General features: G+C 39.9%; 4 long non-coding RNA genes across 5 annotated transcripts; 2 read left to right on the plus strand and 2 right to left on the minus strand.

Moving 5' to 3' along the window:
- Nucleotides 1-43,849: 43,849 nt before the first annotated feature.
- Nucleotides 43,850-46,003, minus strand: LOC137855949 (uncharacterized). The gene is made up of 2 exons (XR_011096077.1): nt 45,627-46,003; nt 43,850-44,625 (listed from the first exon to the last, which is right to left on the minus strand). It is a non-coding gene; the product is annotated as an uncharacterized lncRNA (long non-coding RNA).
- A 17,922-nt stretch (nt 46,004-63,925) lies between these two features.
- On the minus strand, nt 63,926-221,273 carry LOC137855950 (uncharacterized). 2 transcript variants are annotated; one of them, XR_011096078.1, is made up of 4 exons: nt 221,057-221,272; nt 181,023-181,107; nt 177,739-177,889; nt 63,926-64,165 (listed from the first exon to the last, which is right to left on the minus strand). It is a non-coding gene; the product is annotated as an uncharacterized lncRNA (long non-coding RNA). The 2 variants fall into 2 exon arrangements; XR_011096079.1 differs by lacking the exon at nt 63,926-64,165 and adding an exon at nt 174,885-177,484 and having other exon boundaries at nt 221,057-221,273.
- Nucleotides 79,343-92,331, plus strand: LOC137855951 (uncharacterized). Its single transcript, XR_011096080.1, has 2 exons — nt 79,343-80,191; nt 92,097-92,331. It is a non-coding gene; the product is annotated as an uncharacterized lncRNA (long non-coding RNA).
- Nucleotides 134,710-141,934, plus strand: LOC137855948 (uncharacterized). The gene is made up of 3 exons (XR_011096076.1): nt 134,710-135,034; nt 135,997-136,056; nt 138,551-141,934. It is a non-coding gene; the product is annotated as an uncharacterized lncRNA (long non-coding RNA).
- Nucleotides 221,274-238,872: the final 17,599 nt, after the last annotated feature.

Consider the following 238,872-nt stretch of genomic DNA (forward strand, 5'->3'; position numbering starts at 1 on the left):
TTATAATAAACTGGATTTTACAGTGCTTTAGCATTTTACTTCACATCCTGTTAATGAAGAGGTGAAAAAAAAAGAAAAAAAGAAGGCAAAGCATGAAAAAGCATGAAAAAGAACAAAGTCCCCTTACTTTAAGACAAACCATGGCAGTTTTGAACCTGAATGAGCTCCTGGCACAAATCATTGATGAATATGGACCCAGAATGACATGCTGTTGCTGCTGATTTTGCAATGCGAACTGAAAAGGAAACAGAAGTATTCCTAGTTAATTTTCTTGATGTGCACCTAGTGCCAGTTGGTGTCAGGAACACCAGAAGATCTTTAACTCACAGAAAGGGTTTAATACCTTAATGAACCTGCTGTACAAAACCAGTCAAAAAACAGCAAGTAAAGGTTTTAGAAAATCATTCTGTCTATTGGCAAGAACTGCTTATTTATTGGGCCTCAGTTATTTTCTGGGCTATGACAGATCATTGCTTTCAGATGCTATATGAGGATAATTACCAGGATTTCAGTAGAGTGGCCATTTCTTGATTTTTGAGAACAGTTTGTGTATATAGAGAAAAATATTGATTTATGTGATTTCCCTCAAGAGTACGCCAATGCCTAAGGGTGTTTTACCAAAGTGTTCTTCCTCTTGAAATTTATTTTCATGAACATATAGATCTACTGTTTGCTATACCATCTAGGAGAAGATTAATAATGAAAATTGTGAGAAAAATATGTTCTTTGCACTGAGACTGTAGGGAGACAGTCTATTTATTGTCTGAAACAGAAGCCTAGGGAGTTTAGATTATATTACTCTGCCACTACTCACCATGTTAAGGAAGTACAAAATATTATTTTTGCTTTTCATGTGCCATCTATATTAAGAAGATTAGATTGAAAGAGAAGTGAGTGTACTGGAAGCTCTCATGAAAACCTGGTGGGCATTTGAAGGCAAAATCAGGATGCTTAGAGCATGGTCATGGAAAATGCTGGCTTAGGTACTTGGGCTGTGGTGCTATCCTGCCACGTGAGCAATACATTTACAAGACAGTAACGTGTGACATTTGATAGACATATGGGAAGTTATGCACATTCATATAGTTTATACGGTGAAGATTGCACATAAAACTCTTCACAAAATAAGGCAAAAGCATATTAATATATCATAAAGGTCAGACTCAAGTAATATCCAACAACTTTTCAGCATAAGGAACATTGCATATAAAAATGGGTCTGAAATTATGCACGTACAGTCACATCCTCCCCTTGCTTAAGGCAGAATAGACTCTGTGTGTCCAGTTGAGCTGGGACTATCTATAGCATCTGGCAGCTCAGCTATCAACATTTTAAGTATATATATAAATCCAGAGAGGAAATTTATTTAAGAAATATGCAAATTTTCAGAGCAATGGAAACAACAGTTATGTATTACAAAAAACTTAGGCATGTCCCAGTTTCAGTTTCAGAGCATGCTTTAGAAACCTGGCCTATGTCCCCGAAGTGGTTTGCAATCACAGGCCAACTTTCAAGGGGAACACCCTGCTCCCCATGGGGAAGGATTTATGATTTTATTCGGGATATATGAGATGCGATGATTTTGGCTGGATTTCAGGAAACAAAGGAGCAGGGCAATATCAACATTCATTTGCACCCCTTTCAGTCTGTTTGCTGTCGGTGAAGTTTTACTGACAATGAAACAAGACAGAGAATGGGCTAGAGAGAGGGAACCACTTTCTTTATAATCATGGACAAAAAATAATAATTTTCTGATCCCTCTGTGAGCAGAAGCTGCTGGTGCTGGCAGAGCTCTGAAAAACAAGGCTGCAGCGAAAAACAACAGCAGATTCAGACAGCCCCTGTCCGGGCCCTTTCTTCTAGATTTTTAAATTCTTATTCTCTCTGACCTACTGAAATGATCTGTTTTAACACAGTGTGAACTAAATTTTTGTAAATAGATGAAATCAGTCGTGTTGCCAGAATTCAGCTATGTGCAGACAAGTAACTGTGTTCCTGGAGTAAGCAGGAATGTTCCGTCCCTTAAGCTGCAGTAATAGACGTTTATGCATTTTGAAGAAAACTGCTTGAAACTGAATTTCGGAACTTCGGGAGAGTGCATGGTATCCAGTCAGTTGAAGGAAATGCTTCCAAGTGTTCCTTGTCACTTTTAGTTGGATGCTAGCTAACACCTGGTAATTTTTTACTTAACGGAAGCGGAGCGCGGGGGGGGGGACCAGTATCTAAAATAAGCAGTTTCCAAGCCAGACCCCTGGCTTGCATCCATTGCCTTTGCACCAATGGTGCAGGAGGGAATTCCTCGGCACTGCTGAGCTGCAGGAGCCTGGCCCCCAGCTCCCCCTGGCTCTGCTTTTCATGGGGGGAGCACGCCTGGGATATCGTCGAGGCAAGGCGGGAGGGATTCTTAAACCATTTGTGAACTCTGGCAAGCCCCAGCTGCTGCAACAGCCCTTGGGAGGGTGTTGCAGCTGAAGGCAATGTTGAGCGGTCTGAAACAGCCCTGTGCTGCTGAGTGGGGTCCCAGCAGGCCTCCATGTGGGATGGAAAGTCCAGGGGCTCGTGCAGATTTGTATTGTGACTGGGATCTTGCTGCAGGAGGTGATACCTGAGTATCTGTGCCCAAATATGCTATCAGTGGCTTCAAAAGAGATATACAGGCTTCTCTGGGTGGGAGTAAAGACCCCTGCCTGTTGTCTAAACATATCTGCGTTTTGTAAGCAGAGCAGTAAGTTAATAACACTCTGGAAATAACAGGTATTGCCTAGGAGGCTGAAAGTGAGAACTGAACTGGTGAGCTGTGTTCCACCTGGGATCCGTGAGAGCCTTGAGGTCATTGACAAAGATGTCTTGACTTGAAACTGTAAACTTTCCTTGGGATGTGCTCTGTGCTTGAATAGTCAAGTATGGAATGATTTATTGACGTTTTATGCAGATAGAAGACTGGGTCTAAAGGGAGACAAATACCCCGTTGAAATAGGTTTCTTTTTGATGGAAATAAAAATAAAATGTTTGGCTTGCTTCCTATCATGATGTAGCTTGCAACCTTCTACATGTCCTCAGAGAGAGAGGGTTCATGCACACTGCAGATGTATAATGTTGGCTAGCGTTACATTTTTCACATAGTATCCCACACATGTTCACTGTGGTTCTTGTTATTGCTCAATGAAAAGCTTTCATAGCCTAAAATTAATTAAAAAACATGGCAGCAATGCAGCAGCATGCCCTCATGGTATGAGAAAATCACCACTAGAAATGTTAGCCACAACAAACTGAGAACCTGACAGTCTCACCAAACCAAGCTGCTCATGTCTTTCTTCCTTCTCATGTACTAATATTCCTAAATACACGGTAAAATATTACAGTGTAATTACACGTTGGATATTTGACTGGAAAACTTTCCCTCACCTGTAATATATGTCTAGCTGCTTGGTTAATATTGCCATTCAGGTACAATTTAAAATCAACAGGGAAAGTTATTCCAGAACCTACACAAGAAGGTCACAAACTCCCTTTGAAAGCCCTGCTACTTCCTTTTGTTCGCTCTTATGTATCTGATTACAAATTACTAAATCCTACTGCTATTTGAGAACTTTTAGATTCTAATCAGTACTTTGATGAATGTACAGCACAATAATGCAGATGAGTGATGTCACCCTTTATGCATACAGCAGCATGCATGGACAAAATCGCAGAGAAGCCATTCAAAAGCACTGGGGCCTTTGTGATCTAGGAGCTTCCTTTGTAATCAATCCTGACTGTAAATTATTGCCTAACAATTAGGCATTGTTAAAACATCTAATTAAGCATTTAAAAAAAATCACATAAATAACTAAGTGTTCTGCTTCAAATGTGACGAGTTGACTTTACGATGATAAAACAGAATGAGAATGTGGAATAAGGAAATACTATAGAAGTTTGCTTGAATAAACAAGAAGGAAACATGAGTAAATCCCAGTAATACCTGCAAATTAAATCTCTCTTCTTTGGCATTTAGGCATTAGGTAACGTCCCTACACTTTGAGCTACCAGAAGGAAGACTTTTATTAAATGAAGCTGAGATGAATATCATAACCCTTTCTCATGTAAGGAAAGAAAATCAGTGTAGATACCTGCTAATAAATTAGCAAAATAAATCTTTAAAAGTTTTTAAAAAATCTTAGAAGGATGGGTGTTTTCATAAAAGATAATGAAACTGTGCCATTGAAGCAAAATTGTAGAGTAAATGTCATGCTTTTTTTTTCTTTCTTTTTTTTTTTTTTCCCTGATGATATCTTCCTGAGATCTTTTTTAGTCTGTTTAGCACACTTATATTTAGTCTTTTCATTGGCTGTAAAAACACTGTAGGATTATTCTTTAAACTAAAAGCTGTGCTGAAGTGATATAAGGATGCTCTGAGTATAAAAAGGGGAAGGAAAGCTGGGAACTGCCTTTCTGCTATCTTTTCAACACCAGATGAGGTCCCAAAAGGGATAAGGCCTGTCTTTTCTTATGTCGTCTCCATATTTCTTTCCTGTGTGGTTTTGCATTATAAAGTCAATATTATTTTTATGTGAATTATGAAGGAGGGACTATTATTATTATTATTATTATTATTATTATTATTATTATCATCCTCTAAGTATAAGCCTTTAAACTAAGATGATTAGGAAATTTTCTGTAAAAAGGCTCTTACTGCCACTTTGCACTGTACATGTGTAAAAGTGTGTGTTGTTCTTCTGAGGCTTCCCATGCCCATGGAAATGATAACAAGGGGAAATGTAACCCAAGCAAATGTACCAAAATGCTGTGTGGTGCAAAGCAGAGGGTTCTCTGCAGAGGTGCTGGGAATGGAAAACTGCTGCCTTTTGGTAACCTTTCTCCTTTTCTCTGCCAGAGATTGGTGACAAGTTTGTCTCCAGAGCTGAACAGATCTTCTATGACCAGCTGTGGTCATAGTTATGTGGTTAGTGTAGTTTATTGGCAGTTCAAGAACTAGAAAACAGCTTCTGCACTGATTTAAAATTAACCTATATCCTGTGATTTTTCAATCCCATTCTTTTTGTGTACATATATGTATTTATATAACTCCAGTTGTCTCTGCTGGTTTATCTGGGAAGTCCATTATTCAAACCTAATGCTTTTGCCAGCTGCAAATAGGTTCTCCTTGCAGTGTGTCACTTTCCATTATCATGGGCTGCTGTCTTTTCAACACTTAAGAATGTCATGTCACCACATGATTAACATTTAAAGCAGTTGTACGCTGCTTTTAGCAGTGAAAGTCAGCATTATTTAGGTAGTCATTTTCCTTGTTGATTGTAATATGGGAAGTCACTATCCTCTAACTGGACAAATTTCTTCCAAGTAAGGTTGAAGAAAATACGGGTGGTAACACAGTATCAGTTCTTTTCATTCCCCCTCCTTCATCGTCTTCCTTCACTTCTAATATAGCTGATGCACTTCAAAAGATCATGACCATAAGATAAGCTGTAAATAGTCTCCAGTTATTTCTAAAGATATAAAGAGAGTCTGAAACATTGAAAGAGGTCACCTTCAATCTGTATAAGTATGAAAAAGTTAGTCATTCTAGCCCAGTTGGCCTTTCTTTATTCATTTTATGCCATAAAGAGGGACATTATGATTGCTTGGAAGGAAGGTTTTTTTTTTTTTATGATCAACAGCAGAAGAAAAGGATTTAGAATTGTTAATATACTGCTTGAGTGCTTAGCCATTTATATTTACAGTAATTGCTTCTGGAAAAAAATAAAAAGTCCTTTTCCTGCCAACATGTAGGAAAAATAAAGGCTGATTGAATTAAGTCTGGGAACCAGTTTGATTAGAAATTGAAACAAATCTCCTGGGACTCTAGGAACCTGGTTCATTCATGGCATTCCTTCCATACTCCAATGTGCTTTAATGCTTGATACTGAACAATATGAAATGCTAGTTTCTGAAACCAGCTGTTGTGGGTTTGGTAGTTTGGAACCACATTTCAAGAGCTGAATGTAAACCATAAATACAGGCAATGGCAGGCGTTTCAGCTTATTCCTCCAGGTACAAAATAAACCAATGGTCATTATTTCAAAAAAGTTATTAAAGGCATTAGAATTATGCCTTTCACTTTCTGAAAGACAAGCAAGAAGTGAATGGATAATGCCATTATTCCAGTGAATGAAACTATATAAAATGTCAGTAATATATAACGACATATATAAAACATAGGACTTTTAATAGACTCTTGGAGGCACTACTTATCAGCATTTTGGTATTTTCTGTTTCCTGAACTGAAGTCCAGTGGCATTTTGCTGGAATGGTGCAAGTATTGATTCAGAATCTGATTTAACAAACAAACAGTAAAATAGAACAACACCATTTCTGTTTTACATTCTTGTTAACAAAAGTCGGACCTTAAATACGTGAAAAATCAAGACCCCAATTTATCACTTTTCTGTCATTCTTCAAAACTTGTCAGAGGTGTTTGGATATCATCAAGCAGGGCTTGGGGCTCTTTGCCTCTAGCATCTCTCCCAGTGCAAACAGGAAAATGACTTTCTTGTGTCATTTTGTGTGCCACAGCTTGTGAGCTGAAAGCAACAACATCCTTTGATTACTAGACATAGCAGCTTGCTTCACTTCCCTACTTCCTCGCTCCTGTTTTGCTCATCACAGTTGAATTAGGTTAACTCCTTGGGCTGTCCCTGACACAGTCTGCAGTTTGAAGACTTGTCTATCACAGCCTCACAACTGAAGCTTGCAAGCATGGTGGTAAACACTTCCTAACCCACATCAGTGTTGTCGTTCCTAGGTTTTGTGATAGCATATGCAGAGGCAGAAAAACTTTTCAGCGACAACAAGTCTAAATAGCTAGTGAAGGTTGTGGATTTCTGGTAGTTTTGCTCATTTTGTGAGTCACATGGACAAAACCAGAAATGTCACATGTGAAATCGTTCCACGAAATAGTAATGGAAGTATACAAGCACTGAAACAAAGAGGGATGTTTATGGTGTATTTATGAAGCATGGGTTAGGAAAGGAGTTTCTCCTCTGTCAGGCTTAGAAATGGACACTTTACTTTTGCATTTTTTTTTTTTCCAGAATAATAGTTTCCACATATTCTTCTTAAACAGAAGTTGTGTAATACCAAATATATTGCACAGGTAGCTCTGTTTTCCAAATACTCTTTGAAAATGACAAATTAACAATGATTATAGTTTTATATACTGTATAATTATCTATTATTTACAGAATAAAGAGTGAACAGTGAAAGTAGAGGTCATGCTGTAACATGCAGTACATGAACAGTCGGAGAAGAATACTTTTTTATGTGGCCACTTCTTTCATCATTCGGAAATTGTGGGAAAATATTTCTAAAATACAGCCTTGAAAGGCATTATATTTCAAACTGAATTTCTTGAAGCAGACAGCACAACAACCGATTAAGATTGACTTCACTTAAAAAAAAAAAATCTTAACTCCTGATTTTTGTATCAGCTAATTGTTGTGGAGTCTTGTTGAACATAATTTTTTTATAGGATTTTTAATGACTTTTGACATATAAAATATGTTAGAACCAAGCAATGTAAATGCAGCCCACATTTTGGGAAAAAAAAAAAAGGTTTTCACCAACTTCATTGTGTGATGGAATAATACTTGATAATTTGCAAAATGTTGTTAGTCGCATAAAAATACGTAAAGAATTGTATGCAGAAGCAGTGCAATAACAACTTGCATACAAGCATTCTGTTTAAGGACAAATAAGAAAAAAAAAACATGTAGTGCAACCCAGAATCATAATGCATGGCACTGTACGTGTACTTCTGAAAAACGTTTTTATAACCTGGCTTCCTTAGGGCAAATTCATCTTATTGTACCAGGATGATTTACTGAAGGCAGTTCTATATATCTTCTGCCTTAGCAACACAAAACTTCTTGAAAAAAAAAAAAAAAGGGGGAGGGGGGAAAGCTAATCTGAAACATTTGAATTAATGTTTACAACTCATTGAATTTAAAAATATGAAATTTTGCAGTTAAATTAAAGAAATAAATGCAATAAAAAGCTGATGAGCTAACTGGTTCAAAATAAAGTTTACCAAACGTTTTTATGACCCAGATCTGTAGACTGGATGAAGCAGATAAGGGGGAGAGGGTGATGCACAGTTGATGTTTCAATCTATTCTTGTACATTTTCTGTTGTTTCTGTTTGATTTGGTTGCATTTTTTATTAGATCTGCATGCTCACTTGGACTCTGCATTTTTGCAGGCACTTGATGTTGTTATGGTTGTTGGTTAAAACCTGCAGAATACCTAAACTACATACCTAAAAGAGCTTCAATGATTTTTACAGGGTTTTATGATCATAATTTCAGTTTCAGGCTTAGGAACAGAATGGATCCATTTGTCACTGGAAACTGAGCAGGAAGGAAAGGGAAGTACACAGAGGTTACACTGGCAGTGGAAAGGTAAGCAAGAGAAAGTTGGAGAAAGTGTCAGGTATAGAGGTATGGAGGGATGAGACAAGTAGAAATGAAGCAAAAAATGCAGTCAAACACACTGGTTTTCTTTGCTTTAAATGCCCTATGGGCAGAGCAGTCAACAAGCAGACAATTGTACCACTGGGCACTTTTGATTACATTAAGGTGTCAGGCAAGCTTTGCTGTCCATGGTTTATGGTATCAGCTGAACAACCTGAAAGAATAAATGATGTAATTTGTGATGTGACTCATACAGGAAAGCAATCAGTAGTGTGCCATAATACAAGTGAGAAAAAGACAAAATGAAAGTCAAGGAGCAGTTATGGTAGACATTGTATTTATTCTATCTTCTGGATATGTTTATCATATTAGTATTATTATTTCCTAATGCTATCGTATCACCTAGTGACAGAAATTCAATGCTCAGAGCCAGGATACTAGGCAAAACAACCTAATGTTTATGGCGGTTTCTTCCTCTGCTGGTTATTAAATTGTTTCTGTGAATGAAAATAATGATAACAAGGAGAAATGTACACCATGCTGTGACCAATTTCCTGCCACACCATGAGTGATCTGCATAACTGCCTCTTGCAGCTCTAATGGTACTCTTAGGTGGAGGGAATCTGAATATGGGCCTTAAGAGCATGGTTGGAATGACCTCCTGAATTGCATTGTTAACACTGAGAATGCAGATGCCTAACTTAGTACTTCAAATTGCACAGATTACTGCATACTGAAAAATGAGAATACAAGAAAAGAGGCCTTAAAGGGCTGGTAGACATTCCAGTATTGATTTGCTCTGGGGATATCAGTTTTATGATGAAGTTAAAAATTTCCAAGCTGACCATCTTCATCTTCATTTTGCTGTGTGTTCTTCTCTGGTGTGTTTATTTATCGAATTACACTGAAGAGCAAATTACTGATGCAAATGAAGTGCCCTCATTTTTCCAATAAATGAGTAATAGTAATAATAAAACAAAAGCTATCATCTGTAATTTTATGCAGAGCCTTAAGCTGTTTTTCTAAAACCTTTTTGTTAATACTTTTGTAGGCAGACTTGAGAACTCCAAGGATTAGCTAATGTTACACCAGTAAAAATGATTCTTGAAAACGACAGATATAAGCAACATTACTACCGGGGATTATGTTTGGTCATATTTTTTTTTCCATTAGATCATGCTTCTGTGGAGTTCCTAGACTCTTACTGGAAGATCCTGCTGGCTCTTGGACTGTGGTGCAGAATGTTCCTTATGTTCATTAGTAGCTTATATTGGAAGCAGAAGGCTTCTGAGCTTTTCAGCTGTAATTCAACATTAGTCTTAGGCAGGAAAGAGAAAATTTATTTACTGAAAGTAAAATATTTATTTTGGCCAGAATACAATTTTTGGCACTGGTAATTCTGCCTTTTAGGTCAAATTTTGGTAGTAGGCTAGTAAGCCTGTGATTGCAAAACACAGACCAATTTAATAAACGTTCAGTTCAATTTCATTCTTCCTGGTGTAAATCCAGAGTATTTTGCAGAAATCCATTGCCATCTGACTAAACTTTCTGTTTCTAGGGTCTGCAAGTGCACGCAGTATCCAGTGTTATCAGCCCAGAGTAGGTATATATTTAGTTTCCCATTAGACAGTAAAGACAAAAAAGCCAACCCACTTTATGATTAACTACAAGTATAGTGGCAGCCCAGCAATCCTAAGCAGGTGACATAAGCTCGTGTTACTGATGTGAAAGTTTTCTGGTTTAGTAATAATGACCAACTGTAACAGGAACAACAATAACAAGAATATCCTCCAGAGGAAAGTGAATATTAATAGCCCTTTTACACAGACAAACTGAATCCAAAATGTTAAACGACCCATCTAGCACTCCTGTGTAAGATGGAAATGAAACACGTGTAGACCAGTGATGATTTATGCCACATGCATAGTGTTACTAGTGACTTTTAGATCAAGCTTTGCTGTACTTATTAAAGCTGGTGGAGGTAATCAAACCAAGTCCCTTCCCTTCCTTACATGATCAAACTCCTTGTGCTACACAGGAGATTAATATAGTAAAGAACCTTTGTTTCATTGCACTCAAAAATGTTTTCTGTATGGGGTAATTTCTGTAATGGGGTGTCTTTTTCCATTTTTTTCTACTTTGTTACCATTTTCATGCTTCCATTTCCACAAATCAGCTGCTAGCAATCTGACCTTTGATGACTCAGAGAAGACAGTGATCATTTGGAGTCCCTGACAGTCTCCATGTTTTCTAGGAGACTGGGTAGGTAGTAAGTGCTGAGATTTCATATCGAGGTCAGCTGCTAGAGAAGTGTGAATACCTGAACACAGATTTTACTCAATACAGAATTTCAACCCTCTTTTGAGTGTCCCAACCCTTGGGCCAGAATTTCCAATTGTGATTCCCTGAATTGAGACATAAGGAACTGGAGCTAGATACTTATTAGAATAAACTTGCTCTGGAGGCTCTGAGCACACTGCACCGACAATGTCAGAAGCCTAATGCAGATTTTTGCACACTCAGCTGTGGGTGCCTGACTTTTGCAGATAAGCCTGTGAATTTTGGTTTATGCTTTTAGATCTGGCCTATGCTTTTAGATGCCAGAAATGATTTAAGTAGCTATTAGACCTGCAACAAATTGTAGTGGAAAGATCAACTGAGCGTGGAGAAACCAACGTTCAGATTATACAAGGGATATATTATACAGGGACCACTTACATAGCAAACCTGTCAATGATTTATAAAGTGTACAGACACAGTACCAAGGGAAGTCTTGCTCAAAACAATTGGTTACTCATTACCAAGTTGTTTCAGTGATCTTCTCATATTACTGAATGTGCTGGACAGCAGGAAAGATCTACCTATCTCTTTAGCACCCGATGACTCTTGGACAGCTTTGTTGCCCTCTGTAAATTAATGTCAGCCATCCTTCAGAAGTATAGGACTGCTTACTGAAGTACAATGCCTGTTTTATTTGAGAGTTTTCTGGGAAAAGGTTTAGAGGACATCCATATCAAACAATTTTTGTACAGCAGTATTTGTACCTCGAAGAGTTAGGTCAAGAGTTTTGGATCAAAGCCTAGCTGAGATCCAGAGACTGCATACATCATGGGGCCCAAGGAGAGAAGCATTAAATTTCTTCCTTAAAACTGGCTGTTAAATGTGAATGCATCATCTTTTGTGTTATATAAAATCCAAGCTGAGTGTTCTGCATTTTCTTGAGGCAGCAAACTGTTGAACAGATGCCCCTTCATTTCAAGGTCTTTGGATCAGGCTCTTGATGAATTCATTAAACTATATATTCATTATAGGTGGTGAAAAGTATATAACCTTTCCGGGAGGGAAGTGGTCCACTCCATAAATAAATCTACCCCTGTAAATTACAAATGTGCTAGAATGAAATACCTGGATCCAACAGTGCTGTAACTTGAGCAGGGCAACTGTTGATAATGGTAGCTTTGGGAAGGAGGCTGCTCACAGTGGAATGGATGAACGTTACGAAGCGCCCTGATGGTCTAAAAATCCAGGCTGTGCTGGATCAGGGAAAGAAGTAAATTCCAGAATGAAGGTCCCTCAGGGAAGAGGACCTGCCAGAATTTGTATTTTGCTATATATTGAGCTCCTGTCTGAGCATGAGCTCGGATCAAAACCACTGCATTACTATGCTTCCACAGAGGCCTAACAAAAGTTGGAAGGTTAGGGATTATATTCTGAGAGGTCATCTCTTACAACCTCTATCCTTTAGAAGTCAGAGGACAGACTCTCATGGAAGGCTCTTCCTAGTTATTTGCTCTACTAAATACCAAGTTCGTTGCTTTCTGTGTTGTTTGCAGTTCCTCATGAACATGAAAACTGGCTCCAGCTTTGGAAGCAGTGCAGTAGTCCAAGGAAGAATTAATGGTGAGCTTCTTATATCCACGTTGACCAGAAACAGAAGAGAACTTTAAAAGAGAACTTCTCTCACTGTGGTTTTCAAGCCAGTGACTATCAGGTGGCAACTAAGTTCTTAACCAGATCTACACCCAGTAATTTTCAGGTAACAAATAGCAGATGTGCTTCAATGGAGAAGGGTCAGGTATAGATAGTCTTTGCAGTATCTTGCTAGAGATTTTCCTCACTTTGGCTTTCTGTGGATTACACCCCATGTGTATCCTAAAATCAAATCATCACTTAGTCCCTAATTTAACCTGTGACTTCAAACAAACAAACAACCCCCTTCCCCAAAACCCAACCCAATTCTCTGCTTGCATTTTCAAGATTTCAGTACTTTATTATTATTATGATTATTATTGTTGTTATTATTATTTCCCCTCATTTCAAATGGACTGTTAAACTAAATAATTTGGTTCTAAATGTGAATGCACTGCAGACAACATTACAAGGCACAGTTTTCTGACCTGTTTCTTAGTTGCAGCTTGTTCATGGTATCATTGTCTAATTCATTGGCACAGGGAATTGACCACAACTGGCTTATTCCACAGCACTTGCTAGTGGTGCAAAGAATGTTTTATAGCAGTGACAATGTTACAGCATCTCATTTTAATTAATTAATTTATTTTTTTAATCATCGGGCACAGTCCAGTCATAAGCATATTAGACTATAAATGTAATCTGTGTTTGTGGAAAAATAAATATCCCAGCTAAGACCTAGGTAAATCCTGCTCAGTACTGACTGTGACCAAGGTATGAGCCAGATCAAGTACGCAGAAACAAATATTATCCTTGTATAATGTCATTTGACAGCTGTACTGTATTAAATCTGTAGGTGCATTACACCTGAGTACCAATTCATGATACAACCAGTTTGCCAAAATCTATTAATTGCTACCTGCATTCTTTTTAAGTTGGGACTCTCCCTCCCCACCCTCTCCCAGCAACTGTATTTTGATGCTGTGGAAACAATTCTGCTCTCAATGAACCTCTCAGGAGCCCTGCAAAGCTACTGTAGACAAAGGGGCTATAGTGGGTCACTTACCAGATGCTTTTTTTTTTTTTAACAGTTTAATGTCGACTCAAAGTAAGAGCCACGTTTTTTAATTTTAGCATGACAAGTCATGTACACCCACAAATCATGCTTTTGTCATCAAGGTCTTAAAAACCACACTTCTTGGAGAAAATGTAGACTAAAGCAGTTAGACAAAAGACATTACAGAAAGAAGAGGAGGAAGCTCACAGAGGTGGAAAGGGAAATGAGTGTACTGCTTTTTAAAATCTCATTTCTGTGCATGAAATACTAAACAGTAGGCTGGAAAAATGTAGCCTCCCTGCAAGAATGTCTTGCTTCCTTCAGCATAGTAGTGTCTTAAAGTGAGAGTTTGACAGTGTGTGAACTGTACTGTTTGTGGTGCAAGCAAATGCTTCATGCTATTGAAACAGTTTTCCTTAATAAAATGCAGAGGCTAGAATTGTAAGTCTTTTGAAGTTGCTCCTAAACATGTAATATTTAGCTTGAGAAGCAATAGTGAGGAAATGAACATGATAAGAGCTCATTCAGTAACAGCCCTAAATTGATTATTTCCTTCCTTATGTAAACTTATCAGTCAGCCCTTTGGGCTCACTTCCGAATACCAGCTCAGCACAAGGGGCTTATCACAAGGAAATGGAATGTAAAAGCTCTGACAATTTTGATAAGGCACGTACTTTGGTTATGATCCTTGCTCTCCCCTCCTCCCTTTTAAATAATTTAGCTGCCCTAGAGTGAGAGATGCTCTCCCTCTTTCACTTTGTATAAATATAGTTTGATGTTTTATTCAGAATAAACCCTACTTCCTTATTCTGCTGGATTCTCAGAATACTCTTAGGAAAAGAAACTAGAAGATATTTTGTCAGTTAAAGGCAACCTTGGGATGGGGTGGCATTGTACTCTGAATAGATTATTTCTGAGTTTTTAGACACATTCATTAGTCTTTTAGGCACAAGTCAAAGATTCTCAGTACAGGGGGTACCACAGGTAACTAACATTTTTATTTGCTACCTGTACCTCATCTGTTTTGCTGTGGGTCTTGCATCTTCACGTGATGGCAGAACCCAGTCTTATTAAGGATCCATCTGCTCACAGTACAAAAACCAAAGAAGCAAACCTAAAAAAAAAAAATTCAAAAAAATAATAATAAAAAAATAACATACCATGGAAACACCAAGCCTCACACATAAACACACATGATATAGTGAAAAGAAAACTGACACACAAGCTCTACTGCCAGCCACCATAGCCTGAAACTTCACAGAACTAGCAGCCAGAAAAGCACCGCAAAATACAAATTTGACTTTATTCACTTGCCCCAGTAATAATTTAAAAGTGTATGTAACAGGTTTCATGGTTCACTGCATGCCAGGACAGCAAAGCCTGATAAAAGTGCTCAAATGACAGTACTGTTATCATTTGAGATGTGATGACATGCTCCTTAAGCAAATGTTATAGGCAGCAAATCCATGACCCAGTGAAATACACCCTGGACCATCAAAGTAGTTCTACAGCTTGATGAAATCCACTTGTCTCTAGCAAGAATGACCTAAAACTCTTTAGAGGGGGAAAAAAAGTGTGGTGGAATTCAGAAAGAATGTTTTTTAAGCAAACAGCGACATACCAAAGTTGAGAGTAACTTTTCCAGTGAAACCTAAACCTAAACCTACCTGATTTATTTTCTCCATAGAAAATCAAATTTTGAGTTAAATTTTGTGCAAATTCGGGAAAAGTCTTGGCTGAAACTGGACTGGCATATGATTTTCATTGGCTGCTTAGCAAAATCTCCTCTCCGTGATACACATCATTAAAACAACAACATACATGAAGAGAGGGCTTAGTCCTGAGTCTGCTGAAGTTCATGGCAAAGATTATTTGTTGTAATAATGATGTTATGATTTCTCAAAAATGTTCATTCTTGTTAGAAAGCCCCTAGCCATCTCCATGAAACATCCTCAATGCTTACTGTTGAAGAAAAAGTCTGTTGCAATAGTGAGTATATTTGGTGAAGCAGTGTGATTCTGACAGAAACAAGACTGGAAAAAGGTCATGGAAGCCTTAGGGCCAGAGATGAAGCAAATCTATGTTGTCTTTGCTCTGTGTGTGCAATATGTGCTTTCATAACTCTCTGCTTTCTATGGCATACTGATACCACCACACCTGTAACAAAAACTCTATGTACCAGTAAGAAACTCTTGTTAATGTTTGGAAAAACAAAAGATAGAATTAAAAGGGATAAGGAAAACTATAAATTTGCAAAATGAGTGAGTGAGTGCTAGGTAACAAAATGAAAAGGGTGTAACTTTTTTTTTTTTTTCTGTTGGGTAGGGGGTACCTACAGTCCTCAGGCAAAGGAATTGCAGTAGGAGATGTTATCTTCCTTTAGTGCTATATTTCCTATCTGAAATTAATAGGGTGTAGGATTTTTGTTGTAATTGATACAATCATTTGTGAGTCTGTTTTGTTACACATGTGAGTAAAGAGCTCTGTACTGCTCCATGAAGTCTGGCTTACTTTATGATGTTTAAATAAAAATCTACAATATATTAGTAAGGTAGACAAAATACTATTTACTTATTTTTAAATGTGTGTGTTTTCTTGGTAGCTGAAATTTTCAATCCAATAGCCAAACTAGTGCTCAAAGCAGAGAGCCCATGAAAGGGCTAGGACCTTGCATCCTTTTCTGTAAAATCTGATATTTATGTATAACTCCACAGGGAGAAAATTTTAGTGATTTCAGATAACCTGTAACAACTGGCTCTAGGATACACAGGCTTTGCTTTGTTACACAGATCTCAAGCACTCGAGAAGTGCTGAACACATAATTAGAAATTCTGTAACACAGCACAAGCTCTGTTCATAGTAGGCTTTATTGGTGGTGATAAAAATGAGGGTGGCATTATACTCATCAGTCATTGATTGCTCATATGTAGAGAATGTTAAATTTGGAGAGAGCTTTCAGAGGAAGTTCCCAGCAAAGCTGTCGTCCATCTGTGGTGTGCATGGCCAAGCCTCTTTAGGTTGGATTCTGCCACCTTTACTGAACGTAGTGCTGCTATACTGCGAAAAGAAACTTGTTGGAAAAATTTGTGGTCTGCTTAAAGGTGGCAGAATTGAGTATTTATTTAGGTCAAATAGGCTTGTGTACTTAGAGACCTACGGAGCATCTGTGATGTACTGGCTAAGTGAGCGTGGTATGAAGGAGCTACATTCCGCACAGCTGGGGAGAAGCTGAGACAGGATAGCTGCACATGCTCTGAGGAGGTGTCTGCTGGCATTTTATGGTGATCTGGAGACAATTGTGTGGCCACAGACTTTCTAATAAAAAGATCTGCAGAGTCTCAAATGAAAAAAACACAACACTGAACAGCAACAACAACAAACTCATGGAAGGAACCCAGCACAGAAAAAGAAAGATTTCCACAGCCTATGCTTACTAATAAGGAGGTTCTGGAAACAAATGAAGATCACCTACTACCTAGGCCAGCCTTTGGGTTTCTGTACTATGAAAGAGTTTAGGGTGAATTCAGATCTCAGGTGTTTTAAAAGATAAAAAAGTACATTTTATTGCCTTGAAAGTTGCATGAACCATTTTAGGGAATTCAGCTTATCTGTTTCTGTTAAGTAGAAGGGCAAAAAGTCAGTCTGGTTTGTTAACTAACAATAAACGTGTTTCCTTTTTTTTTTTTTGCTAAACAGGTGCATATTGTAGGAAAATAATACAGAACACATGTGCAAGGATTCCTTCAGGTAACTTTACGCTTATAGCCAAAATAAATTGCAAGATAGTTTTCATTTCCATTACTTCTCTTGGTCTTTTTTTTTTTTTTTTTTTTTACAAGGTACACTTCCACTAATTAAAGGTAATTCTTGCTAATAGAAGCTAATAGAAGATAAATTTTCTGCAGTGTTGCCAGTCCTGAATAGTCAGAGAAAGATTCAAAATCTTGAATCAAAAGTATTTATTGCATCCTGTAGTGCTATAGCTAGTTTTGTATCTATACGATATGTGAAGATGCATTGTACATTGTCATCTGCATTTCCAACAAGCAAGTAAGAGGTCAGGTGAGCAACATATATCCCCTTTTGTGCATAACTACAAGATGCAAGGGAGTGGTATAGCTCCAGAGCCTCTGCCAGCAGGTGTGATAAGCTGTGAGGTGATGTATACATAGTGCTCTGTGCCAGACTGACAAACTCATGCACTGAGGGATAGTGCAAAGGTTGTGTAACATGGGGGCAGCATGTAGCTGCTCCGCCAAGAAAATTCCCAGGGAAGGGTTGTGGCCTATCCTGCTTGTATGCTTCACAGGGCAACATCGTGCTGTGTGAGCAATTCATCATCACATCCTGGGGCCATCTCCTCAGTGCCAGTTACAGCCCTGGGACTGGAAGGGTTATTGCCTGATTGGGTAGAGGTTGTCCGTTGTACAGGAGCCCTTTTCTACCTGCTTCCTTGAGTCCTGCTGTTTATGGCTGGCCTTGGGGCTCATACTTTTGTTTCTGTGGACAAATTACAAATGCAGCTAAGACAATTGGGATTTGAATTACTGCCAATATGGTGTGTGTGTGACAACAGCCTGGTGCAAACCGGATTCTTGTCCATCTCAGATAGTATTGTGTGAAAAGCCAAAATTGTAGTCTACAGTGGCCTTACAACAGAGCTGGAGAAAGGCATTAAATTGACTTCCAGCTTAGTATGGTTGTTCAGTGTTTTTTATTTTTTTTATTATTTTTTTTTTTTAGGCCACCATGAGTGATATAGCAAAGAACATTGCACACCGAAGTTGCTGAGTTTTAAATGTATGTTAAATTCTCCACTCTATACAAGCTGTACCATCCAGCAGGTATGTTTCCTCTTTTGGAGAGTTAATCTCACAAATTAGCATTACAACAAAGCCTGAAGAAATTACCTCTCCTTCCATTTCCTTTTCTTTTGTGGTAGATCAGTTATTCACAGCACATTCTTCCTTTCTGGAACCAACTCTTTGTTTTGCAAAATCTCGTTCCACCCTTGCTGTCTAGTAGAGACCTGTTCCAAGCTGTGTTCCACTGGCTGGGAACAGGTACAGGCAACAGAAATGCTTTTCTTACAAAACTGTCTTTGCAAGTATTGTATCTGCTCCCCGCCCTACAGAAGAAAGATTTTGTTGAGAATGAGTATAGTTATATGCACTTCCCTTGGGAAATTCTCCTTAGCAGCTTCAAAAGCTATTACTGAAAATCCGCGTTTGATGAAATAACCCATATATCAAAATGAGTGAACATCTTTCTCAGATATCTTCTACATGATCTGTGACACTTCAGTGCTTATCGTTTGTGCTACTATGGGAATGCATTTCTAAAGTAGCATACATTGTTCTGATTTTAATGATTCCAAAGTCTTGAGTCAAGTCTGTGAAGTATGTTTTGCTTAACTGTAGCTAGTATTAAAGAGTTGCCATTCTTTCAGAAACTGAATTCCCTGCTAGTGATGGAAATTACAGCTTTCATCTCATAACCAATAATCATAGTAACTATTATCTGTGTTCTGTACATTTATTTTGTGTGATATCATTCACTATTGAAGTGTGCATCAACTACAGGTGACTGTCCCAATGCAAATGCATGGATGTTCCCAGGATCTGCATTGCCTTGTGTAAGTTTCAAGAAGAAAATTTTTGCTAATGTAGAAGACAAGGAATATTAGAAATGCTTGATAGGAAGTTGGATAAAAGTCTCACCAACCACTAGATTTTTTTTTTTTTTTTTGGAATGGAAATAGAAAATATGTTTCAAAGGAAATGACTATGCATGTGATTCAGGCTCATTGAAAAATTTGTTTAGTATAAAGTATTACATTTTACTACAAAAATAGTATGAAACAGAAGACATGGTTTTGTTGAAGGCAGTGAAATAAATGGGATTAAGATAAAAATAATGATTATATATTAAAGCCAGTAACCTCTGTGTTTTATCCTTATGCACCTGTCCTGGTGACGTAGGATGTAGGTGTAGATAGTTTCTACATCACATTCCTGTTATATATAAACTGAACATGCTTTTTAATGGTCTGAGGGCTTGCTGAGAAATTGGTTTGTTAAGGCAAATAAAAGAAGATCTCATTAGTCAATTATTTCTTTGTCTAAAAGAGGTCATTAAATTTGATGATAGAAGCTGTCAATATATAAAAATATACAACTGAATGGAAGGTGAGAACAAATGCTGACAAGTGTCGTATACAGCCAGTGCTCTTGACAAGACACAGGACTGAGCTTAGCAAATGGCTTATAAAGCCCATTTAGCAGGAGGACAGTAAAATCCTTCCTTTAAGGTGGCTTAGTTTTTTTTAGTAAGCATTTATGTGGAGACAGGGATCTACCCAAATAGGTGGGGGTGCTTGCTTTTACTAGGCACTGCAGACACCACTGCAATATAACTTTAGTTTATTATGGCACTAAAATGAAACTGCTTTTTTTTTTTTTTTTTTCTTCTTCTTCTTGAAATGAGGTTTGTATCTACCAAAAGGGGGTAGCCATTCATTTCCTATACTGGCTATTGTTTTTGAAAGACAGTCATCTCTGTGTCTTTTTTAAAAGCATGAGTTCACTATGTGCTAAATGGCTGCAAGGGAAAATATGTTATTGGTTAAGAGAGGAAATTATATGTTTTTATATATATAATTACAGGGGTTGATCGGTAACTCACAACTACAGTAGTCCCACTTAAAAAAATGTTAAAACAGCTACTCCATTCTTTGTCTTCATTGATTAGCTTCATCCAGATGATAAAAATTAGTGATGGACAGCCACAGAGCTGTCCAGCTCCCTGAGGCAAACAACACAAGAGCTGTCATAGGTACAGAGAAAGCCTGGGTTAGGAGCCGTCCTGCCAGGTTGGGGCTCTGATGCCCTTAGCAGCAGATAACTTTGGTGGCCACAGGGCAGGATGGCTGAGGCAGGGTATGCCCCCAAGAAACCATTCACTCTGTGGCTGGTTGTGGGTGTTGGTTAAGTGGCATCCCCAGATCCATTAGTATCAATTCTCCAACAAGGCAGCTGATAATGTTGGACTAAGATGGGGGGTTGTCTCGGAGGAAGCAGGTCCTCTGATGTCCTGGCCTCCTTGTGTTCACCAGCAGTGTATCACCATTACTTGTGGAAACAGTCCATTGAAAATTACTACCAGAATTTTCTCTGACCAGATCATTATTTGTTTACAGAAAAGGAGGATGTTTTGTAATATTTATACATTTTATATCAAACTGAATGGGGGTAAAGGTTTTGCTGCATGCAGACTCTCATTTGGACTCATTTAAAGCTCAACTTTAAATTCATGAGTTTTATTGGAAAAATTAATAATCTGAGAACACTTAAAAATAAGTGCTTTTAAAAACAGTTTTACAACAGTGTTTGAATCTCATGTAAGCTTTAGATCAATTCTTTATTGATTTTATTCAGCTGGGTCTTTGGATAGAGTTTGTAGATGAAATGATATTGTGAGGAGTTGAATTTGTCTTTGCCTTCCTATAACAATTCTTGTTCTGAGAAAAAAGAGACATACGCATTCTGTTGTCAGGAGCCTCTGTTAACAGAAGTCCTCTCATATCTACTTTAGAAAAAAAAAAAAAAAAAAGGAAAACAAGAACAAAGAACATAGGTTACCATTACAACTCTACAACTCCTGAAACATAGGCTGACTGGTCCTAAATCAAGGTCAGGTGTTGTGGATCTGGCTGAATGTTTTTCACTATATTTATCTCATTCCAAAACAGAACAACAACAACACAATCATAAATGGTCTCATCTATCCCATGTTAGCTAGGCCAGAAACCACTAGTCATATCATAGTTATAACATTCGTCTGGTAGATCAGTCTACCATAACATGCTTAACTTTAAACCCGTAACTTTAAACTCCAGCATGGCAGTTCTGTTCAGAACAGACCTTTATGACTTCAAGCCATCCTAATCCTTCTGAAGACAATTACTAATCTAGAACTTTCAGATGTTTCATGTCTTTTGTAGCTGCACAATTAAGCATTATACAAAGTGCTTAAAAATGTATGGAACAACTGTCTGTGGTTAATAGCTAACTGAACAAAATGAGAGCAGCAAAACAGGAGGTAAGTTAGGAAGACGTGGCAGACTTGCACAGAGAGTGAGGTCTGCTTCTTAGTGGATGAGACAGACAACTATTTACTATATTTTGAGAGCACCTGGCAATAAGTCTATTGGCTATCAGGACAACTTAAGTGAAAGCGGTGTTTATTACTGTGCCATGTTAAGTGGATTTGAGTGCAACAGAAATAAACAGAACAGCCTCTGGAAAAGTTTCAAACTGGTGAGTGCTCTAGTGTTGCAGACAGCTCAGGTCATTTATTAGAAGCCAACTAATCAGCACAAATGACAATATGACCTTTTATGTTTGTTGGTTTCCTTGTAAAGAAGGTGGCTTTCATACAGATGTATTAGCACGAAGTTATGTCCTGTTTCACTTGAAAGCCAGCTCTAGCTTGCCCATCTGACAGATCCTATATCTTCTTTCAAATGCACTCATTTGCTTTTCCTCCTCACAAGGAAAACTCTTCTTTGCTTCTCTAATTTTTATTTTTTTTTTCCCCTTGATATTAGCTAGACAGTTCTGATTCCCTATAAGTGTGGTAAACCATTCTTATTTTTTTACTTAGCATTGTGATACATGCTCAGAAATTTCAGAAGGGGTATGTAAAACGGATTACATGCTACTAATTCCAAATGTAATAATCTTGCAATCTTGTATCTTGTTTGCAAAGGATACAAGATTTGTATATTGTCTCTTTTCTGCGATTAGAAGTCACCTTTCTAGCCCTAGAATATGCCTCCCATTACTTCTAGCCAAATATCAGTTCTTCATTTCAAATGATGAATGTCAAATCATTTCTGAGTCCAGCAGGTACCTGATTTACCCGGTGCTGCAATTTCAAGGAGTCCAAGATAGAAATCCAAGACTTTGTTTTGGGGTTGATAATGATGGAGAGTTCGTAAAACAACCACTTAGCCTCTGTGATCTACTAAAAATTCTAGGTAAAATGTGGAAATTGTCTCTATGCTGCCTTAAAAGTTCTCTGTTGCAGACAGAAGCTTCATGGTGGGAGAAATCTCTTGTAAACATTTTCTTGTCAGTAATCTCTTGTGACAGTTGCAGTTGGTCTCCCTGAATGTGACATGGAAAGATGAGCATGGATAACTGGGAGAAGGTTGTGGTAAAGACCTTATTCTGCTGCTCTTACTCCTCTTTTGCCTTTAGATTCCTGATTTACCTTATTCAAGTGGTAGAAATTACTGCTGGCCCTGGAAAGAATTCAGGCAAAAAATGATCAAAAATGAATAAAAGTAAAATCAGTGAATATAAACAACTTCAGGATCTTTAAACAATCAAACAAACAGAAACCACCACCACCACAACAAAAAACAAACATTGTATTTTACTATATTGCCTTCTATAGTTAAAATTTGAACATTATAGTTTTCATTCTTAAGAGTTAATAATTTTACCTTGAAGTCTAAGAACAAGTTCAGGAGGTTTGTATTAGATAACTTTTCAAAAACTTTGGCTGCTATGAGTATCATTACTGCAAAGAAAAAAGGCAGCATGTTTACCTTTTAATGGCATGGTATGAGTCTAATTTTGATCCTTAGCAATCTCTAATTTTTTCATGTAAAATGTATTTGCATCTTCAGTTTATCATTTTGGGATAAAAGTTTGGCATCTATTTGGCTTTGAAGTCCAAGCATAGTATTTCATTCCTTTGGTTTTGCTATGAGATTCATATTGTTTAATACACTATTATTATTATTTTTTCTGTTATCTTGTTAATTCATTGCATTTATTCAAGGAAGAGATAATGGCATTTTGATCAATTATACATTCCTACTATCAGTTACAGAGTCTTCTGGAGGTTTACAAATAAGAAAATCTAATAGATGCAGTGTCTCATATGCAGCTAATTGGTAATGTGCAGTAACTTATCAGATAACAATTATCCCCAGTAGTTTTACACAGTATTTCTGGAAATCATCCTTTGACACTTTATTTAGAGCATCTGTCAGCATATATGTCATTAGTCTCATCGGGTCATCACTCAGCAGCCACCATTCCCCAATCTGCAGAAAAAGGTAAAGAAGAAGCCTGCTAGATGATCTGTAGCCCAGCTTCTTGAAAGATATCTGCTTTCTCTTGTCTGATTTTTTTTGGGGGGTCTTGTTGCCTTTGATGAAAGTGAAAGCATACACAACATTGCTGCCTACTTAGTATTATTATTGAAATATTTGGTGATTGTGATTAAATTGTTCTAGTGATTAAAGAAGTAAAAGAATTCACTAGACATGGAATGTATACAAAGAATACCTTAGGCTGGAAAGGAACTCCAGAGAATTAGTGCAATCCCCCTGCTCAATACGGGTCCAACTAGACCAGGTTGCTCAGGACTGGTTGACTTAAACTTTGAGCATCTTCAGGGATGGAGATTCCTCAGCCTCTCTGGGCAACCCATTCCAGTGATCAATCTTGTGGTTAAAAACTTTCCTTATACCTGATCTGAACTTTGGGTGTTACAACTTGTATTCATTGCTTTTTGTCCTATGTTTGTGCTAACCTCTAAACTGGGGACGTCAGACTTTGTAAGAACTCTTACATGGGTGTCTACTGGGGAAGGAAAACAGGTTATAGAGACCACATGGATTAAAAAAATAATACAAATGTGGGGGAGTATCAGGTGCACTTGTTGAGTCTAGTGTGGCTGCTGAAGGGAAGGGATGAGTAAATGAATCTGCTTTCAGGAATTGAGAATGATCAAAATTAGGATGGCTGTTATAAAGTAAAATAATTTCTAGGCAATATTTTAAAGCTTTCCTTGCCTATTTCCATACCAGAGAGAGACAAAGCTTCCACATTTCCCAAGAGACCAGAAATTCCACCAAAATAAATTGTTATTGAAGTGGTTGAGAAAATAGTGTGTAAGATATTATATTCTGATTTTGATTAATTTTCTATTTCTTACTGTATGATAAATTAAAATAATTTTGTACAGCAAAACTGATGAGAAACATCTTTTTTTCTTTCCCTGTATTTGTTGGTAAATACTAATTTAATTTCAAAGTGAAGTATTACAGAAATGGATCTATTTCTGCAAAATGTGTTTCTGCTAATGGTCCATATTATCTGTTGATGGATATCGGAATATTTGTACTTTAGACTATGCTCTTGAAAGAGAATGGGAAACCTTTGCTAGTGTGCTGAATATTAAATACTTGACCTTGAAAGGGATATTCTCTGTGATGCCTGAAGTCTCCCTAGGCCATGAAAATTGTTGTTCCCTTTCTCTCTCCTTTTTTAAATCGTTCAACAACTGCATTGCATTCTGCTAAGTCTAGCTGTAAGGTTAATGGACTAAAATGATTTTTTTTTTTCTTCTTCTTCTTCTTATTTATTTATTTAAAAAAAAGTGTAGTTGATAAGAGGATGGAGAAAAGAGAGAGTACTGAAAATGTATGGTCTCCTAAGCGTACTGAAAGTGAAGTGTGTATGCTTCTTACATAGTTATCACCACTGTGCAACATTAGCTTCTATTTCAATGTTGTAAACTATCTTAATACAGAGTTTGTTCTCTCACAAAGTGTTTCTCTGAAGTGTTTCATGCTTATAAATTTAAGTAGGTAAAATTTGGATATTTAAGTTATTTTGGAAGATTTTGTCAGGGCCCCGCTTCAGCAAAGTCCTTAGCCCTATGTTTAACTGCAGGTAAGGGAACTCACTATGTACTAATGCAGTACATACCAAACATTTGTACTAGCACTAGTACATACTAGTACATGTACTACAAACATTTCCAAAAACAGTTGCTGAATCACTTTGAGGCTATGGTAATTCCAAAACCTAGCAGTTTATTGCAAACAGACTGAATTGTTGCAGCAGTATTGAAAAGTTATACTCTACACCATGGTTCATCTGAACCTCTTTGTAACATTTCTTGTAGACTTTTCCCAGACAACCAGCTGGTGAGAAACGTATGTTGCATTAAAAAACCTTGCAAAGAATTTAACCACAAGCAAAGTTACAAAACGAAATCCACCTTAAGGGGAAATGAGAAACAAAAACAAAAATCCAAGCCTGGCTCATAATGTTGCTTTTCTGTATCACAAACTCATTATGAAGGTAGCTTTTACTTAACCTCTTAGTTCTCACATCACTCATGTTAATGGCCAAGTTTCTGATACCGGTGACATTTATCAACTGATCATCTGTGACTTCATGAGTCACTGTCTCTAGGCTCGACATAAACCACTCAGACTTTGTGGTAGGGTCACCTGGACTTTGTCACTACTTAACAATTGAAAAAGAACAGTATTTTCTTAAAACACAGGCCAGGCCCTGCAGTGATGTAAATGAGCACAAGAGAAGCAAAGTCAATAGAGCACTGATGTTTCCTATAGCTCCAAGGCAGTTGAGCAAATGGTGAAGCTCTGTTTTCCCTCTGGTTTCTTTTTTTGGCTCATTTGTTCTTTTGGTCTCTTCAGTTTAATCAAACATACCTAGATTTATGCAGTAGTTATGATATGATAAGCAGCTGTCCATTTATTGCATCTGAGTTGAAGGATGAACTGCCCATATAATAGATGAAAACAGTTTTCAACTGTTTGTTTTCTGCTCTAATGTAGAAGTAATGACAAGGTTATTTGTTTTTCTGCCTTTATTTATTTATTTTAAAAAGGCCTTCTGAATGCAGGGAACGAATATTTTGGTACTTTATTCAGAGTATAGGAGGGTAATGTAAGAGTAGACTATAGGAAGGGTTCTATTTACATCACTTTTTAATGCTGAATTGAATTTTAGCTTTGCAAATGTTACAACTCAGTGTATAAGTTTGGATTTTTGAAGAGGAAGAACTTTCGTCTAGTCCAGTGGCTCATATTTTCCCATGCCTCCATCTGTGATGAAAATGCTGTGGACAAAGAGAAGTGAAAAGGTACCATCTCTTTAAAGAAAATTCATGTCTTGCTTCTTGTGCACTTTAAATTCTTTATCAAAACTGGAAATTGCAAACTGCCATTGTCCCCTTCAAACAGATAGGCTGCACTCCACTGTAGAGCTCTCAGACAGCCAGTAGGGCTCTGGGTGGCAGAGGGCCTGATTGCAACTTGGGGGCCAAAGTTTAACTATGAACCATAGCAATTGGCAAAATTTTGTTGTAATTCATCCCACGTCATGGTGGCTAGTTTGTAAATACATACTGACTTTTTTTTTTTTTTTTTTTTTCCTGGATCACCTGGGGCTCCTAGAAGGTAAGAAAGGTAAAACCTCTGGAACCATTTGAAAATTGCAGTTCTCTAAGGGTTCTTCCACACCCCTGAAGTAAAAGGTATTGATGGCATTCAGAAATTTATAGTATGTGAACTTTCATCTAAGTGCCCAACATGTATCCCTTTAGTATGTGCAGACATTAAAATATTAGACTAGATCAGAAGAATCAGACCCCTGGCTCAATGCAGGGAGTTTCTCATTGCCAAAATACTGTCTGAAACTGCTACTGGGAACCTTGTACCAGTGCTAGTGTGCAACTACTGGCTAGTCAAAGGGCATGCTTATCCATGTGCCTCTGCTACTGTAGTTCAGTCCTGTCCTGAAATATATGTCACAGGATCTTTAAAGGACCAATGACCAAGAAGTCACCAAACAATCCTTTCAAATTATTCTTTTGACCAAATTAAGACTTAACTCTCCTCTAAAGACAAAAAAGGCCAAACTAATGCTGAATGCCATAATTAGCTCCATATGTTTTGAGGCATTAGTGTAGAGTGAAATGACCAGAAGTATACTAATAAATAAAGACCATATCCTGGTATTGATCTGCATGTGGAACTCACCGCTGAAATCAATAGGGAGCACTGAAAAAATCAATGACAGGATATGACCCTAAGATAAGCTAGTTTCAAATTATTCCGTCTCTTTCTTCTATGAGAAGACAGGTTATTTTGTGTTATCTAACTCCTCAAGCATCCTCAAGAAGTTCGGGAAATTGGTAAAAAAACAAAAGAAAAGGAACTGATATATAAAGATTTGCATGAAAAAAAAGAAAAAACAAAACAAAAATGTGTTTTGTAAGATACTGAGTAGTCATTGCTTTTTAGTATCAACTCTATGAATAAAGAATTTAAATGGTTTCTTGTAATTGAGACTGAAAGATCCAGAATACCTTGGGGAAGAGAGTGATACAACAAAAGGAAACTGTTTATGTGCACTTCCTGCTAGCATTTTTGATAACCTTTCCCTGCATTATAACATGGTGTAAGCTCTATAGAAATGAGGCCTCCAGGCAATTGCTCTGCATGAGAATTCAGCCATGTGTTGAGAAAATGGGGCTAGAAAGCTCAAGGGGCAGCATACCTTATTTTCTGAGATATATTTTCACAAATGAACACAGTATAATGTATTATTTTTTTTCTCCAGTGGGTAGTAAAAAAGCCTGTTTTTGCAACACATGGATCGTGTTTCTTGGCTATATTTGCTTGTGTTAGGTCAGTGCTTTGTGGGATCTTCCAAAGACTTCAGACAGGGGCCTCATTGAAGTATGTTGCAGCTTCCTTTGGGCTCACAAACTTAACTTCCTTCCTTCAGAAATCAAAGGTGTGCATATGGACACCTGGATGACTGTCTAATACAGCACCAAGATGCAGCTGAAACTTATACCGAGGGCTAAGTGCTCCAGTCCTGGCTCACTGACTTAGATGCCCCTGTGGGCTGAATCAACACATTGCTCTAAGATGGCTGCACAGGTGCTCCTCTCACGTTATGTTTTCTATTTTTTTTTTTTTTTTTCTGTGAGGGAAATAATCAGGCAAATGTTTCTGGGAGTGAAAAAAAGATTTTTTGATGCCCTGAAGTTTTTATTTGGGCTTACCCTAATGAATGTTGTGAAATTCTAGTAATTTGTTAGGAGATATGCTCAATGTCAGCTAAAAAGAAGAGTTGCTATAATATGTAGAAAACTGTAATTTTGAAGCTAAAAAAAAAAAAAATCGAATGCATTTAGCCAGAGAGTTTCCATCTACAGAATAATTCTCTTTACTTGCCTCTGCTTGTCTTCTGTCTTTTAAATTGCATTCACATTTAACGCACGTGAAATGTTTCACGTTGCCAGACATGGTATAAGCCTGCACTCAGAGCCTTGTGGACTTCTTGTTCCTAATGTTGGAAGATGTAATCTAGCCAAAATCCCCTCTAGATGGCTCTGATGCTTTCATTACATTACCAATCTTTGCTTAGATCCTTGTCTGACCCCTTTCCCTTATCTGTAGCTTTGTTCTCATTTAGAATTATAAGTTTGAAGGTTCCTATTTCTTTTTATCCATGGAGGAGATCTGTCTCAGTAATACAAGCTTTTGCATGCTGCCCCATTAGTGTCTCATCTTAATCCATGCCTTGAGGGTCCAAATCTAGGGAGGATGGAATAATTCAGTCTCCATACAGATCTTGGACTCTTGTCAACTGTGCCAACAAGTGTGCCAATTAAAATTGTGTTTTCTTGACATTGCAGACCAGCCTACTGCAGAGAATATATTTATATAAAATATATATAAAATGGATTTATAATTTAGGTTTCAGAAAAATAATGATTTTCCCTCCAAAATTTTCTGACTTGTATCGTGTCATTGTTCATGATTTAGTCAGAACCTGGAATGCTACCTTCAGATTATGGAAGCTGGCAAAATTCATAACCTGGCAAAAGGGAAAATATTCACATAACTCTCGGCAAGAAACCAAATCAAACTATTCTTTTTAATTGCAGGTGAGTAATAGCACTCTTACATTTCATACAAATAACGTCAGCACTCTGCTGCTCTGTGATTGATGGGATGTTTTAAGTGGAGTGCTTTAATTCAGCACAGCTGGACGTCTCTTGTTGGATCCCCTCCTATACTCAGAAAACTTTATTTTTAGATGTATTGGCAATAACTTGTCCTGTTAAGGCAGAAAATTATCCCTTAGAGTGTAGATGTGGTATGGTCAACTCTTTGTTTTGTCAGTATCTCTGCTAATGAAAACTGGCAATTACTGTTTGGCTGTTTGGCTGTTTTTTTTTTTTTTTTTTTTTTTTTAACCAGGCCATTTGGTCTTCAAGGTATTGTTCTAGTTTTGTACTGAATTGTAATGGTCTATCACATGAATTACTTCTCTGTAAAGTTAAGTGGTTCCTTGTAGTGGTTTCCAAAGGAGCTTTTCCTTTTCCAGGATCTCTGACTACCATTTTGTTGATTGTTGGTGCCAGGATTAAGCATCTGGTTGCAGCTTTAGGAGAATGTCCCATGCTCCTTTAACCCACATGTCCCACACTCCTTTAACCCACACGCATGGCAAGCGGCAGAGAAGGGACAATAGGAAACTGCTGATAGGGAAAACGTTTAGGTTGTGCAGATGCTTCAGTGCCTAGTTTAAGTCCAGTGTAGATTTGAAGGGGATTAGGCAGCAGTTGTTTATGGTCCTTCACAGCACCAGAGTGCTTTGCCCAGCCAATGAAGTGTGCTTAGGGAATGATGACTGCGGGGTGTTTGGAGAAAGGAGGAAGACATTAAATTATTTCTATTAAGCTTCCAAAAGAGAGGACTTCCACTGTTTAGTAAATGGCAGGGTTCTTCAAGGATTGGACTCTTACCACTCCGCTATGGAGTGGTAAGACTATGGAGTTCATTTAAACTAGGCACATATCTACTTAATGTATTAAGTTCCCCAGCATCAGACTCACATGGACTTATTTACAGTCTCTGACTAGAATCAACATGAGCTTTCAGAGCCCTGGAGTACATAATAACAGGAAAATCATGTCTCTAGTTAAACATATCCCCAGGGAAAGCCTGGTAAATGTCCAGGGTAGTGATTAGGAAAGGTTAACTTATGATGTGACAAGGAAAGTAGTACAACTAAGATAACACTAATAAATGACACCAGTGCTGAAAAATGATAAATTATTCTGATATGTTCTGTTAAAAAAGAAATAAATAAACTGAGCAGTTTTTAGAGGAATAGTCTGAATCTATCTGTGGCTATGTGCAGTTACCTACTATCCTAACATATCAATTTGGATGTCTGCATGTGGAAAATGTATTACCAAAGGAATTATTTAATGTGTAAGGAATTGTCCAGTGTTCTCTGTGCAGGAAAGGACATTATACTAACTTCCAATTAGGGCAACTATCATGAGTGGGGAGAAACAATGTCTTTTGCATTGGAGGAAAATTCCAGCGATAGAAAACATTTACTGAATGACTGAAAGCAAGTTTGCAAGGGAGAGACAGTTTACTCTTTGCTCTGGTTCATTTTATGCTTCATACATTGTAATCCTTCGATTATGGAGTTAGGAAAACGAATCATGGGGAATTATTACCAAAACAAGAAAACCCCCAAATCTCCAATATTAAAAAAAAACTTCTTTTTTAAGGAAGAATTTTATTGTTGTTGATTATTTTTTCCTGTGTATAGATTTTACACCATAATCTCCTTTCCTTCTGCTTTAGTTATACCCATTGCTATCACCATGTTTCTGGCAAATATATACTTTTAGATTTTATTCCTTGTTGCACTGCAAGTGATTCTTGTACAGGCTTTCAGTTGTGCTTGCCCTCTACTACTGAAATCTGAAATACAGATTTCATTGGAAGAGTTCACTATGAAACAGATTAGGCAGCATTGTAAAGTTTGGGATCTAAATTGTTTTGTCTTGCTTAGTATTTGAATAATCACTCATTATTTGGGACTTGCTGTTACTCTGATGGACTCAGTGTTTCTATTCAAAGCCAAAGACTCCTTGGGCATCCAGTTCAGTAGCTATTTTAGCTTCTGTTTATTTGGGTGTCTGTGTATTATGCTCCAGTGCACTGTGTAGACATACTCAAGACATATTTTTTAGGGGAGTAGATGGAGAGTTTAGCACAATAAATCAGAGACTCATTACTGATGCATTGAGCTCCCATAGGTATCTGTTAAAAAAAAAAAAAAAAAAAAAGTGTTTTGAATTATATATAATGTGTATTCTATGGCACTTAAAGAGAAATATTCTCAAAATACTGACTAGAATGCTCTTTCCCTACCTCCACCAAAATGGATAAACTAAATTTGCCTAGTTGATGGTGTTATAAATCATACATCTACTATGCAGTCATGCCAAAATGTTAGAACTTGAGTGTTTACATCCAGAATGAGCTAATGTTCAGCAAGGTCTAGTATATGTGCTTTACACCATGATGTATGAATGTATGAGATGTCTCACTAAAGTAAGAAGCTGATCACGGTGTATGTCTCTGACTCCTTTCCACATTCAGTCACTTAGTAGTGAGGGTCTAATTTTGGAAGTCAGTGAGGTTTGTAAACCTCTATATCTCTGAGCATCACGCTAATTCTTCAGGGCTTTTGCAGGCATAACAAAATTTGTATCAGAAATAAGCTAGCTGCAGACAGAGTTACAGGTTGAGAAGGTCTCTTTTATATTAACCTAGGTATGTACTTAGGATTGCTTGCTTTCTTATGCAGTTTCTTAGTGCTACTCTTATTCTTGTAGCATGACGGTAAGAATTTCAGTACCTTTACCATGTTAATGGTGTTCTCAGTATTGCTATGTGAATTATAAATAGACACCTATGGCAGCTGCCAGCCTCTGTTAGGACCACAGTCTTTCAAAAGGCAATGCATCCAGCCCCTGCAGGAAAGTGACTGGGCATAGGACATCCTATGTTGGAGGAATGGACCCTACATAGACCCCAAGTCCCACCTGACGTACAAGGGGCACATGTGGTGCTAGACTGGACTGTAGGAAAGCAGGGCTTTCCCTTTCAAAGTTTTTTCCAAAACAGCTTTCAAGATATCCTCTCATTCCCAAGGTGGTGCCGTTCCTATCTTTCTTCAGCTGTGGTTGCCAGACAGGGAAGCAATTCAAAACAAATTGATGCCTGGTCTGGGCTGGTGGTCTAAAATTCAGCAAGAAAAATAACACCATAAGATTTGCTGTTCAAAAAGTCAGCTAAAAATGAATATATTTGCCACTGAGACGAAATAATACCTGATATTTATATCAGCTCTGTTTAAAGGCTGCATGAAAAGCCTTCATTTACATAAAGGTGCCAAGCTGAGAAGAAAAAGTTAATTCTAGATACATTTCTCAGGAAAACTGGTACCTCTTCACCTTTATTCTGTAATGAGAAAATTGCAAAACTGGAGCACAACACAGAAACATTGTGTCAAAGCTAAGGCCAGTTGCTGTAATTCTCTAGCTTTCCCTTTAGTTACAGATGTTTGTAATAATACCAAAACTCTTTTTCTCCAATGGCTGCAGCCACAGCTATGACTCTCTGAGCAGTGAATTAGAACTAGAATGCTATGTGTTTCAACCAGTTAAAAACACTAAAATTACTTTCTTCCCTCTTGCTCTTCCATCCTTTCTTCTTTGCAGATGGCAGAGGACAATATGCTGGGTCTGCAATAACATTGACTCAAAATTCCTTGCTAATTGTGAAATAACTTCCTAAAGATTGCAAGCAAAAGGAAGTCAGAGAACAAAGCAATGTCAAGTATGCACATGTCACAACACAATGTGCTGATTCCAAGCCTTTGGAAACATGCTGAAAGACATGTCTGGAAAAAAAAAAAAAAAAAAGCCACCAAAAAACAGGGAAATGCTTCCACACAGACTTTCAGCATGAAAACAACAGCTGAATGCGCCTGTTCCCACCAGGAAAAAATACCCTGAAATAACAAAAGGTGGTGGAAAGCTAGAAATGAAATCATCAGATGGCAAGTATGTTTTTTTGTCTGTTACTAAAACTTACATAGACTGTACTTCCACTGCATTGTAAATCAAGGGATCAATCTGGAGTAGCGTTTGACAGCAAGGTGCCAAGAAGACCAAGAAAAATGTAATGTATAAACAGGTCTCTTTTACAATGAAAGACTAGTAGAACAAAACAGGAGGAAAGCAAACAAAGGGCAACACTTTCAGATAGCGTATCTGAAGGAATGCAAACTCTGTGCATTCCTGATCACTCCTGTAGGTACTGAAGGTATAAAAGACACACTCTTGAGGAGAATGGCATACACAGTGTTTCTTTGTGTAAGAGTCCACATACATTCCCTTCACAACCACAGGTAAATCTTTGTATCATTGGTATACTCCAAAGATGTGTTTTCAGTTAGGTCTACACTGTTGGCTTGCTGAGTCCAATTTTCTGTCATCTTAAGAGCTAAGGGTTAAATAAATTCTGTGGGCAAATTATAGGATCCCAGAAAAGATTATATGTACAACATAAATGAAACACTGCATGCATCTGACTTAATATGTTGCAAAATACCACCTCAAGAAACAGGAATATCATATGTAAATGCAAATGAAGGAATGTTTAGTAATGAATAATGATATGACTAGTCATTTTTCTTTCAAAGCCGACAGAAGAAAATAAACTTATTCCTAGTTTGTTCAGGCAGAAACAAATACTGAGATGAAAAGCAAGTTGTCTAACATTATATATCAGCTCTGGAATAAGTACTTCAGCTTCAGCTTCTCAAGTGACTTTATAAAACTGTTGCTCTTTGTTAACTGCTAGACCCCAAAGAGCACTCATGACAAGTGCACCTGAAAGGCTTGTTTTGCATTCGTTGCTACTAGTTGTGCTCCTATAGATGCATGCCATAAAATGACCTCAGGGTTTGTTAGTGTTTTCTGCAGTAGGCTTGATATGCATGACAAGGAAACCCAATCTTACTTTAAGCAAAAGTTATTCAGATATGTTTAACCAAAATTTTCTTGAGATATGTTAAAATCTGGCATAAATGTTTCTGCTGAATATATAAAAAGTGCTCCTATGATTATAAAAGTTGAACATGGAATAAGCTGAGGAAATATTTGTTTACCCTGGCTGCAAACCGTGGAATGGCTCTTAAACATATTTGTCTGTTCCATATTCCTTGTCAGTGCACTTTCTGGGATTCAGGTTATTCCAGTTGACTCAAATTTAGACTTCAGCTCTATGAAGCACCATTTAAATTTGGTGCTCAGCCATCTTTCGTAGATTTTAATGCAATTAATGGATTTTTCCTTCCCCTCTTGAGCTAAACTGAGAATATCCGACTAAGTCTTGCTATGCAAGTGATGTTCATGGAAAATGTGACTCCTTTCAAACCAACACTGATTTTTTTTGTATTATTATTATTGTTATTTTTAGAGTAAACAAGAACCTGACCAAAACCTGAGCCTTCTATTTTTTAATCTCACTGTTTGACATGTAAGTTTGTAATTTACTTCTTTGAACTGTAGCCTGTTATGCATGCAGGACTTTATGCATATATTGTGTTCCATAGGCAATGAAATTTGCACCAGTTACTGGTCCCAGCCAAACATGATGCATGTGTAGACAGTGATGCAGTGGAGGACTGGTGTCTGCACTCGGGGTGTACAACTAATGCCCAAGTGTACAACTTCACCCTACCAACACAAGGCAAACAGCTTTGCACCAGTGGTGAACTTGAGAAGATGCCAGAAAATGCAAGTATAGGCGGTAGGCAAATTGGCACTAAAAAGAAACCTTCTGCTACAGTAGATCACTAATGCAGATGCCCTTTGAGACTGAGACTATGCCTGACTGCAGTACAGTCAAACGAGGGAGTGAGATATTCCTTTACACTGTGCATGGCCACATAACATTTGGGAACTGTCAGGAGCAGGCAGGTAATTAGGCATGTGGAGCTCTCAGGCAGTCAAGGGAAAGAGAGAGGGGGAATGAACCTTTAAAATAGCTTTTGGTTTGCACTTGTGTTGGACCTGCCAGAGGTTTGGAAATAATGCAGAGGAAGAACCTGTTGTCATGTGTACAATACGCTAGCAAATTGCTTTTCCAGAGCCAATGGAGTAGTGATAATTCTTCTCAGACCCCTGCATAAATTAATTGGAAGCTAATGTTAGCTTAAAAAAAAAAAAAAAAAAGAAAAAGAGAGAGGAAATAAAAATTTGAATCCAAGCCATCTTATACTGTCCAAAAACACTGAATAGATTATAGCAGGTGGCCTGACCACCTGTGCTTGTCTACTTCCATTCCAAATAATCTCCTTATCGAATGCAGGGAGGAGCAGACACCCGGGAGGGTCTCACAGGAAGAGCAGAGGCTGAAAAACAGAGTGACTAGGCAGAGAGATAGGAACCTGCAGTGCAGGGAATATATAACTTGGGGAAAGCATTACAGACAAATCCTTGTCTCATTTACAACTTGTATATCTGCAGGGATTTTTCTGGCTTCAGGGGCAGCCCTTTGCATTTATGTCATGTTGGTAATGGATGGGAGGTAAGAGGTCCTGCAATTCAAATGTGTAAGCTACTATTTTCTAATGGCTTGCAGAAAGAAAAGGCCAGTCAAACAAGGCTTTTATAATAGCACCTATTTTCTTTATCCGGCCTAGATTGCTACAGGAAATGCTTTAATTTAATAGAGGAGTAAGTGGATGCATTGCACGATTTCCAAATGGCACACTAACAACATAATGGTTCCTACCCTCTGCATTGCAAGAAGTGTGGTTTGTTTCGTAGTGGGCTTCAGCTACAATATCTTTTTATGACTGTCACTTTGAGTAAAAGAAAACAAAGTGCTGGCTGAGAAAAAAATAACAATAAACCCTGTTTCTGTCATGTATCTGAATATTCCCCTTCACTCATTCTTTTCTGTGCATTAAGTTTCTTAAGTAAATATGTCTAGAAGGGAAAAGGTACCTCAAAGGAACCTGCTGCTGCCAGCATATATCCTTGCATTCAAGTGAGATCTTTTGAAGTGAAAGCATGCTCAAAGTTGAGGACTTCTCTGTCAAGCTGCCTGCTGGGCATGTCACACACCCCAGAGCTGATAGCTCTACCTTTTCACAAGTTGTTCCTTAGCAGAGTGAAGTTCTTGCTCCTCAAATGGCAGCCAGTGCTTCTTTCTCATTAGGTCTGTTCAGCTCAGTGCAGCATTGCACTGCTACAACTAAATGGATTCTTGTGTGGGAGCCAGCTCGGTACTAGTTTGCACCCAGAATTGATCTCTTAAGTTCTTTATAAATTTCGCATCTCAGCCCAGAGGCTTCTAGAGCTTCCTGTCTGCTTTAAGCTGTACAGAATACTTAGCGACAACTTCTTCTGAGATCTGCTATACAGTCCTCATTGCCGTTCTTCCATCTGGTCCTCATTGACAGGACATTTTTCTGTCCTGTAATGATCAGTTTGGTAACAGCCCTGATGCTGGATTTGCTGTTCTGCAAAGTCCAGCTGTTAGTCCTAAACTTGCCTTAATTCCTTTTCCATTTAGCAACACAAGAGGATATAGACAGATGTGAAGCCTATTGAAACCAATTGGAAAGGTTCACTGGCCATCTGGGTAAGGGTGAGAGACCTCAAGATCTTCTTTTTCCATTGTGATAATTATACATTAAAAAGAACATCCAGAATAGTTTCAACAACTTTTATGGCTTTTTGTTTGTTTGTTTGTTTTGGTTTGTTTTGTTTTCCCTCAGTGGAGAATACCCTCATTTTGGATTTAATGTTGTATTCTCAACGTAAAGTATTGTTGATCTTGATAGATATTTGGCTGGTTCATTTTGAATGACAGTCCTGAGATTCTTGAGTCATTCTGAATTAAAAGAATAGTGCTACTATTTTATTTCATGAATCAGAAGTCTTTCATTTCCTGCATGATGTTGTCAAGACAACAGTGTCCTAATTGTACCTATACTGTTTGCCACGGTGTTTTAGAGCACACAATGTTTTGGAGTACCAAGGTGTCTTGGAGTTACTTTTGTTATGGAAATATTTCCCAATCCGAACCCTCCCCTATCTCCCCCCATCCCCTTTATTTTTAAAAGTATTTAAGATGTGTATTTATTATCTATAAATATTTATTCCTGGTTAAAAATTACTTGGCATTTAAGAGCTAGAGCAAGAAGCATTTTATTTTTTTTGTTCCTATGACTGTCAGAATATACAGAGTTTGTGCTAAATTTTCAACCAAAAATGCCACATATGCAAAATAAGGATTAAGGTTCTAGAAGGATAGAATTCTATTCTATTTCTGTTATTCTGAAGGGTGATGACTTTATACATTCATATACTTGTACAGTGTGGCCAACTCTATGGTAACTTTTCATTCATCAATTTGGCACTTTTACAGGCTCAGCTAGCATTGCACTAACATGCTTTTTTAATATTTAATTTCCTTGACTGAATCCATAAAACAAAGAAGAGAAAGATTAAAATAACAAGAAGTACATTGACCTAAATTCAGTTCGAAGTTTATTCTGGCTTCCGCTGTGTACTTTTAGCAGAGGAGCAAGAAGGTTGTTGGTGAATGAAGCAGCAGAAATGTTTGTGCTCTCCTCGCTTGTGAAAGAGTCATGTCAGAACAGGACAGGCCTAGAAGGATTTGCTCTGACGAAGTGGCAGCAGTGTTGGTGCCAGCTTCTTTAGACCTTCTCCTTCCTGGAAACATGTTATAATATTGATCAGGAAGCAGTAATCTCTAAGGTTCCTGACAAAATGAATCTTCCTAAGAAACTCTGAGCAGGCATTCAAAATTGAGTAGGATGAAACAATTGCTATTGAATTTAGTTTGAGGACTTTATTACTGGAATAATTAACACAAGAAGAAGAATGTGTGTGGTACAATTCAGATCATGGCTGCAGGAGTATTTGTTTCAGTGTTGTCATGTCCATATTGGGTTCAGCACTGGCCAGGAAACAAAGCATGAAGAACCAACTTATGTTAAGTTTCTGTTGACCCTACTCCAAGGCCATAGCAGTTCCTATTTTAGGAAGAGCATCCTTTTCCAGATGATTCTTCATCATCCTTCAGTTCAGGTAGCTAGAAAGCTGTTCTATCATAGAAACAGCTAGGGAATCACACTAGAATTAGTTTTTACCTATATGTAAAAACCATCCAAAGATGTCACCTGCCAGAAATTCTGTGCTAATGTTGCAAAGACCAGAACTTATATGTTAGGAAATGTCATATTTATAGCTGCCAGCAGAACCTTAATTTAGCCTCTTTCTATGTTAGGATATAGTCTTTAATTGCATAATCACATACTATTTTTTCCAAAGGACCTCTGCCTCACTCAGGGCACAGGACCTACAAGAGGGCTGAGTAGAGGTTATGCAGGCACACATAAATCTGTCACTTCCTAATTTGGCTGTGCTTGACTTTGCAACCTAAATAATTTTGCTTTCAGTTAGATGCATTTGATTTTATTTTTTTTTTCCTTAAACCATGCTATAGGACCATTCTGTAAAAGGTCTTCTTTGGTGGGACTTTGGACATCAGCTTGCAGACTCCTAAAGGAGACATAGTTAAGAAATGGATAATCCAGTAAACACAGCCTCCATGCATTTTAAACATGCCTAGACTAACACTTCATTTGCTCTCAGTTTGGAGTGTCACACGGTGTTTCAAGTGCTAAAAGATTTACTATGGTTTATGGCTCAAATATTTCTAACTCAATTTGTCATTTAGCACCAAACTCCCCTGTCCTGCAGCACACTCTAAGGCTAAAGGGCATTGAAGCATTCTCCTGCTTAACTGCCCATGGATTGGAATAGCTTTTGTGACCTTTCTATTGCTCTTGGGATCTTTTATGAAATTAATTATTAAAATGCTAGGCCTCAGGTCTATCTGTGATGTAATGCTTGAGGTTTTCAGAGCAAAACCAGATTCCTTCAGTCACAATAGTTTTCATACATTAAACATTTTCTACTTGAAAAGAGAGGTCCTTCAGTGTAATTTTACTTTTTTAATCAACCTTATTACCATTTTGCCCTTCTACAACACACTATTAACTGAGTGCATTTCCATTAAATTTCAAAGTATGTCTTAGTCTTTATGACTGGATGTTACTTTTAAAACTCTCAAGTTCTGGCAGGTATGACCTCGGGTGCAAACATAACTTTATTTGCGAAGAAAAAGCTATTTAGCTGTGAAGCTTTGATTATGGTTCCATAATTAAAGCATTTGGACATTACTACAGTGAATGGGCTGAAAATACAAGTGCATGTCAAATTACGAACAGGAAACAGAAACACAGATAATAAGAATAAAGTTTGGGGGATAGACTGTCACATCCAATTCTGGTAGCCTTGCAAAGGCAGAACGTCTTTCGCAGTCAATGCAAGTCCACCTTCAGACCGTTAAGTGATGAGAATGTTACCGCTGTAGAAGAACTGGAAAGGAGAACAAGAAAGTTTAATGGAGGATTTTGGAAAATACCTGCCCCTGTTTTGTACTGTATGTTAAACCACAAGAGGCTGGATATCTGTCTATGCTTACCAGTTACCAGAAAGAGTCCTTAAGGCCAGGAGGTTTGTGTTTAATCAGTGGCCAGATAAATAGGTATGTCATTTGTAAAAAGAATATGCTACAGGACTGTATATGAGTCTATCAGAAGTACTGAGTCTGTAAGTACTGAGTGGCAAATGCATTTAGAAGCAGGTCTGAAATTGATCGTGCAAGCAGAGATCTGTTACAATTAAGGTTTTCATAGCCTCAGTGAATGATGATTTTGAGTGGAGATTCAGCTGTGAAACACTGAAAACTTTCAGTATAGATAAGTCTGGGGCACATGCTAGATGAGCAATCTGAGGCAGCACTGACAGAATCCTTCATTTTTCTCTTTCCAATTTCTCTCTGTCTGGGTTTACTAGATTACCCAACAAATATGAACTAATATTCTAGTCTGCAGAGAGTTCTCGTCCTCATGTTTGGAGGACCTAGGGATTTCATAACAGTTTTATGAGATGAGTTTAGAGCTGCTTTTTGGAAATGTGTTTTTAAATGGAGGATGTGTTTTATCTCTCTTTAGAACATATTTTCTTGATTAGACTGGCAAGGATTCATATTTTTGGAATAATTTAAGCAGTGTGGATCCAGGGCCCAAATTGTGTTGACCTTAAATAGAATCCTGGTGAAGAGAATGTTGAAATAATGAAGAAAAGTTCAGTTTTGTGTTGAAGAACAGGGTCAGTGAGAAATATTTCAGCTGTTATGCTATCCTGATTTAGAAAGCAAATGAAAGGCTTCTGTGCATCACATTGACGTGATGTGACTGAATGAATGCAGATGCATCATGATCTGAAGTCTGCTAAACTTGTGTTCAGAGGGGTGTGAATATATAAGAGAGCCTGTTCTTTGGAGAAGCCAACCACTAGTTCTGGAAAGATCCCAGCAAATCACAGGGAAGTTAAGCAACTAATCTTTATTGCTAGGATGTAGTGCAAAATAAGATGACATCAGTTTATTCAGTTTATGGGCATGACAGATGTTAGAGGTTATCACCAGTGTCAGGTCAGGCACAGGGCCCAGGACCTGCCCGAAGGACTCAGCCAAAAGTGTTCTGGGCATACAATTTGTGGTCTGTTGTGGGAGTTGTTTTTTATACTTCAATGATTTTTTGAGTTTTCTGTTAGGCTACACCTTATGCAGTAGACATAAAAGAGAAGAACGTGATCAAAGCCAGGCCTAACAAAGAAGAATGATTACAGTATCTGACGATATCTAACACCTTATGCTACTGCAGGACTGGGGATAATATCAGGAAAACTGAGTTCATATGGAAAGCAGAATCTCAAATTTGTTTTTCTATTAACTCAGTTGGGCAAAGAGTGGCAGGTGATGCCTAACCAGTTGCCTGTTTTCATTCCTTTTCTGAAATGTCCATTCATTCTCTCTGTTCACTGCATGGGAGCTTACAGTTTCAGCCTTGTGTACATGCCCGAGAGTGGCCCCTGAAAGATTAGTTATTATTTCCCTGAATTGGTAGCCTTCTGAGAGCTTAAATGGATCTAGCCCTTAGTGTAGGAAGTCTTGAAAGAGTAAAAATGCTACTGTCACTCAAATAGTTGCATATATAGGTGGCCAACACTTGCAGTTACTATCAATCAGAGCCTAAGCAACAAACCTTCCAGCCCACGCGGGTTTAAAGGGAAAATGCTGTGGGTAGATCTGCAACATACAGTTCTACCTGAGGTCAGCTAGGCATACTCAGTGTAGGTGGTATTTCTATGTGGTCCAGATAATGAAGCCCAGCAACTGTATAGCTGGATCAGCATGGGGCTGTGCGTGGGGTAGTTAGCCTCACTCAGCAGAAGCATTTGGTGTGAAAAGTCTGTAGCATGACTGTTTTTTGTTTTTATTTTTAGTTGGATGGAAGGAAAATGGAAGGCAGTGTGTTGCCCATGTGATTTTTGTTATTCAAAATTATTTCTAGTGTTTGAAAAATTGTTTGTCTAGTGTTTAGATAGTGTTGGCTGTCCACTTCCATGTGTTATCTAGAAGGACTTAGCACAAATAATGTTTCATTTTTTAAGCTTCTCTGCTGCTTGAAATAAAAGTGGAGTTAGGGAAATGCTGAGATTTTTGAAAAAGGTCTGAAAACAATGGAGTCTTCCTGGAAAAAAAAGAAATCAATGGAATTTGTTCAGTTACTTTAGAAACTCAGCCTCCGCCTTCAGAGTTTTCTCAACAGGCTGTGTTTTCCCCAAGCACTAGCAAAACAAACCTAAAGGCTTTCCCAAGGGAAATCTGTTTAAGCCTGTTGCAATGTCTGTGAGGAGTATGGGTGCTGGTGGAGAGTGATACAGGGAGGAACTGTGCTGTCAACAACAGGAAGTTGGTGAAAAATGAGCGGTGCCCCTGGGGAGGTGAATGCAGAGCAGATGGCTCTAATTGTGAGTCACACTGTGACAACTGACAAGAGAAATTCTGCACTCTTGACACTTTAAAGATACCAAAAATACCAGAGAGCACATTCCACAGCTTCTTGAAGACTTCCATATCGAGGGAGTAGGGAAGGGAGAGCTCCAACTCCTCCTGTTTCCATCACTAAACAGCCCATAAAATTTGCTGTTGATAAGCTTCCAAGCAGCCAAACATTCTAATACTTAGATAAGTCACTAATGTTAATAAAAACACTGAAGAAATAAGAAGGAAGAGGTGCAAGGGGGATTCATGCACAGGACAGCACCAGTTGCTTTAGATACTGATCCTTTCAATTAAGGGTGGTTCTGGATAAGAAAGGGGAAAGTAACATCCTTGTTTATAAGCACTGATAGATTTTGAAATCTCTTTCTTTTTTCTTTCCTTTTTTTTTTTTTTTTTCTTTCATCTGGAATGACTGCAAGCATTTTCTTGATTTATTTCAATTGTTGCCCGGATACAGGGTTGCAGATTTATATTGTGCTTCTTTAGTGGAGTTACAAGAAGTCAGGACCAGAAACCATTCATACTTGCTTGCCAATTTTTTATTTTGGGATGACTGCCTAGCTTGGATAGGTCTGCAGATGTCAACAGAGCTACCCCAGAAATAAGTTGTGTTTGCTGTATTTGCTTGCTTAGTGCCACTGCTTTCATACCAACACTATGATAGTCAGTCTGTCTCTTGAGCATATTCTGGTTGTTTCATGTGCAACCTAATAACACGAGGCAGCTCTTTTACTTGAACTCTGTGACCATTAATATCAGGCTGAGGCATTATTGTTATTCTGCTTGTACTATGCAAAGAAATTCCCTGGATATTTGAGGAGGGGAGGAAATTTCATAGTGTTAGAAATGTTTTTGGGAGCATCTCGTTCTGACTGGATTGAGATATCTGATATTTTGGCACTCTGCTGCTTTTCAAATAGTTGTTATTTGAAAGTTACTAACAATGGAAGAGTGCATCTAATCCCTTGGGAAGGAAGCTAAAATGCACAACTTTTCCTCCTGCAGATGTTAAGCTGCTGTTCAAGGGCGTAAAACAATTCAGTGTTGTTTCTTGAATAAGTGCTTGTGCACTGAGGTGATGGGTTAGTTTGGGCAGGTCATACAGTTCAGGAGCTCTAAGTTCAGTCCAATATTTCTGCATGGGACCTATCCTTACCATTTTCTTTTACTGTTACTGTTACTTTGCTTCACGTTATATCAATAAGATAGACTGCAAATTTTTCTGTGAGGAAATTCTGCTATATAGAAATATCTAGGATGAACTAAGTTACATAGGAATACGGCAGTATACTCTTTGTGTGGTGTTCTACTTGGCTTGGCTAAGTTGGTCCATTAAGTGTCTCTGTAAATTGCAGTACCCATAGCACTTTGCACTGAATCATTTGGAAATCCCACTAAGTAACTTTCTCCTCAATACTGTTATGTTACACTCCTAAGGTTGGGTACTTCTGTCCATTTCTTTTGTGTCACCAGCACAGCTTGAGGTGAGAATAATATTACTCCTTGGGCATTTCAGAACAAGAATTTCCCTTTGTAAGTGCAGTCTCAGATGGACATTTGACTTACTTGCTAGCAGTTATTTTGTATAAGGTTGGCTGTTTGTGCATTTGTTAAGATTTTTTAATCTATGTGAAATCCCCCCAGTGTATCACTATTTGTAACAAAACGATGAAAATACTGTTGTTGCCATACCTTAGAATTTATTGCAGGTTGGATAATACACATGTACAATAGGCTACATTTTCTAAAAGCATGAACAAAGTCACTAAGAGCTGCACAGATGCACACATCCTCCAAGTTTCCTAAGATACGCAAAGCCAAATGCATCATTCTATGGTATTGCCATTGCCAGAGAAGCCTCCTGTAACATAAAGCCAATGAGCAGGACTTAGGGAGTTACCTACTTTCATGTTTGGTGTGAATGTCAAGGTTTGTCTGTTATGCTATTATTTTTTTTCCTGCCGATCATAATGGAGGGAGAGAGAAACAAGTAACACGTGATCTTCGGTTCTTTAATCCTTGGCAGAGATTTGAGACCACAACTCTTCTGTCCTCTGAAGCGCTTTCACTTGGAGAAGTTGCATGATGCCGTGGAATTTTTCTTCTTTATGTCTGTCTTGGCTAAAGCAAGACAGACGAGCTTGAAAAGGCTCGCCCTCCTCAAGGAACGCTATCTGATTCGTAAGCATTCCTAGAGGTTAAGGCTGGTGACTATCAAGAAAGCAAATACTTCACGCAAGGGTAAGTCTTCTAATTGTGTTTGTGTTGAATAGCTGCCAGATCCCCATGTCAGGATGTCTGCAGTCACGGCTCTGATCTCACCATTCCTTCCTAGGCTGTTGCACAATTGTGTTGCATGTTTGTGGTAGGAGAGAAAGCTGGAGAGCTGGGCTATGAAACCATCTCGGGGAAGGAAGCCATGTTTTATTTTAGTTGCTTGGTTTGGATATCAGCCTGTAGAAGATTGAATAACATTAAAAAAACATAGTGCGACCCATTCATGGAAACCCAACCTGGTCTGCTACACAGATATGTGAAATATGAGGTTTCAAACTCAGGGTGGAAAAGGAAATGTCAATGAAAATGTGTTCACTGGTATAGCAGAAATCCTAGTATACACGTGTGATAACTCATTACTTGTACAGAAAATTTCATCTGTAGTTTCAGGATCTGATGGGCTTGTGCTTGTAGTTGCAATTAGGCAGTATTTGGAAAACAAGTTTTGAATTTGCCCCTCTGATGGATTACTGCAAACATCTTTTGTAGCAGACAATTGAGACAAAACAGTGAAAGAAAACAGGTGAAAAAGGAAAGAGATGCAGTGGTATTGCAGGCCATGAGCTTAGCTATGGAGAGAAAAAGAAAGAATATTTATAACTCTTTCCAGCCAGAGTATGAGAGCTTTTGGGACTCAGCACATTGAAGACTGCTTTAGTTACAGAAACATCTAATTTTTGAGAGAAGACAGAAGTTGTCTTAGCCACAGAAACACTGATTAGAAGTAATATCTTGATTACTCTCAATACCATAAATCTTTCTTAGATGGTCAAGCTGTGCATTATTGCTGTTTGGTTACAGAAAACTAAATTTCACAGGAGTTTAATTTTACTACTGAAAAAAAATAGTAAGAGGCTGTGTTAATCTATGACCATCGTGTTGTCTCACATAATAAAAAATGGTGAGCTGGTAGTGGTGATCCACGAGGACGTCAGTTCCACTTCCTAAACCATGAAGTGGAGAATTATCCAGAGCAATAAAGAATTTGTACAAATAATACTGGGGAAATCAGAAGTTAATCTGAATACCAGCTCACTCAATCTAATCAGTATAAATAGCTCCCTGCCAACCGTTTCATTACCTGAAACAGGGGTCAACTGATAAATATCAGTCAGTCCTCTCATTAAAAAAATCCACCACCACCACCCCTCCCCCCCCCCCCAAAAAAAAAAACACACCTTCATCTCAGAATCTCAAATTCCATCATTCTTGATAAGCACTACGATGTTCCTTATCTCTCGTTTGCAGTTCATATCCTGAGCTACATAGATTTAGTGTTAGAGATAAGGATATGAAAAAGTAAAGTGATATTAACATTCATGTCACAACCTGCTAGCCTCTCTGGCTGCTACGCCTTGTGTTGTAAATAGAGGTGGTCAGTGAGTCTGCTCAGGAGCTTAGGATCTGACCACACGTCATTTAACAACATTAGACCAGCTGAGCACATTCAGGGAAAACAATACGAGCCATCTCAATGGAGAAACAGATGATGCAAAAAATAAAAATAATAATAAAAAAATAAGGAGGGGGGACAGGACAAGAAAGAAAGAGCAGAAGTGTGACCACAGTGTGACCACTGTACCTCTGTTAGCTTCTTCTGGAGCAGGCAGATAAAATCTGCTAGGTGAAGACAGAAGAATGGAAAGCAAGCCATAAAGCCAGGCTGTTGAAAGTTGTCACCCAAATGATATCAAACTGTACAAATTATATTTTGATATTTATATTGTGCTCACCACTGATAGATACTTGTCAAAATTTTAACCAAGACAATTTTCTGTCCTTTTTTTTTGTATGGGTGACATTTTGATATCCTAAAACATAGGTAGCAACAGTGGTGGCATTAAAATAACACTCACAGTAAGAAATGGTTCCTTGAAACAATATTGTGGTGCTTGAGTCAAGTGCTTACCTTCACAGATCTGTGTGGCATTTTTCTAAATTTTTGGGAAGGCACAGAAGTTGACCTTTGTGCTTTTCTTGGGAACTGAGAGAAAGAAGGATTGAGTCATCTGCACTATGATGCAGAATTCTTCTTTACAAGTTAGAGGTTTTGCAGAAAATAAATAAATAAATAAGATTTATTTTCCTTTCTACAGACTTTTTTCTTTGTGTGTTTTAGATTTACAGTAAACTAATCAAAACTAATTGAAGGGAAAATAGAGCACAAACAATGTAATATCCTCAAAAATTCTTTTAAAGGTCACTGACACAACTATATTTATTTTTAATATATTTTTAATTTTATTTGTGTAATAAATAATCAGAGATTATTTCTTCAAACCAACCAATGTTGCGTTAGCTTATTTTCTTGACTTCACATTTAGAAAAAAACATTGTGAACTTTAATTACTTGGGAAAAATGCTGCCTTTCCTCAAATCATTATTCACTATCACTTTACCTGCAAAGATGAAAACAGCATGCTTTTTTGAGTGATCCCCAAGTAACTTAAATTTAACTAATTTCTGTGATTGAGGATAGAAGTCTTCTGGTAAACAGCTGCCAGTTGCAGTACATATTTTTCTATATATAGAGAGAGAAATAGTATATATACTAACATAATATATATATATTAAAATAGTATATATATTAAAAGTCTACTTCTAAATCAGAAGCAATTCAAAATGATTTTGGTGAAATGTTGTCCTTTTAAGAAATTACATTGTCAAAGAAAAAAAACCACATAACATCGATTAATTTAGATCATTGTTTGTGGAAAACAGATTTACTGTTTCATTTTTTGTTTCTCTGTAAGTTATCATTTTTTTTTATTATTTTTTTCCTTTTCTTTCCAAACACACACAACCTTTCTCTCTCCTTCCACAATTTATTTTGAATTTCAAAGTGGGAAATAATGGGATGAGGATTTTCTGATTTTTTTTTTTTTCAGTTGAAATGCCTAGACAGTAATGAAATAAAATATTCTATGCATTCTTAAAAAGCCAAACACCTGTTATTGAAAGGGAAATAATGGCCAAGAAAAAGAAAGAAAAGAAAAAAAGAACAGGTGCAGTTAATGGGCTGGACTAAAGTATCATGGGAGGTTTTCAAAACCACAGATGAATTTAGCTGTACCAGTTCTGAGGAATATAAATGAACGTTGCTTACTTTTTTTTTTTTTTTTTAAATTTAAAATTCTCCTTCTGAACATGGCTTCTAGGGGGAAGACCACTTGAAATAATTTTAGACTTTTAAGAAAAACATGTTGCCACTACCTAATATGCCAGTCATACAATAATTTTCCACAGACAAACAGTATAACAGAAAATGTTAACAAGCATTGTCAGTTAGAAGAAAGAATAGCTTTGCCTTGCACCTCCTCTTTTTATTTCATTACTTTTATTTCAAAACTGTCTTTGAATGGTGATCAAGGTCTGGGCATTTGTCCCAAGCAGGCAATATTACTTTTTTTTTTTTTTCTCTTTTGGCCTGGCAAAACCTTTACTCCTACCTACACTCCTTGTAGCATTTGTTTTTCTAAAGCTGTACTAGAGAATGATAAGTTTATAAAGAACTAGACTGCATCTTAGTATATGAAATCGTTATATTATTAACTAAAAAGTCTTCTGGTTCCCTGTACCCCTACTCCAATTATACACATGCATTCATTCATATCTTTCAATTCTGTTAAAAGCAAGTTTCAAAGAAGTTTTGCAACTATATAAACCTTCTAGCTTATTAATGGACAACTCTTGCTCATCTGAAGGCCTAATTCACACATTGTGCTGATTAAAACACACAGCAAATTAATTTAGTGAGATGGTGCGCATATGTTATTCTAAAACCTTCATTCTTGTCCAAACATATTTTGTAAGGTCTACCATTTGAAAAGATGGTGAAAACTGTGTAGTGAAGTGATCTTGGCTTATTCTAATTGTAAGGGAGCTCTTTTGTCATGTTTTTTCCCTTAGTATACCATCATCTCCCTTTATATTCAGTATCGGAAACTGTTTTGTGAAAGAGCCCATGTAGTCAAAAATGCAAACTGCTTTTCTTGGACTGTTTTGTTATTACTTTTATTTTCCATGAAATACCACTCATGTATTCTTCCTGCACAATAATGCACTGCATGTGAATTCAAAGCAATAACCGTGTTATTTCTTTTGTTCCAGTGACTCACTTTTGTTAGGAACAAACTCTGTGGTGTTAGACCTTACCCCTGAGATAATATCATACGTTGCATTCCAGCATGTAATGTATTTTAATTTGAAATTATGGAAAATAAAGTGATCAAAAATAACCTATAGGTGATACATACAAAATCATCTTCAGGCCTGGATTAATATGTCTGTCTTTTCTTCAGATCAGGGTGGGCTTTTTTCCTTTTTTTTTTTTTTTTTTTTTTTTTTTTTAAAGACAGTTCTTAACGCTTGAACAAATCCCTTTTTCTTCCCCTCGGTAATGTGGTTAACTGTCTGGAATGTGAGCCACTGGAAATTCTTCCCCACAGAAGAATCCCCATTAAGCTTTCAAACACAGTTACTTCATCCCCACAGCTGCATGGATAGAAGACTTTCTAGTGCCTAAATACTTACTGTATATGTCATCCTTAAATTTATTTTTTTTTTTTATTTTTTATTTTTTTCCCAGCCAGAGCTTTAGGAGCAGGTGCTAGCCTTTTGCTTCCTTTCTGCTTCCTCTGTGGGGAATGGGCTGGAAAGAGCCAACTAATTAGAAAATTCTACAGGGAAATTAATTCTGCAAACAGCTGAGGAATGGCATTTCAGTATAATGCTCACTTTGTCTGTCAGCAGGGCCCTGGCTGGCTTGACAAGTGGCAGTTCTCCCAGATGTTACACGTGTTGTGATGAGACCAGAACTGCATCACACGTTAGCCCATTTACTCAAAGATGTGATGCTCTGGAAGAGTAAATGCACTAAAACTAGCATTCAGGACATACTATGTTGCTGTCACAAGGCAACAGCATGGTAGTTTTAGATGGGCTTGAAATGAAGCAATGAACTTGATTTTAGTGACTTTATTTCCAAATGTCTTTACTTTCATGTAAGGCTAAGGCACAGAGGAAGGCAGTGAAAAGAGATGTACTAAACTGCTTAGTGTGAAAGGGCTAGATTCTCAAAGTTAGGCTTGCATTGTGTACACATCTACTGTATGTGCAGATCTGTAACATGTCTGAGCAAAACACTTATTGTTGGCTTGTTACATGCACATGAGAGTAGTCAGATCTGCATACACAAGCTTTCTTTTTCAGAGACACTGGTGACTTAAAACTGCAAAGACCATCCATTCTGAAGGAGCCTGTTGTCAGATGCTTTAGGAAATGCACTGTCTTGGAGAAGATGACAACAGTCCGCTGTTTTTTTCAGTGATCTTACCAGTACCAGTTTCTTCATCTTAATGCTTTTTACTTATGGACTAAAACCCCATTTAGCCACTTACCCTATCTTAAGTGATGTGCTGGATTCTTAGCTCTCTTCTCATGGAAGCCACAGCCCCTGGCAACCCTCAAGCCAAGAACAACGTAAGAAATGCAGTCCTCCTCCCAGACGTGTTCCTTATCTGTCCCATCCAAAACCCCCATTTTTTTCCTCAAGCTATTTTTAACATGAGGCAACCCTCATCTGCAGGCCATGTTCGCCATTTTCAGATAGACTTGGCATCTCTTGTCTCTGTCCTGCCAGGAGATGGCCTTGGGCTTTGCTCTAGTATTTAGATATGCAGAAGTATTCCCTAGACTCCTGATGTCTGGGAATTTACCCAGGACTTAACAGAGAAAAAGAGACTTGTGAGTACCCATTGAGTAATATAGAACTTTTCCTATCTTTTTGGTCCAAACATGATGTTGAAATTCACAGTGTTATATTTATCTCCGTGTGTGGCAGTGGGTTCATTTTTTTTAGATCTATTATTTTTACTCTTGTAAGAAAAAGAAGCTATTGAGCTCTTTGTTGTACTCTATATCTCTGTCATGAGTATCTAAATCCTTTCCATTCCTGTTTCTCCTATAAACTAAGAATATAACAACTAATATGCTCATGTACAAGTCCCATGGAGATACGTCAATTTTCTGTAGCTGAAGATTTTTTCAGTGTTTCTTTTTTCTTGTGTTTGTTCTACTGTATAATGATCCTCCGCCCCTTCTTGTTCCCCTTCCCCTTCCCTTTTCCTTTCCTCTTCCTGTTCCCTTTCCCTCCATTTTAATTGTCCTGTACTTCCTGAGTGTGTTAATACTCTATATTTTGTCTTAGTCAAAAATCTATTTGCTCTTGATTTTTTATCAGTCTGTTCTCTCCAGCAAAATTACAGTACATTGCACAGCATTGGATTCAAAAACTGTGTTTAATAGTGAACAATCTATATCCTATTGCCATTCCAATGTTATCATGCATAAGGTATTTGAGAATTACTTAGATATGTCTTATTTTTAATCAAAACAAAACAAACAATGATTTTTGCTATAGTCATGCTGAAGTATAATCACTTTCCAACACTAAACACTAAGCTAACTAAAGGGCTTTGACTTAATAAAGTAATTTTCATGGAAGAAGTTTACTCTGGTAGCTGCTAATAATAACATTCCATCTTTTTCCTTTAAGATAAATCAAGCCCATTTCTATACCTACTAAATTTACTTCATGTGATAGCAATAGGCTTCCTAATGAGATGTAATTTCCTATTAAACCATTGAAATTAAATCACTACTGAGTGTTAACACCTTTCCTTTTTCTAGTTAATAATTAAAAAGAAAAAAAAAACACAACACTATTTCCATGTTTTGGTTAATTTCTGTAGTTTCATGTATTAATAAATTGAAAGGATTAAAGGGTGGTGATCTCCAAAAGAGGTGCATGGACTGTAAAATGTAAGCAACTTGATAATTCTAAGACCTCTTTGAGCTAGAGAGGTCCTTATGTTCACAGATGGAAGATTTATTTTGCAATTGCATTTTCAGAATTAATTGACTTTTTAATTTTGAAGTCCTAAATGCATCACTACTTGGCAGTTTTCCAAAGTGCATTGTAATATATCTGATGCATGCATTATGGAAATTTGTCAAGTGGTCCATGTTTAAAATGAAGGCCTGTTTGCATTTAAAGGAAGAATACAATTGCATTATTAAGTATTATTATCACATATCTGTCTTGAAGAATTGCAACTTTTATTGTGGATTGCTTAGTAATTATAGGAATACTACCAGATGAAATTTTTAAAGTCAAATGAGAAACAAAATGGAAAAGGTGTGATATTTATTGCAGCTAAATGTCTTCTTAGATTGCCTTTTAATGTTACCCGTATAAAAGTTCTAAGTGATTTAATTTTCTACTTAGTGCCATTCAGATGTTCAAAACACTGACCCAATTGTCATGGAAATTTTTATATATTCTTTTCAAGTTATCATAATGGATTAAACCTAAAAAAGCTATATTATGGAGATTCACTTGAATAATTTACATTAATTGGATTTTTGTATATATTTTTTATATTTTTTTTCCAAAGTTCAGCAAGAGTCAACATTACCTGTATGTGCTTATTAGCCAAAAAATGTAAATAAAGGAGAAAGCTGCAGCTGCATGTATAAGTTGGTGAATAATTACATGTTTGCACTATTAGCTTAATTTTATACCTGATTAATCTTTATGAGTTCTCCTATATGGTGTGACAGAGCTAGAGCAGCATGAATAAGAATGTTTTCATGTAAGGGTCATCATAAAGACCAGGAGAGTTCAGTCAAGAAGGAAGACACATTCTGTTGTGGTGACGTAAGGATGACAGGGAGGTCAGGTACATCGGACAGTGAATTCAAAACCAACTCCCAGTTAATCAAAATACTTCCTTATGTTCTAAATACAATGTTTGTTTCCTTTGCAATAGATTGAAATGCTTTGTTTTGTCTTCGTGTGTTCAAGAACACTGAGGCTTTGTTTTCAAAAGATGTACCCTTTAAAAAATGTAAATCTGTTTCAAAATGCTAATGCTGGTTTAAAAATTCAAATTTTTATTTATTTACCTATTTTCACCTGAAAAGAAAGTAGTTCACTTTCTCCACTTTTGGGTACAATGCTGCTCACAGAAGTTGATTTGAGTTTCTAAAAGGGTTTAGGATGTCCCAGACTCACTCCACTTTTCAATTCATTTTCTAGTCATTAAGAAATATCTTTCACCTCTATGTGTAATGTTTTGTTCTTAAAGATTTTTATTTTTATTTTGTGGGGGTGGGAAGTTAATATGTTTGTCACATATATAGCATGAGTTAAACAAAACCATTTTGATTGATGACTTGTCTTGTTTGGATGAGTTTCTGAATAGCAATGCTATATATGATTTAAATTAAATTATTTCTTTCCTCCCAAGGATGTCACTATCCAAAACAAACTGAGAGTTTTGTTTAGAAAATTTGCACACACCTTGTATTATCATGAGTACTCTTGAGACATACTCGCATCTGGGGTAAATATTTACAAGAACGGTTTCCAAAGTTCATAATTAAAGCTTTTAAATTTTCATCATGTCTCTAAACTTTAACATATACTTGGGTTAATACCACATTGTGATATTAACATATATTCTATATTTTACATAATAGACACATACCTGCAAAATTTAAACCTTTTCTTGTTACAGTGTTCTATAGACAAGCTACAGACAACACTCCTGGTGGAATTTCTTGGCTGTTCAGTAAAGTCAACATTCATAAAGCATTTTATCTAATACACTTTAAAAAATTTCCTCTAACTGCTCTAAAAATATGACTGTTATTCATTTCTCTGAAGTCCCATTAATTTGTTATTTGTAGGCATGGCCTAGAAAGGAAGGAAGGATAAGGAGATAGGGGGAGTGAATCAATATTTTATTGTAGTGACATTCTTGTGTTATTTCAGCTAGTCAATTTTGCTTATAACCTTCTGACTGCAGTGCTATCCATTGCAGTTGTTCAAAAATGAAAGGTTGTATCTTCTTTGCTGCTAGTTCATGCGATGTAACGCAGACAAGAAAATAGGTAGATGTTTACTCCGGTTTAATTCTCTGTTCAAAGGCTCTGAAAATTAGAAGCTGAACCACCTTCCTCAGTGATGAGGTATGCAGGGGGATGGGCCTGTGCAGAAGGCAAAACCTGCTAACTTTTTTGTGGTTCCTATCCTCTTCTTCCTCTGCCTCAGACCTAATGCCTGCCTCAGACTTAATGTCTTAGGAGTCCTTGGAAATTTTACGGGTTTTTCATCTGAGCAGCTGAGGAAACTTTTGAAAATGTACCTTCAGATGACTCACACACATTAAATTTCTCAGAACCTTACCTGTGTTTTTAAAACAGCATGAAAAGAAGCATGCCAGTGGTACAAGGAAAAGAGGTGGATGTTGGTGATCTACCCTCTTACATGGAAGGTAAGCAGACCTCAGCAAATACCTCACCTCCTTCGCAGCAGGCTACGAGAAGTGTTATTAGCAATGCCATGTGCCCAGTGATACTAATATTAATGGACATTTGTTAGCCTTCTGAAACCTCTTTAGATATAAGTTTAGTCACTCGTAGCTATTAGATATATCTCTAAACATGAACATAAACAGGTACCTTAATATTTAGATGGTGTATAATTGACAAGATATATGAAAGTTCTTCACCTACACCGAAAAGAGATAAGCAAGAAAGTTTTACAGAAGGTTCTCACCTGACTTTCAAAGTTTTCTTAGTTTTAATCTGTCATCTAATCATTCCACTGTATTTATCAACAATGTCCAGAAAGACAAGAGCTTAATTGTGTTAAAGATTAATCTAAGTATGCTATTTAAACAACTGCACATTGGGGCCAGAAAACAATTCTGTGAAACTCATATGATGGCCTGCTGTTGTTTTAAGAGAGGTGTGTTCAGGGTGGCTGAGTATACTTGGTCAGGTCCCTCCTGGCTGAAAGAAATAAAGGCATTGCATTTGGGTATAAGAAAAAAAAAAAAAAAGAGAGAGAGAGAGAGATTCCCCAAAGGACCATGATTCTCATGCCATCAGTTAATAAAAATTTTACTGGTGACTCCCACAGAAACAAAGTTAGGACAGTATTGACTGCTTCTGAAATCTCAGTCTTAATACCAGCCATCTTAAATATCTGATAGATAAACAATGATGTCCAAAATCCCCTTGGCCTACCTTTCCAAATAGTGGGGGAAAAATGGAAATCTCTGCCTCTCAACCCCACTGAAATCAAGAGAAAATAAATTGTTAGCTGTTTTTTGTTGTCTTTCTAGAAAAAAAAATAAAAAAAAAGGAAATTAGATGAACATAAAGTGATTTCTGACACATTTGGCAAATTGCAGTGTTTTCAAAAGTTTGCTCAGAAAAAAATGTTGTGTAAGCATCCACTCAGTCTGAGTACAAGAATTTCTTGCCAGGAAGGGGAAAAAAAGATCACCAGCTGGCAATATTCATCCTTTCTACTCATATTTTCTTTGCCTATGACTCCCAAAGTGTTTGGTAGAAATGGCAATTAGTCTTCTGTTGCTTGTATTTTTGCAACTAAAGGACAGGAGAATTGAAGTGAAGATATGAAAATGTGCATGCTTGAAAAGTTATGTTCCTGGAAAAAAGAGAGACAGATGAGCTGATGGAGAAACCCAATGCTCAGATCTATGTGAAGAACATTCAGATGCTCAGACTTTATGAAAGACAAATCTCTTATTTAGGAGCCTAAATTATGCATTATTCAATTGCCCCAAGCTTTCATAACTCACATAGGAAGAGAGCAGGAATAAAAAGAACATAAAATATACAATAACCTATCCCATCTCCTAAACAATATACTGTGTCTTTCATTTAAGGAAAAGACCTGTATGGTTTGGATTCCTATCTTCTCCCTTTTTTATTCCTCCCCCTCCTTTTTCTTAACAGAAATGTGTAAACTGAGGAGCAATTTTAATTCACCCAAAATGACTTTAACTGAGTTGTTAACGAGGAGCTAGAAAAAGCTGCAAGTCTGACACTTTACTTTACATAGCCATGGTTTCAAAGATTGATAATTACTTATTCTGTTCCATTCAGCTGTAGATTATGCCGTACACAGCCATGCAGGATTTGTCCAGCAGTTGACACATGTCCTTTCACTGCCAAAAACTTTGGTCAGCATGAAGTGGAATGAAGTCAAATACAGGAAGGAAATTGTTATTGATACTGAAAGAATTTGAGACCTCAGCTATCATCAGACACAACAAGTTATTTCTTCCTTTTTATTGGAAGGCATGTAATTATGGATCAGACAAAAAATGCTAAGAAATATTTCAAGAAGACATTTGGCTTCTTGAAGCTAATTCTGCCATCAGGGTTCTTGCCAGACATAAGCAGAGCATCAAATTGTGGGTCTTATTGTGTGTATGTGTTTTCTTAGATGAAGAGAAGTTATAGATGTAAAAAGGTAAAATTTTGGAGCTCGGCCTGCTAGTGTCTGTTTCAAGGGGCCCTACTAAAATATCCCTCAAAATATGCCTAAAATATGCCTATATATGGCCTCAAAAAACCTTTTGTAAAAGATAAATTCCAAAGAAGGTTGGTAAACTCTGTTTTGATTTACTTAAGTGGATAAGATTATGATGGAAACACCTGATTACATTTTCAGAGTCTAGGAATTTTAAGAAAAACTCAGGTACCAGATAAACTCAAACTATTTGTAAGTCAAATTAATTTTCAAATACATCAGTTAAAAGATGTTACACATGCAATGCTTATGCAGAGAATTTTCCAGGTTAGTTGTAGAGATTTAAATATGGCACTAGATGCATGTATTTAACCCTCTTATGGTAACAGTGTTGTTTTCAGCTGGAAATGAGGACGTATATAAAATATTTGCTTACCTAAAACTAGACTTCAATAAAGCCATTTTCAAAATTGTATTGTCATGATCAATGAAAGGTTAAAATGAAATTTTATGCAGAAGATTATCAAAATTACAACATGATTTTTTCGCTAGTGTTACAGGACAAACATGTATACATCAAAATACAGAACATGTACTGAACAAAAAGAAGAAAATGTGTTGGACATAGATAATAGTTATTCAGAAAATGTTAGCATAGGGGAAAACTAAGAAATGTTATGTATCTCAGCTGCTCTTAACTGTGATTTCAGTGTAAGCCACCTTTTTCTTCTGAATAAAGCCAGTTGTTATTGGTGCCTGCATCTTAAAACTACCTTGAAGAATGTTGAGTGAAAGCTAATTCTAATTAATTACTATTTAATAAATTAATATTTAAAAAGAGCAGCTTTACATGCAAGAAATTCAGGCGTAAATCTGCAAAGAATACAACGCTGGCTGGTGCAACACCTAACTTGAAGGCATCCTGCCAGCTGGTAGGAAGTTTTGTTCCAAGTGTAGGTACTTCTCTTCCTTAATGAATGGATGGGAAGAGCTAAGTCAGCCCAGAGTAATGTCACTGGAGACAAGTAAGCTGAACTCTTCTAGAGAAAAACAGCAAGAAGTCAGCTGTATCCCTTAGAGTAATGCATTTTACTCTACTTAGGTTTCTCTACCATGAATCTGGTCTTTGAATTAAACATGTTCAAACTGGCCAAAGGAAATCCCATCCCAGTATTTAAAGCACTCACCTAAGTGGGGACCTGTTTTCAAAAATCCTCTGGCCTGAGAGCATATTTCTCTGGCTCCTAGCTTCTGATCTTACTGAGGTTTTTTGCTGAGTGTGTATTGCTTACTTTGAGGGATGGGAAGGAGAGTATAACTGATCGATCAACTTAGTTAAATGTTCCTTGGCAGAGGAGGGAATGGTACTCAAGTTTCTGTTGCAATGAGTACTTTATTAACACAGAGTACATCCGATTGAAAGGCAGGTACTTGATGGTCACAAACTGCTAGGATTACTGAGGGGCAGCTGCATCATTCAAGTAAATTAGTGCAATCAGTATTCAATCACAGGGTCATATACATATGAGGATGTAATATCAAGCCAGAGACCTGTGAATATCATTTTTCTTCACCCACACCACCAAATACACTGTCTCAGTATATAGAATGAAATAACAGTGAGTCGTTCTATTTTTTTCAGAACTTTTACATTAAAATCAGAAAAATCATGGAAGATACCATTATCTGATGAGAAAACCTTTATTAAGATGAATAAAAGGAAAAAGAGAATAACAGCAAAATCCTTTACTCTGTACACTTCTTCAGGGAGCACAGAGAAAGCCATATGTGCAAATTGGCAGAGAGATCAGATTGTTTTGACTACCTCTGCAGTGAGTTGAGCTGTAACAGCCTGGCAAAGTGAGGAATAACTGCTGAACCAAACTCGTATCACATGGAGAGATCCCATTCTCTCGCTATTTCATGAGAGCACATAGTTGAATGTTTGTGTTAACGTGTGGCTGGAGGGGCACTCTGTTTACGACAGGCTACAGATGTCTGTGGAACGTTGCTCTGGAAGAATTTGCAATGAGATTTCCAGCAGGAAGCACAAATGCTAAGCAGATGTATTTTATTCCAGACTTAAACTGTTGGACTCTTCAGTTTTAGACTCAGATCGGCAGAAAATCTTCACTTTCTAGTTTAACATTTTTAAGACAACAGTAACAAAGCAATGACTTTTCAGTCCTATTAAGGCTGGAAGCCACTGGGGAGGTCCTGTGGATCTGTATTTCCCTGAGGGCACACAGACTGCTCATTGAATCTGCTCAGTCATCTCACTTTTGCATTGAACTTAAAAAAAATCAAAGCAAAAAAATGAAAGAAACCCAACCCCCAAAAGCAAGTAGCACTCCTGCACAAAGGATGTTCAAGAGAGTTATTCCAACTTGATCTTTCTCCCACATACCCACTATGGGAGGAAATATTTATGGAGGAAGGAAACTGAAAAAGATTGCAAAGATCCTACCACATAGATTTCCTGGTGTTATTCTTTAGAGGAAGAAGCAAAAGTTCTTTCTTCAAATTCCTTTTCCCATGTAAGCAGTGGGAAGAATATTGTCTTTTGTTAACTTTTTTATTTTGCTCAGTTGCCATTGTCTTCAAACTATGCTATATAAAGATGCGATTTATTAATCATGACTGTGTTGTGTTCCATAACGAAAATGATCCTTTGGGACCATATTTGTAATATGTGCCGAAATGTATTGTTAGCTAAGTAGCCTTATCTATAATTCAGAGAGACTTTGTGTGCTTTGGAAGACTGTTTGGCAAACTGTGTGAGGAAGTCATTTAGTTATCTGGCTACATTAAGGATGAAATCAATTTGAGATGAATTAGTACTTCTAGAAAAGTGATATGAAAAAAACAACCTAAGCTCTTGGCTTTGGAAGAAGTAATTAGCTAGAACTGCAAGAGCCATGGTGAGTATGCAATCGGATATCCTTTAGTGTATCTAGAGGAGCAATTTAAGAAACTATTGTCTCCAATTTTTCATTCCTACTTTTTATCTAGTGGTTACGTTTTCAAGAGTTTAGTTTTGTTATATATCCTACCAAGTGCTTCTACCCTGCTTCAGTGACAAAGTGGATTAATTTAAATCACTGTCTCAGATTATTTAGCGGGCAGAGAACAAATTACTTTCAAATGGTCTGAGACTTCTTTTCAGTTTGATTCCCTGTCTCCTCCTCTTGTTGCTACGTGGGACATAGAAATATATGGAGAGGGTGTTGCAACCCAACTAAAGGCAAAGTTCCAACTGAGATTGACTTCAGTTCCAGAAGGCCCAGGTTCATAATGTGAATGTAGTGTATTAAGAATGCACTGCAAAGTTTTTGTTAAATGAAGATGCAGTTTTCTTCACGAGCATTTATTTCAAGTCCTTTGCAATATAACAATAAATCTGTGCAATTTTATTTCTAGCTCAACGGGACATTGGACATTTCTAATCTGTTTAATGTACATACCTTAGTATTCTATCATAAAAATGATCCATTAGTGAGCTGAGTGACAAAAAAAGCATGTCTAAAAAAAATCTTAAGGACAATCCAAGATCGTATGCATTTATTTTAATGATATCCAAATGGTGTTCTAACTAAAGATGTTAATAATTATGATGAGCAATAAAACTGTAGAAAGAGTTAAACTTACTGGCAGGCTTTATTCTCCTAGTGTTCTGTTTGACATAATTCCATAACCTCTTCCCTTCAATAAATGTCAAGTACTTTGTTTTATTTTTTTTAATTTCTTAAATGTCCTAGCTGTGAAGAGAGACAGAGCATGAAAATTGTCAGGGATATATCACGTTTTGCATTCACATGCTCATGTTTTTTGTTAGGGTGACTGAAAGGCCAGAGAAGACGCTGCAGGAAGGCTTCCAAGCAACAATAAATATGGAAGTTCTTTCCAACTCAGTGTTTTGAAATGTTTTAGAAATTTACTCGAAAGGCCTTGCTATGATCATCTCTTGTAGAGGAGTAAAAGTAATATTTCCACAATAAAAATTTTATTCTTGATGGTACTTTCTCTGAAAACCACCAGTGGAGAAGTGGTGGGGTTTGATGACAACACAGATTTTAAAAATGTTATAAACTTATCTAATGGCAGAAGATGATGACAGTTTTCAAAGATATGCCCGCCAGTCAAGAACTGCTGCAGCCAGATGAAAAAATTAATTGCTTTTGCTTTGAAGCTTGATTAGCTCATGAAAGGATTTTTGTGATGTAGTAGTATCTGACACAGGGCACCAGCCTCAGAGACCTTTGATGTGCTTTCAACTCAAATGTCCTTTAGAATAACATGTTAAAAATGATGATTTTTTAGAATAACGTTAAAAAAAATGATTTTTGAGCTATCTCTACATCAGCTGCAGGGACCCCTTTACCCATGGCCATGGATTTCAGTGCTCCTCTCTGTGACTGTTGTGAAAGCTTGGGACTGGAGCTAGTCTCTTATTTATGTGATACACTTTTGCAGACCACATGATTCATAAATGTTATAAAATGATTGAATCATAATGATCTAACCCAACTTCTACCAAGAAACATGAGACTGCTACTGCTTCTCTGAGGCTAAAACTGAATGAGTTTGTGAAAAGTCACAGAAAGCACCAGGCACGGTCTATATTTACTCATGCCTCAATGTTTGGTAAACAACAAGCAGAAAAGACAAATGAAGAGGTTTAATTTCTATGCCTATTTACAGTATTGTTGATACAGAACCTCTAGACACAGATTTTGTCTTGAAAAACTGTATAGTTTGGAGTGTAAATCCAGGAAAATAAAACATGCCCTAAATAATCACTTACCATACATCTTGGAAGAAACCAAGAAAATAATAATCTACCATTTTGCACAAGCATGAGCGGGGATCCATACAGATAATGAATTGCAGATGAAACTCATTGTGATAAGTGAAATCAGATTAAAAAAAAAAAAGAAAATTGTCCTTGAGTGTCTTTCTCCTGCAATGAAGACTGAAAGAAATAAGAGAAGTGAATAAGCTTAATCCTCGACTCAGCTTTAACAGTATTTCCAAGGGCTGTTTCATAAAATATAAATGTATTAAAAAATAGCCAGAAACCTAATCTGACCAGCAATCACAGATTTCTCAGCTGTGTGTTGAAGACATAGCAACCCAAATTACCCTTGAAATGACTCTATTTCAAGTCATACACTTTTCTGAGTTATACTTTAGAAGACTTCTGCCAGTAGTCCAAGAACTTTTTTTTTCCAGACAAGGATTTACCTTGGGTTTATGTTAGCATATAATTTGTAAAAGTTTGTTATAAACATGCCTCACTGGGATTGGCAGAGATTATAGGAAGGAAAAAAAACACTACTAACTTTGGGCTACTTGCTTTGATTCAGACCTCAGGTTATATTGTTATATTGTTATATTTTTATATTAGCTTCAAAACTGGAGTGAATTGATGAATTATTTTGTAACTAAGACCAGAACTTCCAACGTAGCCTAATCTTTTCAGAAATTCTCATTTGATTAAGGATTTCTATTTCCAATGTAAATATTAAAGAGTTGCCTGATGCTTAGACTGGGAGGTATACTACCAGACTTTCATTCAGATCGAAATAAATACACAATGAGTAATTCAAAACATTAGGCCTGAGCTGGCTATATACCCATTGAAGTCAATGGAATTTTAGGATGTATGAGAAGTGCCAACTGAAGTCTGACAAATAAACAGTGAATGTTTATATAAATATAATAAACAGAAAAATACCATTATGAATGCGAGTGGTTGATCTTAAATTAGTAGTCTTCTCGGACCAGTTTTTATACTTTTTTAGGATAATAGAGCCATCATTATTTTTCCAATGCTTTTCAGTTCATGGTAAGTGATAATTTCCCCTCTGTTAGTCACACAAACTAAAAGCAGTAATCAGTTTAGCTGCATCTGGAAAGTAATCTTGTTTGTAAATGATGAAAGGAAACAAGGCAGGAACCTATTTACAATCTCCTCTGTAGAAGCATTCAGTTTTTCCAAAGCCATTCTTTTCAACAAATTGACCTGCTTCTCTGCTCCAGGTGAAGTTTTCAAATCCTTCAATATACCAGTTAATCATTGGTACAACTCAGGAGCTGAAAATTTAAAGCATGCATCAATGTCTTTGAAAGTAGCATTTAGAAATTACTATGATAGTGCATTTTTTTGTGTTTTGTTTTACTTTATACATGTAGATGTTTTTGTCAAAATTGAGTGTGACACTAAGACACTGAGCAAGCTCAGAATGGGATAATCTGAGGATTTGAGGAGCCAACACTTCTGATTGTTTATAGGTATGAAGTTTCTTTTTCTGCAGAAATAAAATTTGGTTTGTTCTTTCACTGTCTAGGAAGCTACTGTTCTACAGTGATGGATAATTTTGGATTAAGTGGAAAAAAGTTGTTATATATTGAATAAATATTTAATTATAATAAATTTTGGCATTCTGACAATGAGTGAGAAGTTTTGTGTTTATTGATTTTTCATAAAATGGTAAGTAATGAAAATCAAGTGTTGAAAAATTCAACAAACAGAAGCAGTTTTAGAGGTATAACATGAAAGGTACCATAGCCAAAAGAGAGTGTATATATAGTAAAAGTATGTGACAAATCATGTAGCAAAATTGAATAGAATATAAATATTCACAAACATTTAAGTAAGTTACCTTCTGCTCTCATTGTCATGGAAGAAAGAACTGTTTCCCTATTTAAACGTGCTGTTCGGAAAACCATTTATTAATGCCAAAAGCAATAATATCCATGACCAGCCTCAAATGAGAACATGATTTGAGTGATCACTAACAGATAACAAAGTGATTATGGGGGAAAAAACTAACAAACAAACAAACAAAACAACAGGAGTTCTTCCAACTTGCTGAAAAATTAGAAGTATTACCTTTTTAGGATGTGCTTCATAGGCACGACCACACCAGTAACACAGAAGAACAGGGGAGTGGAAAGAAAAGGGAATGACTGACCATGATCACAGTGCTTGACAAGGCTGGAAATAGGTCCTACTTCTTCAAGTCATGGTCTCAAAAGGCTACATTCTCTCTTTAAAGAAACAAATCCATTAAAAAAACCTTCAAGAGGAAGACCAAGGACATGTCCAGTAACGTTTGCTGTGAATACCTGCAACAGTTTAAGTCCCCTACAAGTGAAGTTGCTTTCTGACTAATTTCCTTAACTATTACTTTTCAGAAAAATATTAGACACATTGATTCATTTAAGAAATTTCTTCTGCGACTGATGGTCTTGATTGTAAGAATGATCACAAAGCATTTAAGCAGGTTATAACTTTGTCACCAATCTCAAAAGGGTGCTGGTCTCCCAGGGATGAGCTACCTTGTTGGAAAAATCTGGTAGAGCTCTGAATGTGGAAAAACCTTGTAGTATACACTAAATACAGATTAGGAACGGTGGGGTAGTCCCTAGGGACTTGAGATCAAAAGTATAAATTATTATGATAAATACTTTTAAATTAATGAGCTTACATTCCTTATTACTGTTTCATCCTCAGCCACCACACATTCTGGCATATTCTGAACAAAAATCATAAACAACAATCTCAGCGATATTTAAAGATTTTTGAGACAGGACCTTTACCCCACTAGCTGTCTGTATTAGTTGTTTAGCTCTGTAGAGCCTATGTTTTATTTGGAAAAGCTAAGTATTATCTCAGCACCAACAATAATAAAGACTTGCAGGGAAAAAATACTGTTCCCTACAGAATGTGTGACACAAGTAGTGGTGTCTAGGGCTCATGCAGATGGAAGGAGTGGAGTGTGGGACCCTGGAAAGAGCTGAGAGGGGAGTTGAAAACCTAGAGATATATGTGTATGTTTGTGTGTATACATACATAAGCTAGCCAAACGGCTGTTTATTTGAGGTGTTTCAGCATCCTTAATGCTAGGTACTGCTTTGTTTTAAATCACCTCCTCCAGGGGCTTTTCATTCAAATAAAGACATTAATTTTTTTAAGGGAATTGCATGTTCTCTATTAAATGAACAAACAGATGGAGGCTGTACCACAAGCAAAGCCAGCCAACCCCCGCCTAAGATGTGCAGGTCACAGTTTTTATTGGCTTTCTGATTTGCTTTTGGTAGCGTACTAGTGACCAAACAAAGAAACAAACAACAATAAAAAACAAAAACTTGTTATATTCAGGGAAAAAGAAATTACCAAGAACCATCTGCAGTGTTTAATCCAATGATAACTGTAGTTAGGCTTTCCATTTTCCCAGAGATACCGCGAATACCTGTTGAAGCTGCTCCTATCTTCTGCTTCATCCCACTCCAAACACCAATGGAGATAAAGCACGCACATCTTCCTCTTTATATCTATGTCTTTACAGCACCTTTCTGCCAAAGAGATGGGAAACAACTTTCTTATTCCCCAGTCATCCAACAAAGTCCTACATGAAATAGATTCCTCTAGCCTACAGGTCTCATAGCAATAGCTCAGTCAAGAACACAAATTCTGCTCTTGCCCCTGTGTTTCTTACGCTGATACTGATGATCTCTTTGGGGAATGACAGTAGGAGACTGGATGGCTTGAGGTATAGCTGATGGGCTGCTGAAGGTCTGGCTATGTTTTTTATAGATCCATCAGGGAAATTACCATGCAGTGTCTGTTAATCTCTGGCTAATTCAGCTCATGGCTGAATCCCTCAGCTAACCGTGAGGAACACAGCCCTCCGTGTAGGCAATTTGGGCAAACAGACTGGTGGCAACTGAATACAGCTGATGGCTATATTGAATCGTAGTTTGTGGAAATTGTGTTAGTGGTTTCCATCCAAATTTTGCTGACAATACATCAATATCTCAAAGGAAATCCCTTCAAAATAATTTCTTACTGAAGACTCAGAGACAACCCAGAGTTTAAAAACAAGGAGGTTGAATGTCTCTTCCCTAGAAGCACTCTCTGTAAGTCAGCAGTGAAGTGCAAAGGGGTACATTTGTGTTAGCACCACCCAGGCTGTCAATAAAGAACTTCTGTCCTCCAACTATCAAATCAGATTCATATGAATTTCCCACTCTTCCAAAACCACTTTCCCACCAGGCAGAAGAGATCACAAAATTAAACATCATTCCCTCCTTCTCACATCTCTGCAGTTTGTAAGTACTGTGCCTGTCACAATGCTCCCAGGAGGCTTCCTCAACCATAGTGTCTCATCTCTGTAAACAGCTGCTTCCTTTTTGCACAAAAGTTCTTGGAGACTTGCTTCGCTTATCAGAACTGAACTACTGAAATGCTGGTAAATAACCAAGTTCTGCTGGAAGATGAAATCCCACTGCAGATGGACAGATTTGCTTAACCTATAAAATAATTTTAGAATAGATATTGTTTTGGCAAAGTTCTAAAATATAACAAAGTCTGATTGTTCTTGGCTTCTCCTAATTTGCTTACTTTGTGGTTATAGCTGACCCTCATAATGCACGTTAGTCCCATTACTGTTAACATGAGCTATATGCACACATATCTGAGAGACGCTTGACCATATACTTTCTGTGTTCCAAAGTCAGCTGCAGTCTGGACCTTTTACTGTCTCTGCTCCACTAACTGAGACCAAAGGTTATGCAAGACTTCCTTGGGGAACACAAGGTCTGAGGTTTTCACCATCCAGAAGGCTAAAATTCAAATATGAACCACAGCTGTTTGGATAGGAGTCCTGGACCTCTTTGTTTTGAACTGTAGTGACCTGCTCAGCCTTACCGACACGTGAAACTCTGAAATCCCTGCACAGCTAATGACTGGGATGTGAACATTGCCTGCCAGGCAGACCTGGGCGAAGTGACCAATTCATAGAGCACTGGGCTTTGCAGGTGGAAGGGCTATTCCCTGTCACTTTCTCCCACAGTCCCTGACCCCATTTCTATACGTTCATCAACCAAACAACTGACTCAGTGTTCTTGTGGAAGATGGTGAAGTTCCTCCCTTCTGCCAAGTACAGGTATTTTTATAACTCCCCAGTAAGAGGTAAAATAAGAGAAACAGAGCATGGGATAAACTAGTCACTCGGTTTAAATGGTGATAGACCTCCAGTGCCCTGAAGGCTTTAAATACATTGTTTTCACTCAGCTACGCTTTATCTAAGTAGAGGAATGCTACTGAGATAAATAAGCCTGGACTTTGCCCACTATGAATTATCACAACAAAATAGTTGTGAAGTGGTGGAAAAATTTTTCGATCACACTGCAAGAGGAGATATACAAGAACTTGTGGTGAATGCAATCTTGCACTGCTCCACACATGATAGGGTTACAGTTGGAAGCTCAGATGCATCTGTTATCTGTTTCTGTTCAGGTAATCAAGGCCAATAATCAGGATTGAAGAAGAATGAGAAGCCTCTTTCTTCAGTAAAATGGTTCGAGTCAGAAATTTAATGACAGAAGCTACAAAAGCTGCAAACAAATGAACTAAATCATGACTTAGTGCTGCTGATGCATGCACTTTGAAATAATATTATGTACAAAAGTGCCTTTCCTTTGGTTTAACTGTGATTACATAAATATTTAGAATAACACTAACGAGTAATTTTGGAGAAGTGAAACATGATAGGCAGGATGATAGCTAACTATTTAAAGGGACTGGTAGCCCACCTTCCAGGGGCCACTGTGACTTGCATCAAGTGATAATCTCAGCAGAGTGTGCTTGGCTGATTGTGTTTTTCTTGAGTGATGGATCTTCTTATCTCCCCTTACATTTAGAATCCAATTCCATTATTTCATTTGCAAAATTATAATGAAAGTATTTTTCCATATTTATAGCTGATTGTAGTAAGCAAGACAAAGCAGATCTTGGATCTTGGTTTATTTTGAGTCTCTGACCTTTCACATTCATTTTACTATTGCAAAGCACATTAAATACTGTGGAAGGCAGAAAAACAAACAAACAAACAAACAAAAAAACAAACACAAACACACAAGTTCTTATCTATTGATATACTAAATGTTTTTGTGTATCCAAGGTAATAGGAATTCCAGCATTCATGCTTACAATAAAATATAGCATGCAAAGATTAAGTAAATTCTGTTTGTTTTAATATGGAAATAATTTTGACTGCATCTTTGGCTTTGTATGACATGAAAACTGATGATTGTTTAGGCTTTGCTACTTTTTTTTTTTTTTTTTTTTTTTTTTAATGGTCTGCATTAAAATCCCACATGAGAAACAAATTTTTCTCCAGGAACAAAATGTTACTTTTTTGGGACTGACTTCTAATTAGTTGTGTAGTACTTCTGCTTCTTTTCAGTTGGGAAAATACAATGCATATAAAATCCAGATGGATAGTACATGAGGCTGGAAGCATCCCTGGCCAATTAGCCACATCACTTGATTACTTGATTAAAAGAAGCTTATAAGAATTTAAGTTAAAAAAAAAAAAAAAAAAAAGCAGTAAGAACAGCAAACTGTCTGCAAGATGTGATTTCACCATAGCTCTGATAGTGCTTTTCTTTTGCTAGTTGTCCTCTCACAACTTATTGCAAGTTAACCTGTAATTTTATTTAAATTAAGCATGCATGGGATTTGTGATTATAGCCCTGAATACCAATGAGGGAAGATATACGGTAAACAGGATGGGCAGAAAATTCACCATCAGACTACAACAGGCCACAAGGACCACAGCTTTAAGGCAATTGGCTTCTTGAAGGAACTCAGCTGAGAGCAATGAAACAGAAAGCTGCTGGTGTGAGCTGTAATATCACAGACCAATTCATTTTCAATGGATTTTGTTTGTGTCTTTCAGGAAGCAAGTAAGCACATTATGTTATAGGAATTACAGTGTCACTGTGCATAAAAGCTCCTGAGGATCCCAAGAGGCTCAGCAGATTTGAGGGTGACATTTTCCAAGGGGTCTAAGGCAGCCTAAGAAGTCCAAAGAAGTCACAGCCAGGACTTGCAGAGGGATGGAGCCACATCTGGAATCCGTGGACAATTGCAGAGATGTTTATTATTCTTTGTTTATTATTCTGAATGTGTACTCTCCCTCTTCCTCTCTTTGTCTCCCTTTGTTATTTGTGTAATAAAATTCCTCTAGGCATATAAAGTAAGTCATCTGGAATTGTGCAATTCCCTCTGCCAGGAAGCTGGAAAAGCTTCTCTCCTGTGCAGAGACAGAAATACAGGCTCATCCCAACCATAGAGAAATTACAGAAATATACAGCATTTGTCTTTTGGTTGTATATTTATATAGCAAAGAACTGTGGCAAATAAGCATGCTTCTTGCTGTTAAAAAATTGGCTTTTATCCTGTCCAAGGTGTTATGTTTATTTAAAACTTGAGAAATAATTTGTACATTTTAAAATAAAGCATGCAAAATGCATTAAAAAGGCACAGTGTCAAAGTTGTTTTTTCTGCCAGCGGGTAAAAAGAAGGAAAAGGAAATGTGTAAGAAGAGAGGAGTGTCTTTATAGCCACATGGCTAGTGAAATTTTCTATTTATTCTTTGGGGAAAAAGCAAAGTAGCTGAATAGCTGCTGGTTGGATAGGTGCCGGTACTATTTTTATTGGCAGGCAACTCTGAGTGGCTGAAAGGTGGTCATTAACACCCTGACACAAAGTGCTGACAGGGCGATTATAAGATTAACACCCTATGTTATATTAACAGTGTCAAAACCTCCCTGTACCTGTCAGGGAGAAATAATGGCATGAAGGAAAACATTATAGACATTTTGAGATTTTAACATTGAAATACCACACAGCTATTAACTTTTTGAAATTGGCCTAAATACCTAGATGACCTACTGAAGTCCCTGTAAAATAAAATAATATAATTTAAATTATAGGTTCACTGAATCAAAAAGATGAACACAAATGTTAAGCCACCTGGCTTGTTGACTGTTTTTAGACCTGATCTCCCTGGGAGAGGGTTTTTCACTGCCTTTCACTAGTCTTCTGGTTTGAGAGCTCAGAAACTCAGGGTTTGACCTTAGGATTTTACAAATTTGACAGAGTTCTTGTGGAAAATCTCATTGCAGATGTACAAGGCAAAATTCAACCAGGATCTTCCTATAGGTTCATTAGTTCAAAACCCACACCTGGTTTTATCAGTGTAAGACTTGGGACACCAAGGACTAATTTTCCTTTTGAAAGTGTTTCTACTCCATGTCCACTGGAACAGGAAGGTGAGCTCCTCTAGCATAGCTTCAGCTAGACTGGTCTATACCACAATAAATTCTGCCAGTTTGGTTAGACAAAATAAGCTAGGGGAAAAATTCTTCCTGTAGCACTAGACTTAGACTTTCAGTGGTAAATAAAATAGTCCAGGTGTTGCCAGATTAAACATTCTTTCTGTATATATTTATTATTATATTTTATGTTGTATATTGTGATGCTATAGCCTATATTCTATATATTTTTATCTATAAAATCAAAAGACACAATGCATAAAATATATTCTTTAAATATACTTCAGTTTCTAAACAAGATCCAGTCATGGTCTAAGCACCCCGAATGCCAGGAAGTGCTCCTGAGTTGTGTAAGAAAAGTTTGGTAGTTTTAAGTAGGATTTTGGGTGCTTACAGTGTTGCAATACCATCATACCTTCAGGTTTATTGAAATCCCTTAATAAAAAAGTGTATGCAATTAACTTAGCACATGTTACAAATGACTAAAGCTGCATCTGAAAAGTTCAAATGTCTCGGAAACAGATCCAACAGAAACATTTAATAACTAAACAAGGATAAAGGATGGATTTATGACTGCTGTTTAGTTTAGGGGCTATTGGAAGACAATGCAAAAAATTCACAAACTCTTTCAGAGCTTCTATGAAATGAACACCGTGCCTGCAGAAAATTGAGTGGCAACTGATGAGAATTGCCAAAGGTAGGGAGTTTCCAATAAATAGGATTCTAGTTTTAGGATACTGGAACAACCTGTTAAAGTATTTGTATATGTAATTTTATTACAGCATCTGCTTTGGCTGAAACCAAGGTCTCCAGGGCAATTTTGAACTTTCAAGTCATCTACAGAATGGAGTTTTTTCATTTAAATATCTTTTCTACTTCAAAAAAAAAAAAGAAAAAAAAGAAAAAAAAAGAAAAAAATATGACTTAATTCAGAGAAAATGATGTTTAATCATGTTTTATTAATGATATGCATGCAGTTTTCCATGCTGAGAAGAGTCTCAGAATAGTTTCTGAGATGTTAAAAATGCCTTTAGAGATTTTTGGCATTTCATATATTCAAGTGATTTTTCAAAACAGGAAAAGTCAAGGAATGCTATCAAGATAGTTGAGTATTCCATGTTCTAATTTATAATAAGACCAGGTGGCAATTGAAATGACATTCAGGTGGTGGGAACTTGCATGCATTGCAGTTTTTGGGGAATTCAAGTAATACAGAAGTGCTTTGTTTACCAAATGAATGGTACTGTATTGCTTTCCATTGACTTTAGCTTTCAATTGTCTGACTGCAGTGTTTCAGATGTTCAGTGAAGGCATACTTTACTCTGTGTTATTTTACCTTTCTTAACAGCCCTGAGTGAGTTTATGGGAATAAGCAAAGCTCAGAGACATGGGCTGTTATCCTGTTTTGGAGGAAAGAGGAGATTGTGCAGCACTCCTGTACAAAGGGCCTCTCTGTTGGCTGAGACAGAGATAGGCAAGTGTTGCTTCTGCTAGGAAGAATTAGGTGGGGATTATGGCTTGGTAGAGCTAAAACCAGTGGTCAGCATGCTCCACAGCATTGCTGGCTCTGTGCTGAATGGGAGAGCAACAGGCTCTATCTGCTAATCCTTATCCCTTTCTTTCTGCACCTCTTCTGCGTGACAAGAAGAGAGCATGGGTCATGTTCTGTCCTTGCCTCGTCCCTTCTTTCACAGTTGCTGATCAAGACACGCTTCAGCAAAGCCTGTATGTCAGTCAACAAAAACAGGCACAGCACAATCAAAGCTACCAAATAGTTAATAAAGTATGAAATCTGGTGTAGACAAAAAAGTGGGAGGAGAGCTACATAAGTGCTTACTTACAAAGGAGTGAAGATATAAAAGATGACCTCCTGTGACCACTAAAGGGATAACTTAATCAGGCTATACTTGTGCCAGAACATAAACAGATTTTTGCATGTCAATCATGCTGAAGGGACAGAAACTTTACTGTAGTCATTTGCAAGGATTTTCAAATAAACAAGGTGTATTTTCTTTTATCCTATTTGGAGCACGATGCTTACCATTGATAGGCAGTTTGGAATCCTCAAACTTAGGTTCCCTGCCTTCACTCTCAGGTCTTTATAAGCCAGGAGGCAAATTAATGTGTGCTCTTCAGCTAATATTTATGCTTCAGCAACTGTTTGCATCCTAGGCCAAAAAAAAAAGTCATTTTAAAATGTTAAGTGTAAATCTGTGTTGTTTTAGCATTATTTGGCAAGCAGTAAATCATTTTAGTGCTTTTTAAGTAAATAGCCATATATTGTATCTTTGTTTCAGACAAACTGAGGAGTTACATAAAACCCATCTACACTAAAAATGAAATATCCTACGTCTCCAAAAGAAGCATGTCTCTATTGTTGGGTGCACAGAAATCATGTCTTCTGCCACCCTGACGTTATTCTTGATGTGGGGTGTATTTTATCAGCTAGTTACACTTTGCCCAGTGAAAGTACTGAATTCATTCTGATTTACTTAATTTTATAAAGCTGGTTAAAATGAGAAACTTTGCCCTAGATATATTGGCATGTGTTTTGCAAGGTCGCCTCTGTGCATTAAGAATGCAGAGGGAAGAAGTGGACCAGATCCCACAGTTAAGCCGTGTTTGAATACTGAAAAGTGTTGCCTACCTATGCGCCTTTTCATCCACAGTGTTTTGCCATCCTTAACACATGGGTAGGATAAACTGGATTTTAAGCGTGATATTCAGAACAACATTAATTTTTTTCATCTCTTTCAAAAACACTCTGTACATTAATAATTAGGAGACTCATTTTTTATAATTGCTTTAGGTGGATCAATTTTATGTTTTCCTCTTTTATTTCCAGACTATATTAAGCACACAAGCAGAATGCTCAGGGAATCCTATTTACACTCAAAACACCCCTTACACATCAGTGACATCATGGTGAATCACAATAGCAATGGGAAGTAGCAGAATTCCTGCTTAGACTATTGCAATTTTGAGATGAGTCAAAACTGGACAAACTACTGAACAGTGACTACTGTTGGCAGCTGTTTTTTTTGCCAAAAGTGTACAACCTTTGGAACCAGAGTGGAAAGTTTATATCATCAAAAACAAAACAAAACAAAACAAAACAAACAACGACAAAAAAAAAGCACAAATAGTGACGGATGAAATTCAACTCTGTCCACAGTACTGCTTGGTGGCACAGCAATATTTGGCACACACCACATCACATCAACATGAAATAGCTACACGGGTACGTGCCCATGGACCTCACCATGCTCTTAGTGCATGTTGAAGTCTAGGTTCTATAGCAGACAAAAATACATCTGTGTTTGTGGACAGGAACAAGGTGAAGAGCCTGTGGTAGCTGTGTTGGCTCCATTGTTATTGTTGCCATTTGTTTGTTATTGTTTGTCAAGATTTATGTCTGTTTAGAACAAAACAAGCACTGAAAGTCTTGAAGGGTTGCTTAATGGAGGGAACAAGTTTCAACTTTATTCCCTGCTTTCATGCAATCAGAGGTTATGTTTATTTAGAAAGCTAACATTTATACAGATTATGTACTCTCAGTGCTCCCATGCCAAAAAATACATAACTAAAATGGGTCTTTCCATCACTCTTTCAGTTTTTGACCTATGATTGTTTTTACAGGAACTGGATCTTTTAAGCAATAGCCTCTGGTGGAGTAAGGGAAAAGCACAGCACCTTGTGCAATGATTTGCAAACAGTGGTTTGAGCAAAAGGATATGCAAAATGCATTTAAATCACTCAACTGTCCAGACTACCCCAAACTCTATTTAAGTAGAATAATTTCCAGTGAGAGTGGGAAGGATCAAGCAAAGCTGGATGATTGTGGAGAGGTCCACCAGTTAAGAAAGTCAATTCTTTTATGCAATGTGAGATCTTAATAATGTCACATAATAAAATATATAAAATAATAAAATACAATAATCAAATTGTATTTAATAATAAATAGAGTAATAAAAACAAACTTATCAAGGTATTAAATGCAGTAAAATGAGAATTATTAGAGATTGAAAATTGAGACTCAAAAGTTGATGAATAAGCGTAAATTTGCTTTTGTTGTATATTGTGCTCATTATCCTGCTCTTGAAAACATTTGAAATGTTGTTGTTTTGTAAACAAGTGAGCTAAGTGAGCATTTCTAAGAAATAAATGTTTGTGTAATGCTTGTATGTGAGTGTGTACTTTAATTTTTAAAGTTTACTCACAGCAAAAATGGAAAATTACTATGGTCAAAAGGCTCTACCTTGCACCATTTCTTTTATCAGCTTGCCTTTAGGTGTAGATATCCAGCCTGATAAATGCCTTGCTTATTGACCACTGTGTAGAAATCATACTAAGCCACGTGGCCAGAGTGCTAGAAAACTCTTACAGTTCTCAGATGAGGCTCTTCCCTGGGAGACAATGGCTTTCCTATGGAACCATTCAAAAAACCAAGAACGTGTGAAAAAAAGAAATGTCCTTCTGAAAAATAGTGACAAAGTTTAAGGATGTGATTTTTTTTTTTTTCCACCTCATTCTCACACTTTCTAAATGTTTTCCAACTGGCAAAACAGTCAGTGTTACTTTGTGTTCTTTCCTGCCTTTACAAAAAAAGAAAGTATGAAGTACAGGAAAGCCCTGTTTGGAAATAGTGCTAGTATTCCTCTGTTTTGAACTATTTTTGGAGAAAAGAGTAGGATCAGATTATTCTTCTTCTCTTAATGAAAAAAATGAAAAATCGGAAGCATTTGCCTCAGAAACATCTCCTTGAGCTTGTCAGAGGTATATTTTTAACTGGCAGTTATTTTTCACTCACCTTTATGGGACCTCTTTATTTCAGCCAAGTCTATCATACAGAGTCACTGCTTCTTGACAATTTTTTCAGTATTTTGCTTTAAATAGAGGTCTAGAGCCTGATTTGCATCAGCAAAGTGTTCATTAGGAAGGATTAAGCATGGTTAAGTGCCACGGCTCCATGAAAGATATCAAGGCTAAACACCATGCACCTTGTTTCCATTGACAATGACAACCCAAGCGTCATAAAGGGCTTTTTGCCTCCAATACATAAGGAAACCTAAAACTTTCATAATATAGTGCAAATTACCACTTTAGCAGCAGAGTAAATAATCACTGTTGACTTACTCCCTGCACCACATTCACCCCAGGTTAGTGTGTTGGTGGCATGAAATATGCTGTGTTGGGGGGTGATGGAGGGTGAAGGGTGGTCTCAGCCCTGGGGCACCACTGATCAGCAAAACTTTAGGCCTTTTGTCTCACCTCTTTTTGATGGGGTCTGTATTTTATGGCTCCACAGCTTGCACTCAGCACACCTTTGCAGGGGGGGTGGGAGCATGGATGGAGGCAGCCATGCCTTTCCCCAGCCTAGGGAAGTCTTTCAGGGTGGGGAAGCTCCTCCAGGCCCAAGTGAGTGATAGAAGACCTTGGCCTGAAAATAGAGGGCAAGGATTTCATTATTCTCATCTCCCTTGCTTGCATTGTCATGTGGGAGGAAGTACTGGACTCATTTTGTGAGTAGGTCCTGCCCATTTCAGAGCCAGAGGTAAGTGATGCTTCTGAGCACTTGATCTGGAGCCCACTGAAAGTGCTCTGGCTCTTCACTCAAAGTGCACAACTGCCTCCAAGTGAGGACAATACCTCCACATATATCTGACTACTGAGCTGCCGCATTGCTTTGTGTGGGACTACCCTTCTCTGTTCTTTCATGTAAGTGCTGCAATTAGTGGGCATGCTGCTGTTAATGAAGATCTTTGTTCCAACAAAAGTGAGGAGGGTTCTGACTTTCAATAAATTTCTGATCACCTACAATCCTACAAAGTTTACCAAAGTGGTTGTAGGATTTAGCAGCCTTTCATCCTGTAATTGCATGTTTTGTCTCAAGACTTATATTAAAGCTGGGGATGGAAGGTTCTCAGAAGACTTAGTAAATAACTGGGATGTGTAAGACTCTTTATTCAGAAAGTCTGCCTGGAAAGCTCATAAGATTAGGCTTTCCTGCAAGATTTTCTCTACTTCCTACTTGAAGACTGGCTGGAAATCTGAGAAGAGCCTTTCTGTTTCAGCTAAAGTGAGTAGGTGCCAAGGTTTTAGGAGGCTGAGAGGTGAGGGGAGGAAAAGGGAGTTACAAATTTCTTCAGAAATTCAGGTTCATCTTGACTTCTGGGAAGAAGTTACAATTCCTTTTTGTTTTGTCTGAAAAAAATTTATTCACTTTTATTTTGTCTAAACCGTCTGGCTGAAGTACAGGTTGGGCATGACTTCCCTGAGATGTCACTTTGAATTAATAGGTTTGTTCACAAGTCATAAAATGAAGCCTGTTTGTAAATCTTTGCAAGAGCTCGTCTACTCCATGCACCACTTGCCAGGCACACAGGAACCTCTTCTGCACTGCACAGAAGACCAGCTCAGCCCAAATTATTCAAAATGTGCTTGCGCTGGGCTTGAACCAATTCCAAATCTGGACTGTGCCTCCAGGATGACCTTTGGTACAGGATCATCAGTCAATATAGAATTATTCTGATGTGAAGTGCTACATTTTCCAAAGGAACCAGCTTCATTTCTCCCTGCGTGTGTTCATACAAGTGCAGTTCAGTTTTTAAAGTATTGAAACAACCAATAACCATATAAGAGCCTTGGAACTATGATCTGAAACCAGCTAGTCCTTGAATGGGACATCATCTGAAAATCCTTCATGGAAATCATGGTGTGGAAAGCAAAGCACCTGGCAAATATTTTACCATGCTTTCACCGCCAAAGAGGAGTATACTCATGTATAGAAAGGTGTGCACTGTGTTTGTGTGAACATGTGATATAGAGTAAGATTTCAGTACAAGAGAAGCTGTGCATTTGCATGTGCAATTTGAGTGGCCAAATAAGAAGGCATATAAGAACATAATGTCTCAGTCACAAGCAGAGCAATCACCTTGAATCATGGATAATGGCCAAAGGCATTTCAATTGCAAAATTTAAGAAGCTAGGAAAGAAAATGGGAGTTAAATTGCAGGCAATTTACAGAACAACCACTCTATCCCAACCAAGCTTTGGAGTTAACTTTTCAATAGCAGGAAATGTAGGTTAAGGATGTGCAATGTAGATGAACTCAGAACAGACGCCTTTTTTTTTTTTTTTTTTTTTTTTTCCACAGAGACATCACACAGAATGTGTGAACACTCAGGACATCTCCTAGAAGCTATAACCCATATCATTTCTAGACTTTGAGATCAGAAAATCAGAGAGAACAACCCCACTCAAAGCTAAAGAATAATTCAAATGCCATCCTTACAGATGAGAGATCCTCTCCCCACCAAACCTCAAAAAAGCACCATCAGTAGGACAACAAAAACATTTTTTTTAAGAAGAAAGGTATATGCCCTCCAATTTTATTTTTGCTTCAATGATAGTCAATGACAGTGTAATTAACATATGAAATCATTTCTACCAGCTAGTTGCTATGACCCTTCTCCAAAACAGTGATGGGTTCTGCATTTTTCAGGTGCCCATCTTGAAATAAGGCATAGATTTTATTTTATTTTATTTTTGATCCTCCTAGTCTTCCCTCTCTCAAAAACCAGTCCCAGGTAAGGTGTCTGAGCCTGATGACCACAGCTCTTTCAGTAGAGAAGCTCTGGCCTATACTGTGCTACCAAGAATAAACACTGTATTGAGCGTAAGTGCCAAAAGAGAGGAAAAAAATCCCTCCCTTTCAATTTTTTCTTTCCTTGCAAGGCCAAACATGCTGTCTTTGGACAGATTTCAATCCTGCTTTAATTCATTAAAAAAGTGAAACAAAATCACCATTTACATCCTTGACAGCTGGCAGGTTTTATGTGTTCTTACTGCTCTTGCCAAGTCAAAAAAAAAAAAAAAAGTTTTCATTCAGCTCTGTCATGGACCTTTGGAGTTCTGGAAGTGTGAGAGATGTCAAAATGTACTCATAACAATGACATACAGTACCTGAAGGCAGGAACGTATTATGCTAATGTACTGGTGTAAAGGAAGTTACAATTCTCCTTTTTTTCTTTAAAAAAAAAAAAAAAAAAGGAAAAAGATCCATGACAACATCAGAAAACATACCAGTCCTGAAAGAGGGAGCATTTTGCTTTCTACAAAGTCATCTGACATGTTCCAAGATCTTTCTGTTCATCAGGTTGCATTCCAACATATACTAGCGAAGAAGGAAAGGAAAAAAAAAAAAAAGCTAAAAATCTTATGTTTTACTAGCATTTCTGGATTCCTATTGCTTCCATAAGAGGAGAATGGTCTTGCAGTTCAGGTGCTGGGAAGGGCTGCCAAAGTGCCAAAGGCAGATCCTGCCATGGCCACAGACCCAGCTGGTGATATGGAGAAATGTGCTCTTGGCCGCTGTGTACCAGTTGTCTGGGTAGGAAGAGTTCACTCCCCTCTGTGACTGTATTTGCACCATGAAACACAAGAGGACACTGGACACAAACATTATAGTGACAAGCAATGCACTGAAGCTATTTCAGCAGAAATAAGGAGCAGAATAGCCTCCAACTTTTATTTTCTGCAGCCATTCCCTGGTCCTGGTAAGACAATACGAGGAAAAAGAGCCCTTCTGAATAAAAAAACATGTAGAAGGCCTGAGGCAAGATGCAAGCCCCCTGTGTTTCATGCCATGATACACACAGACCACAGCCTGTATTGCATTGTACAGAATACACACCTTGTGTGCATGCCATCCAATTGTATGCACCCGAGCTGTATACAGTCTTTTTTTTTTTATTTGTGAGAAAGAGATTGTACAGAAAAGCTTGGCAGCTGTTTGAACTCTGTGGCATTAGGAAAAGTTATCTAGACTGTAGTTCAACGAAACCTTAGCTGCCCCTTGAATTATGATGGGGACAAAGATAAACTAGAAATTGGACCTGCTGCTATTGCATTTCCTTGTCTCACTGCCCATCCCAAGGAAATACAAGTTAAATCTGCTTCAGTGCAAGCATATGAGATGAAACCTCCACAGCAGCACTGTGCAGCTGTTTACATTAGAGAGAATTGCTACTGAAAAAAAGAAGAGAGTCCTGTGATATAATTACAATCCATGAGCACACCATCACTATCATTTCCAGAGGCATTTGGGAGGCAGTTGTAGATTTCAGAAATGAAGCTCACTCAGGAAGGACAGATGCCAGATCATTATTCTTGGCTTTAAGATAGAAAATAGCTTATGGGCATAGGTGTTATTTACTGCCTGCAGTACATTTCAAAGAACAGCTATCTTGTCAATCATATACTCTTTGTATTACTTGACTAGGTCATTTTAATTTTGCTGTGGTTAGTTACTTTAAAATCAGTGTTATTCTATGATCAGCTACCCCTTATCTATGGTGGTGAGAATAGCTTGGGGTTGCAAGTTAAAGACCACAAATATGACTAGTCTTGGCTCTGAAACTTTGAGGCCCATAGGCACAGTCTTCTCTTACAAAATGCAATCATTATGGCATGCATATAGCCCTAAGCTATTTCACTTATTAAGCCAACAACTGCTTAAAATGGCAAGCTGCTCTTGGAAAAATCAACTTGCTGCTTTTTGCCTGTACAAGATCCCTTCTGATACACATAAATTTTTAGAAAATCTAAGCCTAGGGCAATTGTCTACCTCTGAGATACAGTTACAACAGAATAATAAGTAGACTCTCTGTTACACTTCTGTGCTCATCTTTACCCACAGTATGTGGGTGCAACAAGCAGAAATTATTTGTTCTCCTCAAGGCTAATTTAAAGAAAACACCAGTGGAAATGTGGCTTTGTGTGCATATTTGGTGTGAGGGCAATCAAGAAAAATATTAGCCTGAAGGAGCAGAAATAGTGCAGTATCTTTCTCTAGAGCTGGTTCTGAGAAGTGTGAAAATGCAATTATCTAAGACTCAGATACATCCAAGCTCATCACCTTTAAGTCGTTCTTCTGTAGGAATGAACATGGTACCCCGAACTTCAGTCTACAGCAAGATTGTAAAGTCCTCATACAAGTGCTTTGATCATGTTACAAAACTGGTGAGGTGAAAAGAATCAGAAAATAGAATGGACAAAGCTGGAAAAGCAGGGAAATGCTGAACTTTATTTCTCCTTTTCCTTTCATTGCACTTGTGAAAGTTGTATGTAGCAATAGGAGAAGATCCTGGCTACCAATAAAAAACTCCACACTAAAGGGCAATCTGAAGCATCGCTATAAATCACTAACATAGTTCTTGATAAAATTAGACCTGTGACAAGCCAAGGCTCATCAAAGGCATGATGAACACACTGTTGTGTCTGAACAGACACTATCTGCTCTCTGGATGAGGAGTTTGGATAGGTGCTACCTTCTTCCAACCAATAAGGCTTTGAAAGTATATTTTTAAAGGAGGAAAATCAGAAGTGGAATAATATGGTGGCACTGTGTCATGGTGTTGTCCCAGGGTGTGGTCTTTGGGACTCTGAGACTTTGATCTAACAAAGAGGTAGGCAACCTCCCCACTTCTTAGTGTAAAAAGAGGGAAAAAAAAAAAAGTATTGAGCTAAAGCATTTCTTCAGATTTCTTTTGTTTTCTTCTAGATTAAGTATCAGGTTGATCAGGTTGCAGGTTTTTGTAACCCCCATCAGACTGGGAGAAATCCTCATATCCAGGCTGCAGTCATGAAGTCCAACATGCTGTATACAAATCAATGCTCAAATTGTCTTTGTGTAAATACAGAGTTTCTAATGCTGGTTACACGGCATTTTACTACAAGGGTAAAATGTTGGTGAGGGTAAATTGCTGGTGACCAGAGGGTGTTGAGGCACTGGCACAGGTTGTCCAGGGAAGCTGTGGATGTCCCATCCCTGAAGGTGTTCAAGGACAGGCTGGATGGGGCTTTGAGCAGCCTGGTCTGGTGGGAGGTGTCCCTGCCCATGGCAGGGGGGGTGGAATTAGGTGGTCTTTGAGGTCCCTGCCAACCCAAGCCATTCTGTGGCTCTATAAGCCAACAGGAGGTACGCACAAGGCCTCTGCAGTGGCTCTGATTGCACTAGCACACCCTTTCTGAGAAACAGCACTGATAACAGTCATGCGTTCCTCTCCCTATGCCAAAACTGGCTTTCAGTTCCCCCATCATTGGCGGGTTACAGTGCATGCCATGACGAACACTGGCCGTCCTCCCCGTGGGAAGGAGAGCCTTTCACCGGCGGTGATGTATGGCTGGACACGTGCAAAGTGCTGGCAGCTGTGGAGCTCTGGAACTCTTCAAGATAAAATGCACTTTCTGAAAGTAAGATTACTTTTATTACTGAGCTGATGTGGAACGATTCATTTTATGAGGTATCTTTTCAAATAATTTAATTATCATATTAGCTGTTTTCATAGGTTGTATTCTAAGGGCACAATTTTGTGACTGGATGAAAGATTGCCTCTCACCAGCTTCATTGTACAAACAGCCTGAAGCTCTCTGCCTTAAATATCTACCCAGAAGTGGGCTGAATGTGTGTGGGAAGTGAAGAGATACTTTGGAAACAAAACGAGCTCTTGCACAAGCACTGTTTTTCGAGAGTTTTGTTCAGACATTTACATTTTCTAAAATAGCTAATAATCCTTTGGAGACTGAAAAATGAGTATTTCCATACTCTGTTTAATACTGATCAAATGATTTCACAATTGTTTATGGTCAGTATAATTTTGCTCTGGCTATATCAAGGTCAATCTTAAAAATCACAAAAATCTGTGATTGCGTATCTGGAAAAGTTCTACTTTTCCACATGAAATATAATGCAACACTGGGACTGCCAAAAAGAATCTCTCTGCACCTTATAAATGGTGCAGTTGCAAAAATTATTAACCTATGGATCTTGAAGCCAGAGGGGTTATAGAGAAATGATATAGGGCTAGGGAGAAATTGGTCAATAGCATTGTTATCAAACTATTATTATTATTAGGTATTCTAAAGTTATTATTCCTTTAAGGGATAAGGGAATTAAAAATGTCATAGCACAAGAACTCCAAAATATTTCTAGTAAAGATAATACAACCTCTAGAAGATGCAATCCACTACATGACACCTCTGTATTTCAAAATATTACTCCTTTTCTTTCTTTCAAACATAGTTTCAGCATGGATGGAATTTTGATCACACTATGATTGCATTTATCGAAACTGCATTTTCCAGGTGAAATGATCTTTTTGGAAGAAGTTTAGTCAAAACCTTCCCTTTTTCTGCATCTGCTGGCATATCATGCTCACGGGAAAACTATCTCCGGTGTGCTGGAAAAACCTGTGGTGGCCACCATGTACTCTATTCAGAGAGCCCCAGAGGGCCTCAGACACATAAGCTCCAGCTCCATGTTGTCAGCATGATGTTCCTTGCTGGGACATGTGGTCTCACCATAATGGCAGGTGACTGTAAAGGAACTGCATGGAAACTGTTCTTCCTTTCCAAGTGACCGCAGCTGCAAGAGCATTGCTGTTTGCTGAGGTACTGAACTGTGCACTCAGAGCAGGCTCTCCAATATGCTAACCCAGCTGTGTGCTGCTGGACAATTCATTAATGAAATGAAGGAAGATTCCGGATAGCAGGGTGACACTAACATTGGCAAGCTGACAACCAAAAGTTGTCTCTACACACCCTCAACTGGACTCACTGTCCTTCCTTTGACCCTGAGCTCCTTCCTCTGGCTTTGAGTAATGCGTGTAAGCACTCCCAGCTATTTCAATATATCTTCTTCCTATTTTTCTTCCAGCATAAAAGATACTCCTCCCCCACTGCTCTTACTCATATTTGCCTTCCTTCCTTAGAAGTGAACACAACTTATTGTGGTTGGTGAGCCTGAGCCCCATCCACTGGGAAAGATTCGTGAAATAGTTGAGCCCAGATTTGCAGAAACATTCACGTGCTTGTTTTTCAATGCAGCCTGTAAGAGTCAGCCCTCACCCTCAGCCCTCAGGAATGGCAGCTTCTGCCATGGCATTAAACTCAGTACCACTTGGGTAGCTTGTGATGTCAACATCCTCACAGCTGGAAGATTTTCTTTACAATATCTCAATGAAAAACACCTGTTGAAAAGCACGACCCTACACTAACACTACCTGCAAACTGTTCTGTCTAGAAGGATATGTTCGTTGTGCTTAACCTCCCATACGAGAACAAAAAACAAAAACAGAACAAAACAAAACAAAACAAAAAAAGTGTGGGGGCGTCTGTAAAATCTTACCTAGCTTACTGAATTTCCCAGGAGATTATGGCTGAACTTCTCTGGGTGAAACGAGGCATGCAACGAAGTCATTTGCCTTTCCACCCTTTGAAGTCTGTCTCTGCGGGTTATACTTCATACAGATGTTTAGATGGCCATATGAAATCTAAGCCTGAGACGATTAGTATTTCAGTCTGATAGCTTAAGTACATCACTAGCATGCTTTATGTTTGGTTAGATGTGCCAGAACTGGCATACATCTGAAGCTGATCCTGAGATACCTTCTGTGCACAGCTGAAGACAACCAGGAAGAAGAGTGGGCAAGGGAAGCCATCCAGTGAAGGACCAAAACAGGTCTCCAGCTATCCAAGCCAAAAGCATTTGGTAGTATGGCTGGGAAAATAAATAAATAAATAGACAGATAAATAAAGGCACATGAAGCTTTCCTTCTTGCCATGTAACATACCTTAGTTTCACCCAGTATTCAGACTGAAGAGATACTGGCTCCAAGCAGAGCATCCGCCAGTGGCAGGATCACCACTCCTGTGTCACTCACACAGGGAGGTGGGTAAGAAAAAGCTGTGTGTTTTTCTTACCTAATGCAGTCAATAAAATTCATAAGCAGTAAACCTTTTTTTTTATTATTATTATTATTTTTATTATTTATTTTTATTCCTCAGACTTTTACAAGTTACTACAATCAATTATAGTATAGTTTTTGTGATTCAATTTCATGTTTCTGGGGGGTTCCCACTACCAGCAGTGGAGAAGTCAAGGATGGCTGCAGAAGATAAACATAGGGGGTATTGCCACAAATTGCCACATGCTGTTACAGCAGCAAAATCTCCTCCATGTTTCTACATGGGAAAGTCTTTAATACAAAGACATAAACCTCTGTGACAGACAAAATTTCCCTAAGTAGCTGGGGAGCAGAGAGAAACCCAAAATTGCTCCCTGAATTATATGGTGTGTTTCTGTCTGAACAACAAAAAAGACTGAGAAAAAAATAATGAAGAAATTAAACACAAATGCAAATAATTATCAAGTGAGTATGAAGGTTTTCATTAATGTGGGGCCAAAATTACACAGTAGCATATAAAATCAGACAAATACACAAACTGCCAAATAAAAATTGCATTGTGGGAAACAGAATCTTAATTACATTTTTAAAATGATGATGGTTCATTACATAACAATTTCTTATGTTACTGCTCTGAGATCCTATCCTAAAGTTGTCTGCATCTAAAAATCCAAGGACCAGAGCAAGAATGTTAGTGGTGACCAAAAGGGAAGGATTTTTCTCTTCCTCGGTTTTCTGTCATGGAAAAATATCTAAAAATGAATGTAAGTAGAAAGGCAGCAGCTTGCAAAAATGCAAAGTCAAGCTTACCTGCGGCCCACCTCTACACCAATCTTGTTTACCCATCAACACCTCAGGAACAATTTCTTCTTCATTCACATTCCTCAACAGCAGCCTTTATTATATGGTGTACCACATCCTAACATTAATTAGCACTTCACTGGCAGGATAAGTATCATTTTTCAAAAGGACTGCAATTAACAAAATAAAACAAATCCCTTTTTAGTTCAAGTAGCATTGCTTCTTTCCCCATCTTCAAAGTGATGGTGTCAAATTGTTGCTTTCCTCTCGCGGCTTGCCGTAAACTAGCAACAATGGAAATATTTTCCAGTGCACGACGGTTTTCACTTGCCTAATGCCTTTCACCTGAATATTTTAAAGCATTTAGCAAAAGCAAAGGGTGGGGAAGGATATTGATTTTCTTTGATTTTTCTTCAGTTTATATGAGGAGTTGCAGGCAGAGAGGTGGTAAGTAACTTGCCTCAGGTTACAGAATGACTCATCAGCAAAGTCAATAATATAACCCAGTCTTCTGGAGTCTCTGATTATTCTGTTCACAAGATAATCCAACAAATGCGATGATTTCACTTCAACTTGAAGTTTGGTAATGTGTATTTCTTGGAAAAAAGTGTTCTGTTTGTGCTGGGGAAACATCCTGGTTTATTCATTGTGTTGATATAATAAATTGCTAGCCCATCCACTGCTGGAGAGCAGTGCCAGTGATGTTCTGGGTTTAGAGTTCATGAATGACTCTCACACAGTCATCATCTTGAGAACTGTGTGGCAAACTCACAACTGTGAAGCTGCTGGAAGGGGCACAGCAGTAGTAGTCTGCAACAGCTGGGAACGCACAGAGTCTTAATGGCAAAGAACTAAATAAATACTCTTTATTTTTTCATGGACTTGTTTGCAATATGATCTTCTCTCTGTGGAGGAATGCCTTAATAGATGCAGCTTAAAGGTTTCTTTCCGTACCTTTGGAAACAAAATAACTGAAAAGAAAAAATTGATACGAGCTCTTATATATAAAACCAGTGTCAATTTGTCATTAAAATATCGTGGCTGAAAGTGTTGACAAAACAAAAATGTTGACTTGCAATGTTAACCCTTGGGAGCAGTCTGAGATCTTTATGGTATCATGGTCTTTGGAGAGGATTTTTTGGCTGGACTGGCTCTCCTAAGGGGTGGCATGGGCTTCCCCATGCTATGGCTATTGCAGGGCTCCCTGAAGAGCACAAGGACCTGAGATGGCCACCCCAGAACTCCCACAAAGTCTGATGAGAGACTTGCTGGTGCCATCTGAGTTTCTGAGGTGTCTCTTGACTGGTTTTGTACTTAGAGGTGGGCAAGAAGAATACAGTATTGCCTCTGAAACAAATTTCTCTTTTGGACAAAAATTATTTTTTTCAAAATAAATAAAGAAAGAAAGAAGGAGAAAAAAAAGCGTTCCCCAGTAGTGTCTCTAGAAGGCCAGCCCCATTTTTCTGGGGGAGCTAACAAGGCAGAAGCTTCAGTGACTTGCCCTCACAAGACGATTAAAGGTTTTCAACAGACTTCCTAGACCACCCTAAATAATCTTAGACCACCACAAAGAAAACGATATTTGTAACATTCAGATTCTTTCTACTTCTATTTGGGATGAAATGCAGCAAAGTCACGTGGCAAGTGGTGTTGCGGAGCCTGCTGCCAGGTAGCACCTCCAAAAGCCTCCTGATGCATCCTCTGACATAGCAGCTGGTGTGTTGTGCACATTGATCTACCCAGGCCTCAATGAACTCTAAGGGTGGTCCAAAATTGTGGTACTTCAAGAACTGCTTCAAGTGCTGATTGTTGCTCCACAATTCAATACTACATCCTCCTTTTCAACATTTTTCTGAATTCAAGTGTCATGAAAGCTATTGCAGATAGCACCATATCTGTGCTTTGCATTGAACTTTTAGGGCCTCCATGTGGAGAAGGGTGCTGACTGTGCTGACAAGCACAGTCCCTTTCCCATTAAATACTCCTGTGCTGTGAGGAAGTATGACTCCTAGTGGCTTTTTAGCCCACAGGAAGAAGGGTGATGCTACTTCTCTCTTTAACATGAAACTTGTCCCTTGAACAGACCTTGTGCTGCCCACCTTGGAAAACATTCTGACTTTTCAGGACCGAGACTTGTATGGCACAGCTGGGACTTAATCAACCCTGTCACGCAAATCTTTCAGATTCATTTCTATACCAAAGTTTTTGTTTAAAAAAAAAAAAAAAAAGATCTGGGAGAGACATCACAAAGGGACTAAAAGCTGTACTGGAGGTATCTCCCCTGCGGGCATTATTCCTCTGAATAGGGCAGAGTTTAGCACAGGTCAAAAGAAAACTGCTGATCTGGAAATAATGGTGCATGCCGGAAAGACCCCGCCGTCACACCCAGCCCCCCGGCTGCGCACCCCCACCAGCCAGTGCCACAAAGGGAAACGCAAACAAGGATTAGCTGCAAAATTGTTATTACAGCTCTGTGGAAATAGCATTATTATGACGGTTATTATCACGCTCAGGTCATTAAAGACTGCAGCTCTGTGCCAGAGATGTGAAACAGCGGCTTCAGAGATGCTCTTGGGAGTGATAGGTCCGTGCCGCCTCAGGCTGCTCACTGTTGCATTGCTTTCCAGGCAGTCTTGTTGTAATGTAACCTCTGATAATGCACTCTAACAATATTTTACCATCAAATATAAAAAGTCAGGTTTGCAAAAAGCTGAAAATGACGCTATCTTACACAGCACATGTATATGTTGGGCAGTCCAATGGACGTTGCTCTGGGTTAACTTCAGTGAATATCCCCTTCTAAAAAGAAAGTATACAAAAAAGTCCCTTTACTTTGTTTAATTACATCATGATGTACACTATAAAACTCTATCCTAAAGGCATAAACTATGTTCAGGGGTGAACATAACAGGCATTATGCACAGTAGTGGTGGGACATTTTTTTCAACTGTCAGGTGTTTTCTACCAACTGTAGATATTCCATACCAGCCTGCTACTACTCCCTTCCCTTCCCTTCCCTTCCCTTCCCTTCCCTTCCCTTCCCTTCCCTTCCCTTCCCTTCCCTTCCCTTCCCTTCCCTTCCCTTCCCTTCCCTTCCCTTCCCTTCCCTTCCCTTCCCTTCCCTTCCCTTCCCTTCCCTTCCCTTCCCTTCCCTTCCCTTCCCTTCCCAGTCTTCCAGCCAAATGTTAGATTTAAGACCACTGGGTGTATACTAACTTTAACAGAAGTTCTAGGAAGGAAAGCTCTGTGATAATCTACCTGGTTAAAACTTCCCTGAAATGAAGGTCAAAATGCCAGACTGAGTTACACCAGGCTAAGGGAATGGACACAGCCAATCTCCAACAGCTGGTTCCCAGAGACTCACACTCAGTGGAGAAGGGTCAGGAAAGGAATGGAAAAATACTGAGTGTTGTTTGGATTTGACTCACCCCCATCTTAAACTTCAGGTTTTTGGCCACGTACCTGGTGGGTGTAAAGTATCATGTAAAGGAAATTACAAAGAGGCAGGGAAGTAAATCATCACCCTGAAGTCCCAGCCAAAGCGAGGGCAGTGAGCGGTGGATATCATCCTTTCTTCCAGAGGTGGTCTCAGAGCTGCCTCTCATCCCTGCCATGCCTTCCTTTTAAACACTTTTTCTGACAAACAAACAACAAACAAACAAACAAACAGCAGAGGACCCAATTGAATTTACACCCCCAAGTCTAATTGCCTAATTTACCTGTTGACAAGGCAAAACCCACCCTGATGTTATCTGTCCTTAAAGCAGGCCAGGATGAGGCTAGCTATCGTGCAGGAAGCACTCAGTGACAGGAAGCATTTCCTAGATGGATCTATTTTCATAAGAGAAGTACCTTGCCATTTTGACATCTAAAGGTGGTAAAAGACAAAAAACAATGTAGCCTCCACTGCCATACTTCTTCCCCACAGACTGAGGTGGTGAGGGCAGACTTATCATGTGGTGTTTTACACTTGAAACCTGGGGTCTGTGCTTATGCAAACACAAATCTTAGATGTCTAAATACATTTGAAGTCTCCTTGCACTGTTATATCTGTAGTATTCTGTGTGACTCTCTTCAGTACTATCTGTATATATTGAGGCTATCAGAAATGGAAGACCTCCATATCACTTTGTGTAATTAAAAATCCCTGTAAAATAATACAAAAGTCACTTTACGGTAATACTTGTGAAGTTACACTTGGAAAGCTCTCAAGATCTATAGAAACAGATCAAGAAATAAAGATATATTTATATATCTTATATAAGATATATTTAACGGGTGAAAAAAATCCTGTAGTATGTAGCCTGCATCCATCCAGGAGAGCCAGGAAACTTGATCTGTAAACTCCTGTAAGCATGAATGGAGGTAACTACTTCTTTGTACACAGAGGAAATCTTGTGCTTGTTAGACAGAAGGAGTATTCCAAAGCATCCCTCATCTGGTTGTGAATCTTGCTTTTCCATATATTTTCATCTTGCAAAGGAAAAACAGGCTTCAACCATCCTAAGGAGATTCCTTCAGACTGCATGCTAGTGTACACAGCAGGGCAGTCATGACTGTAGTGAAAGATCTGTATTTCATTGGCAAATATGCTTTCTGCAGTACCACTTGCCTTTTGAATATGTTTGAAAAATACGCACTAGAACGGAGTGTTCCTGTTTGCTTTTCACACTGACAATTGCCAGAGCTCAGGTTACAAGTACATTAAGTCCCTATACATATGCCAAAGAGAAAAAAATGTGCTGCTTCCAAGGGAATATGGACTTTCCAAAAATCTCTTCCTATTCCCAGCCGGGGCAGTGTTGCTCCCTACATGATATTCTCCCCTCTAAAATTGAGTAAAAGAGGGTGATGATGGTTCATACCGGATAAGCCTGGTATTAGTGGGCATGGAACTATGCGTTCAGAGAAAGTGTTTTCTCTGTAGGAGGAAAGGAAGAAAGCAAAAGTTTTGCAAGACAACACAAGTCCTAGGGTAAAATCACACCATGAGAGTGAGTGAGTAATGAAATGATGCCCTGGTTTTAAGCAGAGGCTGGGCCCTCCTTGAACACAGGAAATAAGAAGGGTAAGTTATAAAACAACATTGGAACATTGTATGCTTCATACATGCACCCCTGTGAGGAAGGAGTTAAGCAAAGGGGCAGGAGACCTGCATGGGTGAGCAAGGAGCTCCTGGAAAAACTCAAACAGAAGAAGGAAGTACACAGAATGTAGAAAAAAGGACACTTGGGAGGAATACAGGAACATTGTTGAGAGAGTATGCAGGGACGTGACAAGGAAGGCTAAGAGTTACTTGGAATTATATCTGGCAAGGGATGTCAAGGACATTAAGAAGGCCTTCTTCAAATGTATCAGTAACAAAAGGAAGACTGGGGAAAATGTGGGCCCACTGCTGAATGGGGTGGGTGCCCTGGTGATGAAGGATGTGGAGAAGGCAGAGCTACTGAATGCCTTCTTTGCTTTAGTCTTTACTGGTAAGGTCAGCTCTCCGGAATCCCAGACCCTGGAGACGAGAGAGAAAGTCTGGAGAAAGGAGGACTTTCCCTTGGTCGAGGAAGATTGGATTAGAGATCATTTAGGCAAACCTGACACCCACAAATCCATGGGCCCAGAGTGCTGTGGGAGGTGGTGGATGTTACTGTTAGGCCATTCTCCATGATCTTTGAAAGGTTGTGGAGATCAAAGGAGGTTTCTGAGGACTGGAAGAAAGCCAGTGCCACTCCAGTCATCAAACAAGGTGAGAAGGAGGACCCAGGAAACTACAGGCCAGTCAGCCTTACCTCCATCCCTAGAACAGCTAATAATACTTAATGATCTGACAGTCCACTCCAGGCATCTCACCAAAATGCTCCAAACTGCTTCCCAGGGATCCCTTCCCACATTTACCCACTGCAGACTGAATTTATTCTCCAATCTCTGGCTCCCAGCTATGCAAAAAGAGCAAATTGGCTGCTGCACGTTTCCTCTACATGTCACTGGGCTGTTTTTAAAACCATGTAAAACTACTTTGATGGAGCTGGACTCAGCCGAGCAATCCCTGTGCTTTTTGGAAGACTGAGCTAACGTTGGTACACAGTGTTGATGTCTCCACCTGCAAGCAGTGCTGGCTTTTGAGCAGGAACTCAGGTAGTGGATTTAATCGGTCCGCCCTGAGAGGAAGATGCACTTAAAAATGGAATTCCAGCCTTAGAAATTGTTTCCAGGATTAATGACAAGGTATATATGAGCACCAGATCTATAAAACAGTAATGGATCATTCAACAGAATTTGCACCTCAAAATATGCACATAGGAAACAATGTTTCTCAGAGGCTAAGTTGTTGTCTAACTCTGTAGTAAAGTATCAGAGACAAGTCAGTTTGAATAGAGAAAGCCTCAGATGACCTGATCTCAAATGCTATGGATAGGAATAGATTCCTACTTTTGTTTCCTTTTAGAAAAAACTAAGACACATCAGCCTCAATAAGAAGAAAAGCTAGCTTTTTTTTTTTTTTTTTTTTTTTTTTTTTAATATTTTATGTATGTTTAACTTAACGTGACATTAGGAAAGATATTGATTCACTTACATCAAATTAACTTGTTGAACATTAACATTAACCAAGCCCAGTAATTCCTGTCAAGCCTCACGTGTTAATAAGGACACAATTATACAATCCTGGTCTATGCCACTTCAAGTTAATTAGAGCACAAGCCTTAACAATGTGTGACATTTCATGCTCAACAGCCGCCTTACTACATCCTATGCCCATTTGAGACACCGAGTTTAATTTCAAGCTGTGGGGTTACAGCAGAGCCAGCAGATGAAATGCGTTCAGGAGTGCAAACGATGACCCTGGGAAGATGCAACAAGCAGTTAGGGGTGAGCCCCTGCATCCCACTCTCTGCTGGACCCATGTGCCCCACTGCTGCCTTCCTGCCCCACGGGGAGGAATTGCACAATGGTTACATTTTTCTGAATCTTTCCACCCGTTGACATTAACACTAATTCCTTTGATTACCACAGCTCAGACCGTTCTTCCCCCACCCTTTTTTCCCCTCTTTGTGCTGCTGAGAGCGCTTTACTCACTGTCACTGTTTCCTCTCTATCACCCATTAGTCAGCCAGCTCTCCCTGGTTGTGTGGGCTCTTCATGTGAATGTGAGAAAGCAGACATGAAAAAAACTAGGAAAATATGAATGCAAAACCACAAAAATAATGGCAGGCATTGCTGAGTCCAGGTGTAGCCATTGAACATGCATTTAACTTATTTCCGAGTTATCTTAGCATAAAATTGTGGTTGATACCGTCACTGTTGTCCTGGCAGACTTGTTGTGCTCTGAACTCTGTGCTTTTATTTTATTTATTTATTTATTTAAAGAACATCCCAGAAGATTCAAGTCCCACCTACCAAAGATATTCAGAAGAAAACATCTTGCTGTGACATTTCTTAGGGAACTTGACTGCTGCGTATTCATATGTAAAATATTTATACCTCATTATTTCCTACCAGCCTTTCTTCTCTACCACTCTTTCTCCTCCTGTCATCCAAAGAAACCCTGTCTGAAGCCACTGGGACAACACCCCCATCCCCTGCCAGCTGTGCACCAGGACCAGCTCTGTAGGTCTGCTTGGACTGCTGGTGTGTATTTGTGCACAGCCATGCAACTCAGACACCAGCTGCACCCCTGTCCTGCCTTCCTTCGCTGGTGCAATGGCCACCAAACCTGCCTAGTGGTGTGTGGATGAGATGGCTTGCAAGACACACACTGAATAAAATTAGCATATCTATTTTTTTCCCCCATATATTTCACCCTCCCATTTACCCTTGTGGGCGTGCAGAAGGAAGAAGAGCACATGAGCAATTCTGTGGCGTGCTGGTCGCACTATGGCTCCTTCAATAACGTAGTGACTTACTAAAGCAGATCAGTCTGATTTAGTGTGGGGTACCAGCAATCCTTTGGATGGCTGCTGCTGTATGATCTCATGCAGACAAACCACCTGTTAGTGGGCTGCAGCAGCCATAAATTGGTTCTGGTGATGTTTGGATAAAAATAAAAAAAAAGTCTTCGCTGTTGTCTGAGGAGATCTGATTTATCTGGATAAAATATCTATTTACTGCACAGAAATTACCATTAACATATTAGCTTAATAATAACTTCCACTAGTATCTCCTGAGCTTTCCATGCTCCCGTTTTTGTGTGGATGTATGTACCCACAAATGTGCAAACTGTAGTTATTGGAAAAAAATGTAAGCATATATAGCACTGAGATATAAATGCTACTAATAAGGTTCATAAAGGATAGGAAACCAAGCCCCACTAAAACAACAGCATCAGAAACAGATAGCAAGGAAGATTTAAGGTCAGTTGTATACTTGTTTATGGTTCCAGTTCAATTCCTCCTTTTTTTTTTTTTTTTTTTTTTTGTGTGTGTGTGTGTGTGTGTGTGTGTTTGTTTGTTTGTTTTTCTCCCCAGATTACAAATTTTGATCATTCTTAAATTCTGGTGTTTTGATTTTTATATAACTTTAACAACATCTTTAACACCTGCAACAGAAAATCTTGTATAATCTTTTTTTTCCCACTCTGTACCTTTTCTCTCTCTCTCTCTCTCTCTTTTTTTTTTTTTCAGCTTCTGAAAAGCCATACTGGAGAGAAAGTGTATTTTTTCAAACCTTAGAGAGTTGCAAAGTAGCCCAGCAAAGAAGCAGAACCCCTCTCTACCTGGGATTGTTCTATTCACAGTAATCATGAGCAAAGAATATCAAAGAGAAGTAATGATAATACTGCCACTGCTGCCAAAGTAATACCCTTTTGAATATTGCCAAATAAAAATAGCTGAAGTGATTCAGAATGTTTCTTGGGAACACATTCCTCTTCTTTCGTTAAACATGCATGAAAAAGAAAAACCTGGCTTTTGCAAAACAAGTGTGTTTCATTGGAAACGTTAAACAAACTTGCTGATAACATTGCACAGTGCCTTTATAAACACAGGCCAGGAGATGTGCTGGCCAGAAGTGGGAACCCACCACCCCTCTCAGCTCTCAGGCAGAGCTGGTGCTCTTGGAACAGATCTGTACCGCAGAAAATATACACCTGACCCTTCCCCATCCGCACCAGCATCGTGCCAGCTCTGTGCAAAGCTTGCTGGGGTCTGGATCCAGCACAGCTCCCTTTTAGTGCTCAAAAACAGGGGTCTTTGACTGCATTTCAGCTCAAATCTAGCAGAAAACTTCTTCCTCAGACACAGATATTGTGCCAGTTTTGAGATAGATATTCCACTTTGTGTTGGTTTTGGATGTGAAACCAACATTGGCCTGATCATGGAAACTGAGTTGCAGCTTTGAATTTGGAGAGGCACTCGGCTCTCCTGAATGCTTTTAAATGCTCTTAGTCCTTTGGATGAAAAATGCTCACACCTGTTTTACCATTAGTCACTTGGCAAAATGGTGGCAAAAATGCCACCACTGTCTCCACAGGACCAAACCCTAGGGTTAAACCTTGCTAGATGCACAGCTTCTTCTTGAACACCCTCCTAATTGTACTAAGTACCCAAAGGAAAGGTATTTGTACAAAAGAATCACAGTCCAAATGGCATTTTCTTTCACTCCAAACAAAGCCACAACGTTTACATATATAAAACACAGCTCCCTGTGCCATATTCTGAAGGTGTTTTCAGGCAAGATAACATGCTGGATGCCAAGACTATGAGCCGCTGAACAGAAAATCCAGCTATCATTAATGCAGGTATCCATCCTCCAGTGGAAACAGACTCCATCAACAGCAGACAGTCGTGGCTTTTAATATAATTCAGCAGCAGATAATACAAAGCAGCACTTTCACAACTGGAGCATGGATGAAAAATGACACAGTCCAGGAACATGAAAAGTAACAGGCCTAGCAGGGTGAAGTCCTGACTGGCTTTAACTGGAAAGCCTGTTTTCTCTTGAGCACACGTGTTTGCCAACTTCAAATGGCACTTACTATTTTTGGTAAAGTTGTTGCAAGCCCTCACGCATACTTCGTCCAGCACCAGTTCAATGGTATATGATAATCATTTGGTATTAAATGCTGGCAGCAGAGCCAGAAGGTTTCCTTCATGCATCCTCCTACAACTGCCAAGGCAATCAAATTAATTCTGTTAACAGCCTGCCAAGTCAACCAGCCCACTAAACTGTCCCGTCTTAAAAATGAAACTGAGACATTCATATCATATCATGCCGTTTCCCCACCGAGTGCGATCGCTGGACCCCAGCCAGCAGGAATGACTGCTATCATCATATGATGCCATGCGATGGCTCTAATGAGCTGACATTTCCTGTTGCTAAATTGCCATGTCTGAAAGCCAAACCAAATAGTGTTCAACTATTGGAAACCAGACGATGGTTTCTGACTTTTCCTTTTGCCTTCTGTTTCCTCGCTTTCAAAGTTTCTCCATCCAACCCTGCCTAGATAAAGAGTCAAAAGCTGCTCTCACACCATATGGAATATATCAGACTGGTCTGTAAAATGAAGCTGTCTCGTGTTGCTTCCCTAGGCCCTGTTGTCTGCTCTAAAACTGAGCCATTCCCATGTTAATGGAAACAGGGGGCTGCCAGGAGTGAGCATCGCTGGGGAGACAACACGCAACAGCCCAGCCATAGTGTTGTGCCCAGGGTCCACACCTGAACTTGATGCCAGCCCATTTCCCTGTCCTCTGGCCACACAATTCAGCAGTTAACAATGGCAGAAGAGAGATTTCAAATACCCTTTCTAGGATCTCAAGGGAGTCAGTGGAGAGCATTCGAGTTACTGTCATTGTTATATCTTTTGGGTCTCCTGTAATCACCACTTAGTATAGCGAAATGTTCATGCCTCTCCTTAGAATAATTGCCTTAATTTTTCACCATACATTTTTCATCCAAAAGAATACTATTTAGGAGGTCAAATCACCATTGCATTTTGAAATCATTGTGGTCTTAACATGGTGTTAATGATGTAAATGATTCTACTGAAGCAGGAACACAACAGACACTCCAGGAATACCAACAAGAAGAAAAATTACATGCTCAGGCATCCCACGGCGATTCAGAGCTAAAAAGTAACCTTCTGTGATAGGTTCTTAACACATACTAGTTGGCAAGGTTAGTGAGATATCAGACAAATATGAATTGAACAAGGAAAAAAGAGATATTTTGCCAGAAAGAGGATGGAAAGTGGGAAGAATAGCAGAATTTATTTGTTTATTTTCTTCACCCATATACAAAAGGCCACCAGGTATGGGGAACTGTAATTTTTCTACGTTCTCATTTGCTATGCTAGGGTATAGTCGGAGCAGGGATTTTATCTAGCTGCACCACGCTGCTCTGTTAAGACTATGAATGAAATAGGAGCCTGTTTAGCTGGCAGCATAGTTTTCTTCATAGCCTTTACTTTTGCTCTCCAAATGGTGTATGGATTTCATGTACCTCAAGCTGTACTTGCAGACTTTTTCCTAATCCGCTGCACTGGTAGTTTTGGCTATTCTCCATCAACTTAACTATTAAGTCTCAAAAGTCTGTTATACATTTTATAGACTTGGGGGAAGCTCATTTTTCTAGTGTGCAGGCTACTTGCAAAGGGCTGACCTTCATCTGTTCAGTTTGGCTTGCTCTCTTTTGAAGTAACACATTTCATGTTAGCAGCACTAATAAATAATAAAAAGTCATTTCACTTATTTCTTTGGAAGAGATCTAATTTGAGTAATGAAAACTCTCTACCACAGGAAAATGTTTCCTCTGGCAGTAAATGCCCTTTACAGCAGCAACACTGAAAAATCATTGCTTGTAACAATCCACAGCAGTGGTAGGCACCGAACACGCCTTTACCATTTCCAGTTGTCTATGTCATGAGCAAGTCTCCTCTGTAAGGTTGCATGAAGCGACAAAAAAGGTGAACAAAACCATGAACACTAGGAATAAGAACTCTTCAGATTTTGCTAGTTTAAGAGGTTTTCAACATAGACATTTTTCTGAAAAGGAAAATAAAATGGCAGTACCCCAAAGATATCTCAAATAGACTTACACCTAGACTTTTACTGTAAGATAATCTGTTCCTTCCCTGCCTGTTCTGGGATACAGAGGTCAGTACACTTTAGTTCAATACAATCACCAAGTATGTCACGTGTTCCTTATAATTTTGAAAGCATTCACTTTGTTCCTTCCTAGTGTGACAAAGATTTCTAGGAGGTTTAAGGGATATTTAAAACTATTGAAGAATGGTACTGGCTCAGATAAAAATAATTTTATTCTCAAAGTACTGAGAAGAGCTACCAATGCTATATACGGTCCTTCTTCCCACCCCAACCACTTTTCTTGGGTAGGGATTTCTATTATCGAGACACTACAATCTAAGTTACAAGCCTGTATGGTTTCATGGAACCAAACCAGTCATCTGCCTTTGTATTTAATTTTCATCTTCTGAAATTACTAACTAGGAAAAATGGATATTTTTCCTAGGTAGTGACACATTTCATTAAACCTGACTAAAATTCCATAGTATTCATAATAGGTGTTTTACACTCTGTAGTTTAAATAGAACTAGATATTGTATCAGACAAACAGAAAATAATATTCACATTCAACCATCACATAGTTTTTTGTTTAAAAATGTGTAACAAATATAGTAAGCATCGATATAATAGTGTACACAATGCAAATAAGAATGCAGGGTTGGGTAAATTAGTCCATTTAAAATAGGAAGTGTCCCAAATCTCAATAGGGTACCGAAAAAACAGGTCAGGACAAATTTGCTTAACTTAGCCATAGGGAGAATTATTTACAGTTGTTATGTTAATACAGATAACGTTTTTCAGCAAGTGGGCTATGATGTACTCTACTTTGTGTTGACACTGTTTTCTAATGCAACAGCTGGGTTCATATGGAATGAGTTTATTTACAAGAGGTGATCTTTCAAACTACTGTTTCTCAGAGAATTCTGGAGAAGAAAATGGGATTGGTATTAAAGAAATGCCCACAGGATTAGTTCTGTTCTCTATCAGCCAAGAGGAAAACACATGAAGAAAAATGCAAGCGACTTTCCACCCCTATTTTCATGATGCTTGCATTCATTAACAGGCACACGTAGGCACACTGACCTGTTGCTGGAAGGGTGAGCACATTGAAAAGAATGAGAGAAGGAAAGTTACATCCCAAGCTGACAATGTCTGTTAATTAATTAAGAGAATGCTAGGTCATTTCTGAATAGGCTTAGTGTCAAACTCATGCTTCCCTCAGACTCTGGCAGTGTTTACAGCATGTTGTTGATAATATAACTCGAGGTCTCACTGACTTTGACAGCTCCGCAAGGGTATTTTGGAAGGATTTAGTGTTTTTGAATAGCTCATTTCACTAACCCATAAAGAAACACTTTCCTTCAACACAAGCACAAGTGGTTATTTTCTATACTTAATAAGGCCAAGGTAAAGAAAACTCAACTGCATATTTTTAAATATTTTATCCTTACACAAGCCTGGGTTATGCAGAACACAGAGCCATATACATACTTTCACAGAGAAGGTAATAATATCTGACAAAATCTCAAGAACTGCCTAACCTGAATGTCAAATTATTCAAGAAGGATAAAAAAAAAAATAAAAAAATAAAAAAAAGGTACAACAGAAGTATTATTACGGATAAGAAAAAGAAAAACCCTGTCACATGAAAAGCTGCATCTTCTGCTTGTCTCTAGGGTAGAGAAGCATCAGAAAGTCTAAAACTTCTGTACATTTCCTACAGTACAACATACACGTATAGTATTAAACAACCACTTTTATTTGAAGTATGTGTGGAAGATCTATGCCTATAAGCAGTTCTGTGACCATATTCAGGGCCCATCTATTTACCCAAGACATTTCCTTACTTACAGGTTAAGTGTGTGGGAAATATGGAGAGACTGAGCTGTAGGGGTTAAAGAATTTGGACTTTTCTCCACACTTCTAGCAAGTTTTTAGATGTTCCTATTCTGTGCTAGACTTCTTTTAGTGTACTGAAGACTTTTTCTATCCGCTACAATAAAATCCTCTGTAACCAGTATTGTAAAGTTAGGCTTAAGTTATTTTCTCTTATTCTTACTCTTACTCTTACTCTTACTCTTACTCTTATTCTTATTCTTATTCTTATTCTTATTCCATGTGAAAGAGTTTAAAAATTCCTCCATGTTTCACACAGGTTTTCTAACATGAGATGAGAGACATGAGCAGACTGAAGATTTCTATGACATATGTTACTACAGAGTGAAATTAACATCCAAATCTCTAGCTCATCTGCATGTACAACCTGAGGAAAGAAAGAATAGGAAGTAGAAATAATTATAAAAAAACATGTTCTTCTACTTCCTTGTACTCTTTTATTTTATTTTATTTTATTTTTTTTTTCATTAGTCACTGAGTTTTTTGGTTTTTATTTTTTCATTTTATTTAGATGAAAGGTCATTGTGATATACTGTCTTCATCACAGTACAGTGCGTATGTGTCCCAACAACTCATAGGTCCCTGTACTTAGGAAGTTAATTAAAAATACAGTATTTTACTACTAGCTTTGGATTTCTTTTAAATTGACCTTCACTTCTACAAGAGCCTTTAAATGCTTTCTCATAAGCAACCAAGACCTCTTTTAGTGGATCAGCAGAGGCAGTTGTGTCCCCCTTTCACTGGGGCTAAGAACGGTTTCAGATGTTAGCATCTTCATATCCTGTCCTGCACTGTCCCAGTAGATCTGGGATCCATTTAGAGCCCTGCACTTAGTCATTACATTAGTCATAGACGATGAAAACATTCTGTTCCTGTTAGCCGTCCAAGCACTAAATCCCAGCCCTGGAGGATATGCAATAAATACAACACAATTGTGCACCGAGAGAGCCTGGCTGGGTTGGGTAGTGCAGGAAGTGCATTGTGTGATTAATAAACACACATGAAATGCTTCTTAATGGCAAACTTCTGAAGCTGCAGAATCTATATAACCTCTCCTAATTTTCCTTGCATGACCTTCAGGGACATTAAAAGTGAGAGCTGAAATGCACCAAAGAGGATTCCACCTCAAATTGGCACCATGGAGCAGTGCATGTTTCATTCCTCAGTCAGCTGTGTTGACACGCATTTATGCTAGGCAAATGTGGTAAAAGAAAAAAAAAAAAAAAGGTATTCCAAATGAAATCATAAAACATATTCTATTTTAATCACTGTGTTTTACAGAAAAAGACTGTAAGTGGGCATAGCCAAATGCAGTCTCCATAGCTTTGACCAAGTACAGACACTGAGCGTACTTTTCACTTCCAGGATTTTCTGTAGTCTTTGACAAATATCTTTACTCATTGTTTGAAAATAAAGGATAAGCACTGTGGTAAGACCTGTGAAAAGCAATCAAATTAAATGCCATCCATATAAACCTGAGAAAAATCTGAAAAGTCAACAATGCCTCCATCAGAGAACTGTTACAACACTTCACTGTTATAATTATTATAATGTTATAATATCTTCCTTAGCAACAGCCTATGGTTTGTTTAAGCTAAATAAATTTTAAGAGGTTGACATTGTGATGATTCAGTGGATAATATAGTTGGGTGCTTGTTAAGCTACAAGTAAAATTTAATCCCATTTCATTTCATAAATGACACCTGATTAAGCTTGCCCAGCATGTCATACGCCAGAGGAGAGCCACCCTGATACAACAGCTGAACTGACTGAGAAAAATGATGGGAGAGGACCGAAATAACAGCCACCATAATTCATTCTTTCAGCTAGGATAATAATAATTCAGTTAGAAAAGGATGTGACTATTCCTGTCTTGCACAGACTTGAAGAAAGTGACTTTCCCAAGGTCACCCAACAAAGCAAGTACTTGAGTCCAAACTGACAGAATCCTACCCAATGTTCTCCCCATTAGGTCACAGAGGATGTGCTTCATTTTTACATTTGTTTGTTTCCAGCAATGAATGCACACGGTATCTCCTCAGTTCAATTCAGCATGCTTTCTGTTTGCATTTTGTAACTGAAGCACCTTGTTATGGTCTTGTCACAATCTACTCATTAGGGAGCAAGTAATTCAGTATGCATCATTATCCTCTTTGCCTCTCTTTGCACCCACGCTTCACAACACTGTTGGAATTTGCAGCCTCTAAGCATTCACAAAACAATTTATTTCACTGTAGAAGTTACTCCAATTGCTGTGGCAACCCCATTGCTCTGTTCTCCGGAGGACCCCCAGCCCCAGATCCCTGGTAGCTGGAGTGTGGTGCAGACATTTCACAGCGGGACTTCTGCAGCCAGGAAGGGGGCTTGTGTCTGGCTCTGGTCTGAAACTCCCTCTAACTCAGCCACAAGTCCATTCACCTAAGTTTCTGGGGTTGTTCAGCTGTTAAAAAGTAAAGGTTAGCGTTTTTGACAAAAACTAGCTGGGAAGGTGCCTGGCTTTCAGCGACAATCCCTAATACAGACATTTTTGGGATTTCCTAAGAGAGCTGCGTTCAGCTTCACAAAAAGCAAACCTGAGTCAGTTTAGAAAACACAGGAGAGGATTGCTTGGGAAGACCATGAGAGCACATGTTCACGTTTGATCAGAATGGCTCTGGTAAGGGCCTTACACTTCTATACAACACAGCTGCACTTGGAGGCACTGAAAGAGAGGTGCATGAAGAGGCAGCCTGTATGACCTCGATCTTTTCCAAGCACTCTATTTATCCCCAGTGCAGCACTAAATCCAAGAGATTCCTGTGACCCTGTAGTAAGAGCCGGTTCTATTACAAGCATAGCTAAGTCTTCACTTTGGTATCAGTCATGCCGTGGTCTGCTCCCCTGCTTTACCATCTGGAATTACAGAGCAGAGGCCTGAGAAGTTTCCATGGTGGCTGCAATAACAACCAGTTGCTTCTCTCTGTCTGGGAGCCATCTGATCTGTTTTGTATTCAAAGTCTTTGCTGGAAGGAGTTATGGTTCTGTGAATATTATTGTGTTCTTACTCACACATTTATTAGATACAGAATATTTTTACTGAGCACTTCTTAGAATCATTATAAAGCACTTTAACACTTTTATATGCTTTAGCCAGCCCTGGTCTCTGCCTTGGCAACTGTGTCTTGCACTTTTTCCCTCCCTCTACCCACAAATAAAAGAAAAAAAAAAGATATAATTCAGGAGACAAATGCTGAGAGAATCAGCAGATGTGTTTGAGATCCTCCACATTCTCTCTGACTCAGGGTCTTATCCAAATCCCCAGATGAACTCTATGCAACTGATTTCACTGATTTGAAAGGGTTTAGATCAGGCCTTTTTCACTGACCTGGGCAAGTCCCTTTGTCTCCTCTACTTGTCACACACTTTTGTGGAACAGAGATGGCAACAGGAACCTTTCCTCAAACTCCTTGCCTGGGAGCTGCCACGTAACTAACCACGTGTTATTAGGATGACAGACTAGGAAATAGTTAATGGTCCAGCCACTATTACTGCAGGTTGAAAAGAAGTATTTTTGTTTGTTTACATTTCCCTGTTGCTTACAGCACTCAAAACAGCATTCAAAACTAAAAAAAGAAATATGTGATGATGAATTATGTGTTTATGTGTTTGTTTCCCACCCACATTTTCCTACCATAAAGAAATACTTCCTCACCAAGAAATGTGGGATTAAGAGCAAGGCATCAAAGGACAGGACAAACATTAGAAGCCTCTTTTGCATGAGGGCTCTGTTGTGCAATTTTTGGGACTCGAATGTGAGGAAGAAGCCATTCCTCTTTCTCTGTTGGGGCTGCTGTAAACATGCTTGGCACCAGTGGTGGTGGGTGGTTGGGTGTAAGACCCTCTGGGAGCTCCTCACTGTTCCTGGAGAAGGTACGAAGCTGTGCTGGCCCACTAGGGCTATTGTGGTGGCTCCCCAGTGCAGGGAGGCTGGGCTTGCAGGGGCTTTGCTGCTGGGGGATTCCTGGTCCCTCCCCACACTGCTGCTCCACATGCCTCTGCCTGCTTGCAGCAGCCCAGTCCTCCAGCTCCACTGATTTATTTGTTCCCCAGTGCAGAGCTCTCCGAGACCAGCCCTAAGCCATGGGTGAGCTGCAGGACAGCCAGTGGAGGAGGAGAGCAGCGGGCTGTACATGGTGATATTCTCCAGCCGTCACAGGGCACGCTGGTGTCATGAAGGGAAATGATTGCCTATCTGCACTTTTGGGAGGGCGTGTTAACAGCTTGTGGCTCCGTTCACACTTCCATCTGTCTCCCTTCCCCTCCCCTTCTTGCTCTCTTCTCTTGTCGGATGCTTCAAGGAAAATAAAATTTATGGAAGTGGTTCCAAGAGCTGTTTTTTCTGCCCTGGTGCTAGTCGGTGCATGCTCCACTTGGGCTCAGCCCTCCCTTCCTGTGGCTGCCCGGCTCCCAGCTTGCTCACCCCGTACCAAAGACAGCTCACGTTTCCACTCACTAGCTGCTCCTCCTGCGCCACAGCCCCCAGCTCTGGGGAGCACAGCCTCAGCAGTACCAGGTACTCGCAGCTCCCTGCCTCTTGCACCTCCTTATCGGATAAACTTCCCTTGGTTTCCACCCTGGGAAAAGCTTGAATCTCAAGTCTGCTCTGAGACAAAGCAGTCAATGATAACTATCTATGTGTGAATGAGCAGTAAGAGAAAGGCAGGACCCCTTGCTTCCTTCAGGTTCTTTTCCTCCCTCAGCGTGCCACAAAAGTATCTTGCTTTTGTGGATGCCAAAATTCATTTTGCCAGGACTTCTGAACTTGCTCTGGTCCTTTAAGCCCCAAGCAACAACTGCAGAAAGCAGGTCCTTCCCTGTCCTCCTCCTCCTTTCCTGCTCCAGACTCTCCTGCATCTTTGCCTGCCTCATTTTCTCCCTGTATCCCACTGCAGGGCTTTTGGATTGCTCTATCTCTGTCAGTGATAAGATTGCACAGCGCAGAACTTGCAAATGCTATCATAGAGGTGCTTTCTGGGTATCATAACGCATCTTAGCATTGATCACATGGTGATAGCTGTTGCTATTAAGAGTGCCTACATTAAAACTATTTCCTTTAAGCAATGTTAAATACTTGTCATGATTGATTTTCACCAAGAGGGATCCCCAAATGGCCTAGTCTGAAAAAATAGCCAACAGTCTGTAAAATATTTCATGTAACAAAATGATAAGTACACAAAGAATGTGTTTATGTGACTATAACAAATATAAAATTGATATTAAAATGAGCTCAGAAATTAAGATCCTGTCAGACAGGAGCCAGCTGGAAGTGGTTTTCTGGAGGTGTCCTGGAAACCTGAAACTGAAGCAGCAGTGCCAGCAGGCCCTGGGACCAGGGACACTTACGGTGCTGTTATAAGTGTTGCCCAGCTGACAGACACAGAAGCAATATAAAAACAAGTCCGTTTTTGAGGCTTGTTTCTTGGCCTACTATCCGCAATGATGTCTCACCTCCAATATAGCCAGTGACTCATCCTGCAATTATTGCTGTTGTCATTCTGGTCCAAATTGCTTGGAGGAAGGGAAGTACTGATAGAGACACTTCAGAAGATTAAAATAACCGTGTCTGTGATGCTTTATAAAAGCTTTGCTATAAGGAACCCACTTTCCCCATGATTACTTTGTTTTGAATTCACTTGTGCAACACATTCTTGGAACAGTACAGTTTGTCTCTGGAAACGGGAACTAGTGACAGGAGATTCATTGTAGCTGGGGAATATTTTCTTTAAAGAAAAGCTGTCAGGTCAAGTCAGGTTTTTATATTACTGTTAGTAAAACAAGGTGTTTACATACCTGTAAACCTGCCACTTTTTTTTTTTTTTTTTTTTTTGCCTGATGAAAGTCACCTTTAGAGAGCTAGGTGGAAACTGCGCTTGGGCACTGGAGGCAGAGCACGAGAAGGAAAGGCCAAGTGGAGGGATGCACTCCCCTGCCCCATCTCCCTTTGCAAGGTGCCAGCACCCCAAACTTGGCTGCAAACCCCGCCAACAGCAGGGATGTGCCACAGGGAGCTGCACTCACAGCCTGTCCCAGCAGCTCTGTCCATGGCTGCAGGGCCAGATCCTGCCTTCAGCCAACCTCCTGCCCACAGCAATCCTGTGTTTTTGGGGTTATGTACCCCCACCGTGCCCCACCATCTCCGAGGAGGGCAGGACAGGGCGACACTCAGACATGTGGCAGGGCAGGAGCACAGCCTCTGCCAGCATAAAACATACATTTGTCCCCAGCTCCCTGGGAAACGCCTGAGCCTTTGTCTAATGCTGATAATTAAGATACTCCAGATGATAAATAAAAGTGCTAGGAACTCACCCTGCTGTATATTCCTCCTCTGGAGGCAGCTAGCCAACTGCTTTATCTAGATTATCATCTCTGAAGCAAAGCATTTATAACTTGGCAGTTGTGGTCAATGTGTTTAGACAATTCAGTCAATGAATGCCCCTGAGAAAGCAGGAAAACTAAAACAACAAAATGAAGGCAGAGGGATAGAAGGGCAATGCAAATCCCGTTTGATAAACTGTGTCTTTAAACATTGCCTGGCCTCTCTGGCCCACGGTGAATTCATGAGGATTGCTGCTTTCTCGGCTTTAGAGTGTTTTGCCTTCCAAAGGTGAAGGAAAGCAGGCTTCCTGGCTAAACAGTATAAATTAATACATTAAATGCTGAAACCAGAAACAGGAAAATTGGAAGCCATGCAGGAGCTCTGCACTTCTGCTTTCCTCACTGCGGGACTGGCAAAGTCGGCACTAGACATTTTTATCCTGGAGTGCACGCTCCTGCCCCCTAATTCATCCTGCCCACCCCCGCGAAAACAAAAAGCGTGTTCAGATAAACACAGACCTACATGCAAGCCTAGGCAGACTATTTAATTAAGAGCTTCCAAGTGGAAACCACACACCATTTCCCCAAATTAGGGCTGCTGCATATGAACCCTCCAGTCTGTCTTCAGATAAAATTTAAAGGATGTGTCACCCCCTCAGCTTCCATTCCCCGAAACTTCCATCCCTGTGCAAGGGACCCACAGCTCTGCCAAATGCCCACCGTGCCAGCTGCTGGCAAGGCTCCCAAAGGCTAGAGGCAGCTCGGGGTTGGGATCTGCTCCCTTCCCTGGCCTGACTCTGGTCCTGGCCCTTCTCCTGCTGTGGGGAGGAAGGCTCTGGAAGGCAGCAATTAGTAATCCCACCGGTACCAGGAAGGATCACTGGGAAGCATAAATAGGGTCACTGTTTATATGCAATTTAGAGGAGGAAGTTGTGTTGATTACAGGATTTTTTTATTTTTATTTTTTTCCCCAGAAAGCTGCCAAGCTGCCTACATAGCAAAGGTCTTGGTTTGTGGGATTTGCAGCACCTGGGTGAGGAAGAACTTCATGAGATTGTTATGCACAGTGGAGGTTTTTTTTTTGTTTTTGTTTTTGTTTTTCAGCATTTACCTCACCACTATTACACATATATAATCCTGCATTAATGAGCTCCACAGCATGAGAAGCAATGTCTTATTAATCAGTATATACTGAATTTTATGCTTACATCGGGGTGTATAGGGGAAGTACTTTGGACTTTCAGAGTGATTGGTTTGTCTTTTTCCTTTGTCTTAGTGGCATTCAAATATTATCTCACGCACAAAGATAGTCCACAAAAGTCCCTTAAGTTTTCAAGGGATAGGAGCTTTTCCAAGTGTCATGAAAAATAAATTCATACATAATCCACAAAGTAAGCATCATAAGCATACAATTAAGAAAGTATGGGCTTTAGAAAGAGGATTGCCTTCTTAGCAAGGCAATACAGCTCTGAAGGAACTGTTAGCAACATTTAATGACCCAGAGCCCTGAGATGAAGAGAAAATAAGGATCACATTCTCTTTCTTTAGAGGTGCAGCTCCTCAGAAAGCCAGAGGACTATGCTGCTGCTGTGGAAAATTGTGGGCATGGTGACTCCATCTTTAGGAATTAGACAGAAGTTGGGGGGTAATTGCAAATAAAACAGTAAGAAGACAACCTCTAAAATACAGAAAGTAGAAATGGGGAAATCAACTTACCTATCTATATGACTGAAGGAAAAAATAGATGCCACAGGGCAAATTGGAAAAGAAGCACAATTAAGAATTTCCCAAGTTCTTATGAATTATTAACACTAGTTTTTTAATAAGACTTAAAATGAACTATATTAGGCTAGAGGACAATGACAAAGTATCTCTTTTGGAACATTGTCTCATACTTTTCATTGCAAATCTGAATGTGAAATCAGTCTCTCATATATACCAGCCATTTCCCCCCTGGAACTCACAGCCATGTGTAATTTGGCTGGTTCATCTAACCACTGAATTAAAGGGAAAAACAGACATGCTGTAGGGTGCAGGAATTATTAGCGATGACATGTATCGCATTTGGAGCAGTGGGGCAGAATGACAACATGCCATAAGAAGGAAATTATCTCTGACATGCCCTTTGCTTTCTCTAACTGAGTAACATTTCTGGTCCAAATTATGTAAGGACCTCAATCGCTATTTGACAGTACCTGGAGGAGACGTCCTTAAAAATCTGGCAGTTTTGTCTAAGATAAATAGATACAGTTTCTTCAGTATTCCCTGCACTTCCTTGTAGTTACTTTAGAGAATACTCCTAATACCAAGGCAATGATATTTAGCTTTCAAGCAGTTGGCAGGTTTTTATAGAATCATTGTATGTTTTCATGCTCAAGTGATATATCTGGATGTGAGTTCCTGGCATGGTCAATGGGAATGTGGATGTGTGCTGCAGAAGACAGGTTTACAGCATTAAAACCTGGGAGAAATAATTATGTGAGCCACTTTGAATGAAATAATAATTAAGCCTTATTGGGGTTTGAAAGTTTGGATTTACAATATATTTCACTCCCCATTTTTCATTTTCATGAACCTCTGGCAGTTTCTGCTTCCAGCTGGGACAAAAAGCAAAGTGGCTGAAAGTGCTATGAACAAAACTGTGGGAAATCCATATGCTTTCAGGAGGGCACGCTGACGACTCAGGAGAAACCTTCCTTTGAGATGTGGAGCTCCATTGTATTTCTCAGGCTGAATGAAGAATATGAAATTAAGATTAAGAAATTTTGATACTTTAGTGGTTCATTCAAAGTGAGACCCTTTTTCATGCAAATGTTGGAGGTTCAGTTGTGTTTTCTTCATGGAACAGTTGCCTTGAGTCAGGGCACAACAGAGACTAAAAAGCTCTCATCCCAGGCAATGGTCAGCGAAAAATGGGCCACGTTTCCTCAAAATGAAAGCATAAAACACTGCTGTGTAGCTTTGATAGCAATCACATGTTCCAGTATTATACATGTATTCTCCAGTTTCTCTGCACTGTGCAAGCAGGAACAATAAAATGCCTAAAGTAGGAAGAACTGGACTGATAGCATTGCTAATAAAATTGTTCATATTTCAAACAGCACTGAGAGTAGTTTATTTACTGTGTTAATGTAAAAAAAAATTGCAATATTATTCCTTGGATCACTAGAGTATGCTACTATCCTTACTTAAAGATTGCTATTTTAATGGCCAAGATTTCACTCCAGGTAGGTAACACTCTCCGAAAAATGCTGCAAGAACAGATCCATGGTACCTTGCAAAGGAGAATTAAGTAGAAGTCCAGGAAAGGGACCATGGAAAAATATGTTCCATTGTCAGACATATGGGACTGGCAGGTGTTCAGCTTTTATCCATGCTTTGTGAAAAATCTGAGGCTGCTTGCATACTCACCATAGCTGTGAAATGACTTGACAGAGATTCACATCTGCATCCTATCTAGGCCTCTAATCTCAGTGCACGTGCACATAGAAAAGTTGATTCTGCTCATTATCTCCTTCATTTCTTACATGGATTAGGGGGCAGAAACTCCAAGGTTAGGCTTCAAACTATGCACTTGTTTGGAATTTTGGCTAATATGTTCATAAATAATGTACATATTAAAGAATGCAAAATATTGTATAATGGCAACACCCATTACCTCCAGCACTGGCAAGGGTTATATTATGTAAACATTTATCTAATACTAAAGTTCCATTAATCTAGATAATAAAGATTAATAAACTAATCTAAAACCACATACACTTAAAAAGGTATTGAATTATTTTTTCCATTAGGTTCTGGAGAAAAAAAAAACAACACAACTAAACAAAGAACAATAAAAAAACACCACCACCTTCTGTTTTAAGCATAGAAGTTGGTTTGCAGCAGCTGTCCTTGTGTTTTTTTGTTTGTTTGTTTGTTTTTTAGAATTCATAAACTGAGAGTGTTATCTCCACAGGTAGCTGGGGAAGGCCAAAAAGAGTAGACTTTCTGGTAACAGAAGCAGAAAAGAAGTGGTGGGGATGAAGGTCCTGAGTCGGGAGGGTCCCTAAGCACCTCCCCAGTGGTGCACCTTACTGCACACATACTGAAAGCTGAAGAGATGCTACCTTATCTGCTTGCTCCCCACACAGGAAACAGGTAGAAGAGATCCACTGGGACTATCTATTCAGGCAAGAAAGGGAACAATCAAGAGGGAAAGAATCACAGTGTTTAGCTGTGAAATGTAAGTACTGGATAATAGTGGGGCAAATGCTCTCCTAAGATTAAGAATGCAACAGATATTTCAGAAGAGTTAGGTTAACACCATTCACATGGTGCTATGTTTGGATAAAATAACTGGGACTTCCCAATTTTAGTTTTCTGATAGCATAATCTAGGCTTGGGAGGAATCACCTTCCACAAGGGCAAAGTCAGCCTCCTCACAAAGGGAGTGCCTGGTCCACCCAAGTTGTTTTTCTCCAACAGACTGTGATAACCCCATTACATTTAAGGAGATGACAGTACATCTGGGGTAAAACATCCTGATCCTTGCTCAGAGGAGAACACCCTATCAATTCAGATGACAAATTTCTCATTTCCAGCCATGTAAATCAAGGAGTTGAAAAAGATGTGTAGGAGGATGCAATTAGCTTGGTGAATGGACATCAGGGACTCAGCCTTCAAACTGAGGCCTATCATGAACTTCTTTCTCACCCAGAACATATCCACAGCTCATCCACATTTCCTCACCACATAGCATTTAATTCAACAGTTGCTTTTATGTTGCTAAATTTAAGTACATGTAAAATAATGTGCTGTGAACTTCTCTGCTTGGGACTGGACATGTATGTCACTGCCTTCCAGAAACAAGATTTAAAAGCATGTTTTAAGAACTAAAAATCATGCAATACAGAAAGGGTATGGAGTTAGGCTTCCATTTCAAGTGTCTTAGTAATCAAAGTAAAGTCCAAACCCTCTGTCTGGTTTGGGCTATCTGGAAGTAGTCCAGCATGCTTGATTATCAAGATAGTGAGTTATGTATGTTAACAGGGAATTTAAATAATATGGTTTACAAATGGCAAGTATGCACTCAACTTTAGCTGGTTTCCCAGCTAAATCTCAGGAATGCATTGCTTGGAATTTCACAGAGCAATCATAACCCCCACCCACCCCGACACTTGCTTTTTATTCATTCTTAGGGAAATACAGTACTGAAAATCATTATACCTCCCTCTTCAGAAATTATTTTACTACTTAGGTCTAATTCTAGAGAAACAACATCATGACACATGATAAAAAAAAAAATCTTTGCACTTTCTTAGTCTTTGCCATTCATGTACACACTACAAATAGTACACAAATGAAGACTAAAAACAATCAGTGGAGTGAGAAAACCAGATTAATAAAGATTTTCCTAATAAAATCCCGAGCCATTCAGATTCAGACTGAGTTTAATCCTCAGACTTACAACCTCACATAGTCATGGCAGTGTTTGCTGCTTTCTTTTAGAAACAACATTGCTGGCCGTTGCTGGAGACAAGGTATCTAAATTGGATTGTCTCTCAGCCAGGTAATGCATGGCACCAAAAAGAGTGGAAATACCCTCCCTGAAAGGATAACAAAGCACACACTGTAAACTTCTGCTGAAACCATACACCTTTCATTATTCTTCTATTATCAAAATCAAGTTTATAGGAATTTTATTTAGGAGTGTATCAGTTATCTTTGCTTGTAACATTAGCAACTGCTATTAAAGACAATAGGTAAGAGGTGAGTGGTAACAGGGAGAAGGTGATAGCTCAGACTGACATCTTTACTGGCATGGGGTAATGGAGCAGTTTATGAAGCTTTTCTAGTGGTGGCCCAGAAAACAATCAAGATTGGCTCCATGATGTCTTGCCAAGAGTGCTATAGCCTTCCCCTACAATCTCTCCAGCAGGAGACATAAGAGCTTCACAGGAGGTCACAATATTGCATCAGCAGATGCACGTAGGCACACTCATCTATGGCCCTCTGCAGTGAAAATCCCAGCAGGTGGCATGGTAGGAGCATTCTGGGAGGTGGCAGAGGCTGTCTGCTGTGGGGGGTGACTTCTGCAAGGAAACAGTGATGTCCTGCTGACTATGGCAGGGACAAGAGAAGCCTCCCACAACATGAGAAGGAGAAAACCTTCCTTTCGTCCCCAGGTTTGTCCAGAGTTCACAGCCCTTCCCAGCAACCAAGGGTACCCAGTCTGAAAGGATGTCCATGCCCTTTGAAGGCCTCAAGCCCATTCTGTCCGTACATGCAGACGAGGCTTTGCCCAGAGCCTCCCTTTAACCCTGTGTTCTCCTCTGGGGGTGTGGGAGTGTTTGGGGAAGGTTCAATACAGAAGACAAAGGGTTTATTTCTTTTTTTTTGAGTGGATTGATATGGGTGTGCTACCATTGATGAGGGTAAGTCTGAGGCTGCAGTAAATTTTCATTGAAAGGATTAAGGAGAAACTGATTTTCTGATGCACTCTCTCTTCAAGGCCATATTGTTTGCATTTTCTGCAACCTCCAAGCGATAAAAGGAGTATAGTCATCTGTCTGTTGCCTCCTGGCTAAACTGCCAGCTCAGCTGGTCCATCAGACCAGCAGCCATGGAGATTTTCTAAGACAACTTCCAAGCCATACATATGAGATACAAAACACTTTATAAAGCAAAACCAGATCATTTCTCAGTCTAAAGCCACCCGTGAAGTGTCAGTCTACAGGAATCAATTCACACATGTTTTAATCAACTTGTAACTTACACTAGATATATGGGAATAGTTAAATTTATAGAGCTTGGAGACTGGCCCATTAAACTCTGTCTATACTGTTTTAGCACTTCTGGAAACCTACATTCAAATTTGCCTCGGGTCACGACTGAAATGAATACTCCAGTTCCAGTGAAGTACCCAGCACAGGCCTATCAGCATGAACCAAATCCCAAACAAAAGCTTCCCTATGCAGACTGTGGGGGATACTGAAGGAAAGGGGAGTGGGATGGGGGCACGTAGAGCTGCCCGGCTGCGGCATGCCTGGCTCTTACCTGAGCCCCTAGCTGCATACTTCAGGCAAACCAACCTCACCAACCATGCATGAGCAGAAACACATGCTGGTATAATTGGCTGAGATGAGCCCCAGCTGTTTTGGTGAAGCAATCTCTGTTACTGGCTGCTAATTTGGACATTTTCTGAGCCTCCGTTGCTCCTATCAACAGTGTGGGGTTTTCTCGTGTGTTTTTCCTACTTGCTCTTGGAGCACATTTGGCTGATAGCATCAGCGTCTGCGCGGTAGCAGTAACGTCCCTGCCTATGCAGGCAGGGTTGGAAGCAGAGATGGGGCTTTTGCCAGTCGGGACAGGAATGTTTATTTAAATGTAAGGAGAGAACCAGATCTGTGGCTGCTCTATCTGCCACGAGTCTCCGAGGTGTACCCAAGGCAAAAACCGACTTACTTGGAAAAAACCATTGTGCTCTGTGGAGCGGAAAAAAAAAGAAAAAAGAAAAAAAAAACACCTTTCAAGAGTGTGCACTCCCCATACTGGAAACACATTTTGGGTTTCCAGAAAAGACGACTGCGGCGTGCATGCCTCAGGTTGCCCAACGACAGGCAGGCTGATGTGCTGGATATCAAAAGGAGACTTTGTGGAGGTAATTACTTAAATTATCTCATTGCCTTAGTGACCACGTAACACACACTTGGGCTTTAATGACTCACTGGGACCCATGGGGCTCTCCAGCACGACAGGAGCATGAGCCCTGCCATGTTGGGGGCTGTCCAAGCCAGGGAGGGCAGAGGCATCATCCCCAGCTCCATCACCCCAAGTTGGACAAGGGAGCCCAGCAGCAGTACCCAGCTTGGAGTGGCGAAGGTGCTGGTTCTCTGCCTCTGACCTGTGCTTCTTCTAATGGCAGCTGATGCGGGTCATACCCATCAGCCCAACAAGTGCGTGTTTGTAAAGACTGCAGCTTGTAGTCTTTAATATGCTCTTGGTGACACCATTGTGAGGGTATTGGATTAGAGCAAGCACAGCTGTCACTGAAAAAGCCTAATTTGCATTAGTGCAAAATCAAGCAAATGTGAGAAACATCACTGCAACTTCTCAGGTACATGGGCTGCATATAAAATTGCCACCACTGAGCCAAAATCTGGCCCAGATGCTAGCTGTGTGAATATGGAGTCCTGTCACTGAGTCACTGCAGTTTTTTTGTGTACACTCGAGAGCACCAGCTGATCAGAGTTGGATAGAGTCAACTGTTTTCAGAACAGTAAACTGTTTTCAAAACACTGCAATGCATAACCTGCATAACTTATTTTGTGTATTTTAACAACAGGATGCAGAATATATGGCTTTCATATCTCCATATTGTGTACAACTATATGTACTCTATGTACCTAGGCAAAAATATTCTGAATACATAGGTTGGCTTTCATTGTCTTATCTTAGTTACATAGCAACTGCAAATATCCAGAAAGAGCAACAAAAATGATCTGAAGTTCCTGGGAAGGTTTGTACTAAGATGACAAGTAAGAAAAATATGTATTCAGTCAAAGATTTGAGTAATAGGAAACATAACAGAAATGTATAAAACAAGGCTTATGATAATGAAAACTGATCTGGGCTCTTATTCATCTCTTTGTGCACTTTGGCAAGGAAAGGACCTGAGAATAAAAGCAATATAGACAGAGATACATTTTTTGGTGTGTGATCCCATGCCACATGCAATCCTCACACGTACCTCTGCAGCAGTATGTGCAGGTGATGGTGTTTTGGGGAATACCATTTACTACAGCTGCTAAATCAACAATTTTCATGGAAAACCAAATTCCATACAGCAACAGAAAAAGTGAGAAAGATTTGAAAGGAGTCTGACTGCAGGCCAGGTAAATCACTATCCAGCACCCTTAGATACTCCAAGGTTTCTTCTTTGAAATGCAGGGGGCAAGGACATGGGTGGGCAGGGTGAGGATTCAGAGTTAGATAAAGAATCATCCCACTAGTTTAATAAATTAAACTAGCAATAAGGTTAATTCAGCCTGATGCAAAATCCCTACATTTAGTACACATCTGACTGCAAGAAATAAATGCTTTCCCTTATCTATTTTTCTCTCTTCTCAAGTTATGCTTGCCTAGCTTTCTTTTATTTTTCTAAGTTGGAGAAAAAGATCAGGAAAATCAGAAAATAAGTTTTCAACTAAACTGCAATAATTTTGATTACCATCCTATTGATACCACTAGCCTATTTTTAGCAAGATGGAAGAAATGCTGCTACTGTAGTGGCATATATCCTCCATGAAGTTGGTAGCAGAGGAAGAGCTAGGAGCACTCACAGGTGATGAACAGCTAAAAATCTTGAAAAGATACTGCATCATAACAGCAGCTATTGGGTACCAAAGTAACAACATTTCACCATATAATCACAACAAATTATTTTTAATCACAAACAGATGGGTTTCATAATCAGTTTTATAAGGTCAATCTAATGAGAACCCCAGCGACTCCCAGCTGAAGAATTACTTTAGAGGGCAAGGGAATACCCACAGGTCAATTTACATACCTTGGCAGCAGAATGCAAGTCAATGGGGATATCCAGAAGGAAATAAGGTCACAAATTGGCAGGGCGGCAGCTGCATTTACCAGTTTAAACAAGATTCATTTGTTGAAAATCTACAACTCAAAGGCCAATCAGCATCTCATTGACCAAACCATGAATCTATGAAATAACTCAAAAGTTATTTCCATGCGAACATATGGATATGAAACCTGGACATCCCCCAGAGGCACACAGGCAGACACCTTAAAGCTTTTGGAAGAAAATGCCTCCAAAATGTTAAATGGAATGAAAATACAAAAGAGAATGGGTTTATAATAAATGCCAGGAGCTACCAAAGAGCTTGATAGCTCTGAACCTCTGACAAATAAAATGGATGCATCTCAGACATGTCTAGAGTGAAGGAAAACATCTGCCATGTTAGGGATGCTGTTGGGTAATGGATAAATGGATGTGCAGAGCCGACCGCATGACTCCATCAAACGCAGCTCAGAGGATGCATGAGAGCAGCACTAGGATGGACATGCATGGCAGCATTGCCTGCAGCAGCTGAAACTTGGTGACACAAGGTAAAGTCTGAGCCAGATTCTTGTACAACTCTTCTATCAATTGATCAATCTTGTTAGCCAGGTATCTCCTGACATGCCAAGACATGATACGATGTGTACATATACTCTTGGTCCTAACAGATATAAAGCTTTCCTACTATTTGCATATTGTTACAGGAGTGAAAATCAAGCTTTGCAGGTACTGTGTAAATGGACAAAATTTTCTTTTACTTTTTTTTTTTTTTTCTCTCCCCCCCCCCCCAAAGGCACTTAGTTAAAATGATTTCTGCTTTTCCTGGATGTTACTTCAATCTACAGGTTCCCAGAAGTATTAACACTATATAGAAGAAATACTGGAACTACTGAGTTTATAACTGATTTCTGCTTGAAGGGACAGTTAATTATTTCAGATAACCATCCTGTTCTCTCTCTGCAGAGGTATGAAAGTGACTTCCTCATCTCTGACTATTATCGTGTTTCTGGAAAGCATGGCTTCTTGTACAATTATTTACTAATACTCAACATTGACTCTAGAGTTCTTCATAGCAGTACCTGAGAAAAAATAACCTTTTTCTTTTTTTTTTTTTTCCTGGTATTTCTACATCCAAGGTGTTGGATCTGGTACACCTACATCCAAGGTGTTGGATTATTTTCCTTATGAGAAATAATGATAGGGCTCAAACTTTGTCGTTATCAGTCAGAGCTAGTGAAGGGGCTGCTTTCCAGGGAGCACAAACAAGCTCTGTTTGGAAATCCTTTCCTAGCATGGTTTCTTGTGATTGCGGTAAAATATATTTTTTTGTTTTCTGTTCTCAACATGAGGGTATTTCAGATGCTATAAGCAACCCACCATACTGGGTTAGATGCACAAACAGCAGGAGGTAGCTCATATTCAAGGAGAACAAGAGAGAAAATAATGAATTACTGGAACTGTGTTGGCCACTTCAATAGGAACACTAGTAATCTAACGAAAATATTGACATTTATGGGAATCCACAGACAGAGTTAGACATACTTGTGGTCTGCACTACTGTATCACTTTTCATAATGTTTTATTTCTGTTTACCTTCCAAAACAAACTACTGTAACTAATATGTTTATAATAATTAAGGAGGAGACAGCCAAGTCTGAGAAAAGAATGGCCTCCAAAATTCACGCTTTTCCCAGATGGATTGTTTAATTGGGCTGGGGACTTCTTTTCTGTCCCTAATCAGATAGGAAAGCTGGGAGAAATGAACGGGGGCCTTAATTATCTCTGGTATAACTTCATGAAAAACAATGTGCTTACACAAGGGATTCATTTAACGCATTGTCCTTTGCTAATCATCCAATTAGCAGCTAAATAACCAGAACTAATATATTTGCTTCTGTGTGTACATGTGTTTGTAAGTATATACATGTATATATATGTGTGTATATAAGTGCATGAGAATGTCATATAGGACACCCTGGTTCCTTCTGGAGGTTGTGCATGTTGTCCTGAATTGCTCTGATAATAACTACCTCAGGGACAGTCTCTCTTCAGCCTCAGAGCAGCTTTTGTGGTCTGCCTTTGCACTGGAGCTGACAGTGCACAGACCATGCCTGCAAGGAAGGGGAAGACATCCTTCTCAATGAAAGCTCTGTGACTATTTTACAACCAAACATTGCCCCCAACCTGAGGGGTTTCATTCCAGAATGAATGCGATTGCACCCAGTGTGATGAAAACGCCGGTGTGAGGACACAACTGTGCTGCGGTTTTGGAAGGCTGACTCATGCTGATCTCTGTGGCAGGAAAGTCTGTCCCATACACACATTGACTCTGATCCCTTAATCTCACTGAGAAAAATATAGTCTGTGCACGTTCTCCTCGTTACTCAACAGAGAAAGCCTTACTCAGCATGTAGCAGAATTCAGCAATTCATCTGATTATACTGCCTTCACTCTTCTTCCTCTGGGAGCAAGACAGAGCTACCCTTCTCAAGCTACTGGTGGTGAAGGCTTCCTCAGGTTTGCATATATGATGCCAAAACACCTGGCTGTCACCACAAGGCTAAGCATCTATTGCCTCTCATCAAAGGCTCTCATAGCTCCTAATCTTCCCAGCCAGGCTCCACTAGCACAACGCTCTTTGGCGAGGTTACTGAAGAGGTGATTTCTTCAGGATAATCATGACATGGATCTGCCAGTTATGAAGTAATATTTAATCCTTCTGGATCAGCAAATGGTCAGGAGAACATGGTTTTAAAGCCAAGGCACACACATCTCCTCTTCCAAAAAAGCTGTATGCCATTTCAGTAGTTAGCAATCTATTTTTTGGCACTAGACCTTTGTTAATTGTGTGTGTCAGCTTGTTCCTTTAGAGTATTGATCTTGTTTCCAAACAAGTGACCAAGTAAATTAATAAAACCAGTCAAACCAAACCAAGCAGTGAAGGTTTCCTTGAATGAAGATTGAAGGGTCTAAAATGAACCTGACAATCAAGGTAACACTGTATTGCTAAAAGAGATTAGCTGACATGCAAAAGCAGCATGCAGAAGAAACACATTTCTTTCTGTCAACATTTCTTTCAAATTTTAAATTACAGGGTGTGCACAAAAGTTTTCCTCAGGTTCAGTACAGAGCATAAGGGAAAATATTGACCTTGGAAATGTAACTTTCTTTCACTACAGTAAATATTCTCTTCTACAGCATAATCACTGTTGTCTGAAGTCATTTATCATGTGTAGACTACCTAGCAGCACTGACAAATACTACATTTCACATTACCTCTAAACAAACTGTTCTGTTTTTTGCAGATCCTGAGTGCAGTGGTCACAATTAAAGCATCAGTTACCACACAGGTATGGGATTAAGACTCTCATTCTAAAAACAGGCAGGAATTCTGTGGCAATTAGAAGTTTAAATAACCATATTTTGAAATAGGCCAACCACACTTAGATTTGGGAAAGGGATAAACTAATTTGAAATATTTAATTTTTAAAAAAGACAGTAGAAAGGATGAAGTTTGCCATTCATTGAATTTGAGGTGGCCAATCTGATTTGTATAGCTTTGGATTTTATGTAGGACTCATAAAGAGAAGGTCTATCTGTGATACCATAACTTTAGAATAATCACAACAGAGCTTTAAATCAAAGGTTTTTACACAACTCAGTGCTAAACCTGCAGTGATAAAATATGGAAAATAAAAGGACTCTATAACTGAAAAGGGTTTCAATTAACATATTCATAAATCCAGCGCATCTTCACACCTCCTAATCTGAGTTGGAGTTGTGTTTGGATGGCTAACACTGTGAAATGTTATTTCTTAAAAATGCTCTAATTTGCTTAGGTCTCCTGTTCTCAGGGCAGGACTTCCTGAGTCTGGAAAGCATTCAGGTTTCACAAAAGGGTATGAGAAAACATTCCTGATAAAACTGCCATGCTCCCACTTGATGTTAACTTTAAATGGCGCGTTGCAAGCTGCTGAGCCTTCTGATCGAGTCTGGGAAGGTGGTGCATGCTCTGGTTTTCAGCTTTCTGTAGTTCTTGGAACTTGATGGGTTCTTTACTGTTCCGCTGAGGTATGGTGGCATGAAGCCCTGTCCGCCTTGCAGGGACCCCTGTCTCATTGCCTCTCTGGAAAATTGCTAGCAGACGAGCATTAGGAGAACCTGTTTCTTAAATCTGTTTTTGAAACTTCCTGTGCTACTTTTTCTTCTTTACAGGGTTTATCCCATGACCAATTTAGGAAGTTGATGGTTTGCATGTTGGAAAATGATCTTGCTGGTTATTTATGCCCTATATCTCCATTTCAGTTATGCATTCTGCAGCTGGAGTCCATATGGAAACGTTAGTCACTTTAACTTAGTGAAGACCTTTGCAGATAAGAAGTAGGAAATAAGATTTTTTTTTTTCTCCTATTTGGTTTCCAATCATATATTATTACAGAGAAGTATATATGGAATAAGATTTTTTTCCCCCTAATTCTATGATATAGCATATCAATTTCAACTAGCAGCTTAGGCACACAAACAAATATTTAATTTTAGAGTTGTGATCAGGAATTAATGGGACTGAACATTGCACTACCAGTCTGAAGGAGCTTGGCCTTGAGCAAGACCTTGTTCCTGTAGGAACTTTTTTTTTTTCCTTCACTTTTCTGCCTCCCTCAGAAACATTTCTGCTTAGGAACCAGGTTCTAAAAAGCCCTGTGACCTCCAGGAGTAACACTGATTTGTTAACTCCCACTGATGCCAAAGTGAAGTTTTGTTTGGTTAAGTACCTAAGCATGGTACTAGAATGGCCACTTTATTTGGGTGGTAGGTAATGGTAGTACAGCTTTATACACAACTCTGCAAAGACCCAGCAGAGATCCAGAGGACACACCTGTCTTCCCAACAAGTGTCCCACTGCAAACACAGTCGCTCCTGCTGAGCCCTGCTATCTAGAGGGAGAAGGTGACGTGGCAGCATTGACCTTAACTGTTTATTTGCAAGGCCCTCAAAAGCACACAAGATGTCCTGCAAGAAATGGAAGATTCTAAACTTTGTCCTGGAAAGCTAATAATCCTTGGTGAGATACCAATAACATGAGAGACAGGGAGAAAAAGATTTAGACATACGAGACCCAGAGATAGTTCAGTGAGCATGCCTCAGGTGGGAAGAGTAAATAAGATATATTTTTACTGATTTGGGAAAGCTAAAATCACTGCAGCACAGGGGTCCAGCAGAAGGAAGCATGAGTGGTTGTAAGGGGTGTGGGCTCCCCCAGGATGGATTTCACCCTGCCCCAGGGAAGCTGAACACAGGCACTGCTGGGAAGAATGGGACCTTTCCTCAGGTATCACCAAGTCACACTGTGGCCAGTTAAACCAGACATCAGAAGAAATGTATTTTTCCATCCTACAGTCATTTAGTCTCAGATAATGCAGATGTTCTTTTCCCACAGAGCCTGAATATTTGATTTCAATTAAATATCCATGCTCTTCGAGCCCCTATTATCCTTCAAACCCAATCTTACGTGGCTTTATCACTACAAAGTGATGCCTTATTGCCCTTACTAGACTCCAGGTTTGGTTAGCAGAGGATGCAGAGGATGGTAAGAAGTGAAGCAGACTTTGTTTAATTTTCATTTTATCTCAGAAATGTAAATGAATCTGAGTTTCCAGTTAAGTATCAAACATCTGTATGTTTTACTTCCTCGAGAAGCTGACAAAATAAATTCAGCATTAAAAGCAAGAAGAAAATGAGTCTGACAGATTCATTCTCGTCTGGGCATCCTTTCCTGGTTTACTCTTTGCCAAGCCATGATTGCAAAAGCAATTCCTTACTCCCTTGAATAAATGCCACAGAGCTGTTCCAACAAGTACAACCAGATAAATCAACATGGGGGTGCTGTATTTAATACGGTTGATAGTTGCGTGCAAAGAGTTAGGAGAAAATGGCACTACTGGAAGTCCAAGGCAGCATTGAAGCTGACAGGAAAAGCAATTACAGAGTCACAGTGAGGCAGTGGAAAGAGAATGATGGAGACTTGAACATTAAAAAAATATATATGCTAGAATTTCAATTGAATAACCATCTTCCACCTGCTATGCCTACTCAGAAGAAGAATGACTTGAGTAAAACTTTCTCAGTGAGAAAGAAGGGATATAAAAACCATAACCTAATGTTACAAAACTTTTGAGGCCATGTGGAAAATCCATGTAATAGTAAAGAAAGAGCTAGGTCTGCTGGTTTTCAAATGTAAAGAAAATGAACTGCACATTAGCTTTATTAAACTTAAAACAAGTAATTATCTTAGGTCAGTTTACCACAAACAGCTCTAAGATGCTGCCAAAAGAAAGTCACTAGCATCTTTGTAAATCCCATAACTTACTACTTAAATTTGTCAGTAAAAATAAATAAATAAATAACTTCAAGTCTGAGGATTCTGGACTCTCCAAACAGCATTTTTTCAATAGCAAGTGCCTACTAAAAGTCATTATTTGCTTTCAGAAGCATAGAAACTTCTACATATAGAAGAACAAATATTTTCCTATTAAATTTTGGTGAGAAGAAATCTCTTGGACAACTTTTTTTTTTATGTTGTTTTTCCCCTCCCCAATTTGATGTCAAGCCCATTGTTTGCTTCAGGTGGAAGAAAACAAACAATAAAAAAAAGGAAATTTCAAAACAGAACTTTTCACTTTTCCATTCCATTTCATTATGAATATTATCTGAATTGCTTGAATATTATCTGAATGGAGAGAGAGCATGTGCACACAAAGACAAGAATAAAATCTGGGAAAAACAAAACAAAAATTAAACTGTTTAAGTTGTGTTGAATTAATCATTTTCTTTGACACGATGTAATGTTTTATTTTTCTATTTTCCTTGGGAAAAGAAAAAAAAAAAAGAAATTATATTTTGTTTCAGGTCAAACAAAATGAAATGCTGTTTACTCTCCAACTTGGCCAGCACACCAAAGAAAACACACAGCAGTGCTTGTGGATGCCATACCTGCGGGTGCCAAGAGGCATTAGACGGCCATTGGTCATTAGACGGCCCAAGAGCTATTCCTTAGCAGTGGGGATCTTTGCCCTTGCTACAGTCATCCCCAGGGAAGTTTGGGCTCCTGCACTGCCTTCCATGCCCATGTCAGCCCTGCCTGTGGGATCTTCCCACCTCTGCACAGCACCGAGTGTCCCAGCTCCCACACTTTGGCTACACACACTCAAACCATGCTTGGGGAGTGGTATTTACAGAAGTCCCAGGGAGCAGGAGCTAGCACAACCTTTGCTGCTGGTCCAACCAAATTATGATGTTTTGACCACAATGGTGGGCCCTACTTGGCCATCAAAGACAAAACCAATGGCTAAAGGAGATGAGGCCATGAGCAGGCCCCCATAGCCCTGGCCATGTCATTCTTCCCTCACTGTGCTCCTTTGGGAGCTCACTGTGCTCCTTTGGGAGCACAGTGGGGGCTGCTGTGTCTCACCAGAAGACACGCATAGATCTGAAGAGCACCACTGAGGAGCTTCGAGGAATGGTGCGGCAAGCACCACAACACCATGCTGAAGGTCTGGCTGATGTCAAAAGGCAGCTTTTTGACCACATTGAGCCTGTTCTTTCATAGACTTCTGCAAGTACTGTACTGGCCTAGTGGAATCTTCTCAGAGCAGCTTCACTGAACATTCTTACACCTAGGTGAGCTGACTGCATCACTGCAGAACTTGGACAACAGAAGGACTGCCCATGATCCCAAGGCTCTGTGTAAAGAAAATTCCTTTTACCATGACATAAGGCTTTAGAGCAAATAAAACTGCTACTACTAATGGCAGCTCAAAGGAGCGAGACACTTTCCTATCCAGAGCTAAACTTTTGACTTGCAGTGTTTTAACTACATGATTCTTCAACAAGAACGTATGCTATTTTTTTTTCCAAAGAGACACAGAGTTTTTAATACATACATACAGCAGGATCTGATATTTATGATGCACTAGTTTTCTAGCTATATAAAATGTGTTTCATAAGTATAGACATGACAGAATTTAATTGTTAGAACTGAATTGGTGTTGGTATCCTTACTCATTTTGAAGAGGATACAAATAAATGTGAATACTGCTTCATCATGGAATATTTTACTTATGCAGGCAATTAGGTGTTTTCATAGCCTCAAGATACATCAGGGTGGGATTGTTCCCTGCAGCGTGGTTTCAAATGGTTTGTCTAAGTGATTTTAAGGGGCCCAAGTGGCAGCATTTTCTACACGTTCTCCTTAGCACATTATTCCAGATCTTCACAGTTTTTACCATTTGGAAGTTGTTTTTAGAAGCCAGTCCTCATGCTACCTCATTCAATTCTTCATAACATGTGCACAGATTTACAAGGAGGAATCCCAAGTCCCTATCTAAACTTAATAATGAAAGAGAAATTGAGAATACAGTAGGGAAAGAGAAGGAAGAAGAATGAAGATGGAGCAACTCTTTCCAAGACTGATATAAACCTCATGATACAAACCTCATGATACCCAGCAACTGAGATTTAGGATTTTGACAATCCCCCTGCTCAAGTATCATCATCAGGAAAACTTGTTGCCCTTCAGAGCTTCCTAGAAATATCAACCACTATCAGAGTACCTGCCTTTTAACCTGCATATTGACATATTTGTTCAGGTGACAGTTCTGCTACTAACACTTTCATCATGCTTTCCTGCAGACAGTAGAGGGGTTGAGAAGGAGCAGAAGATGTACATGATAATATTCTAACTGGTCCACTGATCACCTTTGGATCAAATTGATCCATTGATCAAACTGGTCATTTGATCACCTAGGACAACATGATTAAAAAAAAAAAAACATCAAAGTGATGTGGCACGATGTCCAACAAAACTCTTTTTCTTATCTGTAAGCAGCTCTGTGAATTGCTTCAAGATCGTTGATTAATTTAGGAAGGATGAACAATGGAAGAATTAGCCCTATTTGCTAAGCTTACTGAAGCCCATTCTTTGTATAAAGTCACTTCCTGAAAATGGGTATTTGGAGCGCAATTTCTAATTAAATGATTTGCCTAATGCTTCCTGGGACCACCTCTCTTCTATGACTCATGGACTTATAGAGGAAAACACCTTAACTATGTATACTTCAGCCTCCCGCTCCAGTGATTTTTCTCCTTTACTAAAGGTCCCCAGATCAACTACTGCTTGGCAAAGCCAGAATAAATGCATCAGAGACAAGTAAAGAGCTGTTGACAGAGCTCTGATTCAGCAAATGACTTTAGTCTGATTTAGATTAAGTCACGGGAGTATCTTTAGGTCTGATCTGGAGGAGGCATTTGCTATCTTATCAGGGAGCACTGCAAGCACCATTCCTCTCCCCAGCTCCTGCCACAGATCTATTGTGGGGATTTGTGCTGCCTTGATGCAGCAGGGCAATATCTGGAGCTCCAAGAGGATGCCTGTAGAGCATGCCAGGGAACATGACCTTTTTTCCTGTCTGCCAGCTCAGAGCTCACAGAGGAAATCATTAAATTGGAGCCAAACATTTTTGTTGCAGCAATGAAGGACCTGGTAGGACAAGAAAACAATGGCCAGACAAGTCTGAGCTGCAAATTGTTTAGTGCAGGGTAAATTCTTTTGTTCTGGAGTTGCTAAATATCCTAATAAAAGATTGCATCATTAAGATGGAAATATATACTAGGCTTATGGCCTCTTCACTGCAGAGTGCAGCTGCCTAGCTGCCCCATGCACTCAAACTGAAGATGAGATAAAAGCGGATGCCGAAGCTCAGTGCAACAAAAGGCTGAGCTTCCTCTCGGCTAGGATGTGTCTGATGCAATCACTGAACGTCAAAGCATTTTGTTGCAAGAGAAGTAGACACCATCCTGAATATTTGCTGAAAAACAAAACAAAACAAAAAAAAAGTAGTGGATGTCTTTGGGTTTTAAAAGCCATCCATGTGGAACTCCTGGTGGCTGCAGGCATCATGCCAGGATCCAACCCCCTCAGGTGATCTGCACCCTGGTCTGTGCCCAGCACAGCCATCCCTGTGGGGCTGCTGTGAGTAGCGAACCAGGTGCAATCACTCCTGGGGCCGAGCTGGGGAGGGACAAGCTTACAGCTCATTTTCTCAGGTGTGCTTGAGCATCTGGCAAATTCTGTCATGTCACCTACACATCTCATTTCCCTTTTTCTTCTTTTTCTTTTTCATGGGCAGTTTCACAGTATGAAGTTTGCAGAGCTGAAAAATATTGAAAGAAAAAAATCCACCTTCTTTGCAAGGTAATTTGAACTCCAAAAAATGTTTGGATATAATGATGTTTGCAGGCCTTTTGTGTTCATTTTTCCCTGTGCATTTCAACACTTCAGCCTTCTTTGTGAGAATGCTCATGGAAAGTGAATTTCAGGTAACAGCTCACTTTGGACTGTATAGTTGACTTTTATGCTTGCCCTTTGCAAATCTCATTATAGCAATTAGTTAGATAGATGGCGGAAGAACGAAAGTATCCCATGAGGGAAAATCTGGTTGAATGAAATTTGGGAGAGCTTTTACCAATGGCAGGATTTCAGCCCACATTTGTAATATAGCAAACAAGAAAGCTGCAAATTTCAACTATCCACAACTGTTGAAAAGAAGATTTCCACTCACAAGAAATAAAAAAGTAGTCAGATAGTGAGTGCATCTAAGTCATTTACGGACAGGAATTTTGTGGACAAGAAAAGAGCAGTAGTTTATTGTAATGCGAGTTATTGGCTCAGGCTAGAATTCCAAACCAAAACAATTTTGCCAACTTTATACAGAATTTGAGTGAATTAAATCTGTTCCATATACATGGCCCCAGTAGTCGATCTAAAATTCCTGGGATGCATAAACTTACGCTATGACTCTCTTTACAGTTTGTGAAGCTGGCAGTTGGAAAGAAAGCAGCCCTCTTCTCAGATTGCATTTAAAAACCCTGAAAAGTGTTGTGAGGAATTGTTGTGTTATTGTTATGACATTGAATTTCAAATTGACTTACAGGGTCAACATGAAGTATTACTGTGTGTTTGAGGGACAGGGGGTAGGTGTTATGCCTATTCCTTATGATATTTCATTGCTATCATTAATAGCAAGTAGACAATTAAAGCAAAGGCTTTTTTATTTTATTTTATTTTTCCCCCAGCCATTTATCAGCTTTGATTTTGGATTAAATTTGGAACAAGTTTTGAGATTATTTTACCTTAAATACCCAACCAAATTTTCTCTGCTAAAACCCCTTTTCCTATATACTGTAGTTTGTTCCAGACCTATTTATTTCTCTCACCAGTGGATTAAATATAAATAATAAAGAACTTACAGAAAATAGTTGGTCATTTAGTCACCAGTTGCTTGTTTGGATAAGATGGTTAACTAGAGGGCTTACGGTTTTCTCAGAGAAATATATGCATAAAGCAGCCACATGTCTGAAAGCAGCCAAGTCTCAAGACATTTTTTCTCTCTGCTGAATAACCAAGCACTCCATGTACACCTGCTCATTAATGCCCATCCTCGTTACTCACTGGAAAGCATTCCTGCCCTGGTAGTGCCCCACACAGCGCTATTCCTACCCGTGCCATTTGGCAAGCACCCAAAGCTACCAGGTCTGTGCAGCCACGTGCCCTGAAGATGCCAGCAAGCCCCAGCACTAGGGCTGCAACACAAACACCTTGAGCAGAAAATGCAACCACGTTCTGAGGGTATGGTTTATAGCTCCTAATTACGCTTCAAAGCCCTGGAGAACATGACAAAAGACAAGTATGGGCTATAAACTGACAGTTTGCATATGTTGCTCAATTTTTCCAAAAGCTGAGTTTTTGCATCAGGGAAAAAATCAGTGTGCAAACCCAGCAGTTAAAAGGAGCTGGCACCTGGTGGCTAGACCATAGGTCCTCTGGAGGTTTCATATCTCAGCACTCTTTTCTAGAGCAGGAAAACAAGATGGGCAACCTAGACGCTTAACACAGAAGTGCAGTGTCTCATTTTATAATCTCTTTACTTTATTGGCTCTAGGGAGAAGGGGAATTATTCAGAGAGGAATTGTGTAAGTGCTGTCTTTGTCAAACATGTGCAAAATGAGAAATAAACATTTAAAACAGCTGAAGGGCAAAGAAGGCACTGCCAAAAAATGCTTGTTGGAAAGAAGAAAATTAAATTTAAACCAAGTGCTACTAGTATTGCAAAAGAACAAGAAACAGAACCTTCTCGTATACACAGCACAGGAGCCACCACGGAAAACCTGGGTGGGGAGGGGAGGAAGGCACCAGCACCGAGCAGAGCCACAGCTAGCCCATGTGTGCACAAAGCTGATTGCTGGCTAGGGCAGGTTTGGGTGGCCTCTGCTGCAACTTCTCTTCCTGGCCTCCATCTGCCCGTGGTGGGGGGCTGGCAACAAGGCTGGTCCCAACGGGAGTCACCCACTCTGTTGCAACTGCTTGGGCAGCCCGTTACACCACCTTCTGGCCGTCCTCCTGCATACCCCAAATGCCTCATACATCCACATTTCCAGAACACAGCCTTTATAGAGCAGAACCATCCTGCTTTGCTCTACAGCAATGGGGTGTTTATCCCAAATTGTAGGATGCATCAAACTGAAAGCATTCCCCTACGTGCTTTCTAGGAAAAACAGGAGTCCCAAATCAAGGAACTCCATGGTCCACAGCAAAGACAAAGACACAAACAGTAAGACTATGAAGCAACTGCAGCATAGCCTGTTTTCCTCTACAGCCCCCTGTATGTCCAGAATAATAGCATATGTTAAATAACATGTTTTTGGGGATACCTCCACGCTTCTGCAGACTCCAGACCCACCATCCCATACCTTAAACTTCTGCCCTGCACAAGGGACCTGTGCCATCAGCATGGGGAAGTTCCCGTATTTGAATATGGGACTGACAAGGTTTGATAAACTGCATTTAATGCTGCCCTTGCATTTGCAAGCCAGCCTGGAAAGGTCAGCCCTCAGGAACTGTAGAGAGTGTGCTGAGGAGATTAGGGTAGCTGCTGCAAGAGCTGCAGGAGTCCCTGGAAGATGTTCAGTCATATGGTGCCAGCACAGCTCGCTGGGGCCCGAGGTAATAAAAACCATCTGTCTAAGTCATTTTTGGTGTTGTCAAGTACTGTAATTGGAGGTAATTTTGCGTCTGAGTGTTTGATTACCTCTAGACTTCGGAAGCCAGTTTTACACCTTTTTGCAAGACTGAAGTTCACAGATCCTCTGAGGTGGAGGTTGCTTTCCAAGCAAAACCCCAATGCAGGATTGCCAAACTGGTGTTTTTGTATAAGAGCATTCAGCTGAATTTCCGAATTAAGTGAAAGGGTGGTGGTACAGAGTGCCCTGCTTGGGAAGGGCTAACAGGAAAGCACCAGCATTTCGGGAAAGGTCATGTCTGTAATCATGCCTTTGTGCACAGTTGACTACAGGCTTGATTTCAAAGCAGTTTATAAATAAATTAAGGGGAAAGGTTGAGGAAACAAACGTCACTACAGCTTTGAGCCCTGGTAAAGTTGGCTCTGGCAGATCCTTAGTCCAGGATCCAGAGGAATGGGACCAGCCACTCATCCCTGACCCATCCTGTAGAGCCAGAAGCAGTGCGGAGCTCCTCTCTCAGGAGGAGGTATCTGCACTTGCCTTACAGCCTACACTGTGCTCATCCTATCTGACTTTCGTCTTTCTATCCTACAGACGGACATAAGAACAGCCAAGACGTAATTTGGCCCCATCGCTGTCCTTTTGTTATGATTACAAAATATCATAATATCTTGGTCAGCCGAAGGAACAGGGTGTTTAATTTCTCTCTCTCATTCTTTATGGAGATGGGCCTGAGCCATGAAGCTTGGATCCGGACCCAGGACTGAGCATTTTCAGAGCTGAGGCTTGTTTGGATGTGGGCTTCCGGCTGAGGCCTATCCCTTAATGCTTCACTGCGGCGCTGCCAGACACAGCATCAGTTTGCAAAAGGACAGATACGACTCTACGTCTGACACTTGCCATGAGAAACTAGGGTATGACACCTCCAAGCAACATCCATCTGACTTGTAGCAGATTTCAGGTTGTGTGTGTAATCCCTGCCCTAGCATATGTTTTCTACAAGTATCTGACAACTGATGCTCCACTAATTGAAGTATTTGGGGTGGAGGAAAGAAGAATTATGAACAGCGAAAATCAAGTACTTCCAACTGCAAAACAGACATAAGCTTTTAAGGGACCAACTAATTTTACTTGCACTGCAAGAGGCCTCTGCCTTCTATATTTTAAGTCTCAAGCAGTGAGATGAGGAAACAAAGCAGCCAGAGACCTGGAGAGGCTCAGCTCTCCACTGCTGGTATCACAGTCAGCAGTGGAGCTGGTGCTTACCTTGGCAGGGGCAAAGAGGGAAAGGCAGCTGTGCAGGCAGCCAGGAGAAGCTGCAGAGCAAGCAGCTGCTTCCTTCCTGCTGGTTACAGCTAGGGCAAGTGAGGGGAGGATCTGCTCTGCGACTGCCACCTGCACCCAGCCTAGGGGATGGGCGGTATTCGGATGCCTGACATCTGTTGTGGGGTGGGGTCCGGGGCAAGGGGGAGTTGGAAACAGCTTTTGTAGACTGTGGAAGAAGGCAGCAAGATATTTCTTCTTGCAGAGCAAGGCACAGCTGAAGAGGCAAGGGAGGTGATCCTGAAGGCGGTCAGAAAGACACAAGGAAAGGGAGGGAATACAATAAAGGGCAGAGGAAGGGGCAGAAGCAAAAAAGAGTAGAAAGGAAAAATCCTGCAGACAGTGGAAAGGAAGGGAAATGTCTCCTATGAAAAAGAAGAAAAACTAAGGAATGGACTGAAGGGAAAATTGTAAGGAAAAAGGCATTGTGTGGCAAATGCTGCCAAAAAGGGCAGAAAGTATACTGGATCTGTCAGAAGAGTGAGTCCAGGACATTTGTTTCCTACGCTTCCTAGGGACTGGTCCCCAGAGAAGAGCTTCTGCTCTTCTCCAGTGTCTCAGAACTGCAAGATGAAGAACTGGGTTGTATTAGGCACTGACCACAACTTAAAACACACTGCAAACATATTCCTGTTAATAAAAACCAGCTACTATTATTCAACCTCCGTATACGACAAACTGGAGGTATAAATGAAGGGGTCTTTCACACGAACACCAGGACAGAAGGTGAGAACAAGCTGATCTTCAGAGATGCTCTTCCTTCACAGTTCTGATTTTGGGAATAGCTCTTCAAATCCTGCATCCAGTCGTAAATTGAGCTATCCGAGTTCTGCCCCTTCACTTATGTATGTCACATAACCAGGAAACGGGAATTATACAAACTGCCTCTGGCTTCTGTAGCTAAGCAAAACACTGCACAGGCTTACTGCAACAAACTAAAGAATTCCTTAGTAACCTGGAATGCAAATTAAATGAGATGGTTTCCCCTTTCTGATGATAGATGTTTTGCATGAAGAAAAAAGCTAGCATTTGAGCACACAATTATGTGTGAATTCCTCACTGAGCTGTACTTAGTGTGTTTTAAGATGGTTCCAGTATCGTACTCAGACACTTAAAACCAAAACAAACTCAAATTTTTACCTTTTTTTTTCTCCCCTGAAGTAGATGAATATATTACCATCTAGAGGCACACAAATCTGTACAAATTTATGGATATGTTTTAATTCAGTTTATTTGCTCATTTATCCATTCCACCTCTTTGAAGAGAACAGAACTAATGGCTCTTCAAAAGCCATATCTGTGATGACAGCTACAGACACTCACTTTATACGGGCAGTGGTCAGCTCCCTGGATTTCCCACACAAAAGTCTCTGCCTTATTTAAAGCTTGCATGCAATGCATCTAATTCCAGGAGCAAATGCAGTGCACAGGAATGCAGCACACATCACGTTTTGTATGAGCATACAAAATAGAGATCTTTTATTTAGGGCATAGGACTTAAAGAGAGGAAGTAGGTGCATATTTTCAGGCACCCTGGCTTCTGCAGGGCTCAGTGTTGCTCTCACCCTGCTGCTCTCCTGCGGTCTTCTCCCAGCCAAGGGGAGATGAGGCTTGTGAGCCTTCCTTGCCGACTCTCATCAGCATCACTCTGGGGGTCAGGCAACAGGGTGTGATCTCAGCTGCCTCCTTCCTTCCTTGCTTCCTTCCTTCCCTCTGCTCTGTGGGGACCCAGGGCCCGATGTAAATCCACTGACGTCAACGGGAGTATGATCAAAGGGGCCTGGATTAGACCCCAAGGGCACTGCCTCCCAGAACTATTTATGGCAAATTGATGTGACTTCGGGGAAATGTCCTGACTTTGAAATTAAACAATCTAATTTTAAATATCAGGTGGAGCAATCTTCTCTTTAGGTCCTGATCCAGGAAATCATTGAGTACTTATTTAACTTTAAGCATCTCGTTAAGTCCTATGCTGTCCAATGTGAGCCCAGAATAAGAGCATTACGCAAGTTCACAAGTCCTTGGTTTAAGTACATAATTAAAGGTAAGCATGTGGCTAAGTGTTTTGCTGAATAGAGACGAAATTACTTGCATGCTTAGATGCTGTGCTGAACCAAGGAACAGGGGCTGCTTTGTGCTTGCTGAGAGCAGAGAACAGGGAGCACGTAGGAGGAAGCAGTGCAAATAAGAGAGAAAGGCACTGAGCAAACTTGAGGAGCAGACATTTGAGAAATCAGGACTTCAAGACCTGCAGCAGAAATATCGATGGGTATAGGGAAGCCTGTGCATGCCTTGTCAGTATGAGTGATTTCTGCAGGCTTTCTCCTGTCTGGCTTCTCAGTCTCCGTTACTTTTCTAGGGCAGATTTGCAGGGATGCTAAGGCACATGTGGTTAAACACAGAGTAATACGAAGAAAAATGAGCGTAAAAAAAAAAAAAAAAACAAGAAGGAAAACAACCTGCAACACATTGCAAAGCTTATAGCTGCTGGCTATTCCATTCCTGCTGCAAGGTGGCCGGAGAGACCCGGCGGTCCTTAGTTTAGCTACGCGGGCGCCCCCCAAATCTGCAGCTGCTCCCGGAGCAGGACGAGCGCCGCGGCCGGGCGACGCCGAGCGGGGAAGGGGAGAAGGGCAGGGCTGCGATGGGGATGGATGCAGCAGGGATGCGGTGGGGAGCCCCCGGCCGTGCCGCGAGTGCCCCCTGCCGCTGCCGGGCTGCGGGGCCAGCCCGGGACTCACAGCCTCCACCGCCCCCTGGCGAGCTGCGGCCGGCTCTTCGCTGCAAGGCTCACAAAACAGCCCTTTGCCTTTTGTGCTTCTGGGTTAGATGCTCGGTCTTATCTCCCAGCCTTTTACAGCAAGCGGTGCTCAAATGCAGGCTCGCCAGGCTGCTAAGGCGTGGGGTACCGCGTTTAGCTGCTGTGCCTTCGGTCATCGCACAGCCCACCAAGCACTGCTGAAACAAACCTGCAGCCACGCAGGGACAGGAGAGCTGCACAGCCCTCACATCCACGTGGAGGTGAGAGCAGTGCTCTGTACCACCAGCTAAACCCTCCCAGGTTCCTTCATTAACTTCCCACCGGTGCTGGGTCTGTCAGGCATGTGGGAACACGCTCTCCCTGGAGTCACGGCAGGGATTGCAAGGCACTGCCATGCTGCAACACCACGCAGCGCACAGGCAGGATTTGGTCACCTTGCCATGCTGCAGTAACAGAAAGAGGCAGCAGTAAGAGGAAGGACAGATTAACACAGAAGCAGACTGGTGTAAGAACTGCGTGGTGGTGGTGAACACTGCAGCTTGGACAGCACGGGATGCCCAGACTGAAACCTCAGGTCATGTAAAACACTGTAGGCCCATGAACGAGCTCCAGGGACTTGCACAGGACCTGGGTCATTGCTTTCTCTGGAGCACAGCAGCTGAAGCAGTGGCACATAGCCACCAGCCCATGGATGGAGTTGAGGAGGGAGCCTCCTGAAAGGCCTCCCCCTCCTGCAGGAGCAGGACTCCCCCTTTTCATGAGCACAGCCTTCCCTCGGTCACAAGATCAGTTTCTGGGGGATGGTCACAGATACAGAAATATCACCCACACTTCCTCCCCGACAGAGCCACCCAGTGGTTTTTCTCATAAGGAGGAGAAAAAAAAACTTGTAAGAAAAACATAATAGTAAAGTTCTAAGAAAAACATGGTAGTGCTTGCTACTATGACCCCTGCAAAACATTTGCTGAGTGATCCTCCTCTAGATCCTCTGGTCCCACCCTGGGGAAATTAACAGTTATCTCAACAAACTCAAGCTGTTGTTGGACCCCCCTCTGCAGACCAGCCGCGGGGCAGGGTGAGGGAACAGAGCCAAATCTTGCAGGTGCACCCTGGACAGCAGCTCCTGGGGGCCTCACCACCAAAGGAGGACAAAGAGGGAGAGCAACACGCCGCTGGGTATTACGCTGTGTCAACAAGCACGAAAGGGTCAGATGGGCTTTTTGAGAAATGCTCATTCAAAATATTTAATGCAGCGCAGCGTGCATATATCAACAGGACAGGACTACGCACACAGAGGGCCTATTCCCAGTCTGACACCCAGCTTAGTGTCCAAAGACACTTTTCTTCAAACGCTGTGCACTCAGATTTACTAGGCAGCTTTATAGACTGATACTTCCTCACACTTTACCAGTCTGATTAATTCAGCTGGCACCTCTGATCCCACTTCCACCACTAACCTTTTCTCTTGAATGGGATGACTCTGTAGTCTCACCATTCATGTGTTTGAGTCAGATCTTACATCAAAGATGTCCTGGGTTTTATACTGTCAGAAGCAATTTTGTCCCAGAAGAATGAAGATTGTGATTATCCCAGGAGGAAAGCTGTCAACTCAGCTCTATGTAGAAAAACTGCTGTCTACAAGAGCTTATATTGGACACCCTTTGGCAGACTGCCCTCCTAAAAAAAAAAAAAAAAAGTCCACTGTTACCTACATGAAAGACTTTGTCTAAGAGCATTTGGGTGTTTGCTGACTTGGTTCATACAGCAAATTCAGATGAGAAGGAAGGGAATAAGAATATCATGTTTTTCATAAACATTCCAGTTCAGGACAATGCACAGAAAAGCGATAATGGTGTAAGGAAAAGACCGGTTTGAAGAAGGGACAGACAGACACTGAGCTTTGGTAATGCCTTAATTCTCAGTTAGATACAAAACACTACTGGATCACACACTCCCCAAAAGTAACTAAGCCTCTGTTCTGGCTCTCCAAAGGCCTCCAAGATTGTTCCAAGCACAGGAGAGCTCTCAACCCTTGCTCATTTCACCAGATTTTGCCCAAGAGACACCACTTTGGGTATCTGTGCTTCAGAGAAGGGACACCATGCCACTAGCTCCCAGGGAGCTGGCTGTGGTGGCCACCTTTGGCACAGGATTGCACAGTAAGCTCTCCCTTGTTAGTGAGCTGACAGCGAGCTGGTTGGGAAACACTACACACCATATGATGCTACTATCCCAGCAGTATTTCTGTCATGCCACGGAGGGGAAGAACATCTTTTTGCAAGAGGAGATGCTTCTGTTCTGCATTTCAGACCAGGGAGTTGCAGTGGTTGCTTTTCATGTGTTTAGGAGTGTGTGACACTTCACAGCCCTATAAACCAGGTTTGTCTCCAGCTGGCCATCCAGAAATCTGCATGCAAGTGAAGTCTCAACAGTTTTTTTTCCTTTTGACTTTTTTTTTCCTAAATGTACCCCAGAAGAAAATGCTGCCAATGAGCAAACCTGGCTTGTCCATATTGATGCAAGGTCTATGTAGCTTTGAAGATCTCCAAGCACAGTGAAATACCCTGTCCCCATAGTAATAATGCCTAAGAACAAGGATCTTGGTTATGATTTAATGGAGCACTTAGGCAAGACCTTAATACCCACTCATTTCAAGAGGACCAGGTACAAGCTTACAGTAAAATATGCATTTAAGTACTTTTACTTTTTACTGATTCTAGACTTAATTGCACAAAGTGCAGTAAAGGGTAAGGAAAAAAGTAAAAGGTTGTGAAGTGCATAATAAGAAAACTGAGCAAACGTGAAGTGTGTAAGACCATTAGAAAATACCTATTTTGAAAATATTACAATGTGAAAAATATAAACTGTCACGCTGTTCAGAAACACAGGCTTTTCCCTTTAAATGCATGCCTTCCAGGCTTAACCTAATATGGCGGTATTCCGTACAACTTCAAAAAATGTCCGCTCAAAAGATGACAGGATGGGGTACATCTCTGTGACTGGAAATGGAATTTTAAGCACTGAGTTTATCTTGTCAGGTTAGCTCAGTGATGATGTGAGCTCGCAAGGGGTGAAGTGGATCACTAATTGCCAGCAAGCACAACAATAAACTGATAAGCACAGAAGCTAAAAGTCTTTAGATGGGAGACGTTTCGGTAAAGCAGGGACTGTTTGAACAGGTACTCCTTCTGTGCGAATTTGCTTCTCCCACAGTTCAGCAGCGATTGCCTGACTTTTGTTCTCTGATCCCCAAAAGGAGCACACTGTGGGTTGTTTGGGCCAAATCAGAGAGACAGGTATGTACCTGTACACCTTGCTGCCATGCCAGCTCCACCCTGCAAATCTTGCAGCTCTGTTTATGCTACATTTTTCCATGGCTCCAGACAGCCACAATTTTAATTGGACTGGCTGATTATTTTTTTAACCCTTTTTATTTACTTTATTTCACTTTATGATGCTAATCTTGGCACCAGAGTCTCTCGTAATTCAAATTACGATATCAAAATATGCATCAGCTAATATAACAAATGGCCATTCACTTAAAATTAGGCAGCCTACCCTAAACAATAAACCAAATTAACCCCCCGCCTCTCCTCTCAGTCTTTTGGCCTGAACTGCTCCCTGCACGTTTAAGGAAGAGGCTCCTCGTGCAGGGAAGTTTAGCAGATGAAGGAAGGCGAGAAGGGGAAGTACCAACTCTGCCTTGGGCTTTTAAAACTTGCCATGCATTTTCCTGCTCTGGAAGAGCATGTAGCAGAGAACAAAACACTTGGCCAGCTGTAAAAAAAGGAATTCCTAAAAGAGGTAGGGGACTGATTGGATATAGGTTTTTCCTTCTAAAGGTTTGCCACCGCTGGAAGGAAGTAAATAAAAGGGAGGGAGAAAGGGACGGGCCCCACTTTGGATGCTTTATTGTTGCCTCCTGAAGCTTCCTCCACATCTCCATTTCTCAGCTATCAGAAACAACAGTAAAAAAAAAAAATTGGAAACACAAAAACCCTAACTCCCTTCCTCTAGATCACTTGCAATGGGCACATGCCAAAACTCAGCAACTGCAGAAAACGCATGTGGGTGTTTTCCTTACTTTCCCACCACTTTTCCTGCATCTCTTACCACAGAGTGTCCAGAGCTAAGCTCTGGCCCTGAAGGCAGTTTGTGCTGGTGACACAGTTAAGGTAGGTGAGTCAGTGACCGTACCCACGCATGCAAATCAAGGACTGTGAAATGGTAAGACCTTACAGCCTCGATCCCTCAGGAGCAGGAGGCTAGGTCTTCAACATGTTCTGGAAAACACTCTCCAGACTTGAGCTGCTTCATAAATAACAAAGCTGACCTTAGGGAAAGCTGGAGTTGGTTTCAAACTAGGTCCGTACTTTTTTTTAATTGGCTCAGTCAGAGCATATATATAGCCAGGAAAGCAACCAGGAGCCAGGGTGAACGCCTCCCGTGGCAGCGAGCACACACTGATCCATCGCAGCTCAGGCTGGTTGCCCCAGCAAAAGGAAGGAGAGTCTCTCCACAGGCAGCAGCCACTGTGCCCAGCTGTGACAGCAGGACAGGGGAATGGTAAGCCGACATGCTTCTAGGGTGTATTTTGCATTTTCCTTCCAGGTTTATATGAAGATTTCTCCCCCTCCCTCCTGTTTGCTCAGAAGGTTATTTATGAATTAGTGAGCTGGTTTTATGGCACATAGCATCTCATAAATTCCCCGAGATCCCACTGGGCCACTCCATAAAATACTTACATATGCTACTGACTGTCAGAATAAGGAATGATTTCCAAATAGTCTGAATGCTGGCTATCACTAAAATAACCCAAACTGAGTTGCCATGGAGGTTCTCACAGCTTTGGATGTTACCTCTGCAGTGAAGCTCACTGCTGCAAGACGCAGGACAGCAAGCCTTGCATTTCTCACCCAGGTTACAGTTCTGCCTGTATGGTTCACACTCCAAAGGAAAAGTGCAAAAATAATGCACTAGACAAAACTTTAAAAGCATTTTTGTTTAAGGTAATTATGAACTCTATTTATGCCTATTAAATTACAAAGATTAATATTAAAGAACACACAAAAACTGCCAGAAGGCAACACCTGACCTGTGAATGTTTAACACCCGGGCTGTTTCTAAAGTAACTGCTCACTCATCTCCTTAAAGCTGCTTAGATAATTGCAACTTTTTTTGTCTAGAGTTCATTTGAAATGAAAGAAAGCAGGGATTTCCTATTCCCTTGCCTGGGAATGCTTACCTTTATTCCCACATATTATATCTTTGATAATGTGTACGGTAAGATTTTGTTCACCTACGTATGAGACATTTGCTGTAGCCATTCCTGTGCCAGGGTTTTTTTCCATCCAAACCTTGCACACACACTGACATGTGCATATACACAATTGCTGGAATTCTTGAGTCAGAAATAATCATTCTTACATAAAAATATTTCAATGTTTTATATCACTCGGGATACATGCACTGTAAAGCTCCTAGGGACAGCAGTAGCAATGACATTTAATTTTATATTTTTCTTTTAGGTATTTGTACAAGGGTCATCATCAGTTCACTCAATTTCTGCTCAGAAGCTGTACTGTAAAGTGAGTATCAAAAACCTCAACACACTGCCTGAATTTTGTGTAGGCCAAAAAATCCTTTCATTTTGCAAGGAAATTAGAAATTATATGAGAGCAGATGAAACAATTCAGATGGATCTTGGCTAGGTTATGTTGAATAAAGAAAAGGTTGAGAAGAAAAGTGAGTCATCCAGATATTAAATAATTTCCAAAAGGAGCTTTTTTTCTTTAAGATATACCTATTCTGGAAAAAAAGCTCATATCAGGCAATACTAGACCTGTCTGTAGAAGATAATAAACATCTTAAAAAGCTATTTGTAAATTAAAGCCTATTCTCAGATTTTGAGCAATGGAAAGTAAAAAGGAGCAACACAAACCATTTCATTTGTGCAGGCTTGGCAGCAGCACACAGTGCTGTTTTATTTGTGCTGCCTAAACCAGGGCTTTTCCCCCCATGCATCTCCTAGTGATGGAGAGGATGGTGGCAGCATGGGAAGGCAGAGCTGCAGGTCTGGCAGGGGACAGAACTGCCACCGGGGCTGCTATTTGGTGCAGATGGCCCACTGGGCTTCAAAAGTGAGCAAAAGAAGTGACGTGAGGTTCTGTCATGCCTTCCTAAAGCACTGGTCCCAAATGAAATGGAAAAGCTCAGTCCAGTTATGCCATTAAGTGTTGCTCATGACCAATATTCACCTGTAATAGATGCTAAAGATTCTCCCCCAATTTCAACAATTTATAGCCAATTCATTTCTCTTGCTACACATTTTCAATCCTTGGGCACATCAGTGTCCACTTCGGTCTGTAAGAGAGACAGGGAAGATTCCCATCTAACATGCTCCAGTCCTCTCAGTGAAAGCTGATAATTGTGGCTTGTTTACAGACACTGCCAATGATCTGTAAACTTTTGAGGAGCAATGTTTTTTTGAGTGTTTTTACCAGCTGCTTCAAGATAAAGTTGAAAGAAGAAAAAAAGAAACTTGGCATCTTCTGTCCCTCTGCTTGAGTTGGAAACCTCAATTGTGGAAGCAGGATGGATAATAAATGGCTTTGTCCAATTCTCATGCAGACTAATGTGATTAAAAAGATTAGCACATCACACAGCATGTTTATTTGATTCTTCATTAATGAAGGATGGCTACTTATTCATCTCTGTTGGTACAGTGTTTTATTGAATGCCAGAACTTACATTCTGCTTGCAACTATTGATTTAATCTTTCCACAGTGTTTACTCGTGCAGAGCTACTCACACTTCACATCACAGATACAGGAAGAACAGCTGGATACTTCACACATTTCTGTAGGCAGTAAGAAAGCCTAGCCTGTCTGGTTTGGGTATTAGAGTTCAACTTTTATTCTCTGACACAGCACAAACCTGTTTTTATCAATGCTTTTAGGAGCTAGGTAGGCAGGTTAGCAACATGCCACGGTGAGTGCTTGTGCTGCCAAACTCCAAAACCAGGATCTGAATTCTCTGCCCAGGCATTGTGAACATTTACATCTGGTACTTTGTAATACTTGTTGTTAAACAGATGGCACAAGAGAACGCTCACATGGAAACACAGCAGTTTGTAGAATGAGGTATGTGAGTTTATGGGGGAAATATTTAATTCCACAGCAGGATCTTTTCCTTATATTTCTCCCTGGATTTACCTCTGTATTGCAATTGTGGAAGAGCTGATGTAGCAGCAGAATCAATGCCAGGATGAAGAGAAGTGGAAGGCTGGAGTTAGGTGGGACAAGGGGTAATGAGGACACTAAGCTGAGATTCCCCACTTGCACCGACATCTGTAACCTTCACTTCATAAACAAAGCATGCATTAAATAAAGCGGTCTTTAACAGACAGCTTTCAGAAGACCAAACCTGACATAAGTATCGAGAAGAAATCTGGGGCTCTGGATTTTGAGGTAAAGGGTCCTACTGGCTCACATGCTCCTGAGATTTACTCTGTCCTGCAGTTGGGAGTGTAGGGGTGCTCCAGGGTACCCTCAGGCTTACTAAAGAGGCCAGACCATGCTCACAGCCTGTGAAAGAGCAAAGGGGGTGACAGCAAAGGGCTTGGCCCTTGCCCTGAAGAGATTATGTGACCCCGACAACCAAACCTGTCTTGCACATCCTTTCACTTGCTGCCTTGGGCAAGGCTCCTACTTGTAGGTACCAAGATAGGGAGCAGCACAGAGGTGTCTAGGCAGTCTTGGGGCATGCTGAGGGCTTTCCCTGGAGGAGTGAGCAGGCCCCTCATCAGGGACTGCCCTTAGGAGCAACGCTTACATGACTGGTGTGGTCCCAGCCCAATGCCATTGCAAAGCCCATGAATGTTTCAAGTGAGTCATCAGGAAGAAGGGCATAAATTACCTATTTACTTTCAAATGAAAATAAATGCTGCTGTATTATTTCTATTACGAGCAACTCTCTTCCCATAACATTTCCATCAGTGCTTTGGCAGCAGTGACTAATTCCATGTGCCAGAAATGCAAACTGCTCCTTCCTTATTCCCTTGCCTACATTTTCTACCTGCAGATAGAAGAAAATCTTCTTCAATTGCCTGTTTCAAGGCTGTCATCAGTTAGCAGTTTTTCTTCCTACCAGATGACCAGGCATGGTAGAAATTATAAAGCTACATTGGAAGATTACACGTTTAGCTTTTCAGAGTGTGGAGGTATGTAACCTTTCTTTCAAGCATCCCTCTGTCACCTTCCCACCCTCTCCCTGAGGCTCATTCCAGCTTGTTCACAAATCAGAGGTAACTGACAGCAGCAAATCAGATCACATAAATCACTCTGTAGTGGCTGAAGCACTGCAGCAGGTAAGGCAAGGGTGCACGGTGGCTGTGTGAACCAGAGGTCACCGAGATACTCCTCACCACTTGCGTAGGGACCCTGGCAGTCCCAGTCCCCTCACTTCCATATAGGAACACATTGGGGAGCTCCACACTGGCCATGAGGATTGGCGATTTCCGAGTTATTTCTGAATTATGGCTGAACAGTCAAAGCTGTGGGTGTTAACAACTAACCCTGACTTAACCCTCACCATCTTTCCAAAATAAGGACACTGCTATTAAAATGCTTCAAAACAAATTTTGACACCAAGCTCTGCATATGTTTGCTTCTAACTCCAAGTTATGGAGGAGTGTTTGATAGATACTATCATCCTACATTGACGTGACAGTTTTGTTACACAGTGACTAAGACACAGCACAGTGACTGCTTTAATAATGTCTACTAACCTGACAGTAATGAAAACCGTGAGCATAAACCCACAGAGATGCAAGAACCACTGTGCCAAACCAATAAATTGGAAGTACACAGAAGTAAGCAACATAAACCTCAGAAGTAATGAGTGTCTGTTTACTGGTTAAAGGCTGTAAGTGAAATGTTGTGCTTCAATGGATCACTAAATTACCAACTAAAGGAGGAGGGAATTAAAGGTGAATATCTTAACACCATTTAAAACATCAAAGTGTTTTCTTTTTAACAGAAGGAACCCCCACCACCTACAAACTGACATGCAATTTACAGAGTTTGATACCATATCAAAACTTGACTGGCTTTTTTTAAGAACATTTTTCTCCACCATGTACCTAGGTCCTTCAATTTAATAAATGATAGTTTTGCTCAGAAAATCCCTAAAGGTATGTAGGTAGGTGCTGAAGTGTACATACAGATGTGAACTCTCTACAAGATGCTCATCTCTTCAAATTGTGTTGAAAGTTTCAAGAGGAAAGCAAAAAACAGCCTGAAAAACCCAACTTTCTCCCTGTGAGGATCTAGATGCTTTTAATCATTCGCAAGTTGAAAGGAAAAAAAAAAAAACAACCTCCTGGGTGCTAGTATAACACTGATATACACTGATGTTATTGGACCTGGAACCAGGAAAATAAAGGAAAATAATTAAACAAAAAGAATGACCTCCCCACCCCCCCACACACCGTGCTCCTGAATTGCAACAAGCCTAATGTGTTATTTCTTATTCTGACCCGTGTAACTTTGTTCTAGGAATTCATATAGTTTTCAAAGGATACCTAACCATCAGCACTCTGAAAACTCCATGTTGTCAAATAACTCACATAACACAATATCTGTATAAACTTCAGTTTACAAAGACAAGATATTAACTAGAACAATGTGAGACCCTACAATATTATTTCCATTCAAGATCTTTCATGAAGCTCTACAACATGGATTCATGCCATTAGTGAATGCAACACACTCACTTCCTCTTTGAGAGTCCTCCATCTTACTAATTAAGAGAGCCAAGTGCAGATATGTTAAACAACTTCCCAGGGACTATACAAAACTGCAGAGCCACTAGATAAATGGCTTTTTTTTTTTTTTTTGATGTTGCCTGAACCCTGTACCATCATTTCATCCTGCCTTATTAGACTGAACGTTCAAGCACAGTGCTCCCTGAAAATGTCATGTTGGCTTATAATGAGTTTCATTTTGTTTTTAATGCTGTGGCCAAGTGAATGTTTTCCTTTTCATCATTTTTATTTCTGGCTTAGTTTCAAGATCAGATGTTGAAATGCATTAGTACTAAGAGAGAAGCTTTTCTTATGTTATACTAGTTAAAGCAAGGCTGTTCAGAATCTCTTATCAAGTTTCCTAAAGTGAGGGATGCTGTTTTGCCTCATTAAAAATCATATGAGAAATCATACTAGCAATAAGAAGCTACAGTTCCCATTCTTTTTATCTGTTGTTAATTAAATTAAGATTTAGAAGAAGTTGTGTAAGGCCTGAAATTGAACATCAGAAAGCACTACAGAAGGCTGATTTGTTGAAGCAATGGCAAAAAAAGAATAGTTTGGTGAGAGGAAAGCTTTAGGAAGCTCAATGGAGACCCTACACTTCGTTTGAATCCCTGCATTTCCCTAGTTCCTTCCTGGTGCCTTTTTTTATTCTCACACCTACACAGAGACTGTATGTTATGTCCTGAAGCAACTATTGCAATGCATAAGAGATTATTTATAATTCATATTATGTCCTTGCGCAAGAAAACGTCAGTCCCATACTGTGTCCTGCTCTCATGTGACACACAAAGAAATCCCAGCATCAATTGCAAAGTTGTCCTACAATGGCATTTCCATAAAAAAAAATCATAATCCCTCTCTGCTCTTCCAGTTTAGCAATACCAGTCTGTAGGTGGGGTAGCTAGACTTGAGGAGCATGAGTTGCTTTCACTGGATGTATTCATGTGTCACATGGCCACTAAGCAAGAGAACTTGTATTCTTGATTATAATTGATTAGCATCAACTTGGTGAATCTGCTACCTGCCCACTTAATCTTTTTTCCCCTTAAAGATCCATCCCCCCCCAGTCTCTTTGAATCTCTTCTCTTTAGAATAGTTGTACTAAAGGTGTTGTAAAGTATGGCTGTACTGTATTATTTTCTCAGGTGTTTAATTGTAACTTGTTATAGCCCAATCATTAATACAGGTTTCCCCTAGGTCCTTCTATACTTTTTTTTTTTTAAAAAAAAACTTCCCCTTTGTCAGATGTCTCACTGACAAAACTCTGCAGTGCAGCTCTCCAACAAAGTTTAGAATATTTCACCTGCTCCTTTCTCCTTAAATATCTGGTGATTGTTTTAGTCTCATTAAATCTGGCTTTAAGAGAAATGAAGCTGTCCCAGAGTAGCTAAATCTAAAGACCCTTTGGTCTTTTAGAGTTAAAAGAAACTCAGTTTAGAATCATTGACAACTGGTAAGCAAGACACCCTTGTTCAGCTTATTCTGCACAGGCAGTTGATTGGCACCATCAGAACAAATAAAAATTTTTTTTTTTTTTTACAGTGGAAAACTGAAGTGTCATTCAGTTGTTTTTTTTTTTTTGTATCTACAGTACTGCACAATTTCCCGTTGAATGTTTATTTCAAAGTGGTTAAAGCCAAGCAAATGGAGAGGAAGAAGAGAAGAACATGCCACGTGCCAGCTGCAGAAGACAGCCCTTCACCTAAACATGGTTGTAAATGATCTGAGTCCTCTGCTGCTGGTCATCTTGATTTTCCATCATATTTTGTATCTTGGAGGAATTTTGACAGGTTTATGTGTGACACTAGGTTACCCTGTAAAGTGGAAAGCCTGTAATTAGATGCTGTGTAATCAGTAACCTCCCACTGGCAACCACTCTGCCTTAAATCTGCCATCACACTTAATCAAGAAAATGCCCCCAGGGAGGCCAGTGTCTCCACAAGCCACGAACCTGTCATCTGCGGGATTTACCTTGACACATACTGCCACCTCTGCAAAGGACCTGCCCTAAAATACAAGAAAAGGCCACAGATGAGGACAAGCACGTGTCCTGTAAAGCTAAAGCCACCAACAGGACCCTTCACATACTGCATGGGATGTGACCACGTATCTTATGTAGAAGTGTGTTAAGGGATGTGTTTGATGGCTTCGACAAGAATTTAGCCTACAATTGCTATTTGAATAAAAGATTAACCATTCCTAGCAGTATTTGAAATAACTGGAACTACACAGCGTAAGAGACAGCCATAACAATAACACAAAGCTACACGAATGTGACAGGACAGACTGCAATGAAGGTATGAGTTGAGAAAGACTTTTTTCCTATAAAACCATTACTGTACTTATACCATTTTTGTTGTTTTTTAAATGTCAACTACAAAAAAGATATATTATATAAGGGAGAGGTATCATTAAATACACAAACACACCCATAAGACAAAATAGTGCCATAAAAGTTCAAAAGCGGGTGTCTAGTTAAAAATAATGTTTTTTAATAAAATTTCTTGGAACTGTTTTCAGTGTGCTCAGATATATATATAATATACACCTGCTTCTCAGATAAAAACATGCAAAAAGAGAAAAGTCTGCTACATGAATGCAGCATGCATGTCATTGTTTTTGACAGAGTAGCCAGTGAGGAGAAAATGCATTTAGAGGCAAGAATTTACTTGCTATCTACAGTTGCAGTTAAGACTAAGAGGACCATAAAGGTCCTGAGTTCCTACCCAAGGGGTTTATTTATTGATGCCTGTCTGAGAAATGGATAATCTTATCACAGACCTCCCTCATTACCGTGAAAATAGAAATTTGGACCTGCACAGGCAGTTGCTGGTATACATCCCCCATGATACACAAGTGGTACAAAATGACAGTGATTGTTCTCGTTGGCACGACACCATAGTGCAGAGCAGGAAGACACGGGTCCCAGTAGACAGCCTGATGACCCAAGTCCCATCCCTTCCTCATAAATACTTTCTTCATGTTTAATATAAAAAGCTGAAATGCCAGTCATAAAACAGCTCCTGCCTGAGCTGCTGCTCTCTGCAGGCACCAATCCATGCACCTGCCAAGGTGAGAAAGGCAACAATGATGATCTTGAATTGCGGCACAGAGATGAAATAGAGGTAAAAGTTGTCTTGTTTTCACTTATTAATACAACTTCTTAAATTACTCTGTATCAGCAGAGTGACTGAAGCCCCCAGAAATTTAGCATTTCTCCGCATCTTCAAAATTATTTAACAGGAAGCATTTTTTATAGCTACAAGAAATTTTCATAATCATAATAGGTACCAACTAACTGGTACTGCTTTGCAACCATGTCTTGAATATGTGACTATGCTTTTCTTCATTTTAATGTATTCTGTTCAGATCATTTCATCTACATGCAATATTCATTACCTTGCAAGAGCAGACTGAGTCTGCTGTACAGAACACTAAAACCCTTGGGGATGTAGATTGACCATTGAAATCTTACCAACGTATTTTGATACACATTATCTATTACTAATATATGTTGATACATACATATACATACTCATACATATACATACATACAAGAAACATTAAGAAACAAGCACCTCATTCTTTGGAGAAAAATTGGTCATTCAAAGCTTTAGATATATCAATATCCAATATACCAGAGGAATTAGAAGTGATATATTTGAGGAAGACCATATCCAGAAATAGATGTCAACCAGTCTCAATGGCAAACTAACTTTTGAACAAGGTTAATAATTTTTAATCAAGTTAGTATTTTGAACAAAGAAAGAGTAAATAAAGAAAAAAATAAGTTCACTCTAAATCTTTAATTAAAACTTGAACTATGAAACCTTCTTTGTCCTATCCACAGAAATGGTCAGTTTTGACAACTTCCACTCTCTCCCAGTGGTTAACTAAGTGCAGATTACCAAGATCATAGAATCATAGAATATCCTGAGTTGGAAGGGACCCTTAAGGATCATCAAGTCCAACTCTTGACACCGCACAGGTCTACCCAAGTTCAGACCATGTGACTAAGTGCACAGTCCAATCTCTTCTTAAATTCAGTCAGGCTTGGTGCAGTGACCACTTCCCTGGGGAGCCTGTTCCAGTGTGCAACCACTCTCTCTGTGAAGAACCCCTTCCTGATGTCCAGCCTAAACTTCCCCTGCCTCAGCTTAACTCCATTCCCGCGGGTCCTGTCGCTGGTGTTAATGGAGAAAAGGTCTCCTGCCTCTCGACACCCCCTTACGAGGAAGTTGTAGACTGCGATGAGGTCTCCCCTCAGCCTCCTCTTCTCCAGGCTGAACAGGCCCAGTGCCCTCAGCCGTTCCTCGTACGTCTTGCCCTCCAGGCCTTTCACCATCTTCGTAGCCCTCCTCTGGACACTCTCCAACAGTTTCATGTCCTTTTTATACTGTGGTGCCCAGAACTGCACACAGTACTCGAGGTGAGGCCGCACCAGCGCAGAGTAGAGCGGGACAATCACCTCCCTTGACCTACTAGCGATGCCGTGCTTGATGCACCCCAGGACACGGTTGGCCCTCCTGGCTGCCAGGGCACACTGCCGGCTCATATTCAACTTGCTGTCTACCACGACCCCCAGATCCCTCTCTTCTAGGCTGCTCTCCAGCGTCTCATCGCCCAGTCTGTACGTGCAGCCAGGGTTTCCCCGTCCCAGGTGCAGGACCCGGCACTCGCTCTTATTGAACTTCATGCAGTTGGTGATCGCCCAGCTCTCCAACCTATCCAGATCCCTCTGCAAGGCCTTTCCACCCTCATTCGAGTCCACAACTCCTCCAAGTTTGGTGTCATCAGCAAACTTGCTCAAAATGCCTTCTATTCCTACATCCAGATCGTTTATAAAAATATTGAAAAGTACCAGCCCTAAAATGGAGCCTTGAGGGACCCCACTAGTGACCGCCCGCCAGCCTGACGCAGCCCCATTCACCATAACCCTTTGGGCCCTGCCCGTTAGCCAATTGCTCACCCATCGTATGATGTTTTTATCAGCCAAGTGGTTACGCAGGAGTGTGAGAACCAGCACAAACAACTACTAATTAGCAATCTCTATTTATGTTTCGAGATGACTGCTGTAGCAAATTAACTGAAAAGGCAGATGGCACTATTTCTTAATGATGTACTATTTCTTACTTTTGTTATTGTAGCTGTGGCAATGCTCAAGATTATCCAATTCAGAGTACTTCTGTGCCCTCTAGTGGCTCCGTGATCTAGTGACAAGTATTTACTGCTTCATTAACAGAGCAGCAAGTTCAAATGCAATCCGTTGTGTTGTGCGGTGTTACTAGGACCTGCATTTTTGTTTCACTGTGCGGAAATCAGAGGGAGAAGAACACTGGCCAAGTGGAACCACAGGCTCCATGATCAGCCTTATATCCCCTAAACACTACAGAGGAAGCAGTGGCGTAGCCAGAAGCCACCTTGTATAACTTTCTTGAAGTGATAGCAGATGCCAGCATCCTCTGCAAATCACAAGGCTTCCTTCTGTTATTTCACTTCTTGTCCTAGTAGGAGGCTGCTGTTCTCCCACCTTTGGGCTGGGAATAACGAACACATCAGGAGCAAGGATTATTAACATTGGTGTGCATGTTTATCTCCTCAGGTGAGATGTGCTACATGACCACAGCTCCCTCCCTAGGTTTCTTGGGCCAGACAGCAGCTGACCCACAGCCTACTGCTGAGGCCACCATCACCACACCTGCACTCAGGGGTTTCCTCATGTTCCTGCCCACCTCTATGGCTGGGAGAACAGTAGGGAGCAGCCCTAGGGAGGTGTGAGTAGCGGACAGAGAGCCACGCACTGTGTTAATTCATAGTCTGAATCCACTACTCACAATTTACCTTGATATCTGAGGATCTGAATAGACAACACTACTTCAGCTCTACTTCAGCTGTAAAGCCTCTTGTGAATCCAACAAACTGGGGAAGGAATCATAAGATTTTCCTGGAGCTTCACAGGTGTTTCCTCCCTGTTAATGCACCATGCCACTGGGACTGGCTACTTTCACAGTCCTGGACCCTAATTTTACAGGGAGCTCTAAAAGCTAACTAACTTTAGTTCCTACAGAACCAAAAGCTGTGAATCAGATTTTTTTCCTTTACCACCTATGAACACTGAATTGCACACTACACTACTAAACACTCAATATAGAGTTCCTATACAACTAGATTATATTCTTCACTCCTTTTATATTCCTGTCTGATAAAAACAGTAAGAATTAAGTAGCTGGAAAGAAATTAAGTGCTACCCACATCAGGAATGTACCAAAGCTACACACTTTGGAAACGACATCTACAAAGTGATCGTGATAGGTGCAGACCTAGGGGGTTAAAGAAGAACATGTTGTAGATGAGCTAACATGGCCTTTGTATCCTTCTAAGGATCTCCTCTTAAACTGAGGATGGCAGGTCTTTTCTGGAGGTGGGATGACATGCTTTCAGAATTAACATCTTGGTGGCCCACGTTCTCCTCTCTGTAACCTAGAGGTGTTGGAATATGGAAACAGCTTCCAAAATAATTCAGTTACAGCCAACTTCGATAGTTTTCCTCTGGGCTGATGAAAAGTTCACAGTTCCAAAAGGTGTTTGGAAGAAGGTCATCGCTTCCAAAAGGCACAGTACCTTCCTGTGAAATTACTGCATGTTATTTGCAGTATAGCTGTGATAGCGCCTTAAGAGCCCCTCCATCAAAAAGCAGTAACCTGACCTAGCTAGGGACTATAGGGACACCTAAAAGCAGTGTCTGGGAATAGTGCCAGTGGCTGCACACACTGTACTCAACTCCACACACGAGAGTCAAGACCCGATCTTTGGTCTGCTAAGCACTGATTACCCTAACATACCCATGTATAGGAGGAAGAAATTAACTCCTGCTGTTACCTTCTCCTACCTAAATTACTCTTTGCTGGTAAAAAAAATAAAAAATAAAAATTCCCTCATAGCCCTTTGTTTCCTGCCTACAGCCATGCTGACAGATGAGTCAGTGCCTTGGGTAGTCTTCTCTAAGCACCTTGGTGAATAACCCGCGTGCACGAGTGTGTAGCATTTCTGCATGGCCCTAAAAGTGAGTTTCACAGTTATTCTGTAATATTTTTATGTGGTTAGAAGACCCTGTCCCCCCTCTTATAATAGACCTGCCAAGAGAACAGTAAATAAAGCAGCCCAAACTCTACTAAATATTAACAAAATCCCTCTCACGAGTGCCTTTAAGAAGACCAGCAGCATGTAGTGCAGTATAAAATGAATAAATCCCATATTTCATTTGAAATCTCCACTCACTTTTTAAGTCAGAACAATGAACTCTGCCTTACATGGCAAGATTTTCTGATTTCTGTGAAACACCTGCCAGACTTCAGTGACTTACCACTGCCTCCTCAAATAAGTACTATACCAGCCTACAGTAACAATCCAAAAGCTGATTTTGTTTGACTAGGAGAGTGTCCACAAGGAAAACCAGTGCCTTTAAGTATATTTAGGAGAGCTGAAATGAAAGTAATTCAGAAGCCAGTGATCAAATTGAAGGTGGGCTTCAGAAGCACATCAATTGCAAACAGGCCATCAGCACATGGGAAAGAAAACAATTCTCACTGAAGCAAAAGGACAAAAAAGATAGTAAAGTGGTAAATAGTAGAAAACCTCTAAGTAAAAGTGACAAGAACTAGGAAAATTGTTCTAGATCTAGAAGTTCAGTGTAACTTATTTACATGTTTAGTTTTATCACATTTTGCTGATAGAGCTGGGATACAAGTCTACTTGCAACAACAAAATAAAGACAACACTAAGACTCATTTTGGTGATAAAAAAGATCAAATAACTAAGTTACACCTTTATTTAATCTTTCAATTGCCCTGAAAGACCACCTTTGCATGCCTGACCATTTCCACTGCAAGTCCCAGTGTGACTGGGTGGTGGTAGGTCTGGTTTGCACACTTGGGTGTGTTTCAAGGCTGCAACAAAATGCAGAGCCAAGCAAGTCCAGCCCTGTTTCAGGAAGGGTTTTGTGCAGCTCCAGCTGAAGCCGGAATCCAGAAGTACAAGCTAAACAGCATTTAAACAGTATGGCTGCAGCTACAGTCTGCTGAAACAAATATTCAAACACTAATAAGCTCTGAATGAAAATGAACAGTTACAGTACACTTGCTTCCTACTTCCAAAAGCAAAATTCCCTCTAATTTCATTTAAAATAGCAAACAATTTTCCCCCCATCTGAGTACAAATAAACATCTGGAACTGCTGTGCTTTGGTTTTTGTTTACATAATTATTTAGCGGATGGCCAGAGGGTTAGAGACTGCCGAATGATTCTAGTCTTAGGAGTTTACAGTAACTAATTTCTGTGGGATTTAGGGTTCACTCGCCAGGTTTCAGACACAAGCAATGCTTTTGCAGTTGAGTTGTAAGTCCTGGAAAGAACAGTCAATAAATGAAAATGCCAGACATGCATCCCAAATTCATCTTCACCCCAAGCATTATAGTGTTAGGCAAAGCTGCAATATTTAACCCTGCAGGAATTATACTGACTGAAGAACTGGAAAACAGATTAAGTCACTCTGGGGGTACCAGAGTCTTGAGAGATATGGAAGTAACCTCAACATGGTTCCCATCTACATCTCTAACTTTAGAGATAATTAAGCTTCCATCTGAGTTTTTATATGGACAACCCACCTGATATCATTATTGCTAGAAGTATGTTTATTTGGTCAGCTCTTTAGAACTGTAAATGTCTGGAAAGAGGGACTTGAGCCAGTATGTGAGAAACAAAGGGTGCAGGATTCTGAGAAACACTGCATGTCTACAGCTGCTTGCTGAATTAAACATTTCATTGTTACAATCATTTGGCTGCAATGCTGCCTACAACAGCCAGCCTGTGGGGGAATCACAAAATGTTGGGAACAAATGTGCATCTTGGAAAAGAAGGTTAAGAGGTAAAAGCCTCTTGATATAGATACCAGAGAATCTAAATCTTGCAGAAAGCCAATCACCCAACAGCCACTCCAGCAGAAAAAGAAATACCTCAGCTCCAGGAGGGAAACAAAAATGCTTCTCAGCGTAGACTCAAAGCTACAATAACTCCGAGGGGGGATGGAGGGTGGTCCACCAAACTATACTCAAGGCTCAACAAAAATTCCAGAAAAAGCCCTGCCACCTGAGACTTAGAAATCCAGAAAACATTACTCCAAACCCTACAGACCAGACTCAAAGGTTCATAAAAGCACCTTTAGAAAGAAGCGTCTTGTCTAGACTCAAGGATCTGTATTTAAATGTTTGATTTTTGATTCTTGATTGATTTATTTTTGGCAGAGAAAGACAAAAACATCTTTTCCCCCAAACTGATATACAGAACCACAAGTAAAAGAGTAGTGTATAGTTCCTTTTTTGGCTGCCTCCTGTTTTATCAGACTATTCAAGACCACACAAATATAACAGCTATGAGAAAGTAACAAATCTTCCTGGTAACTGCTCAACTGTGTATTGTCCTGGATCACAATTCACTGAACTTGTACCTGAAAAAGCAGTATTTCTGTATGTAATTCATCCTGGTTAAGTGTCAAACACCGACACCTATCTACATTTCCAAATACAGTTAGCAAATTGATTCATTTTTGAAGAACTATTTTTAAAAAATGGCCTTAGTGTTACACTTATTAGTCTTCAAGTTGGCTGCTGTAGTGCACTAAGAAGAATGAAAATTGTTACTTGAGTCTCATATGAGATGTGACAGTATTAGAATGGAAAGATATATGAAAGGGAAAACAATATAATTGTTGTAAAGAATAGGAGTCTTAGAGAAACATAAGGGAGGTCTTTAAGTCCTCATTACTAATGTAATGTTATTTATATATGAGAAGTGATTTTCAGTACTTTTCAAAGTAGAATAAAATTGAAACTTGGAAACTGTCCGGTTTAGTGTATTTTTAAAAGTTAAGCTTCCAAAGAAGGTATGGGGAGGGGGGGGGGGGGGGGGGGAAGAACCTTTCACTACATATCCTGAAGTCAGTCAAGCAGAAGTTTTAATCTGAAGAAAAACAGCTTTTAAAGAAAGTACAGGCTTGCAGTTTTTTCTTTTCTCCCCCTTACAGTTACTGAAAGATTTTTACGTCTTACAGCAGTTCAATGCCATTGAAATAAGTTAGTTCATTCGTTATCAAGCTTGCTTATTAATGCATATCAAGAATTGATTTCTTATTCCAAGGTTTGAGAGCCTACTACTCCAGAAAAGTCAGAAAAAAAATACAGTTGCTGTTTTTATTTTTCCTTCCGTCTTTCCTTTTAGTCTTTTGCTACTTGATCTTACATTGATGTGCTGATGCTTACATTACACTACTGATGCTAGTAATAAAAATCCCTCTTTCCAATGAAGGCAGAATTCCACTACTATTCATGAACAGTAGAAAGCACAGGAGACAGCATTTGTAATGCCAATGTAACTGTGGGTCAATGAAACCCCCAGAATATTCAAATAGATTAAGAAGTCTAAAACCATGAGATTTCAGACTGAAGTAGTCAGTTTAACAAGTCTATATACTCCTGAATTGTTTCCTTCCCTTCTGTTAGATCTGCTGATTGCTCAGTATTTCTGAGGAGAGTCCCACATCTCTAATAGCTTACACGCATACCCCGTGCCCTTTTCCCCAGACCCTTTCTTGCACTGAAGTTTTCAGATAAGACCTAAGGCTTATCAGTTTTCTCCCCACAAAACAATAACAGAGTCTGCATAATAGCTGAAAGGAAATAAGTTCAAGTTAGTAATATGGAGGGATGAAGGTTTATACCTTCTGTAGACTAAGCCATCATCTTCTGAATAAGGTTTTTTCTATACAATGAATTTCTGAGAATACCAAATATCACCACATTCTGTGTGGTTATGACCTAGCTTTACACATTCTGAATTAAAGTACTCAATCCCTATAAATTGTGCAAGTCCAGGATAAATGTTTCCACCTCACCTTTAAGTCTGTCTCAAAAAAAAACAAACAAAAACAAAACACCAGCATGACAAGATTGTTTTCTTGACCTGATCCCCCTACAACAAGCAGCTTTCTGCCTTCACCTTTGTTTTCCCACTGTTTGTGAAACAGTTGTCTTCCCTTAGGTATCACTCAGCTAAGTCATAATCTGCCTTGATAAATCCTTCATCTTCCTGATTTTTTTTTTCTGAATTCCATTCAAGTTGCTTATATTTTTCTGTATAAAAGTTTGTTTTTCCATAGACTCATTGGCAGTGTTATATCAAGTAGTTCAGGAAGATGACACTCATTTCTCAGATAAGCAATACCTGTCTTCTGCATTCCACATTTTGGGAATAATGCATAACAAAGGAAATATTAATCTTAAATATTGGCGAGGCATTGAAAGTGCACTACATCAGGAGGAGGCTGTACTAGTTTGCTGTTCATGCAGTATTAGCCTCCCATTCACTCCAAGGCTAGTCTCAAGTCTGAGACAATAGAAACAAGTCTGCTAACTCTATTAAATATTTCTTGGCTGGCTTCATTGAATTCAACTCTAAGCTAAAGTTGTGTGTTTAAGGAGTATTGTGACAAAACTAAAGCTTCGCAATTAATAATGCTATATGCCTGCTCATTGGGATACTTACTATTTAAGCATTAACTTTGCTACATGGTAATTACTGGAACATTTTTTTAAGAACGGATGGAGAAAAGCCATTTCACACCAATACAGGAAAAAACATCTTGAAATATGGGAAAGTGAAGGCAGCTTTAAGTTGGAGCACTTCCCACACCCAAAGCATTCAGAAATATTGTGCATGAGACTGAAATCCCCTTGCAGACTTAGCTGTAGACTTCCCATTAGCAATTTAACAGCAGCTAGTTGTCCTCTGCTCTGTGGCTCCCCTTTGCTAGAGCCATTCCCTCAGAGGTGTGTATGTGTAGGGTGGTGGGGACACAGATCTGTGAGGTGGTGAAAGGGTGCAGAGAAACCCTTGCACCCTACAGCCAGCAGAGCATTTGCACCTCAGTACCTTTGGACAGCTAGTGACAACAGCTCTTTGAACTGCCAGCAGCTAAGCCCAGCAGAGGTTGTATGCTGGAGGTTTTAGGCCTGTAGAGGTTAAAGAAAAATCTTTTTGGTACCTTGAGATTACCCTGAGATCAGTGAGAAATAGGAGTAAGTTGAATAGGCTTAAGCATCCACCAGGGAATGGACCTACATGCCCACTCCACCAGTGTTTACTATTGACAAGCTCCCAACCACAGCTGGAGTTGCAAGGAATATTCTGTGCATACACACACCGTATGCCTAGGAGTACATTGCAGAGATGCTTGAATCACAGAGAGAAATCCTATTAATTGCTCTAAGACTGCATTCAGCTACCATGCACTGCAGTTAGAGGCACTCTGCTGCTAGGTTCACATCTGCAAGGAAAACGAAGTACTTGTTAAAATATTCTATTGAACTAATACCTGTTTTTATTTTATTTTTTTAAACTGTCTCATGCTCCTGTAGATTACTTTTCCTACTTTTGATGACAGGTTCTTAATACATAAGCACTGGGAAAGGTATGAGTGCCTACGGAGGTGCTAAGTGTGGATAGGGAAAACAGCCCCTGTATAGACTTATGGTAGGAAATTGTGCCTTTTCCTAATAGGTGTAGTCACACCACATTGTTATTTTGCTTATTTATATAGCAGCCTATGTCAGAAAACTGGAAGAAAGCAGAAGTTATGTTTCTTTATTACAGAACAGGCAGATTAAAAAACTAGATTAAGAGAACAGCTAGATAAAATTCATCACACTTAAAAATCCATGAACAGCTGCAAAACAAATATCCAGTTCTTTGGTCGAATCTGCCATGGGTAGTTTCAGGAGGCTTATCACCAATTTGTTTGCATTTGCTGTGCTGAACCTGACATCCCCACCATTACATTCCCTATCTACCAGAGCAAAGCCAGAAAATATTTCTCATGCATATTTACAACCCATTGCAGAAACTCATGACAACATTTTAAGGTTTCACATACAGAAAAGCAATTTTCACTAGCTTCTTAGGCAAGTAGAACTAAAACATTTCTACAGCAGAGATGTGAGGAACTAGAAGGGGCCCTCCACGGTTAATGCTGCATTGACAAAAGATAACCTGCAGACACATGCACCTCATCCCTGAGGTGGAAGCTTTGTATCACAGGCACCTAGGCTGATCAAAGAGCATTCTGCTGTTGTTCATGACCATGGGTGCCTGGTAGTCCCAGTGAAGCTCCTCATCTCACAGCAGACCCATCTCCACTTGCTCCACAAGGGGCTCTCTGTTTGAGCCCCATACATGGTTCACCACTTGCAATGTCTTGGGCTGCCAGCAGACCCCATCAGCAGCCCCCTCTGCCCACCACATCCCAGTCCTGGGGCATGTCACTCTACAGGCATGGGCACAGCCAGCATTGCTGTCACCCTCACTACCACTCACTCCTGTATGAGAGAGGAGTTGGAAAATGTGATGGCAGAGCTACCGAATAAGCTCTCAGAAATCATCAATACTATGCAAAGAAAAAGGGTTTACTCACTAGCAGCAAATGGCAGGAGTTCCTGCTAAGCCATTAAGGGGATCTGTAAGCACCAGTTGACCCACAGAGTGCCTGGACAGGAACGGATTTCATCCCAAGTGAACGCATTAAAAAAAGTAGGGCAAGTGCTTACCTAAGTTGTCTATGAAGTTCTTTTCAGTAAGCAAGAGACAAGGGCTGGAATAATGGAAATAGATCTAACTAGAGAGGCAAAGCAGCACAAAGAATGTGTGACTAAAATGAAAGTGTGCTATCTTAAAACCCAGAAAGTGAACATTTCTGATCCTAGACAGCATTAATTTCTTGTCACTATTTTTATACATACAAAAACACATGTATTAGAGATTGCCAGCTGCTGGCTCAGCATTTGATAAGGAAAAGTAAATTCAGATACTATTTTCCAGATCACCACCCAAGAGCTTAATAGAACCCCATGGGAAGGAAAGGGGTCTGCACACTCCCACCCATTGCACTCCTCAGAAGTTATCGAGCAACATCATGCTTCCCTGTGAGCACAGTATTCAAAGCCCTGTTTCAAACAGGTTGGGCTCAGGGCACAACAAGGTGCTCCAACATCTTGTGAGAAAAAAGTCTATTACTAATATTCTTGTTTGCAATTGGGCTGTGCAAGGCCATCTAAGAGGGCCCAGAGCAGCCCTACCCACACCTGCACACATGCACCATTTTGTGCAAACATGAACAAGTATCCTTACCCCAGTTTTGACTAGGAAAAGCTTGCAGATGCGGCAAATCCTACCAAGGCATCTTGAAACATTAGTCAGGTCATCTTATAACAACAACAAACTTCTGCAGAGTTGCTCCTGTTTTTCTGTTGCCACAGGACTGTAACCTCATAATCAAGCTTCTTGTTTCCTGCATCCTTTCAGTTAACTACTCTAAAAAAAACACCTTATTTTTCAGGACTGAGTGCAGGTTTACTTTTGACAGCATCCTTTCTGACCTTGTTGGTTTAGATGGACTGATAAATTGCACATATAATGCCTGCTGACCATTTATATGTATTTTTCCTAATTCTTCAATTATTACTAAACATTTATCAAGGGAGACCAATAATGCCTTGCAGTTTTTACTGTAATTCCTTAATTTGCTAACAGTCCACAGTTGTCTGGACATACAAAAGGACTTATTTTCTATCCACCAATTAGCAAACCAGAAGTTCAAAAGCCTCTGTGACTGCATTAACACCGAGAATTCCTTAATCCATAAAAATTAATAGAGATTATGTTAAAGAGACTTAAATATTTAAATCCTTTGCCACATTAGTCACTCTCTTTTATGTGCAGGTAAGTCCAGCTGAAGTCCTCGGGAGCACTGTGTGTGTGTGGCAGAACAAACTAATCTCCCCAAATGAGAAATCCAAGCTTCAGACCAGCTCTCCCCCAGCAACAGGAGGGGGCTGCTTGCTCCACAGCTTCTGAGGTCTGACTTTGCCCTCCACCAAAGCCCTTACTGTATGACTTTAACATGCAGGCTTAATTGGCTTCTGAAATCCTAAGTGGAACCATTTCTGGTTGTTGGGGATGGTTGTCCCGGTTACAGGTAACTACAGTGTGCAATTAAATACAACTGACCTCATAACACCACCCAGCTGCCAGACAGAAGTTTGGGTTTTCAGTTTTGCTTGGAACTAAAATTTGGCTTCCCAACCATCTTATACCAGTCCCATGACAATACTACCCCAAAGTATACATGCTGCACATAGATACTTTACACTGCTCTTTTTATGGCTACATACTTTTAACTCTAGTTAATAGGTGTGTGTGAATTTAAAGGGTTTGGAACTAACTTTTTCCTCTCAACTTTAAACAAACACATTCTCAGAAACAGAAGAGATTTTAGAACAGAGTAATTATCGTTGAAGATGAAAAAAAAGTTGTGTTTCAAAGATTTGCTAGAGGGTATTTCTTGAACTATACCTGCCAAAGAAAAAAAAAGTTACAGAAGTGGGATTTTTTCCCGTCTTCATTTTTCCTTTCTTCCTGGCCCCTGCATGCATCTCCCAAAATATTTGGTTTCTCTTGACGCCACAGAGACTCCTTGTGCAAGCAATCAAGGGGCAGATTTCCTATCATTAGGAAGATGAAGAACCACATTTTCACAGACAGGTCCAAACCCAGATTCACAGCTAACTTGGGACTCATTTTCTTTGAGCAGCTCTGTTGCCACCAGCAGGAACAGAAACATCTGAATTCCTCCACTGCTCAGAGACCACACTCGTATTTCCATGCTGCGTTTCACTGGGGTGCTCCCCTCCCTTTGAGCCCACAGATGCAGATGATACTGCCCTCCCCTCCTTGCTGGCAAATTTTGCAACCTTCTGAGGGGCAAAGAGCAGCAGCTACAGATATACAGTTACATACAGGAGCAGGACCATCCGTATACATATTGAATACATATATATACATATGAAATTACATAGATAAATGTACACACACTCCTCCCTCCTGTATGAATTTGCAGAAGCGGGACAAAACGCATGTCAGGAAAGGAAGAAATTGCATCTGAGCTCTGGGGGAAACTGCCGGGGTCTGGTCTCTCACACAGTTGCCACCAGGGGTCAGCTGGAGCCTGGCAAATCCCCCTGCAGAGCCCAAGCCCTCCGGCTGCGGGCCCCAGCCTGCCGTGTGCCTGGGTCTGACCTCCCAGACTATTCTGATAGGAAATGAGTATCAGGCAAGGCAACTGTGAATATGCTGCTTTGAGCTAGTTTATGTGGCTAGCTTCAAAGAAAAAAGGTTAAAAAAGAGAAAAAAACAAAAAACAAAAAACAAACAACTATATAAAACGAAGACAATATAAGCCTTTTTTGTGCCAGAGGAGCTTTTGCTATAGATTCACAGCACAAATTCAGATAGCCATGACTAGATGCTGCCCAAGTAGTAGTTCAGCACAGCATCTTTCCTGGCAGATTGAAAAAATATAAAAGTTTGCACTGAAGTCCTAATGGATGATCACTAGGAATTTAGAATAGTTTCATTATTATCCAGGACAGTCAGCAAATGCAAAATATCATCCTGCTCAAGATACTTGAATTGTACTCCCACACTAGTTTCACTACCTTGCAAGAATCCAGAGTAGCTGATTGCTTTGTCACTAGTCAATATTATATTAGTTTAAATATATGTTCAAATATAACACTAACATATTCTAAGAAAACAGATTTTATCCTCTGACACATTACAGTGGGCATTGCACTAATGTACAGCACAAAGCTCATGGGAAAGGTCAAACATTTTCAATGTATTTTTATCAGGCCAAGTTTCTTCCTACTAGTTTGATATTTACAAATGGGTGTTCCCTCAGTGAAGGAGTCATGTACAGATTTAGTCCCCAAATGATGTACTATGTTGTTCTGCTCATAGAGCTAAATAAATTCTTATATTATTTTCCAACCTTTAGCAAGGATTATCCTAGAAGCTATTAAGTTACATGAAGAATGGCATGTTTTCATATTGCATTTTGTTAGAAGCCTTGAAGACAAATCAGACAATACACAAACAACAACATTTAACCCTTGTTAAGTGAGAAGTGATAGTGATGCTCATCCAAGGTGTGAGAAATTGAAGAGTCCTGACTTCTTTCTCAAAAGACAGAGAAAAAAAACTGATCTTGGATGTGCTTTGATAAAACAAAGCTTTGGGCCCAGGAAGCCTCAAGTTGACATTTGGGCTCCCTTCCAAAAATTGCCAAGCCTCTAACTATAAATACAGGCCACTTTCCAGCTTTTCTTTTTTCTCCCAGAATTAGCTTACTAACCAGAAAACAGCAGAAATCCAGGTAAGAACTTTTCATAGTGAGACTTCAGTGGTTTGAACATTTGACTAGGTTACCTGTAGTTCTCAATTTCATGCAAAATGGGAAGAAAAATATGTTAAGGCTAGGTTGTGAATGTTCTGAAAAAATAGAAGTACAGAAGACCAATGATAAAAAAATCTTAGCTTTGGTGATCAGAAAGTATGTGAATGGTAACAGAAGGAACAGAGCCTCATTTCTGGAAAACAAGTAGCTTTTAAGTAGTGCCTGCCTTGCAATTACAAGTCAAGCAGTAAGCTACTTAGCTGAATAAACCAAAAAATGAGAGAGCGCAGCAGGACATGATTCTCCATCTAATCAAGTGCTTTGCAGTCTTTGTCAGATGTGCAAAGCCAGGAGAACTGGGGCTGGGAATTCACAGAAGGCAGGGTTACATTGATCACTAATCCAAAACTGAGGAGTCAAAGGATGGTCCGAAACATGGATCACTCCCATTGCATAGGTACTCAGGCAAAATCTAATGACCTCATCTAGTGAGTTACGTGGCAAAGACCTTGCCTGCATTGCAAATATCTTCCTTCATGCATTAGCAACAGAAGTAGCTGGTCCCTCAAACCAAATAAAGCCACTTAATTCTCTAGTCCCACTCTTGTAGACCTCAGCTGAAACAAAGACACTGGTTGAACAAACCACTTACTCTGCCTTTTGCAGAGCAAGTCTCTATTGTAGTTCATTAAGATCTGTAATGGCTCTACAAGCTTGTATACACTAGGCATTTCATGAATAACAAATTTCTGGCAGCTGACCAATCATCTGAATATTTCAAGGCTTGGCAATATTTCAGAACACTCTCCACAGCAAAGGAGGTCATTTTCTTTCTATTCCCTGAAGTGGTAGCTTACAGTTCAGTTAAATTCCTTCAACTGACCTTTCCATGTATTTATTTCAAATATTTATCTTTTAAATAACTTGTCAGTCTGCTCCATTTGCTGCTGCAGCAGTTACAGAAGAAACCCCCAAACCTGGGATAAGGTTCTGGTTATAGCTCATGCTGTTACTGAATCCTCCCCTGACAGACACTGATTAGAAATGACCAATTAACAGCCATCCTCCAGTCTATGGAATAGAGCTAATTAGCAAGACAGAGGCATGCCTAGAAAAATAATGACATTTTCCCCTATTTGCATAGAAGGGGAAGCCTAGTCAGCATCGCTTGGCATGAGCAGCCAAAAGACACAAGGAGTTGTCAAAAAGCAAGATGACTACTTGAAGCGCAGACTAGAAACATAATATTGAGTGAAAAGAACCTTCAATATGAGAAATTGTCCCAAAATAGCACAACACCTCACTAAGCAAGGATAATCTAGCATGGTTTAACTCAGTGTAAGTGAGAACTGGTCAACTGAAATAAAACTGGAATAGCTGTTAGATTACCACATAAGAGCTTGGTAAACTCACTACGGACATTTTTGTAATATACCGAGAAGTAAAAACATTACACTGATTGCAGCTAAACTTAGCATGAAGGTTCCCTCTTACTTGTGAGAGCCTTGCTAAGAAATATGCAAGACCCAAGAAAAACAGAACAAATCTCACACCATCATAAGCACTACCTCCTTCTGTAGGCTAGTGGTTAGAGGACTTCTTCCAATGCCTATCTAGATAACTGCTTTACTCCAGCCTTTAATATCTTCGCAAGCAGTAGCATTTCAGGGCTTACTTGGGCTCCATCCTGGTAGGTGCTCTGCAAACACTTTGGAAGAAAAAGCTCAGAGTCCACAGTGCTTGGAAAGATCAATCTGCTCTCTATTTCAATGATGCTGAAATGACTAGGGATATAATAATTCAAACGATTCCCAGATGAGAGGCCTGGGGCTTCCAGAAGGACAATAGGGTCAAGAAGAGGAAGTACTGGGGGCAAACATTTTAGCTGGGTGTGAGAACCCCTGCTATGTGTGATTTTTTCTTTTTCTTTTTTTTAAATATATCCTTTAGATGCAAGTCCAGTTTGGCTAAACAGGATCAGACTGCTTTCCACTTGAATGAACAAGCACTTTTGTAATAAGAAACACTCCTCTGTAATTTCTATGAAGCTGTAGGACTGACCAAAATCATTTTGCTATTGTTAAAACTACTAAAATAGGATTCTTTTTTGACTGTTTTTGCTGACTTATGAAATGTTTTTTACCCAGTAATAAGAGAAACTGTCACTTAGGACTGGAAATTCCCACAGTTGAATTGAAAAAAGTAAAATCTTTTAAACGTCATGCCTCATACAAAAATATTTAACAATTAACAGGTTCAAGTTTCTTGTGCATTTTTCCAAATATTGCAGTTGTTTTGCGAAGACCACTGTGAACACAGCTGTGCCAAACCAACAAACAGTTCAGACCATTGTTGGTATTTTGGCAAAACTTTCTTACAGAAAAGCACGAAAGCCAGCTGGGTTTGAAACTGCAGATTCAAGCTTTAAAGCTTTGAGGAATGGAGTATATAAAAATAAAAAGACTTTATTCTGCCGTATTTCCCCACGCCAGTAACAGCCCTGTGAGACCACTCTCAGCAGGGAATATATCCAGACTGCAGGACAGATATGCTCCAGGAGGAATGGGGAATGGCAGCCAATGCATTTGAGGACACAGCCCAGGTCTGGAATGCAACCTGGGAATACCTTGAAAGGCCCAAGATTTAAGTATATTCATGGACTCATTAATGGCTCTCCATTAAGCCCATTAATGGAGAACAGCAGTACTCAACATATACTAGCAACAATATCTGCCATGGAATATGTTGTACTATCCTGCATTGTTATCTTTGAATAGTCCAGTGGTTTCAGTGGCTGTTTTCAGCAGCTTTAGCTACAAAGTCAAAATACCCTTTGCGGGTAAATATATCAAAACTAGGTTTATCAGCCACATCAGCACAGAAAACCAGCCAGAATGCTCTAAAGCATACTAAAGCGCCTGGCTGAGCAGTCATTGTGTATTAATACACAGCCATACTAACCATATTTGCAGTTCACTGCTGTGTAAAGCACCTTGAAGAGCAAGATTCAAAGCACAAAGCGTGCTGTGCAGCAACTGCCTGTGGGACTCCTAATAAAACACCACTCGTTGAGTTTAGGCCATCAGCAAGTCTGTGTGGTGACTGGACAGAAACAGATGGACATAGTAAGATCCCTTGCTGGTGCCATGTCTTAGAGATGATGCCATGGTAGCAAAGGGTGACATACAAGTTGTAGTCAGTTGGTCAGTATTCCTGTCACCAGCATCAAGAACAGAGTATGGATTCCTCCATCCCACTGGAAAGCAGATAAACGTAAGGGTTTAAGACAAATCTAGTTTTGATAGGCAGTTTTTTCCTTCTGAGAACATGCTACCAGATGCATATGTGACAACTGAAGATGCTATTTTTCCCCACTGCAAGAGTCTTTCTGATACTTCTAGTGGAGTTACCTGCCCCATACCTCACCTGCTGGAAAGAATCACGTAAACACAGCTCATCTGCTTCAGTGCCCAGTCCACCAGCCCAAATTACCAATTTGCCAGAGCGCGTCATCACAAAATCACTGCAGACTACATGAGATGCACATTACGTATGTAGAGCCAGTAGATTATTGGCACCACTGGCAGTCCTGGTGGTTGGCAGAGATTTTAGTGTTTTCTGTAATGGGCAGGACAAGTCACCAGCTAGACCTAATAAAATCCAGTCCTCATAAGGACAGCAACATTGATGCCAATATTCAAAGTGCTAGGGAGTGCACTTTTTTTTTTAAATAGCAGAGGACAAGAAAACATCATACAATTTGTGTTGAGGGAAACTGATATTCTGCTGTGATGTTTGATCTGGCAAGAAACTACATTTCCTTCCTGCAAGCTGGCAAAACACTAAACACAGGGAATGCCATGCACAGATAGCTTAATTGAGACTATCTTTTCCTAGCTATAAAACATCACTAGGCACACAAAACAGCAGAAAACCCATTGGATTCCTCTCCATCTGCACAGGCATATATAGTAATTCAGACTCACACAATTTACAAAACAGGAAAAACAAACATGCATTCAATGTATGTTTAGGACCACGTTATCATGTAGGGGCTACTGGCTGCTTTCATTTTCAAAAATGAGTTGGCAGTGGCAATTTGAGCATCCTGCCTTCAGATGAACTGAAATCTGGAGCTAACAAGTTCATTAATCATAGCCTGCGTTACCCCAAATAGAGCACACATACAACAGAATTGCAACAGGGTGTTAGGCAATTAGCATATACCAAAAAAAGTCACATACGTACTGCTTTAGCTCCTAGTCACGAAATTAAATTAAGCAATGCATTTTAGAGCTGATGCAATACCTTTTTATAACCTTTAAAACTGACAGCATCTTGGAGGCCGACAGATATAAATTAAGCAATAGGTTACCTAAAATTATAGCAGTTCATGGCATGTTAAGTTATTCTACAGCACTTGTGATCTGATGAAGCTGATTACATCAGTAGCCCTGACAAAGCAATATGCATACAAAGTTTCAGACTGCTGCAAGACTGAAAAAGGTAAGCTTTCACCAACCGTCACAACAAAAAATCTTGGTATTTCATGTTTTCTGCCTATGGCTATTTCCACAAATGTTTGTGTTTTAAAATCCCACTGATAGTTGTTGAAATTAAGAGAGACCAAACCAATGCCTAGCCAAAAAGAAGAGCTATTTGTAAAAGCGTTCCAGTTCACTTGCTACAGCTACACATGGGTGCAGCCATCAAACCAGACTTAACATATGTAGGGAAAGGAATAGAAATGCAAGGAAAGAAGGAATAACAAATGCTCTGTGCAGGGAGGCACATAGCATGGCACAAGTGTAGGGTCCTTATCTAGTACTAAGTTTGAAAGCTTTTGAGTTTGCATATGGATTCTCCAATTCACCAGCCTCCAGCAGGAGGTATAGGGAATCTGAAATTTTGCTGGTTAAGCAGAGAGCACTAGAAAACTGAGTTGGGAGACTAATTACATTAGTTACCCCTTTACAGCCAACTACTTCTTTCACAGTATTATTGCACTGACACTAGGAAAACCCATGCAATATGATGAATGCAAGTTATTACCTATTAAGAACAAATGTAGATCTGTATTTTTTATCTTGTATAACTAGAGCCTACATGATTAGTACCACTCAGTGATAAGAAGAAAATCATATTCAAATTCACTTTGATCAGCAGCACTTTTCTTTTACATGAGTGAAAGTTCACTGTGGGTTTAGCTAGTGCTGTTGAGAAAGACAGAATTCCCCTGCAAAGTTGCTGGAAACATTTGTAAGGAACCAAGCCAGTATTCACCTAACATTAATATTTAGAATTAAGATGTGTGTTTCACCATTTACTCTAGATTTTATGCATTAGAACTCTAAATACAAATTTCATAAAATAAGCAGTGTTCTTACAGATGTTTCCAGAAATCTCATTCTTGAAAATAGACTATTTTAGCTGCATTTTGTTACTGTGAAGCAGAGCCTGAGAACCGCCCCATTCTGCATATCCCACCTCTTCCACATCTATGACATGTTAAGAGTATCTTGCCTGGCCTAGACACTGTCAGGGAAGAACTGGGGAAAGCCCAGGTACCGCATTTATTCCATGAGCTTTTTGACAACCCAAGTGCTTCGTTACAGCACTTGCCTTTGATGTATTCATAGCATATGAAACTACTGCCCTTCTGTGAAAAGCAATGCTTGACTTGCCCATCTGTCCAGAAATGGGCTTCAGTTTAAAAAAAAAAAAAGATCCTGGACCAAAGATCTGCCTGTAGGACTCTTTCTCAGGTCTTTTTTCTACCTGCACATGATAGCACAGGGTGGATAATAACAGCCACCTGCCATGCTTACACTACCTAAGAGCCTTCACAGGCCATATTCCTCCCTACACTCTGGGGCTTTGAGGTACCTGTGGAGACAGACCACTGAAGGACCTTATCAACCTGACCTCTGATGATATTGCCTAAATGTTTTCCTCTTTAAGAGAAAACCTGTCAGCCTGTTGCACCCAGTGGTTGCTCAGTAATAGCAGAAGAAAAACAGAAGCTCCCAGGAGCAAGGGTGCTGTAGGAGCTTCCACAAAAGGCAGGAAAGATTAAGCACAGTCTGCAGTCCTTCCCAACAGAACTGAGCCAAAATACAAAACATGTGACAGATGTTATTCCTGACAAGATCCTCTGCTCTCCTCAGATAAACAAATGTTAGAGAAAGCATAGACCTTTATTTCCAGCCCTCAAGCAAAAGCAGTAGCAGAATTTCTAACAGAAGTTATTTCAAGGCTGCCTTTGAACTAGCTCCTTCTTCTTTGTAGTATTAAGGAACACACGTCTATCTCAGAAGTCACGCGAGCACCCTATCAGCTGCTTTTATATCTAATCATGCTAACTTATTGCAGATTTATATACAGTCAGACAGATTTCCCTCTTGTTTATAGCAAGGCTAGTACTTTAGCCCCCTAAGCAATAATCCAAGGCTGAAACTTCCTCTCAAAAGCCTCACAGGATGCAGCTAGTTTCAGTTTAGGAAATACTAGGTGATCTATAGTAGGATCTAACTCACAGTCTACTAAGACTCAAGTCTCATGTAATCCTGATCTTGGCCAGAGATGAGATCAACCTATTCCATTTCAAAATTTGGCACAAGCAACTTCACAGTAGGATACAACTTCCTTAACTACTAACACACAAAAAAAAAAAAACCAAAAACAGATTACCTAAAAAAACTTGAACAAATGCTGGTAAGAAACTGACAGAAGATGTTGGCAGAAAATGACTTTCCCAGCCATCAAATCTGCATTGAAACAACAAAAGCATAAATCCAAGATGCAGCAGTAAGAGACATCATCTGAGCAATAGCTGTATTTTAAGAGAGCTTATGGAGACAAAACAAGATTCAATTGTGACATACCGTTGATGAACTCAAGCAGATGTCTCCTATACTAGGTAAACACATCTAGACCACATTCTATATGATCTAGGAAGGACATACTAACTTTAAAGATGAAAAGGATATACCTGCCTGGGGAAAAGAGAAAAATCAAAACTATAGCACAGTGACCACATCCCCTCAAAGCTTTTGGCTAATTCACATAATCTGGATTGAAAACCTCTATTTTACAACTGAGCCTGTGGTGCAGACATGCTAGAGAAAGACACTAATTCATTTAGTTTAGTGTAGAACTGATCAAAAATAAGCAGAAGTACAGTTTATTGAAAGGCACCTGCTGCAAAATACCTTGGCTTACATAGAAATATACTGCAATTCACAACTCAGACCCTTAGGTTATACATATAGGCTAGAAGACCAGTCCCAATGTAGTGCTGTTATAATTATCACTCTTCTCATATATTAACTATTTCGGGAACATGAGCGTTTTTGCTTCTTCATATATGACACTCAAAACAAATCAGGTCACTTAAACAGCCATTTAGTAGCAACATTCATTAAAGCATAGAAAAAGCAGAACAGATAATTTGGCTTCCCAATATTCCCAGCTGTTCAATGACAGGGAGCAAGCCATCATTAACCACATATTTTGGCAGTGGTACTAAAATAGTAAACATTTTTTTTATGCAGTGTCTACACCTTCTTGGATACATACAAAGCTATTGTAGACATGACACAATGATACCTGCCATCCATGAGTAAATGACAGGTTTTGCAAGGATCACCTTTAATAGAAGTCTTCTGTGCCCAACAGAAAGATAGCTCAAAATGGTCAGGATGGAGAATAAAAACTGGATTCACAGCCACTCCTCTCTAAGGGGACTCTGATACCCCTTAACTCAGTCATTCATTTCTCTCAGTTGGGCAGAAGATTCATGACATTCTACCAGGAGACTTGTAGCAGATACCCTCACCATTTCCCTTGACCCCCTTTCATTATCGTGAAGACTACATTTTATTTTCCAGAAGGCCTCATCCTAAGATAACATAGGCACTGAGTAACAGTGTGTAGTTTTCCCCTCACAAACTCATTTCAGAAGTCATTGTCATGTCGTCGTCCTCTCCTCCCCCCCCCAGTTAAGGGAGGAAAGAGGAGTCAAATAATTATAATATTTTAAGGAGAGGCTCTTGGATTCCACTCAGCCCCAGGCCCTTCTATTAGAGATAGCTTGCCAGCACAGAGGAATCCAGCAGAAACACTGTCCATGCATTCCTGGGACAAAGTGACTTCTTTTTGTGAGATCCTGGTGGCAATTAGCATCAGATGTCTAGTGCAGAACAACCATGACAGGGACAAACACTCTTTTGTCTATTTATCTTAGTAACTTGGTTACTATCTTTGTGGCTTCAACTAGTACAATACTTGAATTCATTATGGTGGTCCATGCACTTCTACTATGAATAGCAGCATCTCTCCTCTCAGTACCTCTGAGAAGGGTTACATTACCTTTACTTAGACAAGGGAACAGAGAGGATAAGTGTCTTGACCAGACTGACAGAAAAGGTCTACAGGGAGAAGTTAATCAAGTCCAGACACCCAGACAAACACATTAAGCCTCAGACAGGCTTTCCCCTTTGTATACCAAAGACACTACATACAATCAAGGATGTTTTTCCCTTCTGTAGGGGATTTTACAAGCTGCTTAATATATTGAAGTTAAAATGGAAATAGGGAGCTTCTACTTTATTAGTTTCTCTTTACATAGCACTGAATCCTCAGTTGATTTGAAACTATTTTTGTTAGCCTAAGGTTTTATGGCCATCATGGGTATTTGGCAACTCTTGGGATAAGGTCGTTTCTATCAGCCCATCTCTCTCTGTCTTCCCCCCCTTCACTCTCATTTATAGAGCATCCATCACAGAGAGCAGTACCTAAGCACAAGCTGTCACCTGACTAATGGCCTGTGGCTTTCAGATTCCATAGCAACTTGAAGACACATCAGAATACACCTCTGTCACCACAATAACGCAATGCTTTTAATACATGGCACCCAAGCAGCATGTTCGACTAGCTTTTTGCACAAGGTCAAGATGATCTGCACCAGACCTCCTGATCCCTGTGCCTTAGAGTTTCACAGTAGTTATGACCATTTCTCCACAGAGTATGAATAAATTACTCAAGGCCTACAGAGGAAGGGAAAAACCCACCCACTCTAAACAAGGGTGATAACAGCAGTGACAGCTAGTTTCACTCTGCCCCTTCAAAAGCAGGAAGGGGGAGCTGGCAAAGATAACAGATAGGAGGTGGCTGAATCAGCAGCATCTGCATTTAATTGAGCTGTGCACCCTCCTCCCACCAAGCAAGGGTGCGCCCAGGCCACCAGGGTGGCTCAGGACACCAAGCTGTCCTCCACACAATCTGAATTGTTCAGTAACACACAAGACAAAACTCTTCTGGCATGCTGCCTTTCACAGACGGCACCCCCCACCCCTTCTTCTCTGCCTTCCCAGCCACATGGTTATTTGGTATTCAGCCCCTTTGTCTCCTTGCTCAAGTCTACTCACATAATTGGCAGTGGAACAATTTCCAACTTAAACTCCAGCCATTAACATACAGAAAGCAGAACACATTTAGAGTGCTTTGCCGCTCTGCTTGGGGGAAAGGAAACATTAGTTCCAGGAAGACTTAACAAGAATAGAAGTGAATGGCTTTGAACTGAATCGAGACATTTGCATCTTGTCCCCCCTTTTATTATATATAACAGTAGGATTCTAACTCTCACACTAAGAAAAAAAAAAAGACATGGACAGCCCTTACAAAACACCTAGAAAACGATTATTTCAGTCTTCAGCTGGATGCTTATATCTGCACTGAAATACTCAGGCATTGTAATCACAGTATAATCAGTATTCTCATCTGCATTATAAACTGATCTTGCATTCATCAGATCAAACCCAGCGCTTAGTCTGTGAGTTTATGCAGCGCTGTAATATATTCCATTTCTCTTGATCCATCTGTCAGCACATTTCTGCTATTTACAAAGTATGCATGGGTACACAAGGATAGTAACAGAGGGGCTGGATTTCTTCATCCTCATGGGGAATCAGATGAAACAGTTTGCTTTACTGTCATGCTTCTCTTTCCACCTGTCTTGGCAGAATATCACTATATGATGTACAAGTGCCAGCACCTTTGCAGATACTTTTTACTAAATTGTCTCAGTGACTTCTCACAACCCATGAACTGGATGCTATTCCAGAGTGTAGTACTTTCCTTTTGTCCAATTGAAATACATTCCTTCCAGCTATCAGCATCCTGATAAGACCAAGTTATTGCTGCCATCAATCGTTCCCCATTCCTTGTTTCTCCACCAGAACTTTTTATTTGAAGTCATATAGTAGTTTTGTGTCTTTGAGCCTCATTACGCTTTTGTCAGGTCCAGAACATGTGGATGGCCACTTCTTTCCACAAAGGAAAACTTTGAACTTTTATGAATTACAGACAGTAAGAAGTGTTCTGCTGTTTCAGCATCTTCCTGTCCCCTCCTCCCCTCTTTTTGGAGACATTTAATTGTGGAGTCAAGGCCTTTCACTGAGCTGGGGCTTTTCTTCAAGAAGCTCACACACTGCTGCACACAAGACAGGATACCAGCCAGCTTTGCAGCTTTCTCTACACCAATACACATATACAGGTTTCCTACTCAAAGCACCATTTCCTGAGGAAACAATTGCAGCTTTCTAAAGGCGACTTACCATCACACAAAGTTATTTTCTTTGTTTAAACGCTCACAGGAAACTTATCAGTTCACCCCACAACTATTTACCTTACAGATCTGCAATCCTGCAAATACCACAACACAGGGTATTGCCCAGCCTCCTAAGAGAGAGCTCTGGTGGGGAGAGGGAAGAGCAACGAACACAGCTTGGAGTCATCTGGTAAGGAAGCTTGCACCATGATTGCACGGATTTGGAGGTTAATCTGCCCAGCAGAGCTATTTAAAGTTTCAGTATGTCACCTGTGCAGTCTGCAAGTGGAAAGACTATAAAACTATTGCTGTTTCCCAATCCTCACAAGTCTGCAGCCCACACTGAAAGAGTATGGCTAGTAGACTGCCTGTGCAGTTTGGTCTGAGGAAAGAGGCCAATGGCCCAACTTTTTTGATGCTGCCTATCTGCTCTGCAGGCAGCCTTGTCCTCCCTCCTCCCAGCCTCCCCCCCCAAATCCCAGCTCTCCTGGAGCACAGATGCCATTCATTAGTGGTTCACTGCAGCAGGACCCACACAGGAGCACTGAGCTACAGCAACCCAGGCAAGCAAAAGCCACCCCACTCCACATCACCATTGCATACCAGCACACATTACAGGGGTATCAGCACTGCCACAAGATAGCCTTGTATACACACTGTTACAAGTGAGGTGCTTTAGAGCCAACTGATAAAATTCCTTTCCATAACTGCAGTTCAGGAATTCCATATCTATCCATCTTCCTTATCAAACTCATTCCACCCAGGCACATCAGTTAAGATGCTGCTTGAACCACGACATGAATACCAAAAGCAGCTGAAAGTAGGTTTCAGACAAAAATGAAGCCACAGCTCTGTGAAATGGCTGCGTAGCAAGCTTCAATAGCTTCCTGTTCTATAAAAAATAAACCAGATTTACACAAAGAAATGTCAAGCTACTTTCAAAGAGAGTTAAAATATCATTAAGGAAATCAAGATTTTTGATTTTTTACTTTTATATTTTAAGACAATTTCAGCTCTCTAAAGGAGACTTCAGTTATCACTCACGGGATACTTCACACAGTTCAACTGATCTTATACTTTTTCAAACCACCACAATTTCTGGATAAGAAAACTAAGTAAACAAACATTTACCAAACACTCCAGGAGTAGGAATATATTTAAATAAGTAAACATAAATCCAAGCTACAAGAGCAAAGATGGAAAGTGAACCACATTTATTACAGCCTTAGATTAAAAGGGTTTTCCCAAGTTTACTGCTACATTTTTGTCAGGTCACATTTAGTCTAACCTCTTGGTTAAAGTTTTTTATTTAAGAATGAGAGAGGAAAAACCTTGAACACGCTCATTAATACTGGTTTACTTAAGACTTCATATGGATTATACTACAGTTCTCACCAACATTTAGACACCCTTCCTAACCAAAATTTAAAAACAGACTCTCATTGAGCCCCACTGTAATTACCAGTTGTGTTTCAGGAAGGTTAGAAGGGAAGAGGGCAAGAAGCTATTATCCAGCAAAGCTTACCTCCTCTATCTTCCATCACAGCAGACAGTCTCCTTGCTCTTCAGATGCTGAACTGCCTCCACAAGTTGGCAGACTGACCCCTCTGCCCCCAACTACAAGACCCCCAAGTATCCCACCTGCTGTTCCTTATGACCTAGCTCCCATATTATTGCATCACTGCAATCAGCTGAGGTCATTAGCGCTGCAAGCCAAGCGTAGGGCTAGGAGTACTCTCTCCTTTTCCCTACTGCTGAAGACAAAGGGTTTGGAGAGAAGTAAATCACAAAGTCTTTGTTATAAATCTATTGAGATTTAATTTCCATGGAGATGAGTTCATTTGTCCCTGCAGTTCCAGTGTGTGGTTAGTCCAGGAGGCCAGCTTGGTTATCATAGTTGGTCATATTGTTTCTGGTCTAATGTAATAATTTCCTGTCTATAGTGCCTTTCATTTTTATTTTTTTTTTTTTTTTCATGTCAACATCATCCAGCAAGTCAATTAATGCACCCAAACACACAGGATATGTCTGTCACTGAGTTTCTGAAATCTATTTGAACTAGACAGTCTTTAACCACTTTTATAGCTGACTCTTGCTAATGCTATGCATTGCTTTTTTATTTTATTAAATATAAACAAAATTAAATACAATATGGCAGATAATATAATCATGTATATTTCAATACACTTCTATAATTTAAGTTTCTGTAGCATTTTATAGCTTTTTATTTTCTTTGTATGGGTTATTTATCTCAAAATTCTGCTTTTTCTTTTTCCTTCTTTTCAAAAAAAGTCCTGATAGTTTTCCTGTCCCTGAGATAATTAGATTAGATTTTCCAGTCCAGGTGTTTTCACTGACCTGTGCCCTTACTTTCTCAGTTTTTCTCTCTGAAATCCCAAACCTGTTATAATTTAATTCTATTTAATTTAGACCAAATCAACACATGATGGCTTGATCCAAAGTTATTTCCAATGGTGATAACTCAGTTGTTTTTCACTGAACTCCTTCAACTCCCTGACTAGACTGGATAATCATGTATGATTAGGTATCATCTACATGATTACAGCTTTCACAAATACTTTCTTATAAGAGGCTATTCTCTGACAGTCCTACCATTTCAATAAAAAATTCTGCTAATGGGGTACAATGAAGATGGAAATGAATTTCAACCTTTTTACTAGTTCATTCTGCCACTCTAACAGGAATTCAGTGGTAGTAAAATCTTTGGTTTTGTCATTAACATGCATGCATGTATCTTTTATCATATGAAGCAAACAGTCTGATAAGCATTCCACCTACAAATTTCTGTAGTATATTTCAGCTCCACATTGGCTCTGAATTTGCTTGTCCTATGGATTTGAGTTTTGTGGTGAAGTGAATTTGAAGTCTAAGAAAATGCAGTCTGGGACTGTGAATTCTCTATATAGTCTAACACCTGTAGTTACACAAAATTAGACTTCTCTCTTTAACCTCATCTCTTACTTTCACAAGGCATATAAGAAGGTTATGAGTCTTTGGAGACTATCTTTGACAGCTTTTGGCTGCAACTGCCAATAGGCATGTAATCTAATAAGGTCTGGGAACTAGATGAAAAATAGATAGTCGTCATCTTTATGTGATGCTTATTTCCGTAGGAAAAGAAACAAAACAAACAACGGGGTGGAATATCTTAACATAGAGTACTTTTATGAGGTCCCTTTAGAATCTAGTCTATATTAGAATCACAGTGAGACGGACCAGTGTACAGCAACTCATCTCTGATTGTTATCAAAAACCTGGGGTGAAAGGAAAGCCAAGTATAGAGGATGGCTAATGGGGGCTTTTTGTGGTGGTGAGACAGGGATTTGTGTTAGAGTAACTGTGGTTTCTACTTGTAGTTTTATTTGTGCTGTTCACTTGGAAAATACTCATCAAGCACTCCCTTATGGCTCTTCTGTACAGTTTGAGTTTCCCAGTCTCTCAGCATCCAGCTGCTAGACATATGTGGTAACTAACACAAAGGCTGTTAAAATGTACTTTGCATGCATGAAGAAGGCATTATGACACTGAGGTTTGCTTTCAGCTGGGCTCTAAATTTGTACGTGCATGTGAGTGACTGCAAAGTGCTGCACATTCTCAGAGCAGCAGACCGCCCTATTCACAGTTTTGTGTTCACGTCCAAAAGGTTACAAAGAGGTCTGAGCATATGCACAGCTGTAAGTATTCATCACCCTAATGAGGGATAATGGTATGCACTGTCATCGGTTGGTAGGAACACACAGGTATAAACAAGCCCAACTGATTTTTCTTTCCAAGTGAGGCAAGAGCATGTGGATAAAGAAGCTTGTGTACTTAGGCCTCAGAATGAGGAAATGGAAAAAAAAAAAAGCTCAAAACAAGTAATCAAGTGTCTCTAATGAACTACTAAGCCCAAACCCAACCAAAACTCTTCAAACTGTCATTATATCTTTTAGCTCCAGAATAGTATAATGCAACTTCTCTTCAAAGTATGGAACTAGTCCAGACCTTTTTTATTTCTTCCCTGATGGAGATAATTCCATTCAGTGTTCAATCTAATACCATTTTGGACAGATACATTATGCTAAAAAGGAATCTTTAAGTCTTGTCTTCCTTATGTGAAAAAATAGTGTATTACCCAACCTAAAGACATCTATATGATGTCAATCAAAATGAAAGCCAGTTAGTTCATAATTTGAATATCTTAACAGGTAAAGATGACATCCTGTTCTTAGGATACAGTGAAGAGGCTTTGAGGTAGGCACAAATGCAAGTTAAGTATTAGTAAACTCATTTAAAAATGAGTTTCAAATTCTCAGGATTTGATGACTTGGCTTGGAAAACTACTGGGTATTTCAGCATCACAAGACTCTCAGGAATGTTTGCAGACATTTGAAAGGCAACTGTGATATTTCTGGCAGCAAAATTGAAAAGAAATATTCTGCAAGTGCTCTCTCCTTGCAATAGTTACAGTTCCATTTTGCTGGAGAAGAGCTATAGAGCAGCATTGGCTAGACTTTGGTGATGTTACTTTCTGAGCTGGCTGAATTTCCAGCTGAATGTCATGTCATGTTTGCTATTTCAATTATTTTAGATTCAAGGAAAAGCAACTGGCTGGCATTCACTACAGACATTCAAATTCCTAGGTCTCTAATGAAAAGTGGAACAAAACTACCACTATTTGTTTTCTCACTGGAATGCCTGGCAGATGTAACTAAAGGTTTTAATAGTTTTTTTTTTTTGTTGTTGTTGTTGGTTTTTTTTTTTTTTTTTTTTTTTCAATTAAGAATGGAATTTTTCCTTTAGAACCAAATAAATATCTCTATCTTGGCTGTCTGTGTGGTGCCCCAAAAGGGAAGACAAGAAGTCTCACCAGACCCTCCTGAACTGAGGGCTGTGCATGCCATTAGGAAAAGCAAGTTGTGGAGAGAGCTTTCTCCACAGAAATTCAAAGAGAACGGCAGCGGGAGCTGAGCAGAGCAGACCTGACAGCTAAGTAGCTGGAAGCAGGATATGTGGACGAATTCTCCAAACCTGGGAGGTAAAAAGACAGCTACTCCAGCCCTGTGCAGGCTGCTATGCAATTCCTTTGCTCAGCCTTATTTCTCACTTCCCAGTTCCTTGGAATGATGGAGGGGAATGAAGCATGAGAGGCAAAAGGGGGCTTTGGGGGAGGAAGGGCATTAGCAAGAGAACCAGAGCATCTATTGCTTGCACCCAGGGTCTTTCAGACATGCAGACTGGAAATTGGTGTGCATCTGGGGTGGGTGTGGGAGGGCAAAGGAAGTGCATAGGAGGAGGCAAATTGCGGGAGCCTTGCAGCACAATGGGCTGTTTGCTGCCCTTGTTGCCAGAGGGTGTATGGGATCAGCTTGGTGATAACCCCACAGTCCTTCTGCAGGCAATTCTGCCTGGGGAGCAGTAGCTCTGGCTCCCACAAAAAGAGCAGGCACGGCATTGCTCTCTCTCAATTAACCAATTTGTTGCCTTTCATGTTCAGTCAATGAGTTACAGTGTATTATGGCTTTAGTGGATACAAACTAATTAAGGGTGAACGAACGAGCAAACATTCTTTTAAGTTCAGATTCCTCATTTGAGCGCTGGGATAGCTTTGGGATCGTGCATGCAGGGCCTCATTCCAAGAGCACTGAACCCTTCTCCGGTCAAGAAATGTTATGCACAGCATCTGCATGCTGTATGTCACTCCTCTAATGAAGAGTCCCTAGGCCTGTGTTCTCGGATCAAAGCAACAACACATTCATAACCATCAGCAGAGCAAGAAAGCCCACAAGATGTTCCCAACAGGAAAATAAACAGGCGATGCCCCTGCTTTTTTTATCGGTGACTCTAAGCTCTCCAGTCAAATGTTATGTTGAATGATGTAATTCAAATCTTTGTGTCAGAGGTAAACACTTAGTTTTGAACAAGCTGCCAAGTATTCCCACAAGCTCTGGTCTCGCTCACTGCTGACAGTGAGGGACACCTCTGGAGGCAAGGCAAGGCATTTCTGGTTCAGTATCTCACCTCAGAGGACATCTTATCAAACATGAGACTCCATGAGGGAATATATGTCAGCATATAGGTTGAGGGACTCGATGGAGCAGTGTCTCATGCCCCTGACTGGTACAACAGCCTGGTGGAAGTGATGCCCAGCAGAAGCACATAAGAAAATTGTATTAGCCTGTGTATTTGGCCTGTGCCAGGTGGAAGGCCCAGGGTATGGCAATGTATGGTGGCAATCCCACCTCCCCTGTGAACGTACTCACCACTGGAATACTTTCCTTTCTGAGGTGGCTCTTTCTGGGAAAAATTCCCCCCTCTTCCTTGAATCTCTTTGCCTGTTGTATTACTTTTCTCCTAAGAAAGATTTTATTAACATCCTAATGAAGCGTGTTTTAGCAGCTGGCTTACAGAACATAAAAATCCCAACATGATAACAAAACTCCTGCAGAATATATCTAGCTAACTATGTTGCTTGCTCAGGGAGTCCTATTCTATGGCAGCAGTTTTTTTTTTTTTTTTTTTTTAATTTATTTTTATTTTTATTTAGTTTTAGTTTTAGTTACTTATATAATCTTTTTCAAAGGAAGAAATTGCCACATACCCATCTCAGCATTGACTGGCAGGGGCTGTGTAACCATGGTGTGCAAGGTAATTGAGTGTGATTGTATCAATAAAAATGTCTTGTACTTGTGTGTTGGACAGTGTTACTATGAATGGTTTAAGCTCAGTGGCAAGGGCATGCAGCAGTGGCTCATGAACTTACATCATTTACTTAGATGGCTTTGATTTAACACATAAGTACAGTCTAAACAGCATATGTGTCTGGCTCAAGAAGATGTAATGGTCTCCATAGAAGAACAGCTCTATATGAATGTTATTTTCATTTTTTTTAGAGTAGCAAACAGTTTGAACAGCATTTAGCAGGCGTACAGATAACATACAGCAGTTTCAGTCTCAGTTCTGCAAAATATTTTTTTTTTTTAAACTTTAAAATGTAATTATACCGACTGTTTCACAAAACACTTTATCAACATTCAGTGCATGATTAAACCCTGAGAGCTCAGTCTGTACCATGCAGGACATGGGCTAGGAGGCACTTTAGTCCTAGGACTGCAAATCAGTGAGTGGGCAGGATGTGTCCACGTATCCACATCATTGGCTGTATTTTGCCATCACACAGCTGGAAAACCAATGAATAGCTTACACCCTGGAAGGCTACAAAATCCTACTGCCTTTGCAGAAAAAAAGATAAAGGACTTTGTAAAAAAGTCCCATGGCCAGCCTGTCTTCTCACTATTGACAGTGCCACTTCACCCCCAAAATAGATTGCATGCATCTGGTGCATGTCTGTGACTGTCAAGGGCCAGTCATATTCTGGTAGGAACACACATGGACTTGTGATAACAGTACATGGACTCCATTAGGTTTTCCTCCTCAGAGAAAACTTACTAAAGGCTCTCATATGAGACTGGCTTTGAATCTAAATAGGGTGGGTGTAAGGAAAAATTGGAGCTGCAATTCTGCCAATTGCACAAAATAACATTAGACCTTTCCCTAAGATTCAGTCCTAATATGTCGAAGTATAAATTCTCAAGTGAGCTCCCTCAACTCTGGGATTAAAGCCACTATTTTAAAAATAATTTGTATTTATGTTTTGCTTAGGAGATTCCAAAGTTTTCCTGGAGAATTACCCTGAAGTCTGTGACTTGGTTAATACTGACAATGGTTATGAAATTCTGGAAGGCTAAAGAATTATGGCTTATTTCTGCTCCTTATTTCTGGAATCACAGCTTATTTCTGTCAAGGATACAGTCATAGTCATATTTTCCCAAAATGGGAATGCAATTGTTTAACACCTCCCTAGTTTTTGCAGTATGTGAGGTTAACAGTAATTTTTTATACTGCCTCTGCCTCATAACACAGATGTTGTTGCTTTCAACATTATTATTGGAGTACAGCTGAAGAATAATTTTAGGCCCCTGTTTTACATAGTTTCTTTCATGTGCTGGTGCTGCAGCCATCAGCCAGACAAGACATTTGACTAAGCAAAGTGTCAGTTTATTTCACACATCCATGGGACATGAGTAAGATCTGATTCCAAGTTTATGTATGAGATGCCTCCAGTTTGTTCAGTTCTGTGCCAGACTTGCTTTCCTCATTAGTTTCCCTTTTGCTGTAATTGGTAGATTTTTGACAAAACAACTTTTAATATGAATATTCTGAAATATTTCTTCAAAATAGAAGTATTTCACACAAATGTGTCAAGTTTTATGACATCCAAAGATTTCTTTTTAATTGGTTCTCTTGAAACTCCAGAAATAAGTGTACCTTAAGTGTAACTTGACTATATTACCTGTAAGATGAGGTTGTGCGTATATATTGTATATCATCAGCCTGTTTGTATACATGTACATATACAAAAATGTCGGGCATTTCTGGAAGAATACAGGCTAAAGAGTGATTGTTAAGTCTTGATCCAGTATTTGGTGCAGTGCTGGGTTTTCATCAGGCCCTGTCCTAATGGAGAAGGGACTTCACTATACTACAGAAATCACATGAAGCAATGCACTTGCATAACTGTATCAGCAACTAAGGGCTGAATGTGTCTTTATGGCAGAGCAGTCTGCCCCTGGGACACCAGCATCCTGACAGTAAAGACTTTGTCTACCCTTGACCTAGGAAAGTCAGGCTAAAAGAGGGGCAATCCAAAACACTCAAGACTTTCTGCCTGGATAAGAATCAACCATGAACTAGAATCCCTTGAAGTCTTTTAGCAGAGTGTAATTTATGTGAGAAGCCATCTATTTCAAAAGATTTCCAGCACTGTGTTCCCCAGCAGATAGTGCCAAGAGATTGCGCTTACAGCATCTCAGTGCTTTGCGTTTTGCTTGAAACCTGTGAGTATGGGAATGGAGGAATGGAACCTGATTTTTAGATGTACTGGGTCTGAATGCCTCCAAAGCTTCAGAGTGATGGCTGCTTCTACATTTGGAGAGAGGAGAGGGGAATCTGTCTCTGGTATAGGTCTATGAGCCAAAATGATCTAGATACGAAATTGAAGAAGGACATACAAAAAAAGGGTTTTCCTTCCCATCCCCAGAGGCTGAGACAGTGGGAATATGGCAGTTCACAGCTTATTGCTTCCTGGCACCAAAATCCACAAATGTGACAATAATGCTGTATGGATAATCAGCCCAATTTGTGTTCCAAGTGTGAAATGTCCAAATCCCGCACAACAGGGAGCCTTTCATCGTTTCATCTGTGTGCAATGAATGCAGAGAATAATTAGTGGAATGAATGGAAAGGCTTTGGACTTAATTTTAATCCACCTCTACCCAATGGTAATAACACCCCAATTCATTAAGCATCAGATGCACATTAGTGAAACACAGTGGCAACTTAATTCAGCTGGGAAGGGCATATCCCTAGGGAGAGCTGAAACATGCAAGCCCATCATTTCTCCATAAGCAGTTAACTTTAATTAGACTTCTCAAAGCAACAATTCGCACTTACCTTGAAAGAAAACATGGGAGTATAACTTCTTAAAGCACCTTCCAGTAGTATTTTGAGGTGGTTTCCTTGTCCTGAGCAAGTTAAAACAGTAGGAGCAATGGAAATGTTGATGGAACACAGTTCAGTCTCTGGAAGAAGGTAGTCAGGGAACCTATGCAATAGTCAGAAAAGAATTTGTGATATCTTTAGGGAATATTATTATTAAATTTCACAGCTTTATTTATTCCTCTGGATCGTTCTGCTCTTGCTCTTGTCACTTCTGATCAAGTACTCCTTCATGTGTTCATTTTCTCATTTATTAAAGGCCAAACAGTATTCTGTTTACCCAGTTCCATGGGAAAACATAGAGCGACAGATTGCTGTGGGCCTTGGGCTTAAGAACTACAGCCTGAAGTTTCATTTCCTTCTATTAAAGCAATAAGTGGGAAGAGTGAGCCAATTTTCTTTTTCTCTTAATTTTCCCTAAAGGTTTCTTTAGTGTCTTTAGCTTAGACAAAATCTAAATGGAAAACACTCGTGTGATCTGGTTCTTGTTTTCTTGGTAAAGTATCTTGGAACTTGGCAAGTGCAGGGAATGGGGGGAGAAGTTAATTCAACTGATATCCTGCTCAGTTGGAATCTTCTTGTCTTCTCAGTTTGCAGGTCTCAGTTTGCAGTTCCAGTACTGTAAAAATTGGCCATTACAGAAACTGCTTATTAATTTTCCCAGGGTTTTGTGTTGCACCCCTGACTTCTTCAAAATTCTCTGGGATGCTATGTGAGGGCGAGCAAGGGAAACTAGGATGCAATGCTCCCAGAGTCTGTCCTTGACTCCAGCACTGACTCACTCCTTAGTTCTCTGCAAGACAAATCTTCTTTGCCTTGGCCATGGCATGCAGAATGAAGGACACAGAGTAACTGTTGTCCCCAGAATAGCACAGGCACCCTATGGCCAGTCCAAGGAGAGAAAGCAGCGTTTGAACAGCAATCCTCACTTCCCCCTTGTTTCTATACAAAAGACATTTGTGACTCAACAGCAGACATAATAGATGTGTGTCACTGCTGATAGTTTCAGGCAAAGTTGTTCCTCTCTTTTGGGTCAGCTGAGAAAGCAGAAAGCTGGGGAGCCTGCTGCTTCTTGCTCCACCAAAAGCTGGAAGAAACAGATAGGCAGCAGTTCCCAGCACCAGGATGCAGGGTATATATTTCCCTTAAGATATAACCAGTTGAGGGGGTTGTGCTGGCACCCCCAGCTCTGTCTGTTCCATATCATCCCCACAGACCTGGCCTGAGCAGTCCCTTGTGGACTTCTGGGGACTACAGACAGAATCTCACCCTAGTCCAGCTTTGAAGGAGCAGCACTTGCTCCTAGCCCACAGAGGAAGCAATGTACTGTCTGCTTTACCTCTAAAACTGTCAATTTCCACATAAAGCACTCCTTCTGTAGGAGCCTGTTTTGGGAAAAGAGTGGTTGGAGCTGCATCTCAGGTAATGAACATGCTGCTGCTGTGGGTCTGTGACCGGCCCGGGGGAACGTTCCTTGGCTGCCCTCAAAGGTAACAGACATTTCTGAATTTCTGACACCCATAATAAATCTTTTTCCTATTCTGATGCCTTGCCACATCGCTGACATTTGGTGTCTCCCTGAACCTTCTCCAACCTGTCATGCAGGCCATGGATGTTGCAAGAGGCGGGGGCGCCGGGTGCTGCAGCAAGCCTGGCTTTCAGTAGTTTTAGTCTGGCAACTTTGTCCCTCTGTACTGGCTAGGCTGAGGCTCTATGAGGGGTTAAAGCCTTTGGATGTGGCAGTGATGAATGGAGCTCAGCATGGAAAACACCCAGGTGATGGTAGGGGCTTTTGAATTCCTGCCCTTTATAGCATTTCACTCCCACAGGAAAGCCCTGAATCGAGCGTGATAGTTGTTGTCAGTGACAGGGAGGGCTGTTTATAAACATGTGCCAGGGAAAGGCGATTTAGGGGACAATAACTCTGCGGACCTCAGAACTTCCCTTTTGTAGCTGCCATTCTGCAAGCCACCGCGGGCAACTAATGGGTAAAATAAATGAAACCCAGAAGCTGTTCTTGCCCTTATAGCCCAGGCAGGGGGCTGACAACCCCTCTTTCTCCTTCTCAGAAGGCACTCCGGCTGCAGGGGTCTGAAGCCAACCTCTCTCTTTCCCCCCTGCAGGCTGCAGAGGCCCGTCTTTCTTTCCTCACCTCCTCCCTGCTGCCCAGCCCCATCTGCAGATCCTGGGGCTGGAAATGGCTAAAAGGACAAAGCAGGCTTCCCTTCCCAGCAGGAAGAGGAAAAGCCCGCTCTCAGACAACAAAACTGGGCAGCTTGATTAATGGGGGGAAGGCAGGATATCAGGCAGCAGAGCTGCCGGGAGCATGGGGAGAAGGGGAGCCTCAGGGGGCTGAACGCTGCTTTTCAGTGCCCTGTGGTCGGCTCTGGGTGGGAGAGAAAATGGACCTTTCCACGAGGAAACCCACATAACATCTTCAGGATCCTATTATTAGCAAGCACTCTTTAGCCTTCCAAAGCATCCTGCAGCCCAAAGCATCAAAAGCCACTCCCCCCAGCTGTTAGATTACATGCATAATTAGAGTCTGCAGAAGCTAATGTAAGGAATGGATGTCACTTTTGATACATCACGATAAAGGATGAAAGGCTTTTTTTTTGGGCTTCAGAATGGCAAATTGTTAGTCTTTATTTCCTCATTGATTTTATCCTGCGGAGGTAGCAACCAAGCCCTCTCCATCAGTTCGGACTGAATTAAGTTTTAAAAAGGGATGGTGCTCTGAGGCTATCTGAGGATAAACATTTTGCCCGTGGCTGTTGTGTGAGTGGGCAGTCAGAGAAGAAAGCACCTGAGATCAACCCTAATGTGGTCTCTCAGGGACACCACTCAGCTTTGCCATCTTTTACAGGCAAGGCCAGGCTGCAGCAGCTCAGAAATTCCCCAAGGGAAACCCTGGCACACTCTCACACACCTCTCAGTGCTGTGGCTCCCCTCTTGGTCCAGCCTGTTACCTACTTGTTTGACCATGTTTGAGGAAGGCTGAAAATACCCTAAAAGCTCATTCATCCTTTTTTTCTTTTTTTTCCTTGTTAAGGGACACATATTTTGCGTATCATCCTATGGGCCTGTGCAATCTCCTTTTTCCTCTTGTGCTGCAGCCGCAAGAACAGTTGGTGCCCCGTGATTATAGGCTTTAACTCAGCCTGGCCAAAAATAATTTGGAGAGCATGGATTAGAGGGCTACCCACCCTACAGAATTTTAAACTGCTGAAATAACTTACAAATGTGTCTCCAAATCAGAGAGCGTTGAACCAGCTTTATTTTGCAAGAGAAAAGCCATTCCTTTGGTGGAAAGCCTCCTGAACACTAAAGAAAGGAAAGGGAGGCAGGCACATTTTAAAGACATGTTCCTTTTTATCATTTTCAAAATGAACGCTATTAATTTAACATTCACACATTAATTTTTCACAAGCTTTTATTTGAAGCATGGGGCTATAATTTTGTCTCAGATTTCTGGTGACTTGAGGTTCATTCTGTTTTTTTATAACAGCACCAGAAACACTTGATGGAACTATCTCTGTAATTCATGCTGCCTTGCAATTCAATCTGCCTCTTCAGTATATGGGAAGCCTCTGTAAAAGTCACAGAGGTAATTGCACTATTGAATTTGTACTGCGTGATTAAATGTGTGTGTATATGAAGTTTGTCAGGAACAAAAACAATAAGACGACATTCTAAAGAAAAGTCTCACATACATAAGCAAGTGGATGTATTTCTCCTGGTGCTGACATTTCAAACAATCATAGTTCAAGGCTGAATAAAATCAGTAATGGACTGTCTACTAATGCATTCACCATTTTTCTTGACTTTCTTTTACCTTGCCCAGAGACTGCATAGTAACCAGCACTATATAGACAACAGAGCATAAAGAAAGCTTAGAATATGTGACAATAACATTAATTATAAAATACTAGAGCAAAAAAATGCATGCAGGGAAGACTTAGCACTTTCATTTATATATTTTTTTTCAATTCTCCTGTACTCTGAAAGAGAACATTAAGGATTCAAATTGCCTGTATTCTTTGTACACACACAATGCATTACATATTATTTGCAGTAGATGATTTTTTTTTTTTTTTTTTTTTTTTTTTTTTTTTCCCCACTCTGAGGAGCTTTACCAGCCAAGGATGGTATAAAAACCATTTACCATGGAACCCTTTTTCATTTTTGTCCCTCACACCTTAACTGCATGACATTGAAGATGATTTCTCAATGAGCATTCCCCAGACCATATATGAGGTGCTTAGAATAGCTTTAATATCTTCACCCCAACCTCTGCTTCCACACCATGCTAATGCTCGTGCAGGTTGATGACGGGGGCTTTCACAATATCACGTCTCTGATCTCTGACTGCCCATGTCATTCTAAGCTTGCTTTTATTGTTAGTGATAAAGAAGGAAGCAGGATGCAAAAAATAGTGCCCCATAGACTGCTTTTCTATTATGAAAGGAGGAGAAAAATTGCTGCAGGCTTAAATCAACTTCCCTTGTATACATATGCCTTCCTTCTATATTGGCGTAGTTGCTACAGACATGTCTAAAGCGCATGGCTACTATGCTTTGTGGTCAGAATACACCAGAGCTTGCTTTCAGTATCCTTACTATCATTCCCCACTCACAAAAAGCAGGATACGATATGAAGACAATGCATGCCCTGGTCTCCCCCAGCACAGAGATGTGGTGGGAGACATCAGCAGGCCCTGTGAGCTGGGAAATGCTCTCCAGTATCACCATTTAGAAATTACCAACTCACAATGACAGTGTGGCTTTCCAGGCTGCTGACTGTCACTCAGATCTTGAGCACTGAAGATGACATTCCCTACAGGTTAGTAGCTACTAATATTTATTTTCTGGTAGCTCCAGAAGAGGGTCAACATGTTTATACAACATCAGATGGTATTATGTTCCTGCATTTCTGAGAAAGTAACCATTTTCTAATTTTATGAGTTAGACCTGTTAGAGTATTTATTAGAACAGCTGCTGTGGTAGGTGGCACATCCTACCCATGTATGCAGTATGGAAGTAGGGCCTTACTTTTGTACCTTTGAAGTAGCATTTTGGGTAGCTCTTGTCACTTAAGAGAGTGTTTCCTGTGAAGAGCTTAACTGATGTTAACTCAAATAGCAATAGGTACCAGCAGGTATTTAATAAAACTGAGCCATTCCACGTACACAAAAAGAAAACAGCATATGCCTTTCTGATCCTACAAATGGAGTTTATGGGATGCACAATCTATGCCCACTAAAAACAACACACAAGTATTCCTTCTCTCAGGAATTTAGTGCCTCACATAATATTCCTTCTGAAGACTGATACTAAACTACTTTTTATTTTTCATGCAAGAAGCCTCTTTCACAGTTCCAGTTCTTCTGGTTATTGAGAAATCTCTTGCCATTCTCTTGCATCCTATATCCAGTTACCCATCATTGAAAAACAGATTTAATGACATTCTGCCCCTTCCTGGCTACAGAGAGAAAAAAAAAAAAGATGACATTAGCTGCTGTGAGAAATACATATGGAAGCATTTATGTTGAAAATATGTAGCCTTGATAAGTGGTGTTTTTTTTGTTTTGTTTTGTTTTGTTTTGTTTTCCCCTATATTTCTAGTGATGAAAGACAGGAGGACAGAGGGGATGAGGAAAAAGATACATGAGATAGAAAACAGTACAGCTACTGCATCCAGTCTGAAAATGAATTAAATTCTGGACTCTATGTTGGCTTTCTTTTTTTCTTTTTTAAATAATAGAAACATCAAGAATCTTTGTAAAAATACACATTGACCTTCATCCTTCAGACACAATTAACATATTCATTAACAACTGCTGTATCTCAACCTTGCTGGCACTAAATGTGTACAACACTAATGTCTACACCGGAGGTAAAGCTACCTTTAACCTCGTGGCAGGCAACTGGGAGGATGTATGGCACAGCTTCATTGAACCTGAAGCATTTGCAAATAGTTCCTTTTTACTGATTGCCTTTTAAAAGGTCAAGTAACATGCAAGAATATGTTTCACACCTTGTTGTCACACCACTGATGTGACCAACTCAGATGTATTTAGAAGGAAAGAGACTTTTCTGACAAAGCCATTTGCAGAAGAGAACTTTGCTAGATGTTTGACACAGAAAAACTTCTGATGAATCTCTGAAATAAAAAGCATATCAGGACCAACTCTCAGGTGGCTGTTCTAGCTTAGTGGAAGGCTGTGGGACTGAGTCAATTTATTCTTTTAAACCATGGTCATAGGTACCAAGTGCAGGCAAGAAAATTTCTCCTACCTGTGCCGGTTCACCTGCTGGTTCTGGGATTGGAGCATGCTAGTTATTGCAGGCACTCTGAGCTCAGGAAACAATCTCACATTTTCTGAACTGAGATTCTGGTCTCACCTGAATCAAATTCTGAAGATCCTTTATACACAGACTTAAAAGTCAAGTGCATTCATAAAGGCACAACATTGCTTAAACTAAGCTGCATACATTCACATCTAGATGTAGTCAGGTATCTTCCTGTCATTTCCTGTTTTCAAGGAATTTTGTCCCGATGCATGTGCTACATATGCAGCAGGCTGGCTCCGTTTGCAGCTGAGGTTTTATCGTATTTTTCAAAGGTCATGGCAACTCACAAGGGTATCGCTCATTCCTTGGAAGTGTTGCTTCCCCATTAAACATCCTCTTTCCTTCCACATTCTCAACTGAAACACAGCGAATAAAAAGACATGCCATGTCTTTTTAGAGATCTAAAATCTAAGCTACGCAACAGGAAAGACACAATGCTATTTGTCCCTGTGGATCTCCATGAGACCCTACATTCAGTAGTGCTGGAGTAAACCTACTCTCCAACATCGCATGTGAACATTTCTCAAAAGCTGCCTTGTAGGACAGTCACTGGTGAACTGTGACTGTACAGGGTAGGCTTTCTTTGAAAGTGTGGCAGGAGCATGCACTCTGTTATATCTGAAATTCCCAGGCTGGAAAGCCATGCAATGCTAGGGAAGCACTGTGATATATTTAGCAAGTGATAATGTAAACAGCATGGAAAAAATGCCTGTTGTACTGGAGGGCACAGGCACATTTGCTAGCTGGGATATTACTGAACATTTGGGGGCAGGAATGCTGTACATTTAAACTTGATCCAAAGACTTGCATGAGCCCTCAGTTTTATGCTCTACAGGTCGTCCTGCTGAAGTCAGAGAGAATCCATGCAGTCAAATGCTATAGAATTATTTATTTTCATAAGGATTGGGGATTTGGAGGGTAAAATGTCCTTGGCTTCACCTCCCAGATAGATCAGTAATGTAAATAGGCTGTTACTTTTACTTTTGTCAGTGATTAATCTGCCTAAGGAGAACCCTTAGTTTCTCTGGTAAGCTTTACGATGTCTTTGTTGGTATTTGACTGACGTGCCACTTTGCCTGAAACAGTAAAAACCTCAATTTGCCAGAAGCCAGTGAACAGTCTCACTCCCTTTAATTTGTGTATTTGTTTTCACTGTCAACTCACTTAGATCTCTAAAAATTCAGCCTTATATTATATTTTCCTGCAGCTGCATTCATATCCCCATCCATAAACTTGATGCAAGTGATTTTCTCAGAAGGAGGATATTTGAAATGTCACAGATAGTTAGTCAAATTGCTAAACTGCAAGCATTAACAGGAAACAATTACATAAACTCTCAAACTGTAGCCAACCCTGCCTGCGGCAATTTATTTGAACTCCTCTCTTTCTGTGTCTGCTACTTTTCTAATTGTCTTTAACCGGTAGTTTTATAAAGATCACCAAATATTTTCATTGCATCCTTAGATTATACTGTAGACAAAAATGTGACTGGTAATTCACAGTTCTTACAAGTATTACTTTCTTGTCATTGTTTTTCCACAGTGACCTTCAGTGCCATTTGATTTTTATTGACAAAGACCGATATCGCTTCCTCTTGTAACTAGCCATTGTTCAGAGCTCAGCTGGGAAATACCCATGCAGTCAAATGCAGTAAGCCAAGCGTAGTGTGTGAAGTATAACCTTCTTCATTAGATAATCCTTCCACAGAGCTCATCTACTTAAGAAAAACAAGGTAGTCACTGTGCACATATATGTGTATACATATATACAAATACCTCTATAGGTATGTGGATTTGCACACTCCTGTGCTCACACGCACACTGGGATACAATTAGTATTTACAATACTTCTCATTCCCTTCTGGAGATGTTTGTTCTTAGTGACATTAATATGATAAAAACCCCTCCCTTAGGATACATGTATAACATCTGCACTTATATTTTGTTATCTATGAGATAAAATGAGAAGACCCCTTTTTAAATTATTATTAGTTTTAAGGGATTTTCAGACTACAAAACTGATGAGAGGACAAATACACAGTCTACAGCTGAAGGATCTATTCTTAGTTTAAATTAAAACTGGAAACCATTGAGTTAGAAGACTTTAAAAATTGTAGCGGAATATTTTGGTGGTACATGGGTAGTGTGATGAAGTGAAGAGGAAGGATGAGACAGGGAAGCAGAAGGATGAAATAACTGAAGTCAGCATGGAGCATCATTCCTAAAACTTAAACCCCTTGGGGACTTTGTTGAGTTTGAGATCTAGACTTGCACAAATTGCAGGGTGTAGAAAAATTTCTGAAGTAGCTATATCCTTTCTCACCCTCATCCCAAAAGAAGCAAATTTCTCAATGCCTTGAGAGAAGTAAAACCATAGTATGCTTCAGCTGGAATGAATGGGAGCCTTTGCAAGGATTTCAGCAGATTATAGATTAAGTCACACATGTATAAACATCTAGCACATGCAAATTTGTAAATCACTCCTCCTGTTTTAATGAGAAAAGAGCGCAACTGAGTTTCATGCAATTCCTTTTGTACAAATCGTTTGACCAGAGAACATTCTTGTTCTGATTTTCTTGTTTCACTCATCTACCTCAGCAGTAAGAGTCAGCAAATCATATGCGTTTTCTCATGTATAATGAACAAGTTTTTTTATAAAACCAATGAGCTCCTTGTTTATTTCTTGTGTTAGCTGGTGTCATTGCTAATTGTGTTAATTAGTTCAAACCTGTCCTGCTCTCTTTTGATGTGACAAAATATAATGTGAAATGGTATTGTGAAACAGAATGCACAATAATCCTCAACAGTCGATTCAAGGCTATGCATTAACATCAGAAAGCAACTAGTTGCTTGACCTCAGATAATTAGTAGGGTCATAGTTAACCTACTGTAAAGAAGGGGAACCATGTCAGTTGGAGAGAAACTTCCCGATCAGACTGCAGCAGATACATGGCATATAAGCCCTTGATAATTCAGCAGGATGCACACTGACAAAAGAAGAAAAAAAGGAAAAAAAAAAAAAAGGTACTGAAGAATCCAGAGAAGGAGCTTAAGTAGTCGTCTTGGTGAAGGAAAGTATAGGAAAGGGGGAGGCTGAGTAGTCAAAAGGGCAGAGGGAGGGATAGTATTTTTTCTGTCAACATCATTGTAAAGAAAAGAAAATGTCAGTGAGATTGATAGGAGGAAGATGAGAAAGAGAAAAATGTCTGGTTCTGTTAAACACTGAACAGTGAACTGTGCCGCAAAGCTCAGCTACACAGCAGAGATACTATAATGGGTATGAAAGGCTGGACTGTTCGTTTGGATGAGAAGATGACAAATTGCTAACAACATGAGACTTGCTCTTGTTCAATTGCATTTTAATAACATTTAAGTGTTCAGTGCAACTGGCAAGAAGCACAGAACAGAAATTACCTTAAAAAAATCATCTGCCTCAGTATCTGTGACTGCTGAGCAGGGAGAACACAATAGCAGGGTAAGAGATCAGGGTGCCCTTACTGTTTTTAAGCACAGTGCTGTGAATGCCCAGATGCACAAGGATGTGGTTAAGGCAACAGGCTGACTGATTTCAGTACCTATTTTTGTCAGAGATTCTGGACAAAAGCTACTGAGGTTGCCCGGAAACAAAGGGAGTAATGGCAATCCAGCACCATGCAGGAACCAGACATGCGCTAGCCTCTGGTCCAGTTTCAAAATGAAGCTAAAGAGCTTTCTTTCTTTCCTCCCCTGCCCCCCCCCATTGATTGAGGTCCAGATCATGTCTCTATGTTTTCAGAGACAGGAATTCTTTAGTAATTGGTCATAAAAATAACCAGAATAACAATTAAGGTGCAAAAGCTGTCCCCATCTTCCTTGACACAACCATCTTCCCTCTCTTGTTCTCTCTCTGAACACATACATAAGAGGTGTGATGGCATTCTGGCTTTCATTCAATATAAAGAGTTAGTCTTTTCCTAGTGTTTTGGATGCACAAGTTGCTGAAGAGGAGGGAAAAAAGATTGTGGGACCATCTATAGTAATCCAGCTTTGATTTTTGAAGTGGCATTCTCACTTTCATATGTGCCAAGAGGCACACAGCAGGAGATCACATCTGTTGATGCGCTGTCCTGCAAAACACTTTTTCTGGTGCAATAGCCCAGATACTCTGGAATTTAACTCTGCTGCAGTCCCAGTCAGAGAACACTCCACATCCTTGTTGGCATGCCAAATGTGAACAGCATGTTAACTTTTGGAGACTTTATTGAGAAAGGAAATTCCATGCCTGCCAGAAAGACTTGGAGATGCTACACATGAGGGCTGCACTCTGTTGCTCCACTCTGGCAATGAATGAACACGACTAGGCCAGCACCATTTTTGTACAATATCCACATCAAAATTAAAGGTTCAGTACATGGCATACAAATACTCATTCAAGTCTGCTAGGACTTCAACTGCATGGAGTGAATACTACTGCAATATTTAGCTCTTCATGCTGAAAATAGTCTATTGTGTCACCTGTGAGAACAGTTCATACTATATTTACAATATTCACACACTGAAGGCTTCCCAAAATCTGGAAAACTATGGAGATAATAACATATATCAAATATCAAGTACCAGCCAACAAAATGCCTAAACTCTCCCTTCAGCACTGTACCGAGCCTTACACTCTAGACAGAGAGCATCCAGCCTGAGATGAGAGGCAGGAGGTTTGAGTAAGATTTATGGTTCTCTTCCCAAAGACATTCAGGCCCCACAGACAGCTCTGTGTTTGAAAGGGGTAACAGATTTCCCAGCAATGCAATAGATTTCATCAGCAGGTCTGGGGCTAGGGCAAAAGAGCCAATACCTGTCCTGCCTTACACCTCCAACAGCCCTGACGAAGCCAGTAAGATTACACAGTGTGTAAATCAGGGCAGAACGTGACCCCAGAGTACTCTTTCATCTTCCTTAATAAAAAATGTGAAGATATAAGGTCACATCCATGGAGCATATGCCATATGCCAGTGTTTTCTCTGAAGGAATATTCCACGCTCAAGTCCTGATCCTCAAATACAAAGGCAGAGGAGAGCTGTCCACTTATAGGTGACTGCCAGCCTACCAAGGGCAAGTGCAAAACCCCAGCACTTTAAGCCACACTGGGTTTGTGGCATTCCCCGAAGGCTGCCTCATCAATGGGGACAAAATGTAAGCATAATGATTCAAGTTCTGAGGGAATTTTGCTCTGATATTCCTTCACTTTTTATTTTTATTTTATTTTTATATACTGCTGGCATAATTCACTGTGAAATACTGTTTCCATTACTGCACGCACCCCATGGCAGCCTTTCTTGGAAGGTTCCCTCCGTGCTGCAGAGTAACATGGTACTAATGGGATTACTCATAGGGTAGAGCTAAGAGTTTACATAAATCTTTGCAAGACTGGGGCGTTAATTAACAGCTCCCATACCCAAACCCAAATAATGAAATATAATAGCATACACATTTCCCCAAAGTTTTCTGGATTCCTTGTGGTCAGAGCACTAGTGACACAGGAAGGGCTCTGCAGGAGCCCAGGCTCCATTTACTGCCACTATTGTGTAAAGCTCAGGTACAATAAGCACAATACTGAGTGGTATCGAATGTGTAGATCCAAAAATCTGACAGAATGCATTTAGAAAGTAGTTTTCTCTAAATAACTCTTCTCTGAAAAATACTAAAGGTGTTTGCAAGTGTTCCCTGTCAAAGTCCTCTATCGAGATTTTAATTCAGAGGAGCATGCTGAGGTGAAACAAAACATGATGGTAATTATTATTAAACAAACAAACAAACAAAACCCCCAACAACTTAGAAGCTTGTTTCAGCTTGGAAATGAAAAAATGTCCAGTTTCCGTTCCAGGTTTCCTTCCTCCTCACACCCTGCTCTCTCTGTTACAAGGCAAAGGGAAGGAAGCATGCAGGGACATATTTTTCATCCTCTTTTATTGTTCTTTTTCTCTGACATGTATAAACTTTACTGAACTGGAATTCATTTTCAATAGAGTATTTTTTTAAACATGCTTTTGAACATTTCTGCTGTGTTACAGTCTGTAGAATGTTGCTCTGTCTTATCATTTTAAAGCAAACTGCTCTCCCTCTCCCTTAATGTTATCTTTGATGTTATTTCTGAGGAAAGTAACTTAAGAGAACTTTGCACTGGGCAGATAAGAGAAGCAAGCTGTAGCACTTGCAAGGTTTTAACAATTATGAATAGTTTCATTCTGTGATTAGCCTATTCCTCCCACATCCTCCCTCTTTTCAGTACTGGACCAAGAGATGCCTTTGAAACTCTGGAGATTTATGAATTCAGTTAGAAATGCCAACTCTTACAACTTGCACACCAGCATTAGACAAAACTGAGGAAGCATTCACATTGCCTAATGCAATATGGAAATCAATTATAACCAGACACAACACATGCCAGCAACTGCAAAATATGTTATGAGAGAAAGGAAAACTGTAGAGACAAATTATGTAAATAAACTATACAGGAGATATGTAAATGACTAAAAACATGTTATTTGTGGACTCCTAGCAAATTCCCCGGGGAATCGTTAACTGTGTGTAAAATAAAGAAGATTATTTCCAGGTTCTTTTCCCTATTGTATCACTATTCCCATTGTCTCATTAATTAACATGCTTCTCACACTTTCATCTTTTTTCTTCAAATTGTCTCCAGCTAAGAACAAATTAAAACTACATTATAAACTAAATTTTATGTCATTTGCAATCAATGGGAAGTGAAAAAGAGAAAGTCAATGGAATACCTTTACATGCACTAAAAATAAATTTTAATGACCATATATTTTCAGGTGAGCATTGTCATCATTTTGAGTTTGGTGCCTCTTCTGAAAGGACGCCTGGAGTTAAATCAGCCTCTGCCAGGGTTGAGTGAAACCCTGGAAAACCAAAACACCCCTTCTATACCCACAAGTGTAACAAGCAGTAAACCTCCCTGGTGGAGCAGGAGAACTGGAGCCCGTACTCGGTGGGTGTGTGCAAGCACTGAGCTGGGCAACTGGATAAATTTCCCCTCTGCTGGGAATCAAAGCCCAGCCCTCAGAGTAGGCATTTTTCAGCAGAGACCAGGCAGGTATCACTGGGACTGATGGCAAAGCAGCAATGAATTAAACCATGAGCCCACAGCAAGACGGAGGGATGGAGAACATGGGCACCAGGGATGCAATCCTGCCCAGCTAAAGGAGGCTCGGGGCACTGAGCAGAGCCTTATCCGCCTTCCAGAGACAAACCTCCTGAAGGGTCATGACTGCACAGAGGAAGCACCCAAGCAGCAAACTCTCCCATTTAAACCCAGCAACAAAGAAAAAAACAACACCCTCACTAGACTCTGGCTGTGCATGATTTTTGAAAGGTGAAGTGCAAATGTCATGAGAAATGACATTTCAGAGCTGTAAGATGTGGTGCAGTTCCTTCAGTGGTGCTTATTGACTCGCCATTTACGGTCACGTAGCTTCTTGCTTGCCAGCACCGAATCAATGAGATCTGAAATACTGTATGTGCATAAGGGTTAATCCCAAAGTTTTTTTTTTTGTTTTGTTTTTTTTTTTTTTTTTTTTAAAAAAAAGGGAAACATCCAATATCCCCATGCTATTTATCTTTCAAGAGGTATCCTGTGCAAGGTCAATGCTCAAACTGTACAGTCCTTCCTTGAAGATGCAAGAAAGTATTGGCAGGTACTTCCTATTAGGCTTTATATTAAATCTCCAAGTTTTTCCTTAACTAATAAACTCTTGAAAGTTGCTCTCTGACAGAAAAAAAAGAAAAAAAAGAAAACAACATATTCCCTCATCGATGGTATGACTCTAGTATAGCTTTAGAAGCACTGTAGCTTTTCATGAAATACCATCAAAATGACTACTGCCCTGTGACTTAATAGATTCGCCTGACAGTGGGGCCCACTTTGTTCCTATTGTGTTCTCATGATCCAGAGTATCTGGGTGCAGACTGAAGTCTTTCTGACTGGGCTGCAAATGCCTCTCAGAGCAATTTCGAGCTGAAATTATCCAGACATTTATCCAGACATTCTCAGGACTGTATCAGCCAAATGGCTATCTCCCAATGTAGAACTGAAAGACTGATACTGAACAGATTATGTTTGGGAGAGTCAAAAGGATATAGAGCGTATTCTTCTGTAAAATTGGAATGTAATTATGACTTCTGGGGCATGGTAAAAATAAATTATAGCATTTGTCAAATGTTTTGAAAAATACTATTTTGTATCCAATCCAATGGGCGTGCAATATTTCAGTAAACACAACAGTGCAATTTCATAATGCCACAGCAGATAGGAGAGTACGAATTGCCATGCCAGAACAAAGAGTCAGTCTATCTTCATCTTCAGCCCCTTTGCACCGTGAATATGTATAACTCTGTAATGTGTATTTTACAGCAGAGCACCTTCCATATCCTTAGCAAAAGTTGATGAAATGAATCATATAAAATAACTAGACCACCCGAATGCTTTTTCTCTCTCTTGAGATTTTTTTTTTTTAGTGTGTGTGAGCAGGGTGTGACTTATCCATAGCTCTGTGCTGCAACTACTTTGGGTAAGAAGGCTGGGTTGATTTTATTTATATTTTAAATGCAAGCATGGTGGGCTGAAGATAAAGAAACAGGGAGTCTCAGCAACCACGATAAGAGACTGTTCCCTTGTGGACTGAACAAACATGTGCCTTTTCCAGGACCACTATGGGTGAGCAGAAGCACAGGATAGCAGGGATCAGCTTGTAGGTTTCACATCTGAAGTTCCCAGGAAATGCAGGAACTTTCCTCCCTGGTGTTTCTTTGCTGTGTTGGGGATTTGGCAATGTTTAAGCTTAGGATAAACACTAAGAAGAAACTGATATGATCCATCAGTGCTTATAATCTTCCCTTTCTGATACCTTCTGTTAACATCAAGAGACAAAGATGAGCAGGAACAGGTCTGAAGCAGGACTGAGTCTAACATCCCTCTCCTGTGTCCCCCAGTGGACAAGATATAACCAAGTCAGAAAAAAAAGTCAAGCTAAGGTGTTTTTAAACAGAGTAGAGACATTCCTAGCTTGTGAAGAAAGAATTAAATTCTCCTCAGAATACGAAAAAGCAACATTTTTCAGCAAGGATAGCTGGAAAAGGAACAAAACTGCACAGCTTGCACAGCCAGCACTGCCTGACTGGTGTTCCCTCTCCCCCCACAATGAGCCTGTACCCACTGCTCCGCTCCTTGCTTCCCTCCTGCTAGAGAATAACAAGCCTCAAGGACACAGGTGTGCAGTGTTATTAAAAATAGACACCGTCTTTCAAAGCAGCCCCTAAAAGTCTTATCACAGAAATGATCCTCCACCTGGGTTAGCCCATGCATTAAATATTCTGGTTTTCAGAAATGAAACCAGGCTTTTAGAAATACAGCTGTCCCCTGTCTAAGCTAACACGGCCTCTGTTCTTAGAGGAAGGGATGTCTTCTTCCTTCCTTCCTTCCCAAAATAAAAGCACCACGGACAACTTAAAATACAAAAATGTAAACACAGCTTTTGTTAACTTATATAAAGGAAAGTAAATACATCAAGACCAATAGATGAAATTCATCTATCTGATATAATGCTTTGATGACACCCCTTGGTTGCTCAGACAAGAGTCATATACCAGTGTATTTCACGTCTCACAGAAAAATAGCAAAATAAGACCAGAGATTTATGTTTAATCACTAAGGAACAACATTTAGAAAGCTGAAGCCTGGAAATGAGTCTTCCACTGAACTTCAGAAGGACCCAAGTTGGAGGATTGCACAAAGAAACCAGAAAGTGATGGAAAGTGAAGGGGAAATGAGCAGAATTAGATATAAGGAGTGGCAAATGATGGGGAGGAAGGTTGGCATTTCCCCCAGGAAAATTACTTAGAAATATTAATATCTAAGAAAAACAGTAAAGGAAGAAGACAAATAGATAGAATTGCATAACTGAGGTATAAGATATCGTATAGCTGCGTTTGCAGCTGGTGGAGATTATGTGTAACATACAACCTGTTGCCAATCCCTTTGATGAAGCCAGTGCTCCCTTTAAGCTACACTTACAAATAAATGAGGTGGTGACCGGTTACCATTAATCTTCTGAAAATCACAAATGAAGGCCAACAGTTTTCTACCAGCCTCCTCATGAAAATACAGTGGAGGTTAAGATCAAAACCCCCATAGTCTGAGTAGGAATGCCTGATTTTGACAAAATCTGTCTGGAGTGGCAGGAAATGAAGGACAAACCCAGGATTTAAGCAGGTGCCTCGCTGTGCCTGGCATAGGCAGCACACCTAGGACTCGGTGTAAACTTCCCCCAGCCCTTGAGGACATGGTCCCTTCCCCAGAACCTCTTCCTCTCTCCTCTTTCCCCTTCTCACCAACAATGAGAGAAGCTCCAAAAGGCCAAGCAGAACCCTTAAAGTGACCGAAAAACCAAGGTTCTTATCACCAACAAACTCTTCTTGGCTGACTTACAGTTTCTCTCTTTGCCTTTCCCATTTGTTTCCCCACTTCTGGGACTGCTCTTCCCCGTTAGGCTGGGTTAAGCCTCTCTCCAGATGACATGGAGTATGATATTTAATACGGAAAAAAACAACACAGCAGCATAGAGACATGAGAGCTTGAGGTCGCTCTCATTCACACAGATGCAGAGTCTCATGAGAGACTCGTGGGTGCTGTCTGAAAGAGGTGAGGGACAGCAGGCAGGTTTTCTGCTCTTGTTTGGCTGCCACGGCGCATGGGAAACAGGAATTTGTGCATTCCTGGAGAGCAAGCAAGCAAGCAAGCTGTTGTGAAGAAACACCAAACTCATCAGCCAATTTTTCCCCCCACATTGGGACAGCTTACTAGACTTTGAAGTTTCACTAGCCAAGGAGTATTAGTGTGCTGTGACAGCTGGCAACACATTCCAGTGGGTAAGTGATGGACTGGCTCTGTAGAGAGTAAAATAAATTATGAAGTGGGTGAAATTTCAGCCCTCTGAATAACAGTCAAATGATTTCATTGGAATGGCTGTGTCTGGCAACGTATTCAAACACATACAGCTGGGCAGAGCACACAAACACTCCTATATAAAACAGCCTCATGCATGGGAAGAGAGGGAGTTGCTCTCACGTGAGTCCAAGGCAGAAGACAGAGAGAGGGGCTCTTCAAAATATGTTTGCAAGAAAGCCAGCCACTTATGGTACTATATACATGCAAATATTGGAGCCAGCGATGAACACCTTATGTATGTTACCTTATGCTCAAAAATATCTTCACAGTTACTCAAATGTTCTGCTTAGCCTAGGGGATGTCATCTACTGGCTGCACTGTCAAAGTACCAGCATTTACAAAAGACTGAATTTTTACCGCAGTGAGCACAATTTAATGGATATTTTTCACCCGGAAAGATGAATACGCAATGTAAATCAGAGCACATGCCTGAGAGTTTTCTGACAAGCAAAATGAAGTCATGTGCCTTCAAAAAGTCCCATTTGGAATTAAATAGGATTGATAACACCAGCCCCTCAGGTCCCTTTCAAACTCTCAGACACATGCCTCCTGAAACGCCCAGTCTGTGACTCTCAGTACCGAGTGAATAATACGGAGCTAATTACCTTGATTTGTACCTGAGACTAGGAGGAGGCTGGTGGTGGGCATGGAGAGGGAAGAGAAGAGCAGATTTTCAGGTCAGAAGCCCTTTTCTGTTTGTGTCCATGAAGTTGTATATTCTGAATGTACCATCAACAAATGGTGAGCAGCCTGCTAATATTTGTTGTTGTACAGGATCTTATTTTCTCCTTTCATCAAATATAGCCAACATAATTTGTTTTGAACAGGAAACAACTGTGGAGCTTAGTTTTCCAGAATTCATAAATGTTTTTCAGTCAGTGGATGAGACCTGTAGAAGTGCACAACACTCTTACGAACAGATTTCATTGGAGGTGCATTCACTTTCATCTCTTGGCTACTCCCATTTGAATAGCTGACCAGAAGTAGCTAAAATCCATAAAGGTCCAAACATTGAATGAATGTGTATTCACTGATACAGGAAACACATGTACAAGGAATTTCTGCAAGTTTTACATTTGGCCTAAGGCACTAAGGTCTTCAGCAATCCCCATTGGAGCAAAATTGTCTCCATATTTCTAGTGACCACATGGGCTGTGTGTGCTGGGCTGACCCTGCTGCAGAGCAGCTGGCTCCTTGTCCTCGCCCCCTGCACTGGGACGACACTGAACTCCTGCAGCTTTGTAGCTTGTGGGTCAGCTGGCTGAGAAAGAAAACTGCCCTGGGAAAAATGGCTGCAGAGTTTCTAGCTGCTCACATTCATTTTGTGGTGGCTTTACTCATGGTTAGCTACAGCTAATGGATATATTGACTTTAAAAAAAAAAAAAAAAAAAAAAAAAAAAAAAAAGCTTCTATTGTTTTATTGCTCTGTTGCAAGTTCCATCAGGAACTTAACCATCAGGGATAAACCATTCTTGGCTAATGTGACGTTGCCCCATTTTGTCTCTTCATCGTGCACTAGTATGATGACTTTTGTCTTATTCCAGTCTGATTCCTTTCTCTGACATAAGGTAATTACAAAGTCTTCTTTGAGGAATACCTGTCTGTAAATACATGTACATGATTTTGTTTTGGATTCATATCTCTGATGCTTCTGATACTGAATCCCTATTAAATTCGAAGCCAAACTAAATCACAATAGATTTTATGTTAGCCCATTAAACAACTCAAAGTATATGTGCTTCTGCAAAATCCTAGAGGATTAACAACATAAAATCTCTTTTGTGATATAAAATTTCCAAGTTTCAAGAGTTTCAAGTCTGGAAAAATGTTTTGATTACTTTTAAATGGTCTGCAATGAGGAAAGGTTAGCAAATAAGAAAACAATCTTGAGATTAAAAAGTATATGAACATTTTAACCTCTTGTTTCCAAAGGTGCTTATTTAACTTTTTCCACTTTTGAAAATGAACAGATCTCGTTCACGGTTAAACAAGAGGACTGAAGAGCCCAGAATAGCTAAAATATTTCAAGCTGACTTGCAATGAAACAATGGTTGGGGTCGAGTTTTTTGTTTATTTTGTTTCGTTTTTAGTTCAACCTACGTTCATTTTCTTTCCAAAAATTTCAGCTATCAAATTCATAATTATTCTTCCGTGATCTCTGCCCCCATTTTTTTTTTTTTAATAGAATCATTTATGCTGCCAATTTCCTTTGCTATACAGCGTGTTTCAGTTTCTCCTCTGCCCTCTTGCTGTTAGACCTCTTGAATACCTCTCCAGCTAGGAAGTCCTAAGATCATGAACTTGCATGAATGCTTTGATAGTAGTCAGGAGCACTGAGAGCAGCACTTCTGTTTATTTAAACAGAACATGTAATTATTATCTTTGGGATTGTTGCAAGAAGAAAAAAAAGCGTTAAGATACTATTGGACCCCATCCCAGCTCTGCTGGAATTCTCCATGGTTTTTCAGGGTTTAAAATTACCAAGATGTTAATTTTCACTGAGAACAGTCAGCTCTAGATAAGGAGGTATATCTGTACGCTATGCTTTAAGACAGTAAATTACTAGAAACATTCTGAGGGGCATTTGCTGACATTCAGACTTGTGAAATAACAATGGGTCTGTCACATTTGTTTCACTCTCCATCAGCTCTCTTCTGTAACATGCCTCTCAATTAAGCTCTATTCACGACTGTGTTATTTTTAGCCTGGTTTCCAAAGGGGAAACAGTGCTTGAGACCACACTGTCTGTCTCCTTATCACTGTCCCCATAAAAAACAGTACTGGCCAGTCGCAACTGAACTTGACAGTGGGGTAAAAGTTTCCAGGATGTGAGGTAGTGGCGAGTCTTCTGAGAGCAGGTGGCTGCTGGAGAAGCTCAGCTGCTGCCTGGTTACTGGGGCTGGCCAGCACCTCAGTACAGCTGGCATGTGCTCTGGTCACAGAACCAATTGCCCCGACGCTAAAAATTGCTCACAGGCATGGGGAAGGGATGGGACATCCATACATCAGGCCTTGTTGCTTCCGCTGCCCTAGCTGAGACCTGTCTGGGTGGAGGGAGGAGAGCTCCTGGATCCAAGCTCAGGCTGGTCCCAACCTGGCTGTTTTCTCCTGGGCTTCCCTCTCTAGAATTTCTCTACATTTTTAAAAATCTAAGCAGAAACATGAACTTTCCTGCCATTATTACCACTTTGCACGTCTTCAGCTTTCCATCTCACCTCATATTGCCACATGTTACATATTTTACAATTTGTCATTGTCACAAACAGACTTCACTCTGATAAGTGCATGTGAAATGCTCAGTTTTAACCCCAATTCCTGTGTTTGCCACTTGGTCCAGCTTCAGTCATTCCATCTTTATCAGGAAAAATTATAAACGTGCATCCTAATCCTAATCCACTGCTGGTGCTTCATTAGGCAAAACATAATGACAGAGAGAAAGAAGATTGAATTTATACCAGCTGCCTCCTGCTACACTCACAGAGGGTAAAAACCTGCCAGCAGAAAAGTCAGTGTCTTGACTAGCTGGGCAGAAATCAAGCCAACAAGGTAACTAACCCCAGGTGTGGCTCCTGGTGGGAGTCAGGAGGCATCCATCCCCTCCATCCTTGCATATAGCTCAGGAGACTGCTCCACAGTGCTGCCATGGTTGGAAATATTAAAACATTTCAATAGCAGCTCCCCTCCCCATCTTGTTTCTCCTCTCAGAAGAAAAAATTGGTGTTTGACAGCCTTATTCTTTTCATACTTTGCCATTTCAAAGCAAGAAGCTTGGTTTGGCTGGCCCAAACTAGGACAATCTCTCAGCAAGCAGGAACTGCCAGGTTTAGGTGCCTAGAGGAGAACACCGCCCATGGAGCAGTGGGGAGAACACCAGTGGGGTGTGAAGTTCAAATCCACCCCACCTGAAATCAAGCTTCCCAGTCCCACCCAGCATGAGAAGTAGCATCTGCATGAAAAACTATTCTTGGTGCCTGTAGTTTAAACATTACAGGGCTTGACAGAACATCTGTTTTGGCCAAAATGAACAAACCTGGGAGCCTGTGTTCTTTGGGGATGGTTTTATTTGTCTATCTATTTATTTATTTCTTCTTCACCCTTAGTTCTCACCTCAACAGAAGAAGGATCCTGCAGAATACTGTGGGGTGAGAGATGCCCGCTCTATTGTGGCTCTTTGCTATTTGTATTACAGCATATTTTGGCTACCATAACAAAGTGTGATCAAGTACCGAAAATGTTAATTTCAGTGACCCCTTTGCAAAACATAGGGTTATTTTCCCAGATACTGATCTTCTGAGCTGAAAATGTCCATGCTTGATCTCTATCTGGAGTTACACTCTTGGAAGCAAAAGCAAAGTGCTTTCAGATGTTTGAAATAAATAAATAGAATGATTTCTAAAGTTATTTAATATTTTTAATAATATATAGTTGCAAGTATTTTCCTAAGCCACAAAAAGAGAAAAGAAAAAAAAAAAAGAATTACGTTTGACCACTGGTTTGGGCAATGCTTTCATGGAGATCTACTACTTTTGTTGGACCTGAAATAAAACAAGAATCTGCCAGGTGAAATACACATCTCCTGGATTCACATGAAGTACATCTTTACAAAATACACATGAGTATATAGTGGGTGGTAGCACGGACACAAGTACACAAAAGACAGAGCATATAGAAATCAAAAGGAGAATCTGGCACCACAGCTGTGAGTTTCTCATGTCTTTTATCCTTGAGACGAGGTGAATTGGTGGGGCAATGGAGGAAATAAATCTATTAAACTTGGGTGAAACTAGTGCAAACTGGGAAGATTCAGATTAAATAAAAGTGAAAAGGTCTGGCATGTATCCTAGTAATTACCAAACCAAACAGGAATATTAACTCTCTGCATTATGAGAAGTAAAGCATGTACACAAAAAATAGATGCTGAAAATTTTGGAATGAGTTTCTCAGGCTTGAGTTCATATTCCCTTTTAAGTTGAGCGAAGAGAAGAGAAGAGATGCCACTTGGTTTAGCTACTGAGCTAAACTTAGAAATACCCTGTACACAAGCTCACTACCACACCCCAGATGACCATTAGCTATCACACAGTGCACTGTGTCATCTGTTCTCTGTATTTCATATCGCTTTAACAGAGGCATACTGGTTAACAGAAGCACATTATTTTTGGAGGTAGGGGTGGAGTGAGGAAGAGAACAAAAGAAGGAAACCCGAGTCCCAAGAACAAGGATAGTGCACTAAAAAAGAAAAAAAAAAAAGTCACTTTTAATAAGAGATGCTGCAATATGCTTGAAAGCAGTGATTACCCTTAAAAATCTTTCCTCTGTATCTGGAATTTTCACTGGGAAATGAGTACTGAAATTACTAAATTCCTTTGAAAATCCCCATGTAAAATCTGTTCCCAGTGTGCTGGATCTTGCACTTGTGCTCATTAAAAGTGCGAAGATGTGAAAAACTTTTGGTCTTTTATTTTATGGGCTTGTGCCAGAAAGCCTTTCTAAAGTATTAATAGGGTGACTTTTCCCTGATTCCTTCTCTCCAGAGTTAAAAAATATCCACATTAATTCTGTTTATAGCATTGTTCACTGAATGCAGGAGAGGATATGCAAAACCACCAGCAGTGAACTCCTTTCCACATGGAGTACACCCCTCTCTGTGAAAATCACTGCCACAGGACAGGAGGCCAGCTTGGTGTTACGGGGGACAATTCGGTGTTTCCCGTGAATAGTGGCTCCAGGAGGCCCTGCTCAGCTGCTGGCCTGGAGCAGGAAAGGATCACAGTCACAGAAAAAACCTTAAGCATTTTGCAGTCCTTGGGGAAAGCATCTGCTGGTGCACTGCCCCATATCCATGCCTGCACAGATGGATTTGCCTCAGTCCTGCCTGGTGGCAATGCTTAGCTCCTAAGTCACGCTTTTCCTGATAAAGTGGAAAAGCCTGAGAGGATTTTTTCTCATGGTGGAGGTGGGGTGCAACCTGATTGCTGTCACGGGGTAAGTTGTTATTCTCATTAAATCATCTTCTCTACAACATTATGCAGCATTTGTGGACTGTTGCAAATGTTTATCTGAGAAATGCTCAAATGATTATAAGCAACCATATTGTCCTAAGGCCATTCAGGAAGCCAACATCCTCCCTCTCCTCCTGCCCCTCTCATCAGCTTCCTGCTTTCCTTGTGCTCTTCCTAATACACTTGGCTGACTTCAGCGAAGTGCTGCCCTGGGGCTGCAAGCTGCTCAGAGGCTCGTGTTGCAGAGATTACCCAAGAAATAAGAAGTTCTTCCTGGAGCTTTCCACTAGCCCCTTGGGTACAGCATCCTTCCTGAACACAGCCAAACTCCTCCTTCACTTGGGATCATAAACATTTGTCTTGCTCAGCCCTGATGGGATAGCTGTGCTCCCAGGAATGCCAGCAAAGCAATTTGTTCCATAGGAACCTTTTTTGCTACACCCCAAATTGTGTCTCTTTGTTTCCCTCAGAGTACAGGGAAGATGAGGGGTGAGCAGGCATTTACCTGAGGGCATCACAGCAGTGGGGAAAGTGACATAAGCCCTTCATGATTTGCCACCACCTGCCTTTCCAACCTTGCACTGTGAGTCTTCTCCACACTGAAGAGACAAGAGGAAGATTGGGGCAATATTGATAGGTGATGGTTCCCTGGGACGTTTCCGCAGGAAAGCAAACCCAACTAGGCACAACAAAGAATAGGGCATTACAGAAAAGCTGCAGAGGGCAGTTGTCCCTCTGAGGCCTAGTGCCTGTCCCATGCAGTAATAAGGAGCCAACTGGTGGCAGAAGCAAGAGGCAGTGGGCTCTATGGCAGGAATGACAGGGTGATGCAAGGAGTCTGGACCTGTGTCTGGCCTTGGAGCGACACCTCACAGGCATTTGGAAGCCCACCAACATTTCTGCTGTGCCAGGGGCATGCCTCTGGGGACGGGATGAGGAGGAGCCAAGCCCCAACCTGGCAGCGAATTCACCTTGTTATACTGACCAAGCTGCAAGCAATTGTATTGCTTAAACAAATACCCTGACAGAACTGAGAAGACAAGAGCAGCTGTAGGCACGTTGAGTGCCTGCACCAGTGGGAGCAGCTCCAGAGAGCAAACAGGAGAGACGAGAGCCGCTGGCATGCGAAGGGCTTGCTAGGAATGGGCCTACGGACATGAAACCGCAGCGAGAGGGAGCGCGCAGCCAGGCGAGGGGAGGGGGGAATTCCCACGGAGCACTTGAAGATGTTACAAAACGTTCATTAAATTAGGTTTGCAGTGATTGTCAGCACTTGAATTATAAGGACCAAATGCAATTGGAAAACTACCTTTGCTTTCATCTGCGATGGTAACTGCACATCAAACGTTTTAATCTTCTCCAGTGACTAAATATGTGGAAATCTGTAGGTCTATTTATATAAAAACTTCCAAAGGATATGTTATCTCTGTGATTTCTTCCCCCACTCTTTCCCCAAGGGATTTTTCTTTCATGTCTTCTTGCACCATCTACATTTATTTACCAGTGAATATCACTTCAAATGAATTTTGTAGCAGGGATGTTTATAGAAATAGTACATTTTCAATGACTTGTGGAGAATACTTATAAAAAGTGAATGTTGTAAAACACAAGTGTGTTTACATTAGAAAACCAACAACAGACTGGTTAACAACCAGTTGAGGCGTGGATCAAAATAAGAGGCCTGCTCACCCACTCCAAACCAGCCTACAGCCTTGAAATTCTCTTCACTAGTTTTACTACTTTTGTATCAAATCTGTTTCCAAGTAAGCCTTAGACCAAGAATTTTTCACTGAAACTATCTGAGGATCACTTGAATAATAATTTGAATAATCATTTGAAAAGACATTATTCTGGACTGCATGGAATAAAGCAAACCTTTTCCAATAAGCAATTTGGCAATAAATTATTCAGTCACCTCTAATCAAAAGTGCATAGCCTGAAGGAGAGTAAAGAAAAATATCTCAGAGCAACAATTAATCTGTTATATTAATGAAAGGAACGATGTGTGACAAGTGTACAAAATGAACTTTCCCGGAAACCCTGGTACATTCTTGTTCCGCTTTGGAGAGCAATGATTTAGATATTAATTTCTTTGACAGGGAGCATTTTCTTCCAGGTCATCCGGTTGTTTGGTGGTTTGTAAGAGGAATGAAGTGACAAAAGAAGGGACCACCTGGTTGCTCCCTGCCATAAATGAAGTTTAATGTAGCTAATGAATCCTACATCCCTTTCAGCCTTATGGAAGCCCTCTACCGTCTGGCCATCGGTTAAACTATGTAGCTGGCACCCAGAGTTTAGATAACTCGTTATACTATGTCAATGAAACAGAGAAAAGGGCAGCAGCAAAGGGTTTTAAAATTTCAACAACAGACAGCATTCATGACCTTCTCGTGGCCTTGCCCTCATGCCTCAATGAGGAGACGAAACCTTTGTAACCCTTACAAGTGCACGTGTAGCTCTGCAGCACCTCCTCCCCTTCCTTCCTCCTAAGTGAGGCTGTTCAGCACACCAGCGGTCTATTCACAAACGGCTGCAGGATGACAGAGGCTCTGCTTTTCAGGATGTGTTATTTCACCAAGCTTTTAAACAACGAGCAAATAGATGTCTTTCATAGCCCCTCTATGGCTCTGCCCACCCTGATTTTGATTTAAGGAAGTAAAATAAAGAGAGAAAGAAGCCACTGCACTTCTTGATTTCTTCTCTGACGCACCTCAGAAGGAAACAAGTCATCAGGTTTCACTAGATCCTCAGAGTCCTCTCCACTTCTTTTAATGATGATGTAGCCTTCTGGTAACCAGACGTATTTTCTTACTATGCTCTATTTTGAAAGCACAATCAACTAGGACCTAATTCTGCAGTCCATATAAAAGACAGCTGAAAGAGGGACCAATTATACCTCTGAAGAATATCTACAGTATCAAGAATCAGTTTCACTTGAAATACACGTGTTTCCACATACTTAGAGAAAAAAAAATAAAATCAAGCAGAACCATTCTACTTCCACCTGTAAGAACTCTGACATCTGAATTGAGGCAAATTGAAATGCTCACTGTAAAGGAAAAGTTGCCATGAACAGGAATTAATTTCAACAGCTCCTGGGTAAATTGGAAATAAAATCTTTACGGTGAGAGGAAGAAAAATAGTTTAAAACATACTGAGATGCAGGAAGCATACTAGACACCAAAATGGGAGCATTTCCAGTTTGGGATAGATAAATAGTATGGATTCACTCAACAGAGGAACCCTGACCATATTAATACCAGCATTTACCAGGCAGAGCATGTAGATGGACATAGTTGATATATTTCCAAGATGAGTAACACCCTCCTCCCTTTCTGTCCACCATAATATTTGGGAAGCTAACTTCTGTTCCTCGTCTTGACTTAATTCCCCTCAGGCCAAGATGAAATCAAAGTTCAATCAGGGAAGAGACAGCAAGCAGAACAAAGAGGGACATGCTGGAAAATGTGGTCTCTGGTAATCTGAACATCCGAGGCAGAAATAAAACACAAATCCAAATTAACACGAAGGCATGGATTGTTTGTGCTTTCATTCAAAAAACTGGAAAATGATCAACACATACTTCTCTATAATTTATCAAGATGGAGGTTCTACTGAGACACTGAAGGAAGCTTTAAGTGTCTCAGATGCATCAGGGATGTTTAACTAAACAAGCCACTAGGCAGGCTACAGATAAATCAACACGGTGTTGTTGGTAAGCATCAGGACAAGTCTCAGCTATACTGAAGCAGTGACTTTCAGAGCACACTAAACCCTTCAATAAACCTTTTTTTTTTTTTTTTTTCAGGAAAAAAAAGCAGTATTATTTCAACTTTTTAATCACACACCACTGGAAGAGCAGCATTTAATCTCTTAGCAAGCACAGAATCCATTCCTGGGAGGCTTAACAAAGCTTTTCAGTCCTCCCATATCCTTGCAAATTTTCAGCCCATCCAGCCATCATCCCGTTTAAAGCAGAGAGCTTCTTTTAATTATGCACTGACAAGAAGGAAGCTGCTACCCAGAGGTCAAGCTGTAAAACAGTTCTGATAGGAAACAACATTAAGTACACTAAAGCAGCTTCATCCTCTGGCTGTTTGGGGGAGACACTGCTACCACCAGCAGTACTTCAAACACTCCAAAAGCAACACACCAGGAGAAACAAATCCCAGCATCCAGCCAAATACCAGATGAAAATCCCCCTTCCAGGGCACTGTAAATTCTAAAGAGCAGAGAGGGCTTGATAATGTCTAGGAGGATTGGATGAAGTGGTAGTGTCACTGATGCACACCCCTGCTGTCATACTAGTACACTACTTCAAACTAAAGTAGGCACTGACCTGAATAAAAGAAAAAAAAAATCCTCAGGATCCATCATATTCCTTTTTCCAAGCCTAAAACAAACAGTCGTGCAATGTTCCAGCACAAGTTTCTAAAATGAATAATTGCATTCTTCAGAGCTTTGCCTTATAATTATGGACACCTTCAGAGAAATCAGATATCCTTGTAGGTTTGGATTAAACTACTTGCAGAATGTTTACACAGAGTACAGATATCTCCTTATGTTGTTAAATCTAAATAACAGCAGACATTGTTCACATAAAAAGAAGAAAAAAACCTACTCTCTTTGAGGACAATTTCTGTGGTGATCTTAAAGAGTTCCAAAAAATCAATAGAAACAGAGATATTTAAAAGAGTAGAATAAGAAGTGAAAAGAGCATTCCAGAAAGTATGCCTGTTTCACTGGCACAGTACATGCAAATGAGAACAGTGCATCCTTGTTTCTTCGAGGCAAAAAAAAAAAACACCCTTCGTGCTAGATGAAAGGAGTTGTTAAATTATAGCTATAGGTTTTTAACAAGAGTTCATGAGGTTTCCTTCCTTAAGCTCTGTTTAGATAAAGCACTTTAAAACAGAAATTCACCCTTTCTCAAGTTCAAATGGGATCGTAGTTTCCTGTCATTCTAAACTTCTCTGTACCTCCCTCAAATCACCACTGCCTGTTCTCAGCAGCAATGGTTCCCAGACCCTAACAACCCAACCAGCACCTCTCACACAAGGTGGGATGGTGGGGACACTTCACATATTTGAGACTTGGCTTTTCTATGGATGGGAAAGCAGGTAGAGATAAGCATTTTAGAAAATGAGAGGGAACAATGCCCATGCAAAGCCTTCTGTATAATGTGTTAGTCCTCCTTACTTTTGTTGATGTACCCATATGGATGAAAACCAAGTCTATCTTCCAGAAATTAATTGCCATGAAAGGTGAATTTCCACTGTCCAGGGCCAGGAAAGGAACCTGTGGCAGTGTCAACAAGCTCTCTTGCCATGCCTTCATGAGAAGAGATGTAGAAGATTGTACATTCACCTTTCCATCCCTCCTCACTTTTAAGCAGTAATTTCCCCTCATCCATCAAGTGAGAGAGCAGTAGAGCACCAAGGTCCACAGCATTAAGGAATAAAAGGTGGGGGGATGAGGTTTATTAGAAAGCTGCTCACATTTCATTCAAGTAATCCTGTCTGCTTCCAAGCAGATTTCAGAAAAATATCTGTGTTCTGCTGAATAGCTTTAATGGGATTACCTTTAAGGCTTCTCTAATAAATGGTGTTATTAAGTTGTCTGGCTCATACTGAGACTTATACATATCCACTGGCACTCCCCCCTTTTCCAGGTTTTGTTACAAATTGGAATTAGTGTCTATCTGGTGTTGGGTTTCGTGTTTTAAAGAGGACTGGGTTAAAGGAAATCTTCTAGGTAAAGCCCTTTTTAAAATTTTGCCTATGTTAAAAAATTTCTTTCAGCCTACAGAACACGTCCTAAAAGGGATTAGATGCTGTTCAGTACAAATCTGCCAGGAAGTCTAAATCAAGATTTCACAGATCAAACACTGGTACAAATGATTGTAAAGAGCTAAGATTTTGCAGGAAAATAAAATTATCTCAGATTTCTGAAGGCAGTCTGAAAGTCCAGTAGAAACTAAAAAGAGCAGGCAGGGTTTGAAATGACATAATGTAATTCTTTCAGCCACTTAAGGTGAGTCATTTAAAAAAATATTTATATTTAATTCTTTTTTTTATAGTGAATACTCTTAGAGGGCTGGGCTGGACTGGAATGTTTTGAGCTTGATGAAAAGTCTCTGTAAATGAGAAAAAAAAGACATTACATTCAAGAAGGTCTTGATTAGATGCCCTCAAAATCAAAAATAAATACATACTTGTGGTATCCTAATACTGAAACAAACACAAATGAAGAATTGTTAAAACGCTGTAAAGGTTCACCTGCATTAAGGCAGTCCATGGAAACGACACAAAACCCTAGAGCTACTGTATCCAGATAAGGTTTTATTGAAGGAAATTCCCTACAGCATTACATTTAAAGGGCTTATCCTCTTGTGGGATGTTCTGCAGTATAAATGGGGATCATAAGGAAGGCTACGGCTGTGTCAGTGGTGCCAACATCTTTGACATACATCTCATTTACCCATGGCTGGAGGAAAATGGGCCCTGACTCTAGCATGACAACTGCCAACAAATTTTAGGGCAAGACAATTCATTTTTCCTTTTATGGCTTGATCCTCCTCCTCTGTTGGCAGGAGAAGCTTTTGTTGACTCTAAGAGGTGTCTATCTCAAATTGTTTTACGTGGCATTGTTGAAAGATGCAGAACTGTTGACTGCTTCAAAAGCTCTTTTTATGTTAGTTTGGATAGCTAGGCTTATAGGAGAAGATGCTTTCTAAATAGTTCCATTCAGTTAACATGTTGGTATGTAGAACCAAACCCCTAAAACAATGAATTTTTAGGTGAAGATTTTCTTAATTATTTGTTGCCTTAAGGAAACAAGGAACACTGTTGATTTTATTTTTTTTTATTTATTTATTTTTTCTTCCCCTTTGGGGTCTCCATTTTGATATGTGGGATCTCATAAAAAACTGGAACTTCAAATAGGAGAATGCTAATATAACACAAGAAACCCACGTGGGTTTTGTTTTACACGTGGAAATAGAACAGATGAGTTTTAAAACTGCAGTAAAAATAACTGAGTGATTGCCAAGACCTGTAGTCATGATCCGAGGATTTCACTCACTGAGCAAATACCCTTGAAACTCCTATTATGGTTTGTGAATCAGCCGCTGCCTTACTTTCTTACAGATATCATCACTACAAATAAAAATGTTGAATCTCTGGGGAGATCAGAGGGTTCAGGTCTCTGTTCTCTGGGCCTTTTATTTTCTGGGGTGTGCATGGGATTCCTATTCTATTTCTTGGAAATAGAAAAAAGGCCCTCGAGATTTAATGCACCAAATAGCCTCCTGTTTTCTCAATATAAATGTGACCTTTCCTACCTACCTTGTAGAAAGAGGAGTTCTAAATACAAGAAACCATACTTTGACAGCCCTATACATTCTGCTCAGCAGTTTATGCTGTGAGGATTCTCATTACTTTTAGTTGGACTCCTCCTGTTTTTCTCTATTTATAGTGCAATCAAAAGCTCAATCTAGCATTGTATCAAATATCCTGTACATTATCAGTTCAGCCTGAAGATGCCAATAATCAAGGAAAATACATCCTGAAAACATATGATTCTGAGGCTTAAGTATACATTTACACTACTTCACCTCTGTACACAGCATAAGGTGAAATCATTCTTTTTCCAGTTGCATTGGAAAAATCTATTCACGCACAGCTTTTATATGTTTTTCTAGTGACTCCCAATGGACATTACCAAGCCAGCATCACTGCTGAGTTTGCAGACAAATATATGTCTCCCTGAGGTAAAAAGGGAGCTGCTCAAGAGAATAAGTCATTTTTTGGGGATGACTCCTTTCAAAACAGCATTGCTACTATATCTGAAAGATCAGAGAACTGTTATCCATGATTCATTTTTCACTGACTCCTACATATAGATATTTAGACAAACAAACAAACAGTGGAAGAGAATGCAAAATAAAAACATGAATAAAATTTTCACAAGCACCTGAGGAACATGGGCTCCATACTCCACTTTCAAGAATGATTTATACATCATGGCCATGTTAAAACTCATATTTGTGATCCAAACAAATTTTCATCATTTGACCTGTGTTTCTAACTGGATGGTACAAGCAGTGAGTCATTTCTGAAAGCAGTTCAACATTTTTATTCATTTATCTCAGCATATTTATGGACTCAAAGTTTTATTTATTTTTCTCTCTCTGATATTTAAGCATCTTTGTTGCACATACTGCTGTAGAACATTACAGCAGTTCATTTAGAGCTGGGCAAGGAGAGGTAAGTATGTTCAGATTATGGAAAGAAAAGGGAAACAAAGTGATTTTATTTACTTGCAGAGGTAAATGAAGAACCTTTCCATATTAAGAAATACTTTCTCCCAAGGGACAGAATCTGGCTATGATCAAGAGAAGCTGTGAATAGCCACTGGCTGTGATAAATGAATATACAGAGATGGAAAAAGAGGGTATTACTGATAAAAAATCTTTTGCTATAATTCAGCATCAATATTCAAAACTCAGAAGGACTGTCCCAATATCTGATTGGGTTTTAAATGCTCTGATGACTTTTTTTTTTTTTTTTTTTTTTTTTTCTGTGAGAAGGATGGAAAGTCAAAAGCATGAGTAATAGAAATGTAATAGACTTTTGTCCAAAGGACTCTAAGTCCAGGCCTTTTTTAGATGTGCTAAAAATTTCCCTCTGTTCCTCACAATCCGTTTACATTTCTAATCTTCATGTGGTGCCTATTAGCAAGAGCATAAATATGGAATGTTAAATCTCTGTGTATCCCAAACTATCTGCAGCCCTGAAGGATTCGGGAAAAATTAAACAAGAGAGTAGGCATGTTTCCAGAAATAACACAGCTTTAACAAACACATGAAATATTTATAGAACATGTAAAGAACAAAGGAAATGCAGCATTTCCTCCATGTACAACTTCTATCAGTGTTTCAGGAATACTAGTTCCCTCCCATGTTGCTACTCTGAGGAGAGGGACCACAGCTAATAAATTCTCCCAGATTAACCTGATTTTGTAAAGAATACACATTCCATTGACTTATTAATTCAAATCCATAATTGCTTTGTTAGTTTAGTTAAGCTTCTGAAAAAGGAATCTTTCAGTATATCTTTTGGCTGCAGAAACATGAGCCTTACTGGCAGCCAGACCCGTAGCAGAGAAGTAATTGCATATTGCATTGTGTAACCAAATAATGTTATAACTGAATATGCAAAGTGTCTGCTGCTGTAACAGCAAATACTTATGTAGTGTAACCTACAGGAAATAAATAAATAATAAAAAAATATGTATATATGCATGACCAGAGTCTCATTCAGATACCTTGGGTCACAGAGCATCTCTGAAAAGGACTGAAATATATTACAGAGGACATCCTAATATTATTGCTTGAGTCACCTAAAATTGCTATATTGGTCTCACGTAGCATGGTGCATGCAGGATTTGTCATTTAATTTTAAAATGGCATATTACAAAGGAACAGGTACCTTAGAGAAAGTTTAGGAGATGGGGTTGCAAAAAAAAACAAACGGATAGTTACGGGTCCAGGGACACAAGGTGATTGGCATTTCCACTATTAAAAATTTAACAAACTTCAAAAATGGTTTGAATATTTATGTCAAAGCCAAAATTTCCAGATTTTTTATTTATCTGTGAGAATATTTTTAATGATTAAGCTTTTGTATTTGAAGATTTAAGCCATGATCTATTAGAGATGCAGATAAGGCCAACTGAGACAAATGAATTACCCTATATTTGCATGTAGCAGAGTTCTTGCACAGTCTCCAGTAGTGCTTACAGTGGGTTGTGGACTACCAGAGCAAAGGTGCCTTGATTCAACCCTGAATAGCAACATATGCCCATTTCTGCATCTGTTAAATGAGGCACAGAAACAACTCTGAATTTAAAGAAACTCACTCAGTGGTAGACCAGAAGAAAGTCTAGACTGTTATCTCAGTTATGTAGTTCATCAAGATGCTAGATATTTGGATAGCAAATAAAGATGTACCCTAGGGCAAGAGGGGAAGAGATGCATGTTGGACAGAAAGAATTCTTGGGGATACATGGATGGAGGCCACTGTTCTTGATTGTGAAGGAGGGTGAAGTTGAAGTTCTTCGGGGTGCTTTCCTGTAGATTTAAATGTTCAACAATCCAGTATCCTACAGTTAATGGGTAAGTAACCAACACCATGGGGCCCTGTAATCATGCTGCAGGTGACTCTCTCCCATAAACATGAGAGGATAAATTATAGATCCTCTGCCCTTATCTCCCTCTCGCCTGACAAGAGGAGTCTGCTTATAAAACACGCAGGTCAACTTGCATGCAAAGCAGCTCTTCAGCTTCTGCTCAGTTATGATTAGGTCTAAACAGTGTGACAGCTTATTCACAGACACTTAAAATTTCTTAACTCTATTGTCTAGGCACTGCTTCAGGGATGGAAGAAGAGCCTCATTTACACATTTAAAATATACCTATAATAATCAACTAGGCCAATCTGAAAGTCTTATTCCTACAAGCACAGGAGAATAAACTTTAATTAACTTTTTTCTTTTCTTAAAAAGAAAGAAATAAAAAGGCAAAAGAGCACATCATCAAAGAAGCTATGGCCTCTACAAATGCTCACTCTCCTGATAGGACATAAACTGAAGGCACACACTCTTCTCTCCCAGATACCAATCCATGACACTCAGCAAGACACCAAGGGGTACCCTAGGACTCCTTTTGTCAACCAGGGACTGCTGCAGAAGGAGGTTGGAGCTAGTGCGCTTCTCCCAGTGCTCTTTGCCGAGCTGGTGCTGTGTGCTGAGCTTTCTGCAAATCCATGTGTGGCTGTGACTGTTCAAAGCTCAAGTCTCACATCAGAGCTTTCTCACAATTCCTGACCTTGGAAAAAAAAAAAAAAAGCCAAAAAAGGCAAATAGATAGAAAACTGAAGCCAAAAACTGACCTACACTGAGAAGTTTGAGCTTCTTTTAATATATCTAAAAATGAAGATGGAAAGAATTACAAGTAACTATTTGATTTTTCATGTAAGTGAAAGATTATATACACACTTACAAATATCTTTTGCCTGGGCTAATGGAAATCTTTAGGCAACTTTAATTTAGCTGCTGTTAACATTCCTGCTACAGCAGAGTCAAGTGCAAAGTGCATTGTAAATACTAGAGCTGTTTATAACCTGAAGGGCAAATTCAAATCCTGTTTAATTTCCTTACCGTTGTTCATAAAAGTCATTTCAAGAATAGAAGCACGATGTGCAAACACAGCAAATCTCCCACTTTTATCACCACATTGGAACAAAGCAGTTCTCTTTTCCAGCTTCGCTACCATTTTTGGAAGAGAGAGAAAATTTTATTCCTAATGGTGGAGAGGGACTCCTGACAATCCAGAGCTTCCTGGACTTAAAAGCGACAACAAGTCCCTCTCAGATGTGACAGATCATTCACATTGGTACTTCTCAGCATTGAAAGCCATGAGTGGTTGCTCAGCACATTACCCTGATGACAGGAAAGGCAGTGCAACCAGCAGCATTGCGGCCCATGGTACCAGAGGCTTGCTGGCACTTGAGAGCAGGAGAACCCAAGGGACCCAGCAGAGAAGTCAACACTTTCTTGACAAAAATAAGTAGCTGCTAAAAATAAGTGGTTGTACACATTCACAGGGATCCAGGCCTGGTTGTGAATGATTCACGCACGTGGAAAGGAGCCAGATTCATGGTTGCATGAGGTTTCTGCAATTAGTTCATGAGTTGCACTCTTACTGCTGAATGGTGCAAATATGTTCTGGACATCAGAGATACAGATGGAAATAATCTGATGTCTTTTTCATTCTGGGAGACTCTGGAAGGTCTAGGATGTTTGATAACAAGGTCTAACCTACTGTGGGATTTATAGATGGTCTTAATCCAGGAACGGGGACTAAACAGAAGGTAGAATGGAAACTGACTAGTCATCACTGAGAATATATCTAAGTTTCAACTTGAAAACAAACAAAAAAGAAAAGACTTCAGACAAAACATGGAAAACTATTAGAAAGAGAAGAAAAAAAAAAGTGAAAATCCTGGGGGCAAATGGGGATTTTGAATTCTCTTTATGCCCAAAATAACCCCAATAGCTTCTGTCTGGCTCTGATCATTAAAAGTTCTTAAAATACTTTGTCCACTTGCCAATTTGTCAGTCATCATTTTTATAGTCAATCTTATAACTTTTATTCTAGCTTTTTTTTTTTTTTTTTCTTACTGGGGATATTGTTGGACCACTTAATTGGTGATTAGATCCATAATCAGTGCCTTTTGGCTGTGTGAAGGAAAGAGAAACATTAAAATAGTGGTGAAGGTTTAGTTAAAGATGACTGAGTTCATTTGAAAGCACTGTCATTCTCTAGGTAAACTTTGAGAAGTACTTCTGGGGTAGGAGCATTTTGTTATCCATTTGTTATGCTCTGTTTTTGTAGCAGTACTTACTTCTAAATGGACTGGATTAAGAACAGATTTCCAGCTTTTAAAAAGATCTTCACAATTGGCCACACAGAGAAGAAAAGTTGGAAGCAAAATCATCTGCAGGAGATAAAACATCATTTGCCGCTCTTGTTTTCCATGCTGCCTGTGATGAAACTATATTTAGGTGACAATGGGGCCTTTTCTATCCAGATCTTGGCTGTTGCTCTGTGATGCCCTTGCGAGGTCACAGCCCATACCTTTCTGATGACGCTCTGCAGCTACGGCAAGCGTCTGCATTCCCGGACAGGCATGCCAAATTCAGAATGGGACCACTGGAGAGAATGTGGGTTATGAGGGTTAAAGTCCTTATTTTGTCACTGACAGGCCAGAAGAGCAGCAAATGCAGCATGAAAAATGACATGTGAGAAGAAGACAGAATCATCTGCAGAAGTACATAGTTCAAAGGTTACCCCAACAGAAAAGACCCTTGATAATTTGCTATTAACAGAGATCTTGCATGTAGTTCATGCTTTAAAACTGAGGGAAGGAATCCATTTCTTTCTTGGAAAGATATTTCATGTCTGGAATTTCTAATTCTTTGAACTGTCTGGACAGCATCACATGTTGGGATGGCAACTCCTTGGAGGTCCTCTGCTTATGTCCCTTCTCACACCCCCAAACTGGGTAAACAGAGCCAGGAAAAGAAAGCCTTTCTCAGGTGATGCTCACGCTTCTACTATACTGGGCTGCAGTTTGCTAGTTCTGACTATTTAGGCGCAGTGACCCCCACTGGGTGTCACACAGGCTGTCCGGAGAGGGAATGCCTGCTCTCAGAGGGCTCCGGGGAGGGGGACATCTCTTGAGAAATGGGGATACTGCAGCCAGCTGCTCCAAGGAAACATACTGAGACGCACTGAAAAATGTTATCTTGCTCCTGGAAGAGGACCAGCTGAAGCATATTAATGCCACATGCAGCCTGAACTGCAAGCCATCAAACACTGGGAGCCAACAAAATGGCATTGCTGCACTGTCTCCTGCCTAAATCACATACACAATTTCATTTTTGAGGAGAAAAAAACTGTAAATGTAGTAGTCTAAACAGATTATTGTCAACTAGCATACATGATGATGTTGAGTCTATGTTACGGCACCTCTGATGTGACTAAAAAAAAAACAACAAACAAAACAAAACAAAAAAACTAACAACACCAAACCAACAACAAATACAACACACAATGAAAACAAAACATAACAGATTATAGTTGAGAATTAGGTTTACTATCTCTGATGGATTTCTTTCTGTATAATGATCTGCAGATGTCTGCTTATAATGTAGGTTAAATACAAATGAGGAACCTTGGACTGTTTGCTCCTTATTTGCAACTGCTTGCATTTTGTAAGTACTGTACAGTATAAGTGGGCTGGGTAAAATCCTGACCCACGCTGCAGTCACCATGTAGGTGTTGATGCTGAGCCTCAATAAGGCCAGCATCACCCACAATTTGCTAATTCCTGAAAACATCCTGTAATGTGTTTAAATAAACCCCTGAGCTCTGCAGAGATGTATGTATACAGACATTTATATCGTCTCTATTGATGTGAAAAGAATGACCGGATTAGGAACAGAAAACCCAAACACCATGCACCAGCTTTTGACAGCTACTCTGTTAGCCCAGGTCACAGATGCAGCACGAGTTCAGGCAGTATTTCAGGGAAATATTGTTTGAAAGCCACGGCTCCTCTCTGTCCAGACCCATTAGTGTGAGAGACTACTGTCCACAAGAGATGATGCCTGCAGACACTAAAAGCAGAGGAGAAACTGAGGACCCACTATAGCAGACCACGCATGGACACTGCCCCACACCCTATGCGAGCGATGCCAGTGTTGTGCATCCCAGAGCCCAGGCAGAAGACGAAGCAGCTTCCTTTGGGAGATGAAAAACTCTGGGAATAGGATGCTGCCCACCTTTTTTTAAAACATGCAGATTTGTTTGAGGCTATTAAACAGCTACTGCATGGCCTAAGACACCAGCATCTGACCAGGTTACTTTAAGAGAGAGCAATTGGAAAGAATAATCACAGCAGAGTTTGCAGAATGGCTAATGTCTCAAAATGAGCCATGCTGAAGAAACTGGAAATAGGGCTGTAATAATGTTTTATACTGTACTTATTTTTATGATCCCTGCATAGCATATTGGAAGCAGCTGTGCCATTTTTGAACACGGGGAAAATGTGATGGACCTATTTATTAAAGGGGGTTAAGAGCCCCAGGTGGTCTGGAGATTTAAAGACCAGGAAATACCAGAGACAAATGAGAAAACAGGACGATCTAAGCCATACCAGTTGAAATAGATTTTGATGATAAGGCACAGCTATATGTCTTGCAGTCTAAGATGGATATGTCACAGCAGGGACAGCATTACTGAATGGCATTGTGAGCGATAATTGCAGAGTCTCCTTCCAGAGGTTATATGCCCTCTCCCTCCAGATTCACTGAACCTTGTTACACACTGCTAACAAACCTACAGTCTTTTTCTAAAAGCAGAGAAATACCTGGGATTTTTATATCCCAGTGTTATAAAGTAACAGTAATTCATAGACTTTGTGCAAGAGTATTTCCTTGCCAAGGAATTGAACCCTGAGGAAACCCAGCACATTGAGATCAACACAGAGACGCAGAGACAAGGTCAGCCTCCACACAATACGCTGATGTTGCTGCTTAATACTAAAAAATCAGGCTTTCCTCTTTCTATCATTCTTATTCTGTGGAAAATACACATGAAAGAGAAAGGCTTTTAAAATGGGTTTTATTCCATCAGGCATCTGTAGGTCATCTTGTTCTGGAAGCCTACATACTTTGCAATACTGCTGGTTTTTATCCAACCCAAATTTGATCATTTATTCTTATTACGTAGAGAACTGTTTAGCAAGAAAATTACAAATCCCCACAGAGAACTTACAGATCATCTCCATATATTTGCTACATTCCAAGCTAAAGCCATTCAGAGTGAAAACACGCAAAATTTAGACAGTGGAATAAATACAAAGCCTATGGACGTCAACTGATTTCAGAGCTCATTTTCTTAAGGCAACAGCATCTTGCTGCATTTTATGCCACTAAGTCTCCATTGAACTCAATCAAGCATTCTGAGCAAATACCATCAGAAAGGCTAGTATTTGGCCCAACTGAAGGCGGTGGGAAAGCTGCCACCCACTTCAATGAGGCCACGATTTCACCGCAAATATCTCAACCGCCTACACGCGCATAATGATGCCACACAACTCTCAGCATATAGCCTGCCTCACAGGCCTATCTGCTGCCGGCTGTTTGTTTGCAAACAGGCTCAGAGCAGCATCACCTACAGAAGTTTTCATTAACCAGATCAGCGATGGGCCATTATCACTCCCACGTGCAATTGGTATGCACCCAGCAATTGTATGCACTCAGCATACAGTGACATACTCAGAATGTCCAGCTGATGATTCATTTTCATACTGTCTGGAAACAGCAATGCGTGGCTTATTGTCAATAAATAAAGCCTAGGCACAGTGGAGTGAGTGTGCGCAAAACACAGTCTCCATTTGACCATGAGATGGGGGAGTTTCAGCTGCTAGTCAGGATGGGAAACAGAGTCCCAAATTTGTTGCAGAGGGAGAATTCTGTGAAAAACATTAACTACAAAAGCATGCAACTATGTGAATACAGCCAGGCTGCCCTGAAACTGCAACCCTGGCAGCTCCAGGGGAGTCTCTTGCTGGAAGCAGCCTGAAACAGTGGCCCCTGGAAGCCTGGGACACGAAGTTGCCCTCTGGATATGAAGACAGCATCTGACAGGGGAGAGAAACCCACCCCAGGCACTTGCCTTTTGAACCTCGGTGGCATTTTGATCAGCATTTCAATGTAAATACATGCTTTGGCCAAAACACACTTTCACTCTGAATAGCTTCAAGAAGAAATTAGTTTTCAGACGTTCATAGCACCAAGTTATTTCTTTCAGGAAAAAAATGGTTCTAGTGGCATTTTGTTCTAAAAGTGCCTGTACACTGGATTTACACCACTGTAAATGAAGAATCAGTCCCTCTTATAAATTACTGCTATTTGGTAATTGCTTCCTGAGATAATCCATGTTATATTCCTTCCAGACATTTTAAACCAGCTGCTCAGCTATTGCAATTTTATATTGGAGCAGTCTGTGTGGGTCCTGGCAAATAGACTGATGTTCTAGATGACCAGAAGGCTTCTTGGTACTTTCTCCATCAAGACTACCTTGTTCACAACAGGCAAAAATTAATCCTCTTCCCTTTTAGTGCTAGGAACTTGTCATGAGTTTAACTCCTTACCTGTCAGAAAGAGTTACTGCATTAATGACCTCACAACATTTTTCTGAGTGAACAAGTGCTTCCTGATAATGGCTAGGCAAGGTATTTGTGCTAAAACGCTGTAGGTTTTATAAAGCTATGTATGAAATAGGACAAGAAAATGAAAGTACAATAAAAATAAATAATGAGTAGCAATGAAAGCAATGAAAATAATTTAGATAATGAGTATGTTTAGATAGCAAGCATATTCATCTCTTAAGTTCATAATAACATATTTTAAAATATAATATGGTACTAGGTGAGGGTCCTGAGAAATCCTTCAAACTGGCATTCAGACCAAGATTTACAGATTTACACAGTTGGGGTTTGACCCTTCTCTACCCCAATAAACTCATTTACTAGAAGAGCATTGTAGAAATGAGCATCCACGTGTGCCCATGCTAACTATGTGTCTGGTGATTCCATTTTAAAAAGCAAAACAAACAAAACAACAATTATGAATCAATACCATCTTATACAAATTTATTAAAAACCTGTTTACTATATATTTCATTTGAGTCTTTAAATGAATCTAGAAGGATTGTAGGGAACCTCAGCTAGGAGTATTTGTTCTTTTTTTGTCAAAAGAAAACAGAGCTCATTGTTATTTATTTTTTCCACATTGCTATTAAACTTGCATACATTTTAACCTGAACCTTACTACTTGAAGTAAGGTTAGATGGCCAACTGATCCTAAATACCTCAAATGCACATAGCAAAATTTACCATTTAAATGATCAGAGGATAGTGGTTAAAAGAAAACAAAGCACTATTACTGATAACTTTTACCAAAGAGCATAAATAACACTTCTGAGGAGAAAAATGCATGCATCCAACCCAGTTTTGCATAATCCCCCGTCAAGTGGTGAGCTTTTCTCAGAAAACAGTTTGGCAGAGAAGGGAACTAGGTGCCCTTCTGCTCCAAATCAATAAGAGCTAGCTGTTCAGCCTTTTCCAACTCTTTTCCAGCCCTTTCTCCAACAATGCTTTACAGCAGAAAGGCACATTTTCCTCAGTTAACCACAGATGGGGGGTCAAATTTGAACTACTGAGACTATCCCTTCAATTAAATAAAAGAAGTCATCTCAATGTCAGCCCTGCTATTGCCTCATGAGAAGTTGATGAGATTGATATTGTGAGAATAACTTACTTTGATGGCATCATGTCATGTGGTTGACAAAACTGTAGTCTGATAGCCATGGTTTACAGCCACTACTGATAGCTAGTGGTTTCAGTTAGCAATCACCAGCTAACATTGCCAAATTTCACTGTCACAGTAATTATTTTACAGATCAAGCTATACTTTATTCATATGTATATGCCCTGTTCTGAATAAAAGAGACAGATAAGTTTAAAAAGAGATTGGACTTTCTATTTTAGATGTCCTCAAAATGATCCATCCTGTAATTGTTTCTTCATTTTCAGAATATTTGGACTTTAAAATAATTTCCTAGTTACATAGGTAATAAAAACAAAAGCAAAGTGGTGCTGAAACTGAGGTAACTGCTCTGGCTAACAAAGCACTAGCCAAGCCTGGAGGTAATGTGAAAGGAACTCTTTCCAAGGGATTATGTAGACATGATCCAGAAGAGATATTTCTTTCAAGACTTCTTCCACTCTCCTGAACCACAACAAACCTCGTAAGACTCTTCAAACCTATAACATGCTTAGGAAGAGCAATCTCCAATGATCCTATTAAGAATAGCTAAGTGTCTGTTGGAAGGACGAAGAAAGCTTTAACATACATTAAGGACAGAGATTACGGAAAGTAGAATTTTAATCCCCAGAGGAGAGATTACAAGCAGGAGAAAGTAATGAAAAGTCCTCTTTTCCCTGTTCCCTAAAATCTTTGATGGAAGCCAAGGCTCAGCATGGAAATGGGTAGAAGGAAAAAAAAAAAAAAAAAAAAAAGACTAATGCATAAGGATCTGTTGGTGAAATATCATCCAGGAAGGGGAAACAAGGCTAGGGAAGAATTTCACTTCCTAAATCATCTTTGGCTCAACTTTCTGTCTTTCAGGGGCAAAAAAGAGTTGTCCAAAAGTAGCAGAACAAACAGAAACCTTTTATTTTTTATACTACCATCTCTCAGCTCCTTCTGACTCAATGTAATTTTAACAGTCCTGACAGGGAATAAACCATTCCTAGGTACTCCTCTTCCCTGGCTAACACAGAGTTTAGAGTTTGCAGGTTCACACTCTCCTGCTGCTGCTGTTGCAGAGTTCTTGTACAATAAGCATCCTAATATAGATTGTTTTTTGGAAGAACAATACAACATACTTCCACTGAAGTTAGCAGGAATTAATGTGTTATTTCAATATTCCATTTTCAGGCTCACACCCAAATAGCTGGGTTGATTATAACACATATGACAGTTTAATGAATAGTAACAAAATAAATCTACAAATTATTCCATGTCAGGCAATGGAAATGTTCTGAAAATACACCACCTTGCAAACAAGGAGGAATAAAACCCAATGGTAATGAGAGAACAGTTGTCAGAACCATGTGCTTTTGCTAGTCAGGTTTAGAGAACTCTTCTTTGCCTGAACCTAAAAGCACATATTGCTCACATTTTTGCCCATTCAGTACAATACCACAACCTCTGATGAAACAAAACAAAAGGGAACAATTCCTAGTTGCACTACAGGCTTGTGTAATACAAACCTATACCATGCTTGGCATCAGAAAAGGGAAAGATTGAAGCTGCAAGGAATATATTTTACTGAGATGCAAAATTCTGTAATCAAAGTCTAGGGTAGGCAAGGCCAATTAGGCTGACTAGGTTGAATGTTAAGCTAAATTTGAATATTTCTTAAGAGATTAAAATGACATGTAGAAGATTCAGTAATATTATTATTATGATTAAAAACAATACATTTGCATTCTGGTCATCATTCCCTTGGGATATGTACTGCTGGCAGATTATAGAGATTGCAGCTAGATGCTGCCACTTTGAAATATCTATGCACTTTGAGCCAGTAAAATACAATCCCCTAAAGAGTCTCTTATATGATATTGGAAATGTAAGGTGTGACTTTGGTTTCCAGCATAACACAACCAAAAATGCCATGTATCAATTAGAGAAGGAAATTATGAACATTTCCATTTGCTTACCTTTATTTGCCTTTAAGGATTAGGCATATAAACTGGATTAAAACAAAAAACAACTGAAGGCCATAAGACGATTTCTTCAAAATTGGAAGAAGTATTTTTGACAGGTCTTTCTGTTTCACTACAGTTACAAGGAGGGTGGGCCCTTTGCTTGCTCATAACAATTTGCATCAGCTGTTAACCAATTCAGCTGCAGCCTGCAAATAAATTGTAGGTAAACATGGCTCCGTTGTTTTCATGAGCTTTGAAATATCCATTCTAGGTTCATGGTCTTGTACTGAATCTATGAGATAGAAAATGCAGTCCTAATGTCTGTTTGTGCCTTATGATTTACATGTAGAAGTAAACAACCACTCTGTATATTTCAACAAAATGACAAGTTTATAGTGCAAAAATCTCATCCCCCCGACCAGTGCATATATAAATATCTGTGTTCCTCAAACCCAGTGGTAGACACGAGAGAAATGATGGCTTTTTCTCTGACCTCCAAGATCTTAGATTGGGTCATGCGTTCAGCCTCAGATCCATTTGACCGTAAATACTTGCAAACCTCAACAACTCACAAGGCAGAAAATAGATTTAAGGTAAATAAACACTTCAGGCCCAGACAACATAAAAATACTCAGATTTTAATCTTGTGACTGCCATGTTATTGATATCTGCAGAAGATTAATGTGCTTTATAGCTCTTCTTTACAATAGTAGTGCATTGTCCTTTTTTTATCATCTGATAATTTATGGTACAATTGCAAGTCAGTAACGTGGTGTCTTTACGTGCAGTTTAACACCTGACAAAACAGCTTCAAGAGCTGCTTTGGATCTAAATCCAATATAAACAAAATAGACTGCCATTTAATGCTTAAAAACATTTACACCATAAACAATGAAGTCCTTTCACTCCCCTTCGGACATTGCTTAAAGAAGCATGCTGATTTTGATGTTCCTTGAAAGTGACAGAAATAATATGTAATTTAGACATTTGTTCAAGGAAGATTCTTTGAATTCAACTGTTTTATTAGTTTTCAAGATTGCCATTTTCTTTGGGAACAGTGCATTGGAATATTAGATTTTGATTGCTGTAACGCTTGAAATTAGTCTCATTGTTACAGACATATAGAAATCTATTTAAAATTGGAGAAAAATGCAAAATCAATACTATAATTTTTAATCTCTTTCTGATTTTTCTGTTTATGCATCATGTACCAATAAATTCTGATCGCCGTTTCTAAAAAACGTCTTCTTTTTTTTTTTTTTTAATATACTTAATTATTAATCTTAGTGCTCCTTTGTAAGCAGATCATTGCATCTGCTGAAGTCTCTGAAATGTAACTTGTACCAATGGGTCAGAGGAGCCCAAGGTGTAATTCTCTGCTGTCTGATCAGATATCACTTCCAAATCATTCTTTTTATGCAAACAATTATCATGGACTCAAAAATTGTTTCCCACAATTACTCTGTAATATTTGCTTTAAATTCCAGCCATTGCCCTCCCTATATTGAGGGGCTGAGAAAAGAGATTACCACAGAAAAGGCAATCTAGGCATAGCCAAAGATGTTTAATCTAAAAGCCAAGCATGAAAGGTATTATTCAGGTTTGACTTCGACACTTCTTAAGCTAGTTTGTTGTGGAAGTTGTTCAACCACTGAAACACTGACTGATCTAGATGTTCACCACCTGTCAGGCTACCGCTGAGTGTAGGCTGGTGTGAAAGACAGCATGGGTTAAAGGAGCTTAACCAACAGAAAAGCAAATAATAACCAGCAGATTTTATTTCTATAAACACGCATTAGTGCCAACTGGTGACTTCATGTCTATGGAAAAGTTTAAAAATTCTTGTCTAAATTAAGCCTTGGAGATTTTATTTGAAGTGATGTTTTCTAAAATATTTAGTAGGGCAACCGGAGTTGTGCCATGGATAGGGTAAGAAAGCCCTGAGTACAAGCAAAGGGAGAATGTCGTCCTTCTTTGAGGAGAGCACAAGCTGTGTTAGCAATAGGCAGGTATGTTGCTGAATGTTGAGACCCGTCCTACAGACACCACGGGTACAACTGCTATGCGAGGCCAAGCAGTAAAAGTTTAAAGGCCTAATTTCCCTGTTAGCTATATCCCACAGATTTTTTGCTGAGGAAAGAGGAAATTGTGGGGAAGGCTGGGACACGGATCCAAAACGTATGGCAGTTTCCCTGGAGAGGCAGAGCTCACAGGCTGAGATTTTTAAGCCCCGGGGGAATTGCGCTCTCCAAGTCACCCGTGCAGAAAGCCTGGCCTCCTGCCCAGGCAGAGGAGCTCGGCAGCACCAGGGACGCTTCTAAGAGCAGGAGGCTTAAAGTCTGCTGGGATTTTGCAGTTTATGTTTCATACTTGTACAGGAGGCCCTGTCTGTCTTTCTCAGTGTTAAGTTACACCTCCATGCTCGCCCTGCTTCCAAGGCCTGCAGTCACAGGCCCTGCATCTTTGGGAGGGCCCACCATGTGGTCCCCTTCACAGCTGGAGGCCTGCAGCTCTAGGGCAGTCCACAAGGCCCCATTCCCCCTAAGGCACTGCTCTCTTTCATGGAGAATTCAGAAATCCTTGGGTTTAGGTTTGGATTGGAATGGTACCAAAATGACCAGACTCAAAATCCTCCACAAAAGAGGATTGCGTTTCCTCCTCCAGTCCAAGATCAACAGCTGGGAGTCAGCCGCGGTCGCTGGTGCTGTTTGCTGGTGGATTCACCCCGGGAAATGCTTCTGAGGAACAGCCCAAAGAAAGACAGAGCAGCTCAGGAAGGAAGAGCTGTCAGAAATGGAGGTGCAGGGAAAAGGCTTTTTTAAAAATAATTACTCTTCCCAATAACAAAAAGATTTTACTTAACCAAAACAGCTCCATATCAGCTACTGAGTCTCTGCTGCAGATGCAGCCAGAGTGCGAAACACAAGAACTACAGCTTCTTCCCACACACCCTCCCCCAGAACATCCTCCCCCAGATTTGAATGAATTCAAACTAGCAATGCAATTCAAGCCAAATATAATTTCTTGGTATCTGTTCCACTTTCAGTAAGAGAGGTTAATCCTCCTTTCTCCCAAGCTATTTTCTCCTCTAAGCTTCTTATCACTTTCTACACCATCCACAATATGAGACACAGCTTTTGTACATCTCTGAAGTTTGCTGCTGCCAGTGCTGTGAGGAGATTGCATTATAGGAATGCAATTTGCTTAAAATATCTTTAAGAAGGAAACACTGAAATAATACAAAAAAAAAAGAAAAAAAAAGATGCTGAACAGTCATAGCTACTGTCCTCATTTTTTAGAAGAACTTTATAGAATAATAAGAAATTTATATTAAAAAGACATCTATACAAAAACTTTCTTGGGAGTTGGATCCATGAGAAGAGAAAATGCAATTCCCAGGAGAAAATTATACCAAATTAAATGTAAAATTCATTTCTTTCAGTAAGTTTTCTCGTGATAGTACCTTCTCTTCAGAATCTATGAAACAAAACCCTTTTAAATTAGTCAGAGCTATTGTTCACAATCTGCAGAAGGAAGGAAGCAAGCTGCTTTTTTTTTTTTTTTTTAAATAAACCACGAAATGTAGACTACACAAATACCTACAGCCATGCAAGAAATGCAAGACAGCACACGCCCATGCATGATGACTACAGATATTGTACACAGATACACATCAACAAAGTGAAAACTCAGTTATGCAATAGCTTTCCCTAGCAGCTAAGGAGTCAATCTTACAGGCTTTTTAGAGATCTCAAGCTCACAGCCAGGTTAATGAGATGTACAGCCTTTTTTTTTTTTTTTTTTTTTTTTTTTACAGAGCAACAGGATAAAAGGTTAAGTTACTCTCCAGTTTTAATGGCAGAGGCAACACCAGTCATCATTCTTACTCAAAAAAAAAAGGTAACAAAGCTTTTCATTATAGCAGTCTTTTTGGCCAATTACAACAGAATCTGAAGGGTTTAAAATTCTCTGTTATGTTTTTTAAATCAGAATGAAGACACAAATACTACTAATGGTCCAAATTAAAGCTCTTACTATAACCTGGAAAAGCAGGCTGCTCGCAGCCTGAATCCAGATTGAGAATGACATTTGGAAGCAGATCTCTAGCTGCATATGGGGCCAAACCGAAACACCAGATGGAAACTTTCTCCAAGATTTGGTATGAATCAAACTGTGGTTGAGGACCTACTTCCTGTTTCCTAGACCCATACGTATGTCATAGCTTTCATCAGTAGGGTATTACACCATCTGTAATTTGCCTTCCTCTCCAAGCCCTTTTTTTCCTGAAGTGTCTACTCTCCATAAGGAAACCCATCAAAAAGTTGCCTCAGCTACATTATGCTGAGCTACCACCTCTGTACTCACAAGGAAGGCTCAGAAACAGATTGTTCTTGATGGCACGAACATTTTATGTTGTCAGCATAGCCAGAAGACAACTTTTCTGCGCAAAGGAACACTGTGCTGTCACTTAAGGTTCAGCAGTTTAATGGCGTCCTTTCATGTTCAAAGGCGCTGCCAGCATCTGTTAGAAAAAAATCCGTCTTACCTTTGCAATCTATCCCTGCCACCTGATCCTCAGCTATGATGAATGAAAACATGACCTGTTTAATTTGCTTATCATATGAGACAGAGCAGCTGTCTTACATTTTTGGAACATGTTTATACTATCTAAATTAATCTAAATCTAATTAAAAGTACTTTGGCTTCGACAAAAAAAAAGAAAAAAGTTACCACAGAAATTAAAGCTGCCAGATGTAGTTATAATATTCTGGCACAGCAAAGTACACGATGCCTATGAATTACACAAATATCAGTGGACAGGGTAAGCAAACGGTTAAAGTACTTGTCCAGCAGAACAAATATGTCTGCAAAAAGAAGGTCAAGACAGTTTCTCCAAATGATGGTGCTGTTTAGATAACTTTCCAGTTTTACTTCTGCACTAAAACAATTGCCTGAATGTTGATTGTATCAACATTCAAGAAGGGTTTCATGATAAGGATAGTTTTCAGAAGAAATGATCTTTTCTGCTCAGCACCACAGCAAAAGGGTCAGGTTCCTTCTGGAGCCAGAACAAACAACAACAAATCAAGCTCCCAGAGTCTGGGAAAATTAAATAGCCCTCTCCCAGGTGGAAATGTTTTCCCTGCACAGACAGCAAATCTATTGTACAATTAAAAGGTAATTTTACTGGGGAAGGAAGAAATGAGGGACGAGCTTGGGAACTGGCAATAAAACTAGTGTTTCTCCCTCCTGCCATGGTATCCTGGCTTAACCATGGCCATCATCCCATAAGGGCTGGAGGCTCCACAGCTTCTTATGCCCACAAAAGAGAACTCCTGGTCCCAGTGGCTGCCAAGAGCTCTCTCCTGCCCCTTGGTGAAAGCTGTCCTGCTGAGAGATCAGGGCCTTGGACAGAGCCTGCAGGCACCTTCTCCGCATGTAGTTGCTCTGTGCAGCATTTGCTTTGTGTGGCATTTCCTCAGCTAAAAAGACTACAGACCTGGTCGGGGGGAGCCCTTCAACCTGATGCATCTGGAGAAACATTTACATTATTTGTCATGGTGACACAGTTTGGTTACTGACAAATTAAAAACACAAGTAATTTTGATTCGCAGCTGTCTCCAACAGCAGCACAGAAGTGCCAGGAGCAAGGTCTGGCCCATGCACTCATTTCCTCACATTCACCGATGAATGGTGATGGCCAGACTCCTTGTCCCCGGTCTGCAGTTCTCTGACGGTCTGGGCCCATCCAAGGCCACCAGCAGCTCATTGCTGGGCCTCTCTGCAGTGGGTAGGAGGTAGCTGTAGGAAGCTTATGTCCCACTGAGACTCCAGGGTTTGAGACGCACAGCTATGACCTAAGCTTAGGCAAATACAAGCAAACACACAGAAGGTGCAGAGTAGAAGTTTCTTCCTGAGCAGCTTTGCGAGGGGAAGAGAGGCCAACTGCAGACCTGTGTCCAGAGCTGCTTTCTGACTTAGACAGATTTGACCTTTGTAAAGGGCTTAAAATGTAATACTTCGTTTTGCTCCTGTGCATCTCCTTCCATGTCTGCTTCTCCTCTTCCTTCCTTATCTAAAAATTACCCTCAAAAAGCCTCTCCTTGAGATACAATCTTCTCTCTCCCGCCCTCCCATAAGCTGGTAAACACAAGGCTGCGATCAGGCCCGGAGGGAACAGGCCCTTGGCGCGAGCAGTAGCAGCAGCAGCAGCTTCCAGCCCCATCCGAGCCTGCTGGCAGCTGCCCCGCCGCTCACCGCGAATGTGGCATGAGGCGCCGGCACTGCCGCTCTCCTCAGAAAACCCGACACCAAAACTGGCTGCCCCAGTAGGGATTACTTCCATCTGGCTTTCTGTCCTGACTGGTCTGGCGTTTGAGGCTCCTCTGCCAGCCCAGGAGCTTGCCCTGCAGCATCCTCGTGGACGTGGGTTGAGACCATCGGCAGCCGCAGAGCTGGGTGTGGAGCTCTGCCTGGCCCCACAGCTGGGCAATTACTTTACACCCTCTGCTGTAAATTAAAAGGGAGGGAGGGAGAGAGAGGCAGCGCATGAGGGATGCGAGCCAGAGGCAGACCAAGGTGTGGATCTATTTGGAGGAGGAGAAGGTGCTGCAGTAGCAGCCAAGTAGGGACACAGCAGAGGATGCCCCCAGCCAGCAGCCACGCAATGAGGGAGTGAAGGGGACACCTTGGGGGCAGCACCCTGTGTCCCTGGGGCACATAGCACTGGGGGTGGCAGAGGAGCCTCACATGCTGGGGGGACACTGGCATCAAAAGAGGATGTTGGCAGCCCCTAGAAACAGCAATGTGGGTCCTCCACTGGAAAATTCAGAAGAAAAAGAAAAAAACAAATTAGAAAAAAAGAAAAAAAAGAAAGAATGCTTCAGACAGACGTGTACTGGTAATTTCTGAGAGAGCACACACCTAATGTAGGGACTTAACAGGACCTGGATGGTTTCCTCTACCCAAGGCAGTGGTGGTGGCCCCAGACGCCCACATAGACCTCAGCACCCAACCCGGCAGCATGGCTGGGAGTGACAGCAGGGATGGACTGCCAGGGGACAGCCAACGAGGAGCTGTTGTTCCTGCTCAGTGACTACGGAGTCCTGCCATGTCCTCTCCAGCCCTTCTACTAATTTCTACTATTATATAATTTTAAAAAGATTAGCGTATTTGCCTGGTTATCTAAGAAAACCCATACTTTCTATAACACAGAAAACTATTTCATTTTCTATTTCTACACATCATTTTTTTCTCAGAGTTTTTAAGTCCTCATTTATTTTTCACAGGAACATCTAGCTGAATGTATTTAGATAGCATTATAGAGTTAGGCAGGCAGAAGCAAAACTATAAATGAAAAAATGGAAGGCACTATAAATAAATATAGACTATGTCTAAATAAAAAAGGCATTTGTACTTCACTGCTGTCAAAAAGGAAAGAACATCTCTCATACCAGAATGACCCCAGGTATTACATGGCATTGCATCTGAGTCATCTTTCGTATATGAAAACACTGGAAATTTCTCATAGTTAACTAGAATACTTTCTGAGGTCTTAAACTATATGTTAACATCACAAAGTTGGAGCATACATTGGATATCATTTGGTATGGGTGAGCAGGATATTTGCTATGGATATGTTTTCTGAACAACAGGTTGCATACTCACAGTGTTTGTCTTTCAAGTGTTGACTTTTAGCATCTGAAAAAAATTAACATTGCTGCGGTATTACACTCATTCCCTTATTAATCATTTGGCAACCTTCCCTCTTCCAAAAACAAAGGATCCGCTTATATCCAGGGGAACAGCCTTCAGATTATTACAAACAAGATATAAGAAACGAGTGCTAAAGTGTTACTTCTAGTACTGCAGCTAGTGTGTTTTGACTGCATTTGTGTAACACAGCAGTGCACCCCTGCTCATTGCTCTCAGTCCTTTTCAACCTGTGCTTGGTTTTGGCATCCTGCCATGTACAGTTCTGCAATGATATGTCAAAATGCATATCATAAGGGTGAGATTGATACGAGAGAATAATGGAAGGCTTCCTTATTTCTACTAAGTAATAACAATTCATAAATAATTGATGTAATTACAACAAATGCAAAATGATTAGAAGAATTTATAGCTGTATTTAGGAAAGACCATTAACATGCTTTTTTCAATCTAGGAAAATAAGAAGTGAAGAATCAAACCTGGGTAATTAAAAATGCTGGAAGACTGAAAACATATGCATGGATTATTCTCTCTCTCTGCCTAATGCGGTTGGGATTTGCTTATTTGTTTTTACTAACAGGTAATATAAACCACAGAAATGTCAGACTTGTCAACCCAGTTTTTCCATTCAGAAGATTTGTTCTGCATTTCTACCTTGTCTCATGGAAGGCACACCTCAGAAACTGCAGCAAAGAGTGCAAACCACATTGTGAAACCTGAAGGAGTCCATGAGCTGCAAAGGGAAAATTTTGAAAACAACATGCTTCTTGCCAGGCCCAAAGAAGTAACATTGCTATTGCTGTGCAATGACTAAGAAACAGAGTTCTAACAGAGAAATCTGAGGGGAAATATATATACATATATATATATATATATAAAATTAACCTATATATATATAGGTTAATTAATTACCCATGTTTAGATTAATTTTTGATTAAAATGTGTGTGTTGTGTTGTGTTTTTTTTTTTTTTTTGTTCTCTAATGAAACATAGATGTGTTTTGTCCAGCCCTTAAAATACAGCTCATTTGCTTGCTATTGCTTCATAATTTCCAGCTTATTTGGCAAAATTTAGATTCTGCTTGAGAGGAAAAAAAATGCAAAATTAAAAGCTCAGCTACAGACCAGTCCAAATTCACTCCTGCTATGTATCCTCAGACATCCATTTTAACTCTATCAAGAATTTAGATTGGATTGTAGTTATTTGCTGTAAAGTTCTGAAAAAAAAATAAAATAAAATAAATAAATAAATAAATAAAACGTCGTCTGGGTTCCAGGCATGTTATTATTTTGCCATTTTCATTAATAAATGTTAAGTTCATCACTGACCTATCAATACATACCTAATATATGCTGTAAGAAAACACATTAACAGGGATAACTAACTGTTGTAGAAATGTGGATCTCCTCAGAAGTGTCAATGATTTTTGAACAATGCAATGAAAAAAAAACCACATCTTTATCAATTATATTAACCAGCAATTTTCACAAGGTCCTGCAGCTGGAATCAATTTTCAATAGTAGATCAGATTTACAGTGAAATGATCATATCTTAATATAACCCTACTTTACAGCAGTTACATTTGGAATTGAGCCACTGCAAAGACTTTTCACCACCTTAAACTCTGTCTCAGGACAGCTGGTATTACATCACATTAGCACCTTTAAGAGCACAGGTCAAAAATGCTCTTTTTGTCTTGGGAATCAGCTATACACAAAGTCTGATCTAAAATCTCCTGCCAGCTCAGGTTCTTCAGGGAAGCCTGGATCATGTTCAGGCCTATCTGAGCAGATGTGGGTGGACTCACCAATATACTGAGAAGTTGGGCAAATAATGGTCCTGTGGCTCAGTGCTGCTGCTGTTTTTCACTCAGAGAAGTGTCTCTATAGTTAGAGAAGCATTTCCAAAAAAAAAGAAAACAAAAAACAAACAAACAAACAAACAAGAAAGCAGCTTTAATCCTGACAGATTAGTAAAATGCAATGTTTTTAGATGTTTGAAGGGCAAAAGGATGGGTTTCTCCAAACCAATGCACTACTTTAGACCTGTATTTTCTCAAACTTCTATCAACTTCAAACGCCACATCTTAGTTATAATAAGTATAATTTATGTGTATTGATTAGACCATCATTCTCTAGTGTTCCTGTGAATGGGTCTGCTAGTCCTTACATGTAGAGAAGCAGAACTATTGATTAATTTATTACATATAAATTATCTGAAATGTGCATCCTATTTCCTCATAAGAAAGTAATTTCAGGCTGCTCAGATGGAAGAAAATGTGTTTGTTACTCATAAACCCTTAATGAATAGCATAGGAAAATATTTTTTCAGTGCATAGTCAGTTCCCAGACTTTTTGCTCCAATTATGCTCCCTCCATGCCACATGGACACATAGGCCATGCAGTATTGTTGTGCTTCCTGGTTGAATACGTGATAATAGCTCAACAAAAGGTGAACGGTGAAAACTACTGTCAGTTATTCTTCTCCCCAAAAGTTAATGGCATAGCCATGCCTCATTAAAGGCAGGCATGTGATGGAGCAGAACCACTCTCCAAACCAAGATGAGTGTTCAGCAATACTTTGTTTGCAGCAGTTGAACAGTTGTAAGCCATTAACTGTGCTTGCACTGGGAAGAAGGCAGAAATTATAGCTGAGGAAGAGAGAGCAGGTTTTGGCTAGCTGGTTTGTTCAGCTATTTTTGATTCCCTACTGAAACTTATCAAGCCATTTTTAAGCCATCTCTGTAGTGGGAATTTCTGATTTCTGCAGAAATCGAAGGTTTGATGGACAGTATTTCTGTTTGATCAGCAGACTTGGATCAGCAGATCTGCTTTGCTGCTTCACTGGGAGTACAAAAAAAAAAAAAGTCCTTGCCTGCTGATACTGCCTTTTAAAGATATTCTCACACATGTTACCACTGACAGTGCGCCAAATGAAGCTTTGTCCTCAGAAAGATGGCTTGAAATTGTTTGGAGAGGTGAAAGCAGAGTTTTACCACCTTTGTGCCAAGCTGAATATGTGTCACTGCAGCTCCTTCCAGCAGCATGGTGCTAGATTATTCAGGTCACTCAAAATACTGCCAGCCACCCAGTCAGACAGGGATCAGCCCTTGCTCTTGGGAAGGCCCATACAGATACCATATATATACACCCCTTCTCCTGCTTTGTTGCCTAAATTGGATTTACAACTTTTCTGAACACGTGGTCACTGTAAGACATTGATTGCAAACATTTTCCTGACATTTAGCATTTGCCCTCCCTAGGAGTGTCCTGGAGCCAACAATGCTTTCAAGAAAACAAACGCAAGCATGATCTGCTTTCTTTCCACCCTTACACGGAGCATGACCACCTCTCTAAGAAGTCAACTGCCTTCTGAGATCTCCGGTATTAGAGGAGCATTAGGCTGCCTGGCTCAAGCAGAAGCAGACAGGCCTTTTGTTTCTCCTCCCTGGGAGCAGACCCAGTGGGAGCGGGAGTGCCATGGTGGGAGGCAGAGCTGTGGGCATCAGAGCGGCTGAGGGGTTTTAGCTGGAGTGACACTACTACTGTTACACACCTCCCTTTCCCTAGGTCTTGCTGGATATCATGGAAAGAGTCAAGAGGATACAGAGCTCAAGAGGCACTGAAAATACAGCAGCTTTCATGGTAACATCACTGTTTGCCATGTGGGGAGATAGGGATGACTGATGGCATTCCTAGGAGATGGATGGAAGGCTTAAAGCTGACCAGTGCGATGTACGAAGAGGAGCTCAAGAGTTCAACATAGGCATGATGTGACGAGGCAGAGAAAGCACGCGCAGAGCAGTGGTGGGAGCTGGAGGAGAGCTCAAGATTAAATTTTTGCCAAAGTAGCAATTAATATAGCATCATTAATTTTCCTCAAAGCACAGGGGTGTCATTTGTTAAGTTGTTTGTATTTTCCTGGCCCTGAGCCACACTTACCTGTCTCTTGAGTGAGATACCGCCCTAGAAGTTAAGTGTGGCATTTGTAATCACAGTGATTGGGGGTCTGTGAGACTGCACAGGCACCGTGACCTCCCCCAGACGGTGCAAATCACCCACCATTCATTGTCTCAGCTTCTCTGTCTGACACATGCGGATAATGTCTCTGACCTCCTTCTCATGCACATTGCAACCCACTGCCAAAAATTTGCCTGTAGGTCCTAGACATTATTATGTTTTAACTACTCTCAGGATAACATGGGGCCCTTGCCTTCATTCTGTTTTTTGAAGAGATTTCCCTTTCCCCAAAGTATGTAACTTTCCAGCCGCCTAAAGAGATTTGTTCAATTACTATTCCTTATCGAATCTGCCATGAAACCCAGCACAGCTCCAAGGTACTCCTGTAGAGCTGATGATTCAGTACACCCAGATGTACTTTGAATGAGCCAGCTGCCAACTGGTACATCCTAAAAATTAACATAAGTTAAACAATGACAACAGAAGAAACAACATCAACAAACCTTTATTCCTCTTTTAGGATCCCAGGGAACCTCAGAAAATGGAATCAGTAGCTTGTCTGATTCCCTGCTTTAAGCAGACAACTGTGTGATGTGCTGGGATATGGTGATCAGGCTTGATACTAAAGTAAAACTAGGATTTTTCATATGATGAATTATGTTTAGTTTCTATCCTGCATATGCATGCAGGAGGTTATTTACAACTTTTAAGGCAGGTTATTTGACTAGGTTGTATTTTGAGATTGCTTTCTCCAGACACTAGGCTGATGTTACCCCTGCCCTCTCACTTCTGATAAGAGCAAAGACGACATAAATTCACACTTTCCAGAGCACACGCTCAGTGATTAAATAGCCTGTTTAGGTTTTCCAGCATATATTTTTTCACTTTAATACCAAAAAAAAAAAAAGTGCTGAGGTTTCCAAAGCCAGTTATTTAATGATTAACTTTTTATCAGATAAAAATATTTAATGTGAGCCCATATCCCTTCATAAATATGAGAGTTTCTCACTTTCTAAAGTTTCTCACCTTGCGACCTCAGAAAAAAAAATTGGGTTTCACTGACATGAACTCTAAGTCATAACAGCATATTTCCACAGTGTAACACAGCTCTTACTACCGTTCTCTCCCTCAGTATTTCCTGGCTAGTGCGGATTAAGAAGCAGTGAAACAAAACTATTTTTACAGGTTTGGTTGTCTGGCACGCTCGCTATTTATTTAAGCTAGCAATTTACGAGAAAGCAGTCTGCCTTTCTCTCGCACCACCTTGAACAATATTACTCCCACCATCCACACCCTTAAAAATATGTGCATTTCTGGGGCAAGAGAACTGTGCTGGGTTAAACTCTGAGCACAATTTAATATCTATAATGTAATGTAACAATAGTAAACCAAAGCCTCTTCTTCTGAGGCAACCCTTTTCAGCCCCTTGGGCTATTGGAAATTCAGCAATAACTTCTAGCCTAACCTGATCACCTGCAGTTTTCCCATCTGGGAAAGTTCCCAAACCTTGCTCCACATCAGGAAGACTTCAAGACCTGGGGAGGAGAAGGCCAGACTCTTGTGAAGCCTTATCAAAGCTGCTTCCAAGGCTGGGTGGCAAGCACAAATGGAGAGGGATGAAAGCTCTCAAGGTCTTTCCATCTCTCTCTGAGTTCTGGAGGGGTGATTGGTTTTATTTTTGTTTTGTTTCTGCAGGAACAGACTACAATATCCATGGAGATGACATTAGAATGCCAGGAAATCCTAACAAAGATGACTGTTGTGGTTTGCTCTGAAAAAAACAGATGTTTATTAAAATGTCAGTCGAATGACTTATGTGTCACTGACTCTGAGGACAGCAGAGCGGTCTTGCTATGTTTAAAAAGTAATAATAATGAAAAACGGTCACTCATTGCTGTTGAATGATGACTAGGATCCTTACCAAAATGGTCATTTTTGTTTAAGTCTAAACAGTGGGGGGAGATGGTTGGAAACTCATGGCTGAAGACTCCTATTTGTTTTCAGTATTTAGATCCATAGGTCAAACTGGTTATTTGGAAGGGACTGATAGAGGCTACTTTATAGTTCTGACATTTCTATTTCCCCAATGGATTGCAATAAAGGTTATTGACCTGTTTGGGGCTGAGTAAGCCCATAGAGAATGTGCTCTCAGAGACTTTGGCACTAAAACCCGAAACATTTCTTCACTTCAGTAACATTTATCAGATAATTCCAATTACTGGCTGCTTTTGCAGTTTCAGATGGAGGAAGGAAGGGATTTACATTTACAAGTCAATTCCCAGCATGCTTTACAGTAATGCACTGTCTCTATTATTTATCTTGTGTCCTTCACTCTCTTCCTCCCCTCTGCTGGATTGATACTATTTAATAAATCACAATTTTTCAGCCTGACTCCATAAACTGTAGCCACACCAGCTTTGTCCATATGTCACAGAAGAGCCGAGAGTGCTTTCTGAACCATGAAGAATGAATGTTTAAGCCATAGCCTGGTGTGATGATGTATTTAGTAAATAAGACTAAACTGGAATACACCAGTCCCTGATTTCAAGAGCTGCAGGCACTTGGCTTCTCAATTCTACTCTTGTGGATAAAGTGTGTGTATGTGATCCGGAGGATAAATGGGAGAGTGAAATAGCTTTCTCTCTGATAATTGATAGGTGACAGCAGTCAGAGAACCCCTCTGCCACAACGCACTGCTGGAGGAGAGGGCTTCGTCAGAAATATTACATCACTTTCAAAATCCTTTAACCTACCCAGATTTGAAGTGAACTAATTGGACTTCCAATAGTGAATTGGATGTTAATTGCAGACAATTTCTCTGACTGTTTCTCATGTCTCATATAAATATATTCATAATTATGCAATTTCCACCTGTAAATTCTCTGGAAATCAATACAGTAAGTTAATATTCCTTTCATTAACTAAAACAACAGCATAACAGTCTCAAGGTATTCTTGAGAGTTTCCTTAACAGTGGATAAACTGGTCCATTAATCCTTCCCTGGACAGAGCAATTTGGTAGATCATTGGTGTGTGGCTTTTTACGGTCAATGACATTTATAGTTGGGTACCTTATTCTCACACCTCAATGATTTGATGAGAAACCCCAATAAAAAGAATACAACAAATATTGTTTTACACTTACGGAAAAACAAATCAGCAATTACTGAAAAGTAAATATATCCAGGTGTGTTTATCAGTCATTCGAGTATTCAAGTGTAAATAACTCATTTGCTTTAAGTTATGTTTCCGACTTTTGCCAGGAAACACATTGGCAAGCTAAGGAAGTTTAACGGGTCTACATTGGACACAGGAGACTGCATTTGCTCACTTCAGACATTGTAAGGGGTATACAAAATTGTGCTTCCTTTGCTTTTGTATTCTTATCAGCTGGTGTCTAAAACCAGAAAAGAATGCTACTGAATAACTATAACATCATACAGAAAACTAAGTGTGCCTCTGGATAAAGACACAATGGCATTTGCAATGTAATTCGTTAACATTGAAATTCAAGATGGTTAATGCATTTGCACATGTTATTAAATTGGATTAATTCCAACCCATTCATCCCCCTCTGGTTACAAACTCTTAATTTCCATAGCTAAATGACTGAAAATTGCATTGTCACCAGAAGTCCACAACACAAAGTGTTAAAACTTCTGTTTTGTTACATTTGTATGGGTTACAATGACAGCTTTTATGAGAAATTTGTGTCTTGTGAGCTAGTCTCCAAAGCTCAGGCCAGTTACTAATAATGCTAAGTAGGCTCCTCAGAAACAAACAAAAATTAACACTTTCATCAAAGACTATCAGAAATGAAACTGTCAAAACAACATTTTCCTTCTCTGTTTCCAAGCTTCCCTCTACCTTATCTGCCCATAGAAATAGAAAGCTCTGTTCTTAAGGCTTTTTCAACTAGAAACAGCATAAATCCCAACAGAAAACCTGAATTTATATTTTTTCTAGACAACCTCAATTTTTCTACTGTTTATAGTCACACAGACACCTGATTATGTGAATACCTTTAACACTCAAAAATTGGTGTTTAGAAATCCACACACTGGAGAAAAATCCAATGCTGCAAATCTGTGTTTCAGATAATCCAGATACATTCAGAGATATTAAAAATCACTGTCCCTATCATAGCTATCCTGGCATCAAATAAATTAAACAAGTCAAAACTAAGTAGAAGGGAAAAAGACACCAATTTACATTAAGTTTTGAGAGTCTAACAATTCTAACAAATCAGGAGCTGCTACATATAATTATGAGTGCAAATATCATGATATGAATGGCTTCCTTTGGTAGATCTTTGGCTGTTTTAAGGTACCAGCTAGGAATATATTTTAAGATGCCAACTAGTTGTCATGAGGACAAATAGCAAGCACAGTTCACAGAAAGATCAGCAATTCACATTTCTGTCTAGAGGGAACTCTAATTAATAAGTTCTTCATTAGCTTTCACCAATAATCATTACAAATATCTCAGACTCGCTCCAGCATCAAACACCAAGGCAAAAGTCTGTGATTACTGCCATCAGTCTGTAAATATTAGGCTGGTGACTAGCTGGACATTTTGTGTTTGGACCATACCAGGGAAGCTGCTTTATTCTGCAGGGTGAATGGGACAAAGGGTTAGGACTTAGCACCAAGCCAGTATCCTCAACAAAAGGATAAAGCAATTAAACTTTTACACCTGTTATAAAGTAACAGGTAATGTGTAAGCTTCACCAGGAAAAATCAGGAGAATGGAGCATGAGAGTAGGGCATTGTATTTTTTTGGAAAATGTGCTCGTGCCCAATAATCAAGACAAAATTTGGCCAAGATCCATCACAGCCCTACTGAGTACTCTCCTGAAAAGAAGGCATATTCCTCCTAGTATTTTGTTGTGGCTGTTGAGAAAGACCATCCCAGTTGCAGTGATTAACTTCAGAGAAGGGTTTGCAGCTGTAATTTCATTTTGGGATTAAATGCTACTCTCTAGCTAGGAATTAGGTTTCTAACTCTCTTTGAAAGATGGACTGCAAGCAATAACTCCCCTCTCAGCCTTTCCCACTTCTGCGACTTCTGGCTTAATGTATAGTCTTCTCTGAATTTACTTCTCAGATATTTAACTGTTCCCACGCTTGCATATAGGCAACTGTTCCCAGGAAGCACGTAGGAGCTTAGTCCAGGAGCTGGGAGCTCTGTGTGTTCCTGCTGCTAATACAAGATGTGTTGCATCCCTGTGCCTACAGCCTGACTTACAAATCATGTGAATTTAATGACTTTGCTTTGTGTGAATTGGACCTATTTAGGTCAAAGTTTCTTGATAAGACAATTGGCTCCAGCAACCTAAGTGCTGTGCAAATCTGGGCTCACAGTGTGACTGCTCAAAGCTTCTATGTTTTATTTGAGTCACTAAGCTCCTAATATTCTTCAAGCGAATCAAGGCACTATTCCTGTAACATGTGTTGTTTTTCTTTGAAAAAGTCAGCATGAGCTCTCTCACAAATCAATAGAAACTTTTCGAGTAGGATGGACAACACCTACTCAGCTGATCTTGTTGAATTCTGTGTTCAGGGAACATAACTACTCCTCCTTCTTGTCTCTGTTTTGCCTGAATTAAGTACGTCAGATTCGCTCTTAATCTCCTTCATCAGCCTTAAAATATGGACGAGTAAAACTTAAAATGGGGTTTAAAATTTTATTTTAATTCCATTCATGTATGCAAAAGCTTACCCATAGAAAAATCTGGAAGAAAATTTCCATCCTCCTTTTATTTTGTGGGATTTAAAATACAAGAAAAATATGCCATGAAGTCTATTTCTAAGAAGAGTACTTATTTATTCAAGGCTCCATGCATACCTTACACCTAAAATGAAATTGCGTCTATTAAGACAGAGAATTACACCTAAATTTAAAGGAAAGTTTATGGTGTTGAGATTGGAATTTGCAATATGGCTCAACAACTATGTTTGTGGTCCCAGATCTAAAATATCCATATAAATTTTTTTATTTCTAAAAGCCATGATTTGGTGAGGAGGTACCTGATAATGTCATTGGAGGAGAGAAATTAAATTGCTTAGGTTCAGCAGTTGTTCACTGCAGTGATACATTTTGATTCCTTTTCAATTAATCATTGACAACAAATATCCAACATCTGCAAGTGTTTCTG

This window comes from Anas acuta, chromosome 4 (assembly GCF_963932015.1).
Source record: "Anas acuta chromosome 4, bAnaAcu1.1, whole genome shotgun sequence".
Classification (NCBI taxonomy): domain Eukaryota; kingdom Metazoa; phylum Chordata; class Aves; order Anseriformes; family Anatidae; genus Anas; species Anas acuta.